Source organism: Carassius auratus, unplaced genomic scaffold, assembly GCF_003368295.1.
Source record: "Carassius auratus strain Wakin unplaced genomic scaffold, ASM336829v1 scaf_tig00214833, whole genome shotgun sequence".
Taxonomy (NCBI): Eukaryota; Metazoa; Chordata; class Actinopteri; order Cypriniformes; family Cyprinidae; genus Carassius; species Carassius auratus.
The window spans coordinates 390,046-669,754 of NW_020527822.1; the positions used below are offsets into that span (position 1 = coordinate 390,046).

Consider the following 279,709-nt stretch of genomic DNA (forward strand, 5'->3'; position numbering starts at 1 on the left):
TCTGGTTCTTTGTTTTAGTCTGTTTTGTGTGTTCTTACTACTCTTATGATGCTGTTTCTTTTGTGAAGCACTTTGATCAGTCTTGTGGCTGTTTTAAATGTGCTATATAAATAAAGTAACCTTAAAAACTTTTAAGGAATTTTTTTTGCCTCTTTTCAACACAATTCTGATGAAGTCTTCAGTGTATGATTCACTCCAAAATGTTAAATCGCATATGGACAATATACATTTATGGTAGGTGGACAACCATAATGGGTAATACCATCGCTGCAGGGCCGCGGCATTAACTGCAAGTCAGTCGCGTGTTAAAATAATTCGCAAAACTACCGCCAGGTGACGCAAAGGGACGGATTGCAAACTGATTGTAATTGTAAAATGTTGGATTGTTAATGGAGATGAAGCCTGGAATTGAACTACTGGTTTCGTCTGGTCAGAGGAGAACTGGCCACCCAGTCTGGCTTGCTTAGTTGGGGTCACTTCATCTACAGCGATATCATTGACTTGATTGCAAATAAATGCACAGACACTATTTAAACTGAACAGAGATGACATAACTGAATTCAATGGTGAACTGCCTTTAACTGTCATTTTGCATCATTGACACACTGTTTTCCTAATGAATGTTGTTCAGTTGCTTTGACGCAATGTATTTTGTTTAAAGCACTATATAAATAAAGGTGATTTGACTTGACTTGAAAGAAGGAAGTAAAACAACAATAACGTTAGAATATAACACTGTAACATCCTTAAAAACCATAAAAAAAATACAGTGAGTTAATTTCAAAATGTGGGATAGTCTTAGGCTACAGTCTACTCATCTACAGTCTACTCAAGAATTTTAAGAAACACATTTACACAAAGGCTTTTATGCAAGCTATTGTTATTAAACAGTCATTACATATAAGGCCTGTTTATTTATATATATATATATATATATATATATATATATATATATATATATATATATATATATATATATATATATAAAGATTAAAAGCTAAATGTTTTAATTTCGGTTCATTCTTGGTTAAAAAAAAAATCTTCAGGTGCCATATGCAGAGCGAAATGAGAACGGTCCAGCATTTACAAATAATTCTTATTAACTCTGTTATTATTCTTTCAGAATTTTTCAGAACGCTAGAAGTTTGCATTTTTTAATTATGCCTTTACTGTGTGACCGAAAATTTAGTATTTTAGGTTTCAGTTTGATCGCGCTTGGTGCCTTACTCACACATATTCAATGGAAACAGCTGTTCTCAGAGCCATTCGGTGCCTATTTGACCTCATGAACAATAGTTAAGCTTCAAATGTGCAACATCACGGATAGGGAAATGTTTGGATTTCTCCCGAATGAGAGATCCCAACCATACCTTTGTTTTCGCTTTAAATATTTTATTTTTTTATTTTTTTTTATAGCTAAGCTTATATTATTATAAACTGCAATTATATTTATCCATTAGAATTATAAAGTTTTAATTCTTGTTCTTTTCTGATATATTTGTTAAATTTAAAAGTAGGGATGTACCAATACCACTTTTTCCAGTACTCGCCTGAAACTGATGCTTTTATTTTTGGTACTTGCCGATACCAATATTTTTTTTTGCATTTGTAATTTTTTAAAATATTGGGTACAGAAATCAAGAGTATGTATAATGTTAGCTGGGTGATTTAAGTTATTAAATAGATACAGTCAAACCAAAATGTATTCAGACACCTTCAACATTTCACATTATTACAGTTTATTCTCTATAGAAGATGGTAATAAAATATGACAAGAACTCATAGTTAAACTGTGTCAGAGCAAATTAATCTTGATAATTTCAGATAACTTTGATAGAAAGGTATGTAATGGATTACAATCAACCAAAAATTATTCAGACAGCTTTATGACAGTATTTACACAACTATCAATACTTAGTTGTGCAACCCTTAGCCTTAATGACTGCCTGTAGTTTCCTGCTAAAAACTACAAACCTGAACTTTCCAATTTTTTCCCCAGACTTTGTCTGAAGAATTTTTGGGTATAATTTGTCACAGTTTACTTTATTTTGCTATACTCATTTACATAAATTAACTATAGTGCCCTGTATCCGCTAGTAAAAAAATTATATAAAAATGTATATCTGGTCTCTGAATATTTTTTGGTTTAACTTTATATAATTAGGTTATTTTCACACTTAATTATGCCCATTAAAATATATTTTACAAGTTTTTGTTACTTTCTTTGTTCATGTTTTTGCTCTATGGTTCATCATCTGTAATTTAATAGCATTAGTGCTGCTCCATTGCAGCAACTTAGTAGTGTAATGACACGCTTTGCTGTAGTAATGCAGGGAACCACTCGTTGTAAATCTCCTGTGTTATTTATCACAAATAGAAGAAGTCGCATTTTTTGTTTTTTATCTGAAACATGCTGCAATTTATTTGTATTTGTACTGTTGCAGAACAAGAGGGACAGTAACGTGCTGCCAAGCGCATTACACACAAGCTGCAATATTCACTTTCGCCAGAAAATCATGTATGCCTAAGGTTGAAAATAAATTATGTTTGAGGTGAATGCCCATATAAATTGTCTTTTTTTCACAATTTAGTTTTAATCCAAATGTGAGTGAACATCAAAAGATCACACAACAGAAGTGCGTGAGCGTGCTTTCTCTCTCTCTCTCTCTCCCGTTAAGTAACTTGTGCATTGTTTTACTTAAGTGTTTTTGACATATCCGACCGAACTACAAACTTTCCAGTGATGAACTGCATATTCACTCGAAAAGCTCGAGCAGCTCCACCGCTGCATGCTCAATCCACTTAGCGTGCTTTATCAGCTCGCACACATCAGCAATACAGGTGTTAATACTGAATTTTAAACATTATGTAATTATCAATGAAGATTCGGGAGGAGCGCGTCAGATACTTAGCCTAATCATCACAGGTGGACCACAATCAAGTAATCAATCCCACAGTATAAATATCGCTGACTTACCTCTATCCATTGACGGTTTATCAGCATCCCTCCTCCACCCCATCTCCCCACTTCAAGTTCACTTTACAATATACGGGGAAGGGGGGGGGTACTCTAGGTTCGGGCAATTCCCGAGCTCGGAGCCCTTCCCCGGACAGCACGCCAAATACGCATACCATACCTCAGCTAATTATATGTAAGCGTGAACTAGTGAAATGTTCCTTGTAAAAATATCCTGTGTAGACAACCTTAATCTCTAATAACTTCATTCTACTGTCTGTTATATTCATGTGCTGTGTGGTATAGGTGTTTGGTATCGGGGCATTTTAACGAGTACAACACGAATACAACAAGAGTTCAGTATCAGTATGCATCCCTAATTTAAAGGATTTGTTGTAAAGTGAGGGGAACAAATAATATCCTGTTGGTACACTAGCCTATAACATTATTAGGCCTGCCATTACTATTTTTGAATGTAATCAAATGCAACTTATATATGACTTAGATATTTCAAACACAAAAGATTATAATAAATGCAGCAAACGAAAATAGGCTATTAAAATGTGTTACCATGTGTTAACAAATTTACAATATATACTTAGGAACAGAGTGTGGGCCTAATATAGGCTATGTTAACTATTTTCAAGTTTTGTGTATGTTTTATCCAGTTTTCTTTTTCCTTTCCTTTTTTTCATTGCATCTGAAAAGTACTTTGCGCATGCACCTTCACTTCCACACTTGCGCAGAACCTGCCTCCCACGTTGCTCAGTTGTGGATTATTTAAAAATGTTTGATATAAATGTTGATATAAAGGTTGACTCCTTGAGATTATAAAGTCAGTTTAATAGTATTGAAATTCAAGTTGAATCTAGTATAAAAAAAATGTTTTAATTAATTGCTTAAATTATTTCTATGAATTAATAATTTGTTAGCATGACTTTTTCATCATATCACTCCACCACATTGCGAAGTCCCAGATTACATTTCCGAGCGTTTTCCTGTGTTTCCGTGTCTGACCTTTTGCTTGTGTATTTCGACTCTGATTCTCTGCTGCCTGCCCCGATCTCTGACGGTTAAAAGGATTTTCCAAAATTTTACAAAATATTTTTCACTGTCAACACAACAATATAATTTTTCTTTGATACTCTGACTCAGCCAACACTGTGGCACTAAACTGGCGGTGTAGCATGTAGCATTTTCTAATTATTGGAACAATTGATCTTGGTTGTAGACTTTTTTGTATTTTTTATTCGGATCCCATACTGTAACGGAAAGGAAATGTGCTCTATTATTATTCATATTCAAGTGTTTGCAGAGGAGGAGAAGGTTTGCAACAATAATAAAATAAAAACACTTCGGGTTTTTCAGTATATATGGTGTTTTATTTACCAATTGAATTAACCCAAAAAGATACAACAGATACAAACATATACGAGGAAAGAAAGAAAACAAACACATTAATCTTTACCACCCTCTCTCCACCAAGAGTAAACCCCCAACACAAGGATCAAACTTGTTACATACTACTGCAGAAACTCCACGAATGCCCCTTCAGTATCACCCAGCTCTAGTAAGCTGTATGCATCTAGACGTCTGCTCTCCACCTGCTTCACAAAAACTCTTCTTGTATTCTTGTATGATTTAATGGCGGTTGACAAGCTAACTTATGGTGTATTACCACCACCAACTGGACTGGAGTATGAAGCATTAACGGGAAGGAAGTTAGAAAAAATAATTAAATATAAAATTAAATATAAATAAATACATAACTAAATAATACTAATTACATAAATAAACAAACTGGTAGTATTAATATGACATTTATATTCTGCTTTCCAATCCGGTTTTCTTCAGATACCTAAGAATTTCTCTCATAGTACATAGTACTACACAGTTTCTTACATAACTTTTCTCTTTCTTTGGAATATCATGAAAAATATAGAAATAAATGCTCAATATTCTATGCTTTACTGCATGTTGTACATAATCCTGACTGATGTTTCCCTATTGTGTGAATGATTTAAACCAGAATGTCCAATTCGAAGTCGAGTAATTATTGTCTTCTTTTCTATTGTTTTCTATTGTTCATATTCTCCCTTTGCCAACTTGTTTTTGAACATTGTATAGGTGTCTGCCCTTTAAATCATTGTCCCACATTTCCTGCCTCTTTTTATTCATGTGTTCTTTAATTCTTCCTTTTTTTCTGCTTTGCTCCGTGCAATTTGTACCTCAACGTTAAAATTTCAATGCTTGTTTGGCCAGTTCATCAACGATCTCATTCCCATTCAAGATTTAGAAGTACTTCATATATTAAATCCTTCCTTGATGTTGACTGTGCACTTATTAAACTATTTAAAGCTGACAAGGAATCAGCACAGATGACTACCCTAGAAGGCTTAACTTCCACCACCCATAGAATTGCTAATAAAATTGCTATTAGCTCTGTTGTAAAGACTGATACAAAATTAGTTATCCTTTTCTGAATTTTGACTTGTAATCTTTGGATATATTTAGAGTCATCTGTGAAGATATGGAGCATTGAAGAGTAATTTTGATTTAGATATTGTTGAATAACAAACTCCTTAGATAATGTTTTCTCATTCTTAACCATATATTGAAGATGAAATCTACTTCAAAAAAACCTCTGCCTGTTCTCTTCCCTTTTTACCAGCTCTCGCTCTATTGCTGATTGCCAACAGGTGTTCCTCTAATTAATTGCCAACTGAAAACCGGTGTGCACACAGGACCTGGGAAAGATAGACAAGCAGCAGTACATCTAGGCAGACACAAACATGACCTAAGGGCTGTAACAGCATGCATGACAGGGAGGCACCCTTTCAATCACCTGACTTTTTTTCTGGTTACGAAATAACTTAAAATTAGGGTGCCTCACATACATGAGAAATATATCTACAGAAAACTTGAAGTGTGTACTTTTAAATGAACCAATTCAATGCATAATGAGTTTTTTTACACTGTTAAAGAGTTGGATTCCCATGCTAAACATTGACAAAGTTTCAAAAATTAAGTTGTACGTTTGAAGGAGTATTTCTACTCCTTCAGGTTTGTCACAAGTTTCGGAAAGTTTTTTTAGAGTATGGCTCTGTGTGACGTTAGATGGAGCGGAATTTCCTTATATGGGTCCTGAGGACACTTCTGCCGGAAGAGGGCGCGCTCCCGTATAGCAGAGCACTGAGAGCACAACAGACTTCACTGATCAGAGCAAGAGCGTCGCCAAATGTCACAAAAGGAGTGTGTTTTTGGTTGCCAGGGCAAGACAACCCTGCACAGATGATCAAAAGAGAAACGGCATTAAGGAACCAGTGGATGGAGTTTATTTTTACAGAGCATCAGCGGAGTTGTGCAAGTGTTTGTTCCCCTGCATTTCGAAGATACTTGTTTTACAAACAAGGCCCAGTTTGACGCCGGATTTGCACATCGTTTATTTCTTAAGGATAATGCAGTCCCAACGAAAAAGGGTCACGATCGTGTGTTGGAACCGCATGCGGCGAGTAAAACTGCTTTCCCCACGGTAAAGTCACAGCTTCCAAACGCTCTCAACGCAAAAGCCTACTGGCGCTCGTGATTCTTTAGCTCCGCCCACACGTCACGCCTCCAGCCGGTCGTGTTTTTCCGGGAAAAATCGATACAGACTATCTTTCTCTTATGAATATAATAAAACTAAAGACTTTTTGGAGTTATGAAGGATGCAGTACTACTCTATAGGTACTCAAGATTAACAGGATATTGAGTGAAATCGAGCATTTCACCCCCCCTTTAAGAAACAACCAATCAGAGCTGCAGTCCTTAACTTTTTTTATGTGTTCAAAATTTAAAAAATGTATATAATAAGTAAGTACACCATGAATCCATTTTCCAAACCGTGTTTTTGCTTGTCCTGAATCACTAGGGTGCACCTATAATAAGTGTTTATATTCAGACTATTTTAGATTGCTTCGGGGGCACCGCGGCGGAGTAACCCTGTACCTTTGTGATTCTTCATAGACAAACAGAGAGAAGTAGTTCCGGCTACGCTCATGGTGACCTAGGGGTAGGACAGACGAGGCAGGAGAAAAGGAGATGGAAGAGACGAGAGAGGGGAGAGAGGAGAAAAAAAATTCCGGTTCCCAGCAAACAGCTGCTCGGCCCTCCACCAGCTGGGGGATCTCCTCCGCGTTGCCTGGCAGTGGCACTGGACGGCCCTCGGCGGAAGGCACGACACTCCCTTGTCGCACGGTGGAGGCCGACGGCTCCTCTGGTTTTGGACATGGCAGGAGTCCCCCGTTCCCTGCTCCTCCCCGTTCAGGTGGACGGCAGCAGGCTCCGGCTCTCTGGCGAATGGCGCAGACTCCTCTGCTTCCTCACGGACAGCAGTCGCTCCTCCACAGTGCGGGCGGCCGGCAGTGAGCTTGTCCGTCCCCGGCAACTTACTCCAGCCCACCCCGCTCGAGTGTCCATGGCAGCACACTTGCCCATGGCGTCCCTCGGCACCAGTTTAACGCATTACAAACTTCATAATCATCGGGAATAAGGAGGCGGAGACCGGCAGATAATCAAAATCACTTTAATAATCAAAATAAACACAAAACAGAAACAAAGTCAAAAACAAAATAAATCCAGGCCTGGTCCTCTCTCATCCTTCAATGTCATCGCTCCTGTTTTATATCTTTCCATCTCCTCCGTGGGACGCGAGACCGGTGGGTCGAGCAGGTGTTGCTCATTTCCAATCACTCCACTGGCCTCGCTCCATTCCCATGGCCCTGGGCCCCGCCCCACTCACCACTTTAAGGTAATAACATTACTGTTTTTTTTTTTATCATCTTGTTTCAGTTATACATTTGAATAGTAAATGAATGATAAAGAACTATATAATAATGTCTTTGTCATTTGAATATTTATTTTAAAATCGATTTAAATCATAAATCAGATATTTTAGGCCATATGCTTTTGCCCAGCACTAATAGCAAGTAAAGAAGGCTCCCTTTAAAATCACTTAAGTTGTCAATTAATAAATCTCTTTTTTACATTGTGTGCATTTTGTTGATTATAATGTGAGAACTTGAGTTTAATTTTGAGGACATTTTAATAATCCATACATTCTTTAGAGTTTCAAACATTTAGCTGGTTTTGCAGGTTTAATTTATTCGTTTCTTGTTTTAGGCTAATTATCCCTAAATAATGGGAATGAAATTATACAGTGCTTCACATTTTACTAAACATGCAACAATTTCTTAATCATTGTACAGACAAATGTATTTTTCCTGTCAAAATAAAGGACAGGTAACGAATAACAAAAATGCATGTTGTTTTATTAAAGGAATTTTAAATATGAATTAAAATAAAGGCATAATATATGAAAATATTGACATTTTGCATATTAATCCATGTAGCCTTACCCCTTAAAATAGGCTATCACATTTAATGCTCAGATGCAAAGTAAACCACAATTTCTTTTGAATAATATAACACATAATTCATATAATATAAATAATACTGCACACCTTTTAAATGTGTCAAATCTAAAATATGGTTTAATACCATGTAGCTTAGAGAAAATATAATCACAGGTTCAGGCACAGGCTTGACATTTATCCTGCTTGAATTCATTCTAAGAAATACACATAACTTCATAAATACCAAACTTTCATCTGTGAATATTAAATATTAAATATTTGAACTACAGTGTTTTTCTTTCATTTTCCGTGACTGAAGCCATCAAATGTAACACATCGGCGAGTCAAAACTGATGTGTATTTGTGAAAATGTGCTTTGATGCGCTTGTTTTTTTAAAAACTTGTGGTTAAAGCTCCACTCAGCGGTCAAAAGCTGCAAATGCACTTTACAGACGCTCCGGCGGCAGTACGTGCGTTGGTAGAGCTGGCGTTTTGGAAGGCCACCTATTGAATGTCCTTGCAGACACAGTAGCCTATTTTGTTATAAAAATTAGAAAATTTTAAAGACGAGATTCTGTTTTTGTTCATTAAAGGGGTCATATGATGTGATTTTAATTTTTTCTTTCTATTTGGAGTGTTAAGTTGCGTAACATTTCCATCACACGCTTGAGGTGTTCAGCCAATCACAACGCACTCGATAGCTGGCCAATAACAGCACTCCTCGCTTTTCAGAATGATGAGGCTTGGAAAAATCAATGTGTTACAGAAGGCGGGAAATTGAGAAGAAATAATTATGTCCAGTATGTCGAAAATAGTGTGGTTTTTTTTTACCTTTAACCGCATAAACACATTACACCAAATAATGTTCTTTTTAGCAGCGTTATATTACCCCTGCTATTATATATGCTATTGTATGTTGGCTGGTGTTCTACAAATAATAAATGCATTCGAAGAGGTGAAATATTCTTTCCAAGCATACTGTCCCTGCGAGTACATGACACAGGGTATAATTTAATTCTGCTAATAATCGCACGTATATTCAGATCATGGAATGCCAATTTTCATTCCACCTATGATAAAACTGTGCGAGTATAATGGCAATGAGGGTGAGGAAGCAAGTGCAAGTTAATGATAGTAGATTCATTAAGAGATGCAAGTGAAAGAAGATGAACAGCAAGGACTACAGGAATGTTGAGAGTTGATAGTTTGTGAAGGAAGGCCACTGGTATGAAGCATTTTACAGTTTTACCAACTGTGACAGCGAGATGTTATCTTTTGTGAAGGAAGGCCACTGGTAGGAAGCAGTTTAGCTGTTTATGATCAATATGCATAACAGTGACTGTAAAATATGTATTTTAGGTATGGAAATTACATTTTCAGGATTTGGGCTGGGTAACTTTGGATATGGGCAATGTGCTACTTTGGGTGATGTTTAAACCACCAATCCCCACCCCTTCCTCCTGCACCAACTGTCCTCTTTTTGAAAAATGTCAGCCTAGATCAGGGGTTTGCAAACTTCAATATCAAAACATCAACATTCACAAAACCTTTGATCCCTAAAATGAAGATAAGACAGTATATAGCTAAAGTTATACATTTAGTTTTGTTACAGGGCAGGGCCGTAGCAATCGACCCCTGCCCTAGTTAAACCACTGACATCTAGCACACCAAACAGGATGTGAGGCTGTATTTTCAGCATGTTTTGTCCTACTTAAATTAACCTTTTAATTTGTATGTGTAATCATGCCTTGATGAGACCAAATCAATTTGGTGACAGTGCTACCTGTGATATATTTAGATGGGCAATGTTTGAAGTGTGAGAAAGACAGACACAGTCCCTATAGAAAGAGTATCAGGTTAACAAATATTTATTTGTACAAGATCAGAGATCTGCTGCTGATGTGATTGGCCTTGTAATTGCTGCTTGCAGTTATATTTTATCATGTCCATGTATAGATAGTAATTGTTATTTACCCCAGATCTGTTGTAAATCAGCTCCAACAGGGACAGATGCCTTCATGTGGCTCTCAGTCTGAGCTGTGTGAGAGAGAAACATAAAAATACTTCAGCAGGTTAAACAATCACACTTGTAAACAGTCACCCACATTACAATTACAGAGAATTAAATGTTACCTTGCGTATGTTTTATTTCCAGCTGATCAGCCAGATCATTCTGCTTCATCTTTCTCAGGATGTCCACCGTGATCTTCACAGCTTCTTCTGGTCCAAAATGCACCACAATCTCATCCACTGTGTCGAATATATCCGCCTTTTCCATTTCAGACTCTGACATACGCTTATGATATGCATTCATTAAGCGCCAATGAAACCCCTTCAGTTCAGCTTCTTAAGTGAGTCCACGAGCAGCTCTTTAACAGAAGCCATCATCCTTCACTGACTCACAGCTGGAGAAAAAATAAAATAAAGATCTGTAGTTTCACTCTTACCATGAATTCTAGTGCTCAAATGTTATTTTTATTATAAAATGAAGCTGTGTGTGGAGGCCTACGAAGCATCAGAAAGTTGTGCTTAAAAAAATCTGCTATAATTACTTTAAAAGATCAAATATTTACTTTGTGAGCTATCATAAATAAACTAATGAGGTACATAATGTCTAAGTGCTGTCTGAGATGTCCAGAATGAACAGACACAAGACTTTTAGATCTATATATGTTAGCATTTCATGAAGTAGTATTTACTTACCATGAATAATGTTGATGTTTCCCATTTTCAGGGTTGGGCAAAGATACATCAAAATGTATTTTAAAGTAAAATACTAAATACCTTGATTTTAAGTGTATCAAAATAATAAAAAATAATAAAAAACATTCAGAATACATTAGCCACACCAAGTATCAAAATAAACTACTGTTTTTTTGTATCTAAAAAATAAAATAAAAATCCTTTTACAAGGGAGCAATGAAATTTCTTCGCAATCTTTCCATCAACTGGCTTATTTGATCTATCCCTTCAGTGCAATTGCAGCAAGCACATCACAAGCACTCCGTGCCACGCTGCATTGAAGCAGTCATTTCTGCAAAGGATTCCTGACCAAGTATTGAGTGCATAACTGAACATAATTATTTGAAGGTTGACTTTTTTTGTATTAAAAACACTTTTCTTTTATTGGTCGGATGAAATATGCTACTTTTTTGAGATATTAATTTTGGGTTTTCATGAGCTGTATGCCAAAATCATCAGTATTAAAATAATAAAAGGCCTCAAATATTTCAGTTGGTGTGCAATGAATCTAAAATAAATGAAAGTTTAATTTTTACTATTACATTATGGGAAATAATGAACTTTTTCACAATATGCAAATTTTTTGAGAAGGACCTGTATTAGAGACGCGAACCGTTTAAAATTATTCAGTTCGATTTGGTTAACTGGTTCAAAAAGATCCGGTTACATCGAATGATTAGTTCGGGAACCGGATATCACAAACTGCCTTGTTTTGAACTCTCTCACAACAGACACGGAAGAGAAGACAATGCTGAATAAAGTCCTAGTTTTTGCTATTTTTGGACCAAAATGTATTTTTGATGCTTCAACAAATTCTAACTGACCCTCTGATGTTTGTCTTACCTTTCTGGACATGGACAGTAGACCGTACACACAGCTTCAATGGAGGGACTGAGAGCTCTCGGACTAAATCTAAAATATCTTAAACTGTTCCGAGATAAACTGAGGTCTTACTGGTTTGGAACGACATGAGAGTTATTAATTAATTTTGATTATTGGGTGAACTCACCTTTTAATAACATAACAGTGACTGTAAAATATGTATTTTAGGTATGTAAATTACATTTTCAGTTTTAATGTTTAGGATATGGGCAATGTGCTACTTTGGGTGATATTTAAACCACCGATCCCCACCCCTTCCTCCTGCACCAACTGTCCTCTTTTTGAAAGACGAAAATATGGTCACCCCAGTTCAGGGGTTTGCAAACTTCAACATCAAAAGAGCCATTTTGGTTCCTTTCCTACCAAATGATTTTCACAAACCTATTTGATCCCTAAATGAAGATAAGTCAGCATATAGCTAAAGTTTTATATTCAGTTTTGTTATATGGCAGGGTCGTAGGAATCATTTTAGAAGTGAGCGGGGCGGAAATGTCAAATCTAATAATAATAATTAATTATTATTTATGAATGTTTTGCAGTAATCTTTTTTATATATTTTTCTAATGAAAATTGTATGGTTATGATTGGTTTATTTATATACTACAAACACACACACACACACACACACACATATATATATATATATATATTTATATATATATATATATATATATATATATATATATATATATGTATATATATATATATATGTATATGTATATATATATATATATATATATATGTATATATATATATATATATATATATATATATATATATAACATTAAGTGATATTACCCTTGTATTTATTTTTACTTTAAATAAATTATACTTCAATTTAACACGTATAAACAATAAACACTCAGGTGACACTTTACAATTTACAATAAGAATTAATTTGTTATCATTAGTTACCTACCCAACATGAACTAACATGACAAATACTTAACATTAACCGTAGTTAACGTCAACATTTACTAATACATTATTAAGATTAAATTTGTGCATGTTGACATTATTCAATGGATCAGAGCTAACATGAACTAACAATGACCAGTTGTTGAGACACCAAAACTTAAGTGTTCTGAACAAAACATTAGTAAATGGCAAAGTTTTAAAATTAAAAACATTTTGTATTTTAATTTATTTAACTATTACCATGGATCATTTTTGAGTGAAACAACGAGTACTTTTTCTTGGTTGTTGCCAATTTTTGAATCGCTCAGGATTTATCGTTGCAGTGGTGTAACGTCTTTCCAAATCTAAATCCAGTTGTTTGGGAGATTTCATTTCTGCACCTTTAAAGTATCTCTTAGTAAAGGTCTAACGTAATGCATCAATGTTAACTACATTAAATGCATGTTGTAGCAATGTACCTGTTGTTTGACAGACCATTTGCAGCGACACCACATTAAGTGTCCGGCTCGGCATTATTAATATTTAGTGTGTAGCATGCAATAAAGAAATTAATTTAGAAATTAAAATTTTTAAAAATAAATTAATTTAGTCCCCTTCATAATGTCCATACCTGAGGAACTTCTTGGGTTTGATTACCAGCATTCTTCAAAGTATCTTCTTTTGAGTTCAGAAGAAAAACAAAAGTCAAACGTTTGGGAAAATGTAAATGACAGAATTCTGATTAATGATGTAAAAAAAAAAAACAATCGTAAAAAAAACAGTAAAAAGTCTGGCAGCAAAGTTGCCAAACACTTACTGTCAAATTACAGTAAAAAACCTTAAGTTATTTTATGGAATAATTCTGTTTTTTAAATACAGATATTTACTGTAAACATTTTCTTTATTTTTATAGTTCCACTGCTGAAGAATGAAAAGAAAATCTCATTAAAAAATGTCTGTAGAATGTCAAATGAATAAATCTGCATATAAACTATAAATTATTGCAGAAATACCTTAAAATTATACAATTAATTAAATTCTTCTATTTTTACACAGTATTCTTTGGTAAATTCATAACATTATCAATTACATCCACAAGAATTCCCTGTCAAAGTACAGATGTTTTGATTTAAAACACAAAAAAAATTATATGACATTACTTAAAATACCGTATTTTAAAAGCTTTAGGTTTTTATTTTATGGGATTATCAAATCTATTAATATTAAATTCCTGTTCAATTTAGTTTTTGAACTGTAGAAAAACTAAGATTACATTATAATAGTTTGCAAAGACATATTTTTTTATAGTCATTACTTATAGTCAAACAATATTTGACAGTAATTGTAAGCATTTATCCAATATATCTACATACTTTTCCCATTAATGTATGGGGTTTACTTCGAATGAACATAATTTTATCAGTTTAAATATGTGCTGAACTTTAGAAACTGACATTTGCACCCAGCAAAAGAACAAGGTTACTGATTATTTGCTTCATGTCTGTGTAGTAATTGATGATCAACATAACCTTTGACAATTTTCAAAAAGAGGCCACATGATCGACATATGAACGCACCGGCCATATTGCAGAATGGTAGTTTTCAATGTGATGCATCTAAACTGCATTAGAGGTACATTACATTACTTTGTATGGAGATCCAATATTTAGTCTCATCTAGAGAGCTATGTGTCTTGTCACACCCCTAATTTGAATATAAAAAAGGCTATATTTTGCAAGTGTATTTCAACAAACCTGTTCTAAATCTGCAGGTAAATGTTGCAACCAGTGAAGATGAATCACAATCCACACAACTATTGAGAAAAAAGAAAAATAAGTTGAGAGCAGGGCAACAACTCATACCGTAAAAAGTTTTAAACCTCACACATGGGCAGACATAATTTTCTAAATTGTCTAATAAAATGTTATTGCATTATTTTTTTGTTGATGTCTGCACTATAACTCTTGTCTCCCTGCTCCCAGTACATAAATGTTCATATTTGCCAGCTAAAATACTTATGTAACTTTAATCCTTTTCACCTAAAGATTGGTGCAAAGAAAACATTGATTAGCTGTATCTGTTTTAGTCCAAAAGTGCATGGTGCACATGCCCAAGTCTGTGATAAACTCATCAGTGAATGTTTATGATTGTACAACATCCCACTATATGATTGTCATGATTTGTTCAGAGGAATGATTTGGCAAAAGTACAATGCAGCCAGTTCACATCATGCATAGGCCCACTCCCCTAACATAGCCTAAATACAGAATGACAATACCAGTCCACAGAGGGCATTTAGAACAGAGACAGCCAGAGAGCCAGACAGCCGGAATGGAGTAAAACACCCTGCACTACCCTGACATGTTAAAAGTCTTTGACTTCACAGTCATTAATGGCCATCTTGCGATCTTCATTCCACTTTCACGGAGTCCATGGGCCCATGAGCACCAAAGTCTATTACAGATGCTGGCCTGGGGCTCTTTTTCCAGTACCTACTTTGCTGGTGTCTGTAGTGTCTTATCAACTCTGGCTTCTGATGTCAGTTACATGGCATGCATACAGGGATTAAATTAGCACCTTACACCTATCAAATACAGGGTAAATTTAAAACATCCAAGTCCCCTGCCACTAATGCAGAAATATAGAATTAAGAAATATTATTTATTTTAAGCAAAGAAACTTTGCTGGCCACATCAGCTTAAGATTCAACAAGTGCAGATACAAGAGTGATAGATAAAAAATATATACATAAAGTAAAAATAAAAAAACAGCTATGTAGGCTATCTTTCTTGCAGATATGCTGTAAATAAAAAATTGACAAAATTACTGTGTGTAATATAAAAATATTGCCTTGAAAAATGGATGAATACAGCAGGAGGTATTGTTGCACAGTGTAACTAAATATTCAGTTATTGTACAGGAAATTGTCACAGGTCAGGAGGGCCAAGCTGGACTGCGCCCACCCCTAAACCAGGACCACCTCGAGGAGCGTATCAGAGGGAAGAGTCGGAGACAGAGAATAAATTTAACAAGTTTTATTTTGAAGTAAAAGCAAATTGGGAATCCTAACCTAAAATCTTCTTTGTTACCCTCAGGGCTTGAAGGTAAACAATGCAGCAACCGGGGACTCTCCCGCCCTCTTCCTCTGTGCGGGCCCCGCAATAGATGGACAGATGGGTGGTCAAGTAGGTATTTCACAGGTGGGAATACAATCGGCAAGCCCGCAGTCTGGTAAGTCTCCTCTGGTAATTAAATACTTCCAAACTCCCTTCCCTTCTTCACAGATGCAGAATTTGGGACGGATGGATATCGGTCAGGTCCGTACACGGCAGATACACAGCCTTGAGGTGGGGATGTGTTTGGCAAGTGAGGGGTCCGGTAAGTCTCCTCCGGTAAGTATGTAATTCCAGCCTTCCTTCCTTCTTCCACAGGTACGGAATTTGAGGTGAATGATATCAGTCAAGTACGTATACGGCAGGTGCACGGTCTTACAGTAAGGTGGCTTCTCCTGACACCGTCAGAGTGGATATTCCAGACAAAGCGTGCCCATCTCACGTTCGTGACAAAGGACAGTCACCTCTCTCAGCACAGGTGGGCCACAAGGATGCAACAAACTCTAAGTCAACAGGCTGTGCAGGGTTTCTACTGAAACAGACAGAATGAATGCTTCAGACAAAGTATACAGTTCACATGCATTGGAAGGAACGAACACTTCTCACAATACGGATGAATAGCAGGGATACAGCAGACTCGAAGTCAACAGGCTGAATGGGGCTTCCTCATACAGATGAATAGCAGGGATACAGCAGACTCGAAGTCAACAGGCTGAATGGGGCTTCTTCTGAGACAGACAGAATGGATGTTTCAGGCAAGTATACAGTTCACATGCATTGGAAGGAACGAACACTTCTCACAATACAGACGAATAGCAGGGATACAGCAGACTCGAAGTCAACAGGTTGCACAGAGCTTTTCTGAGGCAGATAGTAAATATTTCAACAGGGCATCTCTTCTCCTATTAGCACAACAGAGGGGTTAATTCACATCCCAGATGATAAATCCTCAACATCCAGACAGTTGGAACAAATCAGTGTCGCAGGACTCTTACTATTGACAGTCAGCCCTCATGACACATAGAGAGTGCATGGCAAAAAGGAATGTAGCTTACACACACACACGACAATTCCACTTCAAACATATATTGTGGGGGAAAACATCAATTTTAGCCACTGCAAACTCACTTCACGACGTGCAATTTAAAGCCAGCACTCACATTCGGGTTTCTGTCCGAGGGGAAGGGGGAGGGCGCAATCCTCACTGCCACTGAGGATGTTCTGAGATGTTTTTTTCTTCACAGTCACAGGCAGAGTTCACATCACCATTTATAGAAGAGGGAGAGGTAAGAGATCGGTAATGAATCAATACAATCCACTCAGTGATATTTATGGTCGTGATCCAAACACTCCAAACCACATCCAATTCAGTGTCAAACGTGTGCAATTACAAGACTCAGTTCTCAGTTACTCAGCTCCTCTCCAATGCAAACAGGGTAATTCACTCTCCTGCTGTTGTTCTCGAATCCCTCATCAAGCAACACTGTCCTCTTCATTCACCCGTCCTCCAGCCACTATTACCACCCAATAAAACGACTTTTCACAAGGGAGAAAAACCACACGCACCACCTCTCTCTCTTGCTTTTTATCCTCTCCACTGTTGATGAGGCCTCACGCAAACTCTGAGTAAATCCCCCACACCTGTTGCCAATCCATCATTTGGGGTTGTCACAGCAACAAACGCACACACAGGCCTGGGAACAGGGTTACACTCAAAGCGTTCCCCCGGGAACACTGCTTCAGCGGGAATAAGTTCCACATGCCATTTGTCACACTGTGACAAAATAATTGTACAGCTTAAGTTTAATATAAAATTCTTAAATCAAGAATAGTCAGTGATTGTTTATATCACATATCCAGTGTTTCTACTGTCAGGCACTGACTCAGTGTTAACAATTCTGAAGTGTTTTGTAACAATTTCTTAAGTGGCAGAGAAAAAATTGAGCCCCATCCTATCACTTGTTATTCCCTCATATACAGTATTGTTCAAAATAATAGCAGTACAATGTGACTAACCAGAATAATCAAGGTTTTTCGTATATTTTTTATTGCTACGTGGCAAACAAGTTACCAGTAGGTTCAGTAGATTGTCAGAAAACAAATGAGACCCAGCATTCATGATATGCACGCTCTTAAGGCTGTGCAATTGGGCAATTAGTTGAATTAGTTGAAAGGGGTGTGTTCAAGAAAATAGCAGTGTGGCATTCAATCACTGAGGTCATCCATTTTGTGAAGAAACAGGTGTGAATCAGGTGGCCCCTATTTAAGGATGAAGCCAACACTTGTTGAACATGCATTTGAAAGCTGAGGAAAATGGGTCGTTCAAGACATTGTTCAGAAGAACAGCGTACTTTAATTAAAAAGTTGATTAGAGAGGGGAAAACCTATAAAGAGGTGCAAAAAATGATAGGCTGTTCAGCTAAAATGATCTCCAATGCCTTAAAATGGAGAGCAAAACCAGAGAGACGTGGAAGAAAACGGAAGACAACCATCAAAATGGATAGAAGAATAACCAGAATGGCAAAGGCTCAGCCAATGATCACCTCCAGGATGATCAAAGACAGTCTGGAGTTACCTGTAAGTACTGTGACAGTTAGAAGACGTCTGTGTGAAGCTAATCTATTTTCAAGAATCCCCCGCAAAGTCCCTCTGTTTAAAAAAAAGGCATGTGCAGAAGAGGTTACAATTTGCCAAAGAACAGATCAAATGGCCTAAAGAGAAATGGAGGAACATTTTGTGGACTGATGAGAGTAAAATTGTTCTTTTTGGGTTCAAGGGCCACAGGCAGTTTGTGAGACGACCCCCAAACTCTGAATTCAAGCCACAGTACACAGTGAAGACAGTGAAGCATGGAGGTGCAAGCATCATGATATGGGCATGTTTCTCCTACTATGGTGTTGGGCTTATTTATCGCATACCAGGGATCATGGATCAGTTTGCATATGTTAAAATACTTGAAGAGGTCATGTTGCCCTATGCTGAAGAGGACATGCCCTTGAAATGGTTGTTTCAACAAGACAATGACCCAAAACACACTAGTAAACGGGCAAAGTCTTGGTTCCAAACCAACAAAATTAATGTTATGGAGTGGCCAGCCCAATCTCCAGACCTTAATCCAATTGAGAACTTGTGGGGTGATATCAAAAATGCTGTTTCTGAAGCAAAACCAAGAAATGTGAATGAATTGTGGAATGTTGTTAAAGAATCATGGAGTAGAATAACAGCTGAGAGGTGCCACAAGTTGGTTGACTCCATGCCACACAGATGTCAAGCAGTTTTAAAAAACTGTGGTCATACAACTAAATATTAGTTTAGTGATTCACAGGATTGCTAAATCCCAGAAAAAAAAAATGTTTGTACAAAATAGTTTTGAGTTTGTACAGTCAAAGGTAGACACTGCTATTTTTTTGAACACACCCCTTTCAACTAATTCAACTAATTGCCCAATTGCACAGCCTTAAGAGCGTGCATATCATGAATGCTGGGTCTCATTTGTTTTCTGACAATCTACTGAACCTACTGGTAACTTGTTTGCCACGTAGCAATAAAAAATATACTAAAAACCTTGATTATTCTGGTTAGTCACATTGTACTGCTATTATTTTGAACAATACTGTAGGTCACACAATCACTATTCAATTCATACATTAATCTAAGTTCTTGTTAAAGAAACTCAAGAAGGATTAATAAGGTTGAAATCTATAAAGTTTACTAAATGACAAAACAGAGAGAACAATTTATAAAAAAAATATAGGAATAGAGAGGGAGGCTTATATCCAGGGGTTCCAATGCAATGCATTTGTACGTAATGATTAGGGATTTTGGATTATTTTCATAGTCGATTAATCTGTTGAATATTTTCTCAATTAATCGGTTAGTTGTTTGGTCTACAAATTTGTCAGAAAAATGTGGATCAGTGTTTCCCCAAATGCCCAGGAATGGTCCTCAAATGGTCCTCTCGTTTTGTCCACAACTCAAAGATATTCAGTTGACTGTCACAGAGGAGTCTTTCATATATTTTATCAATGACACAGACTGCAATGACACAGACACAGCTTCATTGCAGAAGGACATCCTTTTGGTCACGTGGTTCACGTGAGATGATTGACAGCTTTACAAACTATTGATATTGCACTGATGTCATAGCTGATGCGAATCAATAAGAGGAGAGTAATCGCTAGCTCTGTTAGCTGTTTTAGTTCTTCAGATCGCATTAATCAGTGTAAAATGAATAGAAATGTTATTCTGTATGACGAAATATTTTACAAACATGTCATAAAATTATTATCTCTTCAAATGTGCGTACCATTGGACTATAGCCCTGGCGTATCGTGGATTTTGTATGTACAAGAACACAAATAAACCGGAGATGAGATGAATGGCTGCTGTGTGAGTGATGATTTCTATTCAAAATAACGAACGTTATTATTATTATTATTATTATTATTATTATTATTAATTGCCTGATATCCATTTTTGAATTTTGATGCAGTCTGTTGCGTGTCGTTCATTTTGAACGAATCTTTAATATGACTCAGGACTACCGAGTTGTCTCAGAGAGTGATTCATTCATTTTGTGTTGACTGCACATGCGGATTATACAACATATGGGTTCTGAATCGACAGGTGAGGTCCGAGTCTTTTATTCTTCCTGTCAGTCCCATAGAGACGGGAAGAGAAAAGATTAGTTCATTTTGCTGAACGAGACTCAAAGATCCGAGTCAGTAAAATCATCCGAACTTCCCACTACTGGCAACACCGCAACACTGACAAGTTGTAGCGCAATATGAAAGACTTCGTCTTTAACAACAAACAACCTATGCAACTAATAATGAACAATATGACACTAAAACGACATAAGCTTAATTTAAAATGTCATAGCAACTGTAGGCTATTTAGAGGTGGATAAACTCAATTTAGAGCTGGTTAAACGCACTTTGGAGGTGGGTAAACGCTATTTCCGAATTTTGGGAGGTGCGTAAACGGTGTTTACGTGCGTTTAGCCTCCACTACATCCCTGTATATCAGGTATGAAAACATTTCTCAGTCCTTATCAGTCTAACTTTAACGTTTAGGGACACGGAGCACTTAACTGTCATCTTAAAGTTACTGCAACCTCATAAGATAAATAAGTTATCTCTTTGTGTGTTTTTGTATTGCTTCACTATTAGCGTATTTTGTTGTTGCTGTGTTTTGTTGTTGGTAAGTTAACGTTATGTGTTTAATGCTGTCAGCTAACGTTAGTTTAAACTCAAACGCATGAGAGGTAAAAAAGCGTGGCGTGGGAATGAGTAAAGTGATAAAAACATAATTTATTCTTTAGACATATGTTTACATAACCTCTTCAAACACTGATAACAATATTGAAAAGATATTTGTTTATTTATTCTTTTTTTTTTTTTAGATCAAGTATTGGAATAAGATTTTTATCAGGGGAGAACACCCAAAAGAAAGACCCATGATTCACCAACGTAAGTCAATTTTACCCACGTACTGTTCGAAAACCTACACTAGGATAGTATTAAGTATGATTTTAATACTGTTACTGATAGAAGGTCTGAGTAACTTTCTGTCCTTTTGTCTTTCTTCTGCTGAAGTGGCACACTGAAAGGGGAGATTCATGTCACCTTCATCACTCCTTTCTTTAATCACTTGAAACCATTAAGTGATAGACCCTCAGACGTGTCTTAATAGGATGCAGGTAAAATTATTTGATAGGGTTAGGGTTATTTGATTTTGGTGAAAAAAAGCCAATTGGCTTTTTTTTGTGTGCTTCCCTTCCCAAGTGCAATATAATTTTTACAATAATATTTTTAACAGGTGTGTGTGTGTCTATATATATATATATATATATATATATATATATATATATATATATATATATATACACACCAGTTAAAAATATTATTGTAAAAATTATATTGCACTTAAAAAAAAGTCAGTTTATAAAAAACATTATATATATAAAACATTACATTAATATTTATGTATAATTTGTATTATTAATAATAATACATGCATTGACACTTTAATTAAGAGTACAATAGTATTATTGTAATATTGTAATATTTATTTGATTTGTAATAATTTAAAAAATAATATTGCAGTTGCTATTATTATCAAATCAGCAGATTATACATATTTTATCATGTTTACATATTTTAGTAAATAAAAAATCAGTATATAAAGAATAAGTAAATATAATCACTACTTGAAAGAGATCTCATAATAATACAGCTTTTCTGTAGTTACAGTATATTTTATTAAATGCTATGATTAGTATTTTATTTTATAATGTCAGAAACTCGTCTGAAGCTCATGTCAGTCTTCTGAGGAATCGATTATATTCATGATACAAACATCAATTCAGATCTGATCTCAAGTTAATTTCTCATTGTGTTTTTATTATGTATGATCAAAAACAATAGAGAAAAATGAATGACGTACTTATCACAAACATGATTCATGAAGAACTTTTCAGTTGAAATGACATATTGATAGAAATAATACAAATGATTGATGTGACACTACAATAAAACCCAAATGTAGATAAACACTTTTTTTTTTTCTCTCTCTCTCTCTCTCTCTCACACACACACACACACACACACACACACTATCTCACAAACACACACACTCTCTCACACACAAACACACATACTGATCCTACTGTTTCTATGAAGATTTCTGAAACATTTATTCTGACTGTTACAGTAGGTTGCCAACCAAAACGGCGGTTCTACCACCACGGGTACTGCCGCCATGGTGTCTGTAAAGTGCATTTGCAGCTTTTGACCTCTAAGTGGCGCTTTAACCACAAGTTATCAAACTTCTGAAGTTACCCCTCTTTCACACCGCAAGCGTGAGCAGCGCATATTTTTTCAGGCGTCCATGTTAATAAATGAGTGCATTCACACAAGGACCAGGAGCAGCGCGTGAGCATCAAGCAGGAGCGTCGCGTGAACAGCAGTGCAGCGGGGGTTTTGACGTCCGGTCTGTTTTTGCTGTGCTGCTCACACTCAATTAAAGTGAAAGCACAATTTGATGGACAAAATAAATGTGATTTAACACAAAACGTGCTCAAAATGCATAGAATATGCATGTCAAGAGTTTTAACAACTTTGCCAATGTCTAATGTTTTAACAATTATGCCAGAAAAGAAATTTAAGTATAACAAATATGTATTTACCCATTTAAACTTTTTAATTAATCGTTTTGGGTGAAAGTATGGTGTATTGTTATAAAAACAAATGTTGAAAGAATTATACCCATTGTTTGAAATGGTTATACTATCTGCCAAACACGCTTTGCAGCCGCTGCTGTGATACTGTACTTATACGCTTCCAGTGTGAATACTTGTCAGAGTCTGCTGCTGCAGTGACAATGTAGTTGCACGGACGCGTTGCTCACACTTGCGAGTGGGGTTATGTGCATTTCTTAGAACGAATTCAAGCAGGATAAATGTCAAGCCTGTGCTTATATTTTCTCTAAGCTACTGCAGTATTATTTATATTATATGAATTATGTGTTATATTATTTAAAATAAATTGTGGTTTACTTTGCATCTGAGCATTAAAAATGGTAGCCTATTTTAGGGGGGTAGGCTACATGGATTAATATGCAAAATGTCAATATTCTCACATATTAGGCATATTTTTTTAATTTGTATTTTAAAATTCCTTAAAACAACATGCATTTTTGTTATTCGTTACCTTTCCTTTATTTTGACAGATAACTTGTTGGGAAAAATATATTTGTCTTTACACTGATTAAGAAATTATTGCATGTTTTATTAATTATTTCCTTTATTTTTGTAGAACGTGAGGCACTGTATAATTTTGTTCCCATCATTTAGGCCTAATTAGCCAAAAACAAGAAACAAATAAATTAAACTTTCACGATTTAGCTAAACCTTTGAAATTCTGAAAAATATTTGAAACATTTGAAAAGAATGGACTGATTAATAAAACGTCCTCACGATGAAACTCAAGTTCTCTCATTATAATCAACAAAATGCACACAATGAAAAAAGAGCTTAATTAATTGACAACTTCACTGATTTTAAAGGGAGCCTTTTTTACTTGCTTTCAGGGCTGGCCGATCTGGCCTAAAAAAAAATCCCCTTCTTAAAATCAATAATCAAAAGACAAAGACATTTTTCAAAAACAAGTTTTAATATAGTTCTTAAAAATTCATTTACCAGTCAAATTTACAACTGAGACAAGATGATAAAATATATATATATTATTTTTTTTGTTAATACTAGCCAATCATGCATCGAACCATCCACTCAGCGTTAAGAGCTGTTCAGATTAAAACTGCCAGTTCCGCAGTGAGTCAGTGTCATGGACGGAGGACAAGTGTATATATATTTTCTAGTCTATATTTCCATCTCATTATGCCGCTGGTTTAGTTTTTATTTTTTTGATCTTATATAACTTATTTGTAAATAGAGCAGACACTGTCTGTGTCTACAGCGGACACGAGAGTTGTCTGCGTGCTCCGCTGCGCTAAAAGTGTGTCTAAACTTGATGACATCATACTAAAGTGTCAAATCATCTGAAAGATAAACAGAACGAGCATCAGTTCACTGATGGGGATCGTATCCAGTGTATCCATCACTTTGTTTTTGTGTTTCATGCTTGCACTCACAGCAGCCTAACTCTTTATATTCATTATTTACTCGCAGCTCATATTATTATTTTAACAAGACCAAAATAACAACTGTAACACTTTTCTTTTGTGGGAAGAAGGGAGCGGGAACTGGCAGACAATCAAAAAGTTTTAATAATAAAATAAAGACAAAACAGCGCGGCAGCCCCTCATGGACGACTACTGCGCACAAACAAAATCAAAACACAACTAAAATCAAGGCCCTGTCCTTCACTGTCGTCTCTCCCATTTTATATCCTTCCAATCTCCTCCATGGGACGAGAAACCGGTTAGAGTCGCAGTTGTCGCTAATTTGCAATCACTTCATTGGCCTCGCTCCGTTCCCATGGCTCTCAGCCCCGCCCCACTCGTCACATACCCCCATCGCCCCTCGCAGGCTGGGGGCACCCACGAGACTGCGCTCTACCCCCCTCTCCCTCCGGGGCGGAACCGCTCATTGTGGAACCAGGGGGTAGGACAGACGAGGCAAGAGAAAAGGAGATAGAAGGATTAAGAGCGACAGAGACGAGAGAGGGGAGAGAGGAGAAAGAAAGAAAAATTAGTTACGGTTCCCAAACGCACTGCCGCTCGGCCCTCCACCAGCTGGGTGCCTGGCGGTGGCAGTGGACGGCCCACGGTGGATGGCATGACAATCTTCCATTCTTGGGCAGCCGGCAGGAGTTCCCCGTTCCCTGCTCCTCCGCATCATGGCGAACGGCAGCAGGCTCCGGCCTCCAGGCGAATGACGGTGACTCCTCCGCTCCCTCACGGATGGCAGCTGCCCCTCCACATCCCAGGCGGCTGGCAGTGAGCTCGTCTGTGTCACTATCAGTGTTTAAAGAGAACCAATTGCAGGTATGACATTTATTAACCCCTTACTAGTAACACCCCTTTTTTGGCATGGAGATAGAAATGACATACCAAAAATAAAAAGGTTTCTGCTCATGATTCTTTCTGACTAGATACATAATCAACCTTTGTTCACAAAGCTGACACTTTAAAGTTTACTGTTCAGGAATCAGAATCACTCAGACTGTTATGATAATAGAGATATATAAGCTCAAACAAAAATAAAAATATTAAAAATATATTTTTTAAATGTATTTTTAAAATTGTTGATGTAGGATATGAGTTTGAAAACACAGTGTAGCTAAGGCCACAAGTCTTCTAAAACTTCATTAAAAATTTCATAATCGAATCTGTAAAACTGTGAATTTTATTAAATATTTTCTAAGGCCATGTCATGTGTGTTTTTAGAGAAGGCTAATCAGATTGATTTATGGCTCTTGTCATCCCTTTAAGATCTCGCATGTAAACTCTCCTGTGTATTTTGTATGTGTGTTTGCTTTGCAAAACTCCCCGATTCATGATTCTATTGTTCTCACCAAACGAGTCTTTCACACCTCCGCCAGGTATGACACATTATATGCATTATTCTTTTATCATTATTCTTTTGTTTTTATTCCACCTTTATTAGCCTTTATTGTGGTTTTTCAGGCTTTACAAAGACACAAAGCAGCGATCTCACTTCAGTCTGTTTGCATTTGGCCCTTATTTATCAAAAGTCTTACTATAAAAATACAACAAAACATTTTCTTACGACCTTACGTGAATTATTGAGACAAAAATGCATTATGAAGAAGTAATGCACCTGCTATTAGTAGCATTGGAGCTAATGTTAGCATCAAGCTACATCAGACAATTTATGAAATTATTAGTACACTTTTACTCAAAACTCACTTTAAACCCCGATCGAGTGTTTATAATAACTTCCTTTAGCGATCAGGGATGGAATTTGGTCGTTTACTGTTGTAAAAATATGTTATTTGTAGCCTTTTTCATTGCTGCACAAGTTAGCATTTCCGATGTACATTTTCGATTTTTTTATAAAAACGCCCCAGATCTCAAGAAAATCTCATACCAAGCTTTACTATGATAATCGCGGGTTTATTATTCGGATATTTAGTGTGTACAGAGGTTTTTCAGTGTTGTTTTGGCCAGATAACTACCAGGAAGTGTGAAGGAAGCATGTGACACGATGTGGCGGTGTCCGGTTATGACACTCTAAGATTGACAATGGGAAGGCCCAAACGGAGTCTGAGTGACACACAGCACGAGCTGACAGCACAGCAAACACACACGCAGATCGCTGGGAGAGGCTGTTTATCATCAGATCGTGTAAATCCGTGGAAAATGAATAGAAATTATGATTCTGTCTGAAGAAATATTAAGGAAACATCAGTAAATATATCCATATATCTCCGCAGATATGTATCTTTTGTCTATAAATCCTTATTGATGCTTTTCAGTGAGTCTATGTGAACACAAATAAACCGCTGCTGACGTGACTGAATATGAATGAGTGGTGAATTTCTATTCAAAATGTGGCATAATACCGATTTATTATTTTGCACTCCTGACATAAATCACTAAATATCTGTCACTGCAACAATGTTTTATCAAAATATTGGTCAAATATCGAAGCTAGAGTCTTTAAACTTTCAATTGATGCACAGTTTGTCCAGATCAAGTAAGACAGTGATGTTTAACCTGCTGTGAAAGTGAAACAATAATAAACTGGGACCGTCGGCAATGTTTGCACGTAAAGGGGTTAAAGGGTAATCCAAAGGGTAAACATTCCAAGCATGGGTCAAAACCAGAGAATCAAATCCAACAAGAAAACAAAACAGGAAGACAAGGCAAAGGCAAGACTGAATTGATGGACATGAATAATCATTAGACCTTAGACAAGGACTCCGTAACACAGACTCAGACAGACTGGGTATAAATACACAGAAGGTGATGAGGGAACTCGAGACAGGTAGGGAACAATCAATTAACTCAAACAAGGAGGAAGGTGACCAAATAAGGGAACAGGAAGTTGATAAGGTGACAGACACCGTGGGAAGGAGGACACCTAGTGGAACCCCAGGGAACACCACCCAGACACTGTGACAGTACCCCCCTCTATGGAGCGGCTCCCAGACGGGGACGGACGGAGGGCCAGAAAAGAAAAACATGGGGAACAGGCACCAGAAGTGTAAACACAAAACAGGGAGACCAGGAGGGGGGAGGACCGGAGGGCCAGACTAACAGAGAGGAACAGGGACAGGAGTAAACACAAAAAGCAAAATCAACAACATGAAGACCCCCAGGGCGGAGCAAAAGACCACCACATCCTTGTGGTCGATGCCAGAGTCCTCCAGGGCAGAGCGGAAGGCCACCACAATCATGTGGTCAGGGCGGAAGCCCCCCCCCCCCCGTGCGGAGCAGAAGACCACCATGTCCTTGTGGTCGAAGCCAGATTCCTCCAGGGCAGAGTGGAAGACCACCACAACCGTGTGGTCAGGGCGGAAGACAGGTGGGGAGCAATCAATTAACTCAAACAAGGAGGAAGGTGACCAAATAAGGGAACAGGAAGTTGATAAGGTGACAGACACCGTGGGAAGGAGGACACCTAGTGGAACCCAAGGGAACACCACCCAGACACTTTGATAGTCTGTCCCCGGCAACTCACTCCAGCCCACCGCCTCGAACATCCCCGGCGCCGGACTGCTACGGCTGCTCGATGGCACCGCAGGTTTCATAGACCTTCAGTTGTTGGATCGTCCCTTACCCAACCCCAATACTATTAAACTGACTTTAAAATCTCAAGGAGTTTATAAGTTATAAAGGGTAAAATGTTACAGTGCATGTAAAATATCTTAAATGAACTTGTGTTAACAATACAATTAGAACAAACAATATAATTTTTTTTTTTATGAACAATCCTGTATAAAATGGGACCGTAACCTTAATATCAAACATTTTTAAATCGTCAACATCTGAGCAACCGGAAGGTGGAGCTGCGCCAGAGCACGTGAAGTCATTTTCAGATGCAAAAAAAAAAAAAAAAAAATGGATAGCCTGGATAGGCCCAGACTCTGTTCCTAAGTATATAACAATTAAAATTACTAACCCAAAGTACATTTTTTTTTTAATTTGCTGCATTTTTTTAAACACGTGTAAATAAGTCTAAATAAGTTTTAAATAAATTTTTGAGACTAAAAAAATATAGCCTATAAGTCATGTATAAGTTGAGTTTTATGGGATTAATCACCTATTTTTGCTAAAAAAAAAAAAAAAAATTTGCTAAAAAATAAATTATGTTTGTAAGAGGAAAAATATATATAAGTCATGCATCAGTTGCATTTTATTACATTTAGAAATAATAATGGCTGGCCTAATAATGCTATAGACTAATGTACCAACAGGATATTTTTAGTTCCCTTCACTTCACAAATTATCAGAACAAAACAAGAATTAACCCCTTTGAGTGCAAACATCGCTGACGGCCCCAGTTTATTATTGTTTCACTTTCACAGCACATTAAACATCACTGTCTTACTTCATCTGGACAAACTGTGCATCAATGGAAAGTTTAAAGACTCAAGCTTCGATATTTGACCAATATTTTGATAAAACATTGTTGCAGTGACAGATATTTAGTGATTTATGTCAGGAGTGCAAAATAATAAATCCGTATTATGCCACATTTTGAATAGAAATTAACAACTCCCTCATATTCAGTCACGTCAAGAGCGGTTTATTTGTGTTCACATAGACTCACTGAACAGCGTCAATAAGGATTTACAGACCAAAGATGCATATCTGCGGAGATATATGGATATATTTACTGATGTTTACTTCATATTTCTTCAGACAGAATCGTCATTTCTATTCATTTTCCACGGATTTACGCGATCAGATGATAAACAGCCTCTCCCAGCGATCTGTGTGTGCGTGCAGTAGTCACAGCTCGTGCGGTGTGTGACTCAGACTCTGATTGGGTCTTTCAAACGTCAATCTTAGAGTTTCATATCTGGACACCGCCCCATCGTGTCACATGCTTCCTGCACACTTCCTGGTAGTTATCTGGCCAAAACAACACTGAAACACCTCTGTACACACAAAATATCCGAATAATAAACCCGCGATTACGATAGTAAAGCTTGGTATGAGAATTTCTTGAGATCTGGGGCGTTTTTATAAAAAAAATCGAAAATGTACATCGGAAATGCTAACTTGTGCAGCGATGAAAAAGGCTACAAATAACATATTTTTACAACAGTAAACGACCAAATTCCACCCCTGATCGCTAAAGGAAGTTATTATAAACACTCGATCGGGGTTTAAAGTGAGTTTTGAGTAAAAGTGTATTAATAATTTCATAAATTGTCAGATGTAGCTTGATGCTAACGTTAGCACCAATGCTTCTAATAGCAGGTGCTTTTCTTCTTCATTATGCATTTTTGTCTCAATAATTCACGTAAGGTCGTAAGAAAATGTTTTGTTGTATTTTTATAGTAAGACTTTTGATAAATAAGGGCTAAATGCAAAGAGAGACTGAAGTGAGATCGCTGCTTTGTTGCTTTGTAAAGCCTGAAAAACCACAATCAAGGCTAATAAAGGTGGAATAAAAACAAAAGAATAATGATAAAAGAATAATGCGGATAATGTGTCATACTTGGCGGAGGTGTGAAAGAACCGTTTGGTGAGAACAATACAATCATGATTCGGGCAGTTTTCAACAGTGAAACATACACAAAGAGCACAGGAGAGTTTACATGTGAGATCTTACAGAGATGACAAGGGCCATAAATCAATCTGATGAGCCTTCTCTAAAAACACACATGACATGGCCTTAGAAAATATTTCATAAAATTCACAGTTTTACAGATTCGATTATGAAATTTTTTATGAAGTCTTGGAAGACTTGTGGCCTTAGCTACACTGTGTTTTCAAACTCATTTCCTACATCAACATTTTTTTAAATACATTTAAAACATATGTTTTTAATATTTTTATTTTTGTTTTTATGTTTGAGCTTATATATCTCTATTATCATAACAGTCTGAGTGATTCTGATTCCTGAACAGTAAACTTTAAAGTGTCAGCTTTGTGAATAAAGGTTGGTTATGTATCTAGTGAGAAAGAATCATGAGCAGAAACCTTTTTATTTTGGGTATGTAATTTCGGTCTCCATGCCAAAAAAGGGGGGTTACTAGTAAGGGGTTAAAAATATATAATTCTAATGGATAACTATAATGGCAGTATATAATAATATAGGCTTAGCTATAAACAAACAAAAATAATAATTTAAAGCTAAGCATAAGTTATGGTTGGGCTCTCTCATTCTCTCACTCGGGAGAAATCCATTTCCATATTCTTGATGTTGCCCATTTGAAGCTTAACTATTATTCATGAGGTAAAACAAGCTTTGTAGTTCACTCGTTTTTCAGTATCGATGGAAAAAAATTATAATTAGCAATATGCCAAAGTGGACCGCTGCTCATGCCGAATGGCTTGGTTAATGACTGCTGTTTCTAATGAATATGTGCATAGGCACCAGTGCGATAAGCCAGCTGAAACAGAAAATACTCCACTTTTGTTCACACAGTAAAGGCATAATTCAAAAATGCTGGACCGTTCTCTTTTCTCTCTGCATATGGAACCTGATTTTTTTTTTATTCCAAAAATGAACTGAAATGAAAACACATGATTTTATCTGACTTGCAGATAACGCAGCGGCCCCATGTTGGTAATACCAATTTTGGATGTCGACCTACTGTATTTCGGTGACAGCAGTTGAGCTGCAGTATTAATTTCATGAAGAGACATTAAGACATATAACATCTTACTGTTACTGATTTATCATGCAGCTCAAAGAATTATGTGTAGAAACTCTCATCAGTTTCGTCTGATTCATCAACACAGTTTCACTGATGATCCAGGATAAACCATAAACCCAGGATAGAGTGGCTGAGTGAATGTGGTCTGGACTGTGTGGATGAGGCTCATTGTGTGAGAGACACTGTAGAAGGACAGAGTTCCTGCTCTGTGATCTACATACACTCCTGTTCTTCTGCTGGAGGCGTTCACATGGAGAACAGTGTATTTGTTATTGTGTTTGAATGAGTAACTGGATCGAGAGCAGAACAAACTCCAGGACTGATCATTAAATCCAAACACAGATTCATCACCTGGTCTCTTCCTGATGATGCTCTTATATGACACTGATATCTCCACATGTCCACTCCAGTCAATCTCCCAGTAACAGCGTCCACACACACTCTCTCTACACAACACCTGAGGATAATAATCAAATCTGTCTGGATGGTCAGGATACGACTGATTTTTTTTCACACCTGTCACCTTTCTGTTTTCCTCAGACAGAATGAGTTCAGTGTTTGCTGTGTTTGGATCCAGTGTGAGAAAACAGACCCCTGAACACAAGCAAAGAGATATTAATAACAACAACAATCCCTACAGCTGTGTGTGTGTGTGAGAGAGAGAGTGTGTGTAAGTATGTGTAAGTGTGTGTAGACATACATTTCTTTAGTCCTGCTGTAATCCTTGTTTCTCCTGCATGATCCACACTTGAAAACACACACAGAGTCACATTCAGTCAGTAAACAAACTTGTTTGAGCAGTTCAGTTAAGCTTTTACTAGAAGACTAAAAGAAGTCCTAAATATATTGCTGAATCCTCTAAAAACTCTTCGACATAAGCCCCTTTCACACTGCCATTCCGGCAAATACAGGGGTAAAGTGTTCCTGTAATTGTTTCCTGGTGTGACGTGTAATGTACGAGTCGACAACGCTTGGCACGTTATACTTTAACTGAAGCAAGCAAACGATCTCAGTGTCAGCGCGGAAAGTGAGGAACTAACTGATCTCTGCTTCATTACAGTTTGCACATATGTTTTCGTCGCGAATGTTGATCTTCCTTCAAAACAGCCGGTAAAAAAGTCGCGCGATAACGCGCGTCATCACTTCGATACCGAATTAGATCTGGCTTTTGTTCACACAGCGCTCGTTCCGGATCGATTACCGCAATGTTACTATGTCCCCGACCCGGGTTCGATTCGGTAATCAATTCCGGGACGTGGTTGCTTTCACACAGAAGGCGACCAGGCAATGTTACGGGAATATTGCGGGTCCGACGTGCAGTGTGAAAGGGGCTTTATATTAATATACCCAGAGACACTTAAGTTTAAACAATAAAACCTAAAGCATCTTCCTGCTCGACATACTTGAATTTTTCCAGTTTTTCAGAGAGCAGTTTGACTCCTGAATCTCCAGGGTGATTATAGCTTAGATCCAGCTCTCTCAAGGGTGAGGGCTGTGCAGTCAGAGCTGAAGACATATAACAGCATCCCTCCTCTGTCACCATACAGCCAGACAGCCTACAAAAACATACAGCAACAGTCCACCTCACATTAGTTTGTTTGATTTGTATATCACATTATGTGTTGTATCCTTTTTGTATAAAACTTAAATAAAAAATATTGAGCATGGTCTGTCATGCTGGACATTAGCTCCTGGGCCAAATCCTGATTAACCCTCTGAGGTCTAAGGGGGTTTTGTGGGCCTGGATAAGTTTTATCATGTTTTGTCATGTTTTGTCATTTATTCAGTTGCTAATAAACATCTAAATTGCTAAAGTCTAAAGTCATTGTAATCAGCACAAACTGGGCTATAATAATATGTGAGTAGCATGTATCTACATGTTTTGTGTTTTTGAGAAAATGATCTTTATGCATGGTTAATGAAAAACAAAAAAAAAAAAAATCACTTAAATAAGGCCATAAAACCCATACATGTTACTGTTTTCATGTCTTTTATTTTGTAGTATTTGTTTGTGTCATGCTTCCCTTGCCCTCTTGTTCCCTGTGTCATGTTCCGATTGGTTGTCTAAGTCACGTGTCTTGTTTCCCATTGGTTTGTTCTTGTCATGTGACCCTCATTGTTTGTATAAGTAGTCATGTTCTTGCCATTGTGCTTTGTCATGTATTGACATATGTACCTGTTGTTGGTAAGGGTGATGGTAAGGATTTTTTTTAAAAGAACCCACTCGTTCTCAGTTGCCTGGGGGAAAGATTCATTGGTCACTGGAACAGTGTATAGACTTTGCCTTGTGCATGAGTGGATCTACTTTTACTGTGGGTGTTGTGGAGGAAAAACGCAACACTTCCTCAAAGTTGTCTCCCATTATGCCTGCCAAGCCAAGGTCAACTCCAGGTCATACCACAGCCTTCTCACGTCATGTCTGCCAAACCACAGCCTTCTCACGTCATGTCTGCCAAGCCAAAGCCTGCTCACATCATCCCCAGTTCTGCTTTCAACATTGCTACCAATCAAGAGCTTCATCACAAAATGGCTGCCACTCAAGAATCTTTTCAAAAATGGCTTCCCTTCTACAGTGTTGTCACGCCTCCGCTGAACTTCCAGAGCCTCGTCACGTCACAGCTGAACTTCCAGAGCCTCGTAACACCTCATCTGAACTTCCAGAACCTTGCCACCTCTCAGCTTATCATCCAGGGCTTCGTCACAACATGGCCGCCACTCCGGGGCCTCGTCATGACATGGTCGCCACTCAAAGGTCTCGTCACGACATGGCCGCCACTTCTGAGTCTCTGGCCGAGATGGCCACCACGTCTGAGTCCCCAGCCGCCATGTCTCCAGTGATCTCTCCTGTCCACGTGTCTGCTCCTGAGGCCACTCCTAACCGTGAACTCACTCCAATGCCCCCTGAGGCAGTGGTGTCCACTGCAGAATCTCCCAAGAAGGTGGCTTCCGTAGCTTCCTCACAAGTTGGTGGCACCCACATTTGGACACTCTGTCTGCCCTGTCAAGGCCAATGAGGCCATCCTTGAACTCTCTGCCTGTCCTGTCACAGCCATGGAGACCATCCACGATCTCTCTGCCTGTCCTGCCATGGCCAAGGTGGCCGTCCACTAACTCTCTGCCTGTCCTGTCATGTTCAACGAGGCCGTCCACTAACTCTCTGCCTGTCCTGCCATGCCCAAGGAGGCTGTCCGTGAACTTGTCATGCCATGGCCACAGAGGCCACTCATGAACTCACTGCCTGTCTTGTCACGACCAAGTGGTCTGTCCATGGTTCTGCTTCTCCATGGCTCCCCATTCGGCCTGCTCCGGTATGTTTCCCCACTCGGCCTGCTAAGGCATGGCCCCCCGCTAGACCTGCTCTGCCCTGGCCCCCCACTCTGCCAGCTCCGCCATGACTCTGTAAGGCACTGTCACAGTTTCACAGCTCAGGTTCCCCTCTGCTTCATGGTCTGTCTCTGCTCCAATGCCCAGGTCCCCCTCTGTTTGATATTCTGCCATTGCTCCACCCTCCAGGTCATATTCATTTTCACTACCGTGGCCTTCCATCCCTCCCCCGTTCTGCCTCCACTCCACCACCCACCATTGAGAAACCTCTGTACCATTAAAATATCTAAATAATAAACACATGATTACGTTGGTAAATTGTGATTTTCTTGAGATTTGGGCATTTTTATAACAATATTCAAAATGTACATGTTGCTTTTCTTAATAATGCATTTTGTCATAATTTGCATAAGGTCTTAAGAAAATGTTTTGTTGTATCTTTATCGAATGATAATAGTTGGGTAAATGTATACTGGGATTGACACAATGTGGCTTGGTAAACCTTGAAATACCAGAATAAATGCTAATAATATCTGACTGAAAACGAAAGAATAATGATAAAATATTAATGAGTATTATGTCTCATACCTGACCGATGTGTGAAAGCCTTGTTTCATAAGAACAATAGAATGATGAATGGGTCATGAATCAATTAAGAGACGTGACATACAGCCAAGTATGGTGACCCAAACTTGTATTCGGGGTATGCATTTAACCCTTCAAAAGATCACACACACAGCCGTGAAAACACACCCGGAGCAGTAGGCACTCATTTATGCTGTGGCACCCGTGGAGCAGTTGGGGGAAACCGACAGTTTGCAGTGGGCACACCACTCGTCACTAATGACAGAGGACCCATGACTTACATGACAGGCGATCAATGGGTCAAGATGTCCGAGTCCTTTTTCCACAAGCTCTAGAATAGGCTTCCCACTTACATTTCCTTAATTCCTGACACTAAACATCCTAAATTCCTTCTTCTTTCTCTTCCATCCTCCATTCATTTTTCCTCTCCCATACTGCCAGAAGATATATTTATCCAAGAAGTCTATATTTATCCATATTAATATACAAATCAGATTAGATCTTCTGTATAAACAAATCTTATGCATGATACATCTATATAGTATTATACACAAGTAATGCATTTTTTACATTAAGACTTTATGATCCACACAGTGAAGCCTCAGTAATATATATGGCCTATGTATTTATATTGACTTACAGTATTTACAGTATTTGCCATTGATATGAACACAAAAGGTGTAACATTTTGGTAAATTTTAGTCTAGAAAAACATTAAATATATACATCACTATATTTACTATTATCCTGGCATTATTTTATAAAAGCATTTCACACTTGGTTCTTAAATATCAGCTGACAGTCAGTTGTTACATTTGATTTGAGCAAAACCTTTTTTTCTTTTTTAAATAAATGAAAGTAGAAATTATGTTTGCTATTTTTCGCCTTCTGTTCTATGATGTTTTCCCTGCTATCATGAAAGTGAAAGTGAAAGTGAAAGTGACATGACATTTGGCCAAGTATTGTGACCCATACTCGGAATTCATGCTCTGCTTTTAACCCATCCAAAGTGCACACACACAGAGCAGTGAACACACACACACAAACACTGTGAACACGCACCCAGAGCAGTGGGCAGCCATTTATGCTGCGGCGCCGGGGGAGCAGTTAGGGGTTCGGTGCCTTGCTCAAGGGCACCTAAGTTGTGGTATTGAGGGTGGGAGAGAGCGCTGTACATGCACTCCCCCCACATACAATTCCTGCCAGCCCGAGACTCAAACTCACAACCTTTAGATTGCGAGTCCGACTCTCTAACCTTTAGGCCACCATTAGGCCATGACTTCCCCATCATATACTCCCTCGTTCCAGTAAAATGTGACGACATAACCAAAACTCTATTAAAATCAGCAAAGCCGATTGGAAAGTATGCCATAGTTTAAGATTTTTAATTACATATAGTTATATACTGAAAATGAATCTACTGGTTTACAGTTAAATATTGGGTAACACTTTATTTCGATATTCCACTTTAGACATTATACTAACATTAAGTAACTTTGTAACTACATGTCAGCTAGCAGTATAGACTGACTGCTTAATATCTTATACTAACTCTAAACCTACCCCTAACCACAGTCTACTCAGAGTTAGTAGACATATAGTTGAAATTTAATGAGAATTAGTTGACATGTAACAAAGTTACTTATAGTTAGTAGAATGTCTTAAGTGCATTATCAAAATAAAGAACTAAATAAAATAAAATAAAATAAAACTAAATATTGATATGTGTCTGGTTGATTAAATGCATTTGAGAATTTTCTTACCAAACATACTGATCCATTTCATTTGTCTGCTTCTTTAGACATTAGACCCTCTTGAATCTTTCTTCTTAAAAGTGTTCTCCTCTGAAGCAACCAAATTAACTTTAATGTTTCTCCATAAATAAGATTCATAAATTCATTGGATCTCCACATTATTTAACTTGAAACTGTGATCCTGCTCTCTCAATTTAAACCAAGGAAACATACAATCCTGCCATCATAGGCGTGTGTACATCACAAAAGCTATCAGTGTACCTATAGAAGTGTAGCACAGTGCCAAAAATGTGCAGACAGTGACTAATTTGTGTAGTTGAGAATGCTAAAAAAGTGATGGTGTTTTATAGAAATCAAGGAGCTTGCACATTTGCTCTAAATGTGGTGGCGATACAGAGGAAACAATTTGACGCAATGCCTGTCACTGATACAGGTAAGCAGATATTTAATTAGGTGTCTTGTGATTGTATTCAAAATTGTTGGTCAAGGCGTTTAATATAATTGAGTTTTCAGAATTTTCGCTACAGTGGACCGATCCTTTACAACCATTTCAGAGCAATTCAGGCCAGGGTGAGATGTTACATAAGCTAAAATTATGATTACTTTTGATTGGTACCTAAAACTTCAGATAACCATCCTGCTGAAATGAAATGTAGCTTTTACTAATTATAACAATATGACTGGTGAAAGTTATGTAATGATAAATGTACAGCTTAATCTAGAATACCCACCATTATTGTCTTTTGAAATAAGACACTTTCTTAAAATTCTGCACATTATTTCTGGTTGATTAGGAATGATGACATTTGGGTTTGTAAGTTAACAGAAAATATTTTTCCCTATGTGACTTAATATGTTATTACATCATCAAAGAAATGATACAGTACAACTAAAAACATATTATATACATACATAGTGTGAAGAGTGTACTGAGAACAGATCAGCTTTGCCCTGGAAATGGATACCATGCACCTGCAAAACGTCATCACGGGCTGATCGGCCACACCCGAGACTCGTTTGCCAGCGGGCAGATAAGCCATGCGCGGCCTGACAACGGGGAGTCTGATGTCTCCAATGCGGCTGAGAATTAACCTGTGTTTACTCCTTTCTCTGCAGAAACCAGCGTGTGACCGATCAACCCTACAACGGGACTGCACAGAAGAGCATCCAGCAATATACCCTCCGGGGTATTTATTTTGAGCTTTGAGCTCCTTGTCGTGAGTTCCTTCCATCCCCGTGACAGATGGTGGAGAATGCGAGCGCTCCTCCCCCACGAAAGGATGGATGAACTGCTGCAACGTCTGCATCAAATTGTGAAACATCTGGCCTCTCGCCAGGGTGAGATGGAACAGGAACTCGCTGGCCCCCACCTGACCTGCCTCCAGCACGTTCCGGTAGTAGATCCCCGGATACAAGCCGCCCAGCTCTTGCCCAAAATGTCAGCTCACGATGACATTGAGGTTTATCTGCAAATGTTTGAGAAAACAGCAACCCTGGAGGGATGGGAACGAGATGACTGGGAACGAGATAACTGGGCATTGCCTTGGCCCCCCTGCTCATGGGAGAGGCGCAGTGGACCTTTTTCAGCCTGCCCGCGGCTCTGGCAGACTGCCACAATGACGTGAAGCAGGAAATCCTGGACCGAGTAGGACTGCCCCCGGTGTGTGGGGCACAACAGTTCCACGAGTGTATCTTTTAACCCCATGTACCGGCTCACGCCCAGGCTGCAGAACTGACTAGATTGGCGCAACACTGGCTAATGAACAGAAACCCCACGGCTGCACAAGTAATGGAATGAGTGGTGATTGACTGCCTCCTGCATGCCTTGCCCCGTGTCCATTGTCAGGCGGTCGCCATGAGGAACCGGGGACAACGCTGGAACTGGTGGAAGCAGTCGAGCTGGCCAAGGCAGCCTGGAGCCGGGAAGTGGGAGAACGAGCACCGCAGTTTCCCCGGAGGGCGGTCCAGGGACAAAGTGTGCCAGAGGGCATCCTGCAGACCCCTAGGGGCAGGCCGACGGGCCCGGTCCCCAGGATGAACCGATGCCCACAGAACACACTTCAATTCCCGTGCAGACATGGTTGGCAGGCTATATTCTACATCATAACCTACCAGTAGGAGCACCAGAGGCCATGGTAAAAGTCAACGGCCGTCCCTTCAAGGCCCTGTTAGTCTCTGGAAGTGCTGTGAGCTTACTCCAAACCCACGTTCCCCCTCCGCGGACTTACAGTAAAGCCCAGTTCCCATTAACTTGTGTGCACAGGGACACATGAAAGGTCCCCGATCGCTGCGTCACTATTTTTGCTGCCCCTGGGTCCTGGCAAGTCCATAAGTTCCTAGATGTCGGAATAATGATTGGCCGGGCTTCATTTTGGAGAACTACTGCCCCGGTCTAAAACGGAGGTGGTCCTGCATCTGGCTATCCTGGAGCTGCATTACTACCTACTAGGAAGAAAGTTCACCCTGTTCACCGATCATGCTCACCTGTTGATGAGCATGAAGATGATTAAAAATTCACTTGACTTAACACATGACTTCATCAGTGGACCAGATAAATGTGAGTTATTGTCTCATTGTTTTATTTATTTTTGTCTTCATTTAATGTCATTTAATGCATTGTTCATAGAGTAGATCTTTTCTAGATACTTGATTAACTGGAAGTCTTCTGATTGCTAGTGATTGCAGTCTTGTGATAAGAGATACACATATGAACCCTTTTTACTGACTTCAGGAAAAGGGGAATAACCAATGACATTTGAGATAACAACAAAAACAGCAAGCCCCGCCCCATGACTGACGAAAATAAAAGTGTTCGCGCGAGCAAAGGTGAGAAGATCGAGCGCGAGGATGTGGGGAATGACCATTCGCACGTGAGGACTTTTAATGCGCGCAGAGGACATGTCACGCGCTGCCGTTTCCTCATATCCGATTTAGTTTTCCTCTCGCGGAAGTGATTTACTGCGCGTGCAAGCATCAGTTGTATACTCGGTTATTATTGGCATTGATTTGCCGTCATACATCCGACCATGAGCATGAAAGCTGGCGTACGCAAACTTTTTGTGCATACGTAAGGTTGATACATGAGATTCCAGATCTTTTCCCATCCCTTCTCCCATCCAGTCTAAAACCATAATCGTGTCGACTGTCACTTTATGTTCGAAAATCTATTGCAGAAATCAACCACCACAAGTTTCGAAAACGAAAATAGGAAATTGATTTTAATGACCTTCTCTCGGAGCGTGTCCAGTCATTTTTTTTTTTTTTTTTACACACGTCACACAGCAGCTGCAGCTTCGGACACACATGCATAACAGCAAATAATACTTCTGCACAGTGTTTCTCTTTTTACAACAGAAATGTGAATTCTGCCGGTATTCATACAGTCTCATGTATACAGATTTGGGCTAGAATCGCCTACGTATGTGATTTTTTTTTTTTTTTTTTCACATTTCTAATCGTAAACACAGCCATGTTGAAGCCTATAGTAAATGTTTTGCATTATGGCAGTCCACTCTGCTTATTGTTTTTCGAGAATGTTGCACTCCTGTTTGTCATTGTGCATGTAACATCACGCCAATAAATCATCAGAAATATTGGTCTTTACCAATATATTGAATTTTTACATTCGTCCTGCCTGTTGTCCGTGGATTTACCTATATTTTGTGTTATTTGCTGTATAAAATGCATCTGGACATGCAAAATCGATTTTACAATCAATTCAATTAACACTAGGGGTGCTCCAATCACGATCGGCTGATCGTTATGCGCATTTCGTCAGTAAAGCCGGTTCTCTAATCAGCGGTTAATTCCATCAGGTGCGTGATTTCATTTTCAGCGTTTTTTGGCACATCTTCTCAGTTAACAACGGCTCTGTGTAGTAACAGCTGCTCTATGTGAAATCACGCACCTGATGGAATTAACCGCTGATTAGAGAACCGGCTTTACTGACGAGATGCGCATTAACGATCGGCCGATGAACACTTGTCGCCCAAATCAAACAGGATTTTTTTTTTCACAAAAGTGTCATCCCAAGAAAGCAAAGTAATAGTTCTCTCATTTGTAGGTTGCATGATACCTAGCGGTGGATGCAAGTAAAAGAGTATAACAGTACCTATTTTTTTTTCCTCACCTGAAATTCATGCAATAAACATGCTTTTGGCAAAGATTTCAATTTGTTTGTGGTCTATATAGCCTGCATCAAAATGAGGTTTGCAATGATGAGCCCGAAGGCATGGGTTGAAGACCCAGCCAGTGATGTCACAATATGCAAATTTGTTTAAATTCATACCTACATAATCACCACAAAAATTTACTTTGTTTTTACATTGAAACTTGAAAAAATATATAGACCTACTTACAGACCCTTTTTTTTTTTAAAGATTTTTACCTTTACTGCAAACCAAAATATTTTTAAGGAAGGCCTTAAGTTGTATTTTCAAATCCAAGTGATCCAAACTCATAGCACTTGTGTAAGATGGAGTTCAAGTGAAGCAGCATTTGCTGTGAACTGAGATGCGCTTAGACACAGAGGGCATCCTGTTCTAGCTTGTGCTCTTCTAAACAAAGTCTGAAACTTTGTATTACAAGCACTTTGTGTTTACTTACCTCTTTATGATGAATCGCTTGTTATATTCCTCATTTGTAAGGGTTTTGTAAATGGATAAATGTAAATAAAAATGTAAAACAAAAGATTGTGAACTGCTAGTTTTATCATTTTAGAATCACACTAAGCCATACTGCATTCTCACAAACTGGTGACCAAAACAATTTCATAGATCAGTTTTTACGTGCACATGGTGCCGGGTGATTGATAATTCTAGACCCTGGCTTAGATGCCATGGTTGTTCAGCACACAACCACTAGATGGTGCTGCTAGCTTGTGTAGGGCTGTGCAGAGGAATTCATTCATGGAATAGATGTATTTGAAAATGCTAAATTTTTAATCGCAATATTTCAACATTTTTATTGTCAGATGTTCACAGTCCACCTGGGTCATTTTTCTCAGGTTGAAAAATCTGTATAATAGGCATGTGTATAAATATGGGGTAATTTTTTTATCTGTTGTTCTGGCATTCCATTGAGAGCATATGGCAACCTTTGTGACAGTCATTCCTTTATGATTGCATTTTGTAAATTATTTTATGATAAACCATTTACCTCAGAATCTCCAGCTGACAGTTTGGGGTCTTCAGTCCATCAGAAAGAAGCTTCACTCCAGAATCCAGCAGGTCATTGTTACTCAGGTCCAGTTCTCTCAGAAAGGAGTTTGACGACTGTAGAGTTGAAGACAAACTCTCACAAGACTGAGCAGTGAGATCACAGCACTGTAGCCTGTGTAGAGAACAAAAATAATAATAAAAAACAATGAGCTTCTTTGGTATGGTTTATATTTTGGAGCACAGATAACTTGCAAAAACCACTGACTAGTGATGCAGTTAATGCAAAGCTATAACCATATATTATATATGATATATTTAGTGATTACTGAATTTAAAAGAAAGTGTATGCCTATAAAATAAAAGGCTTCTTTTAATTAATATTTTCATTATGTTTTAATAATTCAACTCTTCGTAAAACATCAAACCTAGGCTTTTAATAGCCGGGTGCACCTTAGGATGGCAATAAAAGGCCACTCTAAAATTGGGGGGGGGGGGGGTCCAAAAAGCAGTGCAACACATCTCCTTCATATGGAGTTGATCAGGTTGTTAATTTGTGGCCTGTGGGATGTTGGTGCACTCCTCTTCAGTGGCTGTGTGAATTTGCTGGATATTGGCAGGAACTGGAACATGCTGTCGTATACACCGATTCAAAGCATCCGAAACATGCTCAATTGGTGACATGTCAAGTGAGTATGCTGGCCATGCAAGAACTGGGATGTTTTCAGCTTCCAGGAATTATGTACAGATCCTTGCAACATGGGGCTGTGCATTATCATGAGGTGATGGTCGTGAATGAATAGCAAAACAATGAGCCTCAGAATGTAGTCAGAATATCTCAGTGCATTCAAAATTCCATCAATAAAATGCACCTGTGTTTGTTGCCCATAGCATATGCCTGCCCATACCATAACTCCACTGCCACCATGGGCCACTCAATCCACAACGTTGACATCAGCAAACCGCTCACCCACACAACGCCATTCTACTTATCATTATTTAATCAGGAAGAGAAATTATCTTTCACCTGGTGCCAATATGAATTATAAGTGGTTTCATGCTATCAACTCCCCCGTCTTTGTAAACAGATGGTGAACCTTCAGAATCTCTGACAAGTCCGCTGAGAACAATATTCAGAGGAGGTACAATAACTAGACATCCAAAACGCCGCTTTTACCGCCACTCCTACCGCCGCCGCCACGGTGTAACGTGCATTTGCAGTCTTTGACCGCTGAGTGGCGCTTTAACCACAAGTTATCAAACAAGCGCATCAAAGCACATTTTCGCAAATAGACGTCAGTTTTGCCTTGCTGATGTGTTACATCTGACTGCTTCAGTCACGGAAAATGAAAGAAAAACACTATGGTTTAAATATTTAATATATTTAATATTTAATACTCACAGAAGAAAGTTTGCTATTTATGAAGTTATATGCATTTCTTAGAACGAGAAAGAGAAAGAGTCTGTGCTTATATTTTCTAAGCTACATGGTATTAAACCATATTTTAGATTGGACACATTTAAAAGGTGTGCCGTATTATTTATATTATATTAATTATGCATTATATTATTCAAAATAAATTGTGGTTTACTTTGCATCCGAGCATTAAAAGTGGTAGCCTATTTTAGGGGGGGTAGGCTACATGGATTAATATGCAACATGTCAATATTTTAATATATTATGCCTATATTTTAATTTATATTTTATATTTAAATATATTTTTTCCTTTAATAAAACAACATGCATTTTTGTTATTCATTACCTGCCCTTTATTTTGACATAACCTATTGGGAAAAAGACATTTGTCTGTAAACTGATTAAGAAATTGTTGTATGTTTAAATGTGAAGCAGTGTATAATTTCGTTCCCATTATTTAGGCCTAATTTGCCTAAAACAAGAAACGAATAAAATTAAACCAGCACGATTAAATCTTTGAAACTCTAAAGAATGAATAAAACGTCCTTACAATTAAACGCAAGTTCTCTCATTATAATCAACAACATTCACACGATGTAAAAAAAAAAAAAAAAGCTTTAGTAATTGATAACTAAAGTAATTTTAAAGGGAACCTTCTTTACTTGCTTTTAAAGTAGGGTAATATCATATGGCCTAAAAAAAATATCCCAGTTTTTTTTTTTTTTTTAGAAAATAAAAATATGATTTTTGATTTATACCGATTTTTAAATCAATATTCAAATGACAAAGAAATTTTACAAAACAAGTTTTAATATAGTTCTTTATCATTCATTTAGTAGTCAAATTTATAACTGCAACAAGATGATTAATTTAATACTAGTCCATCATGCATTTAACCATCCACTCAGCTTTAAGAGCTGTTCAGATTAAAACTGGCAGCTCAGCAGTGAGTCAGTGTCATGGATGGAGGACCTGTTAATATTTTTTCTAGTTTATATTTCCATCTCGTTATGCCGCTGGTTTAGATTTTTTTTATCTTATAGAACTTATTTGTAAATAGAGCAGTCACTCTCTGTGTCTACACCGGATGCCAGAGTTGTCATCTGTGTCCCACAGCGAAAAGTGTGTTCATCATAAACAGATGGAGCATCAGTTCACTGATGTGTAGACCTGGCATGCGTTTTTTATTTATTTATTTATTTTTTTTACAGCCCTGCTTGTTTTAACGTTTTTATTAAATATCTGTATTGACTGCATGGTCATATTATCGAATTATTTACTGCCATGCAACCTACAAAAGTAAAGCTTGGCGAGTCGATGAACGAGCATTGCTGCAGGTTGATTTTTGGCGGATGTTTGTTTCGTCAGGTGAAACATCTCTCTCACTCGCAGCAGAGTCTGTGAGCAGCAACAACTTCCCCTCCGCGCGAACTGATACCAGAAACACGCTCCACCTTCACCCAGTGAATAAAGTATTTCAGTATGTTTGAAATGTTATGTTCATAACAAAGCATATAAAATAATAATAATAATTTTAAAAAATAACAGGAGAGTTTCAAAGTGGCTTAAGCTATGTGTAAACTTTTAACCTTGTAAGCATTAGCTACATCTTTAATTGCTGCTTTCTGCTGTGAAAATTTTGTTTGTGATGAAAATAACATCTTTGTCAGTTATTTTATCTAAACATATCGAATAATTAAGTGTTGTGCCTGAATGCGTTCATTGAAGGATAGTTCATGAACTCGTTCATATTTTGGGCGAACGTGAACTGAACGTGCTGTATTAATGCCTGATAAACTGGTGTCTGTGAACGGCACGCTCTCTCAGGTTAACTTCGTTCAATAGGGTGCCAGATTTCTATAGAGCCTTCCAGGCGAAAAAATGGCTAAAACACACCGTAAACGGGTCTTAAGCACTATTCGGACGGGACTAGTTTTCTTAACTACGTTTGAGTTTCGATTCTTACCACCTGATGTCTGTGATTTTCATGTAACAATTCGGATGGGACTAGTATCTCTGTGTTTATTACAGAGGTGGGAGGGTCTGATTTGTGTATCTGGGCGTCACAGAGATCACGCGCTCTGTATGTGTGCATTGCATTCATTCAGAATGATTGCCTTAGTATTATTACACAATAAATACTAAATGGCTAGTATAGCAAAACCATTTTAATGTGTGGTTCCTTTAGTTTAACTTGTTTTCCTTTTTTTTTTTATTAAATGTAATTAAAACATTATGTAACTGAGTACATAAATGAACGTGAGTAATCTTACCTGATGCTGATATTACAATAGCCGGTATTAACAGTTTACGCGATCTTGCTCTTGATTTTATTAGTTGTATTATTTTTTTATTATTATTATTTATTTGCTGCTAAGCAAATATATCAAACATCCGCGCGGTAAGAGCATCTACGGTAATTCACGTTGGCCAAAACACACAAGGAAACGCGTTGTGAAATAAAATATCACCGGCAATCACAGACATTCGCATTCGGACGGGATTAGTTTTCTCAGAGGATCACGGAGTTTGCTGAAAAACGGTAGGTAATTTGCTCTGGAATTATCACAGAGGTTGTGTGAGAAAAACACAGACGTGGCAGATTCGGACGGGATTAAAATCACCAAGTACGTCTGTGAAACGCAGATTTCTCTAACGACCCCCTGTAAAACTAGTCTCGTCCGAATAGGGCTTTAATATGTAAGGGAAAAACACCCAATCTGGCAACACAAGCCACCAGTGTCACACCACCGTCCGCCGCATGCGTGACGCGTCATCAAAAAAAAAAAAAAAAAAAGGCATCGAGGCGACAGCAGCATGTAGCAAGAAGGCGTATGATCATTTAAAATAATTTTATGATGTTTATGACAAGGTCAGTAAGAATGTGAGACATAGCATTAAAGCAACAATGGGGAAAAATGCTGTCCCCTCAATGCTAATGTAAACCCTGGTTGGATAAGGATTCAAAATTGGATATGAAGATGAAATCTGACGCATAGCTTCATTGTTAAAACTGTTAAAATAATTGCTGTCTGTGATTCTATATGGGCTGTTTCCATAATTTTGAAAAATAATAGCTCGCAGTGACATATGGAAAAAAAGAACTATGAACTAGTTCATTTTTGGAACTGTGTGAACTTAGTTCAAAATTTTGTAGTTTGAACTATGATCTGAACTAGTTAATTTTAAAATTTGTGAATTGAACTTTGAACTAGTTCATGTAGAAAGTGAACTTTCCCAACACTGACTGTAAGATTACATTTGTTTGAATGCATTATTGCGAAAGCGATTGAGTGTGACTCTGTTTAAATCATGCTTTAACCTGAAAATAATCATTAAAAGAAACAGACTAACTCTTAACATCCCGCTCGACTCTTGCAGTCAACCTTCTGATCAAGCTAAATATGTTGGCTGTTGGCATGTATTTGACTTGTGATAAGAAGCTCATATTCAAGTGTTTGTGCAAAAATTATTAATGTGCATTAATGACAGGGAGGCGCCGTCTCATCACTTTAATTTTTCATGATAATGAATGTATAATTTTTTTAATTAACATAATATCGTGGTGTCTCACATAGGTAGCTACATTAAAAAATATCTACCGAAAGCTTGAAATGTTTTTAAACGAAAAGGAATAGTATAATGTGTGAATGTTGCATTTCTCTCGTCGGAGAGAGCCAGCACTGTGAATATAACCAAAACAACAGTCCTATATAAACCGGTTCAGCAAGTGAAAGCCTCATAAGACACTGTCCATATGAAAGAGCAATTCACACCTTTATCTCGACCCCACAAGACATGAATAACTATCCAAAACCCAACCCCCTCCAGCTGAACAGAATTGGGTCTGTGTTTTGGCTCTGAAGAACATAGTGTTACTGGGCTGAAACATGCCTGCACTACACTTCATAATTTTCTCGCAGCCCGTATTATTATTTTCACAATACCATAATGATAATAACAAATCATCAATTAATCATTAATCATTATTTTATGAAAATCATTGTTATTTGTGATCGTGGATGTTTGCGGGAGGCTTTAAGACCAAGCGGAGTCCTCTGTTCCCGCCTCACAGCGCGCAGGTCTCCGAGGCTTCACTGTCTGCGGTTTGACTTTACTGAATCAGATTGAGGCGAACTTATTGATCATGAGCCCAACATTTAGCAAGGCAGGAAAATTCTAACGGAAGGAAGACGTATATCATTGAGCTAATGCTGTTAAAGAGAGAGAGAAGTCTAGGACTATTCTTAAAATTGGAGCTCATGTTATGAAAATTATGCATTTTATTTATTCACATGCTGTATGGTTGAAATAATATTTTAGTTCACAATTTTAAGTTACGTTGTTTAATAAAATGCTTTATTGGCAAATGTTTCGTAAACCTTCAGTTGTTATGCTCTAAAATCCATGCCATTATTAATTTCACAGTATTTTTACCACCTAAATGACTAATCTTTAAAGTCACAATTCTATAATGGTCAAAATTACTAAGGCCAAGGGTATTTTTTAATGACATTATTTTATTATTATTATTATTTGAATAATTGTAGCTTACATAAATAGGTAAAGCAAAACAAATATTCGGATTGTCCCTTATTTTTTCCCTTGTTTTCCTAAAGAATAAACACGTATTTTTTACAAGAATAAACATGATAACATATTATTAATTAATAAAAATAATTTAAGCAATTAAAACCTTTTTTTAACTTGAATTTAAATACTATTAAACTAACTTTAAATTCTCAAGGAGTTTATAAGTAAAAAAAGAAAAAGTTCTAAATGAACTTGTGTTAACAATATAATTAGAACTAACAATATAACCTTTATTTCAGTGGTTCTCAACCTTTTTTTCCAGCGAGCCGCACTATGGTCTAAGTGCAAGTCTACGCATATAATTTACATATTACGTCAGCAATACAAACCAACCTGATTTATAATATTATAGCCTAACTATTATGATATATAATCTATTACATTCATTGAAATGAACAATTCTACTCCCCATAAATAAAACACCTGATGCTGTCGGGAGCTGACCAATTTTTTGAGATTCAGCTTGAAAGGAGTAACACAAAGAAGTTGCGATTGTAACGCCTGTGTTATACTTTCCGCATGAGCAATCTGGGCGCGTACACGGCCAGCGCAGACGCAGACTTCTTCAATTTATACTTCTGAATGCGCAGGCTGATGGCCAGCTCTGCAATTGCCCAGAATTATTGCACATCGCTGTCTTTATATTCTTTTATTGAAGGATTGCACAGGTTCAAGTAGCAATGAGCTTCTTCACTCTGCCTGCAGATGTGCAATTTTGTTTTTGAAGCCTACTGACCACACGCACCTCTCTGCGCAGTCATCTGCTAGAGCCTCTGCACACACTCTCCAATGACGATTTTTACATCATGTGTAGCCTACCTAACGGTCCATAGCGGACTCGCGGACACAGGAAGTTTGACAGAGGGTTTAAGATGCAGGCTTGCATGACCTGACGCGCAACATTTCAGAAATTGTGTGTTCACAAATGTAGCCTATTTTGATCCAAATATGGAAAGCACTTTTGAATTTAATAATATGAGGTTCTCTCTTGAGATATTTGCCACATTTCTTCAAATAAGGATTGTTACATAGTGTATGGTGTTTCCATTTATCTGAACTTCTTCAAGTGAGTTGCGGGGCAAAAAAAAACAAACAAAAAAAACACCGAAAATCCAGCACTTCTCCTTCAATACTGATACTGCGACTATTGACAGTTTGTACATGTTTATTCGCTGGCATTTTTTGAATTTTTTTTTTCTCCCTTAAAAAAACAAATTTGTCCATTCTGATGCCCAATTTTACCTTAAAGGCAATTTACCTAATGGCTGCTGATGACTATTTGAATTGAATTCTACCAAAGTGCGCGCTTGTATGAGTTCGTTCAATGCTTATGCCAGTGCTCATGTCTGAAAATAATATATGAAGAAGAAAAAAATCACATAAAAACATTAGGATATAGCTTATAGTTCATTAGTAGCATATTGTTTTTTTAATTCATGTAACCAATAAAATGTTACAAACTGATAAAGTATATATTTATTTTATTTCAGCATGTGGTGCAGGCCGCATTAGAATTTGTGACGGGCCGTGGGTTGAGAACCACTGCTTTATATCAAACATTTTTAAATTGTTTTTCGTTTGCTGCATGTTTTTTTTTTAAACAAGCTAAAAAATAAATCAGAGTTTGTGAGAGGAAATAAATAGGCTATTAGAAAATATTTTACAACAAATCATTTAAATTAAACAAATTTATCAGAACAAAACAATAATTAAAAATATATAATTCTAGTGGATAAATATAATTGCAGTATATAATAATATAGGCTTAGTAATAAATAATAATAATAATAATAATAATAATAATAATAATAATTTAAAGCTAAGCAAGGTACTAAGCTTGGGCTTTCTCAATCGGGAGAAATCAAACATTTCCATATTTGTGATGTTGCCCATTTGAAGCTTAACTATTATTCATGAGGTAAATAGGCTGTGTGCGTTTCAGTATTGATGAAAAAAAAATCATAATTAACAATATGTCAAAGTGCTCACGCCGAATGTCTGGTGAACGACTGCTGTTTCCAGTGAATATGTGCGCGAGGCACCAGCAATCAAACAGCTGAAACAAATTTGGTCACACATAAGGCATAATTCAAAAATGCTGGTAGTTTGAAAAATCAAGAATAATAACCGAGTTAATACTAATTATTGCTAAATGCTGGACTGTTCCCATTTCGCTCTGCATATTGAACCTGCAGATTTTTTTAAACCAAGAGTGAATCGAAACGAAAATGAAATTAAAACATTTAGCTTATATATATATATATATATATATATATATATATATATATATATATATATATATATATATATATATATATATATATATATATATATATATATATATATATATATAGGCCTTATATTTATTTACTGTTTAATAAAAATAGCATGCATATGATCCTTTGTGTTAAGGTCTTCTTTTAATTTTTGTTTAGTAGACTGTAGTCTAAGACTATCCTACATTTTAAAAATTAACAAATTGTAAAAAAAAAAAACAGTTTTTTTTTATGTTACAATGTTATATCATAATGTTATTGTTGTTTTACTTCCTTCTTTTATCTCATTTTACAATTACATTCATTTCGCAACCCGTCCCTTTGCGCCACCTGGCTGTAGTTTCGCGAATGAGACTTGTCATGGCACTTGTATTCTGTTGTTGTTCTCTTGTTGACCGGACTACTTCTATTGTTCTCATTTGTAAGTCGCTTTGGATAAAAGCGTCTGCTAAATGATTAAATGTAAATGTTATGTAATGAATGATTTTAACACATGACTGAATTACAGTTAACACCGCGGCAGTATGCGCGGCGGTAAGCCCCAGAAAGGCTGGCCACCTACCGTATCTGATTAATTAACTCTGGCAATGATGAATGTGAGTTCATTGTCAAATAAAATATTCAATTTAAATAACTTCTTCACTGAACATAATTTAGACTTATTGTTTTTGACTGAAAAATAGCTGAGCCGGGATGATTTAAGCCCATTCACTGAATTGGTACCTCGGGATTGTTTTTTTTTAATTCTACATGCACTACAAGCTGCGATGGAGGCCTTGCATCTGTTTTTTAGAATAGTTTCACATGACATCCATTATCTGTTGACATTTTTTCAAGCTTTGAGCTGCAATTATTTTTATTTAAAGTGACAAATCCAATTGTGTGTGCCTTAATATATCGGCCACCTAGATATAATAAGGACTTTATTTGGGAGTTTGCTGATTTTTAAAGTAAAATTATATTGAAGTATGATAAATTGCTGTTAGTTGGTGATTTTAACATACACGTGTGCTATCCTACAAATCCATCACAAGAGATTTTTTTAATGTAATTGATTTTTTTTATCTTATATAGCATGTGAATAAACAAACGCATGTTCATGGTCATATTTTAGACTTGGTTTTGTCTTTTGGTCTATCTGTTGATACCTTTATTAGTTTTATTATTGTTGTGGTATTTTTAAGCTTTACAATCCACTAAACTGCTCACTTCAGTCTCAGTATGCATTTATCCCTTATTTATCAAAAGTCTTACTATAAAAATACAACAAAACATTTTCTTAAGACCTTACGTGAACTATTGTGACAGAAATGCATTATGAAGAAGAAATGCACCTGTTATTAGTAGCATTAGAGCTAACGTTAGCATCAAGCTACATCAGACAATTTATGAAATTATTAGTACACATTTACTCAAAACTCACTTTTAAACCCTGATCGAGTGTTTCTAATAAATTAATTCAAACCCAGGTATCTCACACCAAAGGCATGTGTCTTATCCACTGCACCAACACCACCCCACTCTGTTGGTTGAACTGATTGAGAAATATGAGCCAAAACTGTCTCTTAGGTCAGCTGACCAGGTCTTGATGATTCCTAGAACTAAATGGCGAAGGGGAGCTCGAACTTTCCACCAGCTGGGCACAGTCCAGGAAAAGGTCCGTGAGAGTGATTTTGAACTTCTTTGGGCACCACAAGGCGTCGTTCACTTGGTGCCGTGCCAGTGGTCTCCTTGTAGGCAAGTATCAGGACCTTGAATTTGATGCGAGCAGCTACTGGTAGCCAGTGTAACCTGATGAGGAGAGGAGTAACGTGAGCTTTTTTTTGGCTCATTGAAGACAACCCTAACTGCTGCATTCTGGATCATTTGCAGAGGCTTGACAGTACATGCAGGAAGGCCCGCCAGGAGAGCATTACAATAGTCCAGTCTGGAGAGAACAAGAGCTTCGACAAGAAATTGCTCTGATAGGATGGGTCTAATCTGCCTAGTGTTGTATAAGGCAAACCTGCAGGACCGGGTCGTTGTATCAATGTGGTCGGTGAAGCTTAACTGATGATCCATCACAACTCCTAGGTTTCTGGCTGTCCTCGAAGAAGTAATGGTTGATGAACCCAGTTGTATAGAGAAGTTGTGATGAAGCAATGGGTTAGCTGGAATCACCAGGACTTCTGTCTTCGTAAGGTTAAGCTGAAGGTGATGGTCATTCATCTAGCTAGAAATGTCACTCAGACAGGCTGAAATGCGAGCAGTTACTGTCGGGTCATCTGGTTGGAATGACAAGTAGAGTTGGGTGTCATCAGCATAGCAGTGATAAGAAAAGCCATGCTACTGAATGACAGATCCTAATGCCGTCATGTAGATGGAGAAGAGAAGTGGTCCAAGTAATGAGCCTTGAGGAACCCCAGTAGCATGGTCTTGTGACTTCGAAACATCAACCCTCCAAGACACTCTGAAGGATCTGTCAGAGAGGTAGGACTTAACCCACAGGAGTGCGGTTCCAGAGATGCCCATATTTCTGAGGGTGAACAGGAGAATCTAGTAATTAACGTTGTCAAAAGCAGCAGACAGGTCCAGTAAGATGAGTACTGAGGATTTTGAAGCTGCTCTTGCCAGTTGCACAGCTTCAGTAACTGAGAGCAGAACAGTCTCAGTTGAGTGGCCACTTTTGAAACCAGATTGGTTGCTGTCCAGGAGGTTGTTCTGAACAAGGAACATAGAAAGTTGGTTTAATACAGCTCGCTCAAGTGTCTTTGCAATGAATGGAAGAAGGGATACCGGTCTGTAGTTTTCAAGAAGCAATGGATTTAGAAATGGTTTCTTGAGCAGTGGGCTTACCCGAGCCTGCTTGAATGCTGAGGGAAATGTTCCAGAGTGAAGAGAGGAGTTGATAATGTGAGTAAGCGAGGATTTCCGCTTCCGGTCGTATGGCGTGAGCAGAGCGAAGGACCAGCTCCGTGTAAATTGTATTAAATTTGATTTTCCAGTCCATCTAATTTCAAACAAACTGAGCCACAACGTCCGTGATATTAAAATGTCTCAAAGGAAAGGTAGACAATACACGCAGACGACTCTGGAGGTCGAGTCCCACGCTGCCACTGCAGAAAAAAGTGAAGGTGCTAAAGCTAGTGGAGCCGGGGGGCTAACAGAAGGAAGCCCAATCTCACTATGCAGTTTGTGGGCCGAGCTGAGATCAGAATTTAACTCGTACGGAGATACCATGCGATCATTTCTTAAAACAGAAATAGAGGGCCTTGGCAAAGAAATACGCGACGAGATCTCATCCTTGCGGGAGACAACCAAAGCGGACATGAAGACTATTCGTGACGAGCTAACGGAAAAAGTTGAGAGACTGTTTTCAATGCAGGCAGAAGCAGCTAACATACAGGCGGGCATGGAGCAATCCCTCAGCGACACTTCTGACAGGCTTGTGGCTTTTGTGGCCAAGTTTCTGTCTAAAGTGCTTGTTGAAGAAAACTTTGACGGCCCCATCCTTATTGATCGTGCCCACAGAAGCCTTGCCCCAAAACCACGTAAGGGTGAACGGCCCCGACCCATAATCGCCCGGCTTCACTACTACTCGGATAAAGAAAAGATCATGTCGTTGTCCCGGTCCAAAGGCAAGCTGTCCTTCGAGGGAACACATGTTCATATCTTCCCCGATATGAGCCCAGAGGTAGGACGACAACGAGCAGCCTTTAATCAAGTGAAAGCCAAACTACGTGACGCTGGAATCCAGTACAGAATGTTTTTCCCGGCCAAGCTGGAGATTACAACCGATGGTTCCAAAATTTCTTTCACCGACCCACAGGCAGTGGAGAGGTTTATCAACAGCAAAAAATCGTCATCACTGAAGGAGCATTAAACGTAAAAACATTAATTTGGACACTTGCGTGTGGTAATTCAATGGCCTACACGAACTGAGTAACAGGCTCTCAACCAGGTACCCAAAGAATGTGAATCCTTATATCATTTATTTTTATATTCTTTCTTTTTTTTTTTTTTTTTTTACTTATTAGTTCTTTCATTTCTTTACTATGAATATGTATGTATATGCTTCGGCAAATGTTTTTAATTATTATTATTATTATTATTGTTGTTATTATTTTTTACTATTACTGTTATTTTGTCTATTTAATTATTTTTTTTATTTTAATATATATTTTTTAATATTTACTTGCTTTAAATTTAGGGAACTCTGTGTTACATTATACATAAGTACTGGCCAAAATATGGTTAAGAGGGTCTGGAAAACTAAATTGGTTTAACTTTCTTTTTTGTTTAGGAGATTAGTGGTAAGTCAAATGTTCACACACCTCTCTGAATGTATAAATAACCTTTCTTTTGGGAATACATGCTTCCTCTGTAGTTCTGACAGAGTAGCTAGTTCAGGGGAGTTCAGGGTGGGAGCAGGGTTTGTTGTATTTAGGGACTTTGGTTTGTTCTGTGTTTTTACCTGCACTACAATTGAATATAATTTTGATTTTTATTGGAGACTGTCCAAAAAAAAAAAAACTGAGTAATTATTTTGTTTTTCTTTTCTTTTTTTTCCAACTAAACGGTTATGGCTAAAAATTATATTTTAGACTCATCTAGTCACAAGAACTTGGTCAAAATCATTTCCTGGAATTATAAAGGACTCAATGGACCTATTAAACGAAGAAATGTACTGACCCATCTTAAAAAATTAGAGATGGATATCGGGTTTTTGCAAGAAACACACTTGAGAGATCAGGACCATAAACGGTTACGAACTAAATGGATTGGACAGATATTTCATTCTAATTTCCCTGTTAAAAACAGAGGCACAGCTATAATTATTAGGAAAACAATTCCCTTTTTAGTATCTGATCCTCGAGGACGATATGTTATTGTCACAGGAAAATTGTTCAATAAACCAGTTACTCTAGCTAGTGTATATGCCCCTAATGTTGATGATGAGGCTTTTATTACCTCTTTCTTTACAGCATTACCTAATATGGACTCTCATAAATTGATTATTGGAGGGGATTTTAATTTGGTGTTAGATCCAATAATTGATAGATCATCACAAAAAAACCAACCAACATATCAAAATACGCTAAAGCCATTCATACACTCATGAATACCTATAAATTATTTGATCCATTTAGAGTTTTATCTCCCAACACAAGGAAATATTCTTATTTCTCTCCGGTTCACCATTCATTTTCTAGAATAGATTTCTTCTTAATTGATTATGCAAATTTAACAAACATCAAACATTGTGATTATGAAGCTATTATGTTATCTGATCATAGTCCAGTATCATTCCACATAGAGATGGGGCATGTCCCGACAACTAAAAAATGGCGGTTTAATAATGCTCTTTTATCGGATGACAAAGTAATAGAAGAACTGCAAAAACAAATTGATATTTTTTTTGCACACAAATGATGATCCAGAGATCAAAAGATCCACCTTGTGGGAAACATTTAAAGCATACATGAGGGGCCAGATTATTTGCTTGAATAGCTTGAAAAATAAGCAGCGAAGGGAAAAGGAGTTGAAAATGACCCAAAAACTTAAAGAAATTGACAGAGTTTATGCCAACTCCCCCACACCAGACCTTTATAAAAGAAAGCAGTCATTGCAGACTGAACTCAATTTACTTTACACAGCAGAAACGACTAAATTCTTGACACAATTAAGACACACAAATTATGAGTATGGGGAAAAAACAAGTAAACTATTAGCCCAGCAAATTAAAGAAGAAGCAACGTCAAGGTTAATTACAGAGATACGAACGGATTCTGGTCAGACAACAACCAATCCCAAAGTAATAAATGACACATTCAAGAATTTCTATTCTAAATTATATTCTTCAGAATCCAATAATGATTCAAATTTAATAGAACAATTCTTTGATAACCTTCAGATACCTACTATAAGTTTAGAAAACAAAAAAATATTAGAACAACCTATTTCAAACTTAGAAATAAAACAAGCTATACAGTGTATGCAAAACTCTAAATGCCCTGGCCCTGATGGTTACAGTGTTGAATTTTACAAGGCTTTTATAGATCAAATTTCAACACTTCTTTTAAGTGTCTATAATGAAGCATTGACTATAAATTCTCTACCTCCAACATTATACGATGCACGCATCACTTTAATCCATAAATCTGGCAAGGACCCTCTAGAACCAGGTTCATATAGACCTATAAGCCTTTTGAATGTAGATAACAAAATTTTGGCAAAGATCTTAGCCATGCGTTTGGAAAAGGTCCTTCCAACTGTTGTGTCACCAGACCAAACTGGATTTGTTAAAGATAGGCAGTTATTTTTTGACATCAGGCGACTATTCAACATTATCTACACTCAAAATCCAAATAAAGAAGTTTCCGAAATATTGGTCTCACTAGATGCCGAGAAGGCCTTCGACAGGGTTGAGTGGGATTTTCTCTTCTCGGCCCTGTCGAGGTTTGGATTTGGCCCCTACTACATTTCTTTAATTCAGCTACTTTACGCTCAGCCTAAAGCATGTGTTCACACAAATAATATGGACTCTTGCTCTTTTCTTCTTCACCGTTCAACACGACAAGGCTGCCCTTTGTCTCCCTTGTTGTTCGCACTGGTCATAGAACCTCTTGCTATTTTGCTGCGCTCTACGGGGGTTTTAAAAGGGATTGTAAGAGGAGATAGGGAGCATAAAGTGTCCTTATATGCGGACGATCTGCTTCTGTATATTTCAGATCCATCTCGGACTCTACCAAAAGTTATGACCATGCTATCTGACTTCGGGAAAGTATCAGGATATAAAATTAACCTGTCAAAAAGCATATTACTTCCTATCAGCTCTAAAGCAAAAGATCAAGTACATATGCTCACCCCTTTTCCGTTCGCTGTTTCAGACTGTTTTAAATATCTCGGAATAAATATCACACAGGAAATATCTGGCCTCTTCAGCAAAAACTTTGTGAACCTATATAAACAAACGGAGCAACAGATCGAGAGGTGGTCTAATCTCCCGATCTCTCTCGCTGGCCGAATTAATATTATCAGAATGAATGTTTTGCCGAAATATTTATTTTTATTTCAGTGTGTTCCAATTTTGATTAATAAGAAATTTTTTACCAAAATAGATTCTTTAATTGCGTCCTTTATTTGGAATAAAAAGACACCAATAATTAAAAAATCCTTTTTACAAAGACCCAAACCCATAGGAGGAATGGGATTGCCCAACTTCCGGCTCTATTATTGGTCTTGCAATATTCAATGTATGTCATTTTGGAATGGATCTCTCAAACCTGATTGGGAACAGATGGAAAATCAAGCTTTTTCTCCTAATACACTGAGATCACTGATACATTATACCTCTGATCTTTCTAAATTTAAGGCTCAAAATTCTGTTGTGTCTCACTCACTAAAAATTTGGTCTCAGATTAGAAGACATTTTCAGTGGAATCAATGTTCAGTCCTTACACCAATAACTGGTAATCAAGCACATAAGCTGTTTTCAGGTCAAGCATTTCAACAATGGGACCTTAAAGGAGTGCACACAATTATAGACCTCTTTATTGACAAAATATTTCTAACATTTGAACAATTAATACACAAATTTAATATTGATAACAAGGACTTTTTTAAATACTTGCAAATTCGCAACTTTACTAAAGTAACATTTTCCTCCTTTCCCAATCAGCCTGAAATATGTCCTATGAATAATGTATTATTGAACAACCCACTCAAAAAAGGATCTATTTCTAGAATATATAATTACCTTTCACAGATAGATTGTACAACTACACTTGACCATATAAAGGATGCTTGGAGTGAAGACTTAGGAATAAACATCACAGACGACCAATGGATCGAAGCTCAAGAGCGGGTCCACTCCTCTTCAGTTTGTATCAGACACGGTCTGCTGCAGTTTAAAATCCTGCACCGATTGCACCTTTCTAAACAAAAACTGTCCAGGATGTTTCCGGGAGTGGACGCCTCTTGTGAACGTTGTGGCTATGCTCCTGCTTCATTATCACACACATTTTGGAACTGTTCCCACATTACCCTCTATTGGTCTAAAATAATTGAGACTTTGTCAACAATTTTTAATGTTAGACTCCCAGCAGATCCAGCAATGTCACTATTTGGTGTTGTACCTACAGGTATACATTTGAGCAGCTCACAAATTAATGTATTGTGCTTTGTGATGTTGCTAGCTAGACGTCTAATTTTACTAAACTGGAAAAATAAAATTCCTCCTACTCATCAAAACCTTCTTAGAGACGTAATGCAATATTTACAATTAGAAAAAATTAAATATTCTTTACAAACATTTTACTCAATTTGGCAACCTTTTATTAATTATTATAATGAGTAAATTTGGACGGCCCTCCTATTGCTTGATTTGATATATATTTTACTTAATACTTAATGTATGTGCAGGTTTTTTGCTTTGGTTGTTTTTTTTGTTTTTTGTTGTTTACAGTCATACATATACAAATTGTATATATGTAAGTGATTTGTATAAAACTGTTGGAAAATGGTAATAAAAATAACTGAGAGATAATGTGAGTAAGCAAAGGTATGACTGAAGAAGAGATCGCTTGAAGGAGGTGAGTGGGGATCGGATCAAGTGGACAAGTAGTAGGATGATTGGAAGGAGAAGTTTGGAAACGTCCATCTCTGAGAGTGGGGAGGAGGAGAGAGAGTGCATCGGTCATTGTGAAGTTGTCCTCAGAATTGGTCACTGATGGTTCTTGTCAGAGGGACAGGCCTTCATGCGATGTACGTAGCGTGCTCTTCGAGTGTTAGTAGTTATAGTAGAGATCTGAAAGCACATAGTGACTAAAACTTTCCTAGCAATGACGATCACACAATAGTCTAATGAGAAAACAAGACAAAACACATACAAGCTTCTGTCTTTCTGTAGCTCAACTGTTTCTTCTCCATTTAATGTGGTATAGACATTTCTTTGTATATTGAAATTGTGGAGTTTATTTCAATGTCATTTTATTGTGGTTTTAATATTGTGTTTTATGTTTTGATACTGTTTTATTATGTGTTCAATTATTGTACATCAGTTTGGTTAATGGTCGGTTGTGTAAAAGTGTTCAATAAATAGATTAAAAGAAAAAAAGAAAGCATGCCAATTCCACGCTCCCTCAAAATCTGTGGCACAGTGCTGTGTGATAAAACTGCACATTTTAAAGTGGCCTTTAACAGCATGTAAACGTAGTCACAGATTTAGTTTGCAGTTTCATAAGCAGAAGTCCGTTGTAACACTCTCAATGGAGTTCGTAGGCCACTCTCCGTGCAGTTCAAAATCACCAACAATTATTCTCTTGAGAGAGGATACTAACTGCGTCAATGCGTAAGAAGAGTGATCTGAGGACTGAGAGCAAGACCAGCATCGACAACTATGAACAACGATCTGACAACCTGCAGTAACAACCACAAGACAGACAAAGACAGGACAGAACCAGCATCAGGTGCAGCCATGCTGATTAGCTCATCAGCCCAATGATTGCCGGAGCAATGCTGAATGAGCAATCAGACAGATAATGAGAAAACAGACATGCAGAATGAACACACAGATCTATGAACCGTGACAATTATAGTTTGGAAGAAGTCTAACTAGTAAAATACTTACACATTTTGAAAACTAGTACAGGTATATAAATAAATAAAAAGAGACTTAATCATTTTTATGATCTTTGCTGAATAGCTTCATGAGGGAATCCAAATCTCAAATACTGAGGTAATCCACATCACATCTTTTTGGGGTGAATTATGTCTTATTCCTAAAATAAAACTAAATTAATAAAATATTAAAGCTTGAAAAACTTCTTTGTTGTCTTTATTTTATAAATGCACAACGTTTTGTTGTTATGTCTGTCTATTAAAAAGAAGACCCTTTACAGATTCCATTGAAGTATTGCTCTTATCTGTACGATCAAAACTGATAGTATAATTTAAGTTCTTTTCGAGGTTATCAGGAGAAAATGCCTCATAACGCATTTACGCGATAATCGACTCCAAAGGGTTAATTGTGATGATTTTGGCTCACATTTAATAAAAACCACCATATCACAAATCTTAACAAATTAGAATATGATGACATGCCAATTTAAGCTGGCTGTTCACAGAGTGCTGTATCCAAGCATGTTAACAGAAAATTGCGTGGAACAAAAAAGTGTGGAAGAAAAACATAACACAACCAACCGAGAGATCCAGTCTTATGAGGATTGTCAAGCAAAATTGTTTCAAGAATTTGAGTGAACTTCACAAGGAATGTACTAAAGCTTGGTTCAAGGACAAAAGAGCCACTACACACAGAATTGTCAAGGAAATTGGCTACAGTTGTCATATTCTTCTTGTCATAATAACAGAGATGTCTTACCTGGGCTAAGGAGAAAAAGGAATGGACTGTTGCCATTGATCCAAAGTCCTTTTTTTCAGATGAGAGAAAGTTTTGTATTTAATTTGGAAACCAAGGTCCTATAGTCTGGAGGAAGGGTGGAGAAACTCATAGCCCAAGTTGCTTGAAGTCCAGTGTTAAGTTTCCACAGTCTGTGATGATTTGGGGCGCAATGTCATCTGCTTCTGTTGGTCCATTGTGTTTTTTGAAAACCAATGCTTCCTTCTGCTGACCAGCTTTTTGAAGATGATGATTTCATTTTCAATCAGGATTTGGCACTTTCCCACACTGCCAAAAGCACCAACAGTTGGTTAAAAGACCATGGTGTTGGTGTGCTTGACTGGCCAGCAAACTCACCAGACTTGAACCCCAGCGATAATCTATGGGCTATTGTCAAGAGGAAGATGAGAAACAAGAGACCAAAAAATGCAGATGAGCTGAGGACCACGGTCAAAGAAACCTGGGCTTCCATACCACCTCAGCAGTGCCACAAACTGATCACCTCCATGGCATGCTGGATTGAGGAAGTAAATAATGCAAAAGGAGCCCCTACCAAGTATTGAGTACCTGTACAGTGAATGAACATACTTTCCAGAAGGCCAACAATTCACTAATTTTATGAAGTATTCTAATTTGTCTAATTTGTTTGTGAATTTGTGGGTTTTTATTAAATGTGAGCCAAGATCATCACAATTAAAAGTATCAAAGATTTAAACTACTTCAGTCTGTGTACACTGAATGTATTAAATACATGATTTTCAGATTTTGAGCTGAATAAATTAACTTTTCCTTGACATTCTTATTTATTGAGAAGCACCTATACAGTATTGTTCAAAATAATAGCAGTACAATGTGACTAACCAGAATAATCAAGGTTTTTCGTATATTTTTTTATTGCTACGTGGCAAACAAGTTACCAGTAGGTTCAGTAGATTCTCAGAAAACAAATGAGACCCAGCATTCATGATATGCACGCTCTTAAGGCTGTGCAATTGGGCAATTAGTTGAATTAGTTGAAAGGGGTGTGTTCAAAAAAATAGCAGTGTGGCATTCAATCACTGAGGTCATCAATTTTGTGAAGAAACAGGTGTGAATCAGGTGGCCCCTATTTAAGGATGAAGCCAACACTTGTTGAACATGCATTTGAAAGCTGAGGAAAATGGGTCGTTCAAGACATTGTTCAGAAGAACAGCGTACTTTGATTAAAAAGTTGATTAGAGAGGGGAAAACCTATAAAGAGGTGCAAAAAATGATAGGCTGTTCAGCTAAAATGATCTCCAATGCCTTAAAATGGAGAGCAAAACCAGAGAGACGTGGAAGAAAACGGAAGACAACCATCAAAATGGATAGAAGAATAACCAGAATGGCAAAGGCTCAGCCAATGATCACCTCCAGGATGATCAAAGACAGTCTGGAGTTACCTGTAAGTACTGTGACAGTTAGAAGACGTCTGTGTGAAGCTAATCTATTTTCAGGAATCCCCCGCAAAGTCCCTCTGTTAAAAAAAAGGCATGTGCAGAAGAGGTTACAATTTGCCAAAGAACACATCAACTGGCCTAAAGAGAAATGGAGGAACATTTTGTGACCTGATGAGAGTAAAATTGTTCTTTTTGGGTCCAAGGGCCACAGGCAGTTTGTGAGACGACCCCCAAACTCTGAATTCAAGCCACAGTACACAGTGAAGACAGTGAAGCATGGAGGTGCAAGCATCATGATATGGGCATGTTTCTCATACTATGGTGTTGGGCCTATTTATCGCATACCAGGGATCATGGATCAGTTTGCATATGTTAAAATACTTGAAGAGGTCATGTTGCCCTATGCTGAAGAGGACATGCCCTTGAAATGGTTGTTTCAACAAGACAATGACCCAAAACACACTAGTAAACGGGCAAAGTCTTGGTTCCAAACCAACAAAATTAATGTTATGGAGTGGCCAGCCCAATCTCCAGACCTTAATCCAATTGAGAACTTGTGGGGTGATATCAAAAATGCTGTTTCTGAAGCAAAACCAAGAAATGTGAATGAATTGTGGAATGTTGTTAAAGAATCATGGAGTGGAATAACAGCTGAGAGGTGCCACAAGTTGGTTGACTCCATGCCACACAGATGTCAAGCAGTTTTAAAAAACTGTGGTCATACAACTAAATATTAGTTTAGTGATTCACAGGATTGCTAAATCCCAGAAAAAAAAAATGTTTGTACAAAATAGTTTTGAGTTTGTACAGTCAAAGGTAGACACTGCTATTTTTTTGAACACACCCCTTTCAACTAATTGCCCAATTGCACAGCCTTAAGAGCGTGCATATCATGAATGCTGGGTCTTGTTTGTTTTCTGACAATCTACTGAACCTACTGGTAACTTGTTTGCCACGTAGCAATAAAAAATATACTAAAAACCTTGATTATTCTGGTTAGTCACATTGTACTGCTATTATTTTGAACAATACTGTACATCGTTAGATCAACATGGCTGCTTATATCCATATCCACTCTCATCCAAACTGATTCACTGAAAAACACTATTATGTTGGCTTTTGTGTGACGGCAATTTAACCTTTTACACAAACTCGCATGTTTATCATGTGGTTGAATCCATTCATTTATTAGATATTTACTTAGTGACGCTTTTATTTCCATATTGAATGATGCTTCCATAACAGGTTTGTATCCAGTATAGCATTGTTCCTATAGCCGTGATTTAAAGTGTGGTTTCTCTGGCATTTTCAAAGGCATGTAACATACTATGGCTTGGCTTGATACACAGTCTAATAAACTAACAAAATCAAATTGTTAATATTTTTTACTGTATCAATATTTATGTCCTTTACATTTCCTATGTAGCCAACGCATATTATAAAAAGGGTTATTTTAGGAAGAGATTGCCCTTATTATAAAGCAAAATGTGTTTGGTTATATCGAGAATGTGCTATGATTGGATGAATCCACAAATGCGTGCAACAATCTACAAACTTGCAAGACACAATTCTCAAATAAATGGCAGACAAAGTTGTGTTTGTGACATAAAAATGTATTTGTGAATGTGTTTTTTATTTGCAAATCTCATTTTATTTATTTGTGAATTTAATTGTGAAACTGATATTTATGTATGGATCTCATTCTATTTATTTGTTAGTAAGTTAATTTTTTTGTCAATCTCTTTACATTTATTTGTGGGTTTATTTGGAATAATACAACAATAGCTGCAACCATAGCTCCGCCTGTATAGATCTGCTATGCATTATTTTCATATGCTATTTATGCTGCAAGCAGTATGTCTTAAATACTCAGAGCACCATATCAGCATATGTATTGGCAGAAGCAAGTTCCTGTACTTACACATTAGTCTTTATGAACACTTTATGAAAATAATATAAAAAGAAATGTCATAATTGACATTGTCTCCCCATAAAACAACAGTGTATGTACAGTACAGACCAAAAGTTTGGACACACCTTCTCATTCAATGAGTTTTCTTTATTTTCATGACTATGAAAATTGTAGAGTCACACTGAAGGCATCAAGGGCTATTTGACCAAGAAGGAGAGTGATGGGGTGCTGCGCCAGATGACCTGGCCTCAACAGTCACCGGACCTGAACCCAATCCAGATGGTTTAGGGGTGAGCTGGACCGCAGACAGAAAGCAAAAGGGCCAACAAGTGCTAAGCATCTATTGGGAACTCCTTCAAGACTGTTGGAAGACCATTTCAGGTGACTACCTCTTGAAGCTCATCAAGAGAATGACAAGAGTGTGCAAAGCAGTAATCAAAGCAAAGGGTGGCTACTTTGAAGAACCTAGAATATGACATATTTTCAGTTGTTTCACACTTTTTTGTTATGTATATAATTCCATATATAATTGCACATGTGTTAATTAATAGTTTTTATGCCTTCAGTGTGAATCTACAATTTTCATAGTCATGAAAATAAAGAAAACTCTTTGAATGAGAAGGTGTGTCCAAACTTTTGTTAATTAATATAAATGAATATAAAGAAGACACTTACAGTGCTCTTCTGGTGTTTTTGATTACTGGCAGCAGTCTCATCAGTGCTTCATCAGATCTTCTGTATTTCTTCAGTTCAAACTTCTCTTGAGTCTCTTCTGACATGAGGAGCACAAACACCAGACCCGACCACTGAGCAGAAGAGAGATTCTGCTCCGAAAGTTTTCCAGAGCCCAGATTCTTCTCGATTTCCTCCACAAAGTCATCTTTCAGTTCATTCAGACAGTAAAATAGATTGATGGTCCTCTCTGTTGATTGCTCCATCTCTATTTTCTTTTTGATATAGTCAGCAGTGTCTTTGGTGTCCTCTGTTTTGAGCTCCAATCCTGGCAGTAGTTCCTTCAGGTCTCTCTGATTGGACTCCACTGAAAGACCCAGGAGGAATCGGAGGAAGAGGTCCAGGTGTCCATTCTTACTTTGTAAAGCCTCATTGACTGCAGCTTTATGAAGATCAAACAGTGGCTTTGTGGACAGGATACATGACAGTTTTTTCCAGGATTCGAGAAATGGGTTTGCTTTCTTGTTTTTGTTAATGAAAAACACATAGAGAGCAGCAAGTAATTCCTGGATGCTGAGATGTATGAAGCTGTAAACGTTTCTCTCTGACATAGATTTTTCCTCCTGAAACATCCGGGTGCATAACCCAGAGTACACAGAACCCTCATTGACATTTAGTCCACACTCCTCAAGATCTTCTTTGTAGAAAATCAGATTACCTTTCTGTAGTTGTTTAAAGGCCAGTTTCCCAAGCTTCAGAATAATATCATCAAAAGGCATGACTTCAGCCTTAGTTTTAGGATCCTTGCAATATTTTATTTTCATCTGCTGTTTCTGAGAAAGTAAAAAGTTTATGTACATCCCTGTGAGGGTTGTAGGTGTTTTGTCATTGCTCTCTTGAACCAGTAGAGGCTGAAGAATAGTGAGAGAGATCCAGCAGAAGATCGGGATGTGACACATGATGTACAGACTTCTGAATTTTCTGATGTGACGGATGATGTTTTCAGCAACCTCAGGACTGCTGTTTCTGATGAAGTACTCCTCTTTCTGCTCATCATTGAATCCTCGTACCTCTGTCACCTGGTCAATGTATTCTCGGGGTATCAGACTGGCTGCTGCTGGTCTGGATGTGATCCAGATGAGAGCAGAGGGAACCAGATGTCTCTTGATTAGGGCTGTAACTATCTTACTCACTGTTGTTTTCTTATTAACATCTGTAAAGCTGTCACCCTCTTCAAAGCTCAGAGGGAAGCGACATTCATCCAGCCCATCAAAAATGAACATGACCTTATTGCCATCTTCAGGAAGAGATGTCAGCCCTTTAAAGCCACTAAAGCAGTATGTGTTAAGCAATCCCATGAGACTGTACTCCTCTTTAATCAAATTCAGTTCACGGAATGGGAGTGGAAAAATGAAGACTGTATCTTGATTTTCTTTTCCTTTAGCCCAGTCAAGGATGAATTTATTGACAGAGACAGTTTTCCCCACTCCTGCAATCCCCACTGTCAACACTTTTCTGTTTTGTCGACCCATATGGTCTTTGAACATGTCTTTAAACTGGATCGGCGTGTCCTTGGCAGTCAGTCTGTTGTGATTTGATTCGATCTGTCTCACCTCGTGTTCATTCGTTCTTCCTCCAGTCTGATTCTCCACCACATATAAATCAGAGTAAATATCGTCCAGGTATTTATTATGACCCGTCTGTGAATTACCAACCAATATCCGCTCACATTGCTGTTTTAACTTGTCCTTCAAGATCTTTGTGTAATCATTATGAATAGCTTTATTGTCCTCTGCAGCAGAGCCTTTGAGAAAATGGAAAAAAGTCAGCCAAGAGTAAGTAATTTTTTAATAAAATAATGATTCTGAAATCTTTAAATAGATTCTGATATGGTCTGTGATTCCCATCACAAACCTTGAAAACTGTGCAAGTCTATATTTGAATTAATGCTCCTGAAGTGCCAATGAGTAAGTCTTAGGTCTAGTTCACACTACAGGACTTTAAGCATGTTGCAAGGTAACAAGCTCGCTGACAGGTCGGGCTGTGATCGGGGGAAAATCAGTGGGTGATCTCGCTTGTGTTTTTGTGACAAAACATGGTTTGGGGACAGGACAGAGTCATTGGGTGACAGAGTTGTCAGCTTGTGTAGTGCGTTGATCATTAACGTAGTGTTGCGTAGTGTGAACACCATAATGACTTCAAGACAGACAATCAAGTGATGTAGTCTGAACCGCATAGGGATCTTTAGAGGTTTAAAGTCATGTACTGTGAACTTGGCTTTAAGAGGGTGTTCAGTGGGTGTTTGAACAGGTTTGGCACTAAACTCCACAGGTCAGTGATCCTCCAGAACAGGTTTAGATAACCCGGTTCTAGACCAGATATAGGCAAGTTCAGTCCGAGAGAGCCTCCGTCCTGCAGAGTTTAGCTCCAACCCTAATCAAACACACCTGAACAAGCTAATCAATGTCTTCAGGATTATAAAGGCTATGGGCAGCTGAGTTTCTTTTTCAGAATTTTTTTTCCCCCAGCAGCTATATAAGAATAATCTTACCTATTCCTGCTCAAGACTTTACTCTGAATTTTCCCCTATAATTATGCATGCTGCTTCTAAACATCAAAGTTCTGGTGAAACTGTTCGTTCATCATTACAAGAAACACTATCCAGTTTAGCACTGATAATGTCTATGCTCACAAAATCAACAATAAAGCTGCAGTGAAAGACTGCACACCAAAATGCTAATGATTTGGTAGAGCTTTTGCTTGTTTGTTTTGCTTGTTATAGAATTATTCATTTAATGTGACATGACATGACGTGACATTCAGCTATTCAGCCAAGTATGGTGACCCATGCTCAGAATTCGTGCTCTGCATTTAACCCATCCGAAGTGCACACACACAGAGCAGTGAACACACACACACACTGTGAACACACACCCGGAGCAGTGGGCAGCCATTTATTTATGCTTTTATGCTGCGGCGCCCAGGGAGCAGTTGGGGGTTCGATGCCATGCTCAAGGGTACCTAAGTCATGGTATTGAAGGTGGAGAGAGCCCTGTACATGCACCCCCCCCCCTACAATTCCTGCTGGCCCGAGACTCGAACTCACAAACCTTCAAATTTGGAGTCCGACTCTCTAACCTAAGGTTTTAATCAAGCTTTTTAGTCCTTCATAAACTGGGGGTCATAGTTCTATCAAATTAATTTGAGAAGGAGAAAAAGAGAGAGAGAGAATTTTTTTCTTCACAACAACTTTATTAAGTCATACAAATAAATTCACAATATAATTGAAAAAACTCATCACATTACACATTTCCAAGGTGTTTCCACATTTCAATTTTTTCACACCTTAAACTTATTCCAATATCAAATTAAAAAAACATTTCATCCACTACTGTACAAATAACTTAATTATACCCCCAACTATGCAAAAAACTTTCATAGTCATTGTGGCAGGGGGGGGGGCGTGGTTTAGCTGCAGCGGTAGAGAGAATCAGGAGACGAACGGTGAGTGAGTGGTTTGGACGGAAATGATCAACACCTGTCTCTTGTTTCAGTAATTGGCGTGGAGAGAGTATATAACGCCAGGAGAAACAGGAGCAGTTGAGAGAGAGAAGGACGTGTGCTTGAACCGGAAGGAGTAACCCGGAAGTGTTTCCCAATAGTGTGTATTGATTTCAGAGTAAAAGTCACCATTGGTATTAGAAAATATAATTTTTTGTTAATAAACTCATCTGCAGTCCTGCCGACCCCTTTGTCCTCTTCTAGTCCACCCATGAACATAGTACACTGGTGCTGAAACCCGGGAAAGGAAGAAGGATTGCCATTGCCATGCAGAGCCCATCCTCCACGCCATCAGGGGACGTCATTTTATCCCTCACAGCCCTACATTAAGAGCAACATCAGGCACTGCTGGACTTGAGAACAGATCAAGAGCGGCGTTTAACATTTAACATTTATTCATTTAGCAGACGCTTTTACAAATGCGAAGCGACTTACAAATGAGAACAATAGAAGCAGTCAGGTCACCAAGAGAACAACAACAGTATACAAGTGCCATGACAAGTCTCAGTTAGTCTAATATAGAACACATAGCCAGGTTTTTTTTTGTTTTTGTTTTTTTTTTAATGAAAAGACAAGAAAAGGAAAAGTGCTAGTATTAGTTGGTCAAGTGCAGGTGAAAAAGATGAGTCTTCAGATGTTTCTTGAAAATGTGTATATACTCAGCTGTAAGAATTGAGATTGGGAGGTCATTCTACCAGCTGGGCACAGTCCAGGAAAAGGTCTATGAGAGTGATTTTGAACTTCTTTGGGATGGCACCACAAGGTGTCGTTCACTTGCAGAGCACAAACTTCTGGAGGGCACATAAGATTGAACTAGTGAGTTTAGATAAGTTGGTGCCGTGCCAGTGGTTGTCTTGTAGGCAAGCATCAGTACTTTGAATTTGATGCGAGCGGCTACCGGTAGCCAGTGTAACCTGATGAGGAGAGGAGTAACGTGAGCTTTTTTTGGCTCATTGAAGACAACCCTAACTGCTGCATTCTGGATCATTTGCAGAGGCTTGACAGTACATGCAGGAAGGCCCGCCAGGAGAGCATTACAATAGTCCAGTCTGGAGAGAACAAGAGCTTCGACAAGAAATTGCTCTGATAGGATGGGTCTAATCTGCCTAGTGTTGTATAAGGCAAACCTGCAGGACCGGGTCGTTGTATCAATGTGGTCGGTGAAGCTTAACTGATGATCCATCACAACTCCTAGGTTTCTGGCTGTCCTCGAAGGAGTAATGGTTGACGAACCCAGCTGTATAGAGAAGTTGTGATGAAGCAATGGGTTAGCTGGAATCACCAGGACTTCTGTCTTCGTAAGCTTAAGCTGAAGGTGATGGTCATTCATCCAGCTAGAAATGTCACTCAGATAGGCTGAAATGCGAGCAGCTACGTTGGATCATCTGGCTGGAATGAGAAGTAGAGTTGGGTATTATCAGCGTAGCAGTGATAAGAAAAGCCATGCTTCTGAATGACAGATCCTAAAGATGTCATGTAGATGGAGAAGAGAAGTGGTCCCGGTACTGAGCCTTGAGGAACCCCAGTAGCAAGGTGGTGTGACTTTGAAACATCACCCCTCCAAGACACACTGAAGGATCTGTCAGAGAGGTAGGACTTAACCCACAGGAGTGCAGTTCCAGAGATGCCCATCTTTCTGAGGGTGGACAGGAGTATCTGGTGATTAACAGTGTCAAAAGCAGCAGACAGGTCCAGTAAGATGAGTGCCGAGGATTTTGAAGCTGCTCTTGCTAGTCGCAGGGCTTCAGTAACCGAGAGCAGAGCAGTCTCAGTTGAGTGGCCACTTTTGAAGCCAGATTGGTTGCTGTCCAGGAGGTCTTTCTGTACAAGAAACATAGAAAGCTGGTTGTACACAGCTCGCTCAGGTGTCTTTGCAATGAATGGAAGGAGGGATACCGGTCTGTAGTTTTCAAGAAGTGCTGGATTTAGAGATGGTTTCTTGAGCAGTGGGCTTACCCGAGCCTGCTTGAATGCTGAGGGAAATGTTCCAGAGTGAAGAGAGGAGTTGATAATGTGAGTAACCGAAGGTATAACTGAAAAAGAGATCGCTTGAAGGAGGTGAGTGGGTATTGGATCAAGTGGACAAGTAGTAGGATGATTGGATAGAAGTTTGGAGACGTCCATCTCTGAGAGTGGGGAGAAGGAGGAGAAAGAGGGTGCGTCGGTCATTGTGAAGTTGTCCTCATTCTGCGGTGTGGAGAATTGGTCACTGATGGATCTTGTCTTATTTGTGAAGAAAACTGCAAAGTCGTCCGCTGTAAGAGTTGATGGAGGAGGTGGAGGCGGCGGATTAAGAAGAGAAGAAAAAAGTCTTGAAGAGACTTTCAGCAGCTGTTAATTTTGTTGTGGTAGTAGGATGTTTTAGCAGTGAAGACATTTGCAGAGAAGGAAGAGAGGAGAGACTGATACACACTGAGGTCAGTAGAGTTTTTTGATTTCTGCCATTTCCTCTGTGCAGCCCTGAGTTTAGAGCGAGGTTCACGGAGAACCTCGGACAGCCAGGGGGCAGATGGGGCAGTGCGTGACAACAGTGGGCAAAAGTTGTCCAAGCAAGATGTTAAAGTGAAGCAAAGAGTGTCTGTAGCGCTGGTCTTGTCCAGAGCAGAAAACTGAGAGAGTGCAGGAAGTGAGGATGAAACCACAGCAGATAGGCGAGATGGAGAGAGTGAGCGTAGGTTCCGTCGAAAGGTGACCTGTGTTGGAGTGTGAGGCACTTCAGGAGTAAGTGCTAGGTTAGCAGTAATGAGGAAGTGGCCAGAGGTGTGCAGTGGAGCAACTGAAGAGGTGTCAACAGAGCAACAGCGTGTGTAGATGAGGTCCAGTTGGTTGCCTGATTTGTGAGTCGCTGTAGTAGACACTAGCTTGAGATCAAATGACGTGAGCAGAGTTTTGAAGACTGGCGGTTTATCTAGGTCGATGTTGAAGTCACCAAGCAGTACCAGAGGAGTACCATCTTCAAGAAAGTTTGATAGCAGCTCATCCAACTCCTACAAGAAGTTTCCCAGTTGACCTGGGGGACGATAAATGACCACAAAGTGTATTTTAACAGGGTAAGTTACAGTAATGGCATGTGATTCAAATGAACCAGTACCTGTAGGTGATGGGTGAAGATCAAATTTCCATTCTTTGGATATAAGGAGACCCGTACCTCCACCCCTCCCAGTGGTACGAGGAGTGTGGGAACAAGTGAAATTAGTGGAGAGGGCTGCAGGGGTGGCAGTATCTTCAGGTTTGATCCAAGTCTCTGTCAGTGCCATGAGGTTGAGACAAGAATGAGTAGCAATAGAAGAAATGAAGTCTGCTTTTGTTAACTGCAGACTGGCAGATCCAGAGACCAACTGGAATAGAGTGCGTGGTAGTAGAGGTCATAGGGACATGGCGTAGGTTTGTCAGACAGGCCTTCCTGCGACGTACATAGCGTGCTCTCCGAGTGTTAGTAGTGATAGTAGAGATCTGAAAGCACATAGTGACTACAAGTGTAAGAGATATTTGAGAACAAGCTATACAAAAAGTAAAGAAAGAGAAAAGCCATACTCAAGTGCCCTGTCGGTGTTCTTGCTCGGTGGAGTCGCGCAGGTAGAGTCGTTTGTCTTTACACTCGTCTGTCTTCAAACGAGGGCTGCCGCGGTGAAATCTGCCGCTTTTGTATTTGCCTGATTACCTGTGATTGAAGTCAGCTGGCCACGCCTCACTATTTAGCAGATTGAAATTGGGCAGTCCCGTGATAGGCAAACGCCTGGAAGGTTTACCAGGGTAAGACACACAATATTTAAACCAAATCTTTTCTAGCAATGACGATCTCACAGTAGTAAAAACGACACTAAACACTCACAAGCTGCTGTCCTTCTCTGTCGCTCGACTGTTTCTTATGACAAGTGCTTGCAAAACAGCTAATTAAGTACTTTCACTGGCTTTGGCCATGCCTCACTATTTAGCAGATCGAAACTGGGCAGTCCTGCGATAGGCAAACGCAAAACCAAGCACCCCTTTCAGCACGTATTTACCAGGGTAAGACACACACAATTTAAACCAAAAACTTTTCTAGCAATGACGATCACACAGCAGTCTAATGAGAAAACGACACTAAACTTGTCACTTGTCAGAAGAAACAGATCTAGAGAGAGTCTCAACTCTCCAGGCCTACAAATACACAAACTCTTACACATATACAGATATGCATTCACCCTCCCAACCCCCATCCCCCGCCGCTTTGTTCCGCCAGTCTGGCAGGCAGGTCTGTGACTAGCGCTTTTCAGCTGCTTTCTTCCTCAAATGCCCTGTCTTCCTGTCCTGTCTACCCCACCGTCATATTGTATGTATGTATGTATGGACAGGTTGATGGCTAATTTCGCTGGTGCTTGTGACTAGTGACAATAAAGGGCTACTACTACTACTACTACTAAACACTCACAAGCTGCTGTCCTTCTCTGTCGCTCGACTGTTTCTTCTGACAAGTGTTTCTTCACTTGCCCCTCTTTATAAGATGGGACCACAAGATGACCCTGAAGCATTCCTGGAGATGTTTGAAAAATCAGCTGAAGAGTGCAGCTGGCCCCGCGACCAATGGTGATCCCCCTGCTCTCGGGCAAATCCCAGGTGGCGTCACATCAACTTCTGGTAGGGAACCTCCTGTTTTTCGATGACCTGAAAGAGGGCCAACATTCAGCGGGTCGGTCGGAACCCAGAGAAACATATTCAGCGGTTCCTGTTTCCTGGACCTGGGGGAATCCGGTTGGCCCTTCGTGATGGCCCAGCAGCTCTGGGACTCCTTTCGCAAATGGCTACTGGTTGAGGGAAGTGACATGGAACACACCATCGGCCTAGTGGTACTGGAGTTCGTCGCACGACTTCCGAAGACGACCACCAAGTGGGTCCAGTCCCACCGTCCCACGTCGCTGGACTCGGCCATTCATCTCGCGCAGGACCACATGGTGGCATGCACAGGGGTCGGCAAACCCCTTCAATCAGTCTCTCTCACTCCCTCTCTCCCCTTTCCTTCTCTCTCAACCTGTCCCTCTCCCTATGTCCCATCCACCCGGCCTTCCTCGTGTCCCAGCTGATGGGGGTACATATTCTGCCTTGATGGATTCAGGATGCAACCAAACCTCAACCCATCAAAGCCTGATTCAATCGGGGGCATAGGATACAAGCCACGTGGTTAAGGTGCGGTGTGTATACGGGGATATGGTGGAGTACCCTGTGGTCCCAATCATTATTCAATTCCAGGGTCAAAGCATAGTGTGGAGGTGGTGGTTAATCCCTATCTCTGGCATCCGATAATTCTGGGAAGGAATTGGCCCTCGTTTACTGTTTTATTGGGGTCATTATGAGCGGATGCCTCTTGGGGAAATAAGGCACGGAATGGGCCACGCATGTGCAGGTGGGAGAGACTGAGCCGCGACCGCTGGGTTTTGCTTCAGGGGAACAGAGCGAAATTGGGAGAGATCTTGTCTCAAGACAAGAAATTAAAACATGCTTTTCAACAGGTCCATTCCATCAATGGCCAGCCTCTCCATCCTGCCCACCCGCTCACCTATCTGTATTTTGCCATTTAAAAAATCGGTTATATTGAGTGACCCAAGACACTCGGACAAAACTAAATACAACCCAGTTGTTCATTCCTAAGAGCCACAGGGAAATGCTTCTTCATGCGGCTCATACTAATCTTATGGCAGGCCATTTGGGACAGGCAGCAACACTGGAGAGAGAATCAGAAGGCGAATGGTGAGTGAGTGATTTGGACGGAAATGATCAACACCTATCTCTTGTTTCAGTAATTGACGTGCAGAGAGTATATAACACCAGTAGAAACAGGAGCATTTATGAACATATATTAAATATATTTAAGTATATTAAACAAATCTTCCAATATTGAACACTCTAAAAAAACAGTGAAAAATTGTTTGCCCTTTTTTACAGAATGGGCACTTGTCAGACAAATTAGAATTAATAATACTCACAAACAACAACTACGCCATGCAGTATCTTCCACTGAAGATCAACTGTACACTTTTCCAAAGGTGTTTTATAAAGAATTCTCCATACAGGTTTTACATCATCTTCCAACCCCAACTTTTCTCTCCATACTGTACCTTTTCGTTCCCTAGGAAAAGTTTTATTCAAAACCTTAACACAGCATTTATACAACAATTTACTTCGAGCATCTTGAAAGTTCAGATCCTCCAGACCTTCCAAGTCCAAAAAATAACCATTTAAGTCCTTTACATCCGGAGTGATTAAAATGTTTGAAATTAATAGAAATTAATAGAAACAACCTTACGATTATAATATTCCTTCAACTGTGTTTTTTCTTCTACTGTAAACCTTTGCATTAGCAAATCTATAATCTTTCCAACCTGACATACAGACTGAACTCTCAAAAAAGATACAACTGCCTGAACATTGCTTAGCTCAGGACCATCAATGTCCATTAAATGGTGTTGCCTTAGAGCCTTTGATGAGCCATATCCAACCTCGCTCCATGAACAAGGGGTTCCTTAAAAATCTAAATTATGCCATTAATAACTCACCCTCATGTCGTTCCAAACCCAGGAGACCTCCGTTTATCTTTGGAACACAGTTTAAGATATTTTAGATTTAGTCCAAGAGCTCTCAGTCCCTCCGTTGAAACTGTGTGCATGGTATACTGTCCATGTCCAGAAAGGTAAGAAAAACATCATCAATGTAGTCCATGTGACATTAGAGGGTCAGTTAGAATACTTTGAAGCATCGAAAATACATTTTGGTCCAAAAATAGCAAAAACTATTACTTTATTCAGCATTGTCTTCTCTTCCATGTCTGTTATGAGAGTTCAAAACAAAGCAGTTTGCGATATCCGGTTCGCAAACAAATCATTCGATGTAACCAGACCTTTTTGAACAAGCTCACCAAATTGAACTGAATCATTTTAAATGGTTTGTGTCTCCAATACGCATTAATCCACAAATGACTTAAGCTGTTAACTTTATTTAATGTGGCTGACTCTCCCTCTGAGTTCAAACAAACCAATATCTCGGAGTAATTAATTTACTCAAACAGTACACTGACTGAACTGCTGTAAAGAGAGAAATGAAGATGAACACTGAGCCGAGCCAGATAACGAACAAAAGACTCACTCGTTCTCAGTGGCTTAGGTTATTGTGTTAACTTAACCTACCACATGTCAAACTAATAACATTGTCAGCATTAAATCTATAAATGCTGCTTTCAGTTAACAGTACATTTTCGTCAGTTATTTTATCTAGACAGATCGATTAATTTCTTAGATTTCAAAATCATTTAAAATCATATACTGACAATGTAGTAGCACTGTTCTGTATCTGTATCTGTTTAAATCATGTTTTAATTCGAAAATAGAACTAGCCTTTAACATCCTGTTCGACTATTGCAGTCATTATAACCTTCTGATCAAGCCAGAATCACTCCGTTCTGCTCATACTCTGGTCGGCAGCTATATAACGGGCTGTTGGCATGAATTGTTCTTGTGATGGTGGCTCTTGGAGAGAGTGAAAACCATGACGCTCAGACTATTAAAAAAGGTCCTTGCTCCAGTAAGAATCACTCCGCTCTGCTCATACTCTGCTTGGCAGCATGTCTCTGTGGCAGATGCATGGGGGAGGGTTGAGTCCCGAGTTGAGCGTCGCTGGATGTTAAAAAGAAAACCCGGTTTTCATTCCAACAAGCCGATATAATCTACACATTCGAAGTTAATCGATAAAATCGATTTATCGCCCAGCCCTACTTGCTTTCATATAATATAGCTGCATTAAAATGGAGGTGTATAAAATGTTAGAATGCAAATTGTGCACAGCGCGTGTGATGCTGAGTGCGATGTGCAGCATTTATTATTATTTGTTTTATCTTCATTACAAATCTTGTAAAAAAATTATGTTGTAATGCTTATGCAAAATGTGAATTCACATTGAAGTGTTTGTGCGAAAATTATTAATGCGCATTAATGACAGGGAGGCGCCCTCCCGATCACTTGAACTATATTGCTCCATACGGTAGTCAGCATTTGAAGTGGATCAAAACCTTTCTTCAAAGTTCTCCTATAACCAATATGACGAGTCCTATCTAAACCTGTTCAGCAAGTTTGAAACTCATAAGAAACTGTCAAAATGAACTGTCAATTTATCTCGACCCCCACAAGCTATACAGGGAGTGCAGAATTATTAGGCAAGTTGTATTTTTGAGGAATAATTTTATTATTGAACAACAACCATGTTCTCAATGATTCCAAAAACTCATTAATATCAAAGCTGAATATTTTTGGAAGTAGTTTTTAGTTTGTTTTTAGTTGTAGCTATTTTAGGAGGATATCTGTGTGTGCAGGTGACTATTACTGTGCATAATTATTAGGCAACTTAAAAAACAAATATATACCCATTTCAATTATTTATTTTCAGCAGTGAAACCAATATAACATCTCAACATTCACAAATATACATTTCTGACATTCAAAAACAAAACAAAAACAAATCAGTGACCAATATAGCCACCTTTCTTTGCAAGGACACTCAAAAGCCTGCCATCCATGGATTCTGTCAGTGTTTTGATCTGTTCACCATCAACATTGCGTGTAGCAGCAACCACAGCCTCCCAGACACTGTTCAGAGAGGTGTACTATTTTCCCTCTTTGTAAATCTCACATTTCACGATGGACCACAGGTTCTCGGGGGTTCAGATCAGGTGAACAAGGAGGCCAAGTCATTAGTTTTTCTTCTTTTAGACCCTTTCTTGCCAGCCACGCTGTGGAGTACTTGGACGCGTGTGATGGAGCATTGTCCTGCATGAAAATCATGTTTTTCTTGAAGGATGCAGACTTCTTCCTGTACCACTGCTTGAAGGTGTCTTCCAGAAACTGGCAGTAGGACTGGGAGTTGAGCTTGACTCCATCCTCAACCCGAAAAGGCCCCACAAGCTCATCTTTGATGATAGCAGCCCAAACCAGTACTCCACCTCCACCTTGCTGGCGTCTGAGTCGGACTGGAGCTCTCTGCCCTTTACCGATCCAGCCACGGGCCCATTAAGACTCACTCTCATTTCATCAGTCCATAAAACCTTAGAAAAATCAGTCTTGAGATATTTCTTTGCCCAGTCTTGACGTTTCAGCATGTGTGTCTTGTTCAGTGGTGGTCGTTTTTCAGCCTTTCTTACCTTGGCCATGTCTCTGAGTATTGCACACCTTGTGCTTTTGGGCACTCCAGTGATGTTGCAGCTCTGAAATATGGCAAAACTGGTGGCAAGTGGCATCTTGGCAGCTGTACACTTGACTTTTCTCAGTTCACGGGCAGTTATTTTGCGCCTTGGTTTTTCCGCACGCTTCTTGCGACCCTGTTGGCTATTTTGAATGAAACGTTTGATTGTTCGATGATCACGCTTCAGAAGCTTGGCAATTTTAAGAGTGCTGCATCCCTCTGCAAGATATCTCACTATTTTTGACTTTTCGGAGCCTGTCAAGTCCTTCTTTTGACCCATTTTGCCAAAGGAAAGGAAGTTGCCTAATAATTATGCACACCTGATATAGGGTGTTGATGTCATTAAACCACACCCCTTCTCATTACTGAGATGCACATCACCTAATATGCTTAATTTGTAGTAGGCTTTCGAGCCTATACAGCTTGGAGTAAGACAACATGCATAAAAAGGATGATGTGGTCAAAATACTCATTTGCCTAATAATTCTGCACACAGTGTACAGATCTACCCCCAAAAACCCAACTCTCTCCAGCTGAACTGAATTCGGTCTGTTTGCTAAACCTGTTCAGCAATTTTTAAACCCTCATAAGACACTGTCAATATGAAAGACCAAGACATTCACACCTTTATCTCGATCCCCACAAGCTATACAGAACTACCCCCGAAAACCCAAATCTCTCCAGCTGAACTGAATTCGGTCTGTTTGCTGGCAGCGAGGAATGGAGTGTTTGTCATGTTACTGGCTGAAACATGTCTGCACTCACCAACTCTTTGCATTCATTATTTTCTCGCAGCTCATATTATTACTTTCACAAGACCATATTAATAACAAGTTATCAACTGGTATTTAATCATTATTTTATGAAAACCATTGTTATTTGTGAACAAATACGTTTGTGGAAGGCTTTAAGACCAAGTGGAATCCTCCGCAGCTGCTCCCCTCACAGCGTTTGACTTTACTAAATCAGATTGAGGTGAATACAATTTATTGATCATGAGCCCAACATTTAGCAAGTCAGGAAAAAAAACATTCAGTCTGCCTGAAGGAATACATACTTCATTGTAAGTTAATGCTGTTAAATTCACCAATTGTAGTAGTGCAGAAAAAATCAGGAGGCATTCGCATGTGTGTAGATCTGCGAGAAGCAAACAAGGCTGTGATTACGGACAGTTATCCTCTGCCACATATTGATGAATTGTTGTCTAAGCTATGTTGAGCAATTGTTTTCTCTACAATTGACTTGGAGAGTGCTTATTTCAACTTCTTTTACATAAAGAAAGTCGTGATTTCACTGCATTCAAAACACATGAAGGCCTATTTTGGTTTTCCATGTACCATTTGGCCTAGCTTCGGCACCTTTTGTATTCCAGAAAATTGTATCTGTACTGCAAGGATTGACAAATGTGGCCCACTATCTCGATGATATTGTTTGAAGTTGTTCAACTCCTACAGGGTGCAGGACTTCAAATTAATACTCCGAAATGCCAATTCAGTAAGACAAGTCTATGCTTTTTGGGTCATACAGTGTCAGTACAAGGTGTTCATCCAAACGAGGATCATCTTAATGCGATGCTTCATGGACCAGTTACTACAGATGCTCACCAGCTTCGTTCCTTTCATGGATTAATCTCATGGTACAGCAAGTTTATTCCAAATTCTGCCACTGTGGTAGAGCCATTATATGGTTGTATTAGGAAAAGAGTTCACTTCAGTTGGTCAGAAAAAGCTCAGAAAAGTTTCAACACTGTGACAGAGTTGCTGCTTAAAAGCTCTGCTTTGGCATTATTTGATCCTAATTTGCCAGTTGTGGTTTCAACTGATGCAACTATGGACTAGGAGCTGTACTGGATCAGATTGTGCTGGAATGAGAATTGCACGTTGGGCATCATGACTCTTACATTTTAACTATGAAGTATGGTTCTCAAAATCGTACTGCTGACTGTCTGTCTCGATTGCCTCTGCAAGCTTCTGAAGAGGAACCTGAATTTTTCTCTTTTTTGTCTTGAGATGTCTGCTTTTTTACAAGATATTTATGATAGTGGTTTACATGTGGTTTCTTTGATACCTGATGTAGATTTAGCATGGGAGTATTTCAAATTAACTTTTTTAAGTATATGTGATAAACATGCTCCTTTTAAAAAATTCAGAGTAAGAGGGAGAGTTAACCCCTGGTTTACGGAGTTAATTTCCTCACGGTTCAAAGAATGTGATGCTGCATGGGTTAAAGCAAAGAAAACAAATAATCTTCAGGACTGAGTACATTACAGGACGTTAAGAAATAATAGTACAAAATTGGTAAAAAAAAAAAAGCTAAATGTGAATATTATTTAAATGCAATAAGTGGAAATTTGAATGATCCCTCCAAATTTTGGAAGTTGTGCAAATCAGTTTCTGGTCTAAAACCCTCTATGAGTTTACCTGATTATTTAAAAGTAAAGGAAAAAATTATAAAAGGGAAAGAAATTATTGTTGAGGTTTTTAATAATTTTTTCATTACTGCGGGTTCAGCCCCTGACCCTAGTCATTTAACCAACAATATAATAAAAAGGAATGTTGAAGCTGAAATATATCGCTCTACTCAGCTTTTTACATTTAACCCTGTTTTAGTATCACAAGTTCATAAAGCCCTACTAAATTTAGATTGTAAAAACTCAACAGGGCCTGATAATATTGAACCTTATTTTTTAAAAATTGCAGCAGATTTTATAGCAGAACCTATTACTTCTATTTTTAATTTAAGTTTAACGTCAAATGTAATTCCCTTTGCATGGAAATCAGCCATGGTTCTTCCTTTGTAAAAAGGGGGTGATCCTCATGAACTGGATAACTATCATCCTATTTCAAGGTTATCAGTTATGGCAAAAGTTTTTGAGCCTTTTGTAAATGATCAGGTTAAACAGTTTTTAACAGAAAATAATATTTTAAATGAGTTTCAATTGGTGTTTAGGTCAGCCCATAGTACTGTAACAGCGGTAACTCTTGTCACAAATGATATTATTACTTCTTTGGATAATAAAAATTACTGTGCTGCTTTATTTTTAGATCTCTCTAAAGCTTTTGATTCTGTAGATCACAAATTTCTTTTAAAAAGACTCAGTTTCTTAGGTTTTAGTAAAATGAGTATAAATTGGTTTAAAAATTATTTATCCGAAAGATCGCAGTGTGTCTCAGTTGAAAATTACATTTAAAAAAAACTAGAAATCAAGAAAGGTGTTCTTCAGGGATCCATTTTAGCAACAAATTTTATTTTCAATTTATATCAATGGTTTGGGTCAAGATATAACTTAAGCTAAACTGCATTTATATGTCGATGATACAATTATTTAAACGGCTGCACAGTCCATGAAAAAAGCTGTAGAACTATTACAAGATTCTTTCCAGGTATTGCAATCTTCATTGTTAAATTTAAAATTGGTTTTAAATATTAAGAAAACTAAATATATGCTGTTTACTCGCTCTCGTAACAAACTCTTTTGGAAAAAAGACTTTGGAAGGGGACTGTGTAGAAAGAGTAAATACCTATAAATACCTGGGCATATGGCTTGATGAAAGGTTAGGTTTTAATATTCATATTGACAATCTTTCAAAAAAACTCAGACCCAAATTGGGGTTTCTTTTTCGTTTAAAGAAATGTTTTCCTTTTGAAGCCAAAAAGAGAATTATTCAAAGTGGTTTTCTTTCTGTGCTGGACTATGGCGATTTGATTTATATGCATGCTAACGTATCTTCACTAAAAAAATTAGATTGCATATACCATGCTGCAATACGATTTGTGACAAATGCTCCTACACGTACCCATCATTGCACTTTGTTTGATTTGATTGGCTGGCCCTCCTTGTATCAGAGGAGAAAAATGCATATGTTGATGTTTATTGCCAAAGCTCTAATAGGTAAACTGCCTCTGTATATCTGTAGTCTCCTATCTTATTGTTCTGGTAGTTATAAAACTAGATCGTCTTTTAAATTACTTTTAACTGTGCCTCGATCATACACCGAGTTTGGTAAAACTGCCTTTTCCTGTTACGCGCCCAGACTATGGAATGAAATGCAGAGTATTTTGAAGCTAAACATGCTGCCATCGTTAAATATTTTTAGAAACCTTTTGATGTTACATTTGAAAGTATTATGTTCCTGTTTTACTTACTTAACACTTATATATTACATTAATCTTGAATGCTGGACATTTTTGTTACAGTATTTTTTTGTTTTTGTTTTGTTTTCCTTTAATGTTTGTCTTGTGATTGTAGCCAATGATAATCTCTCTCTGGGGCGTGCCTTATTCTAGGTGGCCTATAAAGATAGCCTTTTTTTTTCTTTTTTTTTTATAACATAAAACAAATAAGTCTCACAAAATGTATACAAAAAATATATATACTTTACACAAAAAACAAACAAACAGAGAAACCACCCCACCTACCCCCCATGAACAGGCACCAGATACAATGAAAAATATACACCGCAAACAATGACATACCTAATCAAACATATGCAAAACATTAAGATTAAAGATGGAGTGAAGGAATAGAACAATGAGCTTTTAATTCAACCCTTGTAAAGATACCCATGGAAGGGGCCCCAGATTTTATCAAATTTTTTAGAAGCATCAATCTTAGAAAAACGGATCCTTTCGAGCTTGAGAGCGGCAACTATCTCCGTCAGCCATTTATGAAAACTGGGCGGTGAAGTGGACTTCCAATCCATCAAAATCACCCTTTTCGCTACCACCATACCAAACATAAGAGACAGTTGCTGAGAATGTGTTAATGCTAATGTAGGGTCAGAACATCCAAGCAAAGCTAATTCAAGATCTGGACTAATAACTTCTCCAAAAACATTTGAATACCACCGAAAAATATTTTTCCAAAACTCAGAAATCTCAGGGCAAAACCAAAAAGAATGGGCATGTGTGCCATCTGAGCTCTTGCATCTATCACATAATGGGGAAATTGAAGTGTAAAATTTATTGAGTTTAGTTTTGGTATAGTGTAACCTATGCAATACTTTAAACTGTATAAGTTGTAATCTAGAATTAATAGAGCATGTATGGATTCGTTTCAGACCCTCTTCCCAAATCTCGTTTGAGATATTAATTCCGGTATCATTTTCCCATGCTATTCTGGTGTTCTGAAGACACTGCAAAATGAGAAACAAACAAAGAAACAAACCGTGTCACCAAATGTTTGTCCATAGGAGGTTGACCCAAAAGATCATACATAACATGATCCTGAGGCAAATCCTGAAACTCATTAAAAGAATGTTTTATGTAGTGACGCACCTGTAAATATCTGAAAAAATATGATTGGGAAAGATTAAAGGTTTTATACAAGTATTCAAAAGTGGCAAATTTTCCATTTACATAAAAGTCCTTGACCGTGGTTAGTCCTTTGCCTCTCCACAATGAAAATACTTTATCAGACAGGCCAGGCAAAAAATTTTGATTATTGCAAATGAACAAGCACACGGAAGGACGTGTGATGTTCAACACCATGTTCATTTGTTTTAAAATTCTAATGGAACTGAGCACAACAAAATTATTACATTGTAACTTCCTTAAAGATACAAGGTAGAAAAAAGAATAGTAGCTAGGGAGCTACCAACAACTGACCGAGCCTCAATATACAGCCACTTTGGATGTGTGTCCATCAAGTGATCGGCAGCTTGATTGCTAATCCGCCAGAACATCATAGTACTGGCATTAGCAGCCCAATAATAGTGTCGGAAAACAGGTAGCGCTAAACCACCCAACTCTTTCGGCTTCTGCAAATGGGCCATAGAAATTCTATGTGCTTTAAAGCCCCAAATGAATGGCAAAATGATAGAATCTAATTGTTTAAAAAAAGAATGTGGCAGATATATAGGTAAGTTCTGAAACAGATAGATGAAGCAAGGTAGAGAGACCATTTTAATGGCATTGACCCGACCAATTAAAGATAACGGAAGAACCCTCCATTTATCTAAAGAGATTTTTAGCTTGTTTATGGCTTCAGTGAAATTTAAACTGAAAATATCTTTACAGTTTTTGGGAATGACTAATCCTAAATAAGTAAAGTGATCCTCTGTAATTCTAAAGGGTAATGACTTCAAAAACTGAGCATCCAGCCCCTGATCCAGGGGCATGAATACGCTCTTTTCCCAATTAACAGAATAACCAGAAAAAGAGCCAAAAATCTCCAGTGATTCCATTAAAAGTGGCAAAGCAGAACAAGGATCACTCAAATATAAAAGCAGATCATCTGCATATAATGACAGCTTAACGACCAGCACGACCACAGGATATACCCCTAATTCCAGAGTGATTGCGAAGATGGATGGCCAGAGGTTCTAAAGCTAAATCAAATAACAGTGGACTTAAACAACAGCCCTGACGTGTACCACGCTGAAGAGGAAAGAAAGCAGACCTATCCCAATTAGTAAGTATTGCAGATTTGGGGGAAGAATAAAGTATTTTTATCAATAGTTTAAAATTCTCACCAAAGCCAAACCGATCCAGGACGGAAAACATATAACTCCATTCAATACAGTCAAAGGCCTTTTCGGCGTCCAACAAAAGAACAGCCGCCTTAGACCTCTGACTCTCATTACTATACAAAATATTTAGCAGGCGACGAGAATTAAAAAAAGAAAATCTTCCTGGGACAAAGCCAGTTTGGTCTGAGTGAATTAACGAGGCCACATGTTTATTCAAACGCATGGCAAAAATTTTGGTAATCAATTTTTTATCGCAATTGAGGAGACTTATTGGCCTGTAACTAGAGGGCTCTGTAGCATCTCTATCTTTTTTCTTCAAAAGGCATATATGTGCCTCATAAAAAGAATCAGGAAATTTTTTATTTTCAATCGAATGATTTACCATTCTAAGCAACAAAGGAGCAACTGCGTTTGCATTAGCCTTATAGAATTCCACACCAAACCCATCAGGACCTGTGGCTTTCCCATTAGAGAAGGAGTTAATTGCCTCTAAAATTTCACCGAGAGTAAACGGTTCCTCTAATTCCTCTCTGGCACATTCATTAAGTTTTGGAAAGTCCACCGAATCAAGAAATCGATGCCCTGTAGTACTCATCTCAGAACAGCTAGAAGAATAAAGATGCTTGTAGAATTCAACAAAACGATTATTAATTTCTTTAGGATGCGTTAATAAAGTACCATTCTGAGATTTTATTTGATGAATGGCCCTACTAGCCTGCACACCCCTTAATTGCGCGGCAAGAAGCTTATCTGCCTTGTCTCCCAATTCAAATTGTTTTTGTTTAAGTTTTATTAACAAATTAGAAACCTGATCACTCAAAATAGAGTTATATTCATATTTCAACTTGAGAATAGCATTAAGGTCACTCTGAGCCTTAGAAGAACGAAATGTTTGTTCTAAAGGTGGAAGTATGGATTCTATCTCAGACAAACGTCTACGCTTCTCCCTCCTCAACGAAGATTGATATGCAATAATATGACCTCAACACTACTTTACAGGTTTCCCACAGACAAGAGTCTGAAACATCCCCCTTATCATTGGTCTCCAAAAATTGACTTAAACAATCAGACAGATAGGACTGAAACTGTTTATCCATTAATAATTGAGGATTGAAGCGCCAACAATACTGCACCTTTGGTAGCAAAGTTTTCAAAACCATAGAAATAGGGTTATGATCAGAAATGAGAATATTGTGATATTTGGACTGAGTCACCCCCTCAATGAGTTTAGAATCAATTATAAAGTAATCAATACGTGTATAGGATTTATGGACACGAGAAAAAAAAGAATAATCACGAGCAGTCGGGTTAAATAACCTCCATATATCCACAAGATTCATGGATTTTATCAAATTATTTAAAACGCCTACAGATTGAATAAGAGGAGGAACTTTTGAGGAGTGACGATCGAGATGAGGATCTAAATAACAATTAAAGTCTCCAGCAATTATCAAATTGGTTGAGTTAGTATCTGGAAAGAGCCTGAATAATTTCCTAAAAAAAACATGATCATCTATATTCGGCCCATACACATTAACACATGTAATCGGGAAATTATTAATGAATCCAGATACAATAATATATCTTCCTGCAGGGTCAGACACCACAGAGTGCAATCGAAAAGGAACTGATTTCCGAAAAAGTATAGCCACACCTCTAGCTTTAGAGGAAAAAGTGGCTTGATAAACTTGCGAAATCCAATTTGCCCTCGCATCTGTTCATTGGGTCTATCTAATATGCGTTTCCTGAAGAAAAATAATGTCAGCCGACAATGACTTTAAATGTGCAAACACTTTCCCCCTCTTAATCGGGGGCCCCATTCCTCTAACATTCCAACTAACAAATGTAATATTCACTCCATCATTACTTTTATTATTAAGACCCATGTCAGTCATTCAATATCTTCAAAAGCATAGCAAACACAAAATCAACAGTACTTGCAACCACAGCAAGAATAAACATGATCTGGTGCAACAAAAACAAAAACAAAGAAGAACTCACGAACTCCCCACAGCTGCCCCAAGAACCGAAGCAGCGAGTATTCCCCATCATCTTGGAGACAACAAGAGTGCAAGACTAACTAAGCTTACCTTAGCCAAAAAAAGAGCAGAAATAATGAAAAACACGCGAGTAGAAGAAGAAGAAAAAAAAAACACTTCTGTTCACCACTGCACAAATAGTCAGTAATCTGGATCATGTACCACCGTGAGAATTAACGGAATGTTCCAAAAATAGTCCACTTCTATTAGTCAGGGTCCATACTCGGACCAAGCTGAGTACGTAAAGACTATGCTGACTCATTCGACAAGTTATCCACAAACGTCTTGGCCTCTACCGGAGATTTAAAAAAAAGCTTGCGACCATTGTAATGCACCATCAATTTTGCCGGAAAACACAGAAACCATTTCAACTCAGCCTCCCGCAGAGCTTTCGTGATCGAACTAAATGCACGTCGCCGCGCTGTCACCTCCGGTGTATAATCAGGGAAGATATGAATCCACTTTCCTTTATATTCCAGAGGAAATTTATCTCGGCTCAGGCGAAGGATTAAGTCTTTATCCCGATCATTGTGGATCTGTGCGATAATGGTGTGAGGACTCTGGCCTTCAGATGGCTTGGGTAAAAACACCCGATGAGCTCGGTCAATCTTCACAGGTTTGGGGAAGTTGTCTCGGCCGAAAAGTTCGGTAATCAAGTCAGAAATGAACACCGAAGGGCGCCCCTGCTACTCACCTTCGCTTATTCCCACAAATTTGAGATTCAGCCTTCAAGAACATCCTTCCAAATCATTCATCTTAGCCCAGAGAGATTTGTTTTCCGGACGCAAGTCTTCACACACCTTTTCCACCTCTCCGAGGCGTAAATCGGAACCGTTCATAGCACATTCTATCTCCACCATTATTTGTTTAACGCCTGCCTGTTCTGACTGCAGGTTAACCAGCGTAGCATCCAACGTATCCAAGCGAGCACTCAAAGCTGTCATCTTGTCCTCTATCAGCTTTTTCAAATCATCCCCTTGGGCACCAATTGCAGCAAGTATTGCATTCACATTTCCCTGTGAGACAGAGTCACCTGGATAGGCATCCTCCTTAGTTGCAACAATTTTTGAAGATTTTTTAGACGCCATTTTCCGACAGAACGAGTCAGCGAAATAACAAAAATCGTCCTTAGCGCACTTAAATCTCCCTAAATACTCAAAACAACTGACTAAAGTTAACTCTCAATAAGTTATTATCGATTGTGAAGTGGATTTAAGAGTACTTAGATTACAAAAATATTAAAAATGTATTGTCAGCGGAGAGCTCAGAAAAATACGACTACTCCATGATCTGCGCACGTTCCCCCCCCGGTGTGTAATTGTTCTTAATTCATTGAGTACTCGAGTTTTATAAGAATGTATGTGAGTGTGTGTATTTGATGTTTAATGTGTAATTCTGCTTCCTCACCAGTTGTTGGTGTGATCAGGATTGGTGTCTGTATGGACGAGTCTCTCTCTCTGTTTGGTGGTGGTCTCTTCCGATTGCAGTGTTCCACATTTGTGGTCTGAAGTGTGAGTGCACGAGTGTTTGCTGTGTCATTTTCAGAGAATGAGCAAATAGTCCCCAGCCCTGGAGTGGAGGCCGAATTGTGTGTTAGGGTGTACTCACACTAGGCACGGTTGCCATGAACCGGGCCCGAGTATGATTGCCCCCCCTCCCCACTCCCCCTCTGGCCTGCACTCACATATAGGGTTTCAGCATTCGTGCCGGAGCACGCTTACGTCATTATGGTGCGACGGTTTCGGGATAAACAGGAAGAGCGGCGCTCTCTGAACACAATGGAGTGCATCGCTCTGTTTTCTTTGTGGATAATTTTGTGTTGTTTGGTCCACAGCCTGTTGTTAAACAGATGTGTCACTTTAGTGGCGCGAACATTTTCACGTAATCGTGCTGCTCGTATGAGGATGTTTGCAAGATACCAGCTGAAGTGCAGCAAGGACTTTGCAGTTTTTAGTATTTTTATGCGTTTTGCACCTCTGCCGTAGACCAAAGCGACCCTTTCCCTGCCATGTTGGTTTTGGAGCGTCGCAAAACCGTGATGCAAAGCGTCCTTTTCCGCGCTGGAGTCCAACTGAACCGTGCCCTGCCCCACCTCTTCCAAGCGGGCCAGGGCCAGCTAATCGAGCCGCGCCTGGGGCACGATTCGGAGTACTCACACTAGTCAAACGAACCGCGCTTTGGTGGTCAAACGCACTCGGGCACGGTTCAAACTGGCAGTGTGAGTACACCTTTAGTGTGTGTTTTGATTCGTCTATTTGAATACATTTATTAATAGTGTCCAAATAAAAATTGATTTTGTATTTCATCTGTCTCTGGTCTTATCTCCGCTGCAGCCGAACCTGTGTGCTTTATAATAAATCTTATCAGGCGATTTTCCCGGTAAATTTAGGTCTGCATTCTGGGGGTGAGGCAACCCTCTCTCCCTGGTGTGAATTTTCAAATTTATGCCCATTATAAAACGACCGCTCCGCCACATATTTTATGTGTGAAATTTTGTATGCTGCCATTTTGACCAGGACTCCCTGGTAGAAGAGATTTTTATCTCAAGGGATTATTCCTGGTAAAATATGGGTTAAATAAATTTTATCCTTTAATGTGAATAATGTGGAACTATTGTGTTAACTTCAAATTGTGGATTCAGTGAGGAATATATGATTTAAAGGGGGGGTGAAATGCTATTTCATGCATACTGAGTTTTTACACTGTTAAAGAGTTGGATTCCCATGCTAAACATGGACAAAGTTTCAAAAATTAAGTTGTACGTTTGAAAGAGTATTTTTGTTCCCAAAATACTCCTTCCGGTTTGTCACAAGTTTCTGAAAGTTTTTTCGAGTGTGGCTCTGTGTGACGTTAGATGGAGCAGGATTTCCTTATATGGATCCTGAGGCACTTCTGCCGGAAGAGCGCGCGCTCCCGTATAGCAGAGCACTGAGAGCACAGACATTCACTGATCAGAGCGATTCACTGATCACAGCGAGAGCGTCGCGAAAAGTCACAAGAGAAGTGTGTTTTTGGTTGCCAGGGCAAGACAACCCTGCACATATTACCAAAAAAAACAGGATTAAGAGACCAGTGGATGGAGTTTATTTTTACAGAGCATCAACGGAGTTGTGCAAGTGTTTTTGTTTGTTCCCTGCATTTCGAAGATGCTTGTTTTACAAAAAAGGCCCAGTTTGACGCCGGATTTGCGTATCGTTTATTTCTTAAGGATGATGCAATCCCAATGAAAAAGGGTCACGATCGTGTGTTGGAACCTCAGGCGGTGAGTAAAACTGCTTAAAATATCTCTGCCTCTTTGTTAGTGCGTCCCCTCCCATGCCGGAGACCCGGGTTCGAGCCCCGCTCGGAGCGAGTCGTTGCTGCTGCTGCTCTCGTTCAGTTTCAGCCCTGGGGATCTGATTCTGGATCATAAATAAACGGCTGAATCTGACTGTAAGCCATGGTTTGTTTTGGATGTTTTTTTCCTCACGGTAATGTCACAGTTTCCAAACGCTCTCAACGCAAAAGCCTACTAGCGCTCGTGATTCTTTAGCTCCGCCCACACGTCACGCCTCCAGGCGCTCGTGTTTTTCCGGGAAAAATCTGTACAGACTATCTTTCTCTTATGAATATAATAAAACTAAAGACTTTTTGGAGTTATGAAGGATGCAGTACTACTCTATAGGTACTCAAGATTAACAGGATATTGAGTGAAAACGAGCATTTCACCCCCCCCCCCTTAAGTAATGGGGGAATATGTTGTGTTCTTGTACTACTGATTCACCAGAAGAGGGCACTATGGGTTACTAGTAGGTACCAATAAAAAGTGTGGAAGAACAATTCAAAGTGAGAAACCATGTGGCATGCAGGCTGAGTTTGTTCTTGGCCTTTGATGCTAATAAATCTTTCAATATGTAACTTCTAGAATCTGATTCCTCATGCGTACCTGGACTTGAAACACTACAGATTGTCCCTTATTGTTTCACTTATTTTCTACAAGAATAAACATGAACATATTATTAGTTCATAGAAATTATTTAAGCAATTACAACCTTTATTAAAACTTGAATTTAAATACTATTAAACTGACTTTAAAATCTCAAGAAGTTTATAAGTAAAAAAGGGTAAAATCTCACAGTGCATGTTAAATAGCCTAAATGAATTGTGTTAACAATATAATTAGAACTAGCAAAATAATTAGGTTTTTTATTTTTTTAAATGAACTATTCATGTATAAATTGGGACAGCAACCATTATATAATTTTTTTTTTAATCGTCCACAGCTGAGCCACGCAAGAGGTGGATCTGCGCCAGAGCACATGAAGTGAATGTGCTGCAAAGTCATGTACAAGTTGAATTTTAACGGATTAATCACCTATTTTTCTTTGATGCATATTTTTTAAAAATGCCAAAAAAATTACTTTTGTGAGAGGAAAAAATTACAGGTGCTGGTCATAAAATTCGAATATTATCAAATAGTTTATTTATTTCACTAATTCCATTAAAAAAGTGAAACTTGTATATTATATTCATTCATTACACACAGACTTGTATTGATGATTATAACAGACAACTAAGGAAAATCCCAAAAACACAGTCTCAGAAAATTTGAATACTGTGAAAAGGTTCAATATTGAAGACTCCTGGCGCCACACTCCAATTAGTTAATTAACTCAAAACAACTGCAAATGCTTTTAAATGGTCTCTCAGTCTAGTTATGTAGGCTACACAATCATGGGGAAGACTGCTGACTTGACAGTTGTCCAAAAGACGACTATTAACACCTTGCACAAGGAGGGCAAGACACAAAAGGTCATTGCAAAAGAGGCTGGCTGTTCATAGAGATCTGTGTCCAAGCATATTAACAGAGAGGTCAAGTTATGTTCTCTGATGAAAGTAAATTTCGCTTTTCCTTTGGAAATCAGGGTCCCAGAGTCTGGAAGAAGAGAAGAGAGGAACACAATCCACATTTCTTGAGGTCCAGTGTAAAGTTTCCAAAGTCAGTGATGGTTTGGGGTGCCATGTCATCTGCTGGTGTTGGTCCACTGTGTTTTCTGAGGTCCAAGGTCAACACAGCCGTATACCAGGAAGTTTTAGAGCACTTCATGCTTCCGGCTGTTGACTAACTTTATGGAGATGCAGATTTTAAAGAATGCATGAAATATGCATTAGTCCTGTAAATTGCATAATGGAGGGTGGTAGTCCAGCAGGGGAAGCATACACTCTTCGGAAACTTAGAATGACAGTCCAGTCTGAATGAAAATGCTCCATATGAACACCTAAGTCAGAATAAAATTCCTCAAACCGAAATAGTAATCGTTTGAGAGGGGTGGGATAAACTTCTATAAACAGAACTAAATTAATATCCTGCCATGTAAACGTATTAAACCGATTATTTTGTATCTATCTAATCACATCAATGATTCATTGTTTAGCAAAGTTTTGTGAGAAATTTTGTATTTTTCCAATTAAGTACAGATTTTTTTTAATTATTTTTTATTTTTATTTTAATATATCAGAATGCAATTAATTATATCAGAATGCAATTAATTTCAGAGCTGCATTACATTATTCCTGCCTATGTAGGCCTGTTGGCGTTTTCCATTTTACCTCTTCATGCAGTTAACATTATCGTGGATGTTTTCAGCCAGCATCTCTACAGAACCTATAAAGTTCTCATATGTCACACGACACTACAATATCAATAATTCTCTGTCACATCCGAATGGATGAAGCGACTTGTGGGGTTTATAACTTTGTTGCGCAAATGCCACACTGTGCAGGAGACTCTTCTCTTGTGCGCGGATGCAGTGCGTAGTGCCGCTTCACACTTTTTTTTTTTTGCAGTTTTTGCTTTTTGCAGTTTGGTGTAATTTACAAACAGTGCCTAATGTGGGGGAGGTTTACCTTGCTTCGGCGATCAGCTCTCAACTTAACCGTTCCAGAAATATTCTGGTGCTACTGATGACATTTGAGCGGAGCTCTCTCACTGCAGCAGACACGCGCACTCTGTAGATGATGGGCAGGCAAATGTGAAATGACTGAACTGATAATGCACCAATTACAACAAAGAATCACGAGTTTCACACAACTGTAGGGTACAAAATTAAAGAGGAAATTATTCATGATAGTAAATTACAGGCTTTTTTTTTTGGTAATTTGTATGTCATCGAAGACCACTTAGAATGTCGCAAAATCGAAAGCACCATATCGGATTAGATGCTGGATCTGGCAACATGGAGGCTGTGTCCCGCACTCTCACTCGCAACTCTCATCTGAATCAACCGCACACTCGCACTGCTAATGTGACATCAACCTTAGAAATAAACACCAGTGACATTGATATTACGCCGCTAAATACAGCGAACCCCAATTGAAACGCCTGCACGAGAATTATTGTTTCATTTCACCCTGTTCTCATGGCCTTATTGGTGTGTCCTCCAGCGATTACATGCTCTAGCTGCTATACTGCTGCAAATATGCTTAAAATTTCGCTCCTGCAACCGATGCAAAATGATATTAACCATCAGGCAATATACACAGCGATATGAATTAAAAGAGCATTCACTTATCTTAGGTGTAGATTTCAGATGTTCAGAAACAAGCTGCAACAGTTTGATTTGCAAACAGCAATACAATCAGTTAATTGCAATCAGTTGATTAGGTAATTACATTAGGTATTACATCATAGGTAAAAATGTATAGCCTGAATGCACTGTAAGTCACTTTGGATAAAGGTGTCTGCTAAATGCATAAAGTTAATTTTTAATTTAATTGCAAGCAGTGATGCTATAGAAAAGACACTGAAGAATAGGAATTTAAATAGACCGCATGTGATAGGTGTCAAGACTGGATTGGTTCCAGTCAGGAACAGCTGACTGTCGGCTGATGCAAGCGGGACTAACGTGGCCTGACTGAACTAACGCAATGCTCAATTTAACACTGTGGCCCTGCGGCGTCAGTATTACACATTCTGGTTGTCTATCTACTGTATATTAAGTGTTCCCTTGGAATCAATATCAGCCATGGGCAGACCAGCCACAAATAACCCACAAGAAAGATTTAAACTCATTCAATATTTTCAATTTAAATTTCTGTACATTTTTCTTTAGTCTGAAGATTTCTTGATCAGAAAAGCTATTTGTATCCTTCTCTCTCATCAATATTCTGGCTGAACTAAACAGCTCACAATCAGGGAAATAATCTTCCACTTTCACCCCTTTCATTCCTTTGTTTGTTTGTAGGAATTTTCTGATTTTCTCAAGTGTTTAAGCACTTCTAACAGATCTTTTTAGTGACACTGAATTCACAGACCCTGAAGATTCACTTTCACTTTCTAGGGCAGACTCATCACCATTACTTATATCTGATTCTATCTGATTCACAAGACTTTCGTTACCTTTCCCTACCATTTCATCTGCAGTTACTTTCCTTGCTCTCTTCCCGTGACCTCTTTTCTTCATTTTTCATTTTATTGCAGGTGTTTTAAAAAAACTTTCATCCTCTACCATATCAGTATTTCCTTCGCACTTGATCCTTCACCAGTTTCCTGTCTCTGTACGTCATTTCTATCTTCACTTGCTTTCTCTTTATTTCTATTCTCATTCTGAAGCAACACCAAATCTTGCTTCTCAGGAAATGCTCGGACTCTGTGCCCTTCCTGTCCACAATTGAAACACTTAATGTTTTCTGAAGATGCATAAATCACATAGTCATAGTTGTCTACCCTAAATTTCATGGCTAAATTTAACTTGTCGTTTTCATTATTTAAAATCATGTGAGTCTGCTTTCTAAATTATACCACATACTTCGACTGAGGTGATCTGCAACTTAGCGAAATCTTTCTAATTTTAGACACAATCTTGCATTGTCTCTTTAGTTCTCTTTCAATAATATCATCTCTGATAAATGGTGGTGTATTTGAAATCGTAATCCTTTTTGCCAAGTGGACCAAAGGCATTACTGGAGTAAACATTATTAATGACAATGCCATTCTCTACAATGCCATTAACTTTTTCCACATTGTCCAAAAAAATAATTATAGCGCTATTTCATTATAGCTGCAGACAGAATACTAGCATATCCAACTATTCGAGCAACCGCAATAGTGCATACTTCAATAGAGCAGTGCTCCGAGGGGATGCTTTCAGTCAGCGCGTCAAAATGTTTAGCAAGTTGCTCACCAAACAGAAAAACCAAGTCAAATAAACAGCAAAAGACAGTGAAAAGATAGAAAACTCATTCTTTCAGTAGCTGTCTTCCACTCTCACACGTTAATTGCGCCCTTTCACTCCCAACATCCGCTCAGAGAGAGAGAGAGAGAGAGAAAGAGAGAGGAAACTGGGAATCATGAGCCACACAAACACTTCAGCAGAGCGAAGCAAGAGGGTCTGGCTGCATACTTGCACTTGCACTCTCAGACACTTGCACTTCCGCTAGTGACATCACTTGGGAGTCTTTATTTATTTATTTATTTAAATTTTATTACTTTGTGTTTGAATTTCCCAACATTTTATAATAGTAGCCAGGTCTCTGCTACCTGCGACACTTGCAATCAACACAAATCATGCGTGTTGCCAATGGAGACAAGACTCTGTGGTGGTGATTAAATGATTAAACCTAATTTAGTACTATAACGTACAGGGTCCTGCAAGAAAAAGACAAGACTGGCAAATCCGTGGCAAGAACAGCAGAATATGAACGCTTGCACATAGTCTTTTGTTTAATCACCACCACAGGGTCTTGTCACCACTGGCAACATGCACAATTTGTGTCGATTGCAAGTGGCGTCACAGGTAGCGGAGAGTGCAAGTAGCAATTGCAAGCGACATTGTAATTTAGTTTCTTTTTTCTTGTCTTCACCACCTGACTACTGTTGTAAAAAGTTGAGAGTTTCAAACAAAAAGTTATCAATAAATAGGACAAAATAAAAAATAAAGACCGCAAGTGACATCACTAGCCGAAGCAAGTGTCTGAGAGTGCAAGTCTCAGAATGCAAGTGCCAGTCTGCAGCCAGACCCTTTTTACATGTTACAGCTCGTATTACAGTCACAGTGAGTTAAATGTCACCTTGCTTGTGTTCTTTCTCCAGCTGTTCAGCCAGATCATTCTTGCTGATCTTCCTCAGGATGCCGACCGTGATCTTCACAGCTTCTTCTGGTCCAAAACACGTTACCAGCTTATCCACTGTTTTTAACTGATCTGCATCCTCCATTTCAGACGATGATATGCACTTATGTTTCTTTAAGTGCCACTGAAACTTCTTAAGATCATCTTTGACCAAGTCCTCCAGTGACTTCAGAAGCAGTTCGTCAACAGTCGCCATCTTTCACCATTTTCACAGCTGCAGGACAAGAAAAAAAGTATCTGAAATAGTTTCAATTTTAACATGTGGACCTGAATGATCAAGTGATTTTTGGAATATTAAATGAATCTGTGATCAGATCAGGACTCTCATCTGATAATAAGCTATTGATTCCTCACACAAGAGGCACACACAAACACTGACAGACAAAAGCAGACACACACACATCAACAAGCTTGAGGAGAGGTACTCTGAGGTTTGTGAAAGCTGAGGTTTGACACAGAATATATTGCTGTGGACAGACTGAACTATGAATATACACACATTCACATGATCTAAATTGTATTGTGTGTAAATATGCTGAAATTATTATTTGACCTCAAAAGACCCACACATAATGTCTCTGTCATACCAATGTGTAAATGATTGAGATTGAAATAGAGGTGAAAAACACAGAAAAATACATGATTTCATTTTGGCAAAGTGGTTAACCAGAAAAATAAAAAATGCCAGGTCATGCCAAAAAGGTTGCAGACCCTTGTTATAGACACTATTCGCCTACTGTGTAAAAGATACAGTAGATGCTTGTCAATCTCAGTGCCCAAATATGTAATGCTCTCAACCTGCTCCACTACCTACCTCCACTAAGGCCTACAGCAAACTGCTGGTAGGAATTACAACAAGCTTCTTCCTGGGTTGGTGACATCACAAACCCTGAAATTTACACTTAGATTAATCATTAATCATTCTGGTAGCCTCTGACGGCAGCATCAGTGAAAACAGGCAGAGACAATGGTAGCTTTAGCAACATTAGCCTTACAGAGAGCCAAAATGCTTTTTTTGGATAACAAAATATGACTCGTGATACTTACCCTGCCCTTGGGAACACACAAAAAAGGGGGTGGGGCCATGTTGGGCTCCTTTAAAGGTGCTAAAAAATGCAAAAAAAGTACTTTAAATAACTGTTTGTGTGAAAACAACCAGCCCATAATGGTAAAAATCCACCCACTCATTTTTTTATAATCTCAATAAATCATAAACAGTCTCTTCAAGTGATTTTTCAGATTTCTCCCTATATACACGTCATTTAGGGAAAAGTCCTGCCCATTTGTGTTGCTGTCTGCCCTATTAGCCTATTAGCACAAACAAGGGTCAGTTAAGTGCTGGAGTTGTGCAAAGTTTGCTTCTGAAAGAGGGATTGACACTAACACTTCATGCACAAATGTCCAGACTCCGGACAAAGTAAGTATCACTAGTCATATTTTGTTATCCAAAAAAAGCATTTTGGCTCTCTGTAAGGCTAATGTTGCTAAAGCTACCATTGTCTCTGCCTGTTTTCACTGATGCTGCCGTCAGAGGCTACCAGAATGATTAATGATTAATGATTAATCTAAGTCTGTAACACTATTACCACCAGTTATTCACTTGTTACAAAAACTGATTTGGCTTTATTAAAATGTGTGCATAATTGTATTCAATATATAAAGTCCAAAGCACAGGGTTTTCTTGCATAATTAGCATTTTAATTGTTTGGTCAGACAGTCCGTATATTATTAACATTCATAAATCGGGGATTAAACATCGAGTTATATTCTGTATGCTAAATATGAAAACAAGCGTATGTGCACAGTACCTATAACTGCGTTTTGAGAGATTCACATGCTAAATTGCCAACTGACCCGGTTTACTCTCATTCATTTAGCTCTCGAACGAGATAAACTATGTACCAGTTAATTTCATTCAATGTTAATTTCACATGTGTACCAGTTCAGTCATTTCATTCACAAATAAGATTTACTAAATCATTCAACTCGTTCACGAACGATATGTGTACCAGTTCAGTCATTTCGTTCACGAACGATATCCCTAGATCTCGTTCAGACTCATTTGAATCCCGTTCAGCGAAGAGCGTATTCGTTCACTACATTCAACAAATCACATGCTCCGTTAGATCTCATACTCAAAGGCTATTTGGCTCGAGGTTAAGTAACTCTTTGACAGGATGAAAAAGTTCACAGATACCCGGTTCACCGAGCTGCGCGTGCACTACTAATAGCGTCACGCTGCTGTGGAGGGAGGAACTTCAGTGAACATGAAATATGAGTCAGTGGATTACGTGAATGAGAACGATTCGTTCACCTAAAAGATACGTTTAAAAAGAACAATTCATTCACAAACGACACATCACTAATGGGAGGCAGGAGCACCAGTTTATGTGCATTTAAAGGCACAAAAAAAAAAAAAAAAAAAAAACAGCGCATTTTGGCTCATACCCTCGTAATTTCAACAAAATTATATGTGGGGTATTTTGACATAAAACTGCACATACACTCTGGATACATTAGAAACTTATTTTACATCTTGTAAAAGGAGCATATAGTAGATGGACAACCAGAATGGTTAATACCGCAGTGTGGCATTTTGGCAAGGCAGCAGCGTCAACCTGTTAACTACACGTTAGTCGCGTGTTAAAATCATTTGCGAAACTGCCACCAGGTGGTGCAAAGGAACATATTGCAAACTGGTTTGTAAACAGAGATGGAAGGACAAAGTAAAAGAATAATAACATTATAAAATAACATTAGAAAATTTACAGTGAATTAATTTCAAGACGTGGGAAAGTCTTAGGCTACAGTCTACGCATCAAAATGTAAAAGAAAGAAATATTTATAACACTTTGTCATATTGCTAATTATGATTTTTTTTCCAGGGATACTGAAACACCAGTGAACTAAGCAAATTTTACCTCATGAATAATAGTTAAGCTTCAAATGGGCAACATCACGAATATAGAAACGTTAGGATTTGTCCCAAAGTATTAATTTTAATATTATAATTTTTTTAAATAGCTAAGCCTACATTATTATTATATATTTGAATTATAATTTATCCATTAGAATGATATTTTTTAAATTCTTGTTCAGTTCTGATAGTTAAATTTAAAGGATTTGTTGTAAAGTGAGGGTAACTAAAAATATCCTGCTGGTACATCATATCATTATTAGGCCTGCCGTCATTATTTCTGAATGTAATAAAATGCGATGTATAACATGACATATTTTTTTCCTTTCATAAAATTAATTTATTTTTAGTGTGTTTTTTAAAAACATGCAGCAAACGAACATAGTATACTTGGCAACAGCGTGCGGGCCTAATCTAGGTTATGTTGTTAATTATCTACAAGTTTCGTGTATGTTTTTATCCAGATTTTTTTTCCATTGCATCTGAAAATTACTTTAAAAAACAAAAAAGCCTCCTCCCCCCTAAAAATTGTGCATGCACGTTCTCCTTTTCTGGTGCAAAAAATGCCTCCCAGGTTGCTGTTCCATTTTATATAGGAATTGTTCATTTAAAAAATCGAATTATATTTTTTGTTTCATTGTAACATGCAATCAAGGTCTTCAGATTCCTCTACAAGATAAGTACATTTAGACTATTTAAAATGCACTGTGGCATTTTACCCATTTCAACATAAAATTTAAAGTCAGTTTAACAGTATTGAGATTCAGGTTAACTGTAGTATAAAAAAGAGCTTTAAATTGCTTAAATTATTTCTATGAATTAAAGTAGCTTATAGATTGTTTGCGACGCTTAAATGCAATTGTTGCTGCTAAGGGTGGCCCAACCAGTTATTAGGTTTAGGGGTAGAGGTCTTCATGGGTCCAAAAATTTGTGCCGGAACCCGAAAGAGACACGTAATGTACTACACCGAACAGACCTTGACCCGTCTGTTATTTCAAATGCTGGACCCGAACCTGTGTAGATCCGAGAAATGCCTACCAGGACCAGACCTGGACCTGTATATTACTTAAAAGCTGGACCCATACCCGCCGGGAAGACACAGACCCGACTAGACCCAATTGCCATATATTCCACCTTAAATTGCAATTACAAGTCAATAAACCTGTTGTGAAAAATAAGTTTTGTCTTACCTAATTTAAAGGGGGGGTGAAATGCTCGTTTTCCCTCAATATCCTGTTAATCTTGAGTACCTATAGAGTAGTACTGCATCCTTTATAACTCCAAAAAGTCTTTAGTTTTATTATATTCATAAGAGAAAGATAGTCTGTATCGATTTTTCCTGGAAAAACACGACCGACTGGAGGCGTGACGTGTGGGCAGAGCTAAAGAATCACGAGCGCCAGTAGGCTTTTGCGTTGAGAGCATGTGGAGGCTGTGACATTACCTTGAGGAAAAAACCATCATCCAAAACAAACCATGGCTAACAGTCAGATTCAGCCGTTTATTTATGATCCAGAATCAGATCCCGAGGCTGAAACTGAACGAGAGCAGCAGCAGCAACGACTCGCTCTGAGCGGGGCTCGAACCCGGGTCTCCGGCATGGGAGGGGATGCACTAACAAGGAGGCAGAGATATTTTAAGCAGTTTTACTCACCGCCTGCGGTTCCAACACGCGATCATGACCCTTTTTCGTTAGGATTGCATCATCCTTAAGAAACAAACGATACGCAAATCCGTCGTCAAACTGGGCCTTGTTTATAAATCTAGCATTTTCGAAATGCAGGGAATAAGCACAAACACTTCAACTCCGTTGATGCTCTGTAAAAATAAACTCCATCCACTGGACCCTTAATGCTGTTTTTTCTTTGGTAATCTGTGCAGGGTTGTCTTGCCCTGGCAACCAAAAACACACTCCTTTTGTGACATTTCGCGACGCTCTCGCTCTGATCAGTGATTGTCTGTGCTCAGCCTCTCAGTGCTCTGCTCTACGGGAGCGCGCGCTCTTCCGGGAGAAGTTACCTTAAGACCCACATAAGGAAATTCCGCTCCATCTAACGTCACACAGAGCCATACTCGAAAAAACTTTCCGAAACTTGTGACAAACCGGAAGGAGTATTTTTGGAACAGAAATACTCCTTCAAACGTACAACTTAATTTTTGAAACTTTGTCCATGTTTAGCATGGGAATCCAACTCTTTAACAGTGTAAAAAACTCAGTATGCATGAAATAGCATACTGAACTGTAGTCTCTCTTCCTTGTACCTGACTGCCTGTGATGCATTACAATCCTCAGACAAGAAAGTTATCCATGTTCTTCCTCTCATTATTCAAAAGTCCAAGCTTAATCCACTCATTATTTCAGCTTCAAAAGTCCACTTTATGTCACGGTGACGGATGACAAATGCAACTGTGCACATGTACAATCTTACTCGAGTTAAGTCGCATAATAACTTAACAATCGCTCATGCCATGCCATGGCCGCTGATGTTATTAATTTGCTACCATCTGATCTCTGTGCTCTCTGCTCTGCGTCGAGTCTGAATCTAATCACTAAAACTTTAAGATTAAAGGGTTCATTTATATTATTATAAAAATGGGAGAAAATGCAAAGCGTGTTTTCCCCTCACTGGTTGCCATAGAAACATGACACGCACTCGAGACTGCACATGCGTGCTAGCTGTATCAACCTAAAATGTGCTTTTTAATGCAATTTGAGCGTCATAGAAAACATTCATGTGTCAGTTCACCTCAGATTTTTGTTTCTGACTTGAAATATATGAAATATGAGTGTGTCAAGTGTGCAAGCATTATTACCGTGCATGCCCTTGCATTAACTCTGAGTCTGTGCACTCTGCTTCTAATGGCAGAGAGTGAAAGAGAGAGAGAGAGAGATCACCTTTTTTTGCCTCACACTTTTCTTTTCCTAATTTTACAAGTTGCATTTTGTTTTCCCTTTATAATGATCTGATAGGTAATATTATTGGATAGAACACCAGATTCACCCAAAAGCTTGTCCTGAAAGATGGAGCAGATCACTAAATCTAAATGTAAAATCTAAATCTAAATGTAAATGTAAAATCTAAATCTAAATGTTTCAGGTGAAACTAAATATTTAACTAAAATGCAAATTCAAAATGCAGAAAACAGGAAGCATTGTGTCAAATAAGTAAAGAATAAAAACCATCTCATCAGTGGAAAATTGACTCTTGGACATGGATTATCGGTGTCATGACTACCTAAAATAATAAACACGTTTGGAGAAACTGTATTTAAAAAGTAGTCTGGTGTCACTTGTATGAAAAGTGCGGGACTTATGATGACCTGTAGCCATAATAGCAAGCCATGAGAGGTCTTTGACTGAATGTTATGACCTCAAATATCTCTAAGTTGACAAACATTGTTGTAAATGTGCTAAAATGTGACCGTCAAAAATACCTGTTTTTTAAACATTGTTTGAAGCTAAATGTGACAAAATGTTGCTGTTATTTTCAGCATGAGCTGCTTTACAAACGGCGCCCCATACAAGCATGCTTAATATGGTTCTGTTTAATCTGGCCAATGTAGTAAAGCCATGGTTAGTCTTCATAATGGGCTCGTAGTTCTGGTGATAGATATTTTGCTACACAAGACAAAACTAAGACAGATGATACATTGGGCAACGTATTGAGCAATTTAGCCAAGCAACTTCTTTTGAGCAGTGGTGCTTGTGCACTTTCTCACTCATTGAGAATTTTAGATCAGTCGTGGGCCCTGTGCCTCAACTGCTTTCCCATTGATGGCAACATTGCCCAACAAGTATTGCCCTGTGTATCATTAGCCTAATGGTGTTATACAGTCAGTAGTGATCATTGTAGGTCCACAGTGCACTAGGTGGTTAACGAATCACAACACACTGGACCAGCTAACCAATCTGAGCCCACTGTGTATTTCTGAGGGAGGGGTTTCATAAAACCAGGAAATCAACAGACCGTTTTAGGAGAAAAGAAAAAGTGATATAGAATAAAGATAAAATATGTGGAATAATTTTTTTTTTTTTAACAAAGCCTGAACACAAGTTACAGTGCACCCCATAAACACAATCAAGCCTTTGAAAGTAGCTGGTTGACCACCCCTTTAAATGAACAAAACCTCCCACAACACAAGACTTTAGTCTCATTAATATTTGGACCACAGAATCTACAAATTGACTATATGAGTGATTCCATGCAAATGTCAACCTTACCATGAAAAAATTAAGTTTTTACCAAAAGAACAAAACCCTTTTTATGTTGTGCATTTATGTCTGCATTAATGTGCTTTAAAAGAAATTTGAAGGAAATCGCTGTTTATTCACCATATATGAGTGGTCCACATATGGTAAAATTACATTTTCATTCGACTGTATTTTTAAGTTTTCAAATGAGAAATCAAAGGCTACCCATTTTTTTATTTATGTCAACAGGAACTATTTTTAGAAAGATGGAGACCCAGCTGATAAATTGTATAAACTCAAACAGTGTTGATTTTCTTATTTATAAGGGTTAGATTTTTGAGATCAGAACTCTTCAGCGCTGTCACGGCTGTAATATATATTAATTATTAACATATAATAATTATTAATGCAATTAACTTATGCTTAACCAACTTATGTCTATTCTAATTATGGTGAACAACTCATCTCCATTCTTTGCACTTTTCAATCTTAATAAAGCATTACGGATGCTACATATGCTTCATATTAAATCATGTGCATACCGGCACAGATGTTTACCACATTGCTGATGTCTATGAGACTGTCGAGGTCTACTGCTGTGATCTGTTTCAAATTTACTGTATCATTATATTTTAGAAATGAATCCATTCTAATAACATTTTTTAAAAATTGCATTCTCAACTAGAACATTGTGGAGATTTAGCCTGTTGGACAAATCATCAAAATCTTTAAATGTCATATAATGTTCATTGTCAATATTATCTTATTTAAATCTTTTATGTGTTTCAAATAACTTTTTTTGCTATCTACACTGCATGCATAGCCTACAGAGAGCAAGATTTTGTGTGTTCATGCTGCTGGGTGCGACACGCAAGAGATGTGCTTATTTTTGGTTTTTATTTTGAATCATTGAATGTTGAAAAAAAAAAATCCACTACTTTTAAAAACGTCAAATAGCTTACAATTTACAGGTGCTGGTCATATAATTAGAATACCATCAAAAAATAGATTTATTTCACTTATTCCGTTCAAAAAGTGAAACTTGTATGTTATATTCATTCATTACACACAGACTGATATATTTCAAATGTTTATTTCTTTTAATGTAGATGATTATAACTGATAACTATGGAAAATCCCAAATTCATCATCTCAGAAAACTTTAACATTACTTAAGACCAATACAAAGAAAGGATTTTTAGAAATCTTGGCCAACTAAAAAGTATGAACATGAGAAATATGATCATGTACAGGACTCAATACTTAGTTATGGCTCCTTTTGTCTGAATTACTGCAGCAATGCGGCGTGGCATGGAGTGGATCAGTCTGTGGCACTGCTCAGGTGTTATGAGAGACCAGGTTGCTCTGATAGTGGCCTTCAGCTCTTCTGCATTCTTGGGTCTGGCATATCACATCTTCCTCTTCACAATACCCCATAGATTTTCTATGGGGTTAAGGTCAGGTGAGTTTGCTGGCCAATTAAGAACAGGGACACCATGGTCCTTAAAGAGTCCTGTTGGAAAATGAAATCTGCATCTCCATAAAGGTCAGCAGCAGGAAGCATGAATGTGGATCCCACACTCTTACGTTAAACAGTGAAGCTCTGTTGAGTGTTTGAGATCATTTCTAGGAGTCTGTGAGTTTGTGCAGCTTGAGTCTGAACCAGTGGTGTAGTCCTACAGAAAAGTGGTTTACTATTGCCCAGTAGCCACCCCTATTACCCCCTGTACCACCACCACCTCCAAAAAAAAAAACAATTAGTAATATCAATACAGTGCACTGGGGTGTTGATGGCAAATGCCTTTGGTGTGAGAGACCCGGGTTTGAATCCACTGTGAGACACCAATGTGTCCCTGAGCAATACACTTAACCCCTAGTTGCGACCTCTGACATATATAGCAATTGTAAGTCGCTTTGGATAAAAGCGTCAGCTAAATGAATAATGTAATGCACTCTAAATTTGATAACAGATTATTTTTCAATTAGTCTACAGTGTGACTTACAGGTTGTCTAAGCCAATCTGTCAACGCATTATTACAGTTCTTTATCATTTCAACATGTTTCTTTGGAATTATATTCATAGTGAAAAGCGTTTCAGAGATGCATCTGAAATTAAGTTTTTTTTATGTTCATCTTAATTTGATGTTTTATTTAATTCTTTTAATCACTGATTGTATTTGGGAAAGGGAATTCTACTTCCTGCAGTAGGGTTTTTCAGCATGAAAGCAGGGATGGACTGGGTTCAAATTCGGCCCAGGACGTAACCAACCCATGAATGTTCTGCTGGGTTATAGGGCCTTCATCTGGAGTAAATAAATTAATAAATAAAACAGGACAGAAACAAATGATTATAAATATTATGGAAATGCACTTTACACTAAAGCAAGGATTTTGAGCTAGAATGCCAAAATAAAATTAGCCCTACTTCTAATGGATTCTGTCATCCTTTCCTCGCCTTCAAGTGACTGCAAGCCTGTATGACTTACTTTCTTCTGTGGAACACAAAGGATATTCTGTAGAATGTTACCAAACCATTTTGCTTATAACTTTCATTTCTATGGACAAAAAAATATCTTGGATTTCTCAAGTCATCATTATAGAATGACAGAGGTGATCATTACAACAAAGAATCACGAGTTTCACACAACTGTATGATACACCATTAAAGGGGAAGTGATACATGATAGTAGATTACAGACTTGCAAAGCAAAACTAGTGGGTAAACCGAGGGTATACACAGATATTGACCCCTAAAAGTCGTACTACGCGAATGGCCCGGGAAAAAAAGTAAGCATACTGCGTATACTTGCATATGGCCCCGGCTACACCACTGATCTGAATCAATAGGAGGCATTTTCTTTCTTGTGTAACTGAAATCTAATATAAGTTTACTACATTACCTGCAGCTCTACACTAGTGTACTTTACTCACATGTAGATGTTCTGCAGTTTAAATGCACTTTAACTGTTTTATGTTCATTGTGAACAACAGCAGCTCAATATAGCGAATTTCAGCTATTCAGTCCTACTTTTCCAACTTCACACTTAAAGGGATGGTTCACTTTCAAATCAAATTTTTATATGTTTCAGCTTACCTCAAGGGCATCCAAGATGTAGGTTTCTTTGTTTCCACAGTAGTGCCCATTTTGATATTTTTAGGTCAAACCGTTCTTGTCTGTGACTCATATAATGGAGGTCTATGGTCACAACCTCAAAGAGCATGCACAGAGGAGTCCAAATTAAACAATTCCCCATCGTAAGTACACATTGATGACCTAAGACATGAAACAAGCTGTTTGTGTAAGAAAACGAAAACTATATATATCGTTTTTACCTCTTGTACACAACCACGTCCAACTGATGTGAGTTCTTAGTCTGCCCAAGCGTGACGTCTCTCATGCGTGTACATCACTCATTGTTTACACTTACTGTCTATGGTTTACACAGAGATTTCAGAAGTGTTACCTTTCACTGTGAAGATCTAAACATATATAGACGTACAGGAAATTGCAATGGAACATGATTTCCATATATCAACAGACACCATATTTATTTGAACCAGAATACACAGACCAAGTACTCAGGAGCGATCCGTTGCAGCAGCACGTCTTCAAGCCTCAGAGAGACAGAGATCTCTTCAAAATTGGTGGTGTTTTAGTAGCAAGTGTTGTGAGATGCCAACAGAAGTGGAGCGCATATGTTTGTCATGATTGGAACAACAAGACGACAAGGACATTGATAGTATCGTATCACACACCTGCCTGACTTAAGATCCTGAGTTTTCTACGCTGTTGAGACGCATCGTTTTGGAGGCGACGTCCAATGCCAGAGGGACCCAATGGCACGCTGTCAATAGAATGAGTAATGTGTTGTGTTTATTCTAATCACAACGATTATAGGGAGCATTATAAACAAATTTATTAATTACAATTACTGCATTATATAGAGACAGTGCAGATTGGTGCCGTATCGTGTGGTAAACAGTAAACAATGAGTGACGTTCATGCACGAGAGATAACTTCCGGCACTTTCCGCGTTTGCGCAGACTAAGCCAGAACGCGCACACGTCACATCAGGAAGCACTCGCGCCCTCAGATCAGTTGGACGTGGTTGTGTACAAGAGGTAAAAATCGATATAAATAGTGTTCGTTTTCTTACACAAACAGCTTGTTTCGTCTCTTAGGTCATCAATGTGTACTTACGATGGGGAATTGTTTAATTTTGACTCCTCTGTGCATGCTCTTTGAGGTTGTGACCATAGACCTTCATTATATGAGTCACAGACAAGAACGGTTTGACCTAAAAATATCAAAATAGGAAATACTGTGGAAACAAAGAAACCTACATCTTGGATGCCCTTGAGGTAAGCTAAAACATATCAAAATTTAATTTGAAAGTTAACTATACCTTTAATGGGTCTACATTTAAAAGCAAACAAACTTTATACATTTATGTGCACTTCATTTTAGCAAAGGGGGTTTTAAATACTGAGAATTTTATATTTCTATAATTCTGTTGTTCAACACCTACAGTGTGAACAGAAGTAAAACAGTTTTATTGAGGTAGAAATGCTGCTTGTTGTATTAAATGAGTATGTTTTGAGCTCATCTTATAGAACTGTCTGCAGATACATGATGTTGAGAAATACTGAAATCACAGACTCATTAACAAACAGTAAACTGAGAGAAACAGTGATATCACAGGGTGTGAAAACTATATCAGAATGAGCCACTCTCCATGATTCACTGACAGACAGACTTCATCTTGTTTGATCACGAGATGAAGAACTTTAAATAAAATCATCAAACGACTTCAGCAAAGCATTAAAGACTCAAACTGACCAATGACACATCATAAGATAACACTCATATATGAAAAATAACTAAAGAAAACTCAAACACTCACCTAAAACAATATTTATATTTCCTCCTCTGAACCTTTGTGTTGAATAGGTTGCTCTGAAATTTATTTCACTTCTGTAAAACAACTGAAACCTGCTTCCTGTTTTCTTTCAGGAAGAGACATGAGAATCAGCACACACACACACACACACTCTCTCTCTCTCTTTTCTTTTCACACTGATCTGGTTTCTTATAAAGTTTCACTCTCAGGTAACTGTACTGCTGTAGTTGCACAGATACTTCAGTGTAAATTCAATGACATACTAGCTGACCAATTCTGACAAATAAAGGAAAAGATACACAGTAGTGTCATGTCCTTACTGGTGTGAGTGAGGTGTTATAGATAATTTGAACAGAAAGTGCACAAATAATTACCTGACAGATACTGGATGCCTACAGATTCATCTCTTGCAATTCTACAAAGTAAACTGACATTTTTTCCATATTATTTGTAAATGCTGGTGTGGACTACATTATTTCCTCTGTCTCTGTTCACATATATTTTGTTGTAATATTCTGTATAATTATGAGAGAAAAACAGCTTGTATGTAGTTCCATGAACTCTGAACTTAAATTCCTGATTTTCCTGCAACCATTAACAACCCAGGTACCTCCCATATATGCATAATGAAGGTCTCATCTTCAGCAACATCAGGCAACCCACAAAAATTAAAGCTTCGAAAAAAAACATAACACTTTATAATAACTTTAATTTATAAATCATTAAAAACATTATGTAATGTTTTACAGATCATTAGTTCATATATATTTTTAATTTAATGTAAACTAACATATTTATTTCAGTAAACTTTCAGTTCATATGATCTTTTGTTGGTCTTTGTTGTGTAGACTTATAGTAGGTGGACAACCTAAATGGGTTTTACCACAGCCACGGTGCCGCGGCATTAACTGCAAGAATAGGCTACCACTTTTAATGCTCTGATGCAAAGTAAACCACAATTTATTTTGAATAATATAACACACAATTCATATAATATAAATAATACTGCACACCTTTTAAATGTATCAAATATAAAATATGGTTTAATACCATGTAGCTTAGAGAAAATTTAAGCACAGGCTCAGGCACAAGCTTGACATTTATCCTGCTTGAATTCGTTCTAAGAAATGCACATAACTTCATAAATACCAAACTTTCATCTGTGAATATTAATATTATTAAATATTTTATATATTTAAACTATGGTGTTTTTCTTTCATTTTCCTAACCTGACTGAAGCCATCAAATGTAACACATCAGCGAGGCAAAACTGACGTCTATTTGCGAAAATGTGCTTTGATGCACTTTGATAACTTGTGGTAAATGCACTTTACAGATGCCACACCCCCCCTCCGTAGTGCTCGACTGATCCATCCGCCCCAACGTAGTGCTCGACTGATCCATCCGCCCCTCCGTAGTGCTTGACTGATCCATCCGCCCCAACGTAGTGCTCGACTGATCCATCCGCCCCTCCGTAGTGCTCGACTGATCCATCCGCCCCTCCATAGTGCTTGACTGATCCATCTGCCCCAACGTAGTGCTCGACTGATCCATCCGCCCCAACATAGTGCTCGACTGATCCATCCATCCACCCCTCCGTAGTGCTCTGTTTGAATCATAAAGTTCAATTCTTCCCAACCAGATTTGTGGGCACTTAAGATTCGAGGGGAATTATTGATAGTTTATATCACCTATCTGGAAGTTTCTAGTTTGTCTAGTAAGAACTTGATTAGCTGGTTCAAGTGTTTTTGATTAGGGTTGGAGCAAACTCTAAAGGACACTGACCCTCACCAAGTTTGGAGCTGTAGGGTCAAATTATTTATAATTTTAAGTTAAGGTTAGAATGGATATGCTTGGCTCTACTGGTCATTCATAAATAAATACAGCAACATTTTTGTCATACTGTACTTGTCACGATCATTAGATGGAGTGCCCATGAACTTCAGTAGAGGGCATTCCACTCAGGACCATTCCACCCATCAACCACCAGATGTCACTTGGACACTAGCACCTCACATACTGTCGCACCACACCTGAACTACATTCCCCATGAACCACTGCTTCACAATCACCTTGCCACACCTGCACCTCATTCATCAGCCAATTTCCTTGCCACACCTGCACCTAATTTACACACACATAAAAGCAGCACAATCACTCTCACTCACTGCGAAGTCTTGTTTAGCCTGTCTAGCATTTCCGAGCGGTTTCCTTTGTGTTTGTTTTTCCCATGTCTGATCTTGGATTGTGTAACCGACTCTGATTCTCTGCTGCCTGCCCCGATCTAAGTTTACAATATTGCGTGGAGCTGTTACTTTCTATGACCTTATCTATGTTTCATGTAAAAATAAAATATTGAATGTAATAATTTAGGGTTGTGCCTGAGGCCGAATACCTAATTCAGAATGGTATGGATAATGGCTTCAAAAACAAATAAAGGACAAGGAATAATTCTTCCTGAGCACTCAACTGAAGCTGGCACTGTCCGGTGTTTGCTAGATAACAGTTGAGGGGATCACCGCAATATTATACACAGACCTCTAAAGTCACGAGTGTGAAGTGAATGAATGTAAACTTTATGAATGAAAAGAGTGCAAATCAAACACCGCATTGTTGTTGTCTCTAGTGCATCTGTCAGAAATCAGAGCTTTGCAAGAGTAATTTTACCTATATTAATACATCATACACGTTATATTATTTGTTTACATTTAAATATAATATAAACAAGGCAATGATTTAAAGCTTAGGCTACGATATGATACGAACGAATGGATAAGCACAGCGCGCTCACCAATCAAACAGCTGCGGCACACACACATTCCCCACATACAGATCCCCTGTAAAGATGAAACCAGTAGTTAAATTCCATACTGCAGCAAAGTCAGATTGTGCAGAAGAATCATCTGTTTCTTGTGGTCTTGTCCTGGTGGTCCTCTGAGACAAGGTCTTTACAGGGGATCTGTATGTGGGGAATGTGTGTGTGATGCACAAACCAGCAAAAGGTAAAGATGCAAACATGTAGAACAAAATGTATCTGTATCTAACTGATTATTAGCCTACTCTTGAGAGAGAACTTGTTTGGTTTTTGAGAGACTGAGACGCGCAACGCAGCTGTTTGATTAGTGAGCGCGCTGTGCGACAATGGCTAGCAGTGGCAGTTGTCTTACAATTTGTAGTTTTCCAAATCTCACAAAATGGTTTGAGGGAGCGCTGTTTGAATGTTTCTAAGGCAAGATAATTATTGTGTTAAAAAAATCCAGTGTTGTGCTAACCAGCTCTTTGTTATTTATATACAAATGGAAACATTTCAGAAGTTTCTACTTTTAAGGAGGTTAAGAGTTGATGACTGAATTTAGGTTTTAGGAGTGAGCCATTACTTTATGATTTAAACAATGACAAAATCTTTTGAATAGTCAACATTAATTTTGTAAATACAGCACTGCATGTCACCTTCACAAAGGTATTCATAAAATGAGCCTATCTTCTAAAAGGTACTCCTGGGCAATGGTAGAGAGTGTGCAGCAAGGGGTTAATATTTCACACTTGTTTACTTTCTTTTTGTTCTCCTTTGTAAGAAGCAGATCTGGCTTGTATCCAATGGCATGGAGTTTCTCAAGCTGCAGTGAAATGACAACATTGTGTATTTGATATTTGAAGTAATAAAAAAAAACAGCAAAAATAACTAAACATATTAATTATTGTGAAAATATGACATTATTGATGACAGCATTCAGGTTAATACCAATCAGTAAATTTATCTTCATGGCGAGTTTAGCTCACTTCTGATGAGCTGATGATCTGAATCAGGTGTGTTAACAGAGACAGACGTGTGAAATATGAAGAGCTGGGAGCGCGAGGACTGAAATTGAGAACCTCTGACCTAAAGTAAGTGTTTTTATTAGCAATGCTGTTTTGGTCACAAAGGTTTATTAAGCTATTATCATTTTGACATATACCTTTTCTTTATTTAAAAGCTGAAATGTGAGGATTCCCTTTTTATTAAACTTTTTCAAAGCTTTATTTGAACATTTACATTAGATATCTTAATCTTGAAATCTTGAATGCTATTAAACTGTTGTCAGTCAAGTTGTCATTTAAAATCTGGACATCATTGGTAATGTTATTGTTTTAGTGATTATGCAAACAAAAAGACATTTCATTTGTTGATTTTTAAATATAAAACTTGGTTAAATGATTTATGTGTATGTACCTTTTTAACATCACCAGCACATTATAACAATACCGTGATAATACTGATAAACATGATAAGAAATTTTCATACCGTTACATCCCTATTCCTGAGTAAACCTTTTGTGAGCTCAGAGAGGTTTGTTTCTGCGTCACTGATCCAAGCTGATAAACGGTCCATGCTGCGCATCTCAAATAAGTAAGATGTCCCATTTTTAAACACTCATACAAGTGTATTTACTTACTATTACTGTATTTATGTTAAAGTCATTTTAACTGTAGGGGTTTGGAGAAAAATAAAGGCCAATTCATCCCAATCAACAAAGTGCATTCTAGCACCTACACCATGTCCCATGTTAAAACACTCATAAAAAAAGTATTCCTTCACAGGTTTGCTCATTATTTAATTTTAATTCTTGTTCAGAGTGACCCTGACTGACTATTGCTGTATTTATTTTTAAGTCATTTTACTGTATAGTTTTGGAGAAAAGGAAAGGCCAATTCACCCCAAAAAGTGCAGTCTTACAGCGTATTTACTGAAGAAATATAAAATAATTTGCATAATTACATTTATACAATAATGTTGTACGAAAAAAAACAAAATATCTTGATTTCCTTTTTGTTACAACATAAATAAATAAGGATCTGGATTACACTCCTTTAATTTTATTTAGGTAGTAAAAAAACAAATAAATTAATTCCCAGGTTAAAATACAGCAGTGACAGTGACTTAAATTTAAACTTTAAATGATAATAAAAAAATAATAATAACAAAGCTTTCTTCCACTTCACTCTTTTAGTTTTCCACCAGTGTTTCTTAAAATTTGCTTTAAAACATGCCTTCTCATGTAGTGTCCACTACATCAGTTTGATCATTTCCAATTACCGTTCTGGGTATATCTACACATGTAGGATGATACCACTCTTGGGATTTGGAGCACTGGACCATGAGCTCATTGTAATGAGCGGTTCTGCAAAGACAGTAAACTGGTATTGCAGTTTTGGTCACATTTGCCTCCACTTTACTCTCTCTCTTTCGAGTCTTCATGCCAAATGAGATGCTGTTTTTGGTTAATGAAGAATACAATTGGGCCCTTAGTCTGCCTTCATTAAATATGCATAACTCTGGTGGATGACCCTTGCACAGAGCATATGAAAATGCTATTGAAAATATGCCACAGTTGCTTATATTTGATCTCTGCTGCACAGCTGTTTGCAGAACATCAAAATGTTCTGACTTTGGCCTTACCAGCCAGGACAGTGTCTGTAGGGTTCTTGGGTCTAGAGGCGCACTTTAACTGTCATACACAGAGAGCTGATTTTCATCACAAAATAAATTGCTTACTGTGATTCAGTGGTTTTGCTGAATGTTCAATATCTGCACAAACTTTTTTGTGGAGTTCCCACAATCCCTCCATGTGCAATAGAACTAAAGGGCAGAACTGACAGAAACCCATTGATGTCCATATTGTCCCTTGTCATGAAGTAGCTGGCCAGGTCAATAGTATCACTGGTCAACCAGTAATCCTGGTGAAGGATTTGTTGCAGCGTGTTTATTTTTGTTGGCCTGGATAGTCTTCTAGGAGCAGTTATTTCTAATGGACATGAATTGTTCCAGATTGGCCCCTGTTTTCTTCAGATATTCTTCACAAGAGCTTTCTGCAAATACAGAAGAAACAAATTACTACTCCGCTTTGTATGTCCCCTAAATTTAAATCTGAAAAAACCTCTCTACCTATCAACAATTGTACACAGGACAACATACAATTAGAACCAAGATTTGTGAAAATTTTAAGATCAGAAGACACGTTCATGTTAAATGCAAATGCATACTTAAAATGTATCTATGTATTATATTATTTGTGCAACTTGCTGACAATGTCTTGAAAAGCTATACTTCTATCATAATTATACCATTCACTTGGCATCTAACCAATTAAGTTCAGATATTAAAGATATTTAGAAGAAAAAAAAAACTTCTTGTTCTTCTTGTTTTTCTTCATGTACTTTTGGGGGTGTCTTTGAAGACTTCTCCTTACAAACACACACACACACATTTGATTTATATGATTTTTAGCAAACACATAATAATTGATTGTAAATAAATAATTCTACATACGCAAATCAAATTCCTCTAGATTTTTAATAGTTTTATTATTATTATTATTAATATTACCCTCTGATTAAAATGACTTTGCTTCTCACATCTTTGAATGGCAGATCCTTCATTAGTGGAGAAACGTATACTCCTTTACGCCACTGACTTTTCTTTTTCCCCTGTTCCATTTCCACTCGAAAGGAGTGGAAGAGATGTAGTATATGCACATGCATCACTTTTTGTATGAAATATATTGCAACATCTTGTGTTTATAACTAAGAGTCATATGTGCCGCCACGGTGGAGCAGCTTTTTGGAGCATACTTCCAGTTTCTGTCAGATTCCTTTGGGAAAACACTGATAGTGTTTTCTTTGACCACAGCATGATGCCTTTTGGGTGCATCATGACCCTCTGCAGAACTTCATTTTCTGATCCCTACTTTTCATCAATTAGCTTTTGGAGACTTAGAAGTTCATTTGAGTGAGGCTTTTTTTAGTGGCATTTGGCTCCGTGCAATAGTTTTCAGAACCTCTTTTGTTGGAGCTTTATCTCTGCACCCAGACTGCATCACCATCTCAGCGAGTTTTTGCATGGAATCCAAATAAATACTTCTGAGTAGTTTGGTTTCCAGAGTTTCTCCAAGGGATATGCATGAATCTGCACGCACTGGCCTCCTTTTTGGCTCAGTGGTACTGAGTCACAAATCTCCTCCACTGAATATCACGGCTGCCTTCAGGGTGACCTCATCTTTGACTTCCACAGAAGCATTAATTCATTAATGGGGCAATTCTCAAACCGACAGTAGCCATTTCATTTGAGTAGTAGTGTGGTTTTAGTGACTGCAGGGTTTTCAGTGTTTGAAACCAAAACTGCAGTATGGGTAAATTGATCTAATTCCTCTGGCAATCACGTTTGTTCACTGTAATCCTTGAAAGCATTTTCCTTTTTGATGCTTCCTCAGGTCTTGCCATTCTTTTTAGTTAATAAAAAAGAAACATGGCTCCTGTGGCAAATTACATCTGAAGAATGTATCTTCTGCCCCACTGCTCTCTGTCGAAATGTAAGTTGATTCAACCCAAGTCGGATTCCTTGTAATTATCCTGCAACACAAAAATAATTCAGGACATTTTTTGATTAAAATTACATATGCAGGCTTTTACTATTAAACAGATTAATTGTGTTATACACTCACCTAAAGGATTATTAGGAACACCTGTTCAATTTCTCATTAATGCAATTATCTAATCAACCAATCACATGGCAGTTCATTCAATGCAATTAGGTCAAGACAATCTCCTGAACTCCAAACTTAATGTCAGAATGAGAAAGAAAGGTGATTTAAGCAATTTTGAGCGTGGCATGGTTGTTGGTGCCAGACGGCTGAGTATTTCACAATCTGCTCAGTTACTGTGATTTTCACAAAGAATGGTGTGAAAAGGGAAAAATATCCAGTATGTGACAGTCCTGTGGGTGAAAATGCCTTGTTGATGCTAGAGGTCAGAGGAGAATGTATTGACTGATTTAAGCTGATAGAAGAGCAACTTTGACTGAAATAACCACTTGTTACAACCGAGATATGCAGCAAAGCATTGGTGAAGCCACAACACACACAACCTTGAGGAGGATGGGCTACAACAGCAGAAGACCCCACCAGATACCACTCATCTCCACTACAAATAGGAAAAAAAGGCTACAATTTGCATGAGCTCACCAAAATTGGACAGTTGAAGACTGGAAAAATGTTGCCTGGTCTGATGAGTCTCGGTTTCTGTTGAGACATTCAGATGGTAGAGTCAGAATTTAGCGTAAACAGAATGAGAACATGGATCCATCATGCCTTGTTACCACTGTGCAGGCTGGTGGTGGTGGTGTAATGGTGTGGGGGATGTTTTCTTGGCACACTTTAGGCCCCTTAGTGCCAATTGGGCATCGTTTAAATGCCACGGTTTACCTGAGCATTGTTTCTGACCATGTCCATCTCTTTATGACCACCATGTACCCATCCTCTGATGGCTACTTCCAGCAGGATAATGCACCATATCACAAAGCTTGAATAATTTCAAATTGGTTTCTTGAACATGACAATGAGTTCACTGTACTAATATGGCCCCCACAGTCACCAGATCTCAACCCAATAGAGCATCTTTGGATCTGCATTGGACCCTGGATGTGCATCCCACAAATCTCCATCAACTGCAAGATGCGATCGTATCAATATGGGCCAACATTTCTAAAGAATGCTTTCAGCACCTTATTGAATCAATGCCACGTAGAATTAAGGCAGTTCTGAAGGCGAAAGGGGGTCAAACACAGTATTAGTATGGTGTTCCTAATAATCCTTAAGGTGAGTATATTTTATGTAATGGTGTTCCTATATAATATATATATATATATATATATATATATATATATATATATATATATATATATATATATATATATATATACAGTATTGTTCAAAATAATAGCAGTACAATGTGACTAACCAGAATAATCAAGGTTTTTAGTATATTTTTTATTGCTACGTGGCAAACAAGTTACCAGTAGGTTCAGTAGATTGTCAGAAAACAAACAAGACCCAGCATTCATGATATGCACGCTCTTAAGGCTGTGCAATTGGGCAATTAGTTGAAAGGGGTGTGTTCAAAAAAATAGCAGTGTCTACCTTTGACTGTACAAACTCAAAACTATTTTGTACAAACATTTTTTTTTTCTGGGATTAAGCAATCCTGTGAATCACTAAACTAATATTTAGTTGTATGACCACAGTTTTTTAAAACTGCTTGACATCTGTGTGGCATGGAGTCAACCAACTTGTGGCACCTCTCAGCTGTTATTCCACTCCATGATTCTTTAACAACATTCCACAATTCATTCACATTTCTTGGTTTTGCTTCAGAAACAGCATTTTTGATATCACCCCACAAGTTCTCAATTGGATTAAGGTCTGGAGATTGGGCTGGCCACTCCATAACATTAATTTTGTTGGTTTGGAACCAAGACTTTGCCCGTTTACTAGTGTGTTTTGGGTCATTGTCTTGTTGAAACAACCATTTCAAGGGCATGTCCTCTTCAGCATAGGGCAACATGACCTCTTCAAGTATTTTAACATATGCAAACTGATCCATGATCCCTGGTATGCAAAAAATAGGCCCAACACCATAGTAGGAGAAACATGCCCATATCATGATGCTTGCACCTCCATGCTTCACTGTCTTCACTGTGTACTGTGGCTTGAATTCAGAGTTTGGGGGTCGTCTCACAAACTGCCTGTGGCCCTTGGACCCAAAAAGAACAATTTTACTCTCATCAGTCCACAAAATGTTCCTCCATTTCTCTTTAGGCCAGTTGATGTGTTCTTTGGCAAATTGTAACCTCTTCTGCACATGCCTTTTTTTTAACAGAGGGACTTTGCGGGGGATTCTTGAAAATAGATTAGCTTCACACAGACGTCTTCTAACTGTCACAGTACTTACAGGTAACTCCAGACTGTCTTTGATCATCCTGGAGGTGATCATTGGCTGAGCCTTTGCCATTCTGGTTATTCTTCTATCCATTTTGATGGTTGTCTTCCGTTTTCTTCCACGTCTCTCTGGTTTTGCTCTCCATTTTAAGGCATTGGAGATCATTTTAGCTGAACAGCCTATCATTTTTTGCACCTCTTTATAGGTTTTCCCCTCTCTAATCAACTTTTTAATTAAAGTACGCTGTTCTTCTGAACAATGTCTTGAACGACCCATTTTCCTCAGCTTTCAAATGCATGTTCAACAAGTGTTGGCTTCATCCTTAAATAGGGGCCACCTGATTCACACCTGTTTCTTCACAAAATTGATGACCTCAGTGATTGAATGCCACACTGCTATTTTTTTGAACACACCCCTTTCAACTAATTCAACTAATTGCCCAATTGCACAGCCTTAAGAGCGTGCATATCATGAATGCTGGGTCTCATTTGTTTTCTGACAATCTACTGAACCTACTGGTAACTTGTTTGCCACGTAGCAATAAAAAAATATACGAAAAACCTTGATTATTCTGGTTAGTCACATTGTACTGCTATTATTTTGAACAATACTGTATATATAATGTATACAGTGTTCCTGTGGCTCAAGTGGTAGAGCATTGCGTTATCAGCGCAAGGCTCTGGGTTTGATTACCCTGTAAAACATGTTAGGTAAAAACTGTTAGCCTGAATTCACTGTAAGTCGCTTTGGATAAAAGTGTCTGCTAAATGCATGCATATAATGGTGAACCTGCAAGATAGAAATCTATGTTATATGTGTAATAATTTCATATTTCTCAAAGAGAGTGCACATTCTAAGGCAAAGGTTTTATAAAGTTGCTATTTCTTTAGAATTGTTTTTATCTTGAGTGTTATTCCCCCTTTGAATATTTTTGTAAACTTTCATGTAATCTCTGTCTATACTTGCATTTTCATATAATACTGCTACTTTCTTTAATGTGATCGAATATTGAAAGGGCTAAAGAAGGACATTTATTTTAATATTCTGCCATTATGGCTTTTTTTTTTCTTAAATGTATTACTGAAGCAGAAACGGAGCTGTTTTTTAAAAATATATTTACAGTTTTACAACCTTTTCAGCTAAAGATTCAGACTTTTATTGCAGCATGAGGACTGTCATCCTGAGGATGTCAAATTCTGCCATGAGCCCTGACTTTATCAGTAACACAAAGAAAACCATTAATAAGAATTTAACATAAAATAGGTACATTTTAGCTTTTACTATGTTTATAATATATAGAGATTTACCTTTTGATCAGGAAACAATGATTTGCATTCAAGCTGTTGAGTCTCCAGCATTACTGAATGACTTGTGATTGCAGTGTCACTGTCAGGCAACATGTCCTGGAGGTGAGCATGTAAAAACATTAGAAAGAAATAAAAACTGTCACGATCATCAGCTGAAGTGCCCAGGAACTCCAGCAGAGGGCACTCCACTCAGGACTGTATTTGGTGTCCCGTTGTTAGGGCTAATCACAACCAGGTGTTCCCCATTACCATTCAACTATATAAACTGTGTTTTGATTCTCAGTCTTCGTGAAGTCTTGTTTAGTCTTGTCTGGCATTTCTGAGTGGTTTCTTGTAGTGGTGGGCAGATCGAGGCTTTGTGAAGCAATGAAACAGTTGAAGCAAATGTGCCATATTGTGTTGAAGCTTTGAATCAATCTGACACCCGTCTCACTGTGCATAATGTTATTTTGGTCATGAAAAATGAATATTAATAAAAGAAATCAAGCCACAATGTCTTACTTTTGTAGAGATTTTTATTAAAAAATATAAATTTCTCTGTTGTGGAAGGCAACAGAGCCTACTTCTTTATTTATTTATTTTTTACAGATAATTGCTCCTGCCTTTGAAATTATCCCCTCACAAGGGACACTTGTTGCTGGCATGCAAAGATATTTTTTAGCAAGGACATACAAATGAGGTAAGATTACTGCTTTCTTCTTTCCAGTGAATTAGGGGATCAAGAGTTCTGTGCAAAAACGCATCATGGAGTAATGGTTTCACTTCCACTGTGGCATCGGCTGTAGCATTGTGCATCATCTGAGTTTCATTGATACGATTATCAAAAAGTTCCCATAAACTGTCCTGTGTTTCTAATCGTGTTGATGGTGGTGATGATGATGATGATGGGCCTGATGTTGACATTTGTGGCTCTGAATAAAAATGAAAACAGCATTTAGTACCCAATCCTAAACTGACGGCATGTACGAAGTATATATTATATGAATCAGATTACATAACATAACATAGACTGAAACTGTAGCCTACTGGTTCATTATGTGAAAACCTTCATAAACAAAGTTATGCTATGAACGTTTATGCTCAGTGTGCAGAGAGAAATCAAATGGACTGTAGAATTACAAGAATTAGGAAAACCAAAATGATGTCTTCACTGGCTGTAGATTGGGTACTCATATGTAGACCTATAAAATGTATGTTCACACAAGAGTATATTATATGGAGATTATATTATATTGACATTGAAGCTGTTTTTAACATGATCTAACATGGTCATAATACATACATCTCACTTTATCTGGGATTTCCAAATGGAAATGCTCCCACACCACAGATGTACGTCATCTCTTCTGGGGACCCTCCATTTTTATTAATCTATATATCTATTATAGTCTATCTATCTATATTAATATATCTATGTATCTATCTATTAATCTGTGTGTATATATTTCTATCTATTAATGTGTAACTGTATGTATATTCTGTCTGTCTGTAGTCAATGTGTAAATTTAAATGTAAGCCTAAATATAACTAAACAAATCACTATAAATGTCACTATATCACCAAATATCTCAAAATCCAACTCCTGTCCACTGATCTATATATATAACTGGATCGCTCATCGCGTTCTAAACTGCATAGTGAACAGGCAGTGAAGCCACCGGAAGTGTTCGATCCGCCATCTTACTAATCCCTACCAGCAGAGAGCACCATTGAGTTACATTCAAACCGTTGTCCTAAAATAACTCGATTTGAAGCAAATCAGTCAAACGGGACTCGTTTTTATGTTATGTGTAATAAAGTAATGTTTACTTCAGATGTTATCTGCAGTGTTTACGGTCTTTTGGGACAGGATAAGCGATATATTCAAATCGTTTAGGTGGGTGTGTCTGCTGTGCACTGATGAGACAGGTAACTGATCCAACACAAAAATGGCTTATTTCTTTATGAACAAAGTTATTCAGGAATTATTAAACGAACGTATTAGTATCAGAAATGGATTTTAATATATTACAATGAATTATACAATTATGTTGTTAATATTTCTCTATAATGAAATAAAAAACAATAATTGACTTTATGGGAAATAAAGCTTTGTATTTATTTCTGAAATCCGTACTGTATATAGTCAGTTATTTCTCTGAATAAATTCAGATTTCAGAACGAACACTTTGTAGTTTTTTTATATGTGTTGAGGTCGTGTCCGGCTGATGTTTATCGTTCATGATTAGATTAGATTAGATCAACCTTTATTTGTCTCACAGGTGAGAAATTTCAACATTTACAGCAGAAAGTGGATAGCATGAAATAATCAATAAATAATGAGTCACATTCAATAAATAATACAAAACAAAATAAAAAAAAATGTACCAAATTTAAAAAAAGTGCAAGTGAATATGCATAGATGGCATTCTTTCCGTCTCTGAGTTGTGATTTCTGTTTAGTACTTAACCATGCTGATTATAAAGTCTCACGGCCGCAGGAAGAAAGGATCTCCTGAATCTCTCCTTCGCACAGCGTGGGTGTATCAGTCTGTCACTGAAGGAGCTGCTCAGTGATGTTAGTGTCCCATGAAGTGGGTGGGACGAGTTCTTAAGCATGGATGAGAGCTTAGCTCTCACCCTCCTTTCTCCTACCACCTCCACTGGCTCAAGTGAGCAACCCAGGACAGAACCCGCCCTTCTAATCAGCCCTCATTACTCAGATGCTCACTACTGTAATGAATGTAGCTTTTTTAATAAGTAGGGGAAATTCCCGACATTTAAAAAATAACCGTTTATATGCCTAGGGTGTTCGCATTGTAATAATGTACAGAGATACTTCATATTTATAAACACTGACTTGTTAGGTGATGTTTTCTCATTAAAATCATAAAAATTCCTATTAATTCAATGGAACTTTTTCGCACACTAGGGATTACCAATATGGCGGCGCGGCGGCTTCACTTTAATGACATCATGAGCAATCCAGTTCTATACTATAGATCAGTGCTCATGTCACAGAAACCCACGAGGTCAAGATGCGTTGACTTCACTTGTATACAGATGTGTGATTGCGTGGTCTGTACCCGACCGTGTCAATCAAACGCTGATTCGGCGGACTATGCCACCGGCCGAAACACTGGTGAAACACTTCGAGGCTTCTTTTAACCGTAGTCACGTGACATGGGTGTTTTGAATCACGCTTCGGATCAGTGTTTTGAAACATCTGCGCTTCTGGATCTCGCAAAGCTTCGGAACGTCTGTTTCGTGTCAGCCATCCGTACTGAACAGGACTTTTATTTTGATCTGGTGAGGTGACATCATATGGCTGCGCCGCTTCTCCTCAGTTTCGGCTGAAGAGAGGTTTGTGGCTTTAAAATGTTAGTGTTTTAATTAGTATTACAGTTCAGTATACTGTATAGTTTTTTACAAGCGATGTAAAGTTAATTATTATTTAATGTAGCGTTGTAAAAATGTACATAACATTAATGAATGTTATTTTGTGTAAATAAAGCGCATGCACACATTATATAGCGACAGAAACGGTGGGTCTCAGTTCGCTCCCTAATATAGTGAATCGGTTCATCCAAACCACGAATCCAGTCGCTGGGGAGTAGTTATGGAGAAACGGAGCTGTTCAAAACTATCGAGTTATTGAATCAAAATGATTCTCTGTTTTGAATCATCACTCTGACGTCATCACACACTGCTGTTCTAAACAGTGTGAAAGAACAACAAACACAAACATGTGCAGAGACAACTTTTACAAACAATAGCTTTTCTTTTTTTAAGAAAGGGTAATCTATTAAATGTTAAATACTAATAATGAAATACCTCATATTTGTCATAACTAAATAGTAAGTGTTAATATTTGTTCTTTTATTTATCTTTATTGTTATAGGTTTTTAGTGTTTTTGGTTAATTACTCCACTTAAGTCCATTAATTATTCTCATCCTAAACAGGTTAAGTGTCCAAACACACAGACAAAGTGAGATCTACATGACTCACTATTATTAAGATGGTGTTTTTTAAAGAGGAGAGTGAAGACGTGAAGATTGAAAAATAATTCAGGGTCAAACATGAAGATACAGAGGAACAAACAAAGATGGAGGTTATTAAAGAGGAGAGAGAAGAAATGAAGATTGAAGACACATTCAGAGTCAAACATGAAGAGACTGAGACACACACTGATATAAAGATGGAGTTTATTAAAGAGGAGAGAGAAGAAGTGAAGACTGAAGACACATTCAGAGTAAAACATTAAGAGACTGAGGAACAAACAGGTTGGTTTTCATTCTCAAAGCTGAACTATTTTGTCCTGTACATTTTCATAATTAATTTGCCATTGACAGATGTTTATATACCCTTGTCTTTCCTTGTCTGTAGTTCCCCTTTATTTATTTTTAAAGGATTTCAGCTTCATTCATTGCTTAATTTAATTAATTGTAAAAAAAAAATTACATTTTACGACTTCTTCCACCTTTAATGGCAGTACTATTCAATCACCTAAAATACATGAACATTTGCACTTCTTATGGGCTCAAGTCCTTTCAAGTTAGTCTTTCTCCATTTAAATAAGCATATTTTTTAAAAGAAAATAAATTCTTATGTGACATGTATGCTTTACTTCCACATAAAAAGGCAATTTTCTACCCCTCTATTAGTGCACTGCATTTAAAGAAGCTGCCTGAGATATCTCGATGTTTCACCATGAAACAGGAAGTTGTTATAACTCAGGCATACGATGTCTGATCTGCCCCAAACTTCATGTTTGATAAGAGCCCTGTCCTGAACACATGCCCATTCCCATATTCAGTCATAGTGCCACCTTCTGGCAACAGGAGGTGATATATGTTTTGTGCTGTAACAAACCTTTCCTAGAGATTTAATGACACCAACATTTTATTTGGTCAGTCTAATCTAAAGGCTTCTGCGATTGGAAAACTTGTAAAGCTCTTCAGTTTTTGTTAAAGGGCATGTCTGTGGGAGCCTGACAAAATTTGATTTTTTGCCATGGAAAAGGACATTTTGTTAAGAGTCCTGGCCTGAAAACATCTACATGTCAGTATTCAGTTGTAATCATAGCTCCACCTGCTAGCAATAGGAAATGACTTGTTCTCTAACAAGAGTACTCTTTTGTTGCATAAGCTAGTTTACACTATTGGAAAATCCCTTTTCTTCAGAATACTGATGCCAAAAAAAAAATCCTTAATTTTTGCATTCATTTAAAATGCATTGCTGTACAAGCAGACCTAGGCGAGACGGCTCGCATGCCTATTAATTGCTCTGCAGCTACTGCTGTAACCAATCAAGGGACAACTCGTGACGTAAGCACCAATGAGGGTGCATTATGTCCGTCTTTCCGGCTCATGCCAAAGGTGTTGTAAATGTAGGAAATGTACCCATGTCCCAGTGCTCACCCCTACACATAAGCATGGCTCGTTCAGTGTCACACACTCATTCACGGCCAATATCAATGAAACCGACTCACGCCGTGTGTTTTAAATGTAGGAGATGTGCCTGCTGTACAGTGCTCACCCCTACTCACAAACACGGGTCGCTCTGTGACACTCACTCACTTAGAGCCCCCATCAATAAACGCAAAATGCGTTCTGTGTGCAGAAAACCCATCAGTAGACACGAAATGTGTTCTGTGTGCAGAGAGCATATGCGTGCCTCCCTGAGTGCGGACCCGCAAGCAAACACTTTATGCTATGCGCCGCACACACACAGTGACCAGAGCCCAGATACCATTCTTCGCCCAGCGTTAAGCATAAAAGCATTGAAAATGATCCTGGGCGTGTCAGATTGGGTAATGAACACTTTAAAACGAGGCTATTTACTGCAGTTCGCTGGCAGACCCCCGCTCTTTCAAGACAGGGCCAAAACCATGGTGAAAGAAGTTGTTTAGCGAGATTGCAAAAGAAAACGTGCTATATAAACCGTCCAGTTGATCCAGAGCAATGCAGGTTTCTACAGCTGATATTTCCTGAGAGCAGCGCACGTGCCAGGATGTCAAAATGTGGGTCCAGACATGCTGACCAGAGACAATGTTCCCACAGAGAAATGGTCCCTGCACTCCCAGGTAGTCCAGTTACTATGGGACACCTCAGGCTGCCCAGCATTTTTCATGAAAGGAAGGGGTGCGCTGACCCATGTATGGCACAGCCGCTCGCTTTATGCGTTTCCCCCGGTCGCACCTGTTACCACAGGTGATCAAGCAAATCAGGGAGAACGAACGCTCTGTGCTCCTCATGGTGCCGTTCTGGAGGAACCAGGTTTGGTTCCCAGAGCTGATGCAGCTAGTGAGCACAACCCCATGGATCTCCTCTCTCAGCCCTGACTTATGGGCCCTGCACGTCTGGGCCATCAACGGGTACCCGCGGACTTCCCAGAGAGAGTATTGAACACTATTACACAGACGAGAGTGCCTTCTACTAGAAGGCTTTACGCTTCAAAGTGTTCAGTGTTTTCTGGCTGGTGCTCAGGTCAAAACATAGACCCACACCGCTGTAGCATTGTGGAGATTCTCTCCTTCCTACAAGAGCTGTTGGAGAAGGGCAGGTCCCCCTCCACGCTCAAAGTGTATGTGCTTCCAAAGCAGCGTTTGTCAAACCTATGCTTGGCCAACCACTGGGAAGGAAAGATCTCATCATTCATTTCCTGAGAGGTGCTAGGGAGATTAAACCCTCCCCGGCCCCCTCTGGTTCCGGTCTGGGACCTCTTCACGGTACTGGAAGCTATGAAGGGTGGCAGCTTCAAACTGCTGCAGTTCATGGATTTGCGGTATCTTTCCTTGTGGCTCTCGCCTCGGTCACGCAATGGGTGACCTGCACGTGCTTTCTGTGAGTGCTGGTTTGGTTAGGTTTTGGGTGGTTTTGGTGGGGTCTGCGTTTGTGTCCCCAAAGTGCCTTCCACTCCATTCACAGCACAGGTCATTTCACTGTCAGCTCTTCCAAGATCTAATAGTGAGGGCGATGTGAACCTTCTCTGCCCGGTCAGGGTGCTGAGGATATATATGAGATGGTCTAGATTTACCCACTATTATGTATATTGCTCATCGTTCACTGTTTTCCTAGACCCACCAGGGGTAGGAGGCCCTGGGTGTGAGGTCCCTTTCAATGCTGCTTAAAGCTTTAAAGTGCCGCAATTATGCTATTTCCAATATTGCCTTTCAAGCTGTGTGTAATTTACCAGTATGTGAATGTAATGTGCACTTTAATGAGAGATGGAATACAAGACAGGAAACCATTTCGTTCTGTTTTTAAATGGGCAGTTTGAATAATGAAATAATAAACAGGATATTTTATTCAGATTATTTGTATTATTCCAAGCATAGGCCTCTCACATTTTGTTGACATCATCTTGTTACCTCATTATTGTTTGAGGTGCTTCACCTGCTTGTCTTCCTATTTATTCTCCTGACCTGAGGGATTCACCTTGAAATTTAGGAGTGCTGTAAAGGGTTTGGAGTATAATGATTTAGCTCCAAAGGACTTGTTTTCTTATACCCTTGATGAGCCCATCAGTATCTGAAAGAGGTACGGCACTAAACCCCGTCTTTTGGGGGCTTTTGTGGACATAATAGCCCACAACGGAACTTTTCCTGACATGGCTGCCTGTTCAGAGTCTCTTCACATGATGGCTTATATGTCAGTGTCTCATCACAAAATGGCTGCCAGCACAGAGCCTTTTCACAGAATGGCAGCCACTCCTGAGTCTCGTCCCAAAATGGCCACCACTCCTGAACCTTGTCCTGTTAAGGCTGCCTTTCCAGAGACTCTCCACAAGATGGCTGCCAGTTTGGAACCTCTTCACCGGATGGGCCCAATGCTTTTGAGACTGGCTTTTAGTATGGCAGATCCAGAACGCATTCCAGATTTCTCAGAATCCGTCCAGTCTGGGAGCCCTCAGAGTCCACTCCAGAACCCACTCCTGTCCGGGAGCACTCAGAATCCAATCAAGAACCTATTTCAGTCTGGGAGCCCTCTGTGTCCACTCAAGAAACCTGGTGGTTTCCAGCTCCGCTTGATCCAACATTGTAGCCCTCTGTTCCGTCTATTTGCTGTGGTGGTCATGCACTCCACCATAGGGATCTTCGGTCATGCCTGCTCTGCTGGGGTGGTCTTCTGCACCACCGTGGAGAACTTCAGCTATCACTCAGTGGCTCTGGTGGGATTGAGCTCCACACTCTTCAACTAGTGGGCTTACGCTGCACCCTTGCTTACTGCTCTCCCAGAATTTTCTGGTCTACCTCTTGGCTTTAGGCCCTCTTCTGCCACACAGACCTGACCCAACATATCTCCCCCTGGTCCATTATTTTAATTCAGAGTTATTTACCCGTATTGCTGCCATATTCCTGCCTTGCATTGTTGTGCTTTTTTTCAAGCCTGCCTGCCTGCCTTTTTCCCCCCAAGGGTAGTTTTTGTTTGTTTTATTTAATTTTTTTATTAAAAATTATAATTTTTGCGGTAACGCTTTAATATAACACTTATCAATTGCTTATTAGTATGCATATTACTAGAATATTAGCCAATTATTAGTGCTAATTAAGAACATATTAATGCCTTATTCTACTTGACCTTATTCTTCATCCCTAATCTTACACAATACCTAAACCTAACAACTACCTTACTAACTATTAATAAGCAGCAGATTAAGACATTATTGATAGAAATGTCATAGTTAATAGTTAACGAGTGTTACCTATTCTAAACTGTTGTCAATTTTTCTCCTGAATTTGAATCCACGCCTTACTCTCTGATACCATGACAAAAACAGCCCTGGGAAAGCATAAGCCTATACATGCATGGACATAATTACACCACTGATCTAATAGAACTAAAAGAGAGATGTAGCCACAATCAGATGGTAAAAGTAGGTAATGTAACTACAATAAGAAGTTTGTCATTTCCAGAAGAGGCCTGTGCCTGTACAATAGGGTGACTATTCATCCTCTTTTTCCCATACACTCTTTGGACCTAAAAGAAAATGTCCATCCATGATTTCTAAAATGCCCAAAATGTCTGGGGTTCACCATTCATTGTGAGTTTTTGCATTGCTTTGACCTTTCTCTTTAGCTCTCTGCCTTCTTGCCCACCACCACTGGATAGTCATGTACACAAACATTGTTCAAACTGCATCTCAATTATCTCTAATTTTCTCACCCTAGACCTGACGGTGCTGAAAGATGAGAGTCAAGAACTGATTGAAATGGAAGAAAGAGATCAATATAAGAATCAACATGTTTATTTAACTGGAGAAACATATTTTAGTTGCTCACAGACTGAAATAAGTTCCTCAAGAAAAATGGATCAAAAGACCAGAATTAGTCTGAAACTGCCGTCAGTGTGGAAAGTGTTTCAGTCAAAAAGTAATTCTTAAAAGCCACATTAGAATTCACACTGGAGAGAGGCCATTCATATGCCCTCAGTGTGGAAAGAGTTTCACTCATTCTGGAAACCTTGGAGACCACATGAGTATTCACACTGGAGAGAAGCCTTATTCCTAAAAACAGTGTGGAAAAAGTTTCAACCAGAAAAGTAGTCTTAACTGCCATATCATAGTTCACAGTGAAGAGAGTCTTTTCATCTGCCAACAGTGTGGTATAAGTTTCAGTCAAAAAGGAAGCTTTAACCAACACATGAGAATTCACAATGGAGAGCAGCCTTACATGTGCCAACAGTGTGGAAATCTTGAAGTCCATTTGAGAACTCATAGAGAGAAACCCTACATATGCCCTTTGTGTGGAAAGAGTCTCAGTCAAAAACAACACTTTGAAAACCACTTGAGAATTCACTCTGGAGATCAACCCTACACATGCACTCAGTGCTGAAAGAGTTTCAATAACAAAAGACACTTTGAAGACCACATAAGAACTCACACAGGAGAGAAGCCTTTCATCTGCCAACAATGTGGTAAATGTTTCAATATGAAGGGAAGCCTTAATAGGCACATGAGACTTCACACTGGAGAGAAACCGTTTACATGTGGTCACTGCGGAAAGAGTTTCAAAAATAAAGCAGCACTTAAGTACCACATGAGTTTTCACAAATAAAAGAACAGTTTTATGTAATCTGTCGAATTGTTGAAATTTTCACATACAGGAAACATTGTTAAGAATCATGTTATAACACCAGAGAGAAGGCTGATCAAATCACAAATTGAATGACCATCGCTTTTCCCACTTTCAACCACTCTGTCCCCATTTTTTTCCATGGGGGGTGGGGATCAATGGGCAGGTGAATGCATTTTTGTGATCTTTTTATCCAATGTATTAACACATTCACACAATGTCAAGATAAATGTGAAATGAGACAATGAAAAAACATAAGGAGAGCAACAGCTTTCTACAAAACATCACCTAACGCTGAGGATGCATGTTAGAAGTGAGGATTGGTGGAGAATATTGTGCTTTGTACAATTTTCATCTTCAAACTGATTTTACTACTTCAGCTGACGAAGTTTACATCCCATCTGGAAAGATGCTTGCCATTGTGTTTATGCATTAGATCTGTGGGTGAAGAGTAGGCAGTATTTTGTGAATACATTTGATCAACTCGCATGTGTCAGTGTTTTTACGAATAGATTAAATGAAATGGGACAAATTTAATCTTGACAACCTATGTATCATTATAAAGATCTAAGCCTCAAGAATCGACAACAAATCGCTGTTTTTCAATGGAAAGCTTATAAAGACTGTATTTGCTACATTTGGGTAAGCAGTACACATAAAAAACATGAACAAAGGAAACGCTGTACCTACCAGATCCGTCGTAATAACGAGTCATAAACACATCCACAGCTGTAAATCCCGGTTTTGTTAGAAAGGTAAGGGTCCACTGAACGACATCTCATGAAGCACGTTTAGTCCAACGAAGCAATAACGTTGTAAAAATGGATCATAATTCCTTTGTTTACGTTTCAGTTCTTCAGCGACAGAACTGTTTGTGTCCGTTATGGAATAACTTAAGTGTGGTAAAAAAAAAATTCAAGGCACTTCAGTGTCTATAACTTAATATTTTTGAGCATTATCAAATTTATGTTATGATTTATGACACCAAAATTATGTTTGTAACATACTGAAGTAGGAAACTGTTACAATTATAAGTTAGGTAGAGCACTTTCAGCTGTGAGTCCCATAATGGGGGGTGCTGGCTAACAAGTTAAGCAAACCACTAAAAATGGATACTGATGCAGTAATCATATTGTACAGAAGTCTTACAATTTTAACCAGCAGCAGTTTTACCTTTAATAAATAACAAAATCTTACTATTCCACTATAAACTAAATGTCAATATTTAATAATAATAATAATAATATACACATGTAAATAACCTAAATATTTTATATTATTTTATATTATAACATTTTATTGTTATTTTAATTATAACTAAGGAGCAAAGAAATATATTATGATTGCAATAATCCAATTGTCCTGTAAAATAAAAAGGGAGTATTTATTACTAATGACAATAAAAAAGTAATGGTAATATTGTTTTTATAACAATTATATAACAAAGAATAAATAATGATAATATCTTTGTTGTAGTATTATTTAAATGTTAAACATAGTTTGTAAATGTTTTAACATTGTTAAAACCATTGAAAATGATTGCAGTAAAATAAAGTTAGTATTTTAATTATTATCATCATCATCTTCATTTTTATTAATCATTTTATTAAAAATCATTTTATTTCATTATAAATGCTGACTTTTTTAAGAGCAATAATATTCTTATATGTTTTTTTATTCATTTAACTGGTATAAATTAAAATACAAATTAAATTGATATTCATCATTATTATTATTATTATTATTAAAACATGCATAGATTATTTAAGAGTGCAGTATTATTGTAATCATATTTCTTTACCATATTATTATTCAAATAATAAAAAAGATCATATTGTGGTTGCTATTACTATCAATTTATGTATTTTATTAAACGCTATGATTAATGTCAAATTTTATAATGTCAGAAACTCTTGAAGTTGATTTCAGTCTTGTGAGGAATCAATTATATGTATGATACAAAAATGAATTCAAATCTAATCTCAAATTGATTTATCAATGCATTTTATTTCTTCACAAAATCAAGAGAAAAATGTATTAAATTTCACAAACACAATTAATGAAGAACTTTTCAATTAAAAGGACATTTTTGAAAGAAATAATACAAATGATTGATATGACACTTCTATAAAAATAAATGTAGATACACTGTCTCTCTCACACACACATTCACACACACACATTGATCTCTCTGTCATTAGGAGGATTTCTGACACATTTATTCTGTTATTTCAGTGATAGACATTCATTCAGCTGTAGTATTAATGTCATGAAGAGACAATAACATCTCACTGTTACTGATTTATCATTCAGCTCAAAACATGATGGGAAGAATCTTTCATGAGTCACTTCTGATTCATCAACACAGTTTCACTGATGATCCAGCAGAATAAACCCTAAACCCAGGATAGAGCGGCTGAGTGAATGTGGTCTGGACTGTGTGGATGAGGCTCATTGTGTTTCTGGAGACGCTGTAGAAGGACAGAGTTCCTGCTCTGTGATCCACATACACTCCTATTCTACTGCCAATGGACTTCACAGGGAGAACAGTCACTATGTTATTGTGTATGAATGAGTAACTGATGGGAGAGCAAAACAAACTCCAGGACTGATCATTAGATCCAAACCAACACTCAAAACCCCGTCCCTTCCTGGTGATGCTCTTATATGACACTGATATAAACACACATCCACTCCACTCAGTCTCCCAATAACAGCGCCCACACACACTCTCTTTACACAACACTTGAGGACACTCATCAAATCTGTCTGAGTGATCAGGATACAGCTTTTTCTGTCTCACATCTGTCACCTTTCTGTTCTCCTCAGACAGAATGAGTTCAGTGTGTGCTGTGTTTGGATCCAGTGTGAGAAAACAGGCATCTAAACACAAGAACAGTGAGATTAATTACAACAACAATCACTACAGCTGTGTGTGTGTGTGTGTGTGTGTGTGTGTAGGTGTGAGACCTCATATTTAGACAATTCAATCATCAATAGAAGACATTGTATAGTTGAATCCTTCATAAAATATCTCAAGTGAATTGAGTTCTTGATAGAGAGACCAATCCACTTCGATTGTGTGAATAAATAATTCCCATCTGGCTACCACATCCTGCAGCATGTGTATAAAAGGCAGCAGGTGCACCACATTAATTAATATTTTCACTTCAGAGCCAAGCGTTGGTGTATCAGTACTGCTCTCCCCTCTTCAAATTATTGCAAAAGATGAGTATATATATTTTGTGGAGACAGTCAGACTTGGAGTGTGCGGTGGCCAACTCCAGCACCTAAGAGCAATCTCTAAAAGAGCAACACGGGTGATCATGTCTTTTTAAAGATGTCTTATCACCTGTGTGTTTCTGGATGTAGTTGTTTCCTGGAGCCACAGGATGGTCACGATTGCTGCCTCACATGTCTGGGCATTCAGCACGCTGAGTAAACATTCGTGGATGGTGCATATTTTCTTTGTGGGGACATGAACATCATGGAGTTGCATAAAAGACTCCATTACATCAAGTGAGGCGGAGTCCCTCTGCCGCGATCCAGCACCCAGTGCGCCACTGCGTCCCATGAAGTCAGAGGTGATTTGAGGATTATGGTGAGGGTGATGCTGTTGAAAGCTTTATCCAGCAGTTCTCAGCAGCAAAGAAGACTGAGGCAATTAAACATTGTGTGCCGTTAGTGCAAGAGGCCCTGAGACCGGCACTCCGGACATGGAGGAGATTGCTCATCGGGAGATAGTGACCACACCACTCCCTCCCCCGGACCTGCAGCCAGAGGTATGCAAAACTTCAATAAAAGAGCAGTTTCCTCGGTCTCAAGAGGAAGAGAGTCATGAACCATGCATCACGAGATCACTTCCCTCCTCTCTTGTCAGTGGGCAGCAGTGGGTTGCCCAAGAGCACCCCTCTACTGACCAGTTTTGAAACCAGGTAAGGGCTGTAGCACTCGAGTCCCCCCTTCATGTCATCACACGCAAGGCTGTCACAAGCCTTAAGCCGGGCTCCTACATTTTCTTCCGCAGGAGGAGGAATCAGGTGTGTGTCACACTTCACACCTGACTCCACCCTCTGCTGTCACAGGCCCTGGGGTGGGTCCCTGTGTCCTACCATGCTGACCCACTGTGTGTACGTAAGCAGTTCCATTTGTTCCACTGGCACGGTCTCTCTGAGCCTGGTTAGTTCTTCCTAGTCCATCTCAGTGGCTCTTGAGGACCATCAGACTCGACTATGAGATTCAGTTCACCTGGTGTCCCCCCAAGTTCAGGGGCATCAGGTTCACATCAGTCAAGGCTGTTGATGCCCCTGTCTTGCATGCTAAAATCGCAGTCCTTCACAGGGTTCTACAGCCCTTACTTCATCGTGCCTAAGAAAGGCGGTGGGTTTACAACCGATCCTTGATCTGCTTAACCATGCACTTCACAAGCTGTTGTTCAAGATGTTGATGCAGAAGTGCATTTTGAAATACATGGTTCCCCTAGACTGGTTTGCAGGAATCGACCTGAATGATGTATACTTTCATGTCTCAATCCTCCTGCGATACAGGCCATTTCTGCGATTTGCATTCAAGAGTTGGGCATATCAATCCTTTGGGCGGTCCCAGTAGCATCGCGTCTTTACCAAATACCAAAACTTTCAACCCGTGGCCAGATCTTGGGCCAGATCTCTGGTTCCCGAAAAACTCATGCTCCTTCCGACAGCCCCTCCCTGGCCAAATCCTCTGAGGAAGGATCTGCTTTCTCAGAGATGGGGCACCCTCTGGCACCCGCGTCCGGACCTGTGGAAGCTCCACGTGTGGTCTCTGGATGGGACACAGAGATTCTAGGTGACCTACCCAGGGAGGTAGCACTTCACTATCAATTCAGCATGTGCCCCTTCCACAAGATGAGCCTGTGCTCTAAAGTGGAACCAGTTTATTGAATGATTTTACTCTCATCACGAGGACCCCTGGAAATGTTCGATCAGTGCCGTGCTTTTCTCCTTGCCGGTTCCTTAGGGGGGCCAGGAGGTTAAATCCTCCTAGGTCACCCTCCCTACCCTCTTGGTATTTGGGTTTGGTGCTGAGAGCCCTACAAGCTGCCCCATTCAAGCCTTTGTACCCTCATGTACTATTCATGACTTTGTGCGCCTCGATCAAGAGGTTGGGGAACCTGCAGCCATTTTCAGTTAGTGAATCATGCCTTGAGTTTGATCCAGCTGACAGTGCAACGCTGAGTCCTCCAGCACTCCGGGGGCCAGACGTGGCAGAACATCAGGCACTAGGCCTTTCAGCCAATGAATTCCTTGAGATCTGGTGTATTGCTAGTGCCTAAAAGAGTGACCCTGTTGTTATACCATGTGTGTATGTCAAGGATACAGTTACTAGGGCCGTGTTTCCCCAGGCAGACTACATATTGCGCCTCATAGGAAGGGTCAAGGGGCTTACTCAGAGCACTGGAGGGGGCAGCACCTGTTGTGCTTTGGTAGGGATCCCAATTCATTGGTCATCACCAACGTGAGAGTCTTGGTTATGTATATGTAACCCCCATTCCCTGAAGGAGGGAATGCAGAGGTCATGTCCCTTCGGCACAGTTGCTGTACCACCGCTGAGCTGCTGGGTCACCAGCTCGGTTCCTTAGTGAAAATATGGATTAATGTGGTGCACCTGCTGCCTTTTATACACGCGCTGCGGGGTGTTGCAGTCAGATGTGAAATATCGCATGGCAATGTCCATAGGCTCATTTAGTTACATTTAGTCTTCATGTACAGTTGATGACGTTATGACAGCTGTAGAGAAATTCTTTGGTCCTGTAGGAGCTTCTCAACTCACTGATGAGTAGTGATATATGGTTTGTGAACGAATGGCTTGATTTAACCATTTCTTCTTAGTGAACCGGTTGAACCAGTTCACCAAATCAAACTGAATCGTTTGAAATGGTTTGTGTCTACAATAAGCATTAATCCACAAATTACTTGTTAACTTAACTTTTTGGCTGACACTCCCTCTGTCAAAATATTTCATTGAAAAGTATGCATTTTATTTATTCACAGGCTATATGGTTGAAATAATATTTTAGTTCAAATCTTTACGTAACATTGTAGAGTTGGGGTACTCGAACTTGGACTCGGACTCGAGTCCGGACTCGAGTCCAATTTTGAATGAACTCGGACTTGTCACGCACTCGGGTGAATTTGTACTCGGACTTGACACGGACTTGAACATTTTGGACTCTGAAAATATTCCGAGTACAGTCGAGTCCACGTCATGTGTAACAATAAAACCAGCATAAAATTGAAATGATAAATTAATGAATGTCTCCCCTTCTGTCATTTTACTGCACCACACCGGCAGGCAGAAGTCTCATGCTTGCAGACGAAACACACGCACCACTCACTGGATATTAGTGTGGATTAGTGATGGGAAGTTCGATTCTTTTCCACGAACCGGTTCTTTCGGATGGTTTGATTCAATAAACCGGTTGAAAAAAAAAACAGTTCACCGGATACATAATCCATTGCGATGTATTTGTTATTAAATGAATTTACGTTTCGTCAGATTGCCCTTCATTCAAGCCCTCGGTTTACCCGCACTCATTACATTAGCACAAAATCAGTTCAGAATCAATCACCAAAAGAATCAGTTCGGTTCAGACGCGCTGTGAGTCATTCGGCTTCATGCTGAATCACGAATGCGCAGTATCATCAGCTCCTCGGTTCTCGAATCGGACGCGTCCGAAAGAAACGGTTTTCGGTTCAGTTTACTGATGATCTGAAAACTGATACAACCGGTTCTTGACTCGAGAACGAGAATCGCTCAAAACCCGGGTAGGAAAATCTGACAGGATAGGATAAAATGTCAGGACACCGGCACATGCTGCAGTTCAGTATCATCAGCTGCTCTACTTGTGTTCATGTTCTGTTTACTACAAACTCAGTTTGTGAATCTGTCATCATTAACTATAAATACAGTACAGATATTTCATAAATCATCCCTTATTCATATTAAACATGCAGTCTTTAGTCTTAATTATTGTCCAACTTCCCTGAAAACCCCTTTGGCCCATACATAATCTACAATATACAGATTAGAAACATGTAGCCCCTATCTTAAAAAAAAATGTGTATATATATATATATATATATATATATATATATATATATATATATATATATATATATATATATATATATATTTATAGTTTTATCACACTTTCCGATGTTTAACAAAATACTTGAAAAATTACACGCATGCGCAGTATCATCAGTTCATCTGTTCTCAAATCGGACGCCTCCGAAAGAAACGGTTTTCGGTTCAGTGTACTGGTGATCCGAAAACCAATGCAACCGACTACCAAAGACAGCAGCAGCAACCAACAGATGCTGCACAGCTCAGCATTGCAGGATTTGCAAGACCAGAACTGACCAAACAAGCAATGCAACTTTATGATGCAAGTTCTCCAAGACAACAAGAAATTCATAATGTCATCATTAAGGATCTCCTCATTGGCTGCACTTTACCTCTGTCAAATGTGGGGGAGAGGCATTAAATAACTGAAATGTCATCTTTAACTGGAGGACAATATAGTGTGATACAATAATAAAATAGGTTCATTTGTATTTTCATGCACTTGTAATACAATAAAACCTTTGAAAACTTTTTTGATAGGAAACTAGTTCTGTTGACATAAAATAAAAATGTTCAATGGCAATGACTAGATGTAACAGTGGTATTTTTTTTATTACATTTTTATATTGCCATTGGTTTAATGGGTTGAAAGGTTAAAATATTAATAGAATGTAAAATGTATAATACCAATTTATAATCTTTTTTAATTTAATTACTTTCTGGACTCGGGCGGACTCGACTCGGACTCGGCCTTTAAGAACTCGGACTTGAGTCCAACTCGGCCCCTTTTGGACTCGGACTCGGACTTGGACTCGATGTTTGTGGACTTGGTCTTGACTCGTACTCGACAAAGGTGGACTCGGACCCAACTCTATAACATTGTTTAAAAAAATGCTTTATTGACTAACGTTTCATAGACCTTTAGTTGTTATGCTTTAAAATCCCATGCCATTTGTAATTTCACTGTATTTTCATCTCCTAAATTACTATCCCAATTCTATAATGTTAAAATTAATTCAGGCCGATGGCATTTTTTATGTAATTATTTACTTTTATTTTTAGAATAATTGTAGCCTATGTAAATGGGTGAATCAAAACAAATATGAAAACTTTTTAACTGCAGGCCTATAGGTTACAAATCATTACATTACAAATATTTAGATCGTCCCTTATTCCTACCCTTATTTTCATAAAGAATAAATATCTATTTTCTTCAAGAATGAAGATTATAAATAAAGAATAAAATTAGCCCTTATTTTCCATTTCTGAGTTAATTTGCAACTCTAATGATGATGTGACTCCCCTGACATTGGCATGTTCCTCAAAAAGAAATAAAAAATAATAATAAAAAATTTGTTAGAGCTGTGAGTGAAAGTGAAAGTGAAAGTGACGTGACATTCAGCCAAGTATGGTGACCCATACTCAGAATTTGTGCTCTGCATTTAACCCATCCGAAGCGCACACACACAGAGCAGTGAACACACACACACTGTGAGCACACACCCGGAGCAGTGGGCAGCCATTTATGCTGCGGCGCCCGGGGAGCAGTTGGGGGTTCAGTGCCTTGCTCAAGGGCACCTAAGTCATGGTTTTGAAGGTGGAGAGAGAGCTGTACATTAGGCCACGACTTCCCCTATGTGAGCGATTAATACATTAAAAATAGAAAAAAAAGTAGGTGCATGGTTTCTGAAGTGGAAAACAAATATTCAATTAAATTCAATTCAAGTTTATTTGTATAGTGCTTTTTACAATACAAATCATTACAAAGCAACTTTACATAAAATTATGTTTCTACAATATTTAGTAATAGCTTGTAAATGGTGACTGTCAGTTTTTTCACGTATGACAGGATTTTTAGAAAAGACAGTCAGCCAGACGATGAACATTATTAATATTATTCATTAATAATTATTATATGATGCAGTCACACTTGTAGCAATATTTGTTAGTTCTGTTTACTGATTCAGGGTTATACAGCTCGTAAAAAATAATATGATGAAAAAGTCATGATAACATATTATTAATTAATAGAAATAATTAAAGCAATTAAAACCTTTTTTTAATACCATATTCAACTTGAATTTCAGTAATATTAAACTGACTTTAAAATCTCAAGCAGTTTATAAGTTGAATTGGTAAAATGTCACAGTGCATATTAAATATCCTAAATAAACTTGAATCTTGCATAGTATCCAAAGACCTTGATTGCATGTTAGCATAAAACTAACAATATATTTTGACTTTTATACAATTCCTGTATAAAATGTGACAGCAAAATTTAACAAATTTATCAGAACAAAACAATAATTAAATATATATATAATTCTAATGGATAAATATAATTGCAGTGTATAATAGGCTTATAAAAACAACAAAAAAATAGTTACAAATAATTTTAAGCGAAACGTAAGGTAAGGTTGGGCTTATCTCTCTCATTTGGGAGAAATCCAAACATTTCTATATTTGTGATGTTGCATGACGGGAAAAAAAATCGTAATGAGCAAAAAATATGCCAGTGTACTGCTGCTCTTGCTTGTTTCCGAATCGAAGTTTAAATTAGATCGCATATCCAGTAGTGTTTGTCGATCATACTGTATGAGAGTCTGTACTGTCTGATCAAAAATAAGTATCCTAAGTAACACAAATAACACAAAATAACACGAAAAACAGCAAAGTTTGCACAGAGCGCCCATCATAGCGGCACACAAGAAGTGAACATTTGTGAACAAATCACAAGAAGTGAACATTTGTGAACAAATCTGGATGTCCACCTACTGTATATGAGTTTAATTCCAGAAAATTGACAAAGAGGCAGCCGTGGCACCATGGTTTTGTTGCCTAATCAGTTTTCTGTTTTCTTCCACTGTGTAGCATATGCACTCGATTTAGACTCATATGTTAATAATTACAGTTACTAGCTGAAAAAAAAAACTATTATTAAAAATAGAATAAAAGATTTGGAACTTGTGAACATGTCTGATACATATGTGTATATATTAATGTTTGTCACAAAATAACATATTAAGATTAAGGCACAGCCTTTATTTATGAGATTAAAGCCTAAAATAGTGACGCACATGGTTTATTTGGAATATACAGTATTTTTAAACTATAATATTCCCCATGAGTTGAAAGGCTGCGCTAAAAATAACACTCATAAAAAACAACAACAATAAAACAAACCTTAATGATTCAGAGTTTGTCAACTTTATGCAGAGATTTGTCAACGATCAGACCAGCTGAACAATTTTTATTTTTATTTTATTATTTTGATTATGGTTAACTGACAAATACATATAAGCTTATGTTCATAACACATGTAGGGTAAGATGGGACAAGATGACACTTCACTCTCACCCTAATTTTTTTTTTTTATCATAGACAGCATTTTTGTCATTTAATCTCATTATCAATGTTTATGAATTAAGTCAGTTGAAACTGTTTTGAGGTTGATTTAGTTTTGTGTCACTTAAAAATCTGTAACTGTATTTTGACATTGTTTTTGACATTGTGTATTTGAAAAGTAGGGATCTGTGAACACATTAATATTTTCAGACTTGTGAAGTAAACAATAATTTATTTATAAGTGAAATTATAAAATTAGACCCCTAAGAATTGGCACATAATTTAGGTTTAAATGTAATAGTTATTATAATTCAAAAGTAGCTTTCAGTTGATTCTCTTGGATTCTGGTTATTCAGCTAATTGCACAAAAACACATTGTTAGAATAATTTAGTATTCTTAGAAATGGTTAAATGTTTCATAAATAAATAATTAATAAATATTAATATAAAACGATATAAGTGGTAATTTACTTGGTGTGTGGTTTTTAAGAATAAATATGAAGCTATTTTAACCCTTTAGTGCTAATTTGTTTATTTAGTTGTCATAGCTCAAATGTCAAATTGTTCTAATTCTTTCCCATATCAATTTGGCTGATGCATCATTGTCATCATCCTATATATCCGAGGTGGACAATCTACAGCCCCTGGACACATATGGCCCACTCAGTGTTGCCAACTTGGCGACTTTGCCGCTAGATTTAGTTACTTTTCTGACCCCCTTATTATTATAATGTATGCGCAGATACTGGTTTGATAGATGTATGCATGTACACATTTTATTCACATTCCCATAATTCATATTCTAGGCTTGACTATTTTTTTCCTCCCATGGAAACTGTAATACATGCTATTATTTTATCCAGATTAGATTACTTTAATGTATTGTACTTGAAAGTTTCAGTCTCTATTCTCTCGTCTTCTGCTTGTTCAAAATGCTGCCGCTTGATTGATTTATTTTAAAAGCAAAATTAAAATGAAAAAAAAAAATGTAACATCAAAAAAAGTTTTAATGCAGTTCCCTTTGTGGTGACGTCACCACGTATGGGAATACCTTCGGTGTGATGAATGTCTGAAGCCCTATACCATCCCGCCAATCCTATTGGCCAAATAGAGCATGGCACCACCCTACGCATGCGCACGCATCATATACCTGGGTACCGCGTGCCATTTCGCTCAGATTTCATTCCTTCAGGAAAAGCGAATCATCTGTGCCCTAATCATTTCGCGTTCTCCAGCGATTTTCATCGAGCAGTGTTTAACTCCTCTTCGCGGACGCGATGAGTTTCCGAAAATGCAAGGAGCCATGTACCAGGTACATCACGGCGGGTGACACTCATGACAGGTGCGTAGTAGGTCTTGGTTTGCATCACGCACAGACACGCTTAGCGGCCTTTCTTCCTGTCCCCATTGTGATGGCCTGCGGCTCAGAGTACTGTGCTCTAGGGTGGAAGTATTTTCCGATGTCGCCCTCGAGTCTAACCCCCGTCATGTCACCTCTGCGACTGCCGAGGCACCGCACGAGGCGATAGCTTGGGGTGACACTTGCGACATGGATTTCGTGGACAGCGCAGCGCTGGAATATTCTCCACATCGCTTGCTCTCCCCTACCCTGCTGCAGAATAAAAGTTATATTGAGCCTGTCTTCTTCTCTAATGAGGATTTACAGCCCACCCCGGAGGCATGCACCGCCATCTCCTTCGGTTGTGGATGCTATGATGACGACGTTCTATCCACCGCGGCCTCGGGGTCTGAGGACTTCGCGGCCGACACTAGCCCTCTCCCTCCTAGCGGACAGGAGAGGCGTGTTTCCCCCTCCTACAGTGAGCTGTTGGACGTGGTTTCTTGCGCAGTGGGTAAATTGGGGTAGACTGGGAGGTTGAGAAGGCCGAGGCCCAACCTTCTTCTAAGCTGGACGACCGTTTTTTAAGTAGTTTTTAACCACCGGTTCTGATATGGCGAACAATGGCTACACAACAATGCCCCTGGTGGAAGAGACTCTCGCCGAAAACCTCGCGCCTAATTCGGCCGTGGCATGAAAGATTCGCCCCCTTCTTCCTTCGGAGGCGTGTCGAGTCACGTCTAGCCTGGTGGGGAAATCCTACATGGCTGCTGGCCAGGCGGCTGCTTCGCTCCACTCTATGGCGGTTCTTCAGGCCTACCAAGCGGAGCTATTGAAGGAACTTGAAGAAGGGGAGGGCATCACGCCAGAGGCAGTAAAAGAACTGCGTAGAGCAATGGATTTGGCGCTAAGTGCTACCAAGCATACCGCTCGTGCAGTGGGCTGTTCCATGGCCGGTTTGATTTCGGTTGAGAGCCACCTCTGGCAACACCTTAATACTGGAAAGACCTTTATTTATTTATTTATTTATTTTTGTTAATACTATCGTGTCCAGTGTAGAAAAAAATCACTGGGTTCTGTTGTTTTTTGTTGGATCGCGCCACTCGTGTCTGGTGTAGACCTGGCATGCATTTTTTAATGGGTTATGTTACAGCCCTGTTTGTTCAGTAAACAGATCGATAAAGTTCTTAAAGATTTCAAAATCATTCAAAATCAGATACTGATAAATGTAGCACTGTAAGATTACGTTAGTTTGAATGCATTATTGCGAAAGCGATTGTGTGTGAATGTGTTGCATCTGTTTAAATCATGCTTTAACCTGAAAATAATCAGTAAAAGACTGACAAACAGACAAACTCCTTGAGAACTAGACTGTAAAATCCCGCTCAACTATTGCTGTCATTATAACCTTCTGACCAAGCCATAGCTAAATATGTTTAACATGAATTCTTAAACTTCATAACAGACTTACATCTGCATCCAAACTCAAGCTACTGTCAAATTTGCATTTCTCAAAGACGAGAAAATTTAATATTATTTATATTGCAGACTGCACTGCAAACATTTAGGAGCAAAAATGCATTTAAACTCGAAAGAAATACAGATTTGAAATTAATTGTGATAATTATCGATAATTATCGATTGACTGATGTGAACAATTTTATTGTAATACATTTTTTGGCATATTGCCCAGCCCTAATACATCTCATCAATTTACACAATATGTTTTATTTGTGAACTGATGTTCAACTGTTCTTTTAATAGTCAACTTTTGTTCATTCATCAGTCATCATGGCAGCAAAAGTTATTCTAGAAGAATCAGTGCACAATAATTTTAGAAATTCAAAAATTTATTGAAAAAACTATTTTGTGTGGAACAAATAAAAGTGTTGCACTAAATATGGTATAATGTTACTCATGGTATTTGTATTATAAAATACATTCATTAAAAACATTCATGAATGTGTTTAAATAGAAGTGTATACTATCAAATTAAAATACATTTATTTTAAATGTATTGCTTTTTTTTAATAAGGCAACAACATACGTTACAATAGGACAAAACAAAGTGCAGCATGAATTTTTTACAATGTGTTTATCCGACTGAAGCACGACATTCTGTAAACCAGATGCACACACTGTAAGCCCTTTATGTTAAAAAGTGAAGTGCAAAGTAACATAGAGAATAGACATTGATGTGTAGTGTATATGTGCAACAGTTATTGAGCCTTTCTTTTAACAGTTTACAATTTCAGTTACTGTGCAATTAATGTTAAAATGTTAATCTTAAAAACAATTTATAGTCTTTTCGTTTTGTTCTCAAAGACACCAAATAGCAAGTAAAAACAACTCTGGTAATTTAAAGTACTTTTTGCAAATTCATAGACATGCATTTATAAATCAAGTATAATAATGGGAACACAGAATTATCTTCCAGAGAGCTTTACTGAGCTGACAATCATAACCAAACGCGACTAGGGTTTAAAGGCTGAAAGACTGAGTGACAGACACAGCAGAGAAAAGAGTTCATTTTAACTTCAATGTAAGGACTTAGATATATATATATGTAGCTCACATTAAGCTGCACAACATTTTCACAACTTATACATTTATACTTTGGAATCATGGCGGAATATCCTGTGATGTCCACTTCGCAGGGCAATTACATTCGAAAAGAACAAAATTCTGAAGTGATAACAAAAACGTACAAACGTGCAGAGCAGGAGGGCTTGAGGACTGGAATTGAGAACCGCTGCATTAAGCTATAGTATGGCTTCAGAAGTAACACAAATTAATTTGCACAATCAAAAAAAAATCTCTGATTTGCATCGGCCCTCTCTGAAAAATACTCGATCCAAGAAAAATGGCAGTATCGGAACAATACTCGTGCCTGTGTTTGCATATCAGATTGGAGCATCATTAGTTTCAAGTAGGGCTGGGATAAACTATTAGTTTTTAAACTATTAATCTAGCGATTATTTTTTCGATGCATCGATTAATCTAACGATTAATTTTTCAGACCGATTCGATTTCGATTATCTCCTCATTGACTACTATCAATTTATACATGTTGATTTACATATATTGCAATGTTAAGGAATTCATGTTTTTTTCCATTCAGATATGTTTATTGCTCTTAAAATTACGAAATAAAAGACTGACTAAGAATGCATTACTTTGCACTTGTATAGAGATAGCATTCAATAAAACCTTGAAGCCTTAAACACATAGTTTACTGAAACAAGCTTACTGAACACATAGGGCCTAGCTTGCTGAAAAAAAGTTCTTCTTTCAGATGAAAATAACAACAACTTGATGTCTAGCATTCAATAAAAAAGGTGAACCAAAATACTTGTTTAGAGCAATTGAAAATACAGTAACCAATGTAAACTTGAGGGCTTTAAGCTAATACAGAGAGTGCTTTTCCAAAAAAAAAATAATAATTTACAGTGGGAGCCAGCAGCCTGTCATGGAGAAGAAAAAAAATCTCAGAATGCTCCACGTGAAATTTTGGCATTCCGCCCTTTTTCTATCGTGTCTAATGATTTTGGTTAATACGCATGAGGGAGAGAGAGAGAGAGAGAGAGAGAGAGAGAGGGAGAGCGCGCAAGACAGCGGTCGTGTAGTTTGAATGCTGTGAGTGTGCGAGCGCGCGTGAAACTTTGGCGTTTCGCACTTTTTCTATCCTGTTTAATGATTTTGATTAATATGCACAAGGGAGAGAGAGAGAGCAAGAAGCGCTCGTGTTGTTTGAAGAATGTGAATGCGCAGTCGAGGCTCTCTCTCGTACGTGCCCTGTCAGGCGCAGCAGTCATTCTATTCTACATCACTCACCGATCAGTCAAATAAGGCTTTGACAGCCGCCAAAAAAAAGATCAATGCAGAAAAACCCCTGGATTGGTTATATAACGTTGGACAGAATGTTGATCCGGCCATCGCGTATATTCAGCGCACATAAGGTAAACGTTTTGCAAATGTTTTTTAGGGAAATAAAAACAGATCGACGAATCGATGCGCATATTTTGCGTCGACTTATTTTTTGCGTCAACGTCATCGATGACCTCGACGCGTTGTCCCAGCCCTAGTTTCAAGCCATCGTAGGTTTGATTTTGACTTGACAAATTGGTGATTTCTAAATGAGTGAGACGTTTGTTTGCTTTTTTTATGGTTTATTTTTGACGTATATGCCTTTAATTAAACAGGACAGAAGAGAGCTGCGGAGTTGGGGTGGGGGTCCTCGAGCCAGGATTTGAACTCAAGATGCCTGTAGCGCAACGGAAATATATGTCCATATGCTGCCCACAAGGCTATCGGCTAACTAGAGCTCCTATTAAAAGCCATTATTTTCTCATTCAGACTGATTTGAATGATTACTCATGTGAACCAGTATTAGCAGATCATTACCACATCCAATACTGTGATGGAAGTATTGCCTCGTCACGTGGCTTCAAACCCAGCACACTTATTAGGGGTCAGAACCAACTCAACAAACTCAATGGAGACATGGTCTCCTACTGTAACTTTATCTTCTGCTGTCACTGTTGGACAGTGTTACTTCACAAAAAAGCTATTTATATCTTATGCTTCAATAGCAAAAAAAGATGGCATTGAATTAAATGTTGCATTTGACCAAATAATGCAAAATGACAGAAGAGTTCTGTAACTATAAGACTGTTGCTCGCTGATATGAGGATGCTGATGTTCTACAGAGAAAAGTTATTATTGAGTCTTACTGGGTTTCCAACCTTGGCCAAAAAAAAAATAATAATAAAAAAAATAATATTTTATATATATATATATATATATATATATATATATATATATATATATATATATATATATATATATATATATATATATATATATATTTATTTATTTATTTATTTTTCAGGGGTGTAACGGTTCACAAAATTCACGGTTTGGTTCGATACGTTTTAGATACAGCAAAATTGACCCGCGGGTCATGAGACTAGAATGCATTTAACAGACCAGAAATAGAAGATCCTCCAATAACCAACAGGTCTGGTGTTTGGGTGCACTTTGGATTCCCTGTAAGCTATAATGGTGATGATAGAATGAATGGTAAATAATAAGGTCTCATATCCGCGGCTATAACGTAAATGAAGCCTACCAATCGCAACGGTGATGTCTTTTGCCCTGTTTGAATCCGTTGGAAATATCTGTCTAAATGCTGCGGGGATAGTTTGTTGCGTGTATGTTTCTCCTTTTTTCGTCTTTTCCTAGATACTGACACACTAAGGTGATGTAGGCGTAAATTATTTGATGTTTCAAGTATTCCCGCTGGTCTTTTTTTTTTCTTTTTTTCTCCGCTGGTGTACCCTATTGTCATGTAGCAGATGCAACATACCGTTGTTTTTTTATCCACAACTCTCTTGCCATCACCATTATAGATTACAGGGAATCCAAAGTGCACCCAAACACCAGACCTGTTGGTTATTGGATGATCTTCTTTTTCTGGTCTGTTAAACGCATTGGCTATTTTGCAACGAGCCTTCAGCGAGTGACATACACACACACACACACACACACACATACATATATATATATATATATATATAAAATCCAAAGCAATTTACACTTTTTTTTAACCTTAAAAAACAACCTTGCGGTGCTAACACAATGCTCTTCCACTTGAGCCACAGAAACACTTATTTCACTTAACTAAATGTTTAAGCAGCCTTTTAATAGTGACACTGAAGTTGTTTGTTGTACTAGTTGGTATTAAGGTTTTAATAAATTGTTTAGAATATGAGGAGAATATGTTGATCTCATGAGTTTATCTGTTTTTTATTTTGCACTCAAACTTGTGTTTTCTTTGTACACAGGCATGAAAGAGGTTTATGCAAGTTTTATATGTTATATGTGTTACTTGCTGACCCACTAATGTAATGAGTTTTGAGAAATGGTTTAGATTATAGGTCAAATGTTTGTTAAATGTTTTTAGAAATTAATGAAAAAAAAAATTATATATATACAGTCTGTACAGTATAAAAACTATTAAGCCTATGGACAGTCCCCATGAACCACAGATGCAAGTATGTGTGTGTGTGTTTAGACATACATTTCTGTAGTCCTGCTGCAATCCTGGATTTTCCTCCATGATTCACACTAGAAAACACACACAGAATCACATTTAGTTGGTAAACAAATTGCTGTTGCTATGTAGTTGCTAACGTACATGATGTGGTTGCTTTGATATTGATAATATGTGCAGGGTAGTTGCTGGGGTGTTGCTATGCAGTTGCTAGGGTATGTGGGGTGATTGCTTGGGAGTTGCTATGTAGTTGCAAGGGCACTTGGCAGGTTGCTATGCAGTTGATAACATGTTCTGGTTGGTTGCTATGTGGCTGCAAAAGTACACAACATGGTTGCTAAGGTGTTGTAGTGCAGTTGCTAGAGTACATGGGGTGGTTGCTAGTAGGGTTTATATCAACAATAAAGTCAGAATATGATTGATCCCAATATGAGACTGCACTGAATTTCACCTCAGCAGAATTCAGTGAAACAGCGGTTTATTAAACACTGCATTCTGTAGAACCATTTCTGACTGTAGTTAGAGCAGGCAGTCCAAGTCTGCATTATGAAGCGCCTCCAGAACTGTATAACAATATCAGTAATGGTGTGGGTTTCATGTTAACTTTGGGCACTCTTGACCCGATACAATATTCAGATTTGTGCATGTTGTTTTTAAACCCAAAATTAATAATGTACTCATTAAAATATATTTATATTGTAATGTCATCATTATAATATAGGAATTAAATCATCTTCACATTGCTGGTGGGTGATCATTGCACACATTTTTTAAAACTAATTCTTCAATGCAGCTCACATGCACATATTTAGTCATACACATAGATCAAGCAACACAGAAACTTCAGAAAAGTGGGTGTGGCCAGTCAGAGGGTGAGGTAAAGTACTGATTTGTTGTTAATTTCTTTTGTCTGAGCAGTTTAGTTTAGATTTTACTAGAATAATAAAAGAAGACTGGTACTCTTTAAATCCTAAATACTGTTGCATCCTCTAAAAACTCCTGGTGAAAGAAAGTGAAAGTTGTGACATTTGCCAAGTATGGTAACCCATACTCAGAATTAGTGCTCTGCATTTAACCCATCCTAGTGAAACACACCCGGAGCAGTGGGCAGCTATATCCAGCGCTGGGGGTTCAGTGCTTTGCTCAAGCCATGGGTATTTAGAGTGGAAGAGAACTTTTCATTCAACCCCCCAATTCCTGCCAGCACCGAGGCACCTGTGACCTTCGGGTTACAACTCCAAGTCTCTAACCATTAGGGCACGGCAATGTTAATTTTGACAGGCATCATTTATTTAGTCTTAGTGTTAATCTTGAGACGAGAATGCTAAATGGTCTTAGTCACATTTTAGTTATTTGAGCTATTTTAATTGGAGTTTTCAAACAAAAATAGTCATTATTTCTTCTCCCATTAGACCAAATCAGTTAAGCTTATGAGAAATTTGAATCAAGGACTGAATTTGGAAAAACTGGAATAAATTATGAAATTTTTAAATTTTTGGGTGAACTATCCGTGAAAATGGAGCAAAAAGTATAGTTGTTCATCTATAGATAATAAATATAATTTACACATTTTGAAAGAGTGCAATAAGAAATACTAAAGAGATACAAATGACAGTGTTTACTTAACATTTGTACATTTATTTAACATCTTTTGTTGGTTAACATTAATGACAAGGATATGGACTTAAATAGGAATGCTGTCCTTTTAAGAAGGAAGGCATGCATGTAATACTGGCACACATTCAGTTTGTACCCACCTGGAAACATTTAAACATTCATTTAATCCATAACTGACTGTATTTACGTGAGATATTCTACACATGACGGATATTTTGGATGCTTTTGGTGTATTTGAGCACTGAGAACTGATCGTGCACTGTATATGAGAAGTGAAGTAGTGGAGCGCGCGTGAGAGTGAGCACTTCTATCAGTGTGATTTCTTCTATCCCACCTTCACTAACTTTAAACAAATACGGAAATACGGGATGTCTGGTCACCTTATCCCTACCACTTCGGGTGATGAGGACATCATTTCAGATCGTTTGTTTGCGATTTGGTAGTCTATCCATCCACTGCAGCTGCCTTGACTAGATATGTGAACACCTTTAATCCGATTGCAATCCAATGACAGGGATGCACATTTTGAAGGACAAGACAGTAGCCTATAGGATGTATAAACATGTAATAACATTATAGTCCCTTCTTGTCATGTTAACAAAGATGCGGCATAAATAGTCACAGTTTTTATCATCAGATATTAGTTTTAGCTAGTCACATCTCGTCTTAGTTACATAAAAGTGTTCTTTGGCGAATATTTTTTGTCCTTGTCTTCATTGACGAAATTAACACTGGGCTACAGCTGCCCCAGAGACTCATATAGAAATACCAGAGACACTGAAAAGTTTAAACAATAAATCTTAACACCTCTTCCTGCTTAACATACTTGAATTTGCCCAGTGAGCAGTTTGGATCCTTCAGTTTATCAGAGAGCAGCTTGACTCCTGAATCTCCAGGGTGATTATAGCTTAGATCCAGCTCTCTCAAGCATGAGGGATGTGAAGTCAGAGCTGAAGACACATAACAACAGCCTTCCTTTGTCACCATACAGCCAGACAACCTAAAAAAAAAAAAAAACTTCAGCAGCAGTCCACATCACATTAGCTTGTTTGTTTTGTATATTATTACATTGTATCATTTTTTGTATTGAACTGATTATTCAATAAAAAGTATTGTGCACATTTGCTGTTTGCGGTCTGATCTTGTCAGTGAGGTTAAATATGTAATATTCACAGAGACAGAACAGACTTTATGAATATAGACAATTAGCTTGTTTGTGTACTGAAAATCTGTTTATTTCATTTTAAAGATGACTGAGCGATGTGCTGAAGAGGTAGAAGCATAGAAACATGCTATTCACACAAGCCTCATTCATACTAATGTGCTCAAATGAGGACATCCTCAGACCTCACCATTAGTTCTCAGTCATTTGACTGATCTGATTTTACTGATGATTGTTCAATCATCCCTTCTGGTTGCAAATGACCATATTTAATATTAATATTTTACATTTCTGGACAATGATTTGATGTAATTTTTGTGCTTAATTCTACTTGTGAGAGTGGCATATTTACTCAACTTCTAATAGGGTATTTTCACACCTAGTTCGTTTAAGCTCTTCAAATGCTCTCAGAACAGTTCTTCTGTGATTTTAGACCCTCCTAAAGGAACCTTTCTTGGGGCCCATTTAATTAATTTTCCAGTTTTTTTTTTTATAATCTAGACTCCATTTTAATAGTTAAATTTAAAAATATATATTAATAAATAATAATTTCTAATTAACTGAAATCATGTATCTTACACAATTTAACAACAATTTATATAAAAAAAAAAAAATCCACAAAAAAAATATTTTAAGGCTTTAAATGTTATATTTTGTCTCAACTTCAGTATTATTTTTCTTTTACCAAATTTTGTTGCCCACTAATTTTGTGGATTTAATTTTAATGGTTTCATTTAATTTTTATAATTGAACTCATCTCTAATTAACTTTAAAGTTGAAATTATTTTTCTTTTTTTTTTTTTATACTTCTGTATTTACATTTTTTTCTGGTAAATAAATTCCATTTGTATATGATATGATGACAGTTTTTCTTTAAAGTAACAGTCCAACGCTCATGAAGTGACTCTCAGAGCAGTTCTAGGGGTCGTGTTCATGTTCATGTCACATAGGCTGAAAACAGTGAACATCATGCGTGTTTCAGTATGTGTGCAATAAACAAAACCATGTGTCTGCACCTTTCATTCACACAGTGACGCAAAGAACATACAGGATTTATATTTAAAGCTCTAGATAAAGCTGTTCCTCACCCCCTTCCCTGTCCACTTCATCTTCCAAATTTTCTTGAAGGTGAGACTCCAGCATTGCACTGTTGCACAAAAAGCTGGGGTCTGAGGTCTTATGAAGTTGTGATATGAACAAGAAAGGGCCAGAGTTCCCTTTCAGTTGGTCACTCTCGACGTCACAAAGTCCCCACTTCACTTAGTCAGACACTGGGCTGTCAAAAGCCTCAATCCAGGCCCTAATGCTTTTTCCCACATGAGGAGGAATCAGGTGAGTGTTACACTTCATGCCCAGACTCCGCCATCTGCCATCACAGGCCCGGTCTCTGTGTTCAATCACGCTGCCCCACCATGGGTATGTCAGTTGGTTCTACTGGCATGGTCTCTCAGAGCCTGGTTAGTACTCCCCAGTCTGTCTCGGTGGGTTCTACTGGCACGGTCTCTCAGAGCCTGGTTAGTACTCCCCAGTCTGTCTCGGTGGCTCCTGCTCAATCAGACTCAACTATGTGATTCGGTTTGCCCTGCGTCCTCCCTATCGCCTTGTGTCTTCACCAAAGTCACGGAGACAATCCTTGTTCTTTTGAGGGTACGATGACTAGCTTAAACTCACAGATTCTCGCAATTAGCAGTGCACACTCAGCGACTTGGTGCTCAGACACCTTAGCCAGTTGGGTCTTTGGCTCAGCTGGGAAAAGAGCAAGCTTGTGCCAATGCAGAGGATCTCTTGGCATAGGATTTGGTCAGACAGACCTCACCCAGGAACATGCAGAGTTGGTGCTGAACTGCCTCAAGACTTTATCAGGCAGGATAGTGGTCCCACTGAAATTCTTTCAGAGGCTTCTGGGACATATGGCTGCAGCTGCTGCAGTAGTTCGCTCAGTCTGCTCCATATGAGACTGCTTCAGCTTTGCGGTACAGTCTATGCGGTACTCACCAAATCCAGATTACACTAATCTGTCGCAGAATCTTCATCCATTGGACAGATCCCTCATTCCTTTTAAGAGGTGTGCCCCTGGAACAGGTTTCCATGGATGATGTGATTTTCACAGATGCCTCAGCCACCAGTTGGGGAGCCCAAGTACAGTGGGCATGCAGTGTCAGGGGTATGGTTCGGTCCCCAACTGCGTTGGCATATCAATTGACTCGAGTTGCTGGCAGTACACCTTGCCCTAAGCCACCTCAAAGAGGGCGCCTTTAGGGGAAGTAGGTTCTGATCCGTATGGACAACCCTGTGTCTGTTACATATATCAACCGGTAAAGCAGTTTATGTTCCTATTGCATGTCCACATAAAAAATAATACACATAAAAAACTTGAACATTAGAAACGCTGTACATACCAGATCCATCGTAATAACGGGTCATAAACACATCCACAGCTGTAAATCCCAGTTTAGTTAGAAAGGTAAGGGTCCACTGAACGACATCTCATGAAGCATGTTTAGTCCAACGAAGCAATAAAGTTGTAATATGTATCATAATTCCTTTGTTTATGTTTCAGTTCTCCAGCGACAGAAATGTGTGTGTCCGTTATGGAATAACTCACGGTCAGAAACTGCATCTTTGAAGTAAAAAAACGGCATGGTTTTGCAGCGTACAGTGTCACAAACAGAATGAGACGATCCACCGGAAAAAATAATGAATGAAATATAGTATATTTGAATTTTGGTGCTCCCTCGTGACGCGCTCTGACGCACCTGTCAGCTGATGGAGGCGGAACTTATAGCGATCGCCTTTTTCTTTGTTTCTTTTATTTTTCAACAGTTTTTATATATGTGAGAGTGTTTTATGTTGAATGTGAATGTATCTGAAGTGGCCCTCAGCACATCAGCACTTATTTGCATCATAATTCATTGTAAATGCTGCATTTCTAGCAATCTCAGGATTTTCTGTAATTGGCAAACAAAGTTAAATCTTTTTTTTTCTTATTATTCTTATATTTCTTACTCAAATTATTCTTATTGCATTTTTTTAGTGCTCAAATAAATCACTTACATGATGTCTAAGTGGCTTTCAAACCATTACTTTTCTAGATTGCTCCAGGAATCATTTCATGTATTTTATATAAATATAAAAATAAAAAAAAATATTTAAGTGTGGTAAAAAAAAAAATTAAAGGCACTTCAGTGTATATAACTTAATATTTTTGAGCATTATCAAATCTGGTTGATAAAAAGTAAAGCCCAACGTGTCTTCTTTCCAAAGACACCAAAATTATGTTTGTAACACACTGAAGTAGGAAATTGATACAATTATTAGGTTTATTAGGTTAGGTTATAAGTTAGGTAGAGCACTTTCATCTGTGAGTCCCATAATGGGGGGAGCTGGCTAACAGGTTAAGAGTGAATCTGTGCATATTTGAAAATAAAAACATTAATTGAAACATTTACAGTAAAATTACAACAATAATATTTATGGCTCTCTAAATATCTTTGCTTACAATCTTAAAAAAATAACTTATTTTCATAATGTATATAAAAATATAAAATGTATATTTTATAAAGCCAATGGTTCTTGATGCTTTAACATATTTAGAAATAATTCTCAATACAAATTTATCAAAATGTTTGGTGCATTTTTATTTTCCCAAACTGTGTTATAAGTGACCCCATAACACTGTTGGAGAGATTAGTTAATGTGTAACAGCTTTTACAGCAAACTTATCGGCCATTTTGGAAGTAACACCATATTTCATATACTTGCCAGAGCCATGTTAATATCAGACCCTAGCCAAGATGCTAGGGCTGTCATGGTTGGTAAAACCGTCATCTCTGCTTAGCACTATGTGGGTTGAGTTATGTGTGTCTCTCGTCAGCACTGATCATTTCATGTGGGCGTCTCCATTAATTGTTGCCACAGCTGCCACTCATTACCTGCTCCCTACTTATTGCCCTTTCTTTTGTCTTTTTTTGTCAGATCATTGTTTGAAGCATCCTGTTGTATGCCTGGTTTCTCGTTCCTGTTTTCTTCCGTTTGTCTCTTTATTGGATTTTCTCACCACTGTAACCCGGTCCATTCCACATCGGATCGCTCATCTCAGTTCCTGTGTCACGCTCTCCTGCTTCCTCACCTCATCGTCACTTCCTGGATTACTGTGATATCAACTCTCTACATACTTGTTGTCCCTGCTGTTCATCTCTGTTCACTTGACTCCCCTAATAAATGTATTATCATTAACTTGCACTTGCTTCCTCACCATCATTGCCGTAATTAAGGGTGACCTGCACATGGCTGTTAGGTTCTATGCTGCTACCTTTGCAGTGGTGTCAGAAGTTATCTTTGAAAATGCAGCAGTTTTGCAGTTTGTTTAGTAATTGTCTCAGGCCATTTCATTCGTGGAGCAATCCACATCTACAAATATCTGTATAAATATGAAAAAAATATGCCTGCAAATGGATTTCCCAACATATTTTGGGAAAAAACTACAAAAGCCATTTATTGTGGTAGCATTTTGTTAATTACTTTATGGAAACCCATTTACCTCAGTATCTCCAGCTGACAGTTCGGACTCTTCAGACCATCAGAAATAAGCTTCACCCCTGAATCCTGCAGATCATTGTTACTCAGATCCAACTCTCTCAGGACAGAGTTTGAGGATTGTAAAACTGATGACACACTCTCACAAGACTGAGCAGTAAGATTACATATGGGAAATCTGAACAAGGAGAACACAATAAATATGTAAAGAATACATTTCAACTGTTTAAAAAACAAAATCTTGCAAAATACGTATTTGAAACTCAAACCTCAATATCTCCAGCTTAGTGTTTGGACTCTTCAGACCTTCAGAAAGCAGTTTCACTCCAGAATCCTGGAGGTCATTGTTACTCAGGTCCAGCACATTTAGATGGGAATTTGAGGATTGTAGAGCTGAAGACAAACTTTCACAGGACTGAGAAGTGAGATTACATCCACATAGCCTGTGTAAAGTACAAAACACACAGCTATATATTTTTTGTTAATAATTACTGTTTAATTAGACTTTATTTTCTAACATTTTAAAATAATTATACAAATTAATTAACAAAGCACTTGTATTTCATTTTGAAATTGTAAAATTTAATTAATAGTTTATAAACTTTAGTTAATACATAAATGGACTATACCAGTGATCCTCAAATCTGGCTAGCGGGATCCACTTTCCTGCAAAGTTTAGCTCTAACCCTAATCAAACACGCATGAGTTGATGCTAATCAGTGTCTTCAGGATCATTAGAAAATCACAGGCAGGTGTGTTTAATTAGAGTCGGAGCTAAACTCTGCAGGAAACTGGATCGCGCGAGCCAGATTTGAGGATCACTGGACTATACCCTCCGTCCTCAAATCTTGCCCTGGAGGTCCAATGCACTGCAGAGTTTAGCTCCAACCCTGATTAAAGTCACCTGTCTGCAATTTTCAAATGATCCCAAAGACATTGATTAGCATGCTCAGGTGTGTCTGAGGATCCCTGGACTATACAAATAGTGAGTTCATCATTTGTCACTGTAATTAACAAAGTGTTGCTTTTTAACCCTCTGAGGTCTAAGGGTATTTTTGGGGCCTGGAGAAGTTTTGTCATGCCCTTACATTTGTGCTTTTTCATAATCTAAATGGCTAAATTCTAATCTCACTGTAATCAACACAAACTGGGCTATAATCATATGTGAGCAGCATTTATGTACATGATTATGTTTTTGAGAAAAAAAAATGTTATGCGTGGTTAGTGAAAAGCTAAAAAAATTAAATCACTAGAATAAGGCCATAAAACCCATACAGAACATTGGTTTTCAGGACTTTCGAGAACTGGAGCTGGAGCTTCTAAGACACTTTTTGTTGGTAAAAGTCATAAAGTGAGTAGGCGTCAACTATAATGAATATCATTGTGATTTACACCTGAGAAGACACAAAGGCCTGCATAATGAGCTGCATAATAAATCCATATAATTTTATGTTTGTAGTTTATTTAGAATATATTTAATTATCCCACAACATAATTTAATATGCAGATAAAGTGCAGATAAAAAGTTTAATACATGTATTATTATTATCCTTATCATTATTATTATTATTAATGATGAAATGAGGAATAGTTTTCAGGTTTTTTGGGGGATAAATTGAAAGAACAGCATTGTTTGTTACATTTGTTACATTTACATTTATTTATTACATTTATATTATTTACATCAAGCTTTTGAATGGTATAGTATCAGAATCAGAATGAGCTTTATTGCCAGGTATGTTTACACATACGAGGAATTTGTTTTTCTTTTTTCTTTTTGAAGTATATAAATATTTTTTTAAGTGGTAACGTTAAGGTTTGGAGATAGACCTCACATACTTCTAAACATTTTAAGCAACTTTGTTAACAATATAAAAAATACAGACTAATAAAGTACTTACAAAAAATTTAGTTCAAAGAAAAAAACCTATATGCTCATTTTTTGTTAGAGGACAGGCTCCGAAATGGAGCCATCACAAAAACACCATGTGGTTGCCATGACAAGCATTTCACTTTCCACCATAACCAAATTATGTATTTTGTGTCATAGCTCCTGAACCAAACATGATAACACACGTCTACCCCCATGTTGTGATGGTCAAGGATTACATTGATATCATATGCAAAAACATAAACCGTTCAGGTGAAGAGTTAATGGTGAAATCAGCAATCTGAGAAGAAAATCAAGTCTCTGAGCGTCACAGTATCAAATAAATTTACAAAAGTCCATATTATGGTTATAATTTTTTTTCTTTCTTTGATAATTAACTAATATTTTGCCTGCATGCAGGCGTGCACACACAGGTGCATTGCTTATATTTGATGTAACGGGTGGAATGATATTTATGTGTAGGGTGTGGTGCTGACTGGACAAGCAGTTCTCATAACCAAGACTATTTTGACTTGGTCCTGTATACACACCAGATAATGTGAGCGGAAAGGAAAATTAACAATTTCCTCTCCCTGCTCCGAGCACTGGTTCACCATTTCCCATGCTGCTCCACTCTGCTCCGCTCCCGACTCACTGATATCAGAAACACCACTCTGGGTCTAAAGTATTTCAGTATGTTTGAAATACCACAGTTCAACTTATGTTCATTATATATATATATATATATATATATATATATATATATATATATATATATATATATATATATATATATATATATGTAAAACAAGGACAGTTTCAAAGTGGCTTATCAGAACACTAGTGTACAAATTTCATTTGTGATGACATGTTTTTGTCAGTTATTTTACCTATGGATCGATGCATTTCTTCTACAGATTTCTGCTTATTCAAAATCAGATACAGATAAAGTAGCAATGTAAGATTGCATTTGTTTGAATGCATTATTGAGAGAGTGATTGCGTGTGAATAATTAAATGTTGTGTTAGCCTACTTATTTAAATCATGCTTTCACCTGACAATATTCATTATTTAGAGGGATCAAACATCCTTGAAAACTATAACTTCCAGCTCATGTCCATATACCCGTCATACCCTTCACATTCATTCTGATTTGAGAGATCCTCATCTATCAAGCTGTCTAAATGTTTAATATGATTTCTTGCTAAATATCCAGTTAGATTATGGGGTGTTGTCCTGAATTGTGCTCGTGGTGGAGCACTCTTAGAGCAAGTGAAAACCACAAAGCTCAGACTTGCTCCAGTTAAAATCATACCGCTCCATTCCGTGCTTCACTCCTACTACACTCTGCTCCACTTACATACTCTGGTACACACTGAGCAATGTAGCCAATCATGCTACCACTAATTGACAGCTATAGTGATTATATTAAAGGGAGTGCTCTTTGCTTGTTTTCTGTATTTAATCTATTCACAGTTTTGTCTACCTCATGTAGTACATGATGTAAAGTAGGAAGATGGTGCCAGTGTGTATGGCCTGCCATCTGCTGCCTGTTGTGCTTACATGTCTGTTCGTTTTAATGTGTTTTATGTTAGCCATTTTACATACATTTTGACCTACGATTGTCAAACACTGCTTGGCATTAAAGACATCACTGAAGAGCTATTCTGTGACGTTAAGCATGGTGCACAGTTTGCTTCTCCTCTGGCAGCTATATCTGACATATACTATAGATATCTGCACCGGCTGCCTGTTCCTCCGGGAAGGAAGCATCATAAAAGACGGGGAAGGCGCTGAGGTTTTGTGGTCAATTTCAAGCTTCTTCTATCCGAGTCGGATTTTCTACCCCACGTTGGCCTTGGCAACTACATGGCAGGGTACGGCCACTTCATTGCGGGGCGCGCTGGATGCTGTATGCATGGAATATACCGATTGCTGAGGATCTGCTGGATAAACCGCCAAGGAGTCGATCACTGCATCTGCGCCGAGGTGGCATTTGTACAAGTCACCTCCGTTCACTATTCCGGGCTTCAGTACAGATCACTGAGGCCTAAGAGATTAGGATGTCATTGATTAACGCCTGGTCAGTGTCAAACAAGACGATTATCATCAATTAATTTAATTCATGCACACTTGACGTTTCGTTTATCTGGGAAACTTGGCTTACCCCAGGGGACCTGAGCCCTTTTTCTGAATTGGTATCATCTGATTGCAAATACTTAAACTCTCCTGACTTTGGGGGTCAATGTGGTGGACTGGCTTCTATTTTTAAACAAAACTATTGTTAACAAATGGGCATCTCAGTCATTTATCATAAACGTAAACCACATAAGGACTTTATTAAATTGTCCACATTTTTAGGTGGAATCATCCCCAATTTTGATAGACTTTTAATCCTTGGTGATTTTAATATACATGTGTGTTGCCCAGCTAATCTCTAAGCCAGAGAATGTTTGAGCCTGACTGACTTTAGATTTGGCACAGCTTGTGAATGTTCCTACTAATACACATGGTCATTCCCTTGATTCAGCACTTCTCATGCTTTGTCACTACGTGATTTTGCAATAGATGACCATGTTATCTCAGATCACAAGACTATTGCCTTCAGAGTCCCTACAAATGAGCCTTGGCCCAGAGAAAACACCTGTGCTTCTGGATCATGTTTAGATATAGCTTCTTTTTTGACCTATAGAGTTCTAGCCGGCAACGGTGAATGGCACTGGGGATTGTGTTTACCGAAAATGTTTTCTGGAAGTATTCCTGAGCCCATGTTGTGATTTCCATTACAGTAGTATTCCTGCATGTGATGCATTGCCATCTAAGGGGCCAGAAGATCATGGGCATCCAGTATGGTTTTCCAGTCTTGACCCTTACACACAGAGATTGTTCCAGATTATAACTTCAAAGTCTTTGCGATTTTTCTCTGAGAAACTCCTTTCTGATATTGCTCCACTATTTTTCGCCGCAGCATTGGGGGAATTGGTGATCCTCTGCCCATCTTGACTTCTGAGAGACACTGCCACTCTGAGAGGCTCTTTTTATTCCCCAATCCTGTTTGCCAGTTGACCTAATAAGTTGCAAATTGGTCCTCCAGCTGTTCCTTATATGTACATTTAACTTTTCCGGCCTCTTATTGCTACTTGTCCCAACTTTTTTGGAATGTGTAGCTCTCATGAGCTAATATTTGGCATGGCATTTCAAAATGTCTCACTTTCAACATTTAATATGTTATCTATTCTATTGTGAATAAAATATACAGGTGCTGGTCATATAATTAGAATATTGTCAAAAAGTTGATTTAACTAATTCCATTCAAAAAGTTAAACTTGTATATTTATTCATTACAAACAGATGGATACATTTCAAATGTTTATTTCTAGAGGTGCTCCGATCACGATCGGCCGTTCGTTAATGCGCATCTCGTCAGTAAAGCCGGTTTTCTAATCAGCAGTTAATTCCATCAGGTGCGTGATTTCACATAGAGCAGCTGTTACTACACAGAGCCGTTGTTAACTGAGAAGATGCGCCAAAAAACGCTGAAAATGAAGTGGATTTGCGCATCTTCTCTATTAACAACGGTTCTGTGTAGTAACAGCTGCTCTATGTGAAATCATGCACCTGATGGAATTAACCGCTGATTAGATAACCGGCTTTACATGACGAAATGCGCATAACGATCGGCCGATCGTGATCGGAGCACCCCTATTTATTTATTTTAATTTTGATATTTATGACTGCAGAAGAATGCAGACCCAAGAATGCAGAAGAGCTGAAGGCCTGGGCTCTCATAACACCTGAGCAGTGCCACAGACTGATCGACTCCATGCCACGCTGCATTGCTGCAGTCATTCAGGCAAAAGGAGCCACAACTAAGAATTGAGTGCTGTACATGATCATACTTTTCATGTTCATACTTTTTAGTTGGCCAAGATTTCTAAAAATCCTTTCTTTATATTGGTCTTAAGTTATATTCAAATTTTCTGAGATACTGAATTTGGGATTTTCCTTAGTTGTCAGTTTTAATCATCAAAATTAAAAGAAATAAACATATGAAATATATCAGTCTGTCTGTAATGAATGAATATAATATACAAGTTTCACTTTTTGAATGATTTAAGTAATACAAACTATTTTAATTATTTGAATACTATCTCTGCTAATATTTTAAACTCTCTGGCTCCTAAAAAAAGCTAAGCAACACCAACCAAGTGCTGCATTGAAATGGCAATGGTTCCAGATGACATGAAGCACGTCATTGTACATTTCTTAAAAAGCCTAATTTAGATACGACAGTGCTGACTAATTTTAAGCCAGTCTCAAATCTCCCTTTTATGTCTAAAATTTTAGATAAAATTGTTTCACCAACTACAGAGCTCTCTGTTTAATAACAATATTTTAGAAGTGTTCCAATCGGCTTTTAGGAAAAACCATTGTATAGAAAGCGCACTGGTTAAAGTTCTGAATTATATTTTACTCACTCTTCATGCTAGATCTGAGGTGTTGGTGTTCTGAAGGCGTTTTTTTTTTTTTTAACAATTGACCACTCGTTTTGATTTCTCATTTGGAGCACTAGGTAGGCATTTTGGGTAATGCTCTCAAATGGTTTCAATCCTGTTTTAACAATATAAGGTTCTCTAAATCATAATAGCATGAAACTCAAAATAATTTTTATTGCATAGGGAAGAGTGGGTTCAGTATCTCCAATTATTAGAAATTAGAAGACCAGTACCCTTCTAATTGTCTAATCTCCTTGTGGAGTCTTCTCAACGAATACAGGTCTCAGTTAAGTCCAAGATATTAAAGAGTAGACTGAGAAGCAAAGGCCAAAATTAAGTTTGTTGACAGCTTACTGACAATTCCAGAGACCCACAGAAAATGACAGAGGTGCAGCAGAAGATAGGATGCAGCTTAGCAATATTATGTTGCTGTCTTTTTTTTAAAGTGAAAGTCATGACATTTGCCAAGTATGGTAATCCATACTTGGAATTGGTGCTCTGCATTTAACCTATCCAAGTGCGCGCACACACACACAGCAATGAGTAGTGAACACACCATGAACACACAACCAGAACATTGGGCAGCTATATATCCAGCAACTGGGGGTTCAGTGCCTTGCTCAAGGGCCCTTCAGCCATGGGTATTGAGGGTGGAAGAGAGCGCTGTTCATTCACTCCCTCCCACCTACAACTCCTGCCAGCACCGAGACTCAAACCAGTGACCTTCTGGTAACTAGTCTGGCTCTCTAACCATTAGGCCACAGCTGCCCCCATCTGTGTATGTTGTTATGCTCCTCAGCTGATATTCTGTTAAAATAAGCTATTTACCCATTATTTACCTTTAAGATATTTAAGCTTAATGTTAAGTGTTGTGATGGATGTATTTGAGTGGGTTTATGTTGTAAAATTAGTCTAGATATTTTATTTAAGTGCTAACTTAGTTGGCATATGCTACATAGCGTTACATTTAAAAAAATTAGCTTTCAGTACAAAACAAATGTTTATTAACTAGCGTGTTTTTGTTGGTAACATATTCCCCATTGACACATTCTGCTCATCTGATTTCAGAGTGTCCAAACACTGCAGCTGACTTCAGATCCACCGGAGACTGTCTTGGAAGAGAAATGGTGTATTTTAATTTGTTATTATATCATAATATTCAAAGTGCAATGCAAATTTGTTTTGTTTAATTCAGTGTTTTTATTTTAATTAAAATAAATCTAGAATGCATTTTGTTTTATGATGTGATTTCATGTATATGTTTTAATGTGAATATATATTTAAAGTTTTTAGCTCAGACAGCAAATGTTGATGACCAGAAATGCTGGTCATCAATCAGGTAACTTGAACACAGTTTTTGAATACCTTTTATTCAGTTACTAAATCACTTTGACTAGCTTTGTTTTTTTTTGTTTATTAAAAAATTTAATAAAGTTTATTTATCAAAGTTTAGGAGAAACATTTTAAGATAATCCAAACAATTAGCATCAGAGAAAGTCTATACATCACCCGCTTTCCTTACCTCCATTCTCAAATGACAGCAGGCCAAATATGCTTATTTTGTATATTATATATACATATGTGACTTGTGAATTGCTGTATAGTTCAGCTAACAAAATAACCGCCTGTTTTCATTATATTTGTATTATCCTGTGTTTAAACATTGAAAACTTTACAATGTATTTATAGAAAGTGTGTTTTATTATACTTTTACAAGATCCTCTGTTCCCAGACCCAACCATTCACCTGAAGGACTGTGAAAATATAAACCCTTTGAATTTATTAAGAGACACAGGGTGTGAAGTACTTGAATTGGATGATCAGGGAATTGAATTTCTGAAAATCAGTATTAAAGCAGTATTAAAGTTTCTGAAGGACAGTACTATATTAACAGATATGATCTTTAAACAAAACATAAAAATTGACTTATCATCCTGTTCAAATTGTACACCTCCAACTTTTAATGCATTGTGTTTCCTTCTGGAGCATCAGTGAACAATGTTTTCACCTTTTATAATATTTGTGTATGAGTTCTTCAGTTTGCCTCAGAGTGAAAAGATACAGTAGGTAGACATCCAAAACGCCCCTTTACAGACGCCGCGCCGTCTGTAAAGTGCATTTACAGCTTTTGACCGCTGAGTGGCGCTTTTAACCACAAGTTATCAAACAAGCGCATCAAAGCACATTTTCGCAAATAGACGTCAGTTTTGCCTCACTGATGTGTTACATTTGACTGCTTCAGTCACGGAAAATGAAAGAAAAACACTATAGTTTAAATATTTAAAATATTTAATATGCAATATTCACAGATGACACTTTGGTAACAGTAACAGTACATTTTGTCAGTTATTTTATCTAAACAGATTGATGAAGTTCTTCAAGATTTCAAAATCAGATAATGCAGTAGCAATGTAAGATTACATTCGTTTGAATGCATTATTGCTAAAGCGATTGCGTGCGAATGTGCTGTATATGTTTAACTCATGCCTTATCCTGAAAATAATCAGTAAAAGAAACAGACAAACTCTTATAGCCTGTAACATCCCGCTCGAGTATTGCAGTCATTGTAACCTTCTGATCAAGCTACATAGCTAAATATGTTTGACATGAATTCTTGCTGAATATGCAGTTATATTATGGGCTGTTGGCATGAATTGTACTCATGATGGAGTGCGCTTGGAGTGAGTGAAAACCACAATGCCCAGACTTAATATACTCTCCTCGCTCCAGTCAGAATCACTCTGCTCTACTCATACTCTGATCGGCAGCATGTCTCTGTCTCAGACGTGCCGGGAAGGTTGAACCCAGAGTGGAGTGTTGGTGGAATAAAATAAAAGATGAACACCGAGCAGAGCCAGATAACGAACAAAAGACTGACTTGTTCTCGAGTCAAGAACCATTTCTGTCAGACGCGTCCGATTCGTCAACCGAGGAGCTGGTGATACTGCGCATTTGTGATTCAGTGTGAAGCAGACTGACACACAGAGTGTCTGAACTGAACTGATTCTTTTGGTGACTGATTCTGAACTTATTCTGTGCTAATGTTATGAGCGCAGGTAAACTGAAGGCTTGAATCAAGGGCAATCATCGCCAATGACGTCATTACGTTGAGCGCAAAAGAAACAATGAACCGTTTTCTTCAACCAGTTTATTGAATCGAACAGTCTGAAATAACTATTGGTGATCCGAAAACCGATGCAACCAGTTCTTGACTCGTTAAAGAGTCAATCTTTTGTTCATTATCTGGCTTGGCTTGGTGTTCATCTTCAGTTCTCTCTTCACAGCAGTTCAGTAAGTGTACTGTTTGAGTAAATGAATTACTTCGGAATATTGGTTTGTTTTAACTCAGAGGGAGTGTAAAAAAGTTAACAGCTTAAGTCATTTGTGGATTAATGCGTATTGGAGACGCGAACAGTTTAAAACGATTCAGATCGATTTGGTGAACTAGTTCAAAAATATCCGGTTAAATCGAATGATTTGTTCGCGAACCGGATATCAAAAACTGCTTCGTTTTGAACTCTCTCACAACAGACACGGAAGAGAAGACAATGCTGAATAAAGTCGTACAGAAAGTTTTGACAGATAATTTCTTGGGAAAAAAGACATTTGTCTGTACACTGATTAAGAAATTGTTGCATGTTTAGTGAAATGTGAGGCACTGCATAATTTCGTTCCCATTGTTTAGGCCTAATTAGCCTAAAACAAGAAACAAATAAATTAATCCTGCACGATTTTGCTAAATCTTTGAATCTCTAAAGAATGGATTGATAAATAAAATGTCATCACATATAGCTTTTAGTGCTGGGCGATAGCATATGGCCTAAACATTTTTTTTTTTCAGATTTATGATTTAAAGTCCATGTTGCAGGTTAACCACCACTTTCAATGAACTAGTACTAGATCGATGTACTCCGAGTTCTGACGTCACACAGGACGTGAAACAACGACAGCCCCTACGGATAATACTGCCTACGGATGCAGTGTTTATGCAAGTGGTACACATTGAAAAAACTATTTTAGGTCAATGTAACATTGCAATAAAATAATCTAGCTACAATTCCTTGCGCTCAGAAAGTTTGCCGTAACTTGCTTGGAATGGTACAAAGTCATTAGTCGTGGTATGAAATAGTGATTACGAGCTCAAAAACCTGCCTGGAACGCAGCATCAGAACTATAGAGACTGACTGGGATGAAGAAGAGGTGGCAAAAGCCAACATGTATGATGGCCCGCAGCCGTGTAATTTCGAACCAGCCAGACGTGAGAGGGCAAATGAGGAATTGCCAAGAACTGATGTCCGTCAAAGCCAATTGAATGCATGGTCCGAGTAGAATGAGTGGAGAGTTGGTGAAGTGAAGCCTTTTTTTGCACAGGCCTATCTAAAGGGTTAATGTTCCCACTTAGTGATAAACTGTAAAAATAACAAATTTGACCTCAACCACAAACAATCAAGAATGCATGATTATATGGTGTCATGGCTTTGCAATAAAAAAATGTTGTTATAATGGAAGTCAATGGGGCAAAAACAGCCACGAACAGTAACTGAGGGGGAAAAAATTTAAATCTAATGCTGCACAAAAACTAAAAATGCATCAAAGCCAATGTTGCTAATAATATTTGACATGCCCAATACTCTTATAAAAAGTAAAAAAAAAAAAAAATCCAGCCACAATTACTTTTATATTGAAAATAAGTAATTGTGTGTGTTTTTCCCCCAAATCAGTGACATCATTTATGAACTTGGCAATTAAAGAGTTAAAATGGATTTTAACTTGGATTTTTAAAAAAGATTTGGAAGTTTTGATCAGGACTGAAGTTGATTAACAGATTTATGCAAAAAACAATTTTTGAGAAAAAATATGACTCAGACACATTTTTACAGCAGTTTAATTGAGTGGATGTTTTCATCCCGAACATAACGAAAGTGTAGTGTATTTGAACAATGCACAAGGGTTAATACACTACTACTCTCAGATTCTGAGTTTGTTGCATTTATTTCTAAGGAAATACAGTAGGTTGACAAGCTAAATGGGCTTTAGTGCCGCGTCATTAACTGAATGTAGTTGCATGTTAAAATAATTCGCTTAACTACCGCCATGTGACGCAAAGGGACGAATTTTGAACTGACTGTAATAATAAAATGATGGTTTATAAACTAAGATGAAAGGACACATAAAACATCAATAACATTATATTATAAAATTTTAACATCCTTAATAACCATTATAAAATTTAATGTAAGAGTTAATTAAAAAAGTGGGATAGTCTTAGGCTATAGTAAAAATGTAAAAGAAAGTCTTACTGCATGCTATTGTCATCACTAGGTATATATATATATATATATATATATATATATATATATATATATATATATATATATATATATAATATATATATATTAGTGCTGGGCAACGATTAAATATTTTAATCGCGATTAATCGCATGATTTTCTGCAATTAATCACGATTAATCGCAGCATGCGCAAAATTCAATAATGAAATCAAAAGTAGTATTGTGTAATTTTATTCTTTCAAAGTTCTGCTGTATGAACAAAAGTGCAATACAATTTTGTTTGTCAAAGCTTTAAACAAATAAAGTGCTTTTTTACAACAGTTAAAAGTTAGTAGCAGTTAACATTTCTTGTAAATCTTAACTTAAACATTAATGTAATCAAATTAAATATAACATTAACGTATAAATAAAAAAATAATGTTTTATTAAATAAAACATTAAAGTTTTGTTTAGTTTGTAAAAAAAAAAATATATAAAAATTATGTCCAGAACCTCAATCATAACATTTTAACTGGCCCCTTCCGAGCAACAACATCAATCTCCTTTAAGAGACTGAGAATCTCAGTCCAAAAAAAAAAAATTATAATCTTTCAGTGATGCAGGTTGAGTGGACAAAATTAATTTCATTTATCCATTCTTCCAACTTTACATTTACTTACTCATCTGCACCTAGCCAGTTGCTAAGACACACAAGGTCATTCACATTTTCAGATCAGAATCAGAATGAGCTTTATTGCCAGGTATATGTTTACACATACGAGGAATTTGTTTTCGTGACAGAAGCTCCGCAGTACAACAGAATGACAGCGACAGAACACAAAACGAAGAATAAAAGAATAAAAAATACAAAAAAATACAAATAAGTAGATTTGTATTGAGATGATAAAGAGAGACATTTTGCTGAAACGTGCGCTAAACATTTTATTCCTGTTGCACAGCAGTGGGACATTTCAAATAAAGTCAGCACACTTAGCACAGATAGCGCAAGAAATATGATAGCTGCTGCGAGACATCTGCCTTTTGAACACGTCCTCTGCAAGGCGCACATTCTCCAGCGTTCTGTCATAGTATCTCTGCACAACAGCGCGTTTGACAAAGTCCTGGCCAAATGCAGAAAGGTTGCGGGCCATTTTAAGCACAGTGCAGCGAGTGCTGCAGAATTAGAACAAAACAAATTGAACTTAGAAAAAATGAGTCGCTTATACAAGACATTCCAACCAGATGGAATTCGACTCTGGACATGATTTTCTGTTTTGCTGTAGCTCATCTGAAACAGCCAGTAGCCTACTGATAAACATCCCACCCCTCCTGTGACCCATGGTTTGTGTTGTATTCGGTTGTTTTATTACAGTCTAGCTATGTGTACTGAAACGCAGTGAGCAACGGACTTTCAAAATAAAAAGTACGTTAAAGCGCGATAAACTAATTGTCGGCGTTAATTAATTAATGCGTTAACGCGATAAAAACGTGTTAACATGCCCAGCCCTAATATATATATATATATATATATATAAACACAAACCAGAATAAAAATATACAATGTTCCAATCCGTGTGTGTTCCTATATATACATGTTTAGACCAAGATGGCGGCGCGAACACATCGCGAGGCTCAGCGTCTCTCCAGTTTTTGCAATTTTGCAGTTTTATTCCTGCTCATCTCGGGTCTGTTCGTACTGAACAGCTTTGCTTTAACATCATACACCCGACAGGAGCTTTTGGATATCGGTAAGGACTTTACCAGCAGTTTTATCACCAATCTTCGACTCATCCCTGAGATCGCTAGAACACCCAAGGCTTCGCACTCTACCCGGCCGGGCGAAAGTGCTCGCAGGCGGCGTCGAGATCGTAAACAAAGGCGGGGGAAGCGCGGAGGTCTAAGAGCTAAGCTAAAGCTAACACCGCTCCGGCTCTCTTTACCCAGCATTTTCCTCGCTAATGTGCGGTCACTGGTGAACAAAATGGATGAGTTACGACTCCGCATCACCCACAGTAAGAGACTTCTGGACTGCAATGTCATGGTTTTCACAGAAACATGGCTACACAGCGACGTACCCAACAATGCTATTGAGCTAGCAGGACGCTACACGCTCCGGGCAGATAGAACAGCAGATGACTCCGGCAAGACAAGAGGTGGTGGATTGTGCATTTATGTCAACAAAGCTTGGTGTACGAACACTGTCATTGTTGGGAGACACTGCTCAGCTAACCTAGAGTTTCTCATGATTAAATGTAGACCTTTTTATCTGCCACGGGAGTTCACTTCCACCATAATAACCGCAGTCTATATTCCACCGGATACTAATGCCAAGCTTGCTTTGAACGAACTTCATGCAGCCATTAGTAAACAACAGACTGCTCACCCGGAGGCTGCTTTTATTGTCGCGGGTGATTTTAATCACTGCAAATTAAAAACAGTACTCCCCAAATTTCACCAGCATGTTTCCTGCCACACCAGAGGAGACAAAACTTTGGATCATGTTTATACAAACATTAATGGAGCTTACATCGCGAGCCCCCTCCCCCACCTCGGACAGTCTGATCACCTTTCTTTGTTTCTCACCCCTAAGTATTCACCCCTCATCAACCGTGTGAAGCCATCAGTGAGGACCATCAAAGTGTGGCCAACTGGAGCAGACTCTTTACTTCAAGACGGGTTTCAACACACTGACTGGAGTATGTTTGCTTTCCAGGCTGCCTGTGGCTCTCACACGGACATTGATATCTACACCTCCTCTGTACTGGATCACATCAACTCCACCATTGACAGTGTAACAACTGAAAAACAGATAACAACATACCCTAATCAGAAGCCATGGATGAACAAGTAGGTGCGACTTCTGCTGAAAGCCCGCAACACCGCTTTCAGGTCAGACGACGCTCAGGCCTACAGTAAATCCAGGGCTAACCTGAAAAGGGGCATCAAAAAGGCGAAGTACTGCTACAAGTTGAAGGTAGAGGAACACTTTTCCAACTCTGACCCCCGACGCATGTGGCAGGGCATCCAGATCATCAGTGACTACAAGTCAAGCAACTCCACACCAACAGTCACGGACGTCTCCTTCCTTAACAAGCTAAATGACTTTTATGCTCGCTTCAACAGCAACAGCAAGGAGACGGCCACCAAAATCTCAGCCTCTTCAGACCACCAACCTCTCAAACTCACCTCCACAGATGTCCACACTGCACTGAGCCGGATCAACGCACGCAAGGCTGCTGGCCCTGATGGCATTCCGGGACGTGTGCTTAGGGCAGCTTGCAGGGGTCTTCACAGACATTTTCAATATGTCCCTCATCCAAGCAACTGTGCCTACATGTTTTAAGTCCACATCCATTGTGCCAGTACCAAAACACTCCTCCCCAACGTGCCTCAATGACTATCGCCCCGTAGCACTCACACCCATCATTATGAAGTGCTTCGAGCGACTGGTCCTAGCACATCTCAAAGACTGCCTCCCACCCACACTGGACCGACACCAATTTGCCTACCGCAGAAATAGGAGCACAGAGGATGCAGTATGCACAGTGCTGCACTCTGCACTCACACACCTGGACCATAACAACACGTATGTTAGGATGTTGTTTCTTGACTTCAGTTCAGCATTTAACACCGTCATTCCCTCCAAGCTGACCACAAAACTTGGAGACCTGGACATTAACACCTCCCTCTGCAACTGGATTATGGACTTTCTGACCAACAGGCCTCAGCATGTTCGGTCAGGCCACAACCACTCCACCACCATCACACTTAACACTGGCGTACCACAGGGCTGTGTGCTGAGCCCATTCCTCTACTCCCTTTACACCCATGACTGCAAGCCTGTGCATGGATCCAACTCCATCATTAAGTTTGCAGATGACACCACGGTGATTGGCCTCATCAGTGACAACGATGAGACTGCCTACAGGGAAGAGGTACAGCACCTGGCCACATGGTGCGCTGACAATAACCTGCTCCTTAACACCAATAAGACCAAGGAGCTCATTGTGGACTTCAGGAAGAAGAAAGGAAGCACGCATGACCCCATCCACATTAACGGGATGGTTGTTGAACGTGTCTCCAGCTTCAAGTTCCTGGGAACCACCATCTCGGAGGACCTGTCCTGGACTACACACACCTCCAGCCTCGTCAAAAAGGCTCACCAGTGCCTTTTCTTCCTCAGGACATTGAAGAAGAACCAGCTGTCTTCAACCATCCTGGTGAACTTTTACCGGTGTGCGATCGAGAGCATCCTGACCAGTTGCATCACAGTCTGGTATGGGAACTGCTCAGTGGCTGACCGCAAGGCACTGCAGAGGGTGGTAAAAACTGCCCAGCGCATCATAGGAACACCACTTCCTGCTCTTGAGGACATCCAGAGGAAACGCTGTCTACGTCGAGCTCGCAGCATTCTCAAGGACTCCTCTCACCCTGACCACGAACTGTTTAACCTCCTCCCCTCCGGAAGGCGTTTCAGGAGCCTCCGGACAAGGACCACAAGATTCAGGAACAGCTTTTTCCCTAAAGCTGTCTCCTTGCTGAACTCTGCCCTCTGACACCCCTCAACACCCCCCACACCACACACATAGACTCCTCCCCCTCTTCAATACTCTGATTTATTTATTTATTTACTCACAACAAGCAAAAAGTAACTTGTTATTACTTGCACTACTGCCTGTTCATCCAGGAACACTGTATAATCCATTTGCACATTGAAATATTTTTTTCTATGCACTTTACTGTCCATTGCAATACTGTAAATTATGTTCATAGTTCTGCCTATAGTGTACATACACTTTACATAGCCCATCTGTATAGTATGTTCATAGTACACCTATCTGTATATCGTGCTTATAGTATTTAATATCTGTAAATTATGTCCATAATACATATCTGTATAGTTATTGTACATATTATAGACCTTTATTCTGGACTTACTGCTTATTGCACTTCTGGTTAGATGCTAACTGCATTTCGTTGCCTTGTACCTACATGTGCAGTGACAATAAAGTTGAATCTAATCTAATATATATATATATATATATATATATATATATATATAGGAACACACACACACACGGAATAAAAAAAACATATTTACATTCTGGTTTGCTCTTATCAAAAATAAATAAATAAAATCCTTCAAGTTCCATATGAGGAACGAAATGAGAACGGACAATCGTTAAGACCACAATAACATCAATAATTCTTATTGACTGCTATTGTTCTTGATTTTTCAAACTGTCTCCAATTAAGCCTTAACTGTGTGAGCAAAAATTTAGTATGGTATATTTCAGCTGTTTTATGCAATAGTGCCTCATGCGCACATATTCATTGTAAACAGCACAGTTCAGCATGAGCAGAGGTCTACTGTGGCATATTTTTGCTCCGTCGATACTGAAACACACATGAACCACAAAGCCTATTTTACCTAATAAATAATAGTTTAGCTGCAAATACGCAACATCACGAATATGGAAACATTTGGATGTGTCCAGAATGAGAGAGGTAAACCCAACATGTAAGCTAAATGGATATACTGTATATCAATTTATTTTATTTACTTATTTCGTGTTTATCCCATGTTTTTCCATTGCATATGAAAATTTAAGAATAAAAAAATCCTCCTACCCCCTAAAAATTCTCTTCACATTCACGTGTGCGCTCTTGGGCAATACCTTCCTCTCGCGTTGCTCAATTGTGGACGACGTAAAAGTGTTTGATATAAAGGTTGCTGTCCCATTTTGTACATGAATTGTTAATTTAAAAAAAAAAAAAATTATTTTGTTAGTTTCATCAAAACGCATTAAATTGCTTACATTATTTCTATAAGTTAAAGTAGCCAACCTTAAAATGTGTTTCTGTAATGATTAGACAGAAAGGTTCGGATCCATGTGCAGAACTTTTAATGAGAATGGTCAGACAGCCAATGATCAGCAACAGCATCAGGTATATAGGGATAACCAGAATCGAAAACAGGAACAAGCAGATGTCGGGGGAAGGCAGCAGAGAATCAGAGTCGGTATAAACAATCCAAAGGTCAGGTACAGAGAGAGATCAAACACAAGGAAAACGCTCAGAAATGACAGACACAGCAAATCAAGATTTTGCAGTGAGTGAGAGTGAGTGTGCTGCTTACATGTGTGTGTAAATGAGGTGCAGGTGTCGCAGGGTGATTGTGATGCAGTGACTATGGGTAATGTAGTTTGGGTGTGGTGCAACAGTATGAAAGATGCTAGTGTCCAAGTGACATCTGGTGGTTGATGGATGGAAAGGTCCTAAGTGGAGTGCCCTCTACTGAAACTCATGGGCACTCCATCTAATGATCGTGACATAGCCCCCCCCCCCAAAGGAGCGGCTTCCAGACGCTCAAAAAAATCTAGGAGGGCGGTGGAGCGGAGTCGGAACAGGGGGAGGGATGGAGGGCCAGGTCCATGAGGAAGTGGAGTGGTCGAGGACTGGGGCAGAGCAGGCAGAACTGGGCCTAACATGGAGATCAGGAAGGCCTCCTGGACCTGACATGGAACACAAGGGCCCTTCCTTGGCCTGACAGAGGAAACAGGGACCCGCCGTGGGCCTAATTCGGGAACAGGGGTCCACCAAGGCATAGCAGGTGACGTGGGAGCCCACCAGAGCGGAGCAGGTGGAGCCCACCAGGGTGGAGCAGACGACCACCACAGCTGAGAAGAGGGGACAGAAGCCCACCAGGGTGGAGCAGAGGACCACCACAGCCGAGATGATGGGACAGAAGCCCACTAGGGCGGACCAGACGACCACCATAGTTGAACAGGCATGACAGAGGCCCACCAGGGCGGAGCAGAGGACCACCACAGTGGAGTTGATGGCACAGGAAAGCAAGTCTGGTCAGGTGGGACTGAAACAGTGAACATAAACAGGTTAATAGCGGCCTCCGTGGCCGTGATGGGATAGGACGAGAGCTCTGAGACGGACGAGGCTCTGGGAGTTCGGCTGAGATGTGACGAGACTGTGGTAGATCTGTGGTGTTTTGACTGGGTTCATGAAGATCAACTGTGACTTGACTTAGTTCATGAATATCAACGATGACTTGACTGTGCTCATGAAGATCGTTGGTGACTTGACTGTGCTCATGAAGAACAACTGTGACTTGACTTGGTTCACGGAGGTTAATGGTGACTTGCCTTTGCTCATGAAGATCATTGATGACTTGACTTTGCTCATGAAAATCGTTGGTGACTTGATTTGGTTCTTGAGGATCAACTGTGACTTGACTTAGTTCACGGAGGTTAATGGTGACTTGACTTTGCTCATGAAGATCATTGGTGACTTGACTTGGTTCTTGAGGATCACCTGTGACTTGACTTAGTTCACGGAGGTTAAGGGTGACTTGACTGTGCTCATGAAGTTTAACTGTTGTTTTACTTGACTCTTGGGTGTTAGAGGTGACTTGACCCATCTCTGGATGGTCAACGGTGACCTGACTAGACTCAGGGAAATCAACGGGGACCTGATCAACGGTGACCTGACTAGGTTCTGGGAAATCGACGGGGACCTGCTCAACGGTGACCTGATCAACGGTGACCTGACTAGGTTCTGGGAAATCGACGGGGACCTGCTCAACGGTGACCTGATCAACGGTGACCTGACTAGGTTCTGGGAAATCGACGGGGACCTGCTCAACGGTGACCTGATCAACGGTGACCTGACTAGGTTCTGGGAAATCGACGGGGACCTGCTCAACGGTGACCTGATCAACGGTGACCTGACTAGGTTCTGGGAAATCGACGGGGACCTGCTCAACGGTGACCTGATCAACGGTGACCTGACTAGGTTCTGGGAAATCGACGGGGACCTGATCAACGGTGACCTGACTTGACTCTGGAGGGTCATCGGTGACTAGCCCTGACTCTGGAGGGTCCAGTGGGAACTGACTCGACTCTGGAGGGTCCAGTGGGAACTGACTCGACTCTGGAGGGTCCAGTGGGAACTGACTCGACTCTGGAGGGTCCAGTGGGAACTGACTCGACTCTGGAGGGTCCAGTGGGAACTGACTCGACTCTGGAGGGTCCAGTGGGAACTGACTCGACTCTGGAGGGTCCAGTGGGAACTGACTCGACTCTGGAGGGTCCAGTGGGAACTGACTCGACTCTGGAGGGTCCAGTGGGAACTGACTCGACTCTGGAGGGTCCAGTGGGAACTGACTCGACTCTGGAGGGTCCAGTGGGAACTGACTCGACTCTGGAGGGTCCAGTGGGAACTGACTCGACTCTGGAGGGTCCAGTGGGAACTGACTCGACTCTGGAGGGTCCAGTGGGAACTGACTCGACTCTGGAGGGTCCAGTGGGAACTGACTCGACTCTGGAGGGTCCAGTGGGAACTGACTCGACTCTGGACTGTCTGTGAAGACCAGAGGTGCCTTAGCTTCGGGCACTGTCTCTGGACCGGTCTCGGGCACCGCATCGGGAACAACCTCGGGCACCGCCTCGGCCTCCGGAACCGCTTCGGGCACCGCCTCGGTATCAAGCACCACCTCGACCTCCAGAACAGCATCGGGTACCGCCTCGGCATCGGGCACAACCTCGGTCTCTGGAACAGCATCGGCCACCGCCTCGACCTCTGGAACAGCATTGGGCACCACCTCGGGGACGGCAGCGGTCCGCTCGGGAACGTCCTCCTGGACGGCAGCGGCCCGCTCGGGAACATCCTCCTGGACGACAGCGGCCCGCTCGGGAAACAGTAGGCGCCAGTCTCCTCGTCCTCCGTCCTCTATGACGGCGAATCGGTGGCACCTGGACTGGTGACTCAGGCGTTGAGTCGGCCATCTTGTGCTGTGGCGCTGGGCTGGCGGCCATCTTGTGCTGTGGCGCTGGGCTGGCGGCCATCTTGTGCTGTGGCGCTGGGCTGGCGGCCATCTTGTGCTGTGGCGCTGGGCTGGCGGCCATCTTACAGATAGGAGCTAGATACGTTGGGGAAATAACCTCCTCAACTGTAAAGGGAGAGCCACAAAACTCCAACACAAAGTCAATAAACTGTCCCAGGGTCCAGCTAGGGTCTCCCTCCGGTAAACTCAAGCTTATCCTAGTATCAAGACCACTCCAGAAACAGTCCTTTACCAGATCCTCATCCCCAGGTAAAAGGTGACTATACTGAATGAAATCCTCCACAAAGAGCTCAATTGGTCTACCATATTGAAAGATGGAGCATAGCACCTTTATAGGGCTGCATGAACTGTTAGCTGAATCCATACCTGGTCTGGGGTTCAAGAAAGCTGCTGGATCCTGGTTCGGCGAAGTCTTCTGTAATGATTAGACAGAGAGGTTCGGATCCATTTGCAGAACTTTTAATGAGAATGGTCAGACAGGCAATGATCAGCAACAGCGTCAGGTATAACCAGAATTGAAAACAGGAACAAGCAGATGTCGGGGGCAGGCAGCAGAGAATCAGAGTCGGTATAAACAATCCAAAGGTCAGGTACAGAGAGATCAAACACAAGGAAAACGCTCAGAAATGACAGACACAGCAAATCAAGACTTCGCAGTGAGTGAGAGTGAGTGTGCTGCTTATATGTGTGTGTAAATGAGGTGCAGGTGTCGCAGGGTGATTGTGATGCAGTGACTATGGGTAATGTAGTTTGGGTGTGGTGCAACAGTATGAAAGGTGCTAGTGTCCAAGTGACATCTGGTGGTTGATGGGTGGAAAGGTCCTGAGTGGAGTGCCCTCTACTGAAGCTCATGGGCACTCCATCTAATGATCGTGACAGTTGTCATGACTTTTTCATCGTATTTTTTTTACAGTCTGATTAACGAGCTGTATTCATTTTCCTTTTTTTTATTATTATTTTTGTTTTAGTTTATTGAAAATAAATTGGCTAAAATCTCTTCGCCATCGTCACCCTTTATTATTAAGCAGGAGTTTACATTAATGCGTGTGCCAGCTCGTTGTGGTGTGTGTGTGTGTGTATCTGTGTGTGTGTGTGTGTTTGTGTGACTGACAGACAGCCTCTGCGGATTGGTGAGATAAGATGTGCACGATAACATTAAACAAAAATACATAGTACATTCTTTTTTTCCCCTTGTTCCAGTACCGAAAGCAGAACCAATAGCGTCAGATCTTACTGATACGGTCTTTCATAATTTAGCCCCGGGGCCAGTTTAATACCGGGTTTTGGTACACATCCCTACTGATAGCTGACTTATATTTTTTCCTCTCACAAACTCTGATTTATTTTTTAGCGTGTAAAAAAAAAAAAAAACATGCACATTTATCTCCTCTAAAGCTTCATAAGAGATCTCAGCTGCATCACTCACTGTGCTCAGATTATTCTCCTTAGATAGAGACACTCACACTCTCACATTTATCTCCTCTAAAGCTTCATAAGAGATCTCAGCTACATCACTCACTTTGCTCAGATTATTCTCCTTAGGTAGAGACACTTACACTCTCACATTTATCTCCTCTAAAGCTTCATAAGAGATCTCAGCTACATCACTCACTGTGCTCAGATTATTCTCCTTAGATAGAGACACTCACATTCTCACATTTATCTCCTCTAAAGCTTCATAAGAGTTCTCAGCTACATCACTCACTGTGCTCAGATTATTCTCCTTAGATAGAGACACTCACATTCTCTCATTTATCTCCTCTAAATCTTCATAAGAGATCTTAGCTACATCACTCACTGTGCTCAGATTATTCTCCTTAGATAGAGACACTTACACTCTCACATTTATCTCCTCTAAAGCTTCATAAGAGATCTCAGCTACATCACTCACTGTGCTCAGATTATTCTCCTTAGATAGAGACACTCACATTCTCACATTTATCTCCTCTAAAGCTTCATAAGAGATCTCAGCTACATCACTCACTGTGCTCAGATTATTCTCCTTAGATAGAGACACTCACACTCTCACATTTATCTCCTCTAAAGCTTCATAAGAGATCTCAGCTACATCACTCACTGTGCTCAGATTATTCTCCTTAACCAGAGACACTCACACTCTCACATTTATCTCCTCTAAATCTTCATAAGAGATCTCAGCTACATCACTCACTGTGCTCAGATTATTCTCCTTAGATAGAGACACTCACACTCTCACATTTATCTCCTCTAAAGCTTCATAAGAGATCTCAGCTACATCACTCACTGTGCTCAGATTATTCTCCTTAGATAGAGACACTCACACTCTCACATTTATCTCCTCTAAAGCTTCATAAGAGATCTCAGCTACATCACTCACTGTGCTCAGATTATTCTCCTTAACCAGAGACACTCACACTCTCACATTTATCTCCTCTAAAGCTTCATAAGAGATCTCAGCTACATCACTCACTGTGCTCAGATTATTATCCTTAGATAGAGACACTCACACATTTATCTCCTCTAAAGCTTCATAAGAGATCTCAGCTACATCACTCACTGTGCTCAGATTATTCTCCTTAGATAGAGACACTCACATTCTCACATTTATCTCCTCTAAAGCTTCATAAGAGATCTCAGCTGCATCACTCACTGTGCTCAGATTATTCTCCTTAACCAGAGACACTTACACTCTCACATTTATCTCCTCTAAAGCTTCATAAGAGATCTCAGCTACATCACTCACTGTGCTCAGATTATTCTCCTTAACCAGAGACACTCACACATTTATCTCCTCTAAAGCTTCATAAGAGATCTCAGCTACATCACTCACTGTGCTCAGATTATTCTCCTTAGATAGAGACACTCACACTCTCACATTTATCTCCTCTAAAGCTTCATAAGAGATCTCAGCTGCATCACTCACTGTGCTCAGATTATTCTCCTTAACCAGAGACACTCACACTCTCACATTTATCTCCTCTAAAGCTTCATAAGAGATCTCAGCTACATCACTCACTGTGCTCAGATTATTCTCCTTAACCAGAGACACTTACACTCTCACATTTATCTCCTCTAAATCTTCATAAGAGATCTCAGCTACATCACTCACTGTGCTCAGATTATTCTCCTTAGATAGAGACACTCACATTCTCACATTTATCTCCTCTAAAGCTTCATAAGAGATCTCAGCTACATCACTCACTGTGCTCAGATTATTCTCCTTAGATAGAGACACTCACATTCTCACATTTATCTCCTCTAAAGCTTTCATAAGAGATCTCAGCTACATCACTCACTGTGCTCAGATTATTCTCCTTAGATAGAGACACTCACACATTTATCTCCTCTAAAGCTTCATAAGAGATCTCAGCTACATCACTCACTGTGCTCAGATTATTCTCCTTAGATAGAGACACTCACATTCTCACATTTATCTCCTCTAAAGCTTCATAAGAGATCTCAGCTGCATCACTCACTGTGCTCAGATTATTCTCCTTAACCAGAGACACTTACACTCTCACATTTATCTCCTCTAAAGCTTCATAAGAGATCTCAGCTACATCACTCACTGTGCTCAGATTATTCTCCTTAACCAGAGACACTCACACTCTCACATTTATCTCCTCTAAAGCTTCATAAGAGATCTCAGCTACATCACTCACTGTGCTCAGATTATTCTCCTTAACCAGAGACACTCACACATTTATCTCCTCTAAAGCTTCATAAGAGATCTCAGCTACATCACTCACTGTGCTCAGATTATTCTCCTTAGATAGAGACACTCACACTCTCACATTTATCTCCTCTAAAGCTTCATAAGAGATCTCAGCTGCATCACTCACTGTGCTCAGATTATTCTCCTTAACCAGAGACACTCACACTCTCACATTTATCTCCTCTAAAGCTTCATAAGAGATCTCAGCTACATCACTCACTGTGCTCAGATTATTCTCCTTAACCAGAGACACTTACACTCTCACATTTATCTCCTCTAAATCTTCATAAGAGATCTCAGCTACATCACTCACTGTGCTCAGATTATTCTCCTTAGATAGAGACACTCACATTCTCACATTTATCTCCTCTAAAGCTTCATAAGAGATCTCAGCTACATCACTCACTGTGCTCAGATTATTCTCCTTAGATAGAGACACTCACATTCTCACATTTATCTCCTCTAAAGCTTTCATAAGAGATCTCAGCTACATCACTCACTGTGCTCAGATTATTCTCCTTAGATAGAGACACTCACACTCTCACATTTATCTCCTCTAAAGCTTCATAAGAGATCTCAGCTGCATCACTCACTGTGCTCAGATTATTCTCCTTAACCAGAGACACTCACACTCTCACATTTATCTCCTCTAAAGCTTCATAAGAGATCTCAGCTACATCACTCACTGTGCTCAGATTATTCTCCTTAACCAGAGACACTCACACTCTCACATTTATCTCCTCTAAATCTTCATAAGAGATCTCAGCTACATCACTCACTGTGCTCAGATTATTCTCCTTAGATAGAGACACTCACATTCTCACATTTATCTCCTCTAAATCTTCATAAGAGATCTCAGCTGCATCACTCACTGTGCTCAGATTATTCTCCTTAACCAGAGACACTCACACTCTCACATTTATCTCCTCTAAAGCTTCATAAGAGATCTCAGCTACATCACTCACTGTGCTCAGATTATTCTCCTTAGATAGAGACACTCACACTCTCACATTTATCTCCTCTAAAGCTTCATAAGAGATCTCAGCTACATCACTCACTGTGCTCAGATTATTCTCCTTAGATAGAGACACTCACACTCTCACATTTATCTCCTCTAAAGCTTCATAAGAGATCTCAGCTACATCACTCACTGTGCTCAGATTATTCTCATTAGATAGAGACACTCACACTCTCACATTTATCTCCTCTAAAGCTTCATAAGAGATCTCAGCTACATCACTCACTGTGCTCAGATTATTCTCCTTAGATAGAGACACTCACACTCTCACATTTATCTCCTCTAAAGCTTCATAAGAGATCTCAGCTACATCACTCACTGTGCTCAGATTATTCTCCTTAACCAGAGACACTCACATTCTCACATTTATCTCCTCTAAAGCTTCATAAGAGATCTTAGCTACATCACTCACTGTGCTCAGATTATTCTCCTTAGATAGAGACACTTACACTCTCACATTTATCTCCTCTAAAGCTTCATAAGAGATCTCAGCTACATCACTCACTGTGCTCAGATTATTCTCCTTAGATAAAGACACTCACATTCTCACATTTATCTCCTCTAAAGCTTCATAAGAGATCTCAGCTACATCACTCACTGTGCTCAGATTATTCTCCTTAGACAGAGACACTTACACTCTCACATTTATCTCCTCTAAAGCTTCATAAGAGATCTCAGCTACATCACTCACTGTGCTCAGATTATTCTCCTTAGATAGAGACACTCACACTCTCACATTTATCTCCTCTAAAGCTTCATAAGAGATCTCAGCTACATCACTCACTGTGCTCAGATTATTCTCCTTAACCAGAGACACTTACACTCTCACATTTATCTCCTCTAAATCTTCATAAGAGATCTCAGCTGCATCACTCACTGTGCTCAGATTATTCTCCTTAGATAGAGACACTCACACTCTCACATTTATCTCCTCTAAATCTTCATAAGAGATCTCAGCTACATCACTCACTGTGCTCAGATTATTCTCCTTAGATAGAGACACTCTCACATTTATCTCCTCTAAAGCTTCATAAGAGATCTCAGCTGCATCACTCACTGTGCTCAGATTATTCTCCTTAGATAGAGACACTCACATTCTCACATTTATCTCCTCTAAAGCTTCATAAGAGATCTCAGCTACATCACTCACTGTGCTCAGATTATTCTCCTTAACCAGAGACACTCACACATTTATCTCCTCTAAAGCTTCATAAGAGATCTCAGCTACATCACTCACTGTGCTCAGATTATTCTCCTTAGATAGAGACACTCACATTCTCACATTTATCTCCTCTAAAGCTTCATAAGAGATCTCAGCTACATCACTCACTGTGCTCAGATTATTCTCCTTAGATAGAGACACTTACACTCTCACATTTATCTCCTCTAAAGCTTCATAAGAGATCTCAGCTACATCACTCACTGTGCTCAGATTATTCTCCTTAGATAGAGACACTCACACTCTCACATTTATCTCCTCTAAAGCTTCATAAGAGATCTCAGCTACATCACTCACTGTGCTCAGATTATTCTCCTTAACCAGAGACACTCACACTCTCTCATTTATCTCCTCTAAAGCTTCATAAGAGATCTCAGCTGCATCACTCACTGTGCTCAGATTATTCTCCTTAACCAGAGACACTCACACTCTCTCATTTATCTCCTCTAAAGCTTCATAAGAGATCTCAGCTACATCACTCACTGTGCTCAGATTATTCTCCTTAGATAGAGACACTTACACTCTCACATTTATCTCCTCTAAAGCTTCATAAGAGATCTCAGCTACATCACTCACTGTGCTCAGATTATTCTCCTTAGATAGAGACACTCACACTCTCTCATTTATCTCCTCTAAAGCTTCATAAGAGATCTCAGCTACATCACTCACTGTGCTCAGATTATTCTCCTTAGATAGAGACACTCACACTCTCACATTTATCTCCTCTAAAGCTTCATAAGAGATCTCAGCTACATCACTCACTGTGCTCAGATTATTCTCCTTAGATAGAGACACTCACACTCTCACATTTATCTCCTCTAAAGCTTCATAAGAGATCTCAGCTACATCACTCACTGTGCTCAGATTATTCTCCTTAACCAGAGACACTCACACTCTCACATTTATCTCCTCTAAAGCTTCATAAGAGATCTCAGCTACATCACTCACTGTGCTCAGATTATTCTCCTTAGATAGAGACACTCACACATTTATCTCCTCTAAAGCTTCATAAGAGATCTCAGCTACATCACTCACTGTGCTCAGATTATTCTCCTTAGATAGAGACACTCACACTCTCACATTTATCTCCTCTAAAGCTTCATAAGAGATCTCAGCTACATCACTCACTGTGCTCAGATTATTCTCCTTAACCAGAGACACTCACACTCTCACATTTATCTCCTCTAAAGCTTCATAAGAGATCTCAGCTACATCACTCACTGTGCTCAGATTATTCTCCTTAGATAGAGACACTCACACTCTCACATTTATCTCCTCTAAAGCTTCATAAGAGATCTCAGCTACATCACTCACTGTGCTCAGATTATTCTCCTTAGATAGAGACACTCACACTCTCACATTTATCTCCTCTAAAGCTTCATAAGAGATCTCAGCTGCATCACTCACTGTGCTCAGATTATTCTCCTTAACCAGAGACACTCACACTCTCACATTTATCTCCTCTAAAGCTTCATAAGAGATCTCAGCTACATCACTCACTGTGCTCAGATTATTCTCCTTAGATAGAGACACTCACATTCTCACATTTATCTCCTCTAAAGCTTCATAAGAGATCTCAGCTACATCACTCACTGTGCTCAGATTATTCTCCTTAGATAGAGACACTCACACTCTCACATTTATCTCCTCTAAAGCTTCATAAGAGATCTCAGCTGCATCACTCACTGTGCTCAGATTATTCTCCTTAACCAGAGACACTCACACTCTCACATTTATCTCCTCTAAAGCTTCATAAGAGATCTCAGCTACATCACTCACTGTGCTCAGATTATTCTCCTTAACCAGAGACACTCACACTCTCACATTTATCTCCTCTAAATCTTCATAAGAGATCTCAGCTACATCACTCACTGTGCTCAGATTATTCTCCTTAGATAGAGACACTCACATTCTCACATTTATCTCCTCTAAATCTTCATAAGAGATCTCAGCTGCATCACTCACTGTGCTCAGATTATTCTCCTTAGATAGAGACACTCACACTCTCTCATTTATCTCCTCTAAAGCTTCATAAGAGATCTCAGCTACATCACTCACTGTGCTCAGATTATTCTCCTTAGATAGAGACACTCACACTCTCACATTTATCTCCTCTAAAGCTTCATAAGAGATCTCAGCTACATCACTCACTGTGCTCAGATTATTCTCCTTAACCAGAGACACTCACATTCTCACATTTATCTCCTCTAAAGCTTCATAAGAGATCTCAGCTACATCACTCACTGTGCTCAGATTATTCTCCTTAGATAGAGACACTTACACTCTCACATTTATCTCCTCTAAAGCTTCATAAGAGATCTCAGCTACATCACTCACTGTGCTCAGATTATTCTCCTTAGACAGAGACACTCACACTCTCACATTTATCTCCTCTAAAGCTTCATAAGAGATCTCAGCTACATCACTCACTGTGCTCAGATTATTCTCCTTAGATAGAGACACTCACACTCTCACATTTATCTCCTCTAAAGCTTCATAAGAGATCTCAGCTACATCACTCACTGTGCTCAGATTATTCTCCTTAACCAGAGACACTCACACTCTCACATTTATCTCCTCTAAAGCTTCATAAGAGATCTCAGCTACATCACTCACTGTGCTCAGATTATTCTCCTTAACCAGAGACACTTACACTCTCACATTTATCTCCTCTAAATCTTCATAAGAGATCTCAGCTGCATCACTCACTGTGCTCAGATTATTCTCCTTAGATAGAGACACTCACACATTTATCTCCTCTAAAGCTTCATAAGAGATCTCAGCTGCATCACTCACTGTGCTCAGATTATTCTCCTTAGATAGAGACACTCACATTCTCACATTTATCTCCTCTAAAGCTTCATAAGAGATCTCAGCTACATCACTCACTGTGCTCAGATTATTCTCCTTAACCAGAGACACTCACACATTTATCTCCTCTAAAGCTTCATAAGAGATCTCAGCTACATCACTCACTGTGCTCAGATTATTCTCCTTAGATAAAGACACTCACATTCTCACATTTATCTCCTCTAAAGCTTCATAAGAGATCTCAGCTACATCACTCACTGTGCTCAGATTATTCTCCTTAGATAGAGACACTCACATTCTCACATTTATCTCCTCTAAAGCTTCATAAGAGATCTCAGCTACATCACTCACTGTGCTCAGATTATTCTCCTTAGATAGAGACACTTACACTCTCACATTTATCTCCTCTAAAGCTTCATAAGAGATCTCAGCTACATCACTCACTGTGCTCAGATTATTCTCCTTAACCAGAGACACTCACACTCTCTCATTTATCTCCTCTAAAGCTTCATAAGAGATCTCAGCTGCATCACTCACTGTGCTCAGATTATTCTCCTTAACCAGAGACACTCACACTCTCTCATTTATCTCCTCTAAAGCTTCATAAGAGATCTCAGCTACATCACTCACTGTGCTCAGATTATTCTCCTTAACCAGAGACACTCACACATTTATCTCCTCTAAAGCTTCATAAGAGATCTCAGCTACATCACTCACTGTGCTCAGATTATTCTCCTTAACCAGAGACACTCACACTCTCTCATTTATCTCCTCTAAAGCTTCATAAGAGATCTCAGCTACATCACTCACTGTGCTCAGATTATTCTCCTTAACCAGAGACACTCTCACATTTATCTCCTCTAAAGCTTCATAAGAGATCTCAGCTACATCACTCACTGTGCTCAGATTATTCTCATTAGATAGAGACACTCACACTCTCACATTTATCTCCTCTAAAGCTTCATAAGAGATCTCAGCTACATCACTCACTGTGCTCAGATTATTCTCCTTAGATAGAGACACTCACACTCTCACATTTATCTCCTCTAAAGCTTCATAAGAGATCTCAGCTACATCACTCACTGTGCTCAGATTATTCTCCTTAACCAGAGACACTCACACTCTCACATTTATCTCCTCTAAAGCTTCATAAGAGATCTCAGCTACATCACTCACTGTGCTCAGATTATTCTCCTTAGATAGAGACACTCACATTCTCACATTTATCTCCTCTAAAGCTTCATAAGAGATCTCAGCTACATCACTCACTGTGCTCAGATTATTCTCCTTAGATAGAGACACTCACACTCTCTCATTTATCTCCTCTAAAGCTTCATAAGAGATCTCAGCTACATCACTCACTGTGCTCAGATTATTCTCCTTAACCAGAGACACTCACATTCTCACATTTATCTCCTCTAAAGCTTCATAAGAGATCTCAGCTACATCACTCACTGTGCTCAGATTATTCTCCTTAACCAGAGACACTCACACTCTCACATTTATCTCCTCTAAAGCTTCATAAGAGATCTCAGCTACATCACTCACTGTGCTCAGATTATTCTCCTTAGATAGAGACACTCTCACATTTATCTCCTCTAAAGCTTCATAAGAGATCTCAGCTACATCACTCACTGTGCTCAGATTATTCTCCTTAGATAGAGACACTCACACTCTCACATTTATCTCCTCTAAAGCTTCATAAGAGATCTCAGCTACATCACTCACTGTGCTCAGATTATTCTCCTTAGATAGAGACACTCACACTCTCACATTTATCTCCTCTAAAGCTTCATAAGAGATCTCAGCTACATCACTCACTTTGCTCAGATTATTCTCCTTAGGTAGAGACACTTACACTCTCACATTTATCTCCTCTAAAGCTTCATAAGAGATCTCAGCTACATCACTCACTGTGCTCAGATTATTCTCCTTAGATAGAGACACTCTCACATTTATCTCCTCTAAAGCTTCATAAGAGATCTCAGCTACATCACTCACTGTGCTCAGATTATTCTCCTTAGATAGAGACACTCACATTCTCACATTTATCTCCTCTAAAGCTTCATAAGAGATCTCAGCTACATCACTCACTGTGCTCAGATTATTCTCCTTAACCAGAGACACTCACACTCTCTCATTTATCTCCTCTAAAGCTTCATAAGAGATCTCAGCTACATCACTCACTGTGCTCAGATTATTCTCCTTAACCAGAGACACTCACATTCTCACATTTATCTCCTCTAAAGCTTCATAAGAGATCTCAGCTACATCACTCACTGTGCTCAGATTATTCTCCTTAGATAGAGACACTCACATTCTCACATTTATCTCCTCTAAAGCTTCATAAGAGATCTCAGCTACATCACTCACTGTGCTCAGATTATTCTCCTTAGATAGAGACACTCACATTCTCACATTTATCTCCTCTAAAGCTTCATAAGAGATCTCAGCTACATCACTCACTGTGCTCAGATTATTCTCCTTAACCAGAGACACTCACACTCTCACATTTATCTCCTCTAAAGCTTCATAAGAGATCTCAGCTACATCACTCACTGTGCTCAGATTATTCTCCTTAGAGACACTCACATTCTCACATTTATCTCCTCTAAAGCTTCATAAGAGATCTCAGCTGCATCACTCACTGTGCTCAGATTATTCTCCTTAGATAGAGACACTCACACTCTCTCATTTATCTCCTCTAAAGCTTCATAAGAGATCTCAGCTACATCACTCACTGTGCTCAGATTATTCTCCTTAGATAGAGACACTCTCACATTTATCTCCTCTAAAGCTTCATAAGAGATCTCAGCTACATCACTCACTGTGCTCAGATTATTCTCCTTAGATAGAGACACTCACATTCTCACATTTATCTCCTCTAAAGCTTCATAAGAGATCTCAGCTACATCACTCACTGTGCTCAGATTATTCTCCTTAACCAGAGACACTCACATTCTCACATTTATCTCCTCTAAAGCTTCATAAGAGATCTCAGCTACATCACTCACTGTGCTCAGATTATTCTCCTTAGATAGAGACACTCACACTCTCACATTTATCTCCTCTAAAGCTTCATAAGAGATCTCAGCTACATCACTCACTGTGCTCAGATTATTCTCCTTAGATAGAGACACTCACATTCTCACATTTATCTCCTCTAAATCTTCATAAGAGATCTCAGCTACATCACTCACTGTGCTCAGATTATTCTCCTTAGATAGAGACACTCACACTCTCTCATTTATCTCCTCTAAAGTAAAGCTTCATAAGAGATCTCAGCTACATCACTCACTGTGCTCAGATTATTCTCCTTAACCAGAGACACTCACACTCTCACATTTATCTCCTCTAAAGCTTCATAAGAGATCTCAGCTACATCACTCACTGTGCTCAGATTATTCTCCTTAACCAGAGACACTCTCACATTTATCTCCTCTAAAGCTTCATAAGAGATCTCAGCTACATCACTCACTGTGCTCAGATTATTCTCCTTAGATAGAGACACTCACACTCTCTCATTTATCTCCTCTAAAGCTTCATAAGAGATCTCAGCTACATCACTCACTGTGCTCAGATTATTCTCCTTAGATAGAGACACTCTCACATTTATCTCCTCTAAAGCTTCATAAGAGATCTCAGCTACATCACTCACTGTGCTCAGATTATTCTCCTTAGATAGAGACACTCACACTCTCACATTTATCTCCTCTAAAGCTTCATAAGAGATCTCAGCTACATCACTCACTGTGCTCAGATTATTCTCCTTAGATAGAGACACTTACACTCTCACATTTATCTCCTCTAAAGCTTCATAAGAGATCTCAGCTACATCACTCACTGTGCTCAGATTATTCTCCTTAGATAGAGACACTCACACTCTCACATTTATCTCCTCTAAAGCTTCATAAGAGATCTCAGCTACATCACTCACTGTGCTCAGATTATTCTCCTTAACCAGAGACACTCACACTCTCACATTTATCTCCTCTAAAGCTTCATAAGAGATCTCAGCTGCATCACTCACTGTGCTCAGATTATTCTCCTTAGATAGAGACACTCACACTCTCACATTTATCTCCTCTAAAGCTTCATAAGAGATCTCAGCTACATCACTCACTGTGCTCAGATTATTCTCCTTAGATAGAGACACTCACACTCTCACATTTATCTCCTCTAAAGCTTCATAAGAGATCTCAGCTACATCACTCACTGTGCTCAGATTATTCTCCTTAACCAGAGACACTCACACTCTCACATTTATCTCCTCTAAAGCTTCATAAGAGATCTCAGCTACATCACTCACTGTGCTCAGATTATTCTCCTTAGATAGAGACACTCTCACATTTATCTCCTCTAAAGCTTCATAAGAGATCTCAGCTACATCACTCACTGTGCTCAGATTATTCTCCTTAGATAGAGACACTCACATTCTCACATTTATCTCCTCTAAAGCTTCATAAGAGATCTCAGCTACATCACTCACTGTGCTCAGATTATTCTCCTTAACCAGAGACACTCACACATTTATCTCCTCTAAAGCTTCATAAGAGATCTCAGCTACATCACTCACTGTGCTCAGATTATTCTCCTTAGATAGAGACACTCACATTCTCACATTTATCTCCTCTAAAGCTTCATAAGAGATCTCAGCTACATCACTCACTGTGCTCAGATTATTCTCCTTAGATAGAGACACTTACACTCTCACATTTATCTCCTCTAAAGCTTCATAAGAGATCTCAGCTGCATCACTCACTGTGCTCAGATTATTCTCCTTAGATAGAGACACTCACACTCTCTCATTTATCTCCTCTAAAGCTTCATAAGAGATCTCAGCTACATCACTCACTGTGCTCAGATTATTCTCCTTAACCAGAGACACTCACACTCTCTCATTTATCTCCTCTAAAGCTTCATAAGAGATCTCAGCTACATCACTCACTGTGCTCAGATTATTCTCATTAGATAGAGACACTCACACTCTCACATTTATCTCCTCTAAAGCTTCATAAGAGATCTCAGCTACATCACTCACTGTGCTCAGATTATTCTCCTTAGATAGAGACACTCACACTCTCACATTTATCTCCTCTAAAGCTTCATAAGAGATCTCAGCTACATCACTCACTGTGCTCAGATTATTCTCCTTAGATAGAGACACTCACACTCTCACATTTATCTCCTCTAAAGCTTCATAAGAGATCTCAGCTACATCACTCACTGTGCTCAGATTATTCTCCTTAGATAGAGACACTCTCACATTTATCTCCTCTAAAGCTTCATAAGAGATCTCAGCTACATCACTCACTGTGCTCAGATTATTCTCCTTAACCAGAGACACTCACACTCTCACATTTATCTCCTCTAAAGCTTCATAAGAGATCTCAGCTACATCACTCACTGTGCTCAGATTATTCTCCTTAGATAGAGACACTCTCACATTTATCTCCTCTAAAGCTTCATAAGAGATCTCAGCTACATCACTCACTGTGCTCAGATTATTCTCCTTAGATAGAGACACTCACATTCTCACATTTATCTCCTCTAAAGCTTCATAAGAGATCTCAGCTACATCACTCACTGTGCTCAGATTATTCTCCTTAACCAGAGACACTCACACATTTATCTCCTCTAAAGCTTCATAAGAGATCTCAGCTACATCACTCACTGTGCTCAGATTATTCTCCTTAGATAGAGACACTCACATTCTCACATTTATCTCCTCTAAAGCTTCATAAGAGATCTCAGCTACATCACTCACTGTGCTCAGATTATTCTCCTTAGATAGAGACACTTACACTCTCACATTTATCTCCTCTAAAGCTTCATAAGAGATCTCAGCTGCATCACTCACTGTGCTCAGATTATTCTCCTTAGATAGAGACACTCACACTCTCTCATTTATCTCCTCTAAAGCTTCATAAGAGATCTCAGCTACATCACTCACTGTGCTCAGATTATTCTCCTTAACCAGAGACACTCTCACATTTATCTCCTCTAAAGCTTAATAAGAGATCTCAGCTGCATCACTCACTGTGCTCAGATTATTCTCCTTAGATAGAGACACTCACACTCTCACATTTATCTCCTCTAAAGCTTCATAAGAGATCTCAGCTACATCACTCACTGTGCTCAGATTATTCTCCTTAGATAGAGACACTCACACTCTCACATTTATCTCCTCTAAAGCTTCATAAGAGATCTCAGCTACATCACTCACTGTGCTCAGATTATTCTCCTTAACCAGAGACACTCACACTCTCTCATTTATCTCCTCTAAAGCTTCATAAGAGATCTCAGCTACATCACTCACTGTGCTCAGATTATTCTCATTAGATAGAGACACTCACACTCTCACATTTATCTCCTCTAAAGCTTCATAAGAGATCTCAGCTACATCACTCACTGTGCTCAGATTATTCTCCTTAGATAGACACTCACACTCTCTCATTTATCTCCTCTAAAGTAAAGCTTCATAAGAGATCTCAGCTACATCACTCACTGTGCTCAGATTATTCTCCTTAACCAGAGACACTCACACTCTCACATTTATCTCCTCTAAAGCTTCATAAGAGATCTCAGCTACATCACTCACTGTGCTCAGATTATTCTCCTTAACCAGAGACACTCACACTCTCACATTTATCTCCTCTAAAGCTTCATAAGAGATCTCAGCTACATCACTCACTGTGCTCAGATTATTCTCCTTAGATAGAGACACTCACACTCTCACATTTATCTCCTCTAAAGCTTCATAAGAGATCTCAGCTACATCACTCACTGTGCTCAGATTATTCTCCTTAACCAGAGACACTCACACTCTCACATTTATCTCCTCTAAAGCTTCATAAGAGATCTCAGCTACATCACTCACTGTGCTCAGATTATTCTCCTTAGATAGAGACACTCACACTCTCACATTTATCTCCTCTAAAGCTTCATAAGAGATCTCAGCTACATCACTCACTGTGCTCAGATTATTCTCCTTAGATAGAGACACTCTCACATTTATCTCCTCTAAAGCTTCATAAGAGATCTCAGCTGCATCACTCACTGTGCTCAGATTATTCTCCTTAGATAGAGACACTCACACTCTCACATTTATCTCCTCTAAAGCTTCATAAGAGATCTCAGCTACATCACTCACTGTGCTCAGATTATTCTCCTTAACCAGAGACACTCACACTCTCACATTTATCTCCTCTAAAGCTTCATAAGAGATCTCAGCTACATCACTCACTGTGCTCAGATTATTCTCCTTAGATAGAGACACTCTCACATTTATCTCCTCTAAAGCTTCATAAGAGATCTCAGCTACATCACTCACTGTGCTCAGATTATTCTCCTTAGATAGAGACACTCACATTCTCACATTTATCTCCTCTAAAGCTTCATAAGAGATCTCAGCTACATCACTCACTGTGCTCAGATTATTCTCCTTAACCAGAGACACTCACACATTTATCTCCTCTAAAGCTTCATAAGAGATCTCAGCTACATCACTCACTGTGCTCAGATTATTCTCCTTAGATAGAGACACTCACATCTCACATTTATCTCCTCTAAAGCTTCATAAGAGATCTCAGCTACATCACTCACTGTGCTCAGATTATTCTCCTTAGATAGAGACACTTACACTCTCACATTTATCTCCTCTAAAGCTTCATAAGAGATCTCAGCTGCATCACTCACTGTGCTCAGATTATTCTCCTTAGATAGAGACACTCTCACATTTATCTCCTCTAAAGCTTCATAAGAGATCTCAGCTACATCACTCACTGTGCTCAGATTATTCTCCTTAACCAGAGACACTCACATTCTCACATTTATCTCCTCTAAATCTTCATAAGAGATCTCAGCTGCATCACTCACTGTGCTCAGATTATTCTCCTTAGATAGAGACACTCACATTCTCACATTTATCTCCTCTAAAGCTTCATAAGAGATCTCAGCTACATCACTCACTGTGCTCAGATTATTCTCCTTAGATAGAGACACTCACACTCTCACATTTATCTCCTCTAAAGCTTCATAAGAGATCTCAGCTACATCACTCACTGTGCTCAGATTATTCTCCTTAGATAGAGACACTCACACTCTCACATTTATCTCCTCTAAAGCTTCATAAGAGATCTCAGCTACATCACTCACTGTGCTCAGATTATTCTCCTTAACCAGAGACACTCACACTCTCTCATTTATCTCCTCTAAAGCTTCATAAGAGATCTCAGCTACATCACTCACTGTGCTCAGATTATTCTCCTTAGATAGAGACACTCACACTCTCACATTTATCTCCTCTAAAGCTTCATAAGAGATCTCAGCTACATCACTCACTGTGCTCAGATTATTCTCCTTAGATAGAGACACTCACACTCTCACATTTATCTCCTCTAAAGCTTCATAAGAGATCTCAGCTACATCACTCACTGTGCTCAGATTATTCTCCTTAGATAGAGACACTCACATTCTCACATTTATCTCCTCTAAAGCTTCATAAGAGATCTCAGCTACATCACTCACTGTGCTCAGATTATTCTCCTTAGATAGAGACACTCACACTCTCACATTTATCTCCTCTAAAGCTTCATAAGAGATCTCAGCTACATCACTCACTGTGCTCAGATTATTCTCCTTAGATAGAGACACTCTCACATTTATCTCCTCTAAAGCTTCATAAGAGATCTCAGCTACATCACTCACTGTGCTCAGATTATTCTCCTTAGATAGAGACACTCACATTCTCACATTTATCTCCTCTAAAGCTTCATAAGAGATCTCAGCTGCATCACTCACTGTGCTCAGATTATTCTCCTTAGATAGAGACACTCACACTCTCTCATTTATCTCCTCTAAAGCTTCATAAGAGATCTCAGCTACATCACTCACTGTGCTCAGATTATTCTCCTTAGATAGAGACACTCTCACATTTATCTCCTCTAAAGCTTCATAAGAGATCTCAGCTACATCACTCACTGTGCTCAGATTATTCTCCTTAGATAGAGACACTCACATTCTCACATTTATCTCCTCTAAAGCTTCATAAGAGATCTCAGCTACATCACTCACTGTGCTCAGATTATTCTCCTTAGATAGACACTCACACTCTCTCATTTATCTCCTCTAAAGTAAAGCTTCATAAGAGATCTCAGCTACATCACTCACTGTGCTCAGATTATTCTCCTTAGATAGACACTCACACTCTCTCATTTATCTCCTCTAAAGTAAAGCTTCATAAGAGATCTCAGCTACATCACTCACTGTGCTCAGATTATTCTCCTTAACCAGAGACACTCACATTCTCACATTTATCTCCTCTAAAGCTTCATAAGAGATCTCAGCTGCATCACTCACTGTGCTCAGATTATTCTCCTTAACCAGAGACACTCTCACATTTATCTCCTCTAAAGCTTCATAAGAGATCTCAGCTGCATCACTCACTGTGCTCAGATTATTCTCCTTAGATAGAGACACTTACACTCTCACATTTATCTCCTCTAAAGCTTCATAAGAGATCTCAGCTACATCACTCACTGTGCTCAGATTATTCTCCTTAGAGAGACACTCACATTCTCACATTTATCTCCTCTAAAGCTTCATAAGAGATCTCAGCTACATGACTCACTGTGCTCAGATTATTCTCCTTAGATAGAGACACTCACATTCTCACATTTATCTCCTCTAAAGCTTCATAAGAGATCTCAGCTACATCACTCACTGTGCTCAGATTATTCTCCTTAGATAGAGACACTCACACTCTCACATTTATCTCCTCTAAAGCTTCATAAGAGATCTCAGCTACATCACTCACTGTGCTCAGATTATTCTCCTTAGATAGAGACACTCACATTCTCACATTTATCTCCTCTAAAGCTTCATAAGAGATCTCAGCTACATCACTCACTGTGCTCAGATTATTCTCCTTAACCAGAGACACTCACACTCTCACATTTATCTCCTCTAAAGCTTCATAAGAGATCTCAGCTACATCACTCACTGTGCTCAGATTATTCTCCTTAACCAGAGACACTCACATTCTCACATTTATCTCCTCTAAAGCTTCATAAGAGATCTCAGCTACATCACTCACTGTGCTCAGATTATTCTCCTTAACCAGAGACACTCACACTCTCACATTTATCTCCTCTAAAGCTTCATAAGAGATCTCAGCTACATCACTCACTGTGCTCAGATTATTATCCTTAGATAGAGACACTCACATTCTCACATTTATCTCCTCTAAAGCTTCATAAGAGATCTCAGCTACATCACTCACTGTGCTCAGATTATTCTCCTTAGATAGAGACACTCACACTCTCTCATTTATCTCCTCTAAAGCTTCATAAGAGATCTCAGCTACATCACTCACTGTGCTCAGATTATTCTCCTTAGATAGAGACACTCACACTCTCACATTTATCTCCTCTAAAGCTTCATAAGAGATCTCAGCTACATCACTCACTGTGCTCAGATTATTCTCCTTAACCAGAGACACTCACACTCTCACATTTATCTCCTCTAAAGCTTCATAAGAGATCTCAGCTACATCACTCACTGTGCTCAGATTATTCTCCTTAACCAGAGACACTCACACTCTCACATTTATCTCCTCTAAAGCTTCATAAGAGATCTCAGCAACACCACTCACTGTGCTCAGATTATTCTCCTTAGATAGAGACACTCACACTCTCACATTTATCTCCTCTAAAGCTTCATAAGAGATCTCAGCTACATCACTCACTGTGCTCAGATTATTCTCCTTAACCAGAGACACTCACATTCTCACATTTATCTCCTCTAAAGCTTCATAAGAGATCTCAGCTACATCACTCACTGTGCTCAGATTATTATCCTTAGATAGAGACACTCACATTCTCACATTTATCTCCTCTAAAGCTTCATAAGAGATCTCAGCTACATCACTCACTGTGCTCAGATTATTCTCCTTAGATAGAGACACTCACACTCTCTCATTTATCTCCTCTAAAGCTTCATAAGAGATCTCAGCTACATCACTCACTGTGCTCAGATTATTCTCCTTAACCAGAGACACTCACACTCTCTCATTTATCTCCTCTAAAGCTTCATAAGAGATCTCAGCTACATCACTCACTGTGCTCAGATTATTCTCCTTAACCAGAGACACTCACACTCTCACATTTATCTCCTCTAAAGCTTCATAAGAGATCTCAGCTACATCACTCACTGTGCTCAGATTATTCTCCTTAGATAGAGACACTCTCACATTTATCTCCTCTAAAGCTTCATAAGAGATCTCAGCTACATCACTCACTGTGCTCAGATTATTCTCCTTAACCAGAGACACTTACACTCTCACATTTATCTCCTCTAAAGCTTCATAAGAGATCTCAGCTACATCACTCACTGTGCTCAGATTATTCTCCTTAGATAGAGACACTCTCACATTTATCTCCTCTAAAGCTTCATAAGAGATCTCAGCTACATCACTCACTGTGCTCAGATTATTCTCCTTAGATAGAGACACTCACATTCTCACATTTATCTCCTCTAAATCTTCATAAGAGATCTCAGCTACATCACTCACTGTGCTCAGATTATTCTCATTAGATAGAGACACTCACACTCTCACATTTATCTCCTCTAAAGCTTCATAAGAGATCTCAGCTACATCACTCACTGTGCTCAGATTATTCTCCTTAACCAGAGACACTCACACTCTCACATTTATCTCCTCTAAAGCTTCATAAGAGATCTCAGCAACATCACTCACTGTGCTCAGATTATTCTCCTTAGATAGAGACACTCTCACATTTATCTCCTCTAAAGCTTCATAAGAGATCTCAGCTACATCACTCACTGTGCTCAGATTATTCTCCTTAGATAGAGACACTCACATTCTCACATTTATCTCCTCTAAATCTTCATAAGAGATCTCAGCTACATCACTCACTGTGCTCAGATTATTCTCCTTAACCAGAGACACTCACACTCTCACATTTATCTCCTCTAAAGCTTCATAAGAGATCTCAGCTACATCACTCACTGTGCTCAGATTATTCTCCTTAGATAGACACTCACACTCTCACATTTATCTCCTCTAAAGCTTCATAAGAGATCTCAGCTACATCACTCACTGTGCTCAGATTATTCTCCTTAACCAGAGACACTCACACTCTCACATTTATCTCCTCTAAAGCTTCATAAGAGATCTCAGCTACATCACTCACTGTGCTCAGATTATTCTCCTTAGATAGAGACACTCACATTCTCACATTTATCTCCTCTAAAGCTTCATAAGAGATCTCAGCTACATCACTCACTGTGCTCAGATTATTCTCCTTAGATAGAGACACTCTCACATTTATCTCCTCTAAAGCTTCATAAGAGATCTCAGCTACATCACTCACTGTGCTCAGATTATTCTCCTTAGATAGAGACACTCACATTCTCACATTTATCTCCTCTAAAGCTTCATAAGAGATCTCAGCTACATCACTCACTGTGCTCAGATTATTCTCCTTAGATAGAGACACTCTCACATTTATCTCCTCTAAAGCTTCATAAGAGATCTCAGCTACATCACTCACTGTGCTCAGATTATTCTCCTTAACCAGAGACACTCACACTCTCACATTTATCTCCTCTAAAGCTTCATAAGAGATCTCAGCTACATCACTCACTGTGCTCAGATTATTCTCCTTAGATAGAGACACTCACATTCTCACATTTATCTCCTCTAAAGCTTCATAAGAGATCTCAGCTACATCACTCACTGTGCTCAGATTATTCTCCTTAGATAGAGACACTCACATTCTCACATTTATCTCCTCTAAAGCTTCATAAGAGATCTCAGCTACATCACTCACTGTGCTCAGATTATTCTCCTTAGATAGAGACACTCACACTCTCACATTTATCTCCTCTAAATCTTCATAAGAGATCTCAGCTACATCACTCACTGTGCTCAGATTATTCTCCTTAGATAGAGACACTCACACTCTCACATTTATCTCCTCTAAAGCTTCATAAGAGATCTCAGCTACATCACTCACTGTGCTCAGATTATTCTCCTTAGATAAAGACACTCACATTCTCACATTTATCTCCTCTAAAGCTTCATAAGAGATCTCAGCTACATCACTCACTGTGCTCAGATTATTCTCCTTAGATAGAGACACTCACACTCTCACATTTATCTCCTCTAAAGCTTCATAAGAGATCTCAGCTACATCACTCACTGTGCTCAGATTATTCTCCTTAGATAGAGACACTCACATTCTCACATTTATCTCCTCTAAAGCTTCATAAGAGATCTCAGCTACATCACTCACTGTGCTCAGATTATTCTCCTTAGAGACACTCACACTCTCACATTTATCTCCTCTAAAGCTTCATATGAGATCTTGGTAACATCTTGCACCGTGCTCAGCCCTTACGAAACAATAATATATGGGAATATATTGACAAATATATAATGTGACATATTACATAATACATTTCCAAATATTATAACCGGTGCTAATATTTTCACTATACATCAATATATGCATTGACAATATAGTATGTATTGAACATATAAATATATTTAGAATCAAAGACTAAAATAAATCTCAGATTTGATCTTTTATTGGTTAAATTGCATATAGAGGTTTCCACATAAATGTGAATTAATTTATACACATACGTATATATATATGGAATGAGTCAAAGCAGATTTCTGGTTCCTTGCATGATTTGCATGAATATGAATATAGTGGGAGATCTGCTAGTATGTATTGTTGTATTACTTTGAATTTTAGAAGGGTTTGTGGTGTGTGTATATTCATGGAGTTACTGTGGTGCTGAACAGTAGAGCCTGTATATAGAATAACGATTGGACAAACACTTGTAAGATATGATATGTTTAAAAAATAATGGCTGGGCACTTCTTACAGTGATTCCCTAAGTGCTTTAGTATAAGCAGGTGTGCTATTTTAAACTATATATGTTCGAAAATATAAAACATGTATGCAACAGTTCGTAGAGTTGGGAAGAAGAAGGCAGGAACCGGCGAAGATTTAAAGACTTTAATCCAAATAAATAAACAAACTGAAAGTAATGCGGTAAACCCCTCATGGAGGACTGCCACGCGCACACATAATAAAAGATAAACAAAACACAACGTAAAATCCAGGCCTGGTCCTCTATATTATTCTGTATTTTTAATTTACAATTATTTAATTTAAATATATTTATCCTTCATATAATAGGAAATATATTTTCTTTCCGTAAAGGTGGCTATTATTCTTAGCTAGAGAGTTCATTTTTCAATTTTATTTTAAACTCACAATCAAATGACATACATACATGATAATAAAACCCATTGATTTTACTACAGATATATTAAACAAAGAAAAATGTTATGTAGCAACCATAAAGAAATTTTATACAATTATATACCATACCATTATTCATCTACAATTACAACAAATTCTTGTTGTGGTTATGCATTCATTCAATCAATCAATCCCTTTCCAATGTGTTTGGGAAATGTGATGCATATGCAATGCCTGGCATTGAAGACAAATTTAAAAACATTAGTTTGCTTAAAATATTTTCAAGAACTAGAACTTTTCTTTTTATAGGATTCTCAAGTAAGCTTACAATGTGAAAACAAGTTGCTCCTGTTACAATGTCCTGCTGGAGATCTAGTCCTGTGCATGACAATTCATTCACAAAAGCAAGATGTCTCTCATTTGAAAAATTGTCTCCATCTTTATAAAAGAAAAAGAAGTCAATTTGACCATAACATACTTCATTTCCATCATGAAATGTCACAGTGCAATTGTTTCTTCTTTTGGCTCTGACATACTGCTTTGATGAATAGACAGTTCGGCCTATCTGAACTCTGCTAAATGCCTTCACAACATTACTATGTAAGCTATGTCCTAAAAACATTTCTAATGTAGACATGTCTGCGCAATCCAGCAAAAGATTGAAGGGAACACCCATTTCTTTCACTCTAAAGGCACCTGTGTTTGAAAAACAAAAATGACTTGTGTCATTTGTCATCTTGGCAATGAAATCAGCAGTGGTATTACCAATTTTGATGGTTTGAGCAATATTTGGGAGACACTGAATAAGTTTCACTGCATTTACCATTTGTAGAGGAATATTTTGAGTTCCATGAATGAGACGAAGCAAATGTCCATTTTTGTCCTCAAAGTGAAAGCAAGAATGGGTCCACAAAGGTCCAAGAGCTCTAACACTGTCTGCTAAATGAACTAATAAGTGAACATTGGCTGTCAGGTATCTGTCACCATAAAGCTCATTCATCTGAGAACAAAACTTCCACAGAAGTTTCTCAGCGTGATCTATTTGTGCAAAGGCTATGGAATCCAAAAGAAGAATGAACATTGCTTCACTTAGCAGCAGAAAGTGATTGTAGTATAGGTTTGCAAGAATACCTCGAAAAACTACTGGCCCAAAGAACAACAACATACACCGGTACTCTGAAGCTTTATAGTACATTCTGTGGACAGAAACAGAGCGAGGGAAACGTGTTTTAAATGGTGGTTGAATTTCACTCATGCGTTTGTCTACTTCACTAATTGATCTGACCATGCTAAAAGAACAGCGTGAGAATTCTGTGGAAAACCACAAATGCATCAAAAGTCGCATTACACCAAGAAGCACAGAATGCATGTAATCAACACCTGTGCCTAAGATCAAATCAAAGCTATTTACTGTGCTGAGGTATGTGGGACCCTTAACTCCACGCACTATGGTTTCTGAATCAAATGACAACTTGGCATCTTCCACAAATCTCGTATGAGTACGTGCAGGACCCTTTGGATCTTCAGTTTGAAAGGGGAAAGTATGCACATGTCCCCTTTCTCCTGTTTTAATTGTCTTGCCAGGCTGTTCACATTTTAAACATCCAAAATGTCCATTGTACTGAATAGTATTTAACACTAAAGCTTTTGCGGGTAAATCACAAGTACCTGCAATGGTTAATACTCTGCAAATAAAGGGACTATCTGATTCATAAAAAATTAACAAGGACTCCATCTCTTTGTATATTATTAAGAGTGTCACACAGCGGTTTAAGGAAAGTCAGCATAGATGGTTTTGACTCACCAAACCAAAGACCTGCAAGAATCATGTTTTCTCTGTTTGTACGCTCAACAAAATTTAGTTCATTTATGATACAATAAAAAGGCCACACTGAGAATTTAGAGGACTTGAAAACAGGAATGCCATCTGTGTTCCAGAGTAAGGAAATATTGTGGGAATCACTAAGTAACCCACCACCTGCCAAAAACTTCTGATATACTTGTCCATCATATATATCCTCTACATTGCACTGGCCCTTTTTTGTCTAATGAATCTAAATTTTAACTTTTCCTCAAAACCTTTTTTTGCGAACAATGCCTTAATTTGAGATTCAATTGGAACTTCAATGAAATATGAAGTTGATACCTCTGCTTCACAGACCTGACACTGGCCGTTATCGCTCTCTACTGACATGTAACAACCGTTGCAATATTTGTGCACAATAAATGAGGGAGCTGCATTATCAAAGATTTGTTTGATTTTTTTTAGATTTCCCAGGCACTCTGTTTGATGTTCTACTGGACAATGCAGGGAGATCAATTTGACCAAGTCACTCAGGGCTTTCCCTGTAATTTTGTGTTTATTAGCAAAAGCTAGTATAATGAGAACGCTTTCTGCAGTAGATACAGGAGCATTTTTGTAAAGTGAACAATCACCAGGATTTTCCTTAAATTGAATTTCTGCATCATCATTAAGGTCATTGTCAAATAAAGTGCCATCATTCCAATCAGCATCAATACCATAGTGAATAGGATCAAAATGTTCCACATCACAATCAGTAGTGTACGGAGTGTAGTCTTGTTTTGTATAAAACTCTTCATTAACATTACAAAGTTCAGGTCCGTACATCATAGAAGATCCCTCTGTCTGAGAAATGCCATTGTCCACTCCAAGCACTTCTGCAGAGCAATCATCTGCTCTGTGGATTGATATGTCTCCTAAAGTTGCAGTGTTTTTTTCCTGCAAGAACAAGAACAAACACCAAAGTGTGCAAACTTTCAAAAAACAAACAAACAAACAAAAACAATAAATTCTCACTTTGATGATTTTTCTTCTATATCTTTTCATTTTTGATTGGTCCTTAATTTTCCTTCTCCAACGAGGCTGATTAATTGTTATTTGCGCCATCCTTTCTCTTGTGACTCAAGAGTATATACTGTACTACTCAACCAAATAACTTGCTTAAAAAATTAAATCAAACAATACTGTGGCAAGTTTATTTGCACTGCTTCTTTTATAAATTAGCCAAACACATCTGACATTGTTAGCTAAAGTATTTTGCCTCACTTGGCAGTATAGGTGTTGCACTGATTACATCAGGTGTGCAGTTTACCTGTGAGCAATGATTGCCATGAATGTCATGGTGCACTTAAACAAGTAGGAGATGGTTCAAACCATAGATACAAATAACCATAAACACAACATTTATATTGCCCATTGTAAAAACTGGCATTTTACCACCAAGTGTAATGACACTAAACAGTGAGGGAAGCAGAAAGAGAAGGTAAGTAGCCCACAAAGATCTTTTTATTAGGCATAGTTTATGGTACTGAGAATTTGGTCTTATCCACAGAACAGAGATCAGTGTGATGGAGATACCTAAAAGAATCCGTAACCCAATCAAAAAAAGAAAAGTCAGTGAGCCAGTCACTGCCCTACAAAATGAAGAACAAGAAGGTAAATAAGTTTAATAGTTTTGACAGTCAATTGTATTAAAGGCTTCATTTAAATTAAGTCTGTACGTCAATAAGCCTTTGTGTGTCCCTTAGGCTTGCCTTGAACCCATGACTTTTTGAATTGCTGACACTGCCAATTAAGCTATGCTTGCTTACAGTGTTTGGGAAATTTGTGGTGGTTGGATGTTAAATGTAATGTGCATATGTATTGGGGTTTATTATGAATCAAAAAGCTTCAATGTTGTATTCCTAGTGACTATTTATTGACTTTGGATTTATTCTTACAATTACAGGACTTTATGTTTTTCTAACATTTGAAGATGGATATACTGCAATAATTTGTAAGACCTGCGACATACTTACAGAAAAGGAGTCACCAATTACTAGCTTTGAGGGACTCATTCCAGGAGCTCGAGTTCTTGCAAGATGGTCAGACAACAAATTTTATAATGCCACTGTAGATCACATTGGGTTCTGTGACCAAAAGCAGGACCCGAGAAAGGGTGCAAAGGACATAAAAAGAAATTATGCATCTGCTGAATCATTTTATAACCAGAATCGGGTCGCTTCTGCACCAGCTGAACATGGTCCTTCCTCTGCACTAACCCAGCCTCCGTCTCCAGGATTGCCACCAACCCAACATCAATCTGTGCAATTACCATGCTCTGTTAAGCCTTTTAATCCACAGCCCATGACACCATCTGAGTATTGTAATCAAGACCAGCCAGGTTTCTTAGATTTAGATGAACATCAAAGACAAACCATTACACATAATTCAACCCCAAAAGAAACATTTTTGGGGCTTCTGTATAACCCGTCTATACCTCACCCCTCAGCTGAAGTTACAATTCAGGATGACCAGCTTGGGTTAGAGCCTGAGGAGTATGAAGATCCCACAGTCAGAACACAGAATTATTCCTATGAAAATGAACAATGGGAGCCATGTGAAACATGCAAGCTGGAGGTACAGGCATTACTTAAAGAGAATAAGATGATGAAAGATGTGCTTTCCAGCATGAGTAAGTAAAATGATTGCATGTAAAGGGACATTTCTGATTCATTAATAATTCCTCAACCACTGTAAAAGCTTTTACTCCTACCTTTTTTGTTTCAGATCTTGAACACCTACAGGTACTCAGAGAATTTATAGATAAGATGGAAGACTACAAATCACGTGAAAGTGGGGTGCTGATGCCTCAAGCCAGACCTGGCCAACAAGAACTTTACCCAGACAGTGGGCTGCTCTTGTCCTCTACCAAACTAGCAGCTATTCACCAAGAGTCAAAGAAGGACTGTCTTCGTCTTTTCCATCTACTGTGTGATCAGTTCTTCACTCATGAAGAATGTTCAAACTCTGTAGCATTTGGAAAGCATGGCAAAGGCCCAGAGGGCAAGACAATTTTGCATAAAAGTAAAGTAAATGGAATACTAATTAAGTTCCTAAATCCTTTTTATCAAATGTCAACTTCATGTTCCATACATTTAATCTAATGTTTGGTCATGTTATAGGCACAATGGGATTAAAAGTATAGTTACAGTATTTCCCTTGACCAGTTCATGTAACATTTTCCCTTTTTCCCCAATTGTAGCTTATGTCATGAGCTGCGGCAAATGTCATGGATGGAAACCAGTTGAAAAGTCAAAGCTGAAGAAAGCCCTTATAAACAAGTGTCGCATGAGATCAACTTAAATGTTTATGTAATTGTAGTGTTATATCAATGATGTTGTGTCATTTACTGGTATTTTATTTTGCTGTTTCTGTATTTAAGTATCTAATATGTAGCTGTGCTGCAGTCTAGAATTTGTTAGTTTTTTCTTTAAATGCTGCTTATAAAGTGTAAAAAAGAAACTATATATTTTAGTTTGATATTGTAGAAAACTTGTTTCTCTAAGATTAAAATATGTGTCTTTACAGAGATTGCAAAGTATAAACATAACTCATGTGCAGTATATAACACTATTTAATTTTTTTATTTTTATTTGAAGTGCCTTGTAAAAGATTTCCATATTGTATTTTCTTGCCATTGTATTAAGCATGTAAAATGAAACTTGAAACCTACATGAGCAAAGAAAATATTAACCTCATACTGAGCACAGTAAAAGCAGCCTAACGTCTGAGCAATACAACTTTCTGCAAGACACTAAAGAGCTCTCCCATCTTCATTTTAATACAGTCTCATGGATGTCTTGTCTTCTCCAAATTTACTTTAGTCTCATTTATGTCTATTTGTATGTTCCCTGGGCAATTTTATGAGGAAAATGTGAAGTCAAATCTGAAACCTAAAGTGGACACTGATGAGAATCACAATCATAAATGCTGAGCTTAGTAAGAGCAATCTCTGAGTGAAAACACTTTCTCTAATTAGTGTTGAAAGAGATTACAGCAAGACAATAAAGAGAGTTTTAGGAGAAACATCTGAGACACTGCTGATACTACAACAAGAGCTAACTAAGAATCTCAAATTAAGTCTCAGATATATCTCATGTCTCAGTTGTGTCTACTCTTATTTCTCCTAATGGATTTTAGGAGAAACATCTGAGACACTGCTGATACTACAACAAGAGCTAACTAAGAATCTCAATTAAGTCTCAGATATTTCTCATGTCTCAGTTGTGTCTACTCTTATTTCTCCTAATGGATTTTAGGAGAAACATCTGAGACACTGCTGATACTACAACAAGAGCTAACTAAGAATCTCAATTAAGTCTCAGATATTTCTCATGTCTCAGTTGTGTCTACTCTTATTTCTCCTAATGGATTTTAGGAGAAACATCTGAGACACTGCTGATACTACAACAAGAGCTAACTAAGAATCTCAATTAAGTCTCAGATATTTCTCATGTCTCAGTTGTGTCTACTCTTATTTCTCCTAATGGATTTTAGGAGAAACATCTGAGACACTGCTGATACTACAACAAGAGCTAAATAAGAATCTCAATTAAGTCTCAGATATTTCTCATGTCTCAGTTGTGTCTACTCTTATTTCTCCTAATGGATTTTAGGAGAAACATCTGAGACACAGCTGATACTACAACAAGAGCTAAATAAGAATCTCAATTAAGTCTCAGATATTTCTCATGTCTCAGTTGTGTCTACTCTTATTTCTCCTAATGGATTTTAGGAGAAACATCTGAGACACTGCTGATACTACAACAAGAGCTAAATAAGAATCTCAATTAAGTCTCAGATATTTCTCATGTCTCAGTTGTGTCTACTCTTATTTCTCCTAATCGATTTTAGGAGAAACATGGGAAGACAAAGCTGACACCTAATTTAGACAAAAAAGAGATAATTCAAGCTTCTCTCACCACAATCTCAGTTTTGACTCTCTTAGACATCTCTCATTTGCGTCTATATTTGTTTCTCCTAAGGAATTTTAGGAGAAACATCTGATAAACAGCTGACACTTAATCAAGAAACATAGGAGAATCACAACTATGTCTCCTGAGCTTAGAAAAAGCAACCAATGAGCAAATAGTTTTTCCTCTGGGTATGTGTGGCTTGTGGGGGTCAAGATGAAGGTGTGAATTGCTCTTTCATATGGACAGTGTCTTATGAGGCTTTCAAAGTTGCTGAACTGGTTTATATAGGACTGTTGTTTTGGTTAAGACAAAAAAATGGTCTTTCCCCACTTAAAATTTTTCTAGTTTTAGTCATTCATTTGTTATATTCAACTAATCAGAGGTTTATATTAAATTTACATAATCAAATCTCTTAATATATTCCGCGCTCAAGCACATGCATTAAGTTTGCCACATAGTACATGCAGAAGTAGCCTAATAATTGTGAAAAATGAGACAAATGTTTTCTTGTCTGCTGCGAGATGAAATTCACAGTGCTGGCTCTCTCCGACAGAGAAATGCAACATTCACAGATTGTTGAATGTTGAATATTAATGCGCCATGTCATTAATGTGAATTAATAATTTTGGACCCACTTTATATTAAGTGGCCTTAACTACTATGTACTTACATTTTAATTAATAATTTAGTACGATGTACTTATTGTGTACATATATGTTTTTACATTGTACTTATATTTAAAAAAAACTACATGTAATTACATCTGTATTTAATTTCTGTAATTACATTTATAATTACACTGTTGACCCATACTTTACACCTTAACCCACCCTTAAACTTACCCATACCTCCAACCCTCTCCCTAACCTTACCCCCATCCCACCTCAATAGCAGCAAAAGTGTTTTACAATACAATATGGACACAATAAGTACATTGTACTTATTTTTATTTTTTGTAAGTACATAGTAGTTAAGGCCACCTAATATAAAGTGAGACCATAATTTTTGCACAAATACTTGCATATGAATATTAATTCACATTTTGCATTACAAAGAAAATTATTTTTTACATGCAATTTTCCAAAATGAAACCAAACAAGATTTGTAATGAAGATTAAATAAATAAGAATAAAAGCTGCACATCTACCATCACACATGCAGTGCAAATCTTGCACATATTTTACACACCTGCATTTAAATGCAGTTGCATTTTTTATTTTCATTAAATAATATGAAAGCAAGTAGGGCTGGGTGATAAATCGATTTTATCAATTAACTCGAATTTGTAATTTACATAGATTTGTTTGAATGAAAATCGGTTTTCTTTTTAAAGGTCCCGTTTTACGCGCTTTTTTGAAGCTTTGATTGTGTTTACAATGTGCAATATAACATGTGTTCATGTTTCGCGTGTAAAAAAACAGTATTTTTCACACAATTCACCTATCTGTATACTGCTGTTTTCACTGTCACAAAAACGGGCTGATGACTTCCTTGTTCTATAAAGCCTCTCCTTCAGAAATACGTAACGGGTTCTGATTGGGCCAGTGGTTCCTGTGTTGTGATTCGACAGCAGCTGAGAGCAGGCTGCCCTCCTGGTAACGCGATTGGGCTAGAACGCACGTACTGGAGATGTATTTATAGTCACAGGAGGAGCGTTTTTACTGACGAGATGCGCATGAAAACCGCATTCGTTTTTTTGCACAGCCCTAACATCTAGTTAACAAAGCTAAACAGCGTTGCCCTTTGTGTAATAAGTTACAGAAACTGTTAAACGCACCAACTTAAATATTAAAATACACTTACCGGTTGTGGTCCATAAACAACGCCTTCTCCAGACAAAGAGGGAACTGCTCCATCTTTCAAGAATAATCTTTGTGCAAGTCCAGCATTAAACTGATTGAGATTGAGAAAGTTGTCCTCAGCAAGCTGTCCTCAGCAAAATGAGCTGCACATAGTTTTACATGTGCATTATAATTTTCGGGAACTGAGTTAAACATAAATTGTAACCATTAATCTCAAAGTACAGCGTTCCTGGGAAGCCCAAACAAAGATGATTGGACTCAAAGATGAAAAAAAACAGCGTTTCAACAACATGGCGACAAACACAAACAGCTCTTCCTCCTTCTCCGTCGGAGCGCAACAAGGCCAAGCCCCCCTGTTTTTGAATTCATGTGGGCGGTGGTTAGTCAAAAAAACTGTTTTAGTGACGTTATTACTGCAGGAACTAGAGGGCTGTAGTCCAAACGGGTTGTTTTTTGTAGGCGAATTCTGTTAAATCAAATAGCTCGCTTGGCATTGAACTTTGAGCTTTAGAATTTTACAGATATTATTTATACTCTAACAACAACATTACACACTAACTAAAGTTTAAAACATGGAATCATGAAGAAGGGGACCTTTAACATCAACCAATGCACCACTCAGGCTCCCGTAGTTCAGAGTGGCTCAACCCTCGCCCGAGTCTGACAGAGACACACCGCCGAGCAAAGGATGAGCGGAGCGGTGTGATTCTGACTGGAGCCTCCATCACGAGTACAATTCATGCCATAAGCCTGAAATGTAACTGCATATTCAGCAAGAATTCATGTTATATACAATGTTGTGTCATAATGTTATTGTTGTTTCACTTCCTTCTTTTATCTCAGTTTACAATTAACTTCATTTTGCAATCTGTCTCTTTGCGCCACGTGGCGGTAGTTTGGCAAATGATTTTAACACGCGACTGACTTGCAGTTAACCGAGTCGGTAATACCCATATAGGTTGCCAACCCACTGTAACAAACCACTGTAAAGACTAGATACATTGGAAGCAATACATAATTGTAAAAAACCTTTGAAGATCTTTTTTTCTTTTTGTAATGCAGATTTTTCATCAGGCTGTCACTTCTAGTTGGATGTGTGGACTCGAATGCCATAGCTAGCATGATCGATCATAAAATCAGTAGCCTACTAACACTTCGCAATTAAATCCATTTCCTACCTTTTCTTGTAACCCAATAAAATCAATCCATGCATTCTGAGTATTATTTCCATTTGTTGGTGTTCACATCAATCCACAAGTCATTCTGTGGTCATGTGGCTATTTGGTATGGCTATATGTTCTTTTAATATTTAAGGCCATTTCATACAAATAAATAAAATCAACTATGCTATGTCTACCATTCTTTTACTTTACTAAGCATAGCAAATAAACTGGTATCCATGGTATCCACTCAAGTTTAACTTTTAGTCTGCTTGTTACAATAAAAAAAAAGTTATTACAGTCATATTACTTAATGCAATACCCTATATGAGACAGCCCATAATCACTATATTTTATACAGGTGTCACTATGAGGATTTTTTAAATGGTAATCAGCAACCAATTATTGATAATATGGAAGCTACTGCCTTTTGCTTTGGTGTGACTTTTAACGTTTTGCAGACAATACAAAGGCAGTGCACATTAACTTCTAAATGGGGGGGGGGGGTCAAGTTTGAGGTCACAATTTTTCACGTATGAGATAATTTTTATTACTAAAACATTGAATTAATTAATTTAATAAAAAAAAACTTTATTAATTTTGCTCAGTTTCACACTTTAGCGAGGTCTTTTGCCTTTGTAGGGCAGTATAGTTAAGAAACACCTATTCATCCACATATTTAATCAGTGATTCAGTGAATGTGAATGTCATACCTTAGTATGTTCAGTTGACAGTGTGAACTCTTCAGGCCATCAGACAGCAGCTTCACTCCTGAATCCTGCAGGTGATTGCTGCTCAGGTCCAGCTCTGTCAGACGAGAGTTTGATGATTGTAGAGCAGAAGACACGGTTTCACAGCATGTTTCATCAAAACAACAACTGTGAAATCTGCCAAAAGAGAATGTTTAACCAGATTATTTTCTAATGTTCAGTCATTCTGCAATAATTTATTGTAGTCTTCATAATCTGGACATAAAAATATTTCATGTAGTATTTTGATATGTAATTATTTGGTGATGTAGAACAAAACAGCAGTCAGTGAAATTATTACAAGGCTTTTCTGCAGCATCTCACAGCTGGAATAAGTCTCTTGTAGTCTGCTTGTTTTGACGTGAACCTCTTTGGGTTAAACTCATCCAGCACCTTCTCCGACATCAGCAGTATGTAGGTCAACACTGTGCACATTGAAGATGAGAGGTCTCTTCCAGGATGTTCATCTGAACTGAGGTAACTCTGGATTTCATCATATAATGAATTATCTTTCAGTTCAAGTAAGCAGTAAAATAGGTTGACTGATGCTTCATTTGAGATGTCACCTTTTTGAATTTCTTTAATGTGTTCACATATTTGTGTGATGCTCTCTGTGGTGTCTTCAGTGTGTGTGATCAGGCCTTTGAGCCGTTTCTGACTGGATTCCAGTGAAATTCCCATCAGAAACCTCAGGAACAGGTCCAGATGTCCTCTCTTACTCTGCATGGCTTTATCAGTGGCTCGCTTTATTAAGTCTTGAAATGTGACATTTCTAAAGATGAAGTGAAGCATTTGTCTGGCTGTAGTTTCTGAATCTTTAAAGAAAAACAGAAGGTCTCGCATGTTCTTGTTCAGGTAGCAGATGAACACATGCAATGCAGCAAGAAACTCCTGAACACTCAGATGCACAAAGCAGAAGACCTTTGTCTTATAAAGTCCATCTTCCATCCTAAAGATTTCAGCGATCATTCCTGTGAACTCAGTGTCTTTACTCACATCAATACCACATTTTTTCAGATCTTTCTCATAGAACACAATGTTTTCCTTCTTCAGCTGTTTAAATGCTAGTTTGGCTAATTTCAGGATCATTTTTTTATTTGAACGCAAGAGCTTTGTACGTTGTCTTTGTTCTTTTTTATCATACTTCTGGCTCTTTGTGTTCATCTGTATCCGCAGGAAGTGAATGTACATTTCAGTGAGTGTTGTGCTGATGTTTTCTGTATTAATCTTGATGAGAATATCCTGAAGTACTGTGGCTGTGATCCAACAGAACACAGGAATATGGCACATGATGTAAAGACTGCGAGACATCTTAATGTGTGAGATGATTCTGGAGGCTTGAGTCTCATCTTTGATTCTCTTTCTGAAGTACTCCTCCCTCTGTTGGTCAGTGAATCCTCTCACCTCTGTAAACAATCCCACATACCGAGGAGGGATCTGATTGGCTGCTGCTGGTCGTGATGTCACCCACACAAGAGCTGATGGTAGCAGTTTCTTTTTGACCAGACTTGTAAACAGTACATCTACAGATGATTTTTTCTCAACATTGTTTAAAGATCCACTATTAAAATTTAGAGCCAAGCGACTCTCATCAAGTCCATCGAATATAAATGTTATCTTAAGTTCTTCATATAACTTTGATTTCTCCATTTCCTCCAGTTCAGGATAAAATTCCAGCAGAATCTCGTGGAGACTGAAATTTTCATTTGACATTAAGTTGATCTCTCTGAATGGAAGCAGGAAGACACAGTCTATATCCTGATTGGTGTTTCCTTCTGCCCAGTCCAGGATGAACTTGTGCACAGAGACAGTTTTTCCGATGCCAGCAACTCCCTTGGTCAGCACAATCTTCTCCTCATTGTTTTTCCTCAGTTCCGCAAATATATCATTGCATTTTATTCGTTTGTCCATTGTTTTATTTTTCCTGAAAGCATCATCAATCTTCAGAATCTCATGTTCCTGATTGACATCTTTCATATCTCCCTCTGTGATGAACAGTTCTGTGTACACAGTTTCAAGATCCATGTCGTTTTCTTTGTTGCCCTCAAAAATAAATTTTGCTTTCTTCTTCATGTTGTTTTTGTGAGTTTTCAAGAAGTTTTTCAGTTCTATAATTATAAACAAATACATTAGACTGATAAACCATTAAACAAATTGAATATTTTTTTTCATCAGGATGATCAGCATTATTAATAACTAATGTAAATTCATACTGCTGAAAACAGCACAGACCATCCCAAAAAATTTGGTTTCAATTTAAAAATTTCTGAATATGTTTTATGTGCTTTATGTGTGATTGAGATCATCTCTAGGCAATGCTGCCTAATGTTGTTAAAAGCTGATGATTCATTTAGCACATCACATCAGTTTGTGAGGCTTTATTATTATTAAAAGGTTTTGACCTGCTTAAATGAACTTTCCATGTGTGACTGTAATCATGGATCGATGATAGTGAGAGTGCCAGATGACTGGTGTCAGTGCCACCCATTGGTCAACATTAATGGTAACATTTTATTTTATGGATCAATTCTCTCTTTTAACTAATTGCTTATTATCATGCACATTACTTACATATTACATATTACATATTAACAGATTATTAGTAATTATAAATAACATATTAATGCCTTATTCTCAGAAATTAAAAACGTCACGATTCCTAAATTTATTAGTATCGATACTTCAAAGAATGACTGTGTTCCTGATTTGTAAGAGACATATTTCATGTTGGTGTGTGCGCAACACATGCTTCCAGTGCCTCCCTATGGACGTCTGTGTTTTTTCTCCTCACGCAAGCAGCAAAAAAAGCACTACAGCGAGATGGCTGCATTAGTGGCTTTACTAAAGGGTTGGAAAAAAACCCGACCCACGCATCACTAGGCTGCATGTGCAAGCAAAAGTGATACTTTGGCCGCCAGTCCACGACTGGTAGAAAAAGATGACGCAAACTAAAACTTACTGGCTGAGTTTTCTCCTCTGAAAAAAAAAATTGCAAAACTGACAGAATAAGTTACGATATCTGAGATATTGCTGCTAAATTTTTTTTTTTTTTTACTTGAATGTTCAAAAACATTGTTTAATATAATCGATGTTCATATTTTTATTCAAATTTCAGAATCAAGATAAATGTATTACTCATGTTTCTTATGATAACTGAGATAATGTTGCTAAATTTATTCTTTCTTTACCTTGAATCAGTGCTCTAATTTATTTTTTATATTTCATATTTTGTTCAAATGTTTAATATATCTGCTGTTCATTTATTTGTGTGTTATATGATTAGAATGTTTTAAAATAAAGCACAGAAATTATATTTGAGAGTGTATTTTCCCTTTCAGCAAAAGTATTGGAAAAGTATCGAAATCGCAATTCTTGACTAGGTATCGGTATCGAAACAATAATTTTGGTATCGTGACAACACTACTATTAATAAGCAGCAATTTGGGAGTTTGTTCAGGGAAAATTCTTAGTTAATAATCAATATGTGTTGGTTATTCAAAAGTGTTACCAGATGGTCTTCTGTTTGAAGTTTATTTGTATAAGATTTGCAGCTGATGTCACTGGCCCCGTAATTGCTGCTTTCAGTTATATTTTATCTTGTTATTTAAAGACAGCGATTGATATTTACTCCAGATATGTTGTGAATTACCTCCAACAGGGACAGATGCCTTTGTATTGTCCTCAACCTGAGCTGTGTGAGAGAGAAAGAGAGAATTAATCACTGGGAAACATTTATCACACAATCACATCAGCAGAGCGACCAAAGAGGAAAAGAGTTTTAAGTCAAACCATCACACTTGTAATCACGTTGCAGTCACAGTGAATTAAATGTTACCTTGCTTGTGTTCATTCTCTAGCTGATCAGCCAGATCATTTTGCTTCATCTTTCTCAGGATGTCCACCATGATCTTCACAGCTCCATGTGGTCCATAACATGCCACCATCTTTTCCACTGTGTCAAATATATCTGCTCTTTTCATATCAGACTTTGATATACACTTAAGATGTGCATTCATTAAGCGCCAATGAAACTCTTTCAGTTCAGCTTCTACCAAGTCCTTCAGTGAGTCCACGAGCAGCTCCTTAACAGATGCCATCATCCTTCACCAATTCACAGCTGCAGGACAAGAAAAAGATCAAAGTACATTCACTCTTAACATGTGGATCTAAGTGCTCAAATCATCAGTTTTTCCAGACTTGAGATGAGTAAGACCATGTGGAGAATCACTGTCTGCCATCAACAGACCCACACACAACATATCTGATATACCAGTAAAATAATAGACAAATTACAGATAAAAAACAGAGAGACAAACAACACTGAAAATAGATAAACAGAGTAGTGATGCACTGGTCATGATTTCTCATGGCTGTTTTCACTATTTCAAAATCAAATGCTACTCATTCCTTTCTCAACCTCATGGCACTGACTGAGACTTTGATCAAACCTGAAGACACTGCCACTCCCACACCCCTCTCCAATAATTTCACTTGTTCCCACACTCCTCGTATGACTGGGAGGGGTGGAGGTACTGGTCTCCTTTCATCAAAAGAATGGAAATTTGGTCTGCAACCAACACCTACAGGTAACGGTTCATTTGAATCACATGCCATTACTGTAACCCACCCAGTTAAAATCCACTTTGTGGTCATTTATCATCCCCCAGGTCAGTTGGGAGACTTCTTGGAGGAGTTGGATGTGCTGCTATCAAACTTTCCTGAAGATGGTACTCCTCTGGTACTGTTTGGTGACTTCAACATCTACCTAGATAAAACCCAGGCTGCTGACTTCAACACCGTTCGCCTCATTTGACCTCAAGCAAGTGTCTACTACAGTGACTCACAAATCAGGTAACCAACTGGACCTCATCAACACGCGCTGTTGCTCTGTGGACAACTCTTCAGTTGCTCCACTGCACACCTCAGACCACTTCCTCATATCTGCTAACCTAGCACTTACTCCTGAAGCGGCACACACTCCAGCACAGGTCACCTTTCAGCGGAACCTACGCTCACCCTCTCCATCTCGGCTATCTTCTATGGTTTCATCCTCACTTCCTTCACTCTTTCAGTTTTCAGCTCTGGACACGAACAGTGCTACGGACACTCTTTGCTCCACTCTAACCTCTTGGTTGAACAATTTTTGCCCACTGACTGTCATCTAGACCAGCATGCACCACCCCATCTGCCCCCTGTCTGTCCGAGGTTCTCCATGAACATCATTCTAAACTCAGGGCTGCAGAGAGGAAATGGCATAAATCAAGAAACTCTACCGACCTCAGAGTGTATCAGTCTCTTCTCTCTTGCTTCTCTGCAAATGTCTTCACTGCTAAAACATCCTACTACCACAACAAAATTAACAACTGTTGAGATGCTTGGAAAATCTTCAAAACTTTCTCTTCTCTTCTTAATCTGGCTCCACCTTCTTCTCCATCAACTCGACTTTGCAGTTTTCTTCAGAAAGAAGACAAGAACCATTATTGACTAATTCTCCACAACGCAGACTGAGAATAACTTCACAATGACCTATGCACACTCTCTCTCCTCATGACTTTTCTTATCACTGCTATGCTGATGACACCCAACTCTACTTCCCATTCCAACCAGATGACCCGACGGTAGCTACTTGCATTTCAGCCTGTGTGAGTGACATTTCTAGCTGGATGAATGACCATCACCTTCAGCTCAACCTTACTAAGACAGAACTCCTTATGATTCCAGCTAACCCATAGTTTCATCACAAATTCTCTATACAGCTGGGTTCGTCAACCATGACTTCTTCCAGGACAGCCAGAAACCTAGGAGTTGAGATGGATCATCAGTTAAGCTTCACAGACCACATTGCTACCACAACCCGGTCTTGCAGATTTGCCTAATACAACATTAAGAAGATTGGTCCCTTCCTGTCAGAGCAAGCCACCAAACTTCCTGTCCAAGCTCTTGTTCTCTCCAGACTGGACTTCTGTAATGCTCTCCTGGTGGGCCTTCCTGCATGTACCATCAAGCCTTTGCAACTGATCCAGAATGCAGGAGCCAGGGTTGTCTTGAATGAACCAAAAAAAAGCTTGCGTTACTCCCCTCCTCATCAGGTTACACTGGCTACCAGTAGCCGCTCGCATCAAATTCAAGGTACTGATCCTTGTCTACAATACGACCACTGGCACAGCACCAAGATACCTAAACTCACTGGTTCAATCTTATGTGCCTGTTGTAGTACACAAGCATTGGACTCTAGACCACTTTTTGATGCATTTGTACTCGGTCTTGTTGGTCTCGGACATTTTCAAGACCAGTCAAGACCATAACTGGAAATATCACTAAATTGCCAGTTTTTGTTGTCAAATTTTTTGTTAACATCCTTGCTTTTATTGAATGTAAAACGTACTGATTCAAATCCAAGCAATAACATGACTCATTGGTCATTGCTAAATATGTATTTTTGTTACGCTGTCACCCATCCCTGCCCCCTTTCACTCGTACTCCCAAGAAAGTGAGTTGTGGTTGTCTGGGAGCAAGAGAAGATGTCTGCAAAATCTTCAGTAATAAAATTCGGGCTACAAAAATCATAAAGAAAATATTTGTAAAACAACATCCAGAAGAAAGCATACAGCTTCTTGTAAATTCTGCAGTGCTTCGATTTCAGAGATGGTGGGGACTACGTCAAACTTTTATCGTCACTTGGAAAGGAAGCACAAAGAAAGATAAGCTAACGTTATGTGTAAGTGATGTTAGCAAAGCTAGCTAGCTAATGTTAGCAATCTGCCTCATACCAAAATATTTTACCCCTCACACAAAGAGGTTTAAAATGTCAATATTAGCCATACATATAAATAGGGATGGGAATTGATACCGGTTCCACTCTAAGTTTTATGAACCATCGATATTGTACGCCCTCAACGTTAACGAGTCCTCTTTATCAATGCTCCCATTTCGAAGCGAATTTTTGTCAAGCCATAGTCTTATTTCATCGGTGAGCAATGTAGATTAACTGTTGTGCTTGTGACAGGGCACAACTGAAGAACAAGCAGAGAGAGAGCCCAGGTCTCTCTTTTAGAGGAGGCATTATAATGAGACCTCATTGTGCACGTTCAGATCACAGAATGTTACGGTCTCTCATGTTTTGCCACTGCAGTTTTTTATTTTAGGTTTGGCATATGATGAAACTCTCCCAATTAAAAAGTTGTGTATTTTTATGTAGCTTTGATCTGTAAAAGAGAGAAACTTATGTCTTTAGTTCTTACTGTCGATGATTGTTTCGGAGCATCTACATTTTACATAGACTCACTGTATTCATATTCAGCTTTATGTCACAGGTGGGAGCGGACCACAGATGTCGGGAGTCTCGCCCCTCCCTAGTTTCCACCTCGAGGAGGTCCCAAGAACACCCCAATGACCAGACACACGAGAGAGAGTAGGTATAATTAAAACAAACTTTATTTAAATTATCTAAAAGGTGTGAAGGGAAGGGAAGAGGGAATCTAAAATCCACTCTCGGGGCCAGAGAGTATAGGTCAGAGTCGCTTCTGACTCTGTCACGGGGACTCTCAGGTAAGCCTGTAGATGAATTGGGGTCCTTTCCTTCACGTGGCTCAACAGGGTTTTTCTCAGTAGTGCCTTTCTGTTTCTCTTGCAGGAGAACCATCGGTGGGGCCCTTCCAGTCCCTGCACGCAGAGTAAAGAGGGTAAGTAATTCTGATTAATTGGGTGGGGTGCGTACCTGACGCCTTTCGCCACGAGATTCTGGGTCCGCGGTTGGAAACGCCTGAAAGGTCCACAGGTTAGTATGCAGGTGAATATATTGGGGTCTTGGCCTTCGGTGTATAGGCAAGTATGCAAGAAAGATACACAATCCTTAACTCCGATTTTTGTCCCGGTAAACCCTACGGATGGAGTTTGCAGGTGAGCATGCAAGGGCGATACACTGGTATTTCACTCAGGGCGTACAGGTAGGTATGCAGAAGGACAACTGGGTCTTTACTTTAGACGTACAGGCGAGTACACAAGGGCAACTAGAGCTTGACTCTGGGCATACCAGTAAGTATACAAGGACAATACGCTGGCTCTTAGCTTTAGGCATACAGATGGGCTTACAGGGGCAACTGGAGCTTTGCTCTGGGCATGCAGGTGGGTATACAATGACAATACTGAATGGATACAACTCACAGACCCTCGGCTTTAGCCCTTTTCAGCTCGGGGGTCTAGAGAGGGTGTATATGTCACGACAACTGTGGTCTTCCTCACCGGGGCAGACTTCCCAGACCAACACTCAACACGGTCACCTCCAACCGTGGAAACTCTCCCACGACGACTCAGAGCCTCAAGCTCAGACCTGTAGGACTGGTAACAGACAGACAGAGTTCCTTCACAAATTAACTTAGCTTCAGTGAATATATGGAGAAGAACGCACCACCTCTCGAATTTGACCAAGAGAGGATAGGAGTACAGATTGAAGTTGCTGCACGTTGGGCCTTCCATGGCCTCAGCTGGTGCCACCACGCTGGGTGACTTTAGGTAGGTTTGTGCCACCAGGTATGTACCTCAGGAATGACTCGAACGCTTCCCTTTCCTCTCTTCCAGACAACGGACCAGAGATCTAGACAGGGGCGAACCTCTGAAAGCACTCCACAAACAGGTATTCATACACAAGGGCTACACAGCTGGATGTTCGTATAGCAGCCAACACTTCTCTCAGTCGTCGTCCCCCACAATATGCACACTGTTCCTTACTTGCGATTGTTGACACGTCACCACTCGGCGGAGTAGGGGTCCAAAGCCACGAGTGGGCATATATATAAAAGACGGTCGTCTCACGACACCGGTGCACGTTCTTCCCCACAGGGTTTTCTCTCCCAGCCTAGAGGGTGATTACTGACGACATGACACAGCACGACACTGCAGACTTCAAGTGTACACACAGCAAAGAAAAGGACTCACCCACTGCACTCCACACACACAGTGAATTAGGGTCAAAACCACATAGGACCGGGGATTAGTTCCTGGACGTTGGGGGCACCGATGCAGCAGACAGCCAGAGGAAATGTCACAGCCACGACAAGGCACCAGACTCCGTTTTCGCTGGTTCCGGCTCACCCACCAATCCTATTATGGTGGGGCCGCTCACACTGGTCACAACTCACAAGAGGTATATGGATATTCCACACTTGCAAAATAACTGTTAACTCGATGAATATTTCCGTGTACTCACACTTTCATTAACACTGGATCTTTCCACTTCTCTTCCAGATAACCAACATCCGACACAACTGGCAGCACAATCTCCTTCCTGCAATCCTAGCAGATCTTCAATGTGTGTTAACTTCACCTCACACAATGCATCTGAACACAATGCTCTAATAAAGATATTCGTATACTCAGCCCTGCGTGTGTATCTCTCTTTGCCCAAGCTCCACAGTACACCATACACCCTCTCTCCAACTCGCTCCGTTGCACACACAATAACTACTGGGAATCACCAACCACTTCCTGTGTTTCTGATGCCCTATTTATGTGTCTCCTCTTCACCAAATTGCCCAATCAGTGATTGCCACGCTCAACTAGACACCTGTTCCCAATAACACGCCGATTTGGGTTCGTCGGCGTTCCCGGATGCGGCGGTGTTTGCGATATATGGTCCGGCGGTGTTATGCAACTAATCTTCCTCATTTTTGGTTCCGCCCCGTCACAGTCACTCCGTGACATCTACTTTTAATGCAGCGGAAAACCCTGGGTGAATGTTTAGATGTTGCTGTATAAATTGACTTTAAAGTTAATGTTTCAACCATTTAATATGTATCTTGGGGCTTTTTGCACACTGTAAAAGATGTTGGATATAATTCAAAGTTTTTAACATTATCCGATTACTTTCCTTTAAATTTGTCATTATTAGTGATAAGGTGTTGAGAGCATGTAGTTTCCAGTTAAGTGGTATATTTACACAGATTTTTAACATGTCTCTTAAAATTGTCCCACAAATCTGGATGTGCACATAGAAGCTTCTGAGTATCGATATATCGATACAGCAGCATCGATTTTGGTATCGATATTTTCTGTAAAGTATCGATAGTTAATTATATTTATCATTTCTTTATAACTAACACTTTTAGCAGTGTGTGCAGACCGATCGGGACAGTGTGTGTATGATATATAAAGAGAAGCTCTCGCGGACGCGGTGCTATGACGTTAACACCAATCGGTTTGCGGCTGTGCGCAGTGCAATGTGCCATTCACCATCACAACACAGCACACGTGGTCGCGACTCGCGCGAAAGATGGCAGAAAACAGAAAACACAGCGTGGTGTGGTGCTACTTCTCTTCATCTGAAAAAAGTATTGCACGATGCAATATTTGTGATAAGAGAGTCACACATTGCAACAATACAAGCAACCTTTTTAAACACTTGAAAACAACACACCCTGAAACGTATAAAGAGGCTGAACAAAAACAAGCTGCCCAGTTTTCAGCTGCCCAGTCTCCCTCTGTCCAACAAAAGACGTTACAGGAGTTTACATGGAGGCAAACCTTATCCAGGTACAAAGACCACAGTCATTAACTTATTAACTGCACTCCCTGTCTCTGTCATAACCATTAGGTGAAAACGAATAAATATAAAGTGCCTATGTTTGTGTGGGGTGTCCTGGTATTCCTTACATTAGGGACAAAACGCACAAGTAATACCAATACATTTTGACTTCCTGAGGAACTTTTAGGTCTCCATGAGGAAAGCAGCCTATAAATCATAAAGCATTGTTTTTTTGAAAATGTTGCAGTGAGTTTTCTGTGATGGGTAGGGGAATATGCTTTTACAGTACACACACACACACATACATTATATATATATATATATATATATATATATATATATATATATATATATACACATTATATATATATATATATATATATATATATATATATTAGGGGTGTAACAATACGCGTATTCGTATTGAACCGTTCGGTAAGAGGCTTTCGGTTCGATACGCGTTACGCATTATGTACCGAATGGTTCGTTGGACTAATTAATTCTATTTGGAAAAAAAAAGTGAAATATAATGATATGCGTTCAATAAGGTAGCCCAATAACCCAAACGACGTAACAGGCAATGCCCCTGACACCCCCGAAGAAGAAAAAAACACCAACTTATATGTTTATGTTAGGCTACTCAGTCAGGCGCTCACTCACTCAGTACGCGCTGAAAGCTCGTTGCAAAATAGCCAATGCGTTTAACAGACCAGAAATAGAAGATCCTCCAATAACCAACAGGTCTGGTGTTTGGGTGCACTTTGGATGAGTGAACGAGCTGAGTGAGCGAGTGCCTTAGGGGCCGTTCACATATCATGCCTAAAAACGCGTAGAAAACCCTAGGCGCGTCTTTCTCCTCCTTTCCAAAGCGCTCAGGCATAAGCGCCCCTGAGACGTCTGCCTTTGCTAAGCAACAATGACGTGCTCTTTCCATGAAGACGCAGAATTTTCAGCAAAGGATAAATGGATTTGCAGCTCTAAAAATCGCTTGCAGTAGGCTAGCTCTGCTACTAAATTTATTTCAAAATTGCAATCCATATATAACTATGATCAGCTGTTGCTTCATCTTGGCTGAGCTTTCAACATTGTTACGGGAAAGGATGAAGCTGTTTGGTTAGTTCTTGTCACATGACCCGCGGTGCGCTTGCGGCATTCTGAAAAGTTGAGATGTTTTTACACTTTGCTGTATCTAAAACGTACCGAACCGTACCAAACCGAACCGTGACATCAGTGTATCGTATCGAACCGAACCATGAATTTTGTGAACCGTTACACCCCTAATATATATGACCTGTCACGGAAACCAGTGACACAAGTCGGCAGCACAACTTTCGAGCAAAATGAGAAAGAAGCGGTTTTTTTTTCAAAATTGGTGATTTTCATTTTTTTGCAGAATCTGTTAGTTGATATCACAAAGAAGCCTCTCCGTGTTTGAGATAGCAGTATTAGTATATTTAAAAGCGAACATTTTGAGGTTGAAATCAGCTAGTTTGTCGGAGATTCTAGCAAGCAGTAGGGGCGTTTCATTGTCTGTCTGTATTTCCATACTGGATAAGCCGGCTTATGTTTCTTTTGTTATTGCCCCCGCCCTCCGAGGGACGCGTGGCCACTTAGTATGCAGCGTTCTGGCCGGCTCTAGCTGATATCAGAATTCAATGAAGATGTACGCCGCAAAGATGAACGCAGACGAGCTGAACCGTGGCCGTTACACCGAAAATGCTTTGAAGTACTTCTTTGACAAGCCGGATGCTTATAAACAAGCGCTCACTGATTCTGAAGACGATCTGAGCGATGATGAAAGCGGCATAATAAGACTGTATAATATCCCTAATCTACAACTGAGCGAAGATGACGACGAGGAAGAATGTATTGGACTGGTGTCAGACGAGTTGGACCGTAAGATATCAGAGGCTATATCGATAGTAACATTTGATGGGGATAAAGACAGAGAAATGGGGAAAATCCGTAACATTTAGAGGCAAACAGACGCACAGTGCAAACTTCGGATCTGCAAGAATACTTTTGTTTTTTATGGGGTGAGTTTTCATAAACATCAAAGTTTGTCGTTTTGTGTTCATTATAAGAACACACGTCATCTCATGTTTAGTCATGTTTAGACCTTCCCATATCTACCTATTGTTATTAGCTAGCTCATCGGTTATCACAGAATCCTGTTAAAAAAGTCCTAATGCTACACAATGAAATCAATTCACCAAGTTTTATGTAGAAAACCAGCAAATAACAAATAAAATTAGCATCAATATGTACTTTTTGTTTACATAAACATTAAAATAATAACATTAAAAATGATGGCCACATTTTAAAGATTAAAGATTATTTAATAAAAAGATAAAACTCACATATTTCAAAAAAGATAAATTACTGACATTTACAATGCACATTCTCCTTTATTATTAATAGTATGCGGTCCGATTTTTCCCGTTGTGTTTGTCGTTGCTATGCAGGGGTTATGGCTTATCTAAATGAGATGTAAATGAGCCCCATTGTCACTCGCAGCAGTGAGAACTGCACAATCTTTAAAGGCTATTTTCTGCTTTTTGAGGTTTTTTGAGTGCCTACCTTCAAATGGCCACAACTTCTCCAAATATGATCCGATTTCCATATGTTACACATCGTTGGAAAGCTTGGAGACTGCAATTTCAGTCTGTGAATAACTCATGCCCCAGAACCGACTTGTGTCCCTACCTTCCGTGATTGGACAACCTTACGCCTGTTTCACACCAATGTTTAAGTTTTTTTGAAGTTTATAGGTATCCAGGTACTGAAACCAAATAATTAAATGTAAAATAGCACTGGATAGTCTTCAATGTAAAAATGAAATATACAATCAAACCTACATTTATTGAGACACCTTCAACATTTCTCACATTATTACAGTTTTGCTATATATATATCAAAAATATATCTGGTGTCTGAATAATTTTTGGGTTGACTGTTAAAACTACAAATTCAGTCAATAGCAGTGAGTGATTTTCTTTTATTTTCTTGGATTAACATTACATTAGCCAGTGGCTAAATTAGGCGCGGTCACTTTAAGAGACGATGAACACATCCAATATAATAAACATCCCATTTTTCCCTCAACGGTTTACTTTAACTTAAGAAAATAACTGACAGTTTTTGAGCATAATTTCCAAGGTGGATATTTTGACATATTTTGTATGTATTTGTCGGCACAGGAGCAAAAATAAGCAAATTCGATGTTCAAGTGTTTTGAGACGCCTTTCTCTTCGCAGATGAGAGCTCGGTTCAGTGTCGCTGTCCATGATACGCGGCTCTCTCTCTCTCTCTCTCCGCACCGAACACAGCGAGCGAGTAACCGGCTACTCTGTTCAGTTTTTCAACGTCTTGTGTTTGAATGCTTTAATGTTTAAATCGACGAGCGGTAAGGCGTATAAACGTGAAAAAGATAAGCTTTCATGACGATGCACAGCAGTAGCCCGTCAACTGTCCTGAGCATCTTTTTAGGCTGGCTTCAGCCAGTCGTTTATATAAAATATCAATAGCTTGCTTAGTATAGACCCAGCCGGTTAACGTCGGTTAACGCCGATAACGGCCCACCACTAATATATATATATATATATATATATATATATATATATATATATATATATATACAGTATTGTTCAAAATAATAGCAGTACAATGTGACTAACCAGAATAATCAAGGTTTTTCATATATTTTTTTATTGCTACGTGGCAAACAAGTTACCAGTAGGTTCAGTAGATTCTCAGAAAACAAATGAGACCCAGCATTCATGATATGCACGCTCTTAAGGCTGTACAATTGGGCAATTAGTTGAATTAGTTGAAAGGGGTGTGTTCAAAAAAATAGCAGTGTGGCATTCAATCACTGAGGTCATCAATTTTGTGAAGAAACAGGTGTGAATCAGGTGGCCCCTGTTTAAGGATGAAGCCAACACTTGTTGAACATGCATTTGAAAGCTGAGGAAAATGGGTCGTTCAAGACATTGTTCAGAAGAACAGCGTACTTTGATTAAAAAGTTGATTAGAGAGGGGAAAACCTATAAAGAGGTGCAAAAAATGATAGGCTGTTCAGCTAAAATGATCTCCAATGCCTTAAAATGGAGAGCAAAACCAGAGAGACGTGGAAGAAAACGGAAGACAACCATCAAAATGGATAGAAGAATAACCAGAATGGCAAAGGCTCAGCCAATGATCACCTCCAGGATGATCAAAGACAGTCTGGAGTTACCTGTAAGTACTGTGACAGTTAGAAGACGTCTGTGTGAAGCTAATCTATTTTCAAGAATCCCCCGCAAAGTCCCTCTGTTAAAAAAAAGGCATGTGCAGAAGAGGTTACAATTTGCCAAAGAACTGGCCTAAAGAGAAATGGAGGAACATTTTGTGGACTGATGAGAGTAAAATTGTCCTTTTTGGGTCCAAGGGCCACAGGCAGTTTGTGAGACGACCCCCAAACTCTGAATTCAAGCCACAGTACACAGTGAAGACAGTGAAGCAGGGAGGTGCAAGCATCATGATATGGGCATGTTTCTCGTACTATGGTGTTGGGCCTATTTATCGCATACCAGGGATCATGGATCAGTTTGCATATGTTAAAATACTTGAAGAGGTCATGTTGCCCTATGCTGAAGAGGACATGCCCTTGAAATGGTTGTTTCAACAAGACAATGACCCAAAACACACTAGTAAACGGGCAAAGTCTTGGTTCCAAACCAACAAAATTAATGTTATGGAGTGGCCAGCCCAATCTCCAGACCTTAATCCAATTGAGAACTTGTGGGGTGATATCAAAAATGCTGTTTCTGAAGCAAAACCAAGAAATGTGAATGAATTGTGGAATGTTGTTAAAGAATCATGGAGTGGAATAACAGCTGAGAGGTGCCACAAGTTGGTTGACTCCATGCCACACAGATGTCAAGCAGTTTTAAAAAACTGTGGTCATACAACTAAATATTAGTTTAGTGATTCACAGGATTGCTAAATCCCAGAAAAAAAAAATGTTTGTACAAAATAGTTTTGAGTTTGTACAGTCAAAGGTAGACACTGCTATTTTTTTGAACACACCCCTTTCAACTAATTGCCCAATTGCACAGCCTTAAGAGCGTGCATATCATGAATGCTGGGTCTTGTTTGTTTTCTGACAATCTACTGAACCTACTGGTAACTTGTTTGCCACGTAGCAATAAAAATATACTAAAAACATTGATTATTCTGGTTAGTCACATTGTACTGCTATTATTTTGAACAATACTGTATATATATCATTTATTTATTTATTTTTCATGGTTTTTGTTTTTAATTTAACTACTATTTTTAGTATTTTGTTACAATTATTGATAAAATATGCTATATCTAACCTTTTTTTTCTGGAAATCATCTTGCGACCGCTCCCTCGCCATCCTGATATATAAAATAAAATATGTGGGTGTGAGTATGTGGTTGTCTTGTGTGTAATGGAAAACATTGATCCTTTTCAGATGATTCCCAAAGAGCGCGAGACATCACAAGGAGCCTAGCCAAAATGATTGTTACTGACTTTCAACCAGTATCAATGGTTGAGGATGCAGGTTTCCATCATTTTATGAAGGTGGTTGATCCCCTGTACAATATGCCGGGTAGGAAATCCTTGATCTCTAGTGAAATTCCAAAGCTCTAAAAGCAAGTCAAAACCACACTGAAAGACTCCATAGAATCCGCAAGTAGTGTGGTTTTAACAAGTGACATGTGGACATCAAGAACAGTCTAAGCATATTTGACTGTTTCAGGACATTTCATTGACCACAATTGGCAGATGCAGGCTTGCATTCTTGAGACAGTCCATGTAGCTGTACAGCACACAGCACAACATATAGCTGAGCTACTCACAAAAATATCCGACGACTGGGGCATTACCAGCAAGGTCTTTGCTGTTATTACTGATAACGTAGCTAATATAGTTTCAGCTGTTCGGAAAACCCAATGGAAACACATTCCATGTTTTTCACACACCCTTAATTTGGTTGTGAAAGACGCTATTAAGGCTGAGGCAAATTTTGAATCCATCCTTGAGAAGTGTAGTGCTTTTGTTCGCTTCTTCCACCATAGCACCAAAGCATCTGACAAGCTTAAGGTACTGCAAACTCAGCTGCAACTACCAGAGCACAAAGATCAGGTGACCAGGTGGAATTCGGTGTTCTACATGCTGGAGAGACTGACCGAGCAAAAACAAGCTGTTACTACAGCACTTTGCCTTCTTGGGAGAAACGCAATGTGCTTGAATGATGACGAATGGTCCTGTATCAGCCAAGCCATTGAAGCCCTCAGGCCATTTGAACAGGCCACTAAGGAAGTTTCAGCAGAGCAGTATGTAACTCTTTCAAAAGTCATACCTCTGGTCTCTCTGTCACGCTGTCAGTCTCTGTTTTCCTGGGTGTTCCCTAGTGAGCTCACTTGTCCTTAGGCACTTCACCATAGGCACTATAATTCCTCTAGTCTGGTCCTGTCTTCACAGTAATTGCACTCCAATTAATCGCACAGGTGCAGGAAATCTTCTGTCATTGGTGTCCCTATAAATACCTGTCTTTACCTGTTGTTTGTATGGAGTCCTTACCCTTTGTGTGATATGTTCTCGTCTCCCGAGACTTACCCCTGCCTTCACGTTCCTCCGAGTTTTACATTCCGTTTCATCCCGTTTCCTCTTTTGTTTTATTTTGTTTGTCTCCCTAGACTGTTTATTTTGTATTACCCTTTTTGTTATTAAAATCATACTTGCAATTGGATCTACCCTCTCCTTGTGTTTTCCTAAACACACATCGTCACACTCTCTTCTCCAAAATGCAACCATGTCTGCCGGGCAGAAGGGTAACACTTTGGCTTTACAGCTTGCAATGCAGTGCAAACGGCAGTTTGAAAACATTGAACATAACCATACTCTGGCTGCCAGTACCTTATGGACATTAGGTTCAAAAACATTGTGTTTTGTGATACTGGAAATGTGGAAGTCATTAAATCACAGCTAATCAGTGAGATGCAAGCCCTGGGCCAACAGGCAACAACCAGTGAACCCTCTGCATCAACCAGCATGGGAACATTCTTGACAGTGCCACCAGAGTCACCTGCTGCAAACACTGAAAGGATAGGTGCCGACTGTTCTACATGCAAGGGAGGACTATGGCAGGAGTTTGACACACGTATATTGGCTTTTCTGGGAAACCGGACAGCCACCACAGATGCATACATTGAAATGTGCAGATACATGGAAGAAAAGGTGATCCCAAGAAGTGAAGACCCTTTGCTATGGTGGAAAAGAAATGAGAACACAGCAAACTGGCAAAAAAATACCTTGGGATTGTCGCAACCTCTGTTCCAGCAGAGAGGCTTTTTTCTAAGGCAGGAGCCTCTGACTTTTCTAGTCAGAGGCGAAATCGGCTGAAACCAAAACATTTTAACATGTTGCTTGTCTTAAACTCTAATCTACAGCTGAAAGATTAGGCAATCTTTATTAACAGTTGCAGTGACCTTACAGATCTTACTATCTTTTTGAGCATTGCTAAAAAATACAAAAATATAGGAAGATGAGGAAAACATGATCTGTTTAAAATGAAGAAATAAGTAAAAGTATGCACAGTTCATTTTGTTAGTAATTTAGGTTATTAAGATTTGTTATGTTATTTAATCAATATTTTTTGTAAAATATAGAGGTGGGACAATAGAATTTTGAAGAATAAGAAAAAAACTGCTTGTTTAAAAAAGAAATAAGTAAAAATATGCACAGTTTATGTTGTTGGTATTTTTGTTTATTTAATTAAGATTTAAGTTATGTAATCAATAATTTTTGTAAGAAGGTTGTTTAAACATTTTATTTGTTAAATTTGCTTTTCTAGTAAATGAGTTATAAATGGCCAGAATGTGTATGTCATTTGCCTTTAAGTGTAATAACAATATATATATATATATATATATATATATATATATATATATATATATATATGTATATATATATGTATATATATATATATATATATATATATATATATATATATATATATATATATACATACTTTTAAAATTAACATTATTTAAAAAATTACAGACACTTTTAAAATTATAAGCTGTATCGATATCGGTAAAATTGTAACAAAAAGTATCGGTATCATATCGCATGGAAAAAAGGTGGTATCGCCCATCCCATCCCCGTGCACTAATTTAAGCGGTGTGCTTTTATGCTGGTGGCTTTGATGCATCACTGGAGATGAAGACCACATATAGCAAATCTGCTTAGAAGGTAAACTTGAACTGCCTGCGCGATTTAGAGTTTCATGACCAAACTATATATTTAATGTTTTCAAATGACAGATCAAAGGCTTTAAATTTATGTAAACAGTAAGCATTTTGTAGAAACATGGAGACCTGACATAAACTCACTTTGTCAAAACAGCTATGAATTTTATTTATTTATAATGACTAGATTTATGAGGTCAGGACTCTTCAGTGCTGTGTCATGTCAGTAACTTTTTAAAGATTAAGTTTATATAATATAATAATTATTAATGCAATTAACTTGAAACTTTCTGTATGAAGCCAACTTATGTCTATTCTAATTCTACTTATGATCGACAACTCACCTCCATTCATTGGTCTTATCAAACATAATAATGCATTAAAGACATGACCGTTACCGACGCTTCATACTAAATCATATGCATACCAGCACAAATGTTTATTACAAGACTGATACAGGTCTACTGCTGTGATTTGTTTCAGGCTTACCATACTATAATATATTATAATATAATATAATATTCATTCTAATAACATTTAAGAAACGGCATTCTCAATGAGAACATTGCAGAGATTTAGCGTGCATTTGCTGTTCAGGTAAGAACAAGCAGACTGTAGGACAAATCACCAAAATGTCTTTTGCATGAGCAACTCTGAATATCGTGTGCAGTCTGTCCAATGGAAGGGCATGACGTCACATGTGGAGTGACATAAATGATCAAGAAGCTATAAAAGCATGTGCCGTGCAGCTGGCATCAGCTTCGAAAAGAGTAGCAAGCATTGGCAGGGGTCTGCCTGAAGTATAGTATTGAGATGCAGCTTCGTATTCCCTCAAAGAACCTTGGCTACATGCGTAACCTGAGACGTTTCTCTTCAGGAACTCAAGCTGTGTCAAAATGCTATGGGAAACGAGGTGACCACGCTGTCAGACTTCCAAATCCCTGCCTAGTGTGTATCAAGAAGAGTACATGTCACAGGTCGGGGGGGGCCAAGCTGGACTGCACCCACCCCTGAAACCAAGGATCACCTCGGGGAGCGTACCAGAAGAACCAGACGGACGAGAGTATAAAAAATGAACAAGGTTTTATTTGGTTAAAAGCAATTTAAAAGTTCAGTGTTCCTTCCGTGTCTCCCGACCAGAACGGAGCCAGACCTCGGACGCCGGGAAGGCGTGGAGTCGTCGGCAGTTCGTGCCTGTACGGGGCCAGCAAGAGCCAGGATAGTCTGTCACCCGTCCCGGAGTGAGAGGGGGTATCCGGGTAAGTAGAGCTCGTGGATGTTTCGGTCGAGACCGGGAAAAGGAATAATTCTCGTGTCCACCTCCTTCTACAGGGACATCACATGCAGCATTCGGCCCAGAAAATCCTGCGATCTGCACAGCAGAGTAAGTAATCAACCGTAAGTATGTGTTCTTGAATAAGTAATGGGGCTTACGGCTGGGAGATGCTTCGGTTAAGACCGGGAAAGGAATAATTCGTGTGTCCACCTCTTTCTACAGGGACATCACATACAGCATTCGGCCCAGAGGATCCTGCGATCTGCACAGCAGAGTAAGTAATCAACAGCAAGTATGTGTTCTTGCATAAGTAATGGGGCTTACGGCTGGGAGATGCTTCGGTTAAGACCGGGAAAGGAATAATTCTTGTGTCCACCTCCTTTCATAGGGACATCACATGCGGCGTTCGGCCCAGAGGATCCTGCGATCTGCACAGCAGAGTGAGTGATCAACAGCAAGTATGTGTTCGTGCATAAGTAATGGGGCTTACGGCTGGGAGATGCTTCGGTTGTACCCGGGAAAGGAATAATTATTGTGTCCACCTCTCTTCATAGGGACATCACATGCGGCGTTCGGCCCAGAGGATCCTGCGATCTGCACAGCAGAGTAAGTAATCAACAGCAAGTATGTGTTCTTGCATAAGTAATGGGGCTTACGGCTGGGAGATGCTTCGGTTGTGCCCAGGAAAGGAATAATTCTTGTGTCCACCTCTTTTCATAGGGACATCACATGCGGCGTTCGGCCCAGAGGATCCTGCGATCTGCACAGCAGAGTAAGTAATCAACAGCAAGTATGTGTTCTTGCATAAGTAATGGGGCTTACAGCTGGGAGATGCTTCGGTTGTGACCGGGAAAGGAATAATTCTTGTGTCCACCTCTTTTCATAGGGACATCACATGCGGCGTTCGGCCCAGAGGATCCTGCGATCTGCACAGCAGAGTAAGTAATCAACAGCAAGTATGTGTTCTTGCATAAGTAATGGGGCTTACGGCTGGGAGATGCTTCGGTTAAGACCGGGAAAGGAATAATTCTTGTGTCCACCTCCTTTCATAGGGACATCACATGCGGCGTTCGGCCCAGAGGATCCTGCGATCTGCACAGCAGAGTAAGTAATCAACCGTAAGTATGTGTTCTTGAATAAGTAATGGGGCTTACGGCTGGGAGATGCTTCGGTTAAGACCGGGAAAGGAATAATTCGTGTGTCCACCTCTTTCTACAGGGACATCACATACAGCATTCGGCCCAGAGGATCCTGCGATCTGCACAGCAGAGTAAGTAATCAACAGCAAGTATGTGTTCTTGCATAAGTAATGGGGCTTACGGCTGGGAGATGCTTCGGTTAAGACCGGGAAAGGAATAATTCTTGTGTCCACCTCCTTTCATAGGGACATCACATGCGGCGTTCGGCCCAGAGGATCCTGCGATCTGCACAGCAGAGTGAGTGATCAACAGCAAGTATGTGTTCGTGCATAAGTAATGGGGCTTACGGCTGGGAGATGCTTCGGTTGTACCCGGGAAAGGAATAATTCTTGTGTCCACCTCTCTTCATAGGGACATCACATGCGGCGTTCGGCCCAGAGGATCCTGCGATCTGCACAGCAGAGTAAGTAATCAACAGCAAGTATGTGTTCTTGAATAAGTAGTGAGGCTTACGGCTGGGAGATGCTTCGGTTAAGACCGGAAAAGGAATAATTCGTGTGTCCACCTCTTTCTACAGGGACATCACATACAGTATTCGGCCCAGAGGATCCTGCGATCTGCACAGCAGAGTAAGTAATCAACAGTAAGTATGTGTTCTTGAATAAGTGGTGGGGCTTACGGCTGGGAGATGCTTCGGTTAAAACCGGGAAAGGAATAATTCGTGTGTCCACCTCCTTTCATAGGGACATCACATGCGGCGCTCGGCCCAGAGGATCCTGCGATCTACACAGCGGGATAAGTAATCAACAGCACGTATGTGTTCTTGAATAAGAACTGGGGCTTACGGCTGGGGGATACTTCAGTTGAGTGCCTGGGTGTGGATTACGGTGACGGTGGTGGGCTCTCGGGGTGATGAGCGTCCGGCATTAACTCTATATATCTTCCCCACACTCTGTAACTTCACTTCAAACGATTTATTGTGCAAACACACCACTTCAGACACGGCACACCCACTCTTAGTGCAAATAGAGCCAGCACTCACCCAACGATGACTCCGTCCACTTCACAACGTTATCACTCCCAGTCCAGATGTATACAATTGATCGAAGTCCCGGATCAGGTCTCTTAACTTCCCTCCGATAGTGATGGCGCGGCCTGGTCTTCACTTGCTTTCCAGAACTCACACTCTTTCTGTCCTGAATATCTCCACTCGATCGCTGATATATCTGTTGCACAGCCAGATAGCCGAAACCCCACAATAGTCCTCAAATACCTCCACACGCCAGCCCAAACGTCCCAGGAATTCACTTCTCCTAGGGGAACACATCCAAAGAGAAGAACCACACACGGGGGCAAGCCAACCAGGAAGAATAGCCGGGAGAACGAACGACCAAATAGAATCTCCCCTGTATGGTCTCTGCACTTCTCTTTTTATGTGGTTACTCCGCCTCCATAATCCTCTCACAGATCGCCACATCAAACTCCCCACACCAGATGTCAATCTGTCATTAGCGTTGTTATTGTGACATCGGGGGCAACCCGGAAGTGGACCGGTGTTACCGCGACACCGTCCCGAGGGGAACACAAAATTCCGGCGGGACTTAGTTCCGCTTCTCTTTCGTCACCCCGTGACATACAGCTAAGGCGAGAGAACAGAAGAGCCAGAGTGGCTCGCATATCCAGGTCATAGAACTTCACAAAGGTGGAGGGCGTGGACAATTGCAGATGTCCGACATGAATAGACCTGCTAAGAGACCACCATAACCCAAGTCGACTGATCCTTGACCCCCAAGGAATGGGGAGATCAGAGGACTCGTAGGTCAGGTGATAGCCTCAACTATCCAATGACTAAAATTCTGCTTAGTTGGAGGAATAATCCCACTTTGGGGGGACAATAGCACACATGCAGTTGGTCTGTCTTTCTCCAAAGGAGAGCAAGAAGGCAGTCTTTATAGTCAGAAGTCAAGAGCCGCTAATGCCACAGCCAAGTACCAGGGGGAACATGGGACCATATTGGAGGCTTAAGCCTCAGCGCACCATGGAGAAAAAAGGCCCATCTAGGCCTTGCCAAAATTCTCCATATCTGATTCACTACCACAGGGTGAAGTATCAAATCCCCAGGCCTCTGCCCCAAACTCGACAGGACGTCTGCTCTTATATTAGGTTTCTAGAAACATATACTGCTCTGAGTGAGAGGAGTTTGTCCTGGGACTACACAAGAATCTGGTACACCAGCTTCAGGGGCGATTCTAGGATTTTTTCAACTGGGGGGCACAAGAGGGGCCACGATTAATACAGAGGGGCCAATCTTGTGTTGTTTGAACTGTATATCCAAATAATTTCAAGAGTTCAGTAACCTTTGAAATCAGTAATAAACAGTGATACCCTATTATATTTTAATAGCAGTTATTCACTGCTCTAAATAAAAAAAAAAATCTAATAAAATGTGTATTAACTTTTCACTTTACAAAAGTGAAAGAAAAACTGTAATAAATAAAATAATCCAATGTATGAATAGTGTACAACTCACAAATAATAATAATATAATTTATTTATAATAGCCTTATATAATATATATAATAGCCTTATTTATATAAATGCAGAATAACATTAATAATTCATAGAAATAAATACACAATTGATTAATTAATATAACTAATATAAATTTAATATAATTTCATTATATGTTTTTGTTTATTATTCAGATCCCATTCAATTTGCATAGCAGCAGTTGCAGTAAATTTGCATTGATGAATAAACAAAATCAACTTATGTCAAGGCTAATTAATCTTGAGCATATTGATTTAAAAATATCATAGATCCACACTTTGTTAGAAAGCTACTTGTTCAAAAAGGTAGCTTTAATTTAACATGTAAAATATGTGGATCCTATAAAACAGTTTAGAATAGCTTAATTAGTCCAGTGTTATTTTAGTATTAGTTATTTATTTTGCTATTTAATCATGCATTAAATAATTATGTATGATTTTTTTTGAGAATGTTTCTGGGTGTCATCAAATGACATTTTGTCAATAACTTCTGTGAAGGGAGGGAGAGAGAGCTAGAGAGAGAGCTTTCCAGGGTGCAGACAGCAATAGCGGAGCACCACGGTGATTTAGAACGGCAACTGAATATATTAGGAATCTACAGACGCAAATAGACTAAAGGTGTAGAAAAATAAAGACCTATATGTGTATTTTGGACTTTTTTTTCACCACAAGTCTGAAAGAAGACATGTTTCTGAAGACAAACATCCCCAAATTTCAAAATTGACCAGTAAAAAAAACGATGTTTTTGCATGTGTCTCACCCATATAGACTTAAAAAAAAAAGTCTCAAGTGTGGAGCGTTAGATAAACATTACACGATTTGTTTCGTCACCTCACTTGAGTGAAAAAAGTCGCTAATCGACGGCATGATTCAATAATGACTTTATTAGAATTGCTATTATAGTTTTTTTTAAACCAGTGCTTTAAATTGCGTTGTTGCCTATATCGACGCGTTCGGCCGGAAAAAAAAAAGTAAATCGTAACGCAGTAAACCCCTTTTACATTCAGCATCAGAGGAGCATAGTAAATATAATGATTAGCATCTTGGTCTGCTCTAGGAGATAACATCGTCATCGAACCTGGTCTGTCTAACACCGAAAGACGTTAACATTAGTACCAAACACTTCTTGCACTGCAACAACTCGTTAATCGAAAAACATAAGCTATTTAAAATAGGTGCTTTTTTCGTTGGAAAACAGCAGCTCGCTATTCTTGGTCCTCGTTGAGAAGCATCGCGACGTAATCATGAGTTATTTACTAAACTGAAAGATTATAATTTGAAATTGTGAAATTTGAAAAAGTAGAAGGGTGGGGGCACACTGGGGGGCCAATCAGTTTTCAGGAGGGGCCAGTGCCCCCATGGCCCCTCCCCTGGCTACGCCACTGACCAGCTTGTACAAGGGTCACGAACGCATGAGCTAACATGAACTAAGACTTGTATTTTTTTAACAAAGATTAATAATTTCTGTAGCAAATCTAGCTATTGCTCATTATGAATGTTAATGGTTAACTAAGAGATTGTAAAGTGATACCTATGGGTCTTTATAGTTCTTTTGCACTTTAATCTGTGCAAAACCTTTAACTTGTATATTAACTATATAAACAATATATATTTTTGTATTGCTTTATTTTATTTAAATGTTCAGTTATTTGTGTTATTAGAAAAGAGGTTCTATATTTAGAGTACAATACTATATTTTGAGCACATTTTTTAACTAAATTTCAATACAGTCATAATACGGTTTACGTGATAAAAGCATGAGCAATTAATAGCAAAAGGAAAATTTGATACCGGCATATCCCTAGTGTGAACTGAAGTAAAACAGTTTTATTGAAGTAGAACTGTTGCTCATTGTATTAAATTTAGAATAAAGATTTTGAGTGAGTAAAAAGTGCATGATGAGAAATACTGACATCACAGACTCAATAACAAACAGTAAAATGAGAGAAACAGTGATTTCACATGGTGTGACGACAATATCAGAATGAGCAACTCTCCATGATTCATTGACAGACAGACTTAATCATGTTTGATCACGACGTGAAGAACTTTAAATAAAATCATCAAAACAACTTCAGCACAGAAATAAACTCTCAGAAGCTCAGAGTGACCAATTACACATCAAAAGAAGACACTCATATATGAAAATAACTACAGAAAGATCAAACACCCACCTCAAACAATATTTCTAGATATTTCTATTTTCTCCTTTGAACTGTAGTTGAACAGCAGCTCTGAAATTTCTTTCACTTCTTTAAAATAAGTGAAACCTACTTCCTGTTTTCTTTAAGGAAGAGACATGAGAATAAGAAGAATGACAGTAAGACACACACACACACTGATCCGGTTCCTCATAAAAATGATTTTTCAGGAAACTGTACTGCTGTAGTTGCACAAATACTTCAGCAAGAGCTGACAAATTCTGACAAATAATGGAAAAGAAACAGTAATTTTATGTGCTTGCTGGTGTGAATGAGGTGTTATAGATCATTTGGAGATTGTGTTAAACTCAGAAACCACAGAATGCACACAATTAATTAATTGGCTTTCCAGCCAGATTCATCACTTGTAATTCCATAAAGCAGATTGAAATACTTTCCACATCATTAGTAAATGCTGGTATGGACTACATATTGTCCTCTGTCTCCATTTACACATATTTTGTTAAAATGTTCAGTATAATTATGAAAGAAACCGGCTTGACTGTAGTTCCATGGACTCTCAACTTTAATTCCTGATTTCCCTGCAAACAATAACAACCCAGGCACCTCCAATATATGCATAATGATGTCACAGTATGTCTGGTCTGTCTATCCCTGGGTGTCCACTAGAGGTCTCACTTCCCCTTATCGTCACTGTTCATTGTTTTATTCTGTTTTCACTTACGTCGTTTGCACTTGTCTTTAAATACCTGGGTTGTTTCTGTCCTTGTTACGGAGTCCTTGTTTGATGTCAGTGCATTATATGTCCGTCACTCTTGCCTTGTCTTGCCTTGCCCTGCGTTCGTGTCCTGTTTATGTTCTGTTTTGGATTTACTGGTTTTGACCCTGCTTTGCTTGATTACCCGATTGGATTACCCCTATTAAAGATATATACCTGCACTTGGTTCTCTCGCTTCGTTCCTGCAACGCCGAACGTGACAAATGAAGGGAGATTGAGGTCTCTGCAGTGCAAAAGTGGGCATTTCTGTCTTCAAATAGATAGGTTTCTATATGATGCAATGAAAATTATCCCCCTTACCTAACCCCACCCCTAGACCTACCCGTCTCCATACATGAAAATCCTTCACCTTTCGGCGAAATTTGCCGTTTTGAAACCAAAATAGGTGACCTATGTGAATCATGTAGATTTGATGATAATTTTTTTTTGGGAGCGGGGGGGTGTGATTCATATTCAATGAACTGCGAATAGGTGTGCGTGCCAGAAGGGAGTGCGAGATTCAGTGAACTGCGATTCAGTGAATCGCGAACAGGTGCGCGTACCAGTTCGGGAGCGTGACTGACAGATCTGTAAAACCTATCATTAAAATTAGACTGAAAATCTACACCAATAAATATTCCCGCTCAATCCACCTTTCACTCCCACCATTTGACTGATGAACAGTAGGCTACAGTAATCATAATAATAAGTAATAATTTTTGACTCATATCTGAAGTTAAGTTTCTCCAGCTCTCCCCAGGTTGGCAAAATAAGCATCTCAAAATGTATCAGATTGATGCTTTAAGATTTTTCTTTAAATAAAACCCATAGAGGGGTAATATCCTTCTCACCTTTTTCACCTCTGACCTGTTTTCATGCCTGCATCTCTATGACATCAGCCAACTGGGTAACATGGGGCCAATTTCACTAAGGAGGTTCAACCAACTCTGACTTTAAACTTGAACTCTGAGTAGACTTACCCTGAGATGGGAAACTCTTGAGTTTTCGGTTACAGAACAGCTGAAATGAGTTGGTTTAATCAACTCTAAATTGACTGACTCTGAGTTAAGCACGTACACCACAACTATAAAAATACATTATCAATGGAGCACCGATATTATGATTCACCATGGCAACAGCTCCCGCCAAAAAGCTGTTGGCATACTTCAGACTCAATACAAATGTAATTCTTCCCAATGTTATAATATCTCAGGTTAAAACCGGACTGAATGTTACATTACGGTACATTATTGTAGCTCCTATATGCTTCAGATTTATAGTAAATATAGTAAATATAAGTAAATATCAAGACAGTTAATAATGTCGTTATTGCTATGTGTCACGTTACGTGATGCTTGAAACACGGCGAGAGAACCAATTGCAGGTAAGTATGATTTATTTAGGGATAATCCAGAGGGGTAAACAGTCCAGGCAGGGGTCGAAACCAAAACATCAATCCACATAAACAAGACACGAACACAAGGCAAGACAAGGCAAGAATTGACGGACATAAATAATACTCTGACATTAAACAAGGACTCCGTAACACAGACTAAGACAGACTGGGTATAAATAGACAAGAGGATAATGAGGGAACAAGAGAACGGTGGGGGACAATCAATTACACAACAAGGAGGAAGGTGACCAAATAAGGGAGGAGGAAGTGATCTGGTGACAGACACTGTGAGCAAGGAGGACATCTAGTGGAACCCCAGGGAACAACAACCCAGACACTGTGACACTATAATTTCTGACAAGCAAATACTTAAACTATTAAGAAAACATACAGTTTCTGATTCAGAAGCACCAGAATGTTATATCAAAGTCGAAATTACCTTTTTTTTTTTAATAGTATTTGTGCACAGCCAGCCTTATGACTGTTGTGACAGTTGATGTATGATGCTGCTGATATGTTATCTTTGTTATTGAGTGCACCAGAAAACACGTCAACAGAATCGTGAACGCACTCACAACAGACCCGGAAGAGAAGACAATGCTGAATAAAGACAGAGAAAACTGGATCGGGCTTTCTGGGATGGTACTTAAATGGTTCAGGTCATACTTAGAAGGGAGAGGCTATTATGTGAGTCTAGGAGAGCATAAGTCTAAGTGGACGACCATGACATGCGAAGTCCCACAAGGCTCAATTCTTGCACCGCTCTTGTTTAGCCTGTATATGGTCCCACTAAGTCAAATAATGAGAAAGAACCAAATTGCTATCAGCTATGCTGAGGATAAACAGATTTTCCTAGCCTTATCTCCAAATGACCACAGCCCCATTGACTCCCTCTGCCAATGCATTGATGAAATTAATAGTTGGATGTGCCAGAACTTTCTTCAGTTAAACAAGGATAAAACTGAAGTCATTGCATTTAGAAACAAAGATGAAGTTCTCAATGTGAATGCATACCTTAACTCTAGGGGTCAAACAACTAAGAATCAAGTCAGTAATCTTTGTGTGATTCTGGAGACAGACCTTAGTTTCAGTAGCCATGTCAAAGCAGTAACAAAATCAGCATACTATCATTTAAAAAACATTGCATGAATTAGATGTTTTGTTTTGTTCATGCCTTTATACGGTAAGAGAAACAACCAATCAGAGCTGCGGTCCGTAACTTTTTTTTTTGTATTCAAAGTATACAAAATGTATATAATAAGCGAGCATTATATATGTAGTAAATAAAAGTACAGTTTAACATTTAAATGCCAGTATAAAATACTACCATATTGATATTGATATTGTAAATTATACAAATACAAATTACATTATTGATGGCTAACTGAACCGGACTTGTCATTTAACAATTGTTAGCTTGATTGCATCACCAGCATTTCTTTTTCTAAATAGCTAGTTAAGTTATGATGTAATGCTGTGTACCTTAGATAAAATATAAGCATAGGCACATAGGCTTGATATTTATCCTGCTTGAATTGGTTCTAAGAAAGGCACATAACTTCATAAGTATACTAAACTAAACTTTCATCTGTGAATATAAAATATTTTAACTTAATTTCCTCGACGGCAGCTGTCAAATGTAAAACATCAGTGAAGCAAAGCTGATGGCTATATGTGAAAATGTGATTTGATGCACTTGTTTGATAACTTGTGGTTAAAGCTCAGGGGTCAAAAGCTGCAAATGCACTTTGCAGACACGCCGCACTCACTGTGGCAGAACGATTGTTTTGGTTGGCTACCTACTGTATGTACTGTATTATGTGGATGACAGTCAGACATTATGTAGAATTATTCAAATTAAGCTCTGATAGCCTCATTTTGGAATGATCTGAAGCAGTTTTATATGTAAAGACAGTAGAGCTGTCAACGAATATTCTCAATTCGAAAATATGTATTTGAATAGTTTAAAAAAAAACGGATTTCGAAGGTGAAAATTTATATTGGAATAAAAAAAAACAATTGGGAAAAAAAGGCCAGCGGTAGTAGAGGCGTGGTTGTCTGCTTTGCGAGTGGGCGCGCTAGCACGCCTGAGGGTTCAGGGACAGGTCACAGCCTCACAGGAGTCGCACTGTCTGGCACAGCATCACTCCTGAAAGTTGACGCGTCTTCATGGAAGATGCCAGCAAGTGCAGAGCCCAACTCGACTGCAGCAGAGACAGTGAGGTAAAATTGTTGACCCGATAAAGTTGTATGCAAGCTATTTAAGATACTGTTAGCATATCATTCGACCACTAGCAACATGAGGTCACATCACAAAAATGTGCACCCAAATGAGCATGGCATAATGTGTGGAACTCCAGCTAAACAGATCACGTCTTGACACTTAACGTTACTATGCATCGCCCACCGCATCCTCTTTGTCTGCAACACGACAAGAGACCATAACGGATAAAATAATTTCATTCATTTGTACGGACATGAGACCGATCAGCATCGCGGATGGGGCACGCTTCGGGGAGTTCTGTCAAGTAATGGATCCGAGGTTTGATTATTTATCGTTTCATGTCAAGAAAAAGTTCCATGTTTACCACAGCCAGCTCACTCAGAATATTCAATGTCAGTTCTATTTGCTGTAAAACTTGATCTAATATTAATAATATTTGTTTCAATCACTGAATGAAGCCAGCTATATTTGGGACCACAGTCGCGACCTTAAATTGCTTGCACAAAAATGTGTTTGTTCATTTAAACCGTTATGCGCAGAGAACGTGAGGGTGAGAGAGCCTGAGGTCTGCAGTCTTGGTCATTAGTTAATTTCCTTGTTTTTGTGTAGGTAATACGTTGTCATATATGTTTAAACTTAAATAGACTATCTATACAAGTAGTTATGTCTCTTTGTATTATTTTGGCCTGTTATTGATGTAATGTGCGTCATTGACAACATGCACAACCAGATGTTCGAATAGTTCGAATATTAGTGTATTTTTTAGAGGGAATATTCGAACGTCATTTTTGAGCAATTTTGACAGCCCTAAAAGACTCTGTGGGTTTTAGAGAGGATTCCAGTCATGCAAGGAAGAGGTCAAAATGGAGTCTGGCTTTAGCTCATTATCTTGAGATAGAGAAATCCCACTTTTATCTTATGATTTTCGCTGTGAGATTCAGAATGTGTATCCATTTAATACATGGATGAACTTTTACTCATCATTCTTATTTATTGAGAAGCACCCGATACATGTGGCATGCAGGGCTGAGAGCCACGGGAACCGGTGAATATTCACACAACTTTAAGACAAACAAACAATAAAATGCAAGTAAAGCAGCAACCCATCAAGAACGACTGCTGCATAAAAAAAACATAATAAAGCACAACATGAAGCCCAGGGGTCTCATTTACATAACTCTACATACATTTCATCCTAAAATTGTACGTATGCACAAAAGCTAGATTTTGCGAACGCATGGTTTTATATTAATGAGTGGAATATTTCATGTAAATGTGTATATTGAAATGAAAACAGATTTTAAAATAATAATTCTCACTCCAGGAAAAAGTGTGTGTATGCATGGTCTAGCATGTCTGTAAGGTGCGTACATATTTACAGCAAGTATATATAAGTATATATAAAGTTTATACGCAATTTCTATGTCTATTTTGTGCGTATGGAACGTTTATAAATTAGACCCTTGGCCTGTCCGCTCTCGTCTTGCACGGTCATCACTCCTCCTTTTATCCTTCTGGATCTCCTTCCTTGAGACTTGCTCTGTTTCCACAGCTCTGTGTGAATTTTCATGTGGCTATTAAGGTATCTTTTTTGATTGAAATGCTTTCCACACTGTTGGCAGGTGAACGGTTTCTCTTCAGTGTGAATTCTCTTGTGCCTGTTAAAGCTTCCTCCTTGAGTAAAACTCTTTCCACACTGAGGGCAAGTGTAAGGCTTCTCTCCAGTGTGAATCCTCATGTGCCTTCTAAGGCTTCCTTTTTCAAAGAAACTATTTCCACACAGTTTGCAGGTGTAAGACTTCTCTCCTGTGTGAATTGTCATGTGGGCATTCAAAGTGCATTTATGTGAAAAACTCTTTCCACATTGAGGACAGGTGAAAGGCTTCTCCTCGGTGTGAATCCTCATGTGGACTTTAAGGTGTCCATGTTCATTGAAACTCTTTCCACACTGTTTGCAGCTGTAAGGCTTCTCTCCAGTGTGAATCCTCATGTGGACTCTCAGCTTTCCTTTATGGTCAAAATTTTTTCCACACTGTTGACAGGTGAAGTGACTTCTAGATCTAGCCTTCTGAGCTCTTTTTTCTGAAGAGTTCTTTGCTGACTGTGAGCAACTAAATGATTTTTGTCCAGATATGAAATCAAGATGTATTTTATACTGATCTTTATCTTGAATTTCATTCAGTTCTTCACTCTTCACTTTCAGGTCTAGGGTGGAAAGAGATAAATAAAGTTAACACACTTAAAAGAAATAGTAGAACAGAAATCAATAATGGCCAAGTCTGCCTTGTATGTCTAAAAAGGAGCATCAAACTCAGCTGGTTAAGGGTCACAGTCCTGCAGTTCAGCTCCTACAAACCTACCTTTGGTTTTCAAGTAATGAAGCCCTTGATTGAGATGTGTTCAATTAGAGTTGAAGCTACTCTGCAGGGCTGTGGTCCTCCAGGAAACAAATCTGACATCGCTGTTATAGCTCTTAAATTTGGTCTTTTCAACAATGTTCAGTTTTGCAGAGAAACTGTTTATTAACAATATCAGTCAGGATTTAAGCTCCATTTTAACAAGCAAAATGTGTTTATTAAAGTTGCAACATCTCACTTCTAGATGAATCAGACATGCAATTATTTTATATTTAACAAACAATGAACAATACCCCTACCCACAAACCATGAATGTGTTAGAGGTGTGAACTACCTCCAAACAAATACACAGGGCAGAACCAGGCCTCTGGTTAAGGTGGTAAGAGACACATTTTATCCAAGATGAAGAAAAAGACAATCAAGTTTCCAAATGAAGGTAATACTTATTATAATTAACTACAAAGGTTTAACAAACTTGAGCCAATTTTCAAACATAAACACGAACAATATTAGACAATAAGAGAGAGAGAAAGTGAGCAACCTAAATACACAGAGGTGATCAGCTGAATACAAACAGATGCGCTAGTGACTGATGGAATTTGTTGTTTTCTAACCAACCGCTGACGGCCATAAATCAGACAGAAAGATAAATCGTGGATTTAACGGATGAGGTAAAGTTTTATAAATGTTGTGTTTGATGTCATAATTTTATTTTATTGAATTAGACACGATTAATGAAAGATTTACAACTAAATATTTAGTCATAGATGTTAGAATATTTGTCCTATTCGATGGTGTGATAACACAGCACAGTTTCAAGTGTTCGAATCAAAAATAATAAATGTTATTGTGAACTTAACAATATCATTTGCAATAATGATATGAAAACGATTACCACTTATTCAACAAATATATACACTCAAATGTACATTCAAACACAACAATTGGGCATACATAGCAAACGCGAGTTCAACAAGTAGATTACATACAAAGTCAAAGGAAAGATGCTAATCTTGTTGATCGTTATAATAGAATACATTCTCTGTAAAGTTAAGAATCAAAATAAAATCACCTTTCGAGTAAAACACAAGCGAGATCGGCATCTCTTTCAAGTAGGGCCGGGACTTTAACGCGTTAATTGCGATTAATTAATTACACAAAAAATAACGCGTTAACTATGATTAATTAATTACAGAAAAAAATCCCGCATTTTTAATAACTTATTTTTGCACCGCGGAACGTTTCTCACTGGATGTGTTTCGGCGGACCAATTATACTGGAGCACCAACTAGCGTTCGCAACTTCGCATATCACCGCAGCACATCGAGTCTCAAGTATCACCTCAACGCAAAACATATAGCAGCTAGCGTGGACTTTACACTTTATGTTGAACTTATTGTTTTGGCCAAGGTTATTGAGAGTTGGACTTAGTATGTTATGGCCTCTGAAACAACAGAGAGATGTTTTCTAATAGTCAGTGTTTCCAATGTTCTGAATGTAATTTACAGTATTGTGTTATACTTAAAAAAAAAAAAAAAAAAAAACACTTTACAGAAGGTTCCAGCACCTATAAGCTTCCTGAATTTCTGAAATGTACTATTTTGCTACACTTCATGGCAAAAATTGCACTGGTCTGCTAGACTTGGTTGAACAAAAATAAACAATATTTTGTTGCTTAAGCTTATGTATTCAGTCATTATTCAATGGTATACTATAAATCCATGTGAAAAAAAATTACTTCTCAATGTTCTCAGGTCAAATATTTATATGCGATTAAAATGCGATTAATTTCGATTAATTAATTACAAAGCCTCTAATTAATTAGATTAATTTTTTTAATCGAGTCCCGGCCCTACTTTCAAGTTAAAGTTTGCCGAAGCTCTCTCGATCAAATGCAACACCGATATTGATCCTCGCTCTTTCTCTCCTCTTGTCCCAAACTCTTCTCGGGTCGTTTGGTTGGCCCGTACGCTTACATTTACGGGAGATGTCCTTATCAACAGAACCAGCGGCAGATGGTAAACAGTTATTATGTTCCATAAATAAGTAACACAATCCACCATAAAACATGCAATAAGTAAATAAGGAACTGCTTGAAGCAAGCTAGTAGTTTGCTGGACGCTAGACACTACTTCCGCATTTGTCCACGACACTGTTGTCATATGGTTTCTACATCAGTAAAGGCGGTAACAAAGGGGAACTAATGTCATCGACAGGCGACTGCACTGCCCCGTGTCACAGTTTATAAGGGGAATTTTCTCATGATTTACAAGTAGTTGAAAACATTAGAGATATTGTTAGTAATCAGCTGGACAAAATATATAACACTAGCCTAGTGGTTTTTGGATATTTACTGCGAATATCTTACAAATTGTACCTTTAATATCTCAACTGGTTTGAAACTTCACATATTTATATTGGTTTTCAACCAGCTCGCTACATCGCCAATATCGTTACATCCCTATTTACTACTGATGCTATTTACTACTGAGTGACATACAGGACCAAAAGATGACGGTAATGCACTGGATTAGAATATGACCTTGTAAGAAGACACTGTGCTGCTTCAGTCTACTGCAGGTTCAGTCTATTAATGGAAAAGCTGCATTGTTTTAAAAGTAGCTGAACTACTGGATAAGCTGCTAAAAAATGTAGGAACGTTACTTGAATCTAGCTGCTGCCCAACAATAGGATTAACTTTAACTATTATTTATATTCAGGGATGTTAATGTTAGTAAAGCACTTTTAAGGATAAGTAGAAAAATCAATTACAGACATGTAATAACTCACATGTCACATTATGTAAATAAAGTGTTAGATATTGTTGCATAATTAAGTGATATAAATGAAGGGTTTTTATAGTTTTTAATTCAGAAGTAGATTTAAGGGTTTAATAACTCTTTTGTTCAGACTACTTCTGTACTATCTTCTGTACAGCTGGACATTTTCCTGACATTTTAGATCAAATGAGTGAGCTTTGAGAATGAAAACCAACCTGTATGTTTCTCAGTATCTTCATGTTTGACTCTGCATGTTTCTTCAATCTTCATTTCTTCACTCTCCTCTTTAATAAACTCCATCTTTATAACAGTGTGTGTCTCAGTCTCTTCATGTTTGACTCTGAATGTTTTCTCAATCTTCATGTCTTCACGCTCTTCTTTAATAAAGGCCATCTTTATAATAGTGTGTCACATGGATCTCAGTTGTGATTTTCTGTTTAAGATGAGAATTAACACTAGAAAAATAAGTCCAAACTAAATCTGTCTGCCTCTCAATCAGCTCCCTAGTTCAGTAGTTTCCACACACTGTTGACGGAGTCAGTCAGAGTGAAAGATAATCACCTGAAGAGAGGAAATAAATAAATTATAAATAAAATTATTTGTAATAAGAGTATATTTGGTATTTACCAATTTGTAGATTATATTTAATAGATTACAATTTGATGAAAACATTTGTAGATGGTTTATCAAAGTTATCATTACTAACTTAAAAAAATGAAAAGACTACAACAAAATAAAAACATGTACAATTAAAACAAGAAATTCAAATAAAATAAAAAATAAATATATACAAGTGGACAAGAATACAAAGAAAAAAAAACGAAATGTCAATATTACAAAAGACAACATACATAAGATCACTTTTTAAATAAATTTAACTCTTTAGCACATATAATTGAATCTTAAATTTTTTTTTACTATCATTACATTTTATAGAATACATATATGATTGAAACTTAACCATAAAAACCTTCAAACAAGGTTTAGAATAATTTATTTTACTTTTCTTGATACGAAATTTACCAGCATAAAGTTTACAGATATACTTTTTGAATAAAAATAAAATAAAACATCTTTTGAAGTCAAATCACAACTTTTTAACCAGTTTTCTCTTGGACAAAAAACAAGGATATAGAGAAATGCAATATGTGATACCTTGTTAAAAAATGTGATATTCAATATGCGATACAACATTGTTTAAAGTTTGTAAGTGTGTTTCAATTATAATTTAAAATATTTTAATGAAAATTATTTTACCAATCGGTTTCTTTTTTTCTTCTTTTATTTGGAAAAGAAAGAATCACTATAACTTCTGAAAGAGACCAGAAGTGTTTAAACATTACATAAAAAGTAAATGTCACAAATCAGAAAATGTAATTTTAGCACAAATGTAAACATACCAAAATATATATTAATGAAACTGATTTTATATCATTGTAACTTAGCTTTAAGTATTTCTTCATATACCACTGCAACACCTATAGTCTGAGAACGTTCATACATGATAAAAGGCAAGTGAACAGTCAGTAAAAAACAAACAAAGGACAAAATAAAGAAGATAAAACAGATAAAATAAACAGTAGTATTCAGGTACAGAAATGTACTGAATAAGTGTGAAGTAACACTGTATTGTGTTCACTGTAAGAATTTAATTTAGTAAATCTGTCCTGGGCCTCAATGATCAGTAAATCTGTCCCGGGTCTCAGTGATCAATAATCAGTAAATCTGTCTCGGGTCTCGGTGATCAATAATCAGTAAATCTGTCTCGGGTCTCGGTGATCAATAATCAGTAAATCTGTCCTGGGTCTCGATGATCAATAATCAGTAAATCTGTCTCGGGTCTCAGTGATCAATAATCAGTAAATCTGTCTCGGGTCTCAGTGATCAATAATCAGTAAATCTGTCTCGGGTCTCGGTGATCAATAATCAGTAAATCTGTCTCGGGTCTCAGTGATCAATAATCAGTAAATCTGTCTCTGGTCTTGATGATCAATAATCAGTAAATCTGTCCTGGGTCTCGATGATCAATAATCAGTAAATCTGTCTCGGGTCTCAGTGATCAATAATCAGTAAATCTGTCTCGGGTCTCGGTGATCAATAATCAGTAAATCTGTCTCGGGTCTCAGTGATCAATAATCAGTAAATCTGTCTCGGGTCTCAGTGATCAATAATCAGTAAATCTGTCTCGGGTCTCGGTGATCAATAATCAGTAAATCTGTCTCGGGTCTCGGTGATCAATAATCAGTAAATCTGTCTCGGGTCTCAGTGATCAATAATCAGTAAATCTGTCTCGGGTCTCGGTGATCAATAATCAGTAAATCTGTCTCGGGTCTCGGTGATCAATAATCAGTAAATCTGTCTCGGGTCTCAGTGATCAATAATCAGTAAATCTGTCTCGGGTCTCAGTGTTCAATAATCAGTAAATCTGTCTCGGGTCTCGATGATAAATAATCAGTAAATCTGTCTCGGGTCTCAGTGATCAATAATCAGTAAATCTGTCTCGGGTCTCAGTGATCAATAATCAGTAAATCTGTCTCGGGTCTCGGTGATCAATAATCAGTAAATCTGTCCTGGGTCTCGATGATCAATAATCAGTAAATCTGTCTCGGGTCTCAGTGATCAATAATCAGTAAATCTGTCTCGGGTCTCAGTGATCAATAATCAGTAAATCTGTCTGGGTCTCGATGATAAATAATCAGTAAATCTGTCTCGGGTCTCGGTGATCAATAATCAGTAAATCTGTCCTGGGTCTCGATGATCAATAATCAGTAAATCTGTCTCGGGTCTCAGTGATCAATAATCAGTAAATCTGTCTCGTGTCCCGGTGATCAATAATCAGTAAATCTGTCTCGGGTCCCGGTGATCAATAATCAGTAAATCTGTCTCGGGTCTCGGTGATCAATAATCAGTAAATCTGTCTCGGGTCTCGGTGATCAATAATCAGTAAATCTGTCTCGGGTCTCGGTGATCAATAATCAGTAAATCTGTCTAGGGTCTCGGTGATCAATAATCAGTAAATCTGTCTCGGGTCTCGGTGATAAATAATCAGTAAATCTGTCTCGGGTCCCGATGATCAATAATCAGTAAATCTGTCCTGGGTCTCGATGATCAATAATCAGTAAATCTGTCTCGGGTCTCAGTGATCAATAATCAGTAAATCTGTCCTGGGTCTCGATGATCAATAATCAGTAAATCTGTCTCGGGTCTCGGTGATCAATAATCAGTAAATCTGTCTCTGGTCTTGATGATCAATAATCAGTAAATCTGTCTCGGGTCTTGGTGATCAATAATCAGTAAATCTGTCTCTGGTCTTGATGATCAATAATCAGTAAATCTGTCTCTGGTCTTGATGATCAATAATCAGTAAATCTGTCTCGGGTCTCGGTGAAAAACATAGTTCATTTAAATGAAACCAGAAGCTGAACCAGAAAGTTTCTAAAAATACCCCACCCTACTGACCTACTGATGAAGATCTGTACACTTTAATATATGTGGCATTTTGACATTGCCAACCTTTAAATTAATGGGGGGGGGGGGGTGAAATGCTATTTCATGCATACTGAGTTTTTTACACTGTTAAAGAGTTGGATTCCCATGCTAAACATGGACAAAGTTTCAAAAATTAAGTTGTACATTTGAAGGAGTATTTCTGTTCCAAAAATACTCCTTCTGGTTTGTCACAAGTTTTGGAAAGTTTTTTCGAGTATGGCTCTGTGTGACGTTAGATGGAGCGGAATTTCCTTATATGGGTCCTGAGGCACTTCTGCCGGAAGAGCGCGCTCCCGTATAGCATAGCACTGAGAGCACAACAGACTTCACTGATCAGAGCGAGAGCGTCGCGAAATGTCACAAAAGGAGTGTGTTTTTGGTGGCCAAGGCAAGACAACCCTGCACAGATTACCAAAGAGAAACAGCATTAACGGACCAGTGGATGGAGTTTATTTTTACAGAGCATCAACGGAGTTGTGCAAGTGTTTTTGTTTGTTCCCTGCATTTCGAAGATGCTTGTTTTACAAACAAGGCCCAGTTTTGACGACGGATTTGCGTATCGTTTATTTCTTAAGGATGATGCAATCCCAATGAAAAAGGGTCACGATCGTGTGTTGGAACCGCAGGCGGTGAGTAAAACTGCTTCAAATATCTCTGCCTCCTTGTTAGTGCGTCCGCCTCCCATGCCGGAGACCCGGGTTTGAGCCCCGCTCGGAGTCGTTGCTGCTGCTGCTCTCGTTCAGTTTCAGCCTCTGGATCTGATTCTGGATCATAAATAAACGGCTGAATCTGACTGTTACCCAAACTGTTTGTTTTGGGTAGTTTTTTCCTCACGGTAATGTCACAGTTTCCAAACGCTCTCAACTCAAAAGCCTACTTGCGCTCGTGATTCTTTAGCTCCGCCCACACATCACGCCTCCAGCCGGTCGTGTTTTTCTGGGAAAAATCGGTACAGACTATCTTTCTCTTATTAATATAATAAAACTAAAGACTTTTTGGAGTTATGAAGGATGCAGTACTACTCTATAGGTACTCAAGATTAACAGGATATTGAGTGAAAACGAGCATTTCACCCCCCCTTTAAGTTGACAGTAAGTAAGTTGAAGAAGTTTGAAGATTGTATGAAGACTGTTTAACCTTTTGAACTGCTGAACCACGATATGCGTTTTAGTTTCACCTGTTGGCCTATTGTTCCTAATTTTCTCATCTTTTCTCATTGTCTCATGTTACTGCTTCTGATCATCTCTGTAATAAGTTTCTGGATTTTTTTGTCACCAAAGTTGAAAATGTTTGTAGAGATTTTTGTACTTCTACTTTACTGTCTTCTACTGCTGTTCATATTTCTTCTTATTCTGGTACTAAGTTGTCTAAATTCTGCACAATAGACTCATATTCTCTTTTAGCAGAGGTTTCAAAAATGAAAGCAGCCACTTCTATACTAGATCCCATACCATTTGGTCTGTTTAAATCATGTTTTGCTTCTTTGTGTCCCTTTGTTGTGAGCATTATAAATGACTCTCTGTGTACTGGGGTTGTACCAACAACGTTTAAAACCGCTGCAATTACCCCAGAGCCTAAAAAGTCAAATATTGACTATGAGATCTGCACCAATTTCCGTCCCATATCTAATCTCCCTTTTTTTGCTAAACTTTTGTAACGAGTGGTTGCTTCTCAGTTGATTTCTCATTTAACTCAGAACAATCTCATTGAGCCTCTACAATCATGCTACATAAATTACATAGTACAGAATCAGCTCTGGTTAGGGTCACCAATGACCTGCTAATCGCCTCAGATTTTGGCTGTCTTTCAGTTTTGATCCTACTTGATCTCAGTGCCGCTTTTGACACTGTTGATCACTCAATTTTAATTACTCATCTTGAAACTGTTTTTGGGGTTTCAAATACTGCTCTTAATTGGTTTAAGTCCTACCTTTTTGATCGGAAGCAGTTCGTTGCCATGGGTGGATTTAGATCTGAGGTTAATGTTGTGCAGTCTGGTGTCCCACAGGGGTCAATTTTGGGCCCTCTTCTTTTTAATATTTATGTTTATCCTCTTGGCCAGCTTTTGAGATCTCTTGGTCTAAAATTCCACTTCTATGCACATGATACCCAGATCTATATTAATTTTAGACCTAATGAAATTGTGCCTGTTAATATTCTTTCTGAGTGTATTTCTAAGATTAAGAAATGGATGACGGATAATTTTCTTTGTCTTAACAGTGAAAAGACTGAGATTATGTGGAGTTTAAAACAAAATTGAGGAATCTAGGAGTTTTCTAAGATGGAAGAATGAAATTTTAACAGTATTCAGAACATGTGCCTCAAACGTTAGGCTGGCATCGAAAATTACTACCAGATTCCAAATCAGAGCTGGTTGTTCTAACTCTTGATGGCATAAATGTGGAGTTTAAAACAAAATTGAGGAATCTAGGAGTAATTTTCAAAGCCAACCTAACGTTTGAGGCACATGTTCTGAATACTGTTAAAATTTCATTCTTCCATTTTAGAAATATTGCCAGATTGCGTCCAATGCTATCGTTTACTGTTGCTGAGAGATTGATAAACACTTTTGTGTTTTCCCGTATTGATTACTGTAATGCCTTGTTAGCTGGCGTGTCAAAATCTACCTTAAACAGAATGCAGGTCTTACAAAATTCAGCTGCCAGAATCCTTACTAGAACTAATATACATGATCATATTACTCCCGTTTTGGAGTCTTGGCACTGGCTTCCAATTAGGTTTAGGGTGGACTTCAAAATTTTGATGCTTACTTACAAGGAACTGCATGGTTTAGCACCTCAATACTTGACCGAGCTTTTAACTCCATATACTCCAAAACGTGATCTTCATTCTTCGGAATCTGGTCTTTTAACTGTTCCTTCAACTCGTTTAAAATCAATGGGAGACAGGGCTTTTTCTTCATTAGCTCCAAAACTTTGGAATTCTCTACCGATTGAGATTAGGCAAGCTAAATCTTTTGGTATTTTCAAATCACAGCTTAAAACTCATTTTTTTAGGTTTGCTTTTAATTGATCTATTGTCTTTTATGTTTATTTTACAGTGTATTATGTCTTTTTGTGTGCTGTATTTTCTTTCTTCTTTGTTGTTTTAATTGTTTCTGTACAGCGCTTTGAGATGTACATTTAAAGGCGCTATAGAAAATAAAGGTTATTGTTATATTATATAAGTAATAAACAGAATTGAGCATTGAGTAGTTGAGTATTGTGCATTTTCCCCTACCACTATTTCTTAATAATTGTTTAATGATTTTAATGGAACCGGAATCAGAACCGGAATCGTTAAGTGGAACTGGAACAGAAATCGGAACCGGAAAATTTCTAACGATTCCCAACCCTACTGAGAAGGTTCCTATTAAGATTCTCAGACACAGGGATGCATCAGAATCATTCATTTTGCAAACTGTCCTTCCTTTTACTCAGGAGTCCATTACAGGAAACAGTGTGCTGATTCGCGGCATTGGATTGCAAACATTGTCTGTACCCCTACATAACATGTTTCTCCAATCTGATTTAGTAAATGGAGCAGTGGTGGTGGGAGTCCGTCCTTCATTACCAATGGAAGGAGTTTCAGTGATTTTGGGGAATAATCTGGCGGGTGACCGTGTATGGATTGATGTTCCACCTCCACCTGTGGTTGCTACTTGTCCTTCTCCATTGGGTGACACTGATATCTCCCAGCAGTATCCAGAGGTATTTGTGTCTTGTGCACTTACGCGTGCAATGCATATACAAACAGATGCAAAACTAAGTCATGTGAAGGATTTGTTTACCTCTAAGAGGGTAGGGCCTGGTATCCTTGCTTTGCCTTCTGTTCCCCATCAGGTCTGGGTGTCTGCTCAGAAAGAGGATTCATCTCTGAACTCGCTGTTTGATGCTGCTTTATCTCTTGATGTAGCAGAGAGTTCCGTTAATGGGTACTTCATTGAAAATGGGGTACTATTGCGGAAGTGGACTTCTAACACAGAGGGAGGTTTGACTGAACCAATTATACAGGTAGTTGTGCCTGTTTCTTTGCGAAGTGCAGTGTTGGATTCTGCTCATTGCGGGGTGTCTGGTCATTTGGGTAAAAATATGACCTACCAACATTTGCTGGTGGATTGTGTTAGTCCTTTACCACCTTCAAAGTCTGGTAGCATTTACTTATTGACAGTAATGTGTCAGAGTACTCTATATCCTGCTGCATTTCCTTTGCGTTCAATCACCACACGATCAGTTGTAAAAGCCTTGTCCCAGTTCATTTCTATTTTTGGAATTCCAAAAGTTGTTCAGAGTGATCAGGGGACAAACTGTACATTTAACATGTTTCAAGAGGTTCTGCGGCAGCTTGGCATTAGACACAACAAATCCAGTGCGTACCATGTGGAAAGTCAGGGTGCCCTAGAACGTTTTCACCAGACGTTAAAATCTTTGTTGAGGGCATATTGCACCGAGTTAAAAGGTGATTGGGAGGAAGGTGTACCTTGGTTGTTGTTGGCCACATGTAAGGTTATTCAGGAGAGTTTGGGATTTAGTCCCAATCAGTTAGTCTTTGGACATTGTGTACGGGGACCAGTGTTGGATAAATTACCCAAAAAAAGTAATCCACTACAAATTACTAATTACTGCTCTAAAATTGTAATTTGATTACATTACTGATTACTGTATGTAAAAAGTAATCAGATTACTAATTACTTTCAAGTTACTTTGAAAACCTATTAAACCTACAAGGGAAAAAAAACTACAAACAAAGTGAAACTCAGTTCTTTCCATAATTTAATATTGACTGAAAAATATTACAGAAATATGAAAACAGCAACTTGAATTAAAGATCCAATGCATTTCTATAACTTAACATTCTTATCATAAACTTGCCTAACAATGAAAAACTGTAGTCTTTTTAAATGTATATGCAGTAGGCTTATGTCTTAACTACATATGGGCTGTCATTCCAAGGAAGCTTCTATTATTACAAGTCCAGATGTCTGCGGTTGTGGAGACATATATTCCAAATGCTCTAATGTTTTTTTAAGTTCATACTCCATAGGGCTGTCACTTTTCGTTCGAAAATCGATTGCACAATCGATCGGACCAACCAAAAAAAGTTTCCAAAATGAAAATAGGGAATCGATTTTGACCAAACTATTAATTTTAAAATAATTAAACAATTAAAAAAATATACATGTAAAAAAAACTTGTGTTGGGGCTTAATTTTTATCATCTAAACGCGGGCTCAGGCTTGCGCTCCGGTTTGTGAGGTAAATGAGCGGTCATGTGATGTGTTTCGAGTAGCGCGAGAAAGAGGTGAAATGGATGCTGAGTAGGTTCAACGGAGGCTTGCCTCTGGCGAAAATAAGTTTTGGTTGCACCAGCAACTAAAGCAAAGTTCTGAGGTGTGGAAAAGTTTTGACCGTGTTTATAATAAGAATAATGAGTGAATAATCACCATCAGTGAGCACAGGAACACATTGAAGACATCTACAGTGGATTCATTCATTTTCCTCCACAAAAACATGTAGACCTAGCCTAACCTCTGTGAGTAAAGGTTTTTCAAATGATAACTATATAGTCATTAAGGCTTAAATGCATAATGTGGACAGAGTATTTACGCTAATGTTGGCATTATTCTTTTATTAAATGTCATCTGATATGTGGAAAAGCAAATCGGCGGAGCCTTTATCTCAATTTCGTTATTGCCAAATACCATATCTTAATTTAATCTGTTAAAAAAGACTCGTTTTTATTGGTGCGTTGGTTTATTTATAGGCTAAATGAGTCTATGTCTATTTAGAGTGCCGAGATACGATGTTACAGAGGACTTATTTTATTTCTTTATTCCAACTTCCAAGTGGCCTAGTCTACGTTAGCTATGAATAAATTATGTTAAAACATGTATAAATGACTCATTGTTGACAAAAGGCAAAAGAGCTGTGCGTGTATGCGCACATCTGAATGTCGGGCTGCGCTGCACACGGGTTCGGGCTTTAAAAGGCTGTCAATCAAAATGTATTCTCGGGCTCGGGCCGAAACCTGTCGAGCTCCGGTCCTGTCGGGCCTGACATTTAAGACCCGATTACAGCTCTAATGCCAATAAATAAGAAATTTTGCTGACTTGTGCGTTTCCGTCTTTTTTTTAGACATGGAAAATCGATTTTACAATCGATTCATAGTCTTAAAAATCGAAAATGTTTTTTACACAAAAGTAACAGCTCTCTATCCGCATAGCATTTATCTAGATACCTTGCAAATTTCTTTCGGTCCTGCAAGGGTACAGAGCTGTCCGTCAAGTCTCTAAATGACTGCGATTCCACAGTCGACAAGGGCAGCATTTCCTCCACCACATACGCTGCTACAGCTCTCTTCACCTGTCCAGAAGTTACATTCCCTCCCGATCTTAAACAAAAATCTCCGTCCATTTTAACAGCACGAGTTCTCCAGTAGGAATTCATTAAAGCGAATGCTCAATAAGCCGCCCCAAAACGTGATTCGAAATGCATTTTTATTTAATTACTTTAATATTTTTTCTTACTAATACATTTGTAATGCAAGTAACTTAATTTTATTGACATCAGTAACTGTAATCAAATTACATTTTAAATTTAATGAGTTACATTACTGCGTTATCACGAAAAGTAATTAGAATACAGTAACAGTTACTTTGTAACGCGTTATACCCAACTCTGACGGGGACCCCTGGCGGTACTGATTACTGCTGCTTTACCGGAGGAGCCACTACAGAGTCTGATTCAGTATATACAGGGTTTTCATCGACATTTAGTTTGGCTGGGGAATTGGCAAAAGAAAAGTTAGGAAAAACTCAGGAAAAGATGAAAGGCTGGTTTGATCGCAAGTCTGAGATTCGCATATTTAATCCAGGAGATCAGGTGTTAGCCTTATTTCCTCTACCAGATTCTCCTTTTGCTGTGAAGTTTTTAGGACCTTACACTGTGCTTCGAAAAGTGTCTGATCAAAATTATATTCTTTCTACCACTGAGCACAGGAAACATAAACCCAGTTGTGCCATGTGAATTTGTTAAAACCCTTCTGTTCTCGTAATGCTGCTCCTGAAGTCATTCCTTCACCAATTGCCCTAGCTAGTTTGAGTCAAGTAGGTGACGTGCAACAGGATGTGAAATCACCTGATGATGTCATTTTACAACCTCGCCTAAAAAACTCTTGAGACCTTGGCTAACAGAAGGATGGGTAAAACATTTGTCTTGCAAACAACGCTTTGAGTAAAATTCTATGCTGACTGAATTTTCTGTTCTTTTTTCAGATACTCCTTGATTAAACGTACACACTTGATTAAACACGATATTGATGTAGGCGATGTTAAACCTGTCCGACAATGATTTTATCGTGTATCATTTGACAAACGGCAGAAATTGGAGGCTGAAGTCAATTACATGCTTGAAAACAACATAGCAAAGCCTTCCTTTTCTGATTGGGGTTCGCCTTATTTGTTAGTAGGAAAATCAGACGGCACTCAGCGTTTTTGCACAGATTATAGACGAGTAAATATCCTTACTAAACCTGACTCATATCCTTTGCCTAGGATGGAAGACTGCGTTGACCAAGTTGGATCAGCTACGTCAGTAAATTTGATTTGCTCAAGTGCCTTTGACCGTCCGAGCACAGTAAATTTCCTCTTTTATTACACCATTTGGATTAAATTCTTTTACCTTTCTCCTCTACATTTTAGCGTTTAATGAACAGAGTGACCGCTGGTTTAGAGGGCTGTGCTGTATATCGGTCCCCTGTCCTGACGGCTCCTCCACTTGATAAACCATTCAAACTTCAGCTGGATGCTAGTCAGGTTGGAGCGGGAGCTCTTCTGCTGCAGGCTTATGAGAGTGGTATAAATGGCCCTGTTAGCTATTTCTCACGAAAATTCAATTCGTAACAGCCAATTATTCTACCATCAAGTAAGAAGCGTTAGCGTACTGTGGTCCCTGCAACATTTTGAGGTGTATTTGTCTTGTGGGACTATGCCAACTGTGGTGTACACAGACCATAACCCCCTTATGTTTCTTCACTCTCTGCAGAATCCGAATCAGCGTCTTATTAGGTGGTCTCTTTTTCTTTGGAGATTTTTCATGTATGTATGTTTTGGGGTTGGAACTTGTATAATGAAGAGTTCCTAATGAGAATCTCTCCCTTTTTAAGGGGGGAGGTGTTACGGCTCAGTTTTGTTTTGGGTTTGTTCTGTTGTTTTCTCTTTTTTCTATAGGTTGTCAGATAAGGATCCACACCTGTGTTGAATTTGGAAAGCAGTATTTAAGATGGCTGTCCTTTGTGGGAAGGAGTTCTGACCCTGATTTTTTCTTTATTGTTTGTTTATTTTTTGTCGAACATATTTTTTCTTTATGATATAACCCCTAGATGTAAAATAAATATTTTGTTTAATTAAATTTTGGACTCTGATCCCTTTATTTTGTTACTTCCTTAAGCGGGAAAGTAACATATATATATATATATATATATATATATATATATATACATATATATATATATATATATATATATATATATATATATATATATATATATATATATATGAAGAGTTCAGATGCAAAAGCCTCCAAGTGTCATCTGAAATTTTCATCTAAAATTAGGATTTTTATCAGACTCCTATATTTATGTTCAGTTATTTCACTTTAATAGCCTGGAAAAGTACCTGCACATTGCCATTAAAGTAAAATGACTCAACCTAAGCATAGGAGCTTGATAAAAATCCAAATTTTAGATGGCACTTAGAGGCATCTGAACTATACACACACACACACACACATATATGTTCCAGTTGAACATGTTAAACAAATGTATCTTATTTATCTCTCTCACTCTCCGTCTCTCGTTCTCTCTTTCTCTAGAATTGAAGCCTACAGCCATTCTATCCATGCGGCAACTGATGGAAAAGGGGTTCGCTTTGGTGCTGTTATCGCAAAAATGACATACATAAATAAACATTTTTGAATTATTCTTGTCTCTTGTCTTGCCTCTCAACAACATTTAAAATATCGGCTGTAATTTAGTGACTCCATATGCAGATTCCAACTTCAACTTAAATGATAATGAGCAAATTTACCTTAAGGAGGTTAATCAATATACTATATCATTCAATAGCGCAATACTTTTAAGGTTATCCATTTTTTACAATTGTTTTAAAATTGATATTAATTTTTCATTTATATTTTGTGTAAATTCATTTTTAAATTCAAAATTGTGAATCAAAGCACAATTAGTAATAAACCTCTGCTGCATTTTGAATCAAAAATCACATTTAAAAACAAATACTACTGAAATTAATATATTGATGCTATATACAAAGTGACGTGACTGCAAACTAAACCAACAGGGTACTAGAAGAGCGGTCCTGAACACTGCAGCCTCCGTTTGTGCAGGAACATACTATTGGAATTAAGCCTAGACTTAGCAGTATTCATGGCGATTCAAATCAGTGAATCGTTTTGTAAATCATTTGATTCAATTGGCTCGGATCTTCGAAAAGCTCCGTTTCTCCATCAGTACTTGATGATAAACTGATTCAGAGAGAGAGAAATTGAGACGCACTGTTTCTGTTACTCTTGCGCTTTACAAGCACAAAATACCCTTCATTAATAACACTGAACAAAGCATTGCAGTAATACAGTCGGTAACAACTCATTTCTAAGTTTTATATACAATTATCCGGAGTAGTTGTATCGATTTAAACACATTAAATGATTAAAATCACACACCTTCCTTCAGCCGAATCACAACAGATGCGGGAGCGCGCGCAGCCTTATGACGTCACGCCGCCAGAGCAGAATAAAATTCCCGTTCGTGAAATGAATTGAATGAACTGCAGAGCTGCCACAAGTCCGACATTGATCATGATCTCCAAATTACAGGACTGGGAAGAACTTCAATGTCAAACTCATGGAGATTTTAAAGAACAAAATTAAATTTGTGGCTGCAGGAAGATTTGAACATTTACATAAAGGTAATAAATCAAAGTTCAGCTTAATTTGGTTAAAGTGTATTTCATTAAAGTACTGTGATTATAAAGGATTACATTGATGGTGAATTTTGACCGTCTGAATGGTCAAATATTTTATTAAAGGTTTAAAATAATTTATTCTAAACATTATCCGTCTCTCTCTCTCTCTCTCTCTCTCTCTCTCTCTCTCTCTCTCTCTCTCTCTCTCTCTCTCTCTCTTTGTGTGTGTGTTCACTACTGTGTGTGCGCACTTAAACCCTTCATGGTGCATCAAGAGCCTCTTTTAAGACCTGGTCGTTCATCTAAATGTTCACAAACTGGCACAAAGACTAGCAGTGTTGTTAATTTTATGAATTAATTTTATGAATAATTTATGAACTTGAACACAATTACAGCCAAACGATTATTCTTGAACACCATCTAACTTTACAATTCACTTAAATGGAATATATTTTTGTCACTATTTTGAATTTTATTTTATTTATTCATTTTGATTTTAGTTAGTTTCTGTATTTTTTTTTTTTAAATACGAAAATTATTTATTAAGAAGTTATAAGGTTTTATCATTTATTTTGAATATCTATACAGTTTTTATTGATATTTTTTATTATTTAAGTTTTAGCTTTAGTAGTGAGAACTGAAAACAACTGTAAACAAAATGAAAATATGTTTTATTTTAGTTAACATATATTACATGTAAGATGTTTTATTTATTAATTTATTCAAGTTAATTGTAATAAACCTGAATTGAGCTGTTTATATTTTTCATGTCGAATTTGGGAGTTTATCACATTTCAATCCAATGGTTTGGTAATTTTGTTTATTTCATACTATATTTTTCCTTTTTCTATTCTGGTTCCATGAATCATTTTGTGCTTCCTAATTGCTTAACTGTTTCAAATGTACCCTGGACTGAAAGCCATGAAAAGATGATCTTGCTGAAGGTTTTCAAAGTGACAGCTCACCCTAAAAACAACCAGACCAGCTCTTAATCATATGCATTTCTTAATAAATATACCCAGATACAGATAAATATATTGATGGATCAAACATGCCAAATAAAATTTCAAATAGTGTGAATCCACTGTCCCAGATTTGTGTTTTGGAGAGAGATGCTGTGATCACATTTGGGTTTGAATGTTTGAAGCACCTCTGTAGCTTCTCTCCGGTGCTCCGATTTAAAGACACAGAGTAAGAGGAGCAGAGTTGAGCGTCCATTCTTATAAAACAGCGAGCCTTTGGAACGCTCTAAAAAACAAATGAGCATTTTTTGCTATAACCTGGCACATGACATCTCTTCTTTCTTAGACTCATGTTTTTTGTGCATTGTCCCTGATTAAATATTAATAAACTTATTCAACATTCAACATAGAATAAAATAAAAGAGCTTCAATAAAAGCCTATTTATTTATTTAACATAAACATGCACTGTGAGCACTGAACACTTCTCATTCAGTCAGGGACTGGTTTGTACTTGCAAATGTAGTTACAGGACATGAGAATGTGTACCAAGAGGTATTAACATAAGGTCATATAACACAAGGTTAAATAGTATTAATAATAGGTTACAGATTACAAGTTACCCTGTTTAAAATCTAATAGTAGTGTAACTTTAATTACTTTATTAAAGTAATAGAACTAATTACTTTTGAGTACTTTTTGTTTACTTTTCTAAATTTGTGAAAATTAAAGAATAATAAATGAAAGCATATACATCAACTTAAATACAGTTATCTAATAAGCATGTGTCATATTCTGTATAATAAACTCTTGAAACATGATGTTTTTTTAACTGCTGTCTCTTTGTATATAATGATAGTTTTCTCAAAATAAGTAAAATGCACATGAAGTGACACAGAGCAGTTCTAGAAATTATGTTTATGTGCCCGTGTACTCCTATATTGAGGCGGCAGAGGCTGAAAAACAAGGTTATTTTACTGTTATATAGGCCATTTGTAAAATAATTTGACATTTTTGTTTACCACGGTTAAACAATAGTAACTATTTCCCCTGGATTTATAGTAAAATAATAAAACGTTAATTTTCATAAGGGTTGTGTTGTTGTCTGTCGTAGCTTCGCCCAAAAAAAATCTGATTATTTTTCAGCTAAATTACTACTGTAATATTACAACAGATAATAATGATGTCCTTCATATAGTATTTTGAGTGATGACTGATGAGCAACGTGCTGCTTCTTGATTAAATAAATACAAACACAAAAAAGCATCTTTACAGATGAAACTGACCTGAACCCCTGAACAGTAGTTCTGCTTCTCTGCTCCAGCAGTCCACTCTATTCTCTCTCTCTATCGCATTGATTACTTGGAGTCTGATCCAAACCGTTTTGGGGAGGCGCGGAGAGCGCGCGAGTCAATACTAACACTTCATGATTTATTAGAGATTTAATTATCAAATGGCGGATTCACAAATGATCGCTTAAGTACATTCGCCGTGCAATTATACAATAATGATATTAAAATAGAGGGCAAAATCGGCTGCCAGGCCACCGGGAATTGTCCCGGTTCTCCCGGTGTCCAGTCCGCGCCTGATTTCCAACACGCAGAATGTGCAAGTCATATATTGCATTTTGGGGTTTAATATTCACAGACACTAGTCCATGTCATGTTTTGATTCAAGTGTACTGACCTTCTTTTGATTTAGTCATCCAAAATGTGGCATATTCCGTCCGCGTTAGGCATTGATTTGGGATGTACAGCGTTTCAAATGTTCATGTTTTTATGTGTACTGCTTACACAAATGTAGCAAATACAGTCTTTATAAACTTTCCATTGAAAAACAGTGATCTGTCGTCGATGCTTGAGGCTTAGATCTTTATAATGATACATTACAACAGCAATTATTATTAGCATTCTATTACCATTGTTGTAAAAGCACCACATGCTGTCATAAAGTGAATTTGCATTCTCATCCAGCCCGTCTGCTGTTATGAAGTTTTATGTAGCATCATTTCACAAAGCTAAAGTGAGAACATACCGTTTTTGCTTCAGATGTTACAAAGTATACAATCTAATTTAAATTAAAAAAAATTGTCATGCTACATGTGTGCAGCATCTTTGCTGAGAAATGCAGTTGTTGCCTCTAATTTTAAATGGCTTAGGTTACAGTTCAGTATAGTTCAGCCTGTAATTGAGCAAATAAGCATCTTGTTTATATACTCATATGATAACGTTTATATTATTTGTATTATTCATTTATATAGGATTTGTTTTAAAATCTCAATTTAGTTTTGTTTTGCATTTTGTCTGCCCTGTTGAAAAAAACCCCCAGCAGAGCTGGTTAAGCTGTTCATGTGCTGGTCCTGAGCAGGAGCTAGGTGCGAAGAAAAGTTATACAGTCCATTCTCCTCTGCCATGACTGCGATGATCTTGTTCCATTCTTCTCTGCATTTGAACCTGCCAGCTTTGACCTTTCTGTTGCGTTACATTAAAATGTGGCCAATGTAAAAATGTCCTATGGGCAAAAACTCTTCTATCTTTTCTGCAGTAGGTTTCATAATAGTCTACTCTTATCTCGGACATCAACAACAACAGTAACAGGTAAAATAATAATAATAATAGCCACAGTAGTGGAACCTGTAGTAGTCGTAGGCTTACGCAGTTCAAGCCAAGTTGATTAAAAAAAAGAGTTTCTGACCGGGCCAATAAAGGTCAAGCACATGAAGGAAAATAGGCCATCGAAGAAAAATTAATAGGAAAAGGTGACTTAAAGAGCAATACTGGCAATTAGCACAAAACCTCTGGAGCACCAAGTTGGTGCTTGTAAGCACTTCGTCTTGGCGCAGTAATATCTTCACTAGAGGAAGCGGGGGCCGGTGAGAGGATTTTTCACAAGTGAAGATATTACTGCGCCAAGACGAAGTGCTTACAAGCTCTTGCCATGGTATTCCGCCACACAATATAATTATCCATTTTACACGCTTAGAAAAGCGCAACGTTTTGTTTTGTGTTACCGTCCTAGGTCGAGTTACACTAGGCGAGTATCTGTATTTAAATAGGGAAAACGTGGAGGTGTTTGGTAGCTTCTCTGCTTGGCCCGTATTGAATGAATGGGCTAAGCTAAGTGCTTTCAAAGTGTCACCACGCGCCAAAGCAATTGAGTGCACGCACTGAGACGAGCGAGGTATGTATCAACTCGTCTTAGGTAAGCGAAACAGATAGTTTAATATGAAAACACAGTGGAGTATCCCTTTAACAGCATGCTAATCATGCTAGAAACATGCTAACAACATGGTAATTATGTTAACAACATTCTAATGATGCTAGAAACATGTTAGCAACATATCAGTAATGTTAAAACGTTAGTAACTTGTAATCAAGCTAGAAACATGTTAGTGAAAGGCTAATCATGATAGAAACATGTTAGCAACATGTGAGTTGCATGCTTATCATGCTAGAGACATGCTAGCAACATTATAACAACATGCTAGTCGCATGCTAATCATGCCAGAAACATGCTAGCGACATGCTAATCATGCTAGAAACATGCTACCAACATGCTAGTCGCATGCCAATCATGTTAGAAACAAGCTAGCAACAATGCTAGTCACATGCTAATCATGCTAGAAATATGCTACCAACATACTAATCATGCTAGAAACATGCTACCAACATGCTAGTCGCATGCCAATCATGTTAGAAACAAGCTAGCAACAATGCTAGTAACTTGCTAATCATGCTAGTGACATGTTAGATACCTTGCTAATCATGCTAAGTACATTCTAGTCACCTGCTAATCATGCTAGCAACATGCTATTTTTTTAATGGATAGACACTTTTTATTTCCCTTCTTTTGGACTGATGCATGCAACCCGCTGAGTGCCATCAAACAGCTTGAAAGATCAATTTCTTTTTTCTTTCTTTCTTTCTATCTTATTTTTTTCTTTCTTTCATTCTTTCTAATGAATCTTTTATTCCTGCTTTCTAATCTTATTTTTTTATTTTCTAACTAATCTTTCTTTCTAATTAATCCTTTTATACTTTCTTTCTATCTTCTTTTTCTCTTTCTTTCTTTCTAATGAATCTTTATTTTTTCTAACTAATCTTAAATTTTTCTTTCTTTTTTTCTATCTTTCTTCTTTATTTCTAACTAATCGTTCTTTTTTTTTCTTTCTTTCTAATCTTTGTTTTTTCTTTCTTTTTTACTAATTTTTTTTTCTTGGTCAGCGAAGTACCTCCTCAATCCACCAACTGCGCTGATGTCTGGGGAAGAGCAGGACCTGTTCACAAGGGGAGGGTTCATCTCCCTGAAGGGAGAAATTGAAAAAGTGAGCAAATTTAACAACATTTTATTATTATTTTTAAAAGAGTCCCCCCCCCCCCCAATTTTATTTATATAGCCACAAATGTTTTGCTAATTTTTATTAATAATAAGATATTCTCTGCCATCATTTTATTGCATTTTTTTTATCATAGGTGAAGAGTGATTAATGTTTTAATACTTACAGGTTGAATTAAGGTAACGTTTTGTTAAAGATGCATTTTAATCAGATTTACAGCCAATGTTATTTTGATTATGTCCAAGCACTAGTAATTGTATTCACCTGCATTGCATTAACAACAATCCTACCCTTGTGATCATGCAGCTGCAGGTCCCCAGGATGACCCGAGTGGCTAATGGAGAGGTCCCCATCAGAGACCTGTCTCTCCGGTGTGGCCAGAAGGTTTTGGATGTGTCCCTCTGGCGTGATGAGGCCCTGGTCCAGCTCAGTCTGGGGGATCATGTTGAGATTTCGTACCTCAGGGCGAGTCTCAGACCTTCTCCCAAGCTGAACTCATCCAGCTATTCAGCTGTGGAGGTACACAACATTATGAATCATGTAACCTAATTATTCTCCAATTGATCTTTCTGCATCTTCCTACAGTCCTGAGTGTCTACCAAGTGGACATACAATATTTATATATTCATTGGTAATAATTTATATTGGTAACACTTTAGAATTAGGCACTATTAGTTTAATATTAATGCGTTGACTAAGTTACCTAACAATTAGCAACACATTTGTTACAGTACTTGTCAATCTGTGTTACACATAATGTTAGTTAATAAAATACAACCGTTCCAAAACTTTCAGTTTCATAACTTTTTAAGAAATGTAGAAATTAACAAAGATAAATAAATGCTTCAGAATCATTTTTCTTGCTAGATCATGCGGTCAACTAACATTAATAGAGTTCATGTAATGACTCATGTCTATTGATATATAATGCCTTTGCTGAGACTTCCGTTCATGTTATTACATTTCAGAAGACTGTAGCTGAAGCAGATGAGGTGGAGCTCAACATCATTGGGGTCTCGGATGGAGATTGTGAGACAGTTCTGCTGTCTGACAACTATGAAGAATACACGGTCCCTGCAGCGCTAATGCTCGACATCACTGCTGATGACTTACCAATAAAAATTACACTAGCTCACAAAAATAAAATGGTTCAGAGTATTGAACCATTGGGGGAGATGTTGGAGGAAATGTGCCAATCAATTTGACTTTTTTTTCCTTTTTAATGCATACATTTAATTTAAAACTTTCAATTGATCTCAATGTGAACACTTTTATTAGTAGAAACTCAGTTAGCTTTTAAAAGCTAATCTGCTTACATACTAATTTGCTAACATATTAACAATAGTATTGTAACGATATGAAACTCCACATACATCGGGAAGAAGGAGGCGGGAACCAGCGCACAATCAAATGAAGACTTTAATGCCAAAAATAAACACAAAACAGCGGTCCTTCACGGTCGTCACTCCAGTTTTATATCCTTCCATCTCCTACGTGGGACTCGATACTGGCGGTGGGGCGCAGGTGTAGCTCATCTCCAATCACTACACCCGGCCTCACTCCTCGTTCCCACGCCTCTCGGCCCCGCCCCACTCGCCACATACCCCCATCGCCCCTCGCAGGCCGGGGGGGGTACCCTCGAGACTGCGCTCTACTCCCCCCCCCCCCTTCCCTCCAGGGGGGACCGCTCACGGGGACCTGCAGGAACCTGGGGGTAGGACAGACGAGGCGAGAGAAAAGGAGATGGAAGGAGGAGCGACAAGGACGAGAGAGGGGAGAGAAAAAAAAAAAAAACGCACTGCACTGCTGCTCGGTCCTCCACCGGCTGGGTGATCTCCTCCGCGGTGCCCGGCGGTGGCACTGGACGGCCCTCGGCGGACGGCACGACACTCCTCCGCCGCCCGGTGGACGGCGACGGCTCCTCCGGTTTTGGGCAGCGGCAGGAGTCCCCCATTCCCTGCCCCTCCGAATTCCATCACGGAGGCGGCAGGCTCCGGCCCCCTGGCGAACGGCGCCGACTCCTTCGCTCCCTCACGGACGGCAGCCGCCCCTCCATATCGTGGGCGGTCGGCAGCGAGCTCGCCCGTCCCCGGCAACTCGCTCCAGCCCACCGCCTCGAACGTCCATGGCGGCACATACCTCGCCTGCTCGAGGGCACCGCGGATTCACCACAGCAGCGAGGGATCTTCAGCAGCGTGTCCCGGGCTTCGGCACCACTGTAACGATATGAAACTCTACATACATCGGGAAGAAGGAGGCGGGAACCGGCGCACAATCAAATGAAGACTTAAATGCCAAAAATAAACACAAAACAGCACAAATAAAAAGCAAACACATAAAATAATGTCCCAGGCCTGGTCCTCTCTCGTCCTTCACGGTCGTCACTCCAGTTTTATATCCTTCCATCTCCTACGTGGGACTCGATACTAGCGGCACTCGCCACAAGTATGTTATACAGAAGCGGTATGAGAGCAACAATACAAAGGGATCATTTTGTTATTAGCATAACAAAACATTAATCACTGCTAAATCTCACACTTAACATTAATCTTACTAAAAAAAAAACTTAAATAACACTTCATTTTAGCATTTACTCTCCCTTTTGAGTGCCATCAGCAAAACATGCTGGGAAATAGACATCAAAGCTGTATCAGTTAAACTTAAGTTTCTAAAATATATCAGTTATGTGAACTTGAAAGAAAAAGAAAGTGCTAAATACTCATAAAAGTTAACTTATTAGTTTAACTTAAGTTTTTCCTACTCAAACCAATTAATTATTTTGAGCGTTTACAGTGATGCTTAAAGGGCGAGACAGCGACCTTTAAGCCTCAATTATTTCATCCAGGTCTAGTGTCTCCGCGAGTTCTCGTTCAAATGTCAGCAACGAGAGGCTATTTAGTCTTTCTGTGAGCACTGATGCTCTGTTGCTGGATTTGATTCGGCTAACTGCTGAAAACAAGCGCTCCACAGAACAGCTTGTAACGCGCAATATGATCAAAACACACAGTAAACTGTTCATGTTGGGGAAAACATCCTTCTATCAAGAGTCTACGACTTCAATTAAGGATGGGTACAGTTGACCCCCATCCACCTTTCGTTTGAGCAGTTGCACAAATACTGTAAATTCAGTACCTTCCACTCCAAGTCCATAGTGCTTGCTCGGTACCTGTAATATTTCCATCTGGCCAAATGCGTCAGATCCGGGCACCAAGGAGACAGCAGCCTTCATTATTCTGTAGGAGTCACTCTGAAAACAGTTAAGTTCCATTAGCTATCTGTCAAGAATGGAAATCCACAACGATTGCAAATCTAAGTCACTCCTAATGGGCACACACCTGCCCACTGTGGAGGTCACATGCGAGTCGAAAAGCCTGGCAGGTAGTTTTTTGTTACGTGCACCCACTAAGTCCCAGTTGTGCACATAGTTCTTCTTCATGACATCACCAGTAAGCCCAATGATTCTTTCAAATTCCCCATCTGAGTTATTCCTAAATGTAGTAAAATTTTCTTTTAAACCCTCAATCATGTGGACAGAGTCAGTAATAGAAACAGATAGGGACTGTAGGCCTTTTGTCGCAAATCACAAATTCATGTCAAACAGCCACTCCACCACACTGGTGCCCCTCAGGGATGTGTTCTCTCCCCTCTGCTCCTCTCCCTGTACACCAACGACTGCACCTCTAAAGACTATTTAGATATTAGACTAAAATAAAATAAAATAAAATGAAAAGGATAAGCATAACGTTTTGTTTGAATTCACACAAAAAATATATATATATTAGCTAAAAGCAAAAAATAAAAATAAAAAATTACACCACTTTTCAAAGTAAAAAAACGGTGACATGCATTAAAACAAAGATGACAAGGCCAATCATACATACATAAAATTGTAGACATAAAGTAAACAGCATATGATTGTCAGCTTATATTTACAATAGCAGTTGTCTAGTATTAATTATTGTATCCAGAGCAAAGATATACAGCAGGATAATGAAGAGCTTGTCTTATTAATGGCTATAATTTACTAAGTAATTAATATAACACAGAATTGTATACCTAGTTGACAATTAAAATGTAAAAATATTATTTTGTCTGAATACATTTATACCCTGTATTCAACTGACATACAATGTTAGGATAAAAATGAAAAATCAGTAATTTCATGAGAAAAAAAAAATAAAAAAAAAACCTCAGGATGAACTAGACTCCTTGCATGTACAACAAAGTTTTAAAGGTACCTGCAGTAAAAGACATGGTAATATAGTTCCTTTTCTTGGCAAGGTTACAGCAATAATAACAACAGGACACACTACAAAAAATATTTAATGTATTGTACAGTAAATGGTTCAATCCAAAAGTAACCAAAAACCTGTGCATTATAATAATTATCCAGGAGTGTACATTATAAAACAATCTAAAAGCATTACATTAGTGAAAGAGTAATATGTAACATAGATTTTGAATGTATGTAACATAGGGAGAATGGATTTTGAACATTAAAGGTACATTAAAGGTCATTATGTTGACAAGATGCCTGGTGTTCACAAGCTGTAGCACCACAGTTGCGTGTAGAAATAGTCTGTAAAACACTGGAGGTGGAGGGGAACTTAGCCAACATGCTGTTTGTAAGCTGAGTTTTGGAGAATCACATACAAAAAAAATAAATTGATTTTTGAATTATTGTATTTATATTGGCTGAATAATGTCTTGTTTAAAATTAATTATACTGTTGCCAGATTTGACTGTCTTACCTTTGATAGCTGACACCTTTTCAGGAGTTTGAGGAGGTTTTGCCTCAGCATCTTTTTTAGCGTTGCATTTCATGCCAGTAACGCTCCTCAATTTGAGGTCTGTGGTACCCCATATAACGACAACCAGGCTCTTACAGAATTTTGAGCCACCCTCAACTCTCCTCACAATGTCCCATTTTTTTGTGGGTATCATGACTCCATATCCTAGATCCTGAAAACAAAAAACAGAATAATATGCAGAAAAATAGGTTAACCATTATATTGGTTTTACTGAATACTTTGCATCAACACGTAGGGCTAAGTACTGTTGCCAACTAGGGGTGAAACGGTCAGATCTTGGGTTTCAAATCTGACAATGCATTTGTATCTACAATATGGTTTGTTGAAAAATCACAGCTTGTAATTGATCACAAGACATTTTCTGGTGGCACGGCTCGAACTCGCCACCATTTGGTTCACAAATGCTCCCAAAATGTAATGTTTGTGACTTAAAAATTTACTTGGAATACTGCTTGAGGTAGATTTTGTGTTTTGTTAGTACATGTTCCATTTTATTACTAGTGTTCCGGATGGAACCGCTATGCACCGAACCGAATCAGAAAGCAGATTTCGGTGCCTCATTTCGGTGCTGCTTAATGCCTGAGCAATCGACTGAAATATTTGTCCGAAATGGACGTTAGATCCTCTCAGAGTCAGTCAACTAATATCATATGAAAATGATATCAGCGTGCTCTTCAATCCGCAGACCGCGGCAGCACAGCATGAGCAGACTCAAGGTGTATGTTTATCGATAGATTAGGGTTAAGATTATAATATCGGTATCTTTGCAGTTATTTTTCATGAATACAGTTTACAGAAGGTCACAAGGGCACAATCGGTTTCCCATCTACTGTAAAGTTTTTGTTGCGTTCCCGTCCAATTTTTAATGGTAAAATGATGTACCGTATTTTACAGATAAACAAAAAGCATTCTGCACTGTTTATAATACTAATAACAATTATAATGAAATCAGTTTAATAAGAAGTACTTGCGTGTGATTTCGACATCTTTGTTTCCACAGCGACAGAGTCTCCAGAGCGTGTGCTGTTAAAGCCCTTTCACACAAGCGCAGCATGCGGTAAACAAACCTGAGCTGTTTAAAACATCTAGAGCTCACATCTGCCCTTTGAACACAGGACTCTCCAGATGTAGGTCTGAATGGGAAAGTAATCAATTCGCTGAAGGTGACGCTCATCACACCAAACGCGGTTTCTTCAAGCGAAAATCTAGCCCTTAACACATATGAATGCATACTTTATAAAACGATAATGTTGTTATTTTCAGTTGAAATGTTTATATTTAATATAAAACATATTACAGTGCATGTGGCATACCTCAGTCATTCACATAACTGATTGAAGACAGTGACACACAGCACTCAGTCAATTCACAATTCAATGAGATATAAATATTATGTGCGGTTTTGTATTTAATATTGTTTTGTATTAGCCTTAGAGTAAGGAATGCATAACTCAGGAAATAAGAGCATCCGAGGAGCATGTAAATGCTATGGTTATTTATTTTTAATGTTCTTTAATGTTATCCAGGTTTCAGGCACCGGTTAGTCACCGGTACTGTTTTAAATATATCAATTTGGCACGGGTATCATAAAAAACCCAATCAATACCCAACCCTACTAGTGTTGCCTCCTTTGTTCATTATTAAGCTACTGCATATATTGCATCTGACACTGGTGTCTAGTGTTGAGGAATATGGTCATTTTTCAAATCACCAGCCAGTGAGATCGCAGAGTCACGATATCATCTGCGGACTGCGCACTGCATGATGAGCCCAATATGCTGCCACAGAAACAAGAATGAGATTAATTCTAACGTGACTGTGGCATTAAACTCAGTTAGTGAGGGTTTGTTTAAAATATTGCACATATATAGGCCGTTCTGATTATTTGTTAAAATCCAATGAAATACCTTTTACCAGCAGACAATGTACATCTGTTTGTGGTTGGAGACTCCTTCACCGACTACAGGCTCTAATCCTCATTTGCGTGAGTGCGAAATGTTGTCCTGAATTTAAATAGTGTGGTAATCTGATAATAATAGCCAAATTATAATATGCCGCTTAATACTAGTGTGTGTGTGAGTGTGTGTGTGGAAAAGCTCCTCTTGAAGATTTAGGTTTAACCACCTTAGTTGCTGCAGTTCAGCCTTCATGTCCCTTTTCTATTCTTTTAAGCATTTTTTTTCTTCTCATTTTCTTCATTAGACATCTCCTCCTCTCGCATCTTTTTTTTGAGGTTGTAATATTTGTCTTGCAGTTCCTTGTGCACAGCCACGGGGACATGTTCCTCTTGATTCAAGTGATTCAAAACTGGTCTGGATAACCTTTTCTTTTCTTTTAGGATATCCATTAAATTCTTCCTTTTTTTGTGTGGTTTGGACTGCTGCCTTTTTTTCTTGTCATTTGTGTTGTCACACTTTAAAAAACAGAAAATAGTTCACACGATGTTCAATTCTCACAAAACATTAAATACTCATTACACATTGATTGTAACACCAAAACAAACTGACACTATCTCCGTCCAATCAACTGGCTTACTGTAATAATACTGTTATTTTCTAAAAAAAATATATATTTATGTATGTCTGGGCTATAAAACGGTTATCTGTATTTAGCGACAGTACACCTTAATTGATAACAATAGAAAAAAAATGTTTGATATAGCACAAGCAGGGCCTAAATTGTAACACTTTGTCAAAAATTGGCATTGGCAAATATATGTAACAGTGTCAGTTGCCAGATGGCGGGTTAAACTTTTACAAAATATAATAAATTCAATGTAGTGAGGACAACGGCCAGTTTTTACAGTCTTCATCATCTTATTCACATTGCTTTATGGCATTCTAGTTCTTTCCATCACTAAGGTGGTTAGGTACACAATCTGGTACCTTTGTATTTTTGTCTGAATGTTTAAATACCTATTCTACATCAAATAAAAGTTTGTAATGTTATGATTTCACCTCGTAAGCTTATTGGTATGGAAGCTTGTTTCCACCACGAAATATAAAAAATAAAAAAATTTGCTTTTTATCTCAAAATTTAGATACTTTTTAATTTGGTTTTATTTTTTATACCTGACCATTCTGATTTTTTTCTCTCTCAGTTGTGTGATATAAACTCTCAATTCTTACTTACTACTAAAAGTCAGAATTGCAAGATATAAACCTGCAACTGAATAATAATAAAAAATAAAACATGTCAGAATTAAAAAAAAGAATTCACAATTACCTTTTGTTTATTATTTCATGGCAGAAACAAGCAAAAAAAAAAATCGTTTTAAACTAACACTTTAGTAACTAACAACACTTACACTTTAACTTGAGACAAAAAAAGTGCAGCATGATCTATAAAGACATGCATCACATAGCTTACAGATGGATTCATGGACCTTCTCGAGGATGACCGGTGTCCTGACATTTTATCCTACCCTGTCAGATTTTCCTACCCGGGTTTACTGCGCACACGCACATCAATATTTAATGTATCTGCATTACTGTAAGGGTAGGTTAAGGGTTGGGGTAGGTGTAGACTTTAATAAAAACGCAATCTAATTGGTAGAAAGTAATATTTAATGTTGGTTTCCTGTAGCTGTATCCCTTCTAGCTACAACCGCGAATATAACACATAATTACTGTATTTGCAGTACTGTAAGGGTACTCCTGCCCTGTCTGTATGCAAACTGCCATGGATCTAGTTTAGATATTACTTCACTTTTCAATATTGACACAATGTACTTCTCAAAACATGTCTAAAAACATTATTCTCTGATGGTGTGGCTTTTTCGGAATAGGAATGATCACAGCTTTTTTCCAGAGTGCAGGAACAATATGTGAGTCCAATGACTGCTGAAAGAGTGTAGACCACACTGGAGTAAGTTCTGCTGCACACGTTTGAAAAAAAGCTTAGATTTCCTTGTGCATAATTGATGAAATAGCAGTTGCACCTTAGAACTGTCTACCTGTAATCTGCTGCCCATAACATCCATTAGAGAACCAATAACAGATCAGAATTTATCAGAAAAATCATCAGTTTGAAACTGCAGGTCAAATTTATTAAGTTCATTAGCTTTCTGTAAGTCGTATTAGTAGAACCAAAACAACAGGAACATGAGTAACAGCCTTCATTTTTGTTCCACATTTTTTTTCGAATTTGAAGTGAAAAACTGACGCTCAATAAGGTCTTTCTGTCGTCCCCTTGCTTCTTTTAACTGATGACTAATCTCTTTCTGTATTATTTTCAACACAGCAAGATCATGTTTTTTAAACGCAGCCTTTTCCTGTTAATGCAATTCTTAATTTCTTTAGTTATATAAGGTTTCTTGTTTAGATGTATAATAACATTATTTTTAGGAAATACATTGTCCACTCAAAATGTAATATAATACGTTATTGTCTCAGTAGTTCTGTCAATGTACAGATCATTAAAAACATTCCAAACAGAGTAAACAACCTTTAAGTCTCTCTGTGGCATCGTCCGACTTTACAGTTACTTCCCTCATACATGGTTTACTGCGCTTGAGCATAGTCCTGTATGTGTCATGGCGCAGTACGATGTGCAGAGGAAGAAAAGGAAATTATAACTTTTTAATAAAAGAGAACAAAAAGGCAAAAATGAAACAGAACCAAAACAACAACAGGAACATGAGTAGAAGCAACCGGAATGTAAAACACGAAGGACAAGCAACAACCAACAAATCACAATTAATACAGCCAGACAGGGTGGTTACATTACTAACATACACCGCCAGACAGCCGCTTCTGATTTTCTGTGCATTCCTGTCCGCCCGCACCAGCGAGAATCCTTCCAGCCCCAGAGCAGCGTCTGGGAAATCGCAGTGTAAACATGTTTCCGTAAACACCACCAAACTTGAAGTGCGTTATTCAAAACATGCTTTGGGATTAGCTTGAAGTTCCTCCATTTTACCGTACAATGATCTGGCATTGCACAGTATCATCGCTGGTAAGGGTGGTCTGTTTCCTCGTCGTCGAAGACATTGCCGTATTCCGCCTCATTGGCCCCGTCTCCTATGCCTTCTATTGCGTTCAGATGACGGCCTCACGCAAACAGGCAGGTTCAAGGGAGGTGTCCCTCATGGTGAAGTGCAAGCAGTGCATCTCTGGTGTAGCTGATTGGCGTCCATGTTGACACACCTGTATGCAGTGTTTAGCAAGCAGAGCAGTGCCACCGGAAGTACGTGGGGAGAGCCACAAGTTAATTTTCAGTGGTCATCAGGACAAACACAGCATGTAGAATCAGCAGTAAAATATGAATTATATTGCCACGCACATCGCATCCTATTCCTATCTGAAAGCCCAGGTGAGCAGTTGTCGCTAGCATCATGGCTATCAGTCTCAACTTTGGTCAGTAAGTTAGCTGGTTAGAAAGACACAGGAGCTTAGCTTGGGTCTCAAGTCTACGTTATTCACTGACTGTGTTCGCAGACTTAACTTTATTGCTAGCCTCTACTATCTGCTCCTGTCGTCAATCTCTCTACCTGTGTCTGCACCTATTCTTAAATAAATTTCGCTTTTTGTATGATACATTTCAGTTTACAGGGATTAAAGTTATCGGTTGCTACAACAGATTTCCGTCAATATTTCCTGCCATTATGTCGTAAGTTAACTTTTAATAATTTTAAGGTTGTAAATATGCTTACATTTCTCAAATAGTGAAATATGTGTCTTAATTTTAGTTTGAATGTGTCTTAAATTAAGGAAGGACTAGGTGTATTCTAGCTGCTGAGGGGGTTGTGATTAATGCCTGGAGTGGAGCGAAAACAGCACTCTAGCATTCTGTAATTACACTGATCCTGATCTACTCCGGGTTTTCTATAACTTTTAATGGAAAAACTGCTCAGGATAAGTGCAAAATGAAGGTTGTGAAATGATTGCCTAATGTAAACTCTACTTTGGTGCTGCAATGATATTGCATATTGCAACGATAACCAACCTCATCTGAGCTGCTTTAAGGGCCGTTCACAATTTTTTTTAAATGCAGATGCACTAAAAGTAAACTCAAAGAGCGACACCATTGCAATTCTCGCTTGTTTTCCCAGGCAATGTGAAAAAAATCTAAGTTTAAACCATACTTCATGTGTGACAAAAACTGCATTCTTCCATCTTAGAAACATTGCCAAGCTATGAAACATGTTATCTGTTTCTGATGCAGAAAAGCTAGTTCATGCATTCATGACCTCTAGACTGGACTATTGTAATGCACTTCTAGGTGGTTGTCCTACATCTTCAATAAACAAGCTACAGGTTGTCACATTCTTCTGTCTTTCTGTCACTGTCTTCTGTTAGTGTTGTGTTTGTTTGGTGCCATATGCTCTCTCCTGTCCTTTTCTGACCCCGCCCACCTTGTCACATCATCATTGTTTTAGTTGCTTCACCTGTGTTTCTACCTTGCTCATTTACTCATTTAGCTTCACTCTGCACACCTGTAACTCACTTACACACACACAGCTGTTCCCCATTTGTTCATTAGTATATATTCTTGTCTCACCCACCACTCTGCCTGGCTGTATTGTTTAATGTTACTTGTGATTTGCAAGTGTTCCTGGTTCTCGTGTTTTTGCATCTTGGTTTTGTTTTTGCAGTGTTGGACTTTTTGTTCTATTAAAGTTAATCTTCCGTGCATTTGGACCCAGACTCTGTTCTTTTTTTTACTGGCCCGTGACACAGGTAGTCCAAAATGCAGCAGCTAGAGTCCTTACCATGTTAACAAAATATGATCATATAAGCCCAATTTTACAGTCTCTGCACTGGCTACCTATTAAGTTCCGTATCGGTTACAAATCATCATTACTTACCTATAAGGCCCTAAATGGTTTAGCTCCTGCATACCTAACTAGCCTTCTACCACGTTACAACCCATCACGCACCCTAAGGTCACAAAACACTGGACTTTTGGTCGTTCCTAGGATAGCAAAGTCCACTAAAGGAGGTAGAGCTTTTTCACATTTGGCTCCCAAACTCTGGAATAACCTTCCTGATAATGTTCGGGGACACACTCTCTCTGTTTAAATCTACGGTAGGTGGACAACCTAAATGGGGATTACCGCCGTGGCGTTAACTGTAATTCAATTGTGTGTTAAAATCATTCGTGAAACTACCACCAGGTGGTGCAAAGGGACAGATTGCGAAATGAATGTAATTGTAAAATTAGATAAAATTAGGAAGTAAAACAACTAATATTATGATATAACATTGTAACATCTTTAAAAAATATTAAACATTTACAGTGAGTTCATTTCAAAATGTAGGATTGTCTTAGACTACAGTCTACTCATCAAATAAAGTAAAAATATACCTACAGAAATCGTGAATTTTTTTTTTAAACGAAAAAGAATTGTGTAATCTGTGAATGTTGCATTTCTCTCGTCGGAGAGAGCCAGCACTGTGAATTTCATCTTGTAGCCGACAAGAAATCATTTGTTTATAAATAAATAATTAAAATGTCTCATTTTTCACAATTATTAGGCTAATTCTGCATGTGCTTTGTTGCAAACTTAATGCATGTGCTTGAGTGCAGAATATATTAAGATATATATCTTACAGATCCAGTCTGTGTCCAGATCAGAGGCTCACTGCAGTCACCCGGATCCAGTACGTATCCAGACCAGATGCTGGATCAGCACCTAGAAAGGACCTCTACATCCCTGAAAGACAGCGGAGACCAGGACAACTAGAGCCCCAGATACAGATCCCCTGTAAAGACCTTGTCTCAGAGGACCACCAGGACAAGACCACAGGAAACAGATGATTCTTCTGCACAATCTGACTTTGCTGCAGCCTGGAATTGAACTACTGGTTTCGTCTGGTCAGAGGAGAACTGGCCCCCCAACTGAGCCTGGTTTCTCCCAAGGTTTTTTTCTCCATTCTGTCACCGATGGAGTTTCGGTTCCTTGCCGCTGTCGCCTCTGGCTTGCTTAGTTGGGGTCACTTCATCTACAGCGATATCATTGACTTGATTGCAAATAAATGCACAGACACCATTTAACTGAACAGAGATGACATCACTGAATTCAATGATGAACTGCCTTTAACTATCATTCTGCATTTTTGACACACTGTTTTCCAAATGAATGTTGTTCAGTTGCTTTGACACAATGTATTTTGTTTAAAGCGCTATATAAATAAAGGTGACTTATTTTGACCTGTTTCTCCAATTTTCTTTTACTGCAAATGTGAATAAAAACTATATTTTTATTTTAAATGTTGTCAGTAGTTCACAGAATGAAGCAAAAATAATTTCACTCAATTATATACCTATAAATAGTAACGTTAGAAAAACTAAAAATCATTTTGGAATGTTCTTGGAGATGTGTGAAATAAATGGAGAGGAAAAAATCTACTGTTTGCTTACCAATATAAATACCTAACCGATACTGAAGTTTGGACATGATGGTAAACAGAAATCGCTGGATCTCCTGAGCAAGTAAAACACATTAGATCTGAAAATACAGTTAGCTGTTAGTGTAATAATCTCATGGAATGACCTGCAGTGTCAACTAAATATCAAAACAGCTCTACCTCTCTGTATCCCCTCCAGCCAATGTGCTCTACCTGCATTCACTGTGTTTCTACACATGTACAGTTTCTGTCAGATCTATTTTCAGACATTTCATTTTATGACCTGAGCTGAGGGATTCAGGAGCCCTCTTAGGGCATTAGGGAATTTCGATTAGAAGTAAAATAAAAAATTATTTAGAGGGGTCCCCAGATTTTTTTTTAAGATAATGATGATAAATTTGATTAATAGAACACCTTGAAGAGCAAGACATTTCTCCCTTAACCCAGCAGCAGCACAAGTTAGCACATTGATTAGGGACTAAATCTAAGTCTTAACATCAATACAGCAGAACACATGAGTGTAAGATCTTAGTTGTTCAGGGACTTGTCCACCTTCTCCCTCCGTGTGTGTATGGGCCAATCGGTCTTAAAACCTTTCATATTAAAATCATATGGCGAGAAATCAAGAAAAAAACTTCTTCACTAGCAATCGTGCATGTTAGTTAACATTTCAAATCCCCCCAGTTCTTCGCTTTAATAGTTTTATATTTAATGTGCATGTGCTACAGTCACAAGCTTTTATAGATGGTATCGACTGCAATAACATAAACGTGATTGTAAATGCGCGCTTTTGTGGCCCTAACTTAACTTCCTGTAGACTTACAAATAGAATCAATAACAATAGATAAGTAGTCCCTCTAGAGTAGATTATTTTTGATAACAAGCTAAATATGTTTGCTCTGTAAATCAGATGGACTTACTGAAAATGCAAATTCATTCTCTGCCAGCAGGAGTTTCTTTAAAGCACGAGAAGCAAAGGTTTTCCCAGTAACTGCTGTACAAAGCAGTGCTGAGCTCACAAAACTGTTTTATCAGGCATATATCATGCAAGATGAAATGAAAATGACATCAAAAATTTAATAGACTAAATAAAGATAGCCTTCCTTCAGATATACAGTGATATAAAAACACCCGCTCCTCATTTTTATTTTTAAACATGCAGTACAAGCTTTTTGGAAATTCGGTCAGTTTTGATATTTTGAGCACCACAAATAAATAAATGTATGGGAAACACATCCCACAGCATAACGACCTGAGCCCAACTTAAATAACTTTAACTGCTTTTGTAGACAGCACTATAGCCAGAATGACAAACAAACACAGACCGGAAGTTAACTTAGTTATATATATATATATATATATATATATATATATATATATTTTTTTTTTTATTTTTTTTATTTTAGGGGTGTAACGGTACATGTATTCGTACCGGACCGTTTCGGTAAAGGGCTTTCGGTACGGTGCATGTGTGTACCGAATGACCGAATGCAATATTTTGTTTGTGGAACATAGGTACATTTTCCCGCCCTGCAGTTGATTCTAAGGCCGGTGACACACTGCAAGCGTGAGCGGCGCACGAGCAGCGTGTATTTTTTCGGGCGTCCATGTTAATCAATGAGTGCATTCACACCGGGAGCAGGAGCTGCGCGTGAGCATCAAGCAGGAGCGTCACGTGAACAGCAGTGCAGCGGGGGTTTCGGCGTCCGGTCTATTTTTGCTGTGTTGCTCACGCTCAGTTAATGTAAAAGCACACTTTTGATGGACAAAATAAATATGATTTAACACAAAAACGTGTTCTAAATGCACAGAATATGCATGTCAAGAGGCCACCGACAGACCAGGCTCTTGTCTTCACGACAACAATATCTATACTTAATGTTGAGCATTAATATAAAGCCTACTGATAAAGGACACCGTCAACAGTATTGACAGCAAAATAGACTATGTTTGACAGGTGCAATATGCCAGTGTGTCACCGGCCTAAGGTTTGAAAAGGCATCACGCAAGTGTGAACATCACTACAACTAGGAAAAAAACGATTGTAATTCAAACGCAGCTCCTTTCGGCATTTAAACAGACCTTTGCTCTTAATTCCAATCGGCCCAACGCAATAACGAAATCTGAACAGGTCTAAAAACTGAAACTGTTGATGCTGCACTTTACACTTTGGAAAAGTTATATTTTTTTAAATATGAGCAGGCCTATAAGCTAGGATTGGTAATGCTGCACTGTAATCATAGTTGTTTATTTATATTTTTCATTATATTTTATCATATGATATTGGTTTGATACTGAGAGTCTTTTATTTAGTGGAGAACTTTGCAGCAGTATTTTATTTCTTATTCTTTTTTTATTTTATATATATTTTATTTTAAAAAGTGTAAACAAATTGTAAAAAAAAAAGTTTATAGTAATAAACAACCTGCAGTTTAATGTTTGCATTTCTTTCCCTTACTGTACCATAAATAACCCGAATCGTGACTTTAAAACCGAGGTACGTACCGAACCGTGATTTTTGCTTACCGTTACACCCCTAATTTATAGTATAAGTAACTTTCTCCACCGCTACCAAGAGTCGATACTCGAAAACCATGATCAGCAATGCAGTGTTAGGCTGGCAGTAAGACAACAACATGAAATCATATAATTTAAAAAGACACCTGACAAACAACTTTCTGGACTTCTGGATTTTTTTAAATATGATTCCCAATTATTTATATTCACAACTTTTAATATTTGTACAGGCTTTACATTTTGATTTCAATGTAGTAATTAGTCATTTATATTTCAAATGTAAATTTATATTTGAACAGATTTGCTATGTGACAGCATTCAAGTTTATTGAGGGTTAAGATTATGTTATCTGCATGATATCCAGTGCTTCAAAAGCCCACCCATAATAACTGTCATCCCTCAAATTAACGCACGACTCTACATTATCTGTGTGTAAGACAATTATGAAGTAATTATTTTATGTTAGTAAAATGTGTCTATATTAAAGGCTACACAACATTATTATATTATCTTTAAATACATATTTGAATTTGTCAAAAAAATGTATTATTTTATATTATTGTACCTGGACCAGTAGGATATGCTTGTATTACAGTAGCGGTGGTAGCGGACAGATTTGAAGTATCAATTCTGCTTAAAAATATGCAATCTAATCCTGTTTACATTAAATAAGCTGCTCAGAACAGGAGTTTAAGGAGCTGGCTGTCCAGTGCAGCCTCAACAACCTGGAGCTTAACATGTTCCGAACAGTGGCGATGGTAGTTGACAGGAAGAACCCCCCACTCACCATCATAGACAGCATTGTGACTACAATGGAGTCATTCAGGTTCCTGGTAGTGATGGGAAGTTCGGATCATTTTACAGACTCAGACTTTTGAGTCTAGTTCAGCAAAATGAACAAATCTTTTTTCGAGTCATTTCGTTCATATCATTAATTTTAGCAAAATGTAATTAAAATATTAGGGCTACCTCCCCAACACATCTAGTACTTACGCAAACGTTGATCACACTACAAACTATACAAAACTAAAATGCTATAAGATACAGAAAAAAATATTCATTCTTTACCTAGGTCTTCAGTCTGTGATTAGCTCATCTCACTTCTTATCTGACAAGTCTTCGGGTTTAAGTCATTCCTTAATCACGCGACAGACCCATACGCAAAACCAACGCGGTCTTGAGCCGAAAAGAGAATTGATTAGTTCATCTCATGAGTCTTTCGGGTCTCGGGTCGAGTTTGACTCGTTCCTTAATCACGTGATAGACCCATGCGCTATTTCTGACATTTCTGTCACTGTGTTTTTATTACTGTTTGTTGAGGATCTGTGGTTTGTTATTATTTTATAAATAAATAAAACCCTGTTATAAATAAAATATTGATTAATTTGTCTTCTTGACTGTCTATCGTTAAATAAACACTAGACTATATAATAATATAATAATCCAAGCTTACAATAAAAAGTATTTATAGACTAGTTTGTTCATTTTTACTCCAATTTTGAGTTTGCTGGTATAATAATTGCTTTTCCTAGGCAGACTTGACATATTGGTGTAATATGTATAAGAAGATTGCTCAAAAAAGGACATAATGACATACATTAAAAGCAAATAACATTTTGAATTTGAATTATTAATATTAGTTTAAGACATTAAGGTTATGATAACTTCAGCTTTAACAGTTATAACCCAGCTCAGAGTGAGGAGTTTCAGATCCTGGTGCGACTGCCAATGCAGGGGCCATGTTTTGGGAAGACTTTGACGAGAGGGTAGCAAGCTTGAGGCCTTCTGCTACCTCTTCTAAGACCTAAGATGCTATGATGGCCAACCTTGCAGAGCCACTCTTACCCCGCACATCAGACCCTCTGGCCTGGTGGAGGAGATGTTCACCAGTATACACAAGCCTTTCTGAAGTCACAAAGACAAGATTTTGCATAGTGGCCACATCCGTGCCATCTGAAATAGTTTTTTTCTAAAACTGGGCAGACTATCTCAGATAGAAGAACTCACAGACTCAGCCCATCCAAGGTCAGGGAGCTTGTTTTTTTTTTTTTTATAATGCAAACATGCCTTAAAGCAAGTCCTAAAAATATAGCCACAGTGTGTTATTTATTTTAAAGCTTATTTATTTTTATTTATTTAGAAAAAGACTAGCTTGTTGTGCAATATTTTTGTTGTTGTTGTTGTTGTTGTGATTTTAAAGGTAATTTGTTATTGTTATAAGGCTCCGTAGCTTTAGTATCTCTTAATTATCATTTTTTATTCAAATGGTTTAAAATTATTTTGGGAATAGTTATCCTCTTTGATATAAAGTTTTATTTTGGCACAGAAGTGTTATTTTAAAACTTATTAATTTAAAATTATTATATGAAAAAAGCAATGCTT

At 38.4% G+C, this 279,709-nt stretch overlaps 4 protein-coding genes and 1 pseudogene across 7 annotated transcripts; 2 read left to right on the top strand and 3 right to left on the bottom strand.

Annotated features, from left to right (window-relative positions):
- Positions 1 to 23,833: 23,833 nt before the first annotated feature.
- Positions 23,834 to 107,276, bottom strand: LOC113093030 (NACHT, LRR and PYD domains-containing protein 3-like). Of its 3 annotated transcripts, XM_026258853.1 has the most exons (8): positions 107,184 to 107,276; positions 95,111 to 95,384; positions 64,795 to 66,595; positions 42,127 to 42,300; positions 32,710 to 32,862; positions 32,007 to 32,053; positions 31,823 to 31,900; positions 23,834 to 25,460 (listed from the first exon to the last, which is right to left on the bottom strand). In XM_026258853.1, the coding sequence occupies exons 2-8, from the start codon at positions 95,364 to 95,366 to the stop codon at positions 25,195 to 25,197; spliced, it is 2,775 nt and encodes a 924-aa protein (XP_026114638.1). In that variant the 5' UTR covers positions 95,367 to 95,384; positions 107,184 to 107,276; the 3' UTR covers positions 23,834 to 25,194. The 3 variants fall into 3 exon arrangements, with proteins under 3 accessions (XP_026114638.1, XP_026114636.1, XP_026114637.1); XM_026258851.1 differs by lacking the exon at positions 23,834 to 25,460 and having other exon boundaries at positions 30,805 to 31,900; XM_026258852.1 differs by lacking the exons at positions 23,834 to 25,460; positions 107,184 to 107,276 and having other exon boundaries at positions 30,805 to 31,900; positions 95,111 to 95,493.
- A 20,280-nt stretch (positions 107,277 to 127,556) lies between these two features.
- LOC113093027 (zinc finger protein 567-like) lies at positions 127,557 to 128,361 on the top strand (annotated as a pseudogene).
- Positions 128,362 to 130,417: 2,056 nt separating this feature from the next.
- LOC113093028 (NACHT, LRR and PYD domains-containing protein 3-like) lies at positions 130,418 to 233,456 on the bottom strand. 2 transcript variants are annotated; one of them, XM_026258847.1, is made up of 10 exons: positions 233,385 to 233,456; positions 211,298 to 211,579; positions 211,112 to 211,153; positions 207,764 to 209,570; positions 207,427 to 207,600; positions 153,722 to 153,895; positions 153,457 to 153,630; positions 148,581 to 148,754; positions 146,165 to 146,211; positions 130,418 to 131,174 (listed from the first exon to the last, which is right to left on the bottom strand). In XM_026258847.1, the coding sequence occupies exons 2-10, from the start codon at positions 211,560 to 211,562 to the stop codon at positions 130,651 to 130,653; spliced, it is 3,381 nt and encodes a 1,126-aa protein (XP_026114632.1). In that variant the 5' UTR covers positions 211,563 to 211,579; positions 233,385 to 233,456; the 3' UTR covers positions 130,418 to 130,650. The 2 variants fall into 2 exon arrangements, with proteins under 2 accessions (XP_026114632.1, XP_026114633.1); XM_026258848.1 differs by lacking the exon at positions 233,385 to 233,456 and having other exon boundaries at positions 211,298 to 211,631.
- LOC113093029 (uncharacterized) lies at positions 200,247 to 201,519 on the top strand. Its single transcript, XM_026258850.1, has 2 exons — positions 200,247 to 200,449; positions 200,742 to 201,519. Exons 1-2 carry the CDS (start codon positions 200,362 to 200,364, stop codon positions 201,473 to 201,475), a joined length of 822 nt encoding a protein of 273 aa, XP_026114635.1. The 5' UTR covers positions 200,247 to 200,361; the 3' UTR covers positions 201,476 to 201,519.
- Positions 233,457 to 238,318: 4,862 nt separating the features above from the next.
- LOC113093035 (gastrula zinc finger protein XlCGF7.1-like) lies at positions 238,319 to 256,160 on the bottom strand. Its single transcript, XM_026258858.1, has 3 exons — positions 256,111 to 256,160; positions 243,102 to 243,447; positions 238,319 to 239,954 (listed from the first exon to the last, which is right to left on the bottom strand). The coding sequence occupies exons 2-3, from the start codon at positions 243,277 to 243,279 to the stop codon at positions 239,176 to 239,178; spliced, it is 957 nt and encodes a 318-aa protein (XP_026114643.1). The 5' UTR covers positions 243,280 to 243,447; positions 256,111 to 256,160; the 3' UTR covers positions 238,319 to 239,175.
- Positions 256,161 to 279,709: the final 23,549 nt, after the last annotated feature.

Coding starts and splice junctions, on each gene's coding strand:
- LOC113093030 (XM_026258851.1), bottom strand. CDS start 95,366: ATGGCGACTGTTGACGAACTGCTTCTGAAGTCACTGGAGGACTTGGTC. Junction 32,863..42,126: donor TGTCAGCTGGAGATTCTGAG/GTAAATGGTTTA, acceptor ATGTTTTTGTAG/GCTGTCTGGCTGTATGGTGA. Junction 32,054..32,709: donor GAAAAACTGGAAAAATTCAA/GTATGTCGAGCA, acceptor TGTGTTTTCAAG/TGTGGATCATGCAGGAGAAA.
- LOC113093029 (XM_026258850.1), top strand. CDS start 200,362: ATGGAGATACCTAAAAGAATCCGTAACCCAATCAAAAAAAGAAAAGTC. Junction 200,450..200,741: donor ACAAAATGAAGAACAAGAAG/GTAAATAAGTTT, acceptor TTACAATTACAG/GACTTTATGTTTTTCTAACA.
- LOC113093028 (XM_026258847.1), bottom strand. CDS start 211,562: ATGATGGCATCTGTTAAGGAGCTGCTCGTGGACTCACTGAAGGACTTG. Junction 211,154..211,297: donor AGAGAATGAACACAAGCAAG/GTAACATTTAAT, acceptor TCTCTCACACAG/CTCAGGTTGAGGACAATACA. Junction 148,755..153,456: donor TGTCAGCTGGAGATACTGAG/GTAAATGGGTTT, acceptor TTTTTTTTTTAG/GTTGTCTGGCTGTATGGTGA.
- LOC113093035 (XM_026258858.1), bottom strand. CDS start 243,279: ATGGCCTTTATTAAAGAAGAGCGTGAAGACATGAAGATTGAGAAAACA. Junction 239,955..243,101: donor AGATACTGAGAAACATACAG/GTTGGTTTTCAT, acceptor TTTCCACCCTAG/ACCTGAAAGTGAAGAGTGAA.